The sequence below is a fragment of the Heloderma suspectum genome, chromosome 3 (assembly GCF_057233095.1).
Source record: "Heloderma suspectum isolate Gila_16-S chromosome 3, 16-S_ref, whole genome shotgun sequence".
In the NCBI taxonomy this organism is placed as follows: Eukaryota; Metazoa; Chordata; class Lepidosauria; order Squamata; family Helodermatidae; genus Heloderma; species Heloderma suspectum.
The window spans coordinates 325,553,369-325,828,390 of NC_139460.1; the positions used below are offsets into that span (position 1 = coordinate 325,553,369).

At 48.1% G+C, this 275,022-nt stretch overlaps 8 protein-coding genes and 2 pseudogenes across 40 annotated transcripts; 6 read left to right on the plus strand and 4 right to left on the minus strand.

The window, feature by feature from the left end:
- Positions 1-5,636: 5,636 nt before the first annotated feature.
- Positions 5,637-30,608, minus strand: TFRC (transferrin receptor). 4 transcript variants are annotated; one of them, XM_084847764.1, is made up of 19 exons: positions 30,573-30,608; positions 23,665-23,732; positions 21,648-21,861; positions 20,826-21,039; positions 20,559-20,699; positions 19,949-20,033; positions 18,932-19,054; positions 18,374-18,472; positions 17,977-18,116; positions 16,243-16,409; positions 15,098-15,217; positions 14,919-15,004; positions 14,752-14,815; positions 13,558-13,625; positions 13,169-13,215; positions 11,721-11,802; positions 11,142-11,378; positions 9,996-10,136; positions 5,637-8,551 (listed from the first exon to the last, which is right to left on the minus strand). In XM_084847764.1, the coding sequence occupies exons 2-19, from the start codon at positions 23,695-23,697 to the stop codon at positions 8,309-8,311; spliced, it is 2,304 nt and encodes a 767-aa protein (XP_084703890.1). In that variant the 5' UTR covers positions 23,698-23,732; positions 30,573-30,608; the 3' UTR covers positions 5,637-8,308. The 4 variants fall into 4 exon arrangements, with proteins under 4 accessions (XP_084703890.1, XP_084703891.1, XP_084703892.1 ...); XM_084847765.1 differs by having other exon boundaries at positions 30,455-30,608; XM_084847766.1 differs by lacking the exon at positions 30,573-30,608 and adding an exon at positions 29,214-30,047.
- Positions 30,609-35,658: 5,050 nt separating this feature from the next.
- On the plus strand, positions 35,659-94,567 carry LOC146351768 (protein CFDP2 pseudogene; annotated as a pseudogene). 14 transcript variants are annotated; one of them, XR_014789663.1, is made up of 4 exons: positions 35,659-51,327; positions 51,551-51,599; positions 70,851-71,050; positions 90,138-94,567. The product of XR_014789663.1 is annotated as a protein CFDP2 pseudogene, transcript variant X10 (transcript). The 14 variants fall into 14 exon arrangements; XR_014789665.1 differs by lacking the exon at positions 70,851-71,050; XR_014789659.1 differs by lacking the exon at positions 51,551-51,599 and having other exon boundaries at positions 69,467-71,050.
- Positions 54,586-65,794, plus strand: LOC146351769 (protein CFDP2 pseudogene; annotated as a pseudogene). The gene has a single exon (XR_014789668.1). The product of XR_014789668.1 is annotated as a protein CFDP2 pseudogene (transcript).
- ZDHHC19 (zDHHC palmitoyltransferase 19) lies at positions 90,022-119,822 on the minus strand. Its single transcript, XM_084845720.1, has 10 exons — positions 119,747-119,822; positions 118,519-118,762; positions 111,265-111,386; positions 105,255-105,382; positions 102,496-102,668; positions 101,475-101,583; positions 99,803-99,873; positions 98,945-99,203; positions 95,455-95,515; positions 90,022-90,525 (listed from the first exon to the last, which is right to left on the minus strand). Exons 1-10 carry the CDS (start codon positions 119,820-119,822, stop codon positions 90,395-90,397), a joined length of 1,374 nt encoding a protein of 457 aa, XP_084701846.1. The 3' UTR covers positions 90,022-90,394.
- A 459-nt stretch (positions 119,823-120,281) lies between these two features.
- On the plus strand, positions 120,282-136,825 carry SLC51A (solute carrier family 51 member A). Of its 10 annotated transcripts, none has more exons than XM_084847769.1 (10): positions 120,282-120,414; positions 121,864-121,958; positions 124,944-125,098; positions 126,127-126,200; positions 126,621-126,779; positions 128,427-128,538; positions 129,740-129,886; positions 130,081-130,186; positions 131,354-131,478; positions 132,852-136,825. In XM_084847769.1, exons 1-10 carry the CDS (start codon positions 120,341-120,343, stop codon positions 132,909-132,911), a joined length of 1,107 nt encoding a protein of 368 aa, XP_084703895.1. In that variant the 5' UTR covers positions 120,282-120,340; the 3' UTR covers positions 132,912-136,825. The 10 variants fall into 10 exon arrangements, with proteins under 10 accessions (XP_084703895.1, XP_084703900.1, XP_084703896.1 ...); XM_084847774.1 differs by having other exon boundaries at positions 131,354-132,262; positions 132,338-135,125; XM_084847770.1 differs by having other exon boundaries at positions 131,354-131,694; positions 132,860-135,111.
- Positions 136,801-170,907, minus strand: PCYT1A (phosphate cytidylyltransferase 1A, choline). Of its 4 annotated transcripts, none has more exons than XM_084847779.1 (9): positions 170,777-170,907; positions 156,210-156,362; positions 153,685-153,784; positions 150,349-150,465; positions 148,815-148,966; positions 148,441-148,519; positions 147,557-147,699; positions 144,071-144,259; positions 136,801-142,533 (listed from the first exon to the last, which is right to left on the minus strand). In XM_084847779.1, the coding sequence occupies exons 2-9, from the start codon at positions 156,324-156,326 to the stop codon at positions 142,327-142,329; spliced, it is 1,104 nt and encodes a 367-aa protein (XP_084703905.1). In that variant the 5' UTR covers positions 156,327-156,362; positions 170,777-170,907; the 3' UTR covers positions 136,801-142,326. The 4 variants fall into 4 exon arrangements, with proteins under 4 accessions (XP_084703905.1, XP_084703906.1, XP_084703908.1 ...); XM_084847780.1 differs by having other exon boundaries at positions 156,210-156,365; positions 170,777-170,885; XM_084847782.1 differs by lacking the exon at positions 170,777-170,907 and adding an exon at positions 163,312-163,392 and having other exon boundaries at positions 156,210-156,365.
- Positions 170,908-183,165: 12,258 nt separating this feature from the next.
- On the minus strand, positions 183,166-187,046 carry DYNLT2B (dynein light chain Tctex-type 2B). Its single transcript, XM_084847784.1, has 5 exons — positions 186,872-187,046; positions 185,632-185,765; positions 185,390-185,459; positions 184,809-184,872; positions 183,166-184,049 (listed from the first exon to the last, which is right to left on the minus strand). Exons 1-5 carry the CDS (start codon positions 186,985-186,987, stop codon positions 184,002-184,004), a joined length of 432 nt encoding a protein of 143 aa, XP_084703910.1. The 5' UTR covers positions 186,988-187,046; the 3' UTR covers positions 183,166-184,001.
- A 23,853-nt stretch (positions 187,047-210,899) lies between these two features.
- Positions 210,900-229,951, plus strand: PDCD1 (programmed cell death 1). Its single transcript, XM_084847788.1, has 5 exons — positions 210,900-211,165; positions 216,983-217,294; positions 220,296-220,478; positions 224,006-224,040; positions 227,820-229,951. The coding sequence occupies exons 1-5, from the start codon at positions 211,081-211,083 to the stop codon at positions 228,021-228,023; spliced, it is 819 nt and encodes a 272-aa protein (XP_084703914.1). The 5' UTR covers positions 210,900-211,080; the 3' UTR covers positions 228,024-229,951.
- Positions 229,952-236,248: 6,297 nt separating this feature from the next.
- On the plus strand, positions 236,249-246,640 carry LOC146351775 (receptor-transporting protein 3-like). Of its 3 annotated transcripts, none has more exons than XM_084847785.1 (3): positions 236,249-236,753; positions 239,074-239,637; positions 246,219-246,640. In XM_084847785.1, the coding sequence occupies exons 1-2, from the start codon at positions 236,458-236,460 to the stop codon at positions 239,603-239,605; spliced, it is 828 nt and encodes a 275-aa protein (XP_084703911.1). In that variant the 5' UTR covers positions 236,249-236,457; the 3' UTR covers positions 239,606-239,637; positions 246,219-246,640. The 3 variants fall into 3 exon arrangements, with proteins under 3 accessions (XP_084703911.1, XP_084703912.1, XP_084703913.1); XM_084847786.1 differs by lacking the exon at positions 246,219-246,640 and adding an exon at positions 245,892-245,977; XM_084847787.1 differs by having other exon boundaries at positions 236,382-236,753; positions 239,074-239,226; positions 246,219-246,325.
- Positions 246,641-247,305: 665 nt separating this feature from the next.
- LOC146351776 (receptor-transporting protein 2-like) lies at positions 247,306-250,898 on the plus strand. The gene is made up of 2 exons (XM_084847789.1): positions 247,306-247,585; positions 249,625-250,898. The coding sequence occupies exons 1-2, from the start codon at positions 247,425-247,427 to the stop codon at positions 250,190-250,192; spliced, it is 729 nt and encodes a 242-aa protein (XP_084703915.1). The 5' UTR covers positions 247,306-247,424; the 3' UTR covers positions 250,193-250,898.
- The last annotated feature ends 24,124 nt before the right edge of the window (positions 250,899-275,022 follow it).

Here is a 275,022-nt window from a genome sequence, read left to right on the forward strand (position 1 = left end):
CCAACAGCACAAGAGGCGACTCTACACACGGACATCACCAGATGGTCAATATCGAAATCAGATTGATTATGTCCTTTGCAGCCAAAGATGGAGAAGCTCCATACAGTCAGTAAAAACAAGACCTGGAGCTGACTGGGGCTCAGATCATGAGCTGCTTCTTGCAAAATTTCAGCTTAAATTGAAGAATGTAGGGAAAACCACTAAACCATTCAGGTATGACCTCAATCATAACCCTTATGAATATACAGTGGAGGTGAGGAATAGATTTCAGGGATTAGACCTGATAGACAGAGTGGAAGTGATGGGGCCAGATGCCATGATCTTTGTTTTTTTAATGTTGAGTTTCAAACCAGCTTTTGCACTCTCCTCTTTCACCCTCAACAAGAGGCTCTTTAGATCCTCTTCGCTTTCTGCCATTAGGGTGGTATCGCCTGCATATCGGAGGTTGTTGATAATTCTCCCGGCAATCTTAATTCCGACTTGTGATTCATCCAACCCGGCGTTTCTCATGATGTAGTCTGCATATAAGTTAAATAAACAGGGTGACAATATGCAGCCTTGTCGTACTCCTTTCCCAATTTTGAACCAATCAGTTGTTCCATGTCTGGTTCTTACTGTTGCTTCTTGACCCTCGTACAGGTTTCTCAGGAGACAGGTAAGGTGGTCTGGTACTCCCATCTCTTTCAGAATTTGCCACAGTTGGTTGTGATCCACACAATCAAAGGCTTTAGCGTAGTCAATGAAGCAGAAATAGATGTTTTTCTGGAATTCTCTTGCTTTCTTCATGATTCAGCGAATGTTGGCGATTTGATCTCTAGTTCCTCTGCCTCTTCGAAACCCAGCTTGTACTTCCGGTAGTTTTTGATTCACATACTGCTGAAGCCTAGCTTGTAGGATTTTGAGCATCACCTTGCTGGCATGTGAAATGAGCGCAATTGTGCGGTAGTTTGAACACTCTTTGGCGTTGCCCTTCTTTGGAATTGGAATGTAAACTGACCTTTTCCAGTCTTGCGGCCATTGTTGAGTGTTCCAAATTTGTTGGCATATTGAATGCAGCACTTTAACAGCATCATCTTTTAGGATTTTAAATAGCTCAGCTGGAAGACTGTCATCTCCGCTAGCTTTGTTGTTAGTAATGCTTCCTAAGGCCCACTTGACTTCACTCTCTGGGATGTCCGGCTCACGTTCAGTGACCGCACTATCATGGCTATCAGGGACATTAAGACCTTTCCTGTATAGTTCTTCTGTGTATTCTTTCCACCTCTTCTTAATCTCATCTGTTTCTGTTAGGTCCCTGCCTTCTTTGTCCTTTATCATGCCCGTCTTTGCACAAAACGTTCCCTTGAGATCTCCGATTTTATTAAAGTGATCTCTAGTCTTTCCCATTCTGTTGTTTTCCTCGATTTCTTTGCATTGTTCATTTAAGAAGGCCTTCTTGTCTCTCCTTGCTATTCTCTGGAACTCTGCATTCAGTTGGATATATCTTCCCCTTTCTCCCTTGCTTTTCACTTCCCTTCTTTCCTCAGCTACTTGTAAAGCCTCCTCAGACAGCCACTTGGCTTTCTTGCCTTTCTTTTTCTTTGGGATGGATTTTGATGCTGCCTCCTGAAGAATGTTACGGACCTCCATCCATAGTTCCTCAGGCACTCTGTCTATCAGGTCTAATCCCTGAAATCTATTCCTCACCTCCACTGTATATTCATAAGGGATATGATTGAGGTCATACCTGAACGGTTTAGTGGTTTTCCCTACGTTCTTCAATTTAAGCCGAAATTTTGCAACAAGAAGCTCATGATCTGAGCCACAGTCAGCTCCAGGTCTTGTTTTTACTGACTGCATAGAGCTTCTCCATCTTTGGCTGCAAAGGCCATAATCAATCTGATTTCGATATTGACCATCTGGTGATGTCCGTGTGTAGAGTTGCCTCTTGTGCTATTGGAAAAGAGTGTTTGCTATGATCAGTGTGTTCTCTTGGCAAAACTCTATTAGCATTTGTCCTGCTTCATTTTGTACACCAAGGCCATGCCTGCCTGTTATCCCGGTGATTTCTTGACTTCCTACTTTAGCATTCCAATCCCCTATGATGAAGAGGACATCTTTTTTTGGTGTTAGTTCTAAAAGGTGTGGTAGGTCTTCATAAAACTGATCAACCTCAGCTTCTTCGGCATCAGTGGTTGGGGCACAGACTTGAATTACTGTGATGTTGAATGGTTTGCCTTGGATTCGTACTGAGATCATTCTATCGTTTTTGAGATTGTACCCCAGTACTGCTTTTCCCACCCTTTTGTTGACTATGAGTGTTACTCCATTTCTTCTAAGGGATTCTTGCCCACAGTCATAGATATGATGGTCACCTGAATTAAATTCGCCCATGCCTGTCCATTTTAGTTCGCTGATTCCCAAGATGTTGTTGTTCAGTCTTGCCATCTCCTGTTTGACCACCTCCAGCTTACTTGATTCATTGATCTGACATTCCAGGTTCCTAAACAATATTGTTCTTTACAGCATCGGATTTTCTTTTCACCACCAGACACATCCACAGCTGAGTGTCCTTTCAGCTTTGGCCCAGCCGCTTCACTCTTTCTGGCGCTACTTGGAAATACCCTCTGCTCTTCCCCAGTAGTATATTGGACACCTTCCGACCTGGGGGGCTCATCTTCCGGCGTCATCTCTTTTAGCCTTGTGATACGTTCCATGGGGTTTTCTTGGCAAGAATATTGGAGTGGGTTGCCGTTTCCTTCTCCAGTGGACCACATTTTGTCAGAACTCTCTGCCATGACCTGTCCGTCTTGGGTGGCCCTGCACGGCATAGCTTATGGCTTCACTGAGTTACGCAAGCCCCTTCGCCACAACAAGGCAATGATCCATATATATGGTCGCTTGGAAAATCCATTTTCCCTTCGCTTCAGTGAGGACTGCAGCTTAGCTCAGAGGGAACAGGCATGCCCCAAGGGGCACTTTGACCTTGGCTTTACTACACCACTGGTGACTCTATGAGAAGACCTCTTGGTTACATGCTGCTGACACCCCAAACCTGACTTGGAGCAATTGTGCCATGAGATTGCATGAGAAGTTAGCTCACAGTTGACAAGGGGGTGGGGAGGTGCACATCTTTGAGAAATCTGTTCTTTGCACAAACCAGCCTTGCGTTCTGTGACTACAAGACCGGGCCTGTTCTTCTCTGCCTTCTTATGACAATACCTGGAGACATATGGGTCTGGCAAACCCCCACTTGCCAGGAGTTTGTTCCTAGTCTGCTTAGGCACTCTCTGCCCACATGCAGCCTGAAAACATTTGGCTGCTAAGCATGACTCTCCTTAGCTCACAAAAGCCTTTTTAACTCAAATGGCCTCTTTTGCAGGATGGAGCATTTAAGTGCCTCTGAAACAGTGTTGCTTTAGAGCAGCCTTCCCCAACCTGGTGCCTTCCAGACATGCTGAACTACATCCACAGCCAGCAAGGTGCCCCTGGGAATCTCACAGGATACAGGGACTCTGAAGGTGCTGCCCTGCCCTGGTTGTTTATTCTCAGCATCAGCCATCCAGGGATAAACGATCTCTGTTTCTGGAGGGTCCAGTTTGCTATCATAGCCATTGACAGACCTATCCTCCTGTGAACTTTGCACAAGGCAAGGAAAGCATATGGGATGTAGCAGGGGGGCCCCTGACAGGGCCGAGGGCGGTTCCTTCATATCTGGGTTACCACAGCCACATCTGGGGTTGGGAGCCAGGCCTCTGTATCCCTGGGGTTGGGCCGAGTAAAGAGGCCCTCTTGGCCAGCAGTCACCTTTGGCCTTCCTGGCCACCCAAGTTACTTAGCTGCTAGACCAACTTTACCAGGGCTTTTTATAAGCTTCAGCTGGCTTGCCAACTACAGCCCCTCCTGGACAGGGATAGCTTGGGCACAGTGGTACAGGCACTAGTAACCTCAAGACCAGGATACTGCAGTGCCCTCCATGCGGCCTCAAGGCTGCTCCGAAGCTGGAGCTAGTGCAGAACGCAGCAGCTCCGCTATTGTGGGGAGCTGCCCCTTTTCAGCATACAACTCCTTTGCTGAGGAAACAGCACTGGCTGCCCACTTGCCCCTGGGCCAATATTTGCTACTAGCGTACAAAGGCCTCAACAGCTTGGGACAAGGATACCTGAGAAAGTGCATTTTCCCTTACCAAGCTGCCTGATCCTGGTGGTTCCACGCAGACCCATGGCCCAACTGGAGTCCACCCAGAGAACAGCCTTCAATGTGGTGGCCCCCTTTCTTTGGAACTCCCTGCCCCTGGCAGTCAGGCAGGCGCCAACACTGCGTTGCTTCTGGCGCCTCCTGAAAACAGTTCAGTTCCAGGAAGCATTCCTTAAACGATCAGCCAGTTTTTATTGGCATTATTTTCATTAATTTTAATAGTGTTAAGTATACTAAATGCAGTAGAGGGCATAGGATTGCTCCCTAAAGCAGCCTTTCCCGACCTGGCATCCTCCAGATGTTATGGATTGCAGCTCCCATCAGCCCCAGCCAGATTGTGAACCTCATAGATGCTGCTCTATCTTCCATGCGTTTATTCTTCTAACATCCTTACTGCTTGGATAAGTATGTGAGCCCTTGAGCATGCAAGAGAGCCAGCTGAAATATGCAAGCCAGTATATTTCTGGGGCAGTTTCCCTCGGGCTGGGACATCCTTCAGCCCAGCAGAGCGGGCGTGTCTTCCAGCTTATTTGTGAACCAGATTTTCCCATTAGATCACACCTGATGCAGGTAAAGCCAAGTAAGCTGTGCTGGCCCATAAGAAAAAACCCAAAACGCAGTCAGGCAATAGCTTTATTAGGGCAAAGCAAATATACAAACCAAGTTGTGGGCAAACTTTTGAGATCTCCAGAGCTCATCAGATACTACAAAAAGCGCAGTGGGGAGGCAGTGGGGAGAAAGCTGCTGGTGTTTGGACAAAAAGCTCATTCTTGGAAATTAAGCAAAACATCCCTTTGGTAACGCAATTGCGCCTCCACTGCCCGGCAACCACCTTCTGCAACCAACGATCTGTCTGGGGTCACTTCCATGCTGAAAAGGTCTTTTTGAAGTCAGGAACTACAAGGCAGTATTTGAATCTTTCCTCCCATGAAGGATGAGAAGTAATTTGCTGTGGCATGGGCAGAGCAGACACGGTCAGTGTTCCTGCTATGGGAAACACTTTCTCTCCCTAGCATTCACAAGGTCTTCCTTTGTACGGTATAACCCTGGCTGAAGTCGACAACCAAGGAACCTTTAGTGAGACCCCGAAGCCTCTAATGCCTTTAAAAGGATGTATCCATTTAACTGGGCAGTGCCTCCCCGCTGGGATAGCCATGTCCCCAGCCAGTGCGACATCCACTTCTGAGGACCAAGAAGCCTCGGTATTTTGGAGATTACAGCATCTCTTGTGGCCTGTCCATCCTTAAGAGATGGACACCTAACAACTTGTCTGAATGCACATGATGCAGCAACCTCGTGGGCACTGCCCAGCAGACATCTGGTTACCTAGGATATAAAAGTACCAAGGGAATAGAGAAGGGTTATGGGCCAGGGCCATAGAACTGAATAGGTATGAGCAGAAGCTTTGGGATCTGTAGGTCAGCCAATATTGCTTAGTAAGCCACACTTTAGAAACAGTCAAGTGTTCATTTTTCTTTATTAGACAGTCAAGTCCCGCAGTTTTTTCCGATCAGCCACTACACCAAGATTGTAATACCCAATTCTAATTAAAGTTGTAGCACAACTGCACAAACACATGAACTTCAGAGGTCTGTGTAAGTCATCGATTCAGTCCATACATTTCAGTAACTACATCTATGGTTTCATTACCCATCCAAGACACATGCAGTACTATGGGAAGAATCAGGAAGATTACCACTGTGAAGATTCGGCATTTACGTGCCACGTGAAATATGCAGAACACCATGCATGCAAAGTCACTAAGCTAGATATTTTCCACTCACACAATAGGTTTGAAATGTTACAGGGCACTGTCTAAACTGAATTACTGGTGGAGGGGAGCTTGAAGGGCCAGCCTATGTTTGGGCATGAATACACGGCTGTTTTTCCATCCATCCGACCAGCTCCCTAAGGTTCCTCCAAAGCATTCAATACTCAAATCTGGAAATCCCTCATTAAGCAGTTTCAGTAAAGAGATCAGTACTTCATGGCCATGTCTAGTAGGGAAAGTCTATCGGTATTTGGAAAGCCAGAATATGCCATCTCTGTTAAAGTGTTCCTTAAAAAGGATATATGGATCAGATTCTTACGCTGGAGGCCAGATGTAGGTAGAGCCGCAGTTACAGTACTGCAATTATTTTAATTCAGACAGCTGATTTGGATTGTCTACTCCAGCTCTTGTTGAAGGCCCCCACATTCCAGCCTAGCAACTTCCTAGCCATAAGCAAATCCTGTATACATACATTCATCATCCAGCCATTTGGGGGGAAGTCATTAGAAGTAGATTTTGCAGAAAAAGAGAAAAGAGGGTCAGGATTCATTAAGACTCAAAGGAAGGCCACTGCTCTTCCCCAAGGCCTAGGGACATTCTCAGCAACACACGACTCATAGCGGCAGCCAATGACCCCCCCCTGGCCTTTCTCACAAGGCATCAGAGCCAATCAGCGAGCTCTGGCATGAAGTGAGACTAGACACAGAAAGACAATGGCAGAAGTTCAAATATACATGTTAGATACTAACGATCATGCTCTATAGATGTCACTGCACGGTGAGCATTTACAAAAAATTATGGGAAACACTGTTCCCGATAATTAAGACACCCTTAGTGCAACATATGGGGGTCACTGCCCCCGATACAACACTGTGGTAGGCAAAAACTACCTTGTTCTTTAACATTATGGGAGACACTGCCCCCGATAATGTGACCCAAGTTCTCATGATACGTCACAGTACTGGAATTTTTGCACAGCAGCTGCCATGTATGCACGTTCAAGCACAGCTCGGCACACACCTGCAATGGTTTGCCTCAGCCAAAACAGAACCAGAAGAGACAGGACTGAAGTGATGCCCAAGTCATGGAGCCCACTATTACTAGCAAGCTCTCCTGCTTCACTTGGTCTGGAACCACCTCAAGACATCCAGTGAGGCAAAAGGAGCGCCCCACCCCATCGCTGATCAGACATGTCAGTCGAATGAAGCTTTTCCTCGGAAGTGTCAGAGAAGGTGCGTTTCAGTTTCTGTTCTTCTGTCTTTGAGTGCCAACGAGCAAAGAGTAACACTTCCCAGGATTCCACTTCACCTACTTGAATGGCATGCTCCCAGAAATAGGGAAATGTGCCCCCATGCAAAACCAGCATCCCAACTGAGGCTGCTGATGCAAGCCACTGAAGGACTGATGGCAAATATTCCAGTTATCATGGTTGGATTGTACTAGCAGATGCTGCTTTTTATCAAAAACGACAGTATAACTGTCATAATTATGGAAGTCACTGCTTCCGATAATTATATTCTGTAGAAAACAAATACCATTTATAGTGAACACTGTCACTGATAAATAAATAACTAATAAATACCTCAAACCAAGTCCAGGCAGACTAAGTCTCTTCATGAAGTGTTCCATATTAGACTAGCAGAGAGACTCCATGGTTCCTGGAAGGCCTCAGAGCATGGGGTCTAGTACAACTATCTCCCTCCAAAGGAGGAGCACTTACCATTTTAGTTTTTAAATAGTGCCACAGGACCAAAGTCCTGTTGTCAGAGTCATCTCTTTGGCTTGGCCTTCCTGAGTAAGGAAAGGAGCAGACACAGGCGAGGTCCAGAGGACTTTCCCCATTTCACTTGGGAAAGCAGAAGGAGCCGTTCTTAATACTTGCTGGACTGACCCCATGATCAAGGTTTATTCATTTTACCCCAAGGGCCAAAGGGGCTTGGGGGTGTGGAAGAGCTTTTGTACCCAGGAAAGATTTTTCTAGCCAAATCGCATGGGAGATTTAGGCTCAGCTTCTGCCTTCACAAGTGATGTTGCACCTCCAATGTTTTTTTTTCTTTTTTCCTCCACTATAGCAGATCTTCAGGCCAATTTGAACTATGTCTAATTGTGTGCTCTCTGGGTTGGGGACAATGGCTAGCTCACTCTAAAACAGCCCTCCTGTTGACTTTTATGTTAGGACAGCACATTAAAACTCGAATCTACAATAATCTAAGTTCATGTCAGGACACTGACTTGCTTTGAATTACTTTAGTCTGGGTTTCTGAAAATCCTCTGAAGGGCTAAGGGGAGGTTGTTCGATGCTATTGCTTGGGGAGGAAAGGGCTCCCTGTTGCTGAACCTCAGATTAAGTGCCCTACTTCTTCAGAATTCATTGTCTATGTTCCAGATGTCCCCAGAGAGGGCATTAGCAGCACCCTGGATTGTCCAGGTTGCCAGGGCGAGCTGGTTCCTGAACAGAGTTTCATTGAAAGCATTTGGTTCGTCCTTCCGGAGACGGAGGTGGTCCACCAATGCCTGCAGAGTATGGGAGCCGGAGCCAAAGAAGATGTGCCGGAGAGGAGCCTCTTTTGGAGAGACGTAGGGGGAGAGAAAGTGGTACTCCACCTGGAGAAGAGAGACACACACACAGACACCGTTGAAAAGCGCCCTTGGACAAGGAAACACTGGCAGAGGAAATACAGGACTGGGTTTAAAGAGCAACTAGAACTCTACAGACAGGAGAAGCAAGCAAAGCTTGAGAACTCTCAGGACTTTTCAGGTAAGGTCCTGGCATTTTCAGGGGGCTGTAGAGAGCTTTCCAGCCACAGGTGGGGTTTCTTGGAGGTTGCAGATTGGCCTGAGAGCAACGTGGCTTTACTCCAATGAACGTCTCCTCCCGTACCGACCTTCTCACGCACCGGGACCTACTTCTGACGCCTTTCTCCGGGTGCGCTCACCGTTGCGGCGAGGAGGGGGCAACTGAAGTGAAAACGCTCTGTGCTGTGGCACCCCGTTTGTGGAATTATCTCCACCAGGAGGCTCGCCTGGCAACTATGCTAGGGGGGGGGGCGCACTGGGCAAAGACATTTAATGTTTGGTTTTTATCCCTGCTGAACTGTCCTAATACATTGCCAGGTAATAGCTGAAGTGCAATTACACTTCCCTGAAGAGAGATTTAGCAGAAGGGTGGGATAAAAGTTTAAATATAAAGACTGAAATGTCTGGTTTGCTCAAAACAGCAAGTTTGCATTAACATGCAGTTATACTCCAATGAAAAGCTTTAAGTGGAAAGCCCTTCTAATCTCTGTGGCGTGCTCTGGGCCCATCAGACACTTACGCAGCCCCACATCTGCTACGGGCAATTGCCATTTCACTCACACACACACACACACACAACACCCCGACTGGATAACAGAAATGAACCTGCAGGGGATCAGTACCAATGGCCAAGCACCGCAACTTTGGCTGCCTTGGTTTCATGCAGATACCTGGACCTCGGCCTGAAGCCACTAAGGAACCAGAACCACACCATGGCGTTTAGGCCAGAGTCGGCCTGCTCCCACTACACAGGTGAATCCTGGTCCTTTATAACTATTATTGAGTTTCACTCCTAAAGACAAGGGATTTGAAGCAGGGATTTAGACTTGAGGAATCTTTGGGGACTGCATGTAGTTCTGTAGTGATGCTCAACCATTTGTGTTCTCCATCACTGCAAAGCCTTTACCGCTAGCTGGCACCAGTGAGTCTGGCCTTTCACCAAGAGATCCGTTTGTGGTAATACCCCTTTGGCCCTTGGCTTCCTGGCCGGAGACTAGAGGGACCACATGAGAACACAGATGCTGGCCATCCTGGTTTATGGTACCTGGAGATTGCAGCTACGAAGCTGCAATCTCCAAGCGCCATCATGAACTCTCTAGTAGGAATCAATAGGTTCCAACTGGAATCGGTGAGGTTCCTCCATTACCAGCTCCATTTGGACAGGTTCACATCAGCTCAGAGAGTGCTCCCTTGTTCACTCTGCACAAGGTGGGGTGGGGGGAAAGAGGCAGAAAGAAGAATGAAGACTCACTTTCATGATCCGGTCATTCAAGACACGACATGCAATCTTGTTGTTCAGGTCAGTGTTTCTGAAATCGTCCATCAAGGCAGTTGTAGCTCGAGTGAAATCTCCACGGGCCACAAACAGCCACTGAAGGTCTAAGCCCATGCTCTGCAGGAGAGATGATGGTGCCTCAGCATTAGTCGCAAGTAGGGACAGGACCTGACTATCGGTGACAGTCATCAACCATCATCAACAATCGGACGTCAGATTTCAGGGACCCAGGGACCTTGAATCTTCACTCACACATTGAACCATGACAGTGTGCAAAGGAGTCAGGGATGGTGAGTCGCTCGACTCCAACAGAAGCTCGACCTTTGTAGGTCTTGCCAGAAGAACATGCCGCACAACCTATACTGAATTCACGCTTGTGTTTTGAAGACACTCAAGCCAAATCACAAATACATCCCGATATTTTATCCTTGATTGCTTCGCTACACATGAGAAAACAAGTGGCATGGACAAGGGCAAGAATGGAGCCTTCAATTCAGCACCAAGATAATAAAAAAGTCAAGTTACTCGTTAAACTGAAGGTTTATGTAGAATTGTCTCTCGGTACCTCCAGGTCTTCACTCTGGCGGCCTGATATAACCCAAAGAACAGCCCGCTGCAAACCTCCTTTGGAACCAGTAACTGGGCCACATGCTGTCAGGCGTCACCAAGAGAGGGAATATCTTGAGCATGCGCCGGAAGGGGCAGGGCTCTGAGCACACCTCAGATGGGTGGGACAGTAAATCACTAACTCAGGCATACAACAGCAGGAGGTCTCAAACGGGTGGGAGATCAGCAAGTTCTTTCTCCTCCTCCTCCAATCCCCCCAACCCATCCTGAGCAATACAAGCCTCCCCTTCCAGGCCGGCTGGAGCTCTGACGAGGAGCGCTCCTGTCCGAGGCTGAGGACACACTGGGATGTTTTGCTGCTGGCCCCTACTCCGCTACTAGACATGAAGACCTATTCCTATGGAACTTTCCGCTGTTCAAGATGCTACACCTTCCCTGTGTCAGAGGAATTAACGTAAGAAACTGCTGCAGGCGCTACAAGACCAGATCCCTAACAGAAAGCTTGCAGCCAAAGGTCTCCCCTCTGCTCCAGCACTCTCAGCCATTTCACATTACCAAAAGCTCTTTCCGGTATGAAACTAGATCCCCATTGAAGTTACGCAGGTGGTTATCATAGCTCTTGTAGTCCAGGTACAGCTCGTGGTCATGCGTCATCCGCAGAGCCATCCGACCAGCAATTTCAGCAGCTGTACGCATCATGTTGTCCAGCTGAGCACGTGAGGAGTCGAAAGCCCTGAGCAGGTTGTCCAGGTTATCTGCTTTTGTGCCCAGGTAGGGATACACTTTCCCGCCCTGCAAAAGGGAGAGCAAACCTGAAACATCCATGCACAGTGCTGTGTGTTTCCTACGCCTCATCTCAGTTTCTCAGCCATGACGAATGCTTCACGCTTCCTTGACCGCTGAATCGTCTGAGGTCAGAAAAGCGGATTCTTATGATGAGTGGTAAGAAAAAACAAAAAACATCAAAGGCAACAGTAGGGCCATCTCGTGACTAGGACCAACCAAAGTGCACAGAAAGCAATGAACAAGCTTTCAGGTTCTTCTGAAAGGGGCGGGGGAGGATAAAACAGTAGGCATGATGCTGCAGCCCCAGAGCCTGCAATCTGAAAATCCTACATTCAGTAAAGAGCTTACGTCATTGAAGCCGAACGAAATGGCTGGGATCCCCGAATACGCTAGGAAAGGAAAGCCTGCATCATCCATACGGAATGGGACCCTGCAAAAGAAACGGGTTTCAGCCATTACTTTTGGCATTTCAGTGTCAGATGTTCCAGCAGTGCCCCGAATAGCTAAATATTCATCCAGACTCACTACAGGTTAGGCAGGGATACTTCTCTAATGTGACGGAGGGAGCACACAGACTCTATGGAATTGGCTGCAGTTCCACTCATTTTTAAGCAGTTCATGTTTCTAGCTGTTAGGGTAGCAACCATCTCAGAGGCCTGAACCATCTCAGAACCCACGATTGCAGAATGGTATTTCTAGCGGGTAGAAGTCTCAGCTTCTCATCACTAGCAAGAACAGCAAGAATCACTCCGAATTTACACATTCTGCAGAAAAGTCTTCTTTTTGATCCGGAATAGGCATTTATCTCTGGTCAGAGGAAAGGGTCTGTAGCACAAAGAGTAGAACACAGGTTTTGCAGCTTGGAGGGCCAACCCCTGGCATCTCCCTGTTGCCCAGGAAAGACCCTTCGGCTGAGGCCAGGGGCAACCAAAGACCGTAATAGTGGACTACACAGTCCAATGCCCTGACTCCATCGAAGGCAGCAGCATCTTCCTCTTCTGATATAGGAGCGTGGAAGACTTGAAGATGGGTAGACTGAGGACACCTATGGGATTCTCTACTGCAGATGAAGCAGAGCAGCTTCTGTTCTTCGAGGCATTCTCACAGCGTGCCCTTGAGGGTGGGGGTGCACAACCTTTTCTGGCCCGAGGGCCAGCCGGGCACACAAACACAATTCCGACCAATGTGTGAACGTTCTTCACCAAGCACAGAAAATGCCGCTCAGTCCTATGCATGCCTACTCAGAAGCTGCAATACATTTCAGGCATACAATGCACTGCGATATGGGGCGGTTAAGAGGAGCTTTTCGTCAGCTCAGAGCAGTGGGAAACTGCTCATCTCTGCTCAAAAAGTGACTTAAAGCCATTTTAACTTTAAATACCTTTACCTTTGAAAAGGTATATGGTGCGCACGGAATTACCGTATAAATGCCTTTACGCTGCTCTTACCCCAAATCACTGACCAGGTAAGAATAGGTTGATCACTGTTTAGAGGCAAAGAAGCCCTCCGCCGCCCACACCCTCTGCTGACCCTAGTCCAGTTTGCTGTATTGCTGTGTTGGGATCCCACCGCTGTAGTCTTTTGGCCAAGCCCAGGTGATAACAAGGACTGCGGGCAATGTGGGTGAGGGATCGCACAACCACAGCCAAGGGTACTCGCAGCTCATGAACTGTGCAGCCCTGCTTCAAGGGGAGGCAGGCGAATAAGGCACACAGCTTTGCAGGCCGCCAGCAAGGACGGCTTCCCACTCCGGCATTTATCACCTCATCACTGAACGAGGAGGTGACGATACTTACTCTTTGCGGGCCAAGGTGCTACGGAGATTGGCTCCCGACACCGTCACCTAGAAGAGGAAAATGTGCATTTCATCAGAAGCTCGTCCAGGCTACGTACAGTCTTCCAGACCGTTCTATAGATGACCCCTGCGTATTGCCCAATGCCAAAGCCTGCTCCCTTGCAAGAAGTCATCTCCGGGGCGGTGCTCAACGTACGGCAGTGGGGAACGTCTTCAGCTCCAGCTCATCACACGAGCACAGAGGACCCCAAGGAAGCTACACAATGCCTTGCCTGTTGTGTTGCTGCAGGAGAACAGAAACGGGTCCAGAGGATGGCCGCTGCACTACCCTGCCCCCAGTTTTGCTGTTCCTTATTACTTCCCTCAAGTCCGTTCGCAAGTGCTACTCACTCCTGTGACAGCTTCTTCCAGCAGCTTTTTCAACATGGGGCTGGCAGAGAACCTGAAGTCCCGCGATCCTGTGGGGTGCAATGTTGAAGCGTCCATTCAAGTGGCTATGAAGTCAAAGGAGCCATGCAGCACAGGCCCCCTCGAGCTACAGACCAAAGACCCGATTTGGAGAGGCTGCCTTAAATGCTAGCTCCATTGTGGTTTAAAACCCAACAGCCTACTTTCCCATCTGGGGGATGCTGTTCAGCTCCAGGCATCCATTCGACTCCCTTGGTCCCCTTACGGACTTTCTCCGCAGTGGCATTCAGGCTGTGGCACGATCGCCCCTCTCTATCGTGTGTCAGGCAACAACGCTGCACGGTTCTGAAAACGTATGGCTTTGTTTGGGCTTTCGCCCAGCAATGAGCTACCTTTGCGCAACCTCATGCTACTTGAGAGAGCGCGAACGTGGGTGGGGTGGGGTGGAGGTGTTTGTTTTTATTCTTTTGTAAATGGCTTTGTGATTTGTTTCAAATAGGAAGTGGTATACAATATTGCTAATAAATGAATACATAATATGGGAATATTTCCCAACTGGGAAAATCTCAGATGCGACTGCGAGGGGAGTTAATAGTTCCCAAGTAATTCCTTAGGAGCAAGTGAGTTGGAGGTCTTCAGTGACTACTCGGGCCAAACTGCATGTGAACATAGGAGATCTGCGACGTGGGGCTGTGGCAATCTGGTTACAGCAGCAGCACTTGGAGGGGGTCCAATCCTTAAGCATCTACCCATCGTCCCCAACCGCGTTTTCCCACCAGGAGGGAATTAGGACAGAGAAAAGGGGTTAACGGCCCCTCCGCTGTGCCCTTGCTTCAAGTAAACTGGCACCCACAACGGCTTCATTTCAGTAAAGCCATTCAGGTGACTCTCAGAGACCTCCCACGTGAAGTGTAGTTTGCCCTCTAGGCACCCTTCAGTCCAGCTGCTCAAGGGCAGCAAGCGTTTTCTGCATCTCCTCCTGTGCCCAGCTCAGGGTTGATTGTAAGCCATCAAGACCTTTTCTACTATGCATTGCGCACAAGACAAACACGCATGGGTCCTAGGACTGAGCTGTAAGCATTTCTCAAGTTTATATCCCCAACCGATACAAATTACGTTCCCAGTATTTCAAGTAATAGCAACATCTTCTCAAAGACAATCACCAACGACCATTACCTGCAACTGCCGAATCCAAGTTGATATAAGCAAACGCCTTCAAGTGGAGAGAGGAGCTGTAGCCCTGAAGAGGGTGAGGAAACGGGGACAGTGAGCAATCCCCCTGGCCTAGCAATCCCCCTGGCCTGGCAATCCCAAGCCCATCCCCACCCCAGCGCCATACTTACCTCCAGCCATTCTGTGGCACCAACCGCTCCGAATTCTCCAGCACTCCAGCTGGCAAAGACGATGCTCCGGCGGGGCTTGTAGCCATCTGCAACGATCAGAGGGGAGAGCCGCTCTATCAAGCTCTGCAGGCAAGCCTCGAGAACAGTTCTGGGCAGATGCTCAGCGTCAGCAGCCTTACCAAGTTTCACCATGTCGGAGAGGGCACGGGCGAGCTCTAGCAGCAGGGCTGTTCCAACGCCGGCCTTCACCACTCCATCTCCCCAGGAGTCACGCTGGGCCCCGATCACAATATACCGATCTGCAAGACAAGCAGCAGCTTGGGCTTGCTCACCATCTAGTCATTCTGAGAGCAGGGAGGCCGGGCTTAAAACAGGAAGTCCAGGCTTAAAACACCTGGGGGTGGATCCAGACCTTTCTCCTCTCCCAGGCACTTGGCAGCACAGGGTGAGTTTTAATGAGTTCTGGATTTGTCTCATCGTTACAGCTGATTGCTTGAAGTTGTGTTTAGATATATGTTGTCTTTCTGTAAATTGTCTGTTCGTGTGTTTTCTTATGTAAAGGCCTTCTAACCTCTGTTTATTTTGTTTGTAATGTTTTTAACTTTCGTTAACCGCCCAGAGAGCTTTGGGGTGGTAGAGAAATGTAACAAATAAAGACAACACTGTAGATAGGGGTGGCCGAAGTCACAAAGGCCCTCCTCACATGCCGCTCGACGGATCCCCGCCAGCCGCCTGACCCTGTAATTTTGTGTAAATGGCCCCTTTACAGTCGGTATTTTAGTAACAAGCGCCTTTACATAAAAAGAACAAGCTGCTGTTTTGTACAAAATGGCAGCCCGGCGAGTGAGCAGAGATGGCTGCACTTGCCCAACTTGAATACGTTCCGCAGACAACCGAAGGTATAGGGAATACCGTTGACCTGGTATATTTGTACAAGGTCTTAATTCAACTCTTTCATCAGAGCACCAAACTGCAACATCTGCATCCATTCCTCTATTCCCTGCGAAGTAATTTCTCCCACAAATAGGGTCAACGCACTCTGTGCAGTCAATACAGCTGCGGAGAGCAGAGTTTTAATTTGTTACTCGGTTCACAATCGAGAAGGCCTTCAACATTTTCCATTTTGGTTGCAAGCTGGTGGAGGACCCCCTGCAAGCCAGCTGCCATGGACCCATGAGGGTCAGCCCCCAACGGAAGAATTAGTTGTCATTCTTGAATGAGTGAGCCCAGAGCGGACATGCTTGTACCCTGCTGCAGAAATCTACACCTAACATGCAGGAACCAGACCTGAAACTCTTCCCAGCTCCATGGACCAAGCCTTTACCTGGTTCCGCAAATCCTTTGATCACACCAAAGATGTTTAGAATTTTCTTCTCCACAAGTTCATTCTCGACTCGGAGCGTCACATTTCTTCCACTGGAGTCTCCAAGGTTGTAAGCAACACCGAGGTTCCCTTTCCATGTTGTTGGAGAGTCCTGTCCATTCATAAGGCTGGAAACAGAACCGGAACTAATTACATAAACATACACAGATGTGCGCACCCCTTCCCGCCAAGGTCTAGCTGTTATTTCAGTCTTAACACCAAGGGCAGTATCCACTGGGAGCACTTATGCCCCTACATGTTGCGCCTCGCCAATTCCATTCCACAAGCGGTGACCAATGCTTGAGAAACAGAGATTTAGTGGTTCCAGGGGCAACCCAGAGCACTCATTCTGGAACAGGACAGGCCAACGGAGCTTGCGTAAGGCAGCAGTGCCAACCTGTCCTGATCCAGAAACAAGTGTTTCTGTTCGTTTGGAGGCTTCCTCTGGGAAGTGCTAAATCTCCACTGCATAAGTGGTGGGTCCCACGGTTTGCGGAAGGGAAATGGCGGGGGCAGAAGCACCTCGTTGGATACTGCCCCAAGTTTCTAACTCTTGCTGCTTTCAAGGCAAAAGGGATTTGTGCATGCACTTCCCATGAATCTAACTGGTTGTACATTCTCAGATTTTGATAGGCAGACATTTTAAGAATTGCTACAGAGGCTCCCAAGCCATGTTATCTGAGGTGTGGCCACCACACAGATGAAGACTACATCTTGGTCAACAGGGAAGGTTTGAATATCAGCGACATATGACGTTCATGCCAGAAGCCTCCAGTTCTGAGGAGGACTTTCTGCAAGAACTCTCATTACCAAGAGCGGCTTTGGACTCTATGGGGAAGCACGAGCCTCCAGACAGAGGGGATTGTGGCAACTGGCTGGAGGGCATCTCCCGAGAACCTAGAATACCACCTTGACCTAGCTTTTCCTCCATGCTGAAAGGGTTCTGACGTCATACTTGTACAGAGCGTACACACAATATTACGTAATCTGTGAACTACCAGTCAAAAGCCACCTAGAACATAGCATAATGGAGCGGTAAACATTTTAATAAACTTCAGGACACAGACTGGGTGGTGGGTCAAGGACCTGGTGGAACTCTTTCCTAACAACAAAAGACTCCTGGGATGCAGAAAAGCTACATCTTGAGAAGGCTACCCCTCTTCCCAACTTGCTACTACGTACAGCGGGAGTCTCCAACCTGGTGCCCACGGGGACCTCTTGGTAGCCACCACTCACTCTTCTCCCTGATATTTATTTTAAGGGTTCTTGTAATTAAATTTTAGTGTCACCTGAGATGCTGGAATGCTGCAAAGCAAAGTGCCAGCCTCCAGCACAACCTTTATATACAAGAGTGCCAAAAGTGGACATCCTGATTATGGGATGCTCTGCCCAAGGACGTTTGCCTGGTGCCAACATTGCTACTGTTGATGTGCCAGATGAAACATTTTATTTATGCAGGTGTTTTCACTAACTGTGTGACTCTATTAATCCAACCTTCAACTATTTTAAAATGCTGCCTTTGTCTTCTTTGTTTTTTGTACCTGTTTTATGCAATATACTGCCCTGCAGCACAATAGAGAGAAGGGTGCTATAAAACAATCATATTAGTGAAATCCTTACATTCTCTCGATAAGAGCTGGTATTGGGTCTGCCCATTGTAAGCTTCACTTTAGAAAAACAATAGAGAAAGATTACCTAAGCAGTCTTTCTGCAGCCGAACTAGAAATGGTTTGAACAGGAATGTCGGGAAGTCCTGAAGATCTGACTGGGGGAAACTGAGTATGATTGAAAGAAGGAAATCCAGGGGTGAAAGGGTCACCTGTTCCAAGGTGAGCCTGCAGAGACAAGAGACAAGGGTGACATGAAAAAGGGAGACCAGAGACACCAGACGAAGAATACGTGGCGCAGGATAGGGAGTCCCCTTTCTAGGCATTCACACAAGCACAACGCAAGGCCCATCACAGCCCTCTTTCCTCCCGTGGAAGTTCCATGTTTGGCTTGATGATCACGCTCACGCGCTGGGCTAGGAAGGCTCAAGGACTCAGCTTGGGAGGCAGCCACATTCATCCATGGCGGTGCACCAGATACGCACATGTCCAAACAAGGCAATGTTTTCTCCCAGATTCCGGTATTCAGCAGGATCCGGGTATATCAAGACTCCTACGGCACCCCACTTCTTGGCATTGGCCACCTAGGAGGAGACACGGAGAGCTTTCAGAGGCAACGTTGGTGGGAAAGCGAGCTAAGCAGCAGCTGGAGGTCAAGCAGAACGCACAACTTGTGGAGCAGAGATCTAGCAACAATTGCCCAGCACCTACTGAACTCTACAGCTCACTGTGCAGTCCGGGTTCCCCATCCCTGGGGCTGCGCACTGCCATCCCCACCACAGGCAGCTTTTTGCTGGCCCAGGCAGGTGAGAACAGGGACCTGGGATGCACCAGGGAGCCATAAAGCCCAAATTGCCATGGGGGACTATCCCTGTTGCAAGCTTATTCTGGAGGCATTACATTTTCATAGAACTCTACAGGGAAGCTTTGAGCACACAAAACTGGCAGGTGGAATTCTTTGAGAGGGAGCAGGAAGGATCCCAGGAATCTTCATGGGTTCCTTTCAAGTTCCTTGGACATGCTGTAACGTAGAAAACTCTTACCTTTTGAGCAAAAGTGATTTCTCCAGCTCTGACAAGGATCACAGTTCCACTTAAGTTGAAATTTCTCTTTAGCAGTTCCCTGAAGTCTTCATCGCGGCCATAATTGGCATAAACTGGTTTGCCCTGGAAGAGTGAACAACTCAATGATCCTCCATGGATCTTGCTGCATCTCACTCCAAGTAGATCAAGCAGGAGACTGAACTTTGATGTCACTAACCAGTGCTTCAGGGCCATCTTTAGGAGTATGCTTGCAGATGGACACAGGGGCAAACCTCGGCATCTCTAGCTAAAGGATCTCAGGTGTGAGGCTGGGACAGACTGGACAAACCAAGAACGTAGCCTAGGCAGCTTCATCTACTCAAGCTCTGCCTCAGCTGGAAGGGTAGCACTGTGGCTAGGAGATCTGATGTGACCCTGAAACCCTTTCTTGATTGTGCCCAGCCCTGGCAAGGCGGAAGGCCATTAAGACCACACCATTACAAGCTATGAGTGTCTTTTGAGATCCGCTGGTGGGACCACAGCGGAAGTTCAATGCCTGAACATTTCCCTTGCTGCTTCAGGTTAGCCCACTTGGCTAGCCCAGCCATCAGAATCATAGAGTTGGAAGGGGCCATTTTGTCCAATGCCCTGCTCAGTGCAGGAACCCAGTTTACAGCACCCCTGACTGAAGGCTGTCCAGTCTTTTCTTGAATGCCTCCAGCACTGGAGAGCCCGCCGCCTCCCAGCACAGTTGGTTCCACTGTCTGACTGGTCTGACCACGAAGATTTTCCTGATGTTCAGACAAAGTCTGCCTTCTCGTATCTGAATACCACTGTTCCATATCCTAGAGTCTTGGAGGACAGAGAACAGGTTGCTGTCCTCTGGTGGGTCAACCTTTAAAATACTTGGAAAGTGCTATTGCCCCCCCGCCCAAAACCATCCTGTTAGCCAAAGAAAATTCTTAGTTGCCATAAAGCTCCCATGTTCTCGTCTTAAAAGTAGTGTTTCAGGTAGCAATATAAGCCAAGCCAACTTACAGAAACTTCTGTGCTTTTACTGTATGCTACATAGGCATTGGGTGTCTCCAAAGCTTCACTTGGACCTTCCAGGGAAACCACGTTTCTAGAAAGAAGGATATGCTAGTCACTCAAAGCTTTAACACAGTATGTTGAAATAATGTGATTAGCTCTTACTTGCAGAAGTGGGACTAGACACATAGTCTGAGCGCTTAACAGTTTATCTTGAGTCCAATCTGTGTTATTTCTACTGGGCACTGCCAGCCCACTGACCCAACAACCACCATCCCAGAATGAAGCAGAAGTCATGAGCGATCCCAGCCATTTGGAAGAGAGCATGATCCTGAATGTCAAGGGACAAGGAACGGCCTGCTCCACTGACTTTGCCACCCTGTAGTCATGAGGAAACACTGACTTTCCATGTTTTGGTTTTCCACAGGGGGCAGTCAATCCAAATTATAGCTCAGTCATCCAACAATAACTTTGCTACCCTGAGGTAGTTGTGAGGAATCTAGCCTTTGTTTTCATTTATTTATTACCAATATTTATATACTGCTTCTCGTTTGAAACAAATCCCGAAGCAGTTTAAGGCTGACACCTGCTCTTCGAGGACTGGAGGAAAAGCACCCACCTTCCTGGGCTCTGCAGCCTAACGTAATGTTCATCATTCCAGACCTTGTCCAGCTTGTATTTGTTAAATAGGTCATGAATGTCATTGGCCACATTCTCGTCTCCTGTACTGCCAGCCTCATGGAAGGCACTGGAGACTTTCCTGGAAACAGAGGCCGAGGAATTCCAGTCAAGACATAATATGCCAAGGTGCCTGCCATTGGAGGCAGACTCCATTTTGTCTCTACTGAACTACTCTTTTATAAAAGTGCTTACTGGAAAGTGTTACCTGATATTATCTTGGAAGCTCACTACACTGAACCTTTCTGACAGTTTCTGTTTGAGGTCACCCCAGTAGAGCACAGGCTCCGGTGCTGGTTCCTCAGACTCAGGAATGTCTTCCGTGAGCTCAGCTGTAGATTGGTCATTTGAACTGACAGCACCGTCACAACTTGCTGCTGCCTGTATCCGTCCACGGAAACTCAGGTAGCCAATCAAAAATCCTGTTTGTGAATATCAGTTAAAAGGATGCCAGCTTTTACATAAGCAAATGTAATACACTGAAAATATGTACAAAAACATTCTACTGTCACCTACAGCATTAAATGTTATACATATAAAATTGTAGCAGCTTTAGTACAGTCAGTTTAACATGAGGTTAGGCTGGCTCTTTACTGAACCTTCAGCACCCTAAGGAATGGGGGAAATTCAGGTTACTTGTAGACTGTGCAAGGCTCTCCCCCTTCAAGATTTGTTAAAGTGCTGCCAGCTCTTGCCAAAGAAGGGAAACCAAGGCAGCTATCTTAGCACAGCCCTAGGAGAAGTCTATCAGTCCTATGACATCTGGCAGTTTAAGTCAAGTCTCTATCCTGGTTGCTTGGGGTTACTGCAAGCCCATTTGGAGGAGTTTCCATCTGTTCCATACAAAAATATACAGGCAGTAGCAGATTTCAAAGTCACATGATTAAAAGCTATCAATATACCAAATTCACTCTCTTCAGTCCTAGCAAATACTCCTGAAGATGTAAGCCTAGAGGTGGGCAATGCACTACCTGGAATATGATGGAAGGTAAGAGCCAATTATTCCGTGCTTCTTGCCTTTCCATCTTACCTATAAGAAAAAGCAGGGCTACTCCAGTCAATACATAGCAGAGGTAGCGATGACTGCTCCTTGGTGTTACTGTCCGGGTATGCAGGTGGTCAATCATTCCGTTTTCACCTCCTTCCTCCTCTTCAGCAGACAGTTTCATTTCCACATGACTGTTGTCTCCATCTGGCTGTCGAGCCATACTGAACCGGGTATATGAGAGGGGTTCCCCTCCAAACTAGATAGAAAGATCAGAGCTGAATTAAAGTGCTGTACTTGCTAACTGTTAAATATTTGAGATTAGAATAAAGTCTGGTACACATGTGCAGGATGAGTATCAGCTTCAGCCTCCCCCCGGCCCCCAAATTGTATTTCCTGGCCATAATGGGAAATATCCAGAATAGGCCACAACAAGACATTTGAAGCAGGGCCCCAAACTCTATACTTTACTAGTGAAGTAATGGGGGGCGGGGGGGGAGGCATGTGTGCGCGCACAAGCGAAGGCAATGGTTTTATTCTCCAGCATCTATTTGGTCCTATAGACTTAAATTACACAGCATAACTCAAATCCAACTTCCACTTTACCAGGAGCAAGGTATTTATTACAGTCCCATGAGTATACATGGCACTTACACATGTGAGAGGGACCTGTCATACAGAGGTTGAAATTTAGCTTTACAGAAGGAATGCTTGTTAGCCAAGAAGGAATATTCATAAATGCAGTCATAATTAATCCCTGTGCCACCAGGGCCAAGGAGTAACATGGGAGGGCCCAGCTCAGCCATGTAGGGGTAGCAGTTGTTTGTTGGACAAGTGGTTGTTTTCAGCCATTTATGACTGGAGGAAAAGGCTATTAATGGCTACTAGTCTTCATGGCTATGTGCTACCTCCAGAACCAGAGGCAGTGAGCCTGTGTACACCAGCTGCTGGGGAACATGGGTGGGAGGGTGCTGTTGTGCTCTTGTCCTGCTTGTGAGTTCCCTGTTGACAGCTGGTTGGCTGCTGTGTGAACAGAATGCTGGACTAGATGGACCCCTGGTCTGATCCAGCAGGGCTCTTCTTATGTTATTAGATGCACAGGAAGCAAAGCACCTTCCTACACATCCAGCACAGAAAATCACTGGTGGGACATTCATGGGTTGTTCCACATTTCCCCTGGAAGTCTTTAGTCCACTCTGCTTCTAGTCTTCTTTTTTATTTACTTACTTACTTACTTGCTTGCTTACTTATTAAATTTCTTGACTGCCCATCACCCGGCCACTCTGGGCGATGTACAACACAACAATCAAACAGTAAAATTAACCATTACAACATCATGTTCTAAAAATACCCTAACCCACCCCAAATGCCTGCCTGAACAACCAAGTTTTGAATGCGTGGCGGAAGCTCATTAAAGAGGGGGCATGGTGGAGTTCTCTAGGGAGGGAGTGCCACAAAGTGGGGGCTGCCACAGAGAAGGCCCACTCCCTCGTCCTCACCAGCCTAGCTGTCCTGGCTGATGGGACAGACAGAAGGCCATCCGAAGCTAATCTTGTTGAGTGGCCTGTCTAGTATTGCTGGAGGCGCTCCTTGAGATAGGCTGGGCCGGAATGGTATAGGTTTTAAAGGTCAAAGCCAACACCTTGAATTTGGCCCGGAAAACAACTCATAGCCATTGCAACTCTTTCAGCACTGGAGTGATGTGATCACTTGTTTACTTTAGACTCATAACAGGGACTGACAAAGTAAAGACAGAATGTTTTGTCCATCCTCCACTTAAATCCCCAAGAGTAAAAAGCAGGCAAGTAGAAAGTTTTGCAGGCCAGTAACCTCTGGGGGCCGCTTAAATCTGCGCCAATTGGCAAGTCAAATTATGACTAAGACCAAACTACGGAACTGCTCATTTCAATCTTGATCACAGAATATAGGTCCAATTATACAATACAAGTCTTATAAAAGATGGAACAAGACAATCTAAGTCAGGAACCAAGTGGTGCATTCCAATTTTCCCCGGCACATTTTTATTTCCCTAAATATGACCATGCATTTTGATCATTCTTACCATGTTAAATATTGCTTTCCTAGCATGATCCATATTTCCAGATATTCCTTCAGGTACTTGGTTGAAACCTAAAAGTTTGAAGACATATTAGCTAAGCAGTGTTTCATTAATGATCTGCTACGATGCATGGTACTCCACTCAAGCATTTACGACCCAGAAAGTTCTAGTAGTGAGTTTTATACCACGTCCTCCCATACAAACCTGCCCAGAACCTATATCCATCATTCGAGATCATGTTATGTGTCCAGCCTCCTACAGCAAGGGTGCTGAACCCCATGGTCCCAATCTGGCCCTCTGGGGCTCCCTAGATAGCTACACCTATTTTCCCTGGTCCCACCCACCCCTTCCCACCAAGCACCAATAGCTTTAGTGTTTTCCCAGCTTTTGTGATTTCCTGGCATTCTAAAAGGCCGAAATGATCTCTTAAGATTTAAGTTAAGAGCTTTAAGCAAAAATATCCTGATATTTTTGGCCCTGCCCCTTTTTCGGTCAGCCCCACCCACCACTGGAACACTGTGTCTGAGACCTTTCTGATATGGAATTTGGCCTGCGTGCTGAAAGAGGCTCAGCACCTCTGTCCTAGAGAGATGAGGGTGGTGGGGCCTGAGACAGGGCCTTCTCTGTGGCAGCACCCAGATTGTGGAACTCCTTCCCCAGGGAGGTTAGGTTGGCTCCCTTTTGACTGGCCTTTAGATGGCCCTGCTGTTCTTACTGAGCTTTCAGTGATTCAACTGCTCTTTGATTTAGAAGGTTCCCCTATTTCCTTGCAATTTTATCAATTTGCTTTGTTTGGAATTGCTGCATTTTATTGTAAATTATCTTGAGTGGAGGGATAATTCAGAAATACATTAAAGAAAAAATGTAATACACGCCAAGCAGGAGAGGGCCACTAGTTCAGTGGTAGAGTACGTGCTTTGCATGCAGAAGGTCTCAGGTTCAATCCCCGATGTCTGCAACTTGGGCTAGAAAAACCCCTGCCAGAAGTCCTGGAGAGCCACTGCCAGTCAGTGTCTACCAATGCTGGGCTAGATGGACCAACAGTCTGACCCAGCGTCCTATCTGTTAAGTTTTCGGTATGGCTGCTTGGCTCCTGATACCCATCGTCAGCGCTGCTTTTCTTGCCCATAGAGCAGACAGTGGCAGCTTCCACAAACACTACGCTTCTCTGCCTGGCACCGTCCACCAGAGGAGTCACAGTACCCCATGCTGCTATAGCAGCATCCAGCACTGCCCTCTCAACTCAGGAGCGGCTTGCATCTCTGTAGAATACAAGATCAACTTGGGCAATTCACTACAAGTCAAATTACGTAAGGGGGTGAAGTTCCTGCCCTTGGTGCATTTCCACAGGACCTGAGCTCTGCAGTCATGCCTGCCTGCTTGCCTGAAGGACTTGGCCTAGACATTATGCTTCACCTGCCTCATACAGAGTACATGACCTTTAGCAAGTCTACATTTAGAAACTGTTACAATTGTTTTGAGTTCCTGTCAGTTTGGCTTGAAGCGCCATATCTATGTGCTGATAGCAACATTTTTATTTATAATGCTGCATTGAATTTCAACCAGTAACTATTTGGGGGGGTCAAAGGGGGACCAAGTATTCCCAGCAGCCCTTAACAGTACCCTTTTGCTGCATTCAGCTAGTCACCACTCATAGCTGCTACGTTTTTCCATGATCCAGTTCACACATAATGACAATTCCTGCACTGTTTAACCAGGAATTGTCACGGCCAAGCAGGAGCAAGTGCTTTCAACCTGCTTTCCACTTTCAATCATACAGTTTCGGGGTTGTTACAGTGATGTCCAAACCTGGAACTCTGAGGTGTTCAGGGGCTGAACAACCCAGAGTTTAGGTCAACAAGAAACCATGAGAGATTTCAGTGCCTGGAATACTCCCCAACTTAAAAGTGACCTTTAGAATGTGGTCTCCATTACAATACTAAGCATATCTGGATGCTCATCAATTGAACCCAATGGGACTTATGGGCAAACACACACAGGCTCTTATTTCCTGTAGCTTTTGCCCCAGTTTGGAAAGGTATCAGAATGAGTGCGGCAACATCTTAAAGATGAAAACTGGAAGAGTTCTGAGAATGTAAGGAAGAGACTTAGGTGGCACCACTATTTGCAACAAGGCCAGTACCCAGAACACTTGGAATCCTGGGGAAGAAAGCAGATTGCATTTCCTCCTTGCTGCTGCCACAGCCTCCTTTGGGGAGAAGTCAGGGAGCCACCTGTAAACTATTTAGCTTGGTCACCCCATCCCCATGGCCAAGAACCCAGACTATATTTCAACTGTGCTGCTGTAGCCTCTTGGCGTGCAGCAAGACCAGCACCAGCAGTGAGGCTTGAGTTCACTTCGTTCTCCATCTTCTTTTGTAGTACTTATTAAGGTACACAATATTACATATATTAAGGTTGAATTTGCTGGTATATTTTACTGTATTACCAACATTATTGTATTACTGATATGTTTTGTAATTGTCTTAATATATATGTTTATTTCGTATTTATGTTTATTGTGAGCTATTTTGGGCAGGTTCCACTGTGGAAAAGCAGCATATGAACAAACTATTGCCTGTAAGAGGACTCTCTCTAGCCTATACCCAAACGGTTTTATCCTTACCAGGTCAAGATTCTCTTAGAGGCACTTGGATTAGATTACAGTTTACTCTCTAGCTAAGTCTGTCTGTATACTAGATGCCAGCAAGAATGTGACATTCAAGCAGACAATTTGGCTACAGAATTACACAATTTCTAGAGGCTAGACAATATTATTATTCTAGCCTCATATCAAAAAGCATTAGCCCCCACCCCCCTTTCCTACCCCAAACAATGCCTCTTGCCTTCTTTCAGTCCAGTTTACACCCCCATCGTAGAATTCCAAAGGTCCCCAGGAAAGCCACTGGTCTTCCCAATCTCCAAAGCTTCTTGCCTGACATTTTGTATTTAGGCCTGCACCAGTTCTGAATGACGTGTATTCAGACAGCCACCTTTTTTGGCAACATATACAAAGGTACAGGCCTTTGGCAGTTGGCATTTTGGGTTCTGGTACTAAGACAGACAGCAACTGAAACCTTCAGAACTGGAGGTGCATATCTTCATTCTGTATCCAATATGGTTACCTGGTTTGCACATAACACTACACCATTATGTATTTAACCCATGGGTTGTTGAATTCTGGGTTGTCATAATATACCTATTCACACATCACAACAGACCACTGTGGCTTAATTTACCCCATAGGGTGGCACACTGTGCTGGGCACTCATGGGCACCATTTCTGCACGGTGCCCATGGCTGTCCAACTTGCCATGTTGTGTGAATCCAGGCAGCAAATAACCCTAAAACAAGCCATGGGTTATTTGAGGGTTGTCTAATCCCTGCTGCCTGGGTTTGCGTAACATAATAAGCTATAGCAAGCCAGGGACCATGCAAAAATGGTGCCTGGCACAACATGACAGCCCCCGTGGGTAAATTATGCAATGGTAAGCTGTTGCGTCGTGCAAACCACATCAAGTGTGAGCCCAGCCAAACTACTAAACCATGGTTTGTTAAACGTGAACAACCCAGAAAAGAGAACCCATGGTTTGTTGTGGGGTTGTGAACTCTGGGTGGTTTAAACCATGGGTTATTGGCACGTGTGAACCCAAAACTGTGGGTTGTCTCGCCAATCTACAGAGGTGATGGGCAAGAGTGGTTAAAAAAACAGCTGCTCTATATGCCAATGCTACTATGCTGCAAAGGCATTTGGGATGCAGAGAGGAAGCAGATGAAAGAGGAGGGAAACAACTGAAGGACTGAGAAAATAAACCACGGTATGTTTGATCATCTGCTAGATACGCTTGGACCATTTTCATATATGTCTGGGAATTTACATGTCACACATGAGTTAGTTTAGCCACTGGGAACCACACATCAGCTAATGGTCTCAGTTCTGTACATGCTCTGGGCACAGCCGATTAGCTGCTTATGGGCAGTGCTCAGCTGCTACATAAAAGATAGCAAGCAAATCGAACTCCACCTTTCTGTAGAACAGCAGTGAGACCTCTGTAGAAGTGGCAACTGATACACCATTTGCAATCTTCAAGTTGAAGCCGAATCCAGAAATAATAAAGTAACAGCATTACCTCTGGTTCAGTGATTCCACTAGGTAGAATGCCAATGGAAGTTACGCAGTCCCAGCTATCAAGCATATTGCTCATCTGTAACATGTTTCTGAGGTGGTGACTGAAGGGGCAAGCCTCAAGCTACTAGCTTTTAGCTTCTTCTGCATCCATATTATCGACATTTATTAACCATTTAAAGGCATAATATTGTAATAGCATTTACGGTCTGCGGGCTTAATATTAAGTTTTCCACCCACAGTTTACTGCAATACATGTGAATATTTTAAGATGTGACAGTGGAATAGAACGTTTAGAAAAAATGACAGCAACGAAAACTGCTAATGTACTATTAGCTTGCCCAGATATTGCCTAGGTAGAGTCATTTGAAAAAATTAATGACTTTGAAACTGTCCAATATTATTGGTATTGTATTCATTCATGTAAGTTGCTAATTAGTTTTATCTGCTACTTTATGAAACAATGCTTTTTAGAAATCGTAAATTCTGAGCAAAGATATATACCTACTGAAATCCACTAAACACGAATATCAAACCCAAATGGATCAGAGATCTAGATCCCCTACCTACAATTCTCATCCAGAACGTAAATTCTTTGATTACTCCAATGCACTGCTTTCCACACACCTTTATTTAAATAAATAACTACATTTCTATGCTATCCATTAGCCAAAGCTCTCTGGGAAGTTTACAAGACAAAGCTTAAAACCATAAAATACAATAACGTAGTAAAATATAGTAGAAAACCATTATTTTAGTTGTGCGCAGCTATTTTAGAGGGAAGGCAAGTAAGTGAGACTGATTCTACAGCATGCACTAGCAGCCACTGAGGAGTTTTGGCCCTGAAGACTTCAACTTTATACCTTCATAAAACTGCTCCAGAACCTGGATGAACTGTACAGTTATTTGTTTAAAGGCACTCAAGTTTGTCCAGTTACTCAACTCCCATCTTGAGTGTTCTTCGGAAATCCAATTACACAATTAGTGTACTTGCAATGCAAGATTTTTACCACATTTGTAGAGCAAACAAACTATGCCCCATGGAAGTGCTTTAAGGTGGTGACAACACGTCTACAGAAGTCCTTGTAATATGATTTGTTTCTGCAGGTACTTTACTTAACTGTGTTTTTTACTTGCTAATCAGGTCTTATATAGTGCAGGTCAAGCCAAAAGTATGAAAAGCTGCTACACTAAATAAGCCAGTTTTCAATTACTTTGGATTCAAATTACTGTCCATTAACGAAACCTTTGGATTTTCAAGGATACTGAAGGAAGTGCAAGAAGTTTCAAAGGCAGGTGTCACTCACTGTTGCAGGAAGCAAAACACCTTTAAGCTGAATTTTCCTTCTTGCAAGAGAGCCTGAATGGCTTCAAAAGATAAGCATACTTCAGTCCCAGTCTCAACAATTGATCACAAGTTGCTTACCAATCAATGAATGAGTGTAGCCCACATTTAGAACAGCCTTCCCCGACCTGATGCTCCCCAGTTGTGTTGGACTACATCTCCCATCATCCGCAGCCAGCACAGCCAGCGATGGTAGTCGTAGTCCAAGTTATGGAGCAGGGGGAGGACTAAGCTAGGCAAGGCTGATTTCAAACCAAACACGGAGCTGGAGGAGGGTTATGGCAGCAGGTAGGCCACCGTGCATTAACACACCGGCGCAAAGCAGGACAGAAAGCACCATAGCACAATGGCCCTGGCACAAATAGTGCCACCAGAAAGGAGGCCCACTTATGCGTACAGAATGCACTGGCTGATTCTTTTCCCAATAACGCCTGTGTCCGCCCAAAGGCAGCGGCTGAAATCTAAGTCACGCGCTGGCCTCTCCCTCTCCCAGCATGCTAGTGACAGGCCCGCATCCTTCCAGGAAGTGCTGAGCCGCAAGTGCTCCGAGCACATGCGCAGAGGCTCCCTGCGGTGCCCGCACCGCTGCACAAGCCAGGCTCCGTTCCTCGGCACACGTGGCTCTTCGCCCCAGAAACCTCTCGCCGGGAACCCGGCGCAGACGCTCCCGCTCCGCTTCTTGCTGGTTCTCGCCGCGACCCAGTCCCTGTCCCCCTCCAGCTATCGCGACCCTGCGACAGGCGCGCCCCGGCACCTCTTTCCAAGACGCACACACGCCTCCAGGCGCGCAAGCTCCCGCGGCTCCAGGGACGCCGCTGACGCCGCCGCCCCGACGAAAAGCCAAGCCAGGCCCTCGCCGCCTGGAGCCGCGCTCCCAAGGACGCGCCTGCCCGCAAGCCAGAGCCCGGCAGCGAGAGGCGCTGGCCGGGAGCTTCGAGCGCATCCTAGGGGCCGCAGGGCCGGATGCCGCCCTTCGCCGGCACGCGATGCAACCCTGGGCGGCACCTGTCCCGCCCGCCCGCCCGCCCGCCTCATGCGAAGTCTGCCGCGCGCGCTTTCCCGCGCCTTCCAAAAGCATGCACCAAATAAGCAACTGGCGGGCGGGCGGGCGGGCGGGCGGGGGGAGCAGCTCCGGAGAGCTCAAGCAAGCCGCTCTCGCCCGCGGCCCTTCTACACATGCAGCCGAAGGGCACAACCGCCGCCTCGGCTCGAAGGACAAAGGTTCGCGCCCCGGCAACTCGCAACCCGCTGCCGCGCCGCAGCCAGGCCCTGCAGGGCCGCTGCTCTCCCCCGCGCCCCCGGCCAGGCTCCCCTCGCTTCACCTTCGCCGCTCGGGCCTCCGCGGCAAAAGGACGGAGCGCTCGCGCACGCGGCATGTCACGACATCCGCAAGCCCCGCCCCTTCCCTTTCCTCCCCTCCGCCCAACCCGGCGCCCTCACCCAGAAAGCGCCGCCGCCGCCGCCCGATCCGCGTCTGGCCAAGCCCCTCTCGCAACCCGTTTATAAGCGGCCGCCTCGGCCAATCACAGAGCGCGCGCGCACGAGGCCCCGTCCGCCGCCCCTCAAACGCTCCCCTATCGTTAATTACTGGGTTAATCGGTAGAGGCGGGCGGCTCCGATTTCGGCGGGCCGCGACCCATTCTGGGTCTCAGCCGGGACTCTGAAGGGGCTGTCCGAGGTGCTGAACCCAGCCAGCCACCCCCGGCATGGGTTCAGCACCTCGGACAGCTCCTTCAGAGTCCCGGCTGGTTCTGACTGAAGCCCGGAGTGGATGCGCAGCCCCGCCGAACTCGGAGCCGCCCCCCCCGGGGATTAACTCCGCGAGGCTGAGGTGCTGGCGGCGGCGGCGGCGCCTCTCGCCGCTCTTCGAAGGGCCTGCGAGCGCGTATTTTGCGCACCTCGCCGCGGCCAGTGGTTTCTACGTTAGGCGGCCTTCACGGCTTCCGTTGTCCCCCTTCTTTACACCGCCGACACGCGTGTGTGTGGAACCGCACGTACGAACGCGCGCACGCGCATGGGAGGCCTGTCGGCCTGGGAGCGCCCGCGACAGCGCCTCCTGCCGCCATCGACCTGCGCGCTTCGAAGCGTTACGGCCGAGGCTCTCGGCGGCGTTCGGGGCAGAGCGCGCCACGCTGCGACCCGGCTCGGGGAAGGCTCGTCAATGGCGGCGTGGCCGCCAGCGACCGCGGAGGGCTTTCTTCGTGGAGAGGACGGCGCGTGGAGAGGAAGAACCAGCGCTGCCGTTTTTTAAAATGGGGGGAAAGGCTCGCGACGGCCTTTCGTCGTTGTGCCTCCTTCTCCTCAGAGGGCGGAAAGTTGGGGCGCGGGGCGGCCGTGCCCCCGAAAGGCGGGGAGGAAACTGCGGGAGAGTAACGGAGAGCTGCAGGGTTCGCGCGTGGCCGGTCGGTCCCTCCCGCGCCCTAGAGGAGAGCGAGAGGCCGCCGCGCTGCGTCGCTTTGGCGACAAACACGCCGTGAGGTAAAACTTTATCCTCAGCGCATGTTCAGATTTGGCCCACGAGGGCGCCCGCTGGAGGGGCGGGGGAGGGGCGGGAGCGAGAGGCAAAAAGGCGGGAAGCCGGTGGAGAAGTGGGAGGGGGACGTTAACGGCGCAGTCCTACGCGTGTCTCGACAGAAAGGAAGTCCTACAATTCCCAGCATGCCCCAACCAGCATCGCTAGCTGAAAGGATGCTGGGAGCTGTAGGACTTTTTTTCCCTCGGTCTAAACGGCCAAAGGATGGGGTAGACAGAAAAAAGGCCTACAACGCCCAGGTGGCTGGGGAATGCTCACAGTTGTAGGCGTTTTTTCTATCTAAACTTGCATAAGATAGTTTTTTTTCATTGTTTTAAATTGTTGTACGCTGTCTTGATGGCATTTTAGCCAATGGCGGCATATAAATGTTAATAACAATAACATTATTTGTAGACTTTCCTGGCAGGGCTGGTGTTGCAGCCTCCTGATAATTTTGGTTGCCCCTTTCTGCTCCTTTTCCAGTTACACTGCATCCTTTTTGAGATGGCTGTACATGATATGGCTGTACCGCAGGGTATTCTCATATTGGCCATTTGATTTTTCATTTTCCAAATGCAAAGGCAAGCTAACAAGACTATATCAACTTAAAGTATGGTTGTTAACAGAGGACAATACATTTAACGTATATATTCTTTTACTTTATTGCAAAAATATGGATGGAACCTATTGGTCACTTGGAGGTTTTCTTTGTAGTTCTTCATAATGGCAAATTATATTTCGGGTGAAATCCTATCGGGATAGTTGGCTACTTCCAAACTCAGCCGAGAGGCGGCCAGCTATCCAGTGCAGGGGCAGGCGGAGCACGGAGGGGATCCTTGTCTCTGTGCTCCAGCCGCTCTGCAGTTGCAGTTGGACAGCCAACTTTGGCTGTCTAGCTGGGGACGTCAGAGCAGGTTGGGGGGTGGAGATGGCCATAGAATCATAGAATAGGGTTGAAGGGGCCTACAAGGCCATCGAGTCCAGTCCCCTGCTCAATGCAGGAATCCAAGTCAGAGCATCCCTGACAGGTGGCTGTCCAGCCTTGTCTTGATGCCTCCGGTGTGGGAGAGCCCACCGCCTCCCTAGGGAATTGGTTCCATTGTCGCATTGGTCTTACAGTCAGGAAGTTTTTCCTGATGTTCAGCCGGAATCTGGCTTCCTGTCACTTGAGCCCATTATTCCGTGTCCTGCACTCCGGGATGATCGGGAAGAGATCCTGGCCTTCCTGTCTGTGACAACCTTTCAAGTACTTGAAGAGCGCTATCCTGTCTCCCCTCAGTCTTCTCTTCTCCAGGCTAACCATGCCCAGTTCTTTCAGTCTCTCTTCATAGGGCTTTGTTTCCAGTCCCCTGATCATCTTCGTTGCCAGATGGCGTATAGGAAGCATTGTAACAGTGCCCCCCCAGGAACGCCCCCTATTCACCCACTCTGCACGGCAGTTATGAGCGCGGAGAAGGGGACGAACCGTGCCGCCTACGAGGAGGTAGGGGAGGCGGTGGGGAGCGTGGTTCCTGAGAACCGAGCTCAGAGCCTTGGCTCCAGGCTCAGTTCCCAGAAACCGAAAAATCCTAAAATCCTTTTCCATAATCTGAGGAAAGGGTTGAGAGATGTCACTGCATATGTCCCTGATTTGTATATGTAATAAAACCAAGCCATATTTTATAAAAATCAGCTATTTTCACATTGCCTTTAGCTAATTTTAAGTTGCTACATCAGTGGTTCTGCTATGGCTCTTTGCCACAGCTCCACTTTTGATCCAAAAAAGGAAGCTAAAGTCAAAGAGTATACATAAGGTTATGGGAAAATATCTGAACGATTGCAGTCTTCCAAAGACGGCACTGCACATGCGTATTACTTCAACACACAATTAACTTTCCTCTTAGGGTGCTTCCAGATGAGGCTTTTGTTCTGCAATCGCCCCCGCCTCATTCACTGAATTTTACAGGAAGTCCAGACAATATTGTTCTCAATTCTCCCATGTTTTCCCACTGCCACCACTTGTTCCATCTTTTTTTTTTCTTTTCAGAATAAAGCCATTAAGGGCACAATCCTATGCATGTTTAGACAGAAAAAGAGTCCTACAACTCCCAGTATCCCTTCAGACTGCCATGCTGGGTGGGGCATGCTGGGAGTTGTATGACTTTTTTTCTGTCTAAAAATGCATAGGATTGCACCCTAAATGAGTAAAATGATCCTTAGAAACGTGTTGTTTTGGTTTCTTGAACATGTATAACCCACCTGTGTAGCCCACCCAGAAGTATCTCATGCTAGTTGCCTCTCTGCTTGTGTCAAGACACAGGTCCTTACTCTGGGTCTTGGATCAGTTTCAGCAAGGGCATGGGAGGATACATCTCAGAGCTCCCGTAGGCTAGACAGTATTACATCCAAATGCTCCATAAGGGAAACCTCCTGCCTTCCAGGAATATTCTGTCTAATCAATGCAAAGGTACAGAGATGGCTGACAAGCCATGGAAGTGATACCCAATCCGTGTTATTTGTCATCAGTGTATCCCACAACTCAGAAAAGCTTCATCAGTTGGATTTTCTGTTTGGCATGCAAGGGTTAAATCTATAGGCCTGTCTGTCTTTTAAAAAAAGGAAGAAAAAAAGATTGCAAACCAAGCTTCCTGACCAGAGCACTTACAATTACAATCTACCATTAGCAAAAGTGAGGAACATTTAAACTTAGGATGTTACATAACTGAAAATAATTGAGGGATCATGAGACTGGATAAAGCAGGCCTTTGCATGTCTACAGTTGTGTGCGACTCCAGTATATGCTGCAGAAGTTCATATCATTGCCAGTGGAGGAACACAGAGGAGACAACAGAAGAAGGGGAGGTAGATTAAGTCAGGGATAAACAGGAGAAGAATATGCATTTATTTCAGTTAATAAGCTTGGCTACAGTAGAGTATGCAGAACAAGGAGTTGTGTCAAAGATTCATTGAAACAGAGTCTTTCAATATTTGCTTCTGAAAACCAGGCATCTATAACAGTGCAATTTAAGCATGCATACAGACAGAGACAGACACAAACACAGAGCACTTAACCTCAGGTGGATCCACAGTTGGCTACAGAATCTGATTCCAAGAGTGCTTATCAATGGGAACTTCTCAACCTGGGGAGAGGTAACGAGCAGGGCTCAGTCCTGGGCCCAGTGCTCTTCAACATTTTTATTAATGACTTGGAAGTGGAGGTGCAGGGAATGCTGATCAGATCTGCAGATGACACAAAATTGGGCGGGATAGCTAATACTTTGGAAGACAGAAACAAAATTCAAAGTGATCTTGTTAGACTGGAGCAATGGGCAGAAAACAACAGAATGAATTTTAATAGGGATAAATACCATGTTCTGCACCTAGGAAAAAGAAACCAAATGCACAGTTACAAGATGGGGGATACATGGCTCAACAACACTACAAGCGAGAAGGGTCTTGGAATTGTTGTCGATCACAAGCTGAATATGAGCCAACAATGTGATGTGGCTGCACAAAAGGCCAATGCTCTTTTGTGCTACATTAATAGAAGCATAGCTTCCAAATCCCGGGAAGTACTAATTCCCCTCTACTCAGCACTGGTTAGGGCTCATCTGGAGTCCTGTGTCCAGTTCTGGGCACCTTACTTTAAGAAGGATGCAGACAAGCTGGAGAGGGTTCAGAGGAGGGCAACAAAGATGATCAGGGGACTGGAAACAAAGCCATGTGAAGAGAGCCTGAAAGAACTGGGCATGTTTAGCCTTGAGAAGAGAAGACTGCAGGGAGATAGGATAGCGCTCTTCAAGTACTTGAAAGGTTGTCACAGAGAGGAAGGCCAGGATCTCTTCTCGATCATCCCAGAGTGCAGGACACGGAATAATGGGCTCAAGTTACAGGAAGCCAAATTCCAGCCAAACATCAGGAAAAACGTCCTGTCTGTTAGAGCAATACGACAAATGGAACCAATTACCTGGGGAGATGGTGGGCTCTCCCACACTGGAGGCATTCAAAATGAGGCTGGACAGCCATCTGTTGGGGATGCTCTGACTTGGATTCCTGCACTGAGCAGGGGGTTGGACTCTATGGTCTTATAGGCCCCTTCCAACCCTACTATTCTATGATTCTAGTTTCCCTCCCAAAATAAAGATACACATTTTTATTTTTCACGTCAATCAATGCTCAAATAAAGATAACCACTCCAAGGACAAAAACCATAAAAGAGAACATTGCTATGGTCCCATCCTTTAATGTTCATATAACAGTGCCATTTTCATCAGGGCTTACTAGAAGGGTTTTCCTGTATAGAACTAAATCACCTGTTCCAGGGAGAACACCGCCCCCGCCCATACACGCACACACAATGGCCATTCTAATAGTCGATAATTTGCAACTACAAATGGATATACATCAAAGATGGTCCATTAATTTGCATGGAGGCTAGCTGGCAGAAAAACAGGCCAAGCAAGCTGAAAACAGCACAGGAGAAAGGCCTCCCTATCCATCTTATTAATAATTATTAGCTGCACCTTATGTCATGTATCCTATGTCATGTGGTGTAAGGTAGGCTGAGAGGAGAGTTATTGATGCCAAAGCTACCTATTTAGGGGGCCAATTCAAACAAACCATTAGTTGTTTTCAGAATGTGGGTTGCTTCACTCAACGCACTTCCTGCAGCCTTGCCCTGTGTAAGGTGTGCCTGTGAACTCCTGAGAGTTGTTTACTCTTGTAGAGAAAAACATTGCTCTGCACACAGATTGCAAATCTTCTTTTTAGGGTTTTATTTGCAGACAAGGTCTAGAAAGCATCACACCCGTCCCCTGCTGTCTGGCAAAACAGAGTGCCACAAGAGTGACATTTCTAGAAAACGGTCAGTTCTTTCCAGCTTTGCTTGCCTGATTCCCTGGGTTGAGGAACAATTGCCCCTGGGCCAGTTGTTGAGTGGCAAACTGTGCGTGCTCCACACAAAGCATACGGTTACGTGTATATGTGAAAGAGCGCATCGCACATATAGAGTGGGAAATGCTACTCTATCAACTCAGCACTATACAGCAACATGTGGTAAATGTCTCAGTAAGAGAAACAGAGCTATGAATGCCACTGATATTGTTGGGCAACAAAGCCAGCCAGACGTGTGGCTTGGGTTCTTGCTTCATCTTCTTGCATGAAAGGGATCAAGCCTACCTCACTGTGTAGCAAGTGCTTAACAAATTGTTACTGTTTTCATTAGTAGTGGAGAGAGAACAGCACCACTGCACCGTGTCAAGGGCCTGAAGATCAGCAGCACGCAAGTGAGCAGAGGAGAAGCAATCATGGGCTCCACTTACACTTCTGGCTATCCATTCATGTGTTGGATGAGGTTTATAGGGTAAGAGAGCTAGACTGCAAGACTCCCATGGTTGTTTGGGGGAGGGGGGAAGGAGAGAGCGAAATGGAGGGAAGGGGTGGTTAGGAAGGAGTCACATAATCTGTCTCTCTGGAGGCTCCCACCCAGACCATCTGGCAACTCACCTATGTGTTTGGTAGAGATCCATATACAGCAGCCAAGGAGCTGCATATTTGAGAATTCAGCACCACTCAGCTGCGACTGCGTCAGAAACATGGGGAGAGTCAGTCGAGGCAGCACATAAGCTTCAGAAGCTCTTCATGTCCAAGAAAAAGGGCCAGGTTGAGAGCCATGAGACAAAACGGAAACAACGTAGCCAATCGCTTTTCTTTACCAAGTTCAGGGATGTCTAGGATGACACAGAGTCACAGTACTCTGGAACACAGAACTTTCAACAGCATGATCCAGAGGTATTGAGGCTTGTTAGAAAGCTACTCGCCTGGCTAGAGTCTGCACCCAAAACCAGCTCCCTTACTCATCCTAAGCTGTTTATACCCTGGCTTTCTTCAGAATTTTCTAGCATCTCTAGGCACAATGCAAGAAGTGGTTCTCAGGATTCTGACACATATTGTGATCACCCAGATTAAAATTTAAGTCACCTGAGATGTGTGTAGATTAGTGAGATTCATGTTTATGTGAAAGGAATTACCTGTGGTCTAGGTTTGCTTCTGCAAATTAACTAGATGTTTAGTGTAGAATTGCCAAGAATTGCCATTCTTCATTCAATAACGGGCATCTACATAACATCAAATTGCCGTCCTCTTGTGTTTTCAGAGTTAATAAGTAATTTATTCAGGAAACATGGGCAACATAAAACCTCAGGTTTGGGGAGATGGTTATTAAACAGGGGTGGGGGGTATATGAGCCATTAATTACACTTTTTTAATGGCTGGATCAAACACTGACATTTGCTAGAAAGGTGTGCAAGATCTTACATTTCCATAGTGTGAACACCCAGAGGCAGAAACTGTATCAAGGGTTTGGCCCCTGCCATGGCCCATGTACCTGTGGGGATCTCACAGCTGAGAGCGCCCTGGCCGCCACTGCTCCTCCTTGTCTTTGCCACCTGCTCACTGGCCTGCCCTTTCCTCTGGCACGCAGAGGGTGAGCAAGCGGTGAGTAGGAGGAGCAGCTGCCACGGTCTCTTCATTTGCTTGCCCACCAGCTCTCTCCAAGGCAAGTGTGTGAGCTGTGGTGGGGTGAGGAGGAGGAGAAAGCAGGAGCTAGTGGGGCTGTGGCAGTGGGGCTGTGGAGGAGTGGCCCCATTATGTATTTATTTATTACATTTATATCCTGCCTTTTCTCTTCCTCAAGGAACCTAAGGTGGCATACATAATCCTCCTCTCCATTTTATCCTCACAACAGCAACCCTGTGAGGTAGGTTGGGCTGAGAGTCTTTGACTGGCCCAGAGTCACCCAGTTAGCTTCCATGGCCGAGTGGGAACTAGAACCCGGATCTCCCAGCTCCCGGTCCGACACTGGCTCTCATTGAGTGTATTGTTATGCTCGCCCCACTTCTTCAAGCCATGTGAAGTTCAACGTTTACCTGGGCTCAGTTTCCTTTGAAAGGAGGCCATTGGAGGGTTATGGCATTTCATAATTATTTGCAAATATACTGGTTGAGCAAGCATAGGTGTCTGCACAGTTTAACACTCCAAGAAACAGCTAAATCCACTGCCCCACACAGATCTCCAGAGAGAGAGAAAAGCAGCCCCCTGTGCAATGTTTACAGAGCCCAAAGCTTTCCGCCTCTTCCTCTGTATCCCACCGAAAATTGTAGTCTGTCCCCTTTGTTCTGTTTCCCAGACACACACTGACACACACTTAAATTATATTATCCTTAGCTAATGTGGGAGAAGCTATGTCCCCTTTGGGGAATTTCCTATTCAAAGCATTCCAGAATTGTCCTGTATCAAAAATCAGTTGTTTTAACAATTAGCTCCCATAGAATCGCATCACCTGAATAGCCCAGGATATTAACGTTCCTTTGCCAAGTCCAAAGCCCTGGCCAGGTATTGCCTTAATTTAAGGCAACCCACAGGGATAGTGTTATTTATAGAAAGATGATGGTAAAACTTATTACAGTTGGGATGCAGAACCTCTGGTTCGTGGGTGTAATCCAGCCTGCGGAGGTTCTGCATCTGGCCCACGGAGCTTCCTTAGTTCCCCTAGAGGGTGAGGCTTGAACTCCAAGCTCTGCCCCCTGAAGCTCCACCCCTTGGAAGAATGCCCCCTAGAAGAACAGGGGACTTGCCCAGCAGTGAGAGGAGCAGGCATTTTTCCCAGTGCCAGCCAATAGGCTTTGTGGAGCATATGTCACCCCCAGCACTGGCTCAGTCCCTTCTCCATACTGAGAGAATGAAGCTCCGTGCCTTTCTCAGCACAGAGAAAAGCAAAAGAGGGGGTGATGTCAGTGGGTGTGGCTATCCCCGCTGACATCATCTAGCCCACGGAGAGCCCACATGGGGGAGCAATTCAGAACCCACCCCATTCTAGTTCTGCACCTGTGCACTACAATATCTTGACCAAGCAGCCCCCCCCCCCCCACACACATATACTGACATAAAACCCCTGGAGCCGACACTGTCCAGGGAATCAGAACCTCTTCATCCAGAGACAGAAACGTTAGTCACTAAGGAGACAAAGGGGAACGACCGTAACAAATTTCACGCAGACATCAGAACAGGACATTTTCAAGACAGCTCATTTGCAAGAACAGCTAAGTGGTCTGGGAGCCAAAGGGCAGCAAGGTCAAAGAGGCAGGCATGGGGTGGGGCCACGTTTCAAATATTTATTTGAACTAACCAGACAAATATTTAGCTATAGCCATCTAATCTGATTACTAAAGGTTACTAGCAAATATTAGCTGCCTAGAGCTGCACTAACTGAGGTGGCGCCACGGAGGGCACAGCTGTTATCTACAAATTAGGAAAAGTAAAGATGAAGGGCCAAATGGTGTAGTTTGCCCTTTTAGTTTTCCATGAGGGAGTGATCCCAGTACTGTGCCTGCAAGATCCTCCTTCCCCCAGTTCTCAGCTTTGTATGACACCAATGTGCCACAATGAACACTAGTAACTTGTCAACATAGCATCAGTGGCCCACACCACAATAGCAAGGAGTCGCCATGCAAGGTGCCTGCTCATCATGACATCGAACTGATGCACAGATTTGCTTCCTCCTATGTTCATTGGATGGTGCGCAGATGGCAAAAGCATATTGCTGAGGAGCAATGGGTTGAAAGTACCTTCTCCCTTACTGCTACCAATTTATTTGTTTGTTAAATGTATATCCTGCCCAACTGGAAGATGCCCTCGAGGCGATTTACAATCATAAAAAACCCAAATCAATCAAATAACAACCAAAGCATGAAACACAACAATTATCAACATATTAAAACATTAAAAATATTTTAAAAATATTAACGAGCCACGAGTAAGGTTAATAATCAGAGCAATAGTTTAAAGATTAAATGCCTGCTGGAAGAGGAAAAAGTCTTAACCTGGTGTCTAAATGAATACAGTGAAGAGCTCCCTGGGAATGTTATTCCACAGATGTTATTCCACAGAGTAGTCTCTTTCCCTGGCAGCCGCCTGTCGCATCACTATAGCCAGTGGCATTCAGAGAAAAGCCTCTGAATTTGATCTTACTCATTGGGCAGAAACATGCGGGAGGAGGCGATCCTTCTGGTACATTGGTCCTAAGTCATTCAGGGAGCAATCCTGCTGGGATAGGCAGCTGCCCCTGAGCTCGGAGGTGACCGCCTATCCAGTGCAGGGCAGGAGAAGCGCAGAGGGGATTGTCCCCTCCGTGCTTTAGCTGCCTTGCATTTGCAGCCAGACAGCCGATTTTGGCTGTCAAGTCGCGGGAAGGTGGAGTGGGGGAAGCAGCTGCCAGATGACACGTTGGATGTGTCGTACCAGCATTTCTGCCTTCCCCACCCTGGAACGCCTGCTGGAACACTCCATTTTCGTGTATTGTTTTCGTGTATCTTCACTCAGAGTTCGAAGCCTGCAGCTGGGCAATACACCACTCCACACTCCTCTTCTGAGCGCGGACCTATGAGGCAGCGCGGGAGGGTGGGGAAGTCAGTTCTCAGGGAATCAACCTTGGAGCATGAGCTCCGAGGTCGGTTCCCAGAAACCGACGTATCCTATGGCCATCTAGCCACTAACTAGTGACCATAGGATTGCGCCCTTAGGGCTTTAAAGGTCAGCACCAACACTTTGAATTGGGCCTGGAAACTGACTGGCAAGCAGTGCAGTTGATGCAACACTGGAGTGATATGTTTGAAACAGCCAGTTCCAATAAGGACTTTCCCTGCTCTATTCTGCACTAATTGCAGAATTAAGAACTAACTAAGTTTGAGGACTGTCTTCAGACGCAGCCCCACATATAACACGTTGCAATCGTCCAGGAAGATTACCAGTGCATGAACAACTGTAGCCAGGCTATCTCCGTCCAGGTAGGTTGCAGCTGGTATATCAGCTGAAGTCGATAAAAGGCCCTTCGTGCCACTGAGGCCTCAAGTAACAAAACTGGATCTATGAACACCCTCACACTGTAAACTTGCTCCTTCCGGGGAAATGCAACCCCATTTACAATAGGTTTAATGCCACTCAACCAGACAGATTAACCACCTACTACATGAACCTCCATATATGCAAATATAACATAAACAAAGAGAAAGGGGAAAAACAGTGACAAAAAAAGAAAAGAAAAAAATGACATATAAGCATATCCATTCACAGTAATGTTTCCAACACCATTAATAAAAGAAAGAAGAAAAAGAACCTCCCTCTTGCCTGGGTGGAGGATTTCTCCACATTTAGCAAAAACAGCGCAGCTGTAACGGAGCTTTCTCTTCCAGAGTCTTTGGGGATTTCATGATCAGCACAATGCATGCACTCCCCCGCCCCTTGTTTTTGCTGGTTCCCTCCCATATGTTTCATTGATGCCACCAGCAGATGGCGCTGTTTTATGGCGTGATTTAGGTTTATTACCGCAATTAAGGAGACTTTTAAAATGGCGGATTATCCCCTGAAAACATGAGAGGCATCGGAGGTTGAGAACGTCATGCAAAGGACCCATGAACTTCCATGAGTGAACACTCACGAGTGCACAATAAATGCCTCATGCTGAGATGCTCTGCATCTCAGTTTATTGGCCCTCATCCAATCTATTACCGAGTCCAGGCACCGCATCAGAACAGTCACTGAGTAATTTGCATTTTATGCAGAGGATAGAGTTGAGTACTATAAGAACAAAAGAAGAGCCATGCTGGATCAGACCAAGGGTCCATCTAGTCCAGCATTCTGAATAACACGGATCCTCGTGGGACCCCACTGCTTACATCCCTCCATTGCGAGAATTGACCACTTATTTCTACTCTCTGCTTTCTGTTCTTTAACCAGCTACTGACCCATAAGATTCCATGACTGCTAAGTTTGCTCAGGAGTCTTTAGAGAGGAACTTTGTCAAAAGCCTTTTGGAAGTCCAAGTAAACCATGTCTACTGGATCGCTCCTGTCCACATTTTTATTGACACTCACAAAGAAGTCTAAAAGGTTAATGAGGCAGGACTTACCTTTGCAAAAGTCATGCTGATTCTTTTTAATCAGGGTTTGTCCTTCTATATGAGTACTAATTTTATTGTTAATAATGCTTTCAACCAGTTTTCCCTGAACAGATGTTAAGCTAAGTTTCCCAGATCCCCACTGTATCCCCTTTTTAAAAATTTGTGTTACACTGATCAGCAATTTCACATCTGAGTGAATGTTCTTAAAGCACTCTAGGATGGATACCATCTTGGCCTGGTGATTTATTAGCTTTCATTTTGTCAATAAGGTGGAGCTCTTCATTTCTTGTCATCACTCTTTGCCACAGTTCCTCAGGCTCCCTTCTTGAAAACATCAGTTCAGGCACAGGTATCTGCTGTTTACCTTCTGCAGTGAAGACAGATGAAAATGATTAATTCAACTTCTCTGCAATCTCCTTATCCTCTTTTAGTATTCCTTTAACTCTGTTGTCATTCAGTGGTTCAACTACCCCTCTAGCTGGTTTCCTACTTCTCATGTATTTAAAGAATTCTTTATTGTTGGCCTTGATGTTATTTGCGATGTGATCCTCAAAATGCCATTTTGCATCTCTTATTGTCTGCTTGTATTTCCTTTGTGCAAATTGGTGTTTCTTTTTGTTCTCCTTGTTTGGGCAAGACTTCCATTTTCGGAAGGAAGCCTTCTTTTCTCTAATAGCATCCTTAACACTGCTCGTTAACCATGCTGGTGACTTGGTGCTACCTTTCCTAACTTGTAGTATACATTCTAGCTGAACTTCTATTATTATGGTTTTGAGTAACCTCCAAGCTTTTTGGAGAGGTTTTACCCTCTTGACTACCCCTTTCAACTTCCTTTCCACTAGTTCCCTTGTTTCAGAGAAGTTTCCTCTTTTGAAGTCAAATGTGTCTGTGTTGGCAATTCTCCAGTTAAATATAAATTACAATGATACCAGTGTGGTCACTGTTTCCAACTGATTTGACCACACTCACATCCCGCACTGGATATGCAGTGTCATCTGCATATTGACAACACTTCCCTCCATCCCCCTGGACAATCTTCCTCAGCAGTTTCATATAGATGTTAAAAAATCATGGGGGACAAAATAGGGCCCCAAGGAGACTCCACGAGGCAGAACTATAGTCCTCAAGAGGCAGAACTATAGTCCCCCAACACCCCCTTCTAGAACCGGCCATCCATGTAGGAGCAGAACTTCTGTAAAACTGTACCTCCAACTTCCGATTCAGACAGCCTCCCCATACCATGGTTGATGGTGTCAAAAGCCACTGACAGTTCTAGGAGAACCAGCAGAGAGACACTTCCCCTGTCCCTCCCTCAGCAAAGGTGATCCTACAAGGTTTTAGGCCCCACAAAGCAGGCCTAAAACTCAAGTGAAATGGGTCCAGCATTAGGACTTGCCTGAACAACCATTGCTGGCTTTGTCATTCTGCAAATGTGAGGCCCGTAAAGCAGAGACCTCCCATATTTCTTGAGAAAACCACCTGGCAGATAGCATAAGCTACCACAAAGAAACAGTAAATAGCAGTTATAGCATTAAACTGAGAGAACAGGAAAATCCCTACTTAATTGCTTCACCTTTCAAGACACTGCTTTGTTTCTCTTCCCCTTTTAAAAAACTTTTTAGAAAAAACATCTCCCTCCCTCCTCACCACCCCCTTATATAACATCAGTATTTCAGTTCTGTCTCATCTGCACCCATTTTGCAGGCCCCTGTGTGGAATGAGTCTGTATGAAGTGCATCCTACATGCCATATCATTGTGGTCTGCTAATACAAGAAATAGTGTTTGTTTTCTTTTATGATTTTAACTTGGAAGCTGCCCGGGAAATATTTATATTGAAGGGCAGCCTATGAATGAAGGCAACCGGCAGATGTTTTCTCTGCCTGTTTGGCGTTTTCACCATTTATTTATTTGCTTGCTTGCTTGCTTGCTTGTTTGCTTGCCGCCCATCTGGCCAGCCACTCAGCCACTCTAGGCAGCGTACAATACTAATAACACGAAATACAATGAATTTACATAATCGACTGAACAAAACAGCATAACAAAACAACACTGCTCTAAAAAACCCTAACCCACCCCAAATGCTCACCAGAACAACCAGGTTTTTAAAACCCAGCAGACACTCATCAAAGAGGGGGCATGGCGGAGGTCACTAGGGAGGGAATTCCACAGACTGGGGGCCACCACAGAAAAGGCCCTCTCCTTAGTCCTCACCAGCCTAGCTGTCCTGGCTGATGGGACAGACAGAAGGCCTACCAAGGCTGATCTCGTTGAGTGGCATCCCTGGTGTTTTTGGAGGCGCTCCTTAAGAAAGACTGGGCTGGAACCATATAGGGTTTTAAAGGTCAATGCCAACACCTTGAATTGGGCCTGGAAAACAACTGGTAACCAGTGCAACTCCTTCAGCACTGGAGACATGTGTTCTCGCCAATGGCTGCCTTTAATCAGGCGGGCTGCCACGTTCTGCACCAGCTGCAACTTCCGAACCATCTTCAAGGGTAATGTCAAGGGCTCCTTGGAGGCCTGTCTCAGACTAATCCAGTAGCCAAGTCCAGACACAGACAAAGGGATTCTTTTCAAAGTTTTATTCCTCTTTTACAACTTAACAACTCTACTGTTAGCAACTAGATATGAGCAGCAGAGTACCTATGCCCTAAGTTGGAACAGTTGGTCCCCGTTTGAAGGAGAATCACTGGCAGACCCTGAACTTATGGGCTAGGGAGCGTCCCTTCCCTTTTCCCTTGGATCCTCTGGGCGCAACCGTTGTTTGCGCGCCAACCAGGCACTACGCCTCCTTTCCGTGCCCTCCATTTGGCGCCGCTCCCTACATCGGCGTCACGCATCCAGCAAGTCTGCTTCCCACGCTGTCTCACTCCCGGGACTGCTATCTATGCTAGGAATGCCGGTGGGAGGAATCTCTGTCAGCTGTTGGCCCTGGGAAGGATGAGCGCGCTCCTCTCCCAGGAGCAGCTGCTCCTCCTCAGAATCAGAACTACTCTGGGATTCTATGGGCTCAGTGTCCACCCTGACAGGTAACCCCACAGAGAGTGCATTGCAGTAGTCTAGGCAAGAGGAGACCAGGGCATGAACTGCTGATGGGAGCAGATGGTCAGGGAGATAGGGGCACAGCTGCCGTATCAGATGGAGTTGGTACAGTGCTGCCTGGCTCACAGCTGATACCCGAGACTCCATGGACAGCTGGGAGTCTAAAATGACCCCCAGACTGTGGACCTGGTCCTTCAGGGGTAGCCACACCCCATTAAGCACCAGATCAACCTCCCCAACCTCCCCTTGTCTCCCACAAAAAGTACTTCGTTTTGTCGGGGTTCAGTTTCAGCTTAGTCCTTCCATCCAGCCACTCACCAACTCCAGACATTTGGACAGAGTTTCTACAGCCAACCTTGGCGAGGATTTAAATGAGAGGTAGAGTTGCACGTCATCCGCATATTGGTGACACTGCACCCCAAACCTCCTGATGATAGCCCCCAGTGGCTTCATATAGATGTTAAATAACATCGGAGAGAGAATAGAACCCCATGGCACCCCTTAAATGAGCAGCCAAGGGTCTGAAGTCTCCTCCCTCAGAGCTACCCTCTGGTACCTGCCAGAGAGGAAGGAACGGAACCACTGTAATACGGTGTCCCCTACGCCCAACCCCTCCAGGCAGTCCAGGAGGATACCATGGTTGACGGTATCAAAAGCCACTGAGAAATCGAGGAGAACAAGGAAGGAGCATTCGTCCCTATCCAGAGCCATCCCCATATCATCCACCAAGGCGACCTTGAGTTTGATATCACACAAAATACCAGATATTTATAACACCCAGTTCTTCAAGAGCTCCACTGGTTACCATTCTGTTTCTGGGCTAATTTCTAACCTATAAAGCCCTATATGGTAGCCTGGGTCTCCCCTATGCAACATCCCAACAACTGAGGTCCACTGATGAATCTTTTCTGTGGCTAGATGGCCTTTGAAAATCAACAGGACCTGACTGTTTGCCACCTTGAGTGTACGGATTTAAGAGTGTAGTCCCATCTAGGCTGCAATACTAGTATACACAGTTATTGGGGAGTAAGTCTCATTGAACTCTGTGGGACTTACTTCTGAGTAGACATGCATAGGATTGTGCTGTTCACCTTTCTAGTCCACCTAAATGAGGCCAAGCTTTTAAATCCTTAAACTCTTAAGGTTTTTACAGTGCAAACCTAAGCATTTCTACTCAAGAGTAAGCCCACTAGAGTGTAATGAGGCTTGCAGCCTCAACCTCCAAATGAGACACAGTTTTGTTTGTAATATTTTCCCTGCCATTGAGATAATGTGACTGATTCCACTGTATTTTTCCTCATGGACACTTTAATATTGTTCTCTCTGAGTTGATGATAACTACCCAAACAAAATAAAATAAATATACATGAAACAGATAGCTTTTAAAGTTGATGCTTGTGATCTAGTTCTAGTTGATGCTAGAAATACCTGGGCACTGCCAGGGTGGCTTGGTGGAAAGAGCTTGGCAGTTTGTATCATTTCAGGGAGCACAGCAATTTTGTAGACCACCCTTCCCAAAAATGGCACCCTCCAGATGTGTTGGACTACAACTCTCAGCATCCCCCAGCCAGCCAGCCCTTTCCAGCATCGCCTGGCTGGCTGGGGGATGCTGAATCCATACAGGTTCAATGGTGGGGGGGGGGCAGGGGAGATACACTCTGATACTGAATATTCTTATGGCCACAAGCTTAGGTAGCTGTAAAAGAGGATTAAACACATTCATGGAGGATGTGCTATCCAAGGGTATTATAGCTTTTCCACATGAAGCATTTATTGTGTGCTCGTCAATCCCCCCTCACGGTTGTTTAGATGATGTCATGACCTTCCAGTTTCGCTTCTGTGTCTAACCAGCACTTTATGTGAGTTTTTTTTAAAGCAGGGAAAATGTGGCATTTAATTGCAAAAGCAAAAGAAAGTGCAGTTCCTCTTGTGTGTTTCCGCTATTCCTGGATATCACAGTACCACCTAGAGGTTATGTAGCGGAAAAGCAGGAAAGGAAAAGCTGTTTGTGTAGTGCTCAGATCTCAATTCTGTGACAAAACCTGAAGCAGATACAGTGGATTAAGAGCTGATTAACTGCCTTGTGTAGAAAAGCTCTTAGTCATGGTAGTTATATAGAAACTCCATGTTCTGTAGCAGCATGTGGTGTCACTAAATACCATTTCCTGGTGAACAACAACAGGAGAGGATTGTTGCCTTGACGCTCTGCTTGTTGGCTTTCCAGAGGCATTTGGTTGGCCACCGTGCAAGCATATAGCTTTACTGTATGCATGGAGCCAAGGTGCTTCCGTGCCCTGGATAGCTCCTTAAGAGTTCTGACAGATTCCAACTGAAACTTGGAGCAGATTCACCGGCCTACAGACATTGTAGCCACCAGCCTCCACTGCATGGCGCTTTTCATGCAGAAAAGACTTAAAATATATGATGCGCCCAATCTCACCTTCAGCCTGAAGCTGGACGGTTACTGCCCAGAATACTGCCTCATCTACCCCCCTCCTTTTGTGTAACATGTAGATGGGCTCTAAAACTACAAACGAGCAATCGTTTGGTCATGTGATCAAGAATTTGGCTAAATGAAATAGTTTTAGAGTTTTGAACTACAGGCGGAGGAACGTATTCAGAACCTGCTGAATCCAGGTGGGGGCTGGAGTGGAGAAGGCCTTCCTGTTCAGAGTTGTCTTTGACCATGCTTTATAAAAACATACATGCCCAATTGGCCTCAGACAAGGAGGAGAACCAATCTTTATGAATTTACCTATACAAAGCGTGGCTTGAAATGATCCTTCATAACTCATGGACAGTGATTAAAGTTTTAAGGGTCTTGTTTAAAAAAAAAACAAACATCCATCAGTTGTGTTCCACACCTACAACCAAGAAAAAGCATCTGTCAGCATTGAGTCTTGGATGTGTAGTTTAAATGCTCCCCAGCATAAAATGCAGAGGCAAGCAAAAAGCGGAAAGTTTAGCATAACACATGACTGTAAAGAGGATTAGTTTTGTAACAGAGGAATAAATGTTTGCTCAAGGTTCAGATTCCTGCATCTCTGGAGGAGAAATTAATTGGATCTGAGCCTTACATGTCTAATTTCTGAAGGCCTTGTCAGCACTCACTAGCTGCTCAGCCTGTGTTGGGGGCATTTGGAGTCTCTGCCTATGCCAGCCTTCCCCAACATAGCGCCCTCCGGATGTGTTGAACTATGACTCTCATTGGTCATGCTGGCTGGGGATGATAGGACTTGCAGTCCAACACATATAGAGGGTGCCAGGTTGGAGAAAGCTGGCCTACACAATGATTGAGTTCAAACTATTTGGGAATAGATGTAGGGGCATACTGGCACAATCGTGGTGTGCTTTAAAATGGTGTTAGTAGGAATAGGGACACCATTAATAAGATCAGAGAGTCAAAAGGAACTCAGAGGGTGATCTGGTCAAACCTTCTGCAAGAGCAGACAGTACACACACACACACACATGTTCAGCCAGGGCCTGTGCATTACCAACAGTGATATCTGAGATTCAATCCATCATATGATGTCAGTCAGAACAAGGAAGTGGCTTCCACACCTTTAACAGAAGTGTGCAGAAGGTCTCTGCCATCCTTGAAATGAGTAGAGTGTAACTCTCATGCATCCACATGTGTCTGTGGTTCAGATATTCCTTCTGAGGTTCATGGCAGAGACAAAATATGGCACCAAAGTTCAGGAGTTTACCCTACAACTTGGACATGGTCGAAAAGCAAAGATGGCATACGTTCAGTAGATGGATTGATGGGAAAAGCTGTGCCTGTTGAATTTCTGCCTGGAACACTGCTGTTAAGAAAATGTGGAAGTCCTGGGAACTGGAAGTTCAGAAACAGTGCTTCTGATGATGGCTTTGTAGCCCTGGGGCTTCCATGTGGAGGTGACCCCCGCCCCCTTACTGTGGCATCTTTTAGTGTTCATGAACAGGCATTTACTTACATTTGCACTAGAGACAAGATGCATTCTCTCATCTACTCAGAGATTAACTTTTAGTGATCCTGGGGAAGGAGCTGAATCCTGAACAATGACAGTGTTTGGGGATGCCTTGGAAACGTTTTTTGCATCCCCCAAACGGCAGAAATAGGGGCAGATGAGGACAGTTGGATTGCATGAATTAAGCACCTGGAGGCCTACTGATACTTGGAGTTATGGGTTTGTCATGTATAAGAAACTGATTTCCTGACATGGAAGCAGAGAGGGTCAGAAAAGTGGATCTTGCTGCCAGAGAAGTGGTTGTTCCAATGTACCGCTGCCCTGTAACAGCTGAGTTCATCTCAATGCAGCTCAGAAATATTGTTGATCTTTTCACCTACCTTATTTTGGTTGGAAAAAAGGAAAAATCCCTGATGAGCCTGGAAGAGCGTGATCACCCAGCAAACCTTTCCAATCAACATAGAAATCGGTGACCTAGTAAGTTAGCATGGGCTGGAGCTCCTAACATATTGCTTGAGGGGGAAAAGGTGCCTTCCCCCTCCCAAAGAATTCAGTTGCAAATGTTGGGAATGGGAAAGTGGGAGAGATGATAAATGTGCAGCCAGATACTAGGAGCTATTTGTTAAAGCTAAAGGAGTGGCATCATTCTTTTAGACCAGGGATACACAACCTGCAACCTGGAGGCCGCATGCCCCACCCAGATCTTAATTGTGCCCCCCATCACCAGTACCCTGGCCCTCCACTGCATTCCCTCCCCCAGCGATCCTGATACAGATCGCTCTTTCCCCATTGGTAAAGCACCAACAAGGAAAGAGCGTTTTGTATCAAGATTGCTGGGGGTTTTGTGTGTCTGTGTCCCCTGACCCCTGAGTCAGCATCACTTCCGGCCCTCGAGGTCGAAAGTGTTATGTACCCCTGCTTTAAATGCACCTTTCAAATCAGTCCAGACAATGACCAGCCTATAAAAAAAAATATATTTGCCCAGCTTGTCTATACATACCATGTGGGTCAGTTGTGGCCTAAAAGAGTCAATATTTGAAAGGTTTCCCTTTGCTGGTACCTAAGTGAGTAGTTATTTCAAATCCGAGGTTAAACCATTATCTCTTTGTAGTGAAGGATTAAAACAAGCCATTTGCTACAAGCACAGCACATCTGGGAAATGTTTTTTTGGGGTGGGATCATCGAGCCAAGCACAAAATGATTATGCATGCAGATGAGGACCAAACATGTTAGATTTAAGCATGCATGTACAAATGACCCTTTTTTAGCACATTCATTTCAGTAGGGGCATGCAACATTCCAGTGTGGCAGATCTATGCGTCACCCACTTTGCTGCCTTTAGCGGCACCCATCATGGCAGGGTCACCGCTGTGTGTGTACGGAACCCTCACAGGCTGCATGAACTCAAAGTGGTGCAGGAAGAAAGAAAGAAAGAAGGAAGGAAGGAAGGAAGGAAAGAAGGAAGGAAGGAAGGAAGGAACTAGCTGAACTCAACCACAAGGGAAGGGAGCAAGGGGTGAAGGAATTCTTCTCAGTGTCACAACACTAACAGCATTTTTTGCAAGCTGAGCTTGCCTTCTGCATTCCTGAGATGAGCCCCTTAGCTAGTGCTTATCATGCTTTACCAAGGACATCTTGAGTTGTTAGATGCACTGGCCTTCTCCAAACTGTCCTTGACTAAGAAGAGATACTGACTTATCCGGACAGGAGCCAAGAGAAAGAAAACGAAGAGGCAGCAAAAATAAATATATAAATGTAAGTAAGTAAGTTGATTTGGGACTGGTAGAATTCTATGGCTGCAATCGCAAAAAACAAAACAAACAGCACAAGGCAGTTCTGTAGGAGAAATTCAGGGGTACACATCTGGTTTCTACAGTTAAACATGTGCTTAGCTCTTCCTTAAGAATTAATGGGGGGTTCCTATGTGTTTCGCTTTGGCTGGATCATACCCAGATGCATGACTGTCTTCTCCTTACAGTGGTTTCCAAATTTTCAGGAGCCCTCGTGACATCAGAATTTATTCTAAGGTAACCCTGGATGTTGCTGACAATTCAGTGTGTGGGTATTCTAGTATCTAAGTTCACATGGGTGGTGCCTCTTGGGCTTTCCTGTGGCTCTGCATGAGCAGAGAGTACACTGTAAACCCAGCCCAACACTCCCTTCTGGTTGCCTGTTAAGTATTAACAGAGTAGAGAAGCATGTCCGCCCTTACGTAACTTGTCTTTTCACTGAGAAAATCCAGGCTTCCCTGCCACAACATCTGAAAGCCATTGGAGGCTTATGGTCACAGGAGCAGGATCATTCCATTACACTGTTCATAGTGTTTGAGTCTGATCATATAGCAAACATGCGTAGTGAGGTCTTCTCTCTCTTCCTCCCTCTCCCTCATCTGAGCAGGTTGCAATAACCTGTCGAACTGGTTTTCCTCGATAGCGTGCATTCCAGAGCTAACCACACTGCTGCGCTTCTCCTGCTTGCAGCAAAATCTATAGGGAACTGAACTGGCTTCACCATCATGAAGCTTTCAAGGGCAGCAGGGAGACTGTACCCAAGGGAAGCCCACGTCCAGGGCTCAGCTAAGATTGCCAGATCTAAGGCCTTCATCCTGAAGGTTTGGGGGCTCATTTTCAAGGTGGCAAGTTTAAATCTGATAGTCATCAGTCTCAGATTACTAACTTAGAATCTTGGGCCTAGACATTTTGCAGCGCTAAAATGTTAACGTACAGCTACACAGGTGCACGCCACTTCTGAGTGGTGAGAAGTTTCAGGGGTTCCAGTGCTTACCCAGGATTCAGTTTCCTTAGAAGGAGGCTACTGGAGATGGGGGGAGCAATCCTATGGGGATAGGTGGCCACCTCCAAACTCAGAGGCGACCGCCTATCCAATGCAGGGCGGGTGGAGTGCGGAGGAGATCTTTGCCTCCACGCTCCGGCTGCTCTGCATTTGCAGCTAGACGGCTGAGTTCGGCTGTCTAGCTGCAGCGCTTCAGAGCAGAGGGAGGCAGCTGGACGACCCATAGGAAGCATTGTACCACCGCTTCTGAAGTCCCCACCCTCAGGAACACCCCTTTTCCTCCCGCTCTGTGCTGCTCTTATGAGTGTGGAGCCTGGGACTATCCACACCACCTACGAGGCAGCAGAGGAGGAGGCAGGGAGGCGGTTTTCTGGGAACCAACCTCGGAACATGGGCTCCAGGGTCAGTTCCCGAAAACTGAATAATCCCATGGCTGTCCAGCCACTGTCTAGTGGCCATAGGATTGCGCCCTTACAGTGTTTCTGTGATATAAAGTTTATTTATGCATACATACAGGCTGAGAATAAGAAGAGGGTTCACAGCATCACAGTCATCTAGGGGGAACCCATAGTGCCATAGGATTTCCTTCAGAGAGCAAAGTCAGCTTTTTACCTCCTTTGCAGACCCATTTCTAGTGCAGGCAGACCCCTGCTACACACACAGACCTCATTCACCCCCACCCTTTGTGTAGTGGGGAAAGAAAAATGTATCATTTCTGCCCATCACCTGTGAGTATGTCCACACCAACGTAAAATCCTGCATTTAAAAGGGGGCTTTCTGCTTCCCTTTTAAATGCAGGATCACAACTGACTCCCTTTACATGCTCTTCCTTTCCCCTGCCTTCTCCCACTTATCGGAGTCTTCAGTATGTTTCATTGATCTCGTGCCTCTTCTTGCAGCTTTTCCTTTTTCATGGAGGGAACTCAAGCGGAACACAAGTGGAGTAATTTGATAGCTCATTATCTCCGATCTATTTAAAAACGGAAAAAAGGTCATTCTATTTAAAAATGGAATAAAGGTCATTTAGTGCGGGAGACGCCCTGGAGGTTCATGACGTCATCTAAAGGGCCTGCAAACTTCCGTGAGTGAGCAATCTCAATAGCAGGATAAAAGCTCCGTGTGAAGAAGCCCTGTGTCTCCTTGAGCCACCTTAGCTCCAATGAAAGACGTCTCCTTCCTTTAAGAGGCATTGCCTCAAGGCACCCACACTGGTAGCTCTGCCTAGGATTACATAGTTGGAACGCTTCCTGAATCTCTTTGCAATCATAGGCACTGGGCCATAAGGGATTCCTGAAAGGTCATTCAGACCAACTCCCAAATCATAAGAATAAGAACAAAGACCACCCAGCGTTCTGAAAGGGAGAATATCGCATGAAAGGGGTTTATCCTTCTTCAGTGTTTCCCTAACTGTCTAATTGCAGTGGAAAAAATAGGAAAAACCTTCCCTGCTGTGGGAATGAAGTGCTGCTCTTCTTCTTCTTCTTCTTCTTCCATTTGTCTGAGCCTTCTTGTCTCTAGTTCCACCGTTTTAATGCTGGGTCCCTGTTTTAAGAATAGGCAGCCCTGTGACATCACAAAACCTCAGCCAAGTGTCTCAGATTTTCAGATGCTGGAGACCTGGCAACTGTAAGCCAAACTGAAACAGTGATGACTGGTTTGGGGGATGAGGCCAGCTGAGCATCTTCTGTTGATGCTGGTCCCTCAACCTAACATCCATGAGCTGCGGGAAGTGAGCAGTAGGCCAGCTGTGTCTGCCCGTGGCTGGCACCTGAACGCCAGCTTCTGTAGCCAGTGAGCTAGGCCAGCTTGAGGAAAGTATGCAATGCACCCTCACCCTTGACTCCACCTTGGATTTGGGGTTTTGCCAGCTGGAGAAATTAGTATGGGCTGTGGATGTATGCAAAGAACCATGCTGTTTCAAGGGTGTGTTTTAAAACACACACACACACCTTGAAATCCTTAAATCTGAACAGATTGTGATAATATATTTGGGGGAGGAGCAGCATGGTTAGATGAGCCCTGAATTACGGAGCTACTTTCATGTAGCATTTGCTTGCATTCCTAGGAATAAAAATGTGAAGATGTCTTATACTACTGTTGGGCTGAAAATGCCTCTCCCACCCCCCGCTTTTATGGGGCTGTCTCCTGTGAAAAACCCCTTCATGGATCACTGCCTTGTTGTGGCGAAGGGGCTTGCGTAACTCCGTGAAGCCATAAGCTATGCCGTGCAGGGCCACCCAAAACGGACAGGTCATGGCAGAGAGTTCTGACAAAATGTGGTCCACTGGAGAAGGAAATGGCAACCCACTCCAGTATTCTTGCCAAGAAAACCCCATGGAACGTATCACAAGGCTAAAAGATATGATGCCGGAAGATGAGCCCCTCAGGTCGGAAGGTGTCCAATATACTACTGGGGAAGAGCAGAGGGTATTTCCAAGTAGCGCCAGAAAGAGTGAAGCGGCTGGGCCAAAGCTGAAAGGACACTCAGCTGTGGATGTGTCTGGTGGTGAAAAGAAAATCCGATGCTGTAAAGAACAATACTGTTTAGGAACTTGGAATGTAAGATCAATGAATCAAGGTAAGCTGGAGGTGGTCAAACATGAGATGGCAAGATTGAACATCGACATCTTGGGAATCAGCGAACTAAAATGGACAGGCATGGGCGAATTTAATTCAGGTGACCATCATATCTACTACTGTGGGCAAGAATCCCTTAGAAGAAATGGAGTAGCACTCATAGTCAACAAAAGGGTGGGAAAAGCAGTACTGGGGTACAATCTTAAAAACGATAGAATGATCTCAGTATGAATCCATGGCAAACCATTCAACATCACAGTAATTCAAGTCTATGCCCCAACCACTGATGCCGAAGAAGCTGAGGTTGATCGGTTCTATGAAGACCTACAACACCTTTTAGAACTAACACCAAAAAAAGATGTCCTCTTCATCATAGGGGATTGGAATGCTAAAGTAGGAAGTCAAGAAATCACCAGGACAACAGGCAGGCATGGCCTTGGTGTACAGAATGAAGCAGGACAAAAGCTAATAGAGTTTTGCCAAGAGAACACGCTGATCATAGCAAACACTGTTTTCCAACAGCACAAGAGACGACTCTACACATGGACATCACCAGATGGTCAATATTGAAATCAGATTGATTATGTCCTTTGCAGTCAAAGATGGAGAAGCTCTATACAGTCAGTAAAAACAAGACCTGGAGCTGACTGTGGCTCAGATCATGAGCTTCTTGTTGCAAAATTTCGGCTTAAATTGAAGAATGTAGGGAAAACCACTAAACCATTCAGGTATGACCTCAGTCATATCCCTTATGAATATACAGTGGAGGTGAGGAATAGATTTCAGGGATTAGACCTGATAGACAGAGTGCCTGAGGAAATATGGACGGAGGTCCGTAACATGGTTCAGGAGGCAGCAACTCAATCCATCCCAAAGAAAAAGAAGTGCAAGAAAGCCAAGTGGCTGTCTGATGAAGCTTTACAAGTAGCTGAGGAAAGAAGGGAAGCAAAAAGCAAGGGAGAAAGGGGAAGATATATCCAACTGAATGCAGAGTTCCAGAGAATAGCAAGGAGAGACAAGAAGGCCTTCTTAAATGAACAATGCAAAGAAATCGAGGAAAACAACAGAATGGGAAAGACTACGCTAAAGCCTTTGATTGTGTGGATCACAAAAACTGTGGCAAATTCTTAAAGTGATGGGAGTACCAGACCACCTTATCCGTCTCCTGAGAAACCTGTACGAGGGTCAAGAAGCAACAGTAAGAACCAGACATGGAACAACCGAGTGGTTCAAAATTGGGAAAGGAGTACGACAAAGCTGCATATTGTCGCCCTGCTTATTTAACTGATATGCAGAGTACATCATGAGAAACGCCAGGTTGGATGAATCACAGGTCGGAATTAAGATTGCTGGGAGAATTATCAACAACCTCCGATATGCAGACGATGCCACCCTAATGGCAGAAAGCGAAGAGGATCTCAAGAGCCTCTTGTTGAGGGTGAAAGAGGAGAGTGCAAAAGCTGGTTTGAAACTCAACATTAAAAAAACGAAGATCATGGCATCTGGCCCCATCACTTCCTGGCATATAGAAGGGGAAGAAATGGAAGCAGTGGCAGATTTTACTTTCTTGGGCTCCAAGATCACCGCAGATGGTGACTATAGCCATGAAATTAAAAGACGCTTGCTTCTTGGGAGGAAAGCTATGGCAAACCTAGACAGCATAGTAAGAAGCAGAGACATCACCTTGCCAACAAAGGTCCATCTAATCAAAGCTATGGTTTTCCCAGTAGTAACGTATGGCTGTGAGAGCTGGACTATAAGGAAGGCTGAGCGCTGAAGAATCGATGCTTTCGAACTGTGGTGCTGGAGAAGACTCTTACGAGTCCCCTGGACTGCAAGGAGGTGCAATCAGTCAATCCGAAAGGAAATCAACCCTGAGTGCTCATTGGAAGGACAGATACTGAAGCTGAAGCTCAAATATTTTGGCCACCTAATGTGAAGAGAAAACTCTCTGGAAAAGATGCTGATGCTGGGCAAGACTGAAGGCAAAAGGAGAAGTGGACGGCAGAGGATGAGATGGCTGGATAGCATCACTGATGCAATGAATATGAACTTCAGCACGCTCCGGGAGAGAGCGCAGGACAGGAAGGCCTGGCGTGCTATGGTCCATGTGGTCACGAAGAGTCAGACACGACTGAACAACTGAACAACAACTCCTGTGAAAATGGAGCATTTGGGGGTGGCTGGGCGAAGTACTACTATTTGGGGGAAGGGGATGGCTTACCATAACGGAGCTGAGGTGGAAGAGGCCCTAAATAGCAGGCCGGTGATGTTCCTTATTGCAAACAGAAGGCCCAGTGGACATGTAATCCTATGTCAGCAGGGCAGTGGCTATCTTCTTTAAACCAAGAGGCTGTGTGCACATAACGGTGACAAATCGTGGGTTAATTAACTCAAAAATTGCTGTGGCATGTGATGTGAACATTCCATGGCCATTTTGATTATTCAACCCCCGATCAGGCCAATCGGGGGTTGCTACGTGCCCCCCCCCAACCCAGACACTATGACCTGATTTGGAGAACACAACCCACTGAAGATGAGGTTCTGACGTTGCTCCAGTGGGCGAGAGAGTTTCACCAGAGCTGACTTAAGGCTATTCAGAAGTTCAATATGTTTGGTAATATATTTTAAAATTTAAGCAAAAGCAGTGAATACCTTTTCAATTTGTTAAACAAATGAAAACATGCCACACAGGAAGTCTTAAGATAGGAATGGTTTACCGAGAAAAGTAATTGCAAAAGAACATCACATGCAAGAATAGAATGTGAAACCTGCAATGATTACAGAAAAAATACATTTATACTTATGAACTACACTGGTTACATGTAAAGATTACACTATGCAAAATACACAAGTTTAACTCTTGCTAAGGCCTATTAGAAAGCAATGTTAGGAGAAAGGTATTAGAGTATCAAATGGAATAGCTAAGACATAATGAAAGTTATAGGAGGCTGAACTAGCAGCAGTTTGAATTGTTACTTGTTGTTTATTCGTTCAGTCGCTTCCGACTCTTCGTGACTTCATGGACCAGCCCACGCCAGAGCTTCCTGTCGGCCGTCGCCACCCCCAGCTCCCCCAAGGTCGAGTCCGTCACCTCCAGAATATCCTCCATCCATCTTGCCCTTGGTCGGCCCCTCTTCCTTTTGCCTTCCACTTTCCCTAGCATCAGCATCTTCTCCAGGGTATCCTCTCTTCTCATTATGTGGCCAAAGTACTTCAATTTTGCCTTTAATATCATTCCCAGAATTGTTACTTAGCATCACTTAAAATGCCACCAGTCCGCATTAGTTAAATGCACTGTTTGAGGCTTTCAGCTATATAGCAGTATGGTCTAAACTTTTAGAGAAAAGGAAGGAGGGAAGAATGGAGGGGGGGGGGTGTTAAAAGGAAGGTGTAGCTACCTATCCCAAGCAAAGATCTGAAGAACAAACTTTTGTGGACCCAGAGGAAGGTTGAAAGAGACCTCTCCTAGAATCCAAGGTATAGGACTCAGCAAAGTCCAGTTAGGAAAAATTAATTCAGACAGAAAGTGGAGAGAATGTTTTAAAATGGAAAAGAGTTGCGGGGGTTGGACTCGATGGCCTTATAGGCCTCTTCCAACCCTACTATTCTATGATTCCAAGCAGTCTGAGCCTCACCAGTGAATAGAATAGAAAAGAATAGAATAGAATAGAATAGAATAGAATAGAATAGAATAGAATAGCAGAGGAAAATTGAATGAAGCTTCTCAGGATCTGGGCATCTAGTTCCAAAAATCTCTTTCAAAAACGATGGCCAGCTGCAGCCTTAAAAACTGAAGAAGAGACACGGTCAAAGGAAGAAATCTCTTGTTCTCTCAAAAAGAAGGCAAACATGCAAACTATGGCCCCAAAGGCCCCCGAATTAGCAAAACAGTGTTAGCAAGAGCTAAAGCCATGCAGAACAGAACAAACAACATAAAGGACTGAACTGAAGCCCTTCTCCAGGGGTTCAGTCACTTTTTGATTCACTGACTCCACTAAACTATCTTGCCTTCTGATTGACCTTTTTTCCTTCTTTTCAGTTGTCAACTAGAAATGTGGTTCTGGATTGGTGAAAAACATATTGGGTGGCAGAAATCTGCAAAAAGTCTCTCTTTTTTTCATAGTTTTGGCAGCTGATGTTACCTTAGGCCTCAACAGGGTATCTGGGAACATTCCGGACGCATGGAGCTGCTAGCTGTGAGGAGTAACAGACATTGCAACTTCTTCTCATAGTGGCCTATTGTCCCACAACTTGAGCAATGCTTTGCCAGCACGATTGCCTGCACCTCAGACTCCAGGCAGCAAAACATCCTGCCCTCAAGGAAAGACAGGACTGCTTGTGAACCAAAGTTTCAGTCCTTTCCCATTCCATGGCTTTCTTCTAAGCCCGCTGTTCCCAACACCTGAACCCCAAAAGGGACCTGAGTAGCAGCCACTGTGAATCAATTAACCCCAGGGTGTTGCGGCACGTGCTGTCCGTCATTGTGAATATGCAAGCCCCAGCTGGGGGTTGCTGGGGTTGTCATGTCATGCAAACCCGGCCAGCAGGCATTATTTGAGGGTTCAACAACCCTTGCGTAACCCACGGTCTGTTGTAGAGTTATGCGAGGGTTGTTTAGGTCTCAGATAACCCCTCTGGCTTGGTATGCACCAGATGACAACCCCTGTTGCATATTCATAACAGAGGCCAGCACACTCCGCAGCTCCCTGAGGGTGAATTAGCCCACAACGGGCTGCCGGGTCTTGTGAATCAGGTCGTGGTGTCCAGGTTTGGGTGTCATGGAGCAACCCCCAATTGGCTGGATCCGGGGCTGAATATTCAAAATGGCTGTGGAATGAGCCCAACACAGCACAGCGTGTTTAATTGACCCACGATTTGCCGCTGTTATGTGCCACCCGGGTCAGTGTCCGTGTGGATGCTGCTATGTCATGACGAAGCGCCGTTCCCACTGGGCCATTCTGTTTGTACTGAGGAGTACCACCGGGCTACTGGTCACTGAAGCGGCAGCAAAGCTTTGCTATGTAACAGGGACTGCGATCCTCTCCTGTTCTGTCTCTTTCAGTGTACGTCCCCCACCCCATATTACAAGTTCACCCAGACCCCTGGGGTCACAAAAATCTTCAAAGGTCCTTTTGGCCCAGTCCTGAAAGTGATGAAAATCATGGGGCTGAATACTTCCGCCCAGCCATATGTCAGCCTTCCCCAACTTGGTGCCCTCCAGATGTGTTGGACTGCAACTCCCCTCATTCCCAGCCAGCATTTTGTTCAGCTTTTGAGTACCTTATTTTGGTGGTGGTTGCATTTGTAGCCGATTTCACCACTTTGATGCATCAATTGCAGGCATGATTTACCCTGGCCAAATAAGGCAATAAATTTGCACGCAGATGGCACATGACAGGTCACCTGCCTCTGAAGCCGGCCCTGCACAGAGGACGGGGGATTTCTACTCTTGAGCGTGTGGGGGAGGGGATCAAAATCCACCACCCTCGCCTGCCTTATCACACTGCAACTCACTGCTTTAAGCACCCCACCCTCGCAGCCTGGCTCCACATCTAGAAGTGAGCTGGGCTCAAACTTATCTTCGGGTTTCATTCTCCTTCGCTGCACACTCCTTTTCAAGCAAAGAGGAGCGCCCGCACCCCCACTTTATATGTAAGTGGAGCATTTTCATTGGATAATGCACACACGGCTGCTCCATCATGTCTAGTTTGGCCCTCAGAGATCACTGGCCCATCTGGCCCGGGACTGGCCACTCTGACAGGTCTCAGGCAGAGAGAGAGAGAGAGAAAGTCTTTTCCCAGCCTTGTCATCTGGGTCCACTTAAAGGATTACAGGTGAGAAGGATGGGAATGGGCTGTTCCACCTGCCATCTAGGCCAGGGCGGCTTTGCCCATGGCGCTTCCTCCCCAACACGGGAAGGTGCAGCGGGGGCAACTGACTTGGCTGGCACACTGGGAGGAGCAGCTCCTTCCAGTGCTGGCTGAACTCCCTTCCCCCACATCCCTGCTGTTATCTCGGATCTCTCCTTGCAAATAACAGAAGGGCTTCCTCCAGGGGGATTCCTCCAGGGCTTGGGGCTTGACAGGGAACTCCACAGGCCAGATTAGGCCTGCAGGCCAGAGGTCCCCCGCCCCTGCTTTAACTGGAGATGCCAGAGATTGAACTTGGGGTCTTCTCCCTGCCGAGTGGGGGCTTTGCCACTGAGCTATGGCCCTTTCAATATGTCAGCCAGCTTCCCACATCTTGCAGTCAGTTTAACTTGCTGTCAACTTCATAGGAGCCCCAAACAGCAGGCGTTGCGTGTGGCCCAATGCACGTGCCCCACATTCAGGCTGCGGTTATTCCACCTGGGAGGTGCATGCGTCTTTCCAGGCCTGAGATCCCCTCATGTCAGCACTGTTCTTCCTGAGCTTGGCTGAGCTTTCTTTCCATGGATCTCACCGTGACAAAGCTGAGTGCTTTCTCATTGGCATAAACCCCTTTCCCTGCCTTGAAATCACTGTGTATGTGTGTGTGTGGGGGGGCTTTAAAAACAATGGGGAAGGCACTGGGGGGATCCCTTCAATTCCTGAGCGATTTCCTTTGAAATAGGATTAGCCTCTTTTTCTCTGATCCAAGTTTTTCATGTTCTTTTTTTTAAAAAAGAAACGACCACCAGAATGTATCAGTTTAATTATACTGGGATTAGTGCAGGAAGGCAGAGAAACCATTCTGAGAAAGGAGGAGGATGCTTGGTAAATTCACCCCTTATCTTGCCACACAGGACCACCCAAATCCCGCCCTCTTCTGCCTCCAGGAATTGGGTCTCCAGCAGCAACACAGATAAAAGGCCCACTGCTCTGCTTCTCCATTGATAACATTAGCACCGTTGCTGACTCTACCGCCCAGATCCTTCCCTGTTGAGAGCATCCCTTTCCTTTCCTTTCCTTTCCTTTCCTTTCCTTTCCTTTCCTTTCCTTTCCTTTCCTTTCCTTGGGCTTGCCGATATTGCTCCTTGCTGCCGCTCAAATCTGCCTGCAGCTGGTGTGTAGCACCTTTCTCTGACCGTCTGTTCCAGGGTTGCTGCAAGGAAAAACTGGGGCTGGAGAACCGTGTGTGCCACTGTGGGGAAAGCTGGGATCAGTGGAGGCTGCTGGCTCGGATGTCAGTGGGGCGGCCAATCCGCTCCAGGTTTCAGTCAGAACTCTAAAGGAGCTCTCCATGGTGCTTTGCAAATAAGCTGGCAAGCAAGCGGACTCCATGGCTGGGTGGAGATTTGAACCCAGGGCTCTCCACCCCGAGTCCAGTGCTCCAACCCAGCTTTCCCCGACCCAATAAAGAAATGAATGCTGAAAAAATATATGTGGTTTTATTCCAAGAAGTAGTCTTGGGCTATCTGGGCCTGAGACTTCATCTCTTTATTCCACTGGATCGTTTTGAATGTCTTCCAATTTTGTTTCACCCCAACCAGATGTCCTCCAGATGCATTGGACTGCAACTCCCATCATTCACAGCCCACATGGCCACTGGCTGTAAACAGCATAGGGCCTGGCTATCTGAGGGGCCACTTATCTCATTATGAACCCGCTCAGTGATTAAGATCAGCAGGAGAGGCTCTTTCAAAGATGCCCCTGCTTGCAAAGGCCTGTTTGTGGAGCAGGTGGGAGAGGGCTTTCTCTTGTTGCTCCTAAATGCACTCTGGGATGCAGTCCCTTTGGAGCTGCAACTAGTCCCCACTCTTTCTGCACTCAGGAAAGGGGTGAAGGAGCATCTTTTTAACTTGGCTTTTTGCATTGTTATCATGGCTCTTAATGTTGCTTTTATTGTTTTATTATGTTTTTCTCTGATTACAGTTTTATTTTTTAGAATTGTTTGTAAATCGCCCAGGTGGGTTTCAGAAAGGCAGTATAGAAATACATTAAATATAGAAATAGGAACTGGAGCCTCATTGGGGGAAAATTAGCTGGGGGAAAATCAGCTGTGGGAAAATGGGTGGGAAGAATGTCTGACAAGGAAAGGATTAAACACTCCATACGTCCTGCAACTTATCTGCTCAAAATCATAGCTTGCTTCCCAAGCCGGCTTTTTATTAAAAACTAAAAACATGTTGGGTTGCATTTGCATGTAACTGTAACACGTTGTTTGCCCATAATGCTTGCTGATAGACCTACTCACCATGAATTTGTGTAATTTTGTTTTTCTTCAACGACTGACATGTAGGCTAGTGGCAATTCATGTGGCAATGAATTCTAGGGCTGAATCAAAATTGGAGGAGGGGACTTCCACAAAGAAAGTGCCCTTGCTGTGAAATGAAAACCCCACCCATTGCAGTGATAATTTGGGACCACAGCAAAGCGAAGTGAAAATGTTCTGCCATCCAGAGTGACAACAGGAAGCCTCACTTTCGTTTTGATTTCTGCTTGGGTGGATCAGGTAGTCCAGCCTTCTCCAACTTGGCATCCTCCAGATGTGTTGGACTGCGACTCCCATCATTCCATTGGCCATGTGGGCTGGGAGTGATGGGAGTTGCAGCCCAACACATCTGGAGGGTGTCAAGTTGGGGGGGTGAATTGTAGTCAGAAAGAATATCTTTCTTCTTCTTCTTCTTCTTCTTCTTCTTCTTCTTCTTCTTCTTCTTCTTCTTCTTCTTCTTCTACAGTGCCCAAACTGGGAGGGAAAAGGAAGTGGGCTAATTTTGAAGGAAGCAGCATACTTTCCAAGTGGGATTGGGGTGGCGGGAGGTTAGCCCACACTCAGCGATGTCCACCTGAGAAGAATTGCGGTCCCATCCTATCCCACAGAAGTGAGCTAGAGCATGGCTGCTGATGAGCAAGAAACAGCAGGAACAAAAAAAGAGTTAAATGGTGCAAGCACAACATAAAAAAGCACGTTTTTTGAGGTCTGGAGAGGGGGGGTTGGAGAACATTTCAAGTACTCCCCCTTTCACTCTGAAAATATTCACCCACAAGTAATATTCGTCTGAAGCCTCCGCTGTGTCCGGGGTGTTCGTGATGTGACAATCAGTCAGGAAGTGAGCACTGACCGTCCACGTGGCCAATGGGGCGGCATGCCTGGCCGCCATCTTTCCTCACAATGCTGCGCTCTCTAGCATTAGAGACAACGGAGACCAGTCCAATAGTCCTTCAGCAAGATGAGTGCTCCTGATTGGCTGACTGTAACACATTTATATAGGATTGGCCTCTCTGGACAGCACAGCTCTGTCTAGTGTTCGTCACGTAGTTTTCTGGCTCCAGCTCCTCGAATCCTCTGCTCCCTCCTGCCCAGCCTCCCCGCAGTGCAGAGTAATCCTCTACCAACAACTTAATCTCGACTCTGACCTTGGCTGTTGCTTGGCCCGATGCCACGGACCCACCGCCTCTGCCACTACTGATACTTCGGTGGCACTGCCACATTCATGGCCAGTCTTAACAAGCCAGGAATGCCAACTGACCAGAAAAAGTGGTCTGATTTGCTTGTGTGCCCTTTAATGGTAGCTTGGGCTGCAGAAACTAGCAGGAGAAGCTTATCATGGCATGGAGAGACGATAAAGACTTCACTGCCTGGTTAACTCCTGCAGATCTCACGGCTGTTAAGGGCACAGAAGCAGGGACAGGCAGAAGTTGGCAACCTTATTCAAGGCTTGGTTGTGTATTGCTGTTGATTTCTCCACTCCTCCCATCCACCCCTGCACACGGGCAAGTGTTTTGCTCGCCAGCCAGCACTAATTTTCCATTTTTAAAGCAGAGAATAGCAGAGCCATGCAGGTCTCATGGGAGAAACTGGATAGAAGATGCACCATGGATAGCCAATTCAAACTGACAGCATCACCTGATAGTGAAGAGTGGGTGGGAGGGCAAGGAATCGGCCCTCTACATTCTTTAAAAAGGGGGCTGCGGCATGATTCACTGATGGGAGTGTGTGGGCACATGATTTTCACTTCCTGCCCAACAGCACACAAGGTAATCACAGCATGAGGAAGTGAGAAACGATGTTTGATTTGATATGGAACAACGGCAGAACTCAGTGCCTCCAAATGAAACAAACCTTCAGAAGCAGAGCTTAGGTAAAACTATGCTTGATGAGCCTTTCCAAATGAGGCTTTTGTTGTGCGCTTGTGATTCCTCACTTATGGTAGTTTGAGGGTCCTTTACATAACCTCCTCCTCCTCCAGGGCCTCTCCTGTGCTTTGTAACTATTATCGCAGTTTTTTCATAACAAGAAAAGTCTAGTATTATTTAGAAATGGCAGCATGAGAGTCTTGTGTAATTGCATAATTCCATTATACCACAGTGGCATCTAGTGGCTGTATAATGAAACATATAGAAAGGCAGTGAAAGGCCTCCCCTGGCCCTTGAAAAAGGCATGTGTAAAGGAGCCGAATCTAATCCCACTAAGAATCTGGAAGTGGGATAAAAGCCTCATGTAGAAATACCCGATGGCAGCAGAATCAGACCTTCAAACAAATGTTCACCCCAGTTACATCTAAAGGGGGGAGTTATATGTGCAATTTAAAGTTATATGATGGACCATGATTATGGAATGCCCTCCCCCCTGAGGTCAGCCTGGCACCAACACTATCATCTTTTTGGCACCAGGTTAAGACTGTCCTCTACTCCTAGGCATTTGGTGGCATATGATGGAACATTTATGTCAGTTGTTTCTATCATGTCCAGTATCTTATTGTAAATGTTTTAAATTGTTTACATTGTTTTAAATGTTGTATGTTAGAGATTTTGTATTATGTTTTTATTATCTTGTACTGTGATATCTATTTTTTATAAAGTACCAAGAGAGCTTTGGCTATTGGGCGTTATAGAAATGAAATAAATTATTATTATTATTATAAATAATAAAGCACCGTAAAAGAGCAGACAGATGGGCATGCTGAACACTTCTTCATCCTCTGCTGTGATGAACCAAATGTTCCTTCCCCCATGACATCTTTGTAAAAATAGCATTGAACAAAGAACATGGCCAGTCTAGACATCCAAACTTATAGCTCTATGCAAATGTGTATCATCTATCAACCTCTTTTTTGGCAATTCATAAGTGGCCACTCTAATTTCAGGCCCAGGTTCAAACACTAGTTTTAGTCTTTAAAGCCATAAACTGTCTTGGCCCAGGATACCTTAAAGGCTGACTGCTCTCATATGGACCATGCCCTGAGTTGAGAAAGCTCTCAGACGGCCAAGTCAAACTGTTGCCGCCATCTGAATTACAGTGGGTGGCAAAGTGGGACAGGGGACTGTTCTACACAAGGCATTTATTCTGTGCTCATTATTCCCTACTCACAGTTGTTTATGGGTTCTTTAGACAATGTCATGACCCTCCAGTTTTGCTTCTGTGTCTAACCAAGATTTTCGGCGAGATTTTCTAGAGGGAAAATGTGGCATTTAATTGTGAAAATGAAAGAAAGCACCATTTCCTCTTGTGTGTTTGCACTAGTATGCTATACCACAGTGCCACCTAGAGGTTATGTAGCAGAAAAGCAGGAAAGGAAACACCCCTTGTGTACTGCTTGGATCTCAATTCTGTGATGAAACCGAAAGTAGATACAGCGGATTAATACCTGATTAACAGCATCTGTAACATTGTTCAGGAGGCAGCAACGAAATCCATCCCAAAGAAAAAGAAATGCAAGAAAGCCAAGTGGCTGTCTGATGAGGCTTTACAAGTAGCTGAGGAAAGAAGGGAAGCGAAAAGCAAGGGAGAAAGGGGAAGATATATCCAACTGAATGCAGAGTTCCAGAGAATAGCAAGGAGAGACAAGAAGGCCTTCTTAAATGAACAATGCAAAGAAATCGAGGAAAACAACAGAATGGGAAAGACTAGAGATCTCTTCAAGAAAATCGGAGATCTCAAGGGAACGTTTTGTGCAAAGACGGGCATGATAAAGGACAAAGAAGGCAGGGACCTAACAGATGCAGATGAGATTAAGAAGAGGTGGCAAGAATACACAGAAGAACTATACAGGAAAGATCTGAATGTCCCTGATAGCCATGATAGTGCGGTCACTGAACTTGAGCCGAACATCCTAGAGAGTGAAGTCAAGTGGGCCTTAGGAAGCATTACTAACAACAAAGCTAGTGGAGATGACAGTCTTCCATCTGAGCTATTTAAAATCCTAAAAGATGATGCTGTTAAAGTGCTGCATTCAATATGCAACAAATTTGGAACACTTAGCAATGGCTGCAAGACTGGAAAAGGTCAGTTTACATTCCAATTCCAAAGAAGGGCAATGCCAAAGAGTGTTCAAACAACCATACAATTGCGCTCATTTCACATGCCAGCAAGGTGATGCTCAAAATCCTACAAGCTAGGCTTCAGCAGTATGCGAACCGAGAACTACTGGAAGTACAAGCTGGGTTTCGAAGAGGCAGAGGAACTAGAGATCAAATCGCCAACATTCGCTGCATCATGGAGAAAGCAAGAGAATTCCAGAAAAACGTCTATTTCTGCTTCATTGACTACGCTAAAGCCTTTGATTGTGTGGATCACAACAAACTGTGGCAAATTCTTAAAGTGATGGGAGTACCAGACCACCTTACCTGTCTCCTGAGAAACCTGTACGAGGGTCAAGAAGCAACAGTAAGAACCAGATATGGAACAACCGAGTGGTTCAAAATTGGGAAAGGAGTACGACAGGGCTGCATATTGTCACCCTGCTTATTTAGCTTATATGCAGAGTACATCATGAGAAATGCCGGGTTGGATGAATCAGAGATCGGAATTAAGATTGCCGGGAGAATTATCAACAACCTCCGATATGCAGACGATACCACCCTAATGGCAGAAAGCAAAGAGGATCTCAAGAGCCTCTTGTTGAGGGTGAAAGAGGAGAGTGCAAAAGCTGGTTTGAAACTCAACATTAAAAAAACGAAGATCATGGCATCTGGCCCTATCACTTCCTGGCATATAGAAGTGGAAGAAATGGAAGCAGTGGCAGATTTTACTTTCTTGGGCTCCAAGATCACTGCAGACGGTGACTGTAGCCATGAAATTAAAAGACGCTTGCTCCTTGGGAGGAAAGCTATGGCACACCTAGACAGCATAGTAAGAAGCAGAGACATCACCTTGCCGACAAAGGTCCGTCTAATCAAAGCTATGGTTTTCCCAGTAGTAATGTATGGCTGTGAGAGCTGGACTATAAGGAAGGCTGAGTGCCGAAGAATTGATGCTTTCGAACTGTGGTGCTGGAGAAGACTCTTACGAGTCCCCTGGACTGCAAGGAGGTCAAATCAGTCCATCCTAAAGGAAATCAACCCTGAGTGCTCATTGGAAGGACAGATACTGAAGCTGAAGCTCCAATATTTTGGCCACCTAATGCGAAGAGAAAACTTTCTGGAAAAGACCCTGATGCTGGGAAAGACTGAAGGCAAAAGGAGAAGGGGACGGCAGAGGATGAGATGGCTAGATAGCATTACCGATGCAATGAATATGAACTTGAGCACGCTCCGGGAGAGAGCGCAGGACAGGAAGGCCTGGTGTGCTATGGTCCATGGGATCACGAAGAGTCGGACACGACTGAACGACTGAACAACAACAAACAGCATCATGTAGAAAAGCTCACTGCAGTAGCATCTGATCTGTGGAACTCCCTCTGTGGGGAAGTTCTCAGTCCTTCGTTATCAGTTTTTCGTTGCCAGGACAAGGCTGCCCTCTACTAGAGGTAGGGTGGCCAGTTACACATTGCCAAAAAAGAGGACAAATGAGGACACACAATTGGACAAAAAATGCATATGCTAATTTATATGTAAAGATGCAACTGTAGAATTAATTACTTATGATATATCTCACCACAGTAGGGAAGACTGTGACCAGGTGACCTGTGTGCCTGCTGCCCAGTTGCTAACTGTGATGGGCAAACTCAAGGCCCCTGCACTCTCTTGTTATGGTTTCTTGTGGCTCTTTTGTCTTTAATCTGGACTGGGTCTTAACAGCCCTTCAAACAGAGCAGGAGGGTGTAACTGGTAGCCCTTCAGATGTTTTGGCCCATAGATCCTAGTCTGCATAGCCAGTGGTGGGGGCTGATGGGAAGTGTAGGCTGAAAATCTCGAGGGCCACAAGTTGCCCACTCCTGGAATAGAGGATGTCTTTCAGTAGAGGACTGCCCTATGTAAAGTAGGACACCTGGCCATCCTAACTGGCTATTGGGCTTCCCTGACTAGCTTCCTTTCATGTTTCTGCTGGAATGCTTAACACATGCTGTTCATTGGTATTTTTAGGTTTAGTCTTGTGTGTGGTGTGTGTGTGTTGGCATGTGATACTGTATAGAGCTGTGCACAAATGGCCTCGCAAAATTCTCCGGCCTATTTGTGGGCAGAGAAATTGCAGGGACAATTTCACCGACTTTCTCCTAGGAGAGGAGAAATTCTCCAACAGTTTCTCACAGATAGGGTTCACTACTGGCAAGGGTTGTAGCACAGCTTCTTTCTTTTCTCCTCGGGGTTTTTGGTTTATTGCACTGTTCCTGCAAGTGGCAACAGCATCAACTCTGCTGAGGCTTCCACTGTTCTGAGGCAGAATTTTGAATTTCTTTCAGTGGTATTTTTGAGCTTCCCTAATCACTGCGAGGTGGCCGAGGGGCTGTGTGTGTTTTCTCTGTGTGTGTCACACACCTTCCCGTTGGTCTGCAGCCTCCCAGGCCACCTGCACTTCCTGGACTGAGAAAGCCCCACGGCAGGCGTTGCCTCCCCAGGTCTCCCTCACGATGGCTTCAGCTGAAGTGCGGGAAGCCAAGGCGGCTGCCACAGAGATTGCTGTACAAGTGCAGACAGGACACTCATGCACACTCCTCAGCCACCTCACGAGTAAGGTAAGCGCAAGAACCCCAGACCCAACCCATGAGAACTTCTCCGAAATTTCTCCTCCTTTGAATTCCTTTTCGGAAGCAATTTCTTTTCTGTCAAATTGAAAGAGAATGGTAAAAAAAAATGTGGGAGAGATTTTGGGCATGGCACTAATATTGTATTGTTTCTGTATGCCTTGTTAGCCCACCCTGGAAATATTTGTTCAAAAGACATGTTTCAAATATTTCAGTACACAAATAAATAAAACAACACAGGCCCGGCCTCAAAACCTGGCAGGATCGGAGGAATGCTGGGATCCACCCAAGCTGACAGTGGTCGGACTCGTCACTGCTGACTGCCCCTTTTCTTCCATTTCTCTGTCTTTGTACAGTCCTGCCAGGGCTGGTGGCAGGGACGCTGCCCATCATAGCTGCACCTTCATGTCCCCAGCACCCCTCTAGGCCCTGCACTTTCATTTATTGCATTTACTCATTCAATTTATATCCTGCCTGTCCGCCCCCAAAATGGCGCTCAAGCTGGCTACAAAAGGCAGTTGGAACCGGATGGTCTCGCTGTTGTCAGGGTAGCAAGAGCTACTCTGAGGTACGTCTCTAGATAGGAGAAGGACTCATTCGCTTTTTAACGGTATTAGGTTGGATCCAGATTTAGGCCTGTGCAACAGGGCAGGCAGAAGCACACTTCCCCGCCCCTTCCTCCCTATAGCAGAATTGAGGGGAGGCACCTTCTGTGAGTGCCTAAATCTGGATCCAGCCTGAAAGGTTTGAATTATTGTAAATGACTGTAAAAATGATTTTTACATTTTCAAAAATTAATTTTTAAAACAATTTTTCCTTTGTAAAGATTGGGGGAGAGAGCAGTGGCAGGAGGCTTTTCAGCAGGAAAATCGCTCAGGGGAAGGGGGTTAAATCCCCCCTCTCCCTGCACCAGTGCTGTTTCTTGCAAATGAAGGGATGGTGCCAATTTAAGTCCTTTTCTGAGTCATGTGCTGAAAGGCATGTCTGGTTTGACCCTCGGGAAGGGCTCCATGCTCAGGAAAGCACGGAGAATGCTCTCTCCACATTGCTGTCCTAGTCCTGGCGAGGAGGAGTGCTTATCTCCTATTTCCATACTCTGCAGAATTCACACCCTCCCAGCTGGCGAATGCTGACGCTGCCCTTGAGATGCTATTGAGTGGAATTACACAGCGGTGTAAGATGAAACTTGGCCCACCAGGCGCAGAGCATGATGAATGCATCGATCTATCAGCCCAGCCACTGTTGGCTATTTTGTAATCTGGGTTCTGCACCCTGGCCAGTGATCCTGAGGCTAGAATGCAGGTAGGAGCTCAGGGCCCCCAGCACTTTGCCCCCCCCGACCCCCTGACCAGCCTGTATCCACAGAGCCAGTCATTCTCCTTAGGAGAGTGGCCAGCTTGCCCCTTTTGCAGTAGTGGCCATTGGCTGCGATGGCCAGCTGGAAGGAAGGGCCTTCTTTGGGAGGAAGGAAGAAGAGTGTGGAGCCCTTGGTTGTTGCTTAGCAACCACTGGTATGCTGGGCAAGCTTGCCCAACTTGTCATCGATCCAGGCAAGATTGATGTAATGTATTTCTTCACTAGCAAACGGACCCGGCTTTGCACAGGTTCAGGTGCCCTCTTTTACAGTGGACAGTCCTCTGTCTGAAGACCTGCCGGAGGTCCGTCCTCTACTTGAAGGGCTGTCCTGCCCAGTTCTGGTTTAAAGATAAAGAACCATCAGAACTGTTTCCCATCCACAGGGAGTCCCTGGACAGGACGCTGAACACGCATATAGGCCCCTGGCCATAGTCTTCCACACTACGGTGGCATTGGCTGTATTTCTATTTAAATTATAATCATAATTTCTAAATGTGCATCTATACATATCAACTAGCATGTGTAAATTATATGCAAAAGGGTGTCCTCTTTTGACCTCTTTTCGGCAATCCATTTCCTCTTTTTCTGGCAGTTCATAAGTGGCCACCCTAAAGGGGTTGAAATAGCTCTTAGTTTGATGCAGCGAAGCCTTCAAGCAATGTACACAGCTGTCAAGAGCCTGGGAGGCCACAAGTGGGGCACGAAGGCTAAAGCTGGGGTCCCCGCCGTGCCCCAGTGACTGGCGTTCAAAGCAGTAGAGGGGGGTGGCTCCAGTGTCCGTGGGGTGGTGAATCTGCTCCGGGTTTCAGTCAGAACCAGTCAGAACTGTAAAGGAGCTATCCATGGTGCAAAGCAAAATGGATAGCTTCAGACCATAGATAGCTCCTTTAACGTTCTGACTGCTTCTGACTGAAACCCAGAGCAGATTCACAGTCCCACTGATGTCAGAGCCACCAGCCTCCACTGGTTCAAAGTTATACTTTCTCTGTGCCTGGAAGTTCAGCTTAGCTAATAGCTTTTGTTACAGCTCCATGAATTTGGACCAAACTAGACCTCAATCTGTCTCTCTCTCTCTTTTAAAAAGCAGCATCAAGGCGCCTTGAATTAGAGTGGCCACTTGTCCTACTTGACAAAGGACAGTCCTCTATTTGAAGGGCTGTCCAGTCCATAGAATGATAGAATAGTAGGGTTGGGAGGGGCCTACAAGACCATTGAGTCCAGCCCCCTGCTCAATACAGGAATCCAAGCCAGAGCATCCCTGACAGATGGCTGTCCATCCTCATCTCTAATGCCTCCAGTGTGGGAGAGCCCCCCACCTCCCCAGGTAATGGGTTCCATTGTCGTATTGCGCTGACAGTCAGGATGTTTTCCCTGATGTTCAGCTGGAACCTGGCTTCCTGTCACTTGAGCCCACTATTCCGTGTCCGGCACTCTGGGATGATGGAGAAGAGATCCTGGCCTTCCTCTCTGCGACAACCTTTTGAGTACTTGAAGAGTGCTATCCTATCTCCCCTCGGTCTTCTCTTCTCAAGGCTAAACATGTCCAGTCCTTTCAGTCTGTCCTCATAGGGCTTTGTTTCCATTCCCCATGTCCAGTTTAAAGAGAAAGAGACCCACGAAAGGAGCGCAGCAGGAGCCTTGAAGTTGCGCATCCACAGTGAGCACCTGGACAGCAGACAGAGCAGCAGGCACACAGCTCATCTGGTCCCAGCCTTCCCCACTGTGCTCAGATGTATTTTATTACTATTTAAACTGCAGTCATCATTCTAAACGAGCATCTGTAAATATCAATGAGCAGATACAATCTGTGGTGCAGCGGGGCCGGGGCTCTCATGGGAGCAGCACTGGCACCATTTTATTAGCAGGGATGCCGACATCATCTGCCACCACTCCCCTCCCTTGTTCCTTGTTGTAATGCAAAGAATTTTGGGATGGCTTGCTCTCAAATGGTCAATTAAAGCACAGTAGCTTGATGAAAGACCAGCTCTTGCTGGAGATGAAAACTGATAGACGTGGTTTGTTGATGTGGATCCACACAGCTGCCTGATGTTTTTGGACTCTCTTGGCAGCTTGGCTATGAGGACTGTCATGACGAGTGCCTGCGCTTCAAAACTGACCACTGGATACAATTTTTGTGCAACCCTGTGCCTTCTTCTGTCCCCCTTTTTGGCAGTGTATGTCCTCTTTTTTGCTGATGTCTAACGGGTCACCCTAACTGGAATGGAGCTTCGGTGCTGGTGTGTGTTTCTCTGTGTGTGTCTATGTGTGGAGGTAACCCTTTCCTTTCCACACCATTTTCCTGATGTAACAAACCCCCCACCCCCACCCATCTGCTCTCTGTCCCTTGGGAAATATATGGGTACTCTGATGTTTTCCCTACTGTGGCAAATATCAGGTTGGGAGGAGAGTGATTTAAATGGGGGAAATGGCCCAGGGAGTGGGGTGGGGTTAAATAGCCACCCTCCCCCAGCCCTGACCAACCCTCCCCACTGCTACATTTAAAAGAAGTGGAAAGAGGTGTATGAAGCTGCTGGTGGGTGCTTCCAGGAGAGGCTTTTATAGTGTCTCATTCACAGAATTTTACAGGGGGAGGGGGCATTCCAACGTTATCTTCTTCTACTCATACCCCTCCTGTGTTTTCCCACTCCTTCACCCACTCCTTCATCCGTCTTTTTTTCTTTCTGGGGAAAATCGCTTAAGGAAAAAGAAGAGATGGAATTGCTGCACAGAGCCTTCTGACTGGCAGTGCAAGGAGCCCTCCACCTGGAAGCACTCTAGGACCAACTCAGACCATTAGTTCAGTTCACTCACAATGATCTGGTTCACACAGTCACCGTGGTTTAAGCAAGACATAGTGGCGTGTTTATGCTGCAGCACATGCCGAGTGCCATTTGCCTAATCACCTGCCTGGGCGGGAGTTGTTGTGTTGTCCAAACCCAGGCAGCATGGCTTGTTGCTGGGGGAATCAACCTTCAAATAACCAACAAAGGCCCGTGGGTTATTTGAGGGTTGTTTCCCCCTCCAACAAGCCATGCTGCCCAGGTTCGGGCAACATGACAAGAGCACTTGGGCAGGCGATTATGCAAATGGTGCCTGGCACACGTCGCAGTTTAAACAAACCACCATGGCTTATTTAACCCACTTACAAACCAGCTCACTATCTGGAAGCAGCTCCCCAGGTCTCCACACCACTTATCTGTGGGCCCTCTCCAAAGCGGGATCTGATCTGATCACGGGTCTCCAAGATATTGTCTAATTTGGCTCTTCGTCAAATCCCCTTTTAAAGCCTTCTCAGCCAGCACCATCTTGGGGTGGTGAATTCCATACATTAATTCTACATTTTATGAAGTCCCGGAAACATGTAAAGTTGTGTAAGTTTATAAACTGTTTTGCAAGCGGTGGGAAGCAGTGCAACAACCTAACAGTTTCCTGAACTGTTGCAGAAGGCAAAGTTCTAGTGGCAGCAATTTACAGCTGAGATCGCTGGCTGGGAAGCCTTTAATAGTTTACGGTGAAGATAATAAGTCCAACCCCTCCTTCTGCCTCCAGGCAAAGTAATTACGCCGCCATTTCTGATGCTCACCAAGGCACGTCTCTAACATAGGAGGGGATATATTTACTTCTTTTTGCACCTGCGGAAAGAAAGAGTTACATCAACAGGGTGTAGTGGGGAATTGTACTGTGAGATAGCCAAGTGCAGCATGGTTATAGAAACATGATTCGGACAAATCTTTTTTAAAAAAGATTTGTATCCTTTCACATGTTGCACAGAAATCCTGAGCATCTGTAAAGTTAAGAGCTCTTTCTGGAGATTCCTATATGCTTCAGTTTCCTCATTGCCAGTATTCTAAGGTTGCCTGTCTGCTTAGAGCCAGGGGTTAGACAGGGCCAGCTCTGCTGTGCAGCAGGGTAAAGCAACCTGCTGCATCTCCAGGAGGGGTGAGAGATGAAAGCAGGGATTGGTGTCCAAAGGGTGCATCAGCAAGACTTTTTAAAGTGCTGGCTGCAGCAGGGCAGCCGTTTGGACTGTTCTTCAAGTAGCACAATGCTTTGCGCTGACACTGAATGTAGACATAGAGCTTTTCTACACGAGGCAGTTAATCGCTTTTGGTTTCATTGCAGAATTGAGATCAGAGCTCTCTCTACAGAAAGTTTTTCCTTTCCTGCTTTTCCACTATGTAACCTCTAAGTGGCGCTGTGCTATAGCAGAATATTGCAATTACACAAGTAGGAAAATACATTTTTGTTCACTTTCAGAAATAACATTCCCCGCTATAGAAAAAAACGGGAAAGGGCTCTAAAAAAAAAAAAAGCGAAACAGGAGGATCACAATGTTGTCTAAAGAACTGTAAACAGCTGTGAGTAAGGAATGCCAATGTTTCAAGAAAGCATGATGTAGTACTAATGGGGGATTTAAATTTCCCTGATATTTGTTGGGAGACAAATTCTGCAAAACATGGCCCCTCCAAGAAATTGCTCACTTGTGTTGCTGATAACTTCCTCCTACAGAAAGTGGAAGAAGGAACTAGAGGATCGGCTATCCTTGACTTGATCCTTACCAACAGGGATGACTTAGGGCACAATCCTATGGGGATAGGCGGTTGCCTCCGAACTTGGAGGCAACTGCCTATCCAATGCAGAGCAGGAGAAGCACGGAGGGGATCATCCCCTCTGCACTTCAGCCACCCTGCATTTGCAGCTAGACAGCTGATTTCGGCTGACTAGCCACAGGAAGGCGGAGCAGGGGAGGTGGCTGCGAGATGACACATAGGATGTGTTGTACTGGCATTTCTGCCTTCTCTGCCCCGGAATGCTCCCCAGAATGCCCTGTTTTCACCGCCCCATGCTCCTCTTCCGAGTGCAGAGTGTGGGGCCATTCTGAGCTGCCTGCGTGGCAGCGTGGGGGGGGGAACGTCGGTTCTCCAGGAACTGACCTCAGAGCGCAGGCTCTGAGGTCGGTTCCCAGAACCCGACATATCCTAAGGCCATCTAGCCACTGACTAGTGGCCATAGGATTGCTCCCTCCATGGATAAAGTAGCAGTTACAGGAACTCTGGGGGAAAGTGACCATGTTATACTTGAATTCTTGGTTCTAAAAGAAGCAAAAGCCGAGTGTAGCCAAACGCGTACCCTGGATTTTAGGAAAGCCAATTTTAATAAACTCAGAACAATGATAAGTAAGGTCTCATGGCAAGCAACTCTAATGAGGAAAGGAGTCCAAGATGGGTGGGAGTTTTTAAAAAAGGAAAATCTAAAGGCACCATTACAGACAATTCCAACAAGAAAGAAAAGTGGAAGGCAACAGAAGAAGCCAATGTGACTTCACAAAAAGCTTAGGGATGACCTGAAAACAAAAATGGACACAAACAGGAAGGAAGGCCAAGCTACAAAGGAAGAGTACACAGGCAGGTAGCACAGAATTGCAGGGATGGCGTCAGGAAGTCTAAAGCTGAGAACGAGCTGAGGTTAGTGTGGGATGCTAAAAGCAGCAAAAATGCTTTCTTGAGCTACGTGCATAGTAAAAGACAGAGGAAAGAAATGGTGGTTCAACTATTAAATAAGGATGGCAAAATGATAGCAGATGACAAAGAAAAGGCAGAAGTGCTCAATTCCTACTTTGGCTCAAGTCTTCTCCCAAAAGAGGGTCTATGACCCTCCCTGGCAAAGGTGAAGTACAGGCTGAAGGGGCAGGATTGCAGCTTGAGATCGATAGGCCTATGGTCAAGGAACACCGAATTACTGTGAATGGGTTCAAATCTCCAGGGCCAGATGAACTGCACCCTAGAGTAATAAAGGAACTGGCAGAAGAACTCTCAGAACCACTGTCTATTCTCTTTGAGAAATCATGGAGGACAGGTGAAGTGCCAGATGACTGGAGGAGAGCTAATGTTGTCCCTATCTTCAAAAAGGGCAAAAAGGAGGAACCTGGGATCTACAGAACAGTCAGTCTGACATCAATCCCTGGGAAAATTCTGGAGCAGATTGTAACGTGACCAATCTGTAAGCACCTTGAAAGCAATGCAGCGATTACTTGAAGCCAACATGGATTTATTAAGAACAAATCCTGCCAGACGAACCTGATCTCATTTTTGGATCAGGTCACCTCCCTTGTGGACTGTGGGAATGCTGTGGACATAATATACCTCAACTTCAGCAAAGCTTTCGACAAAATGCCCCGTGATCTCCTGATGAGCAAACTAGCTCAAAGTGGGCTACATGAAACAACGATCCGGTGCATCCACAGTTGGCTACAGAATCAAACTCGAAGAGTGCTTACCAATGGGATCTTCTCAAACTCGGGGGGAGGTAACAAGTGGGGTACCGCAGGGCTCAGTCCTGGGCCCAGTGCTCTTCAGCATTTGTATGAATGACTTGGAGGAGGAGGAGCAGGGAATGCTGATCAAATTTGCAGATGACCCAAAATTGGGCGGGATAGCTAATACTTTGGAAGACAGAAACAAAATTCAAAGTGATCTTGATAGGCTTGATAGTAAACATAAGAACCTAAGAAATGTCTTGCTGGATCAGACTCAAGGCCTCTCTAGTACAGCATTCTGTTCACACAGTGGGCAACCAGAAGCTAGATGGAAGAAGCAGTGAGAAAACTTAGGAGGGCTACGAATTGCTGATGACAACATTTGGACACACACCCCCACTTTAAAATTCGGTAGATGAGGCAGTGTGATCGCATGATAAAAGCTTTATCTGGAAGCACCCAGAGAGGGAGAGGGAGAGGGAGAGAGAAGCCTCTCTGTCTACTTTCTCTACTCCATGCAGAATTTCATAAACGTCTCTAACAGAGGCGGGCAACCTTTTTCAGCTTGAGTGCCAAATTCCATTCCATTTCAGAGAAGCTCTTGGGGACCTCATTCCAGTGGTAGGTGGGGCCAAAAATACAAAAAATGCAAAAAATAATAATATGCTAGCATGTTGTAGCTTCCAGCCGTTCCCGCCAGTAACTAAGCCTTAGGACAGGCATTTCAACCTTTTAAAATGGGGAATAACTGCACCAAAGCTGGGAAACCCCCAAACAATTGGTGATCAGAGGGAAAGGGGTGTGCCTGTCTGGGGCACCCAGACCTGGATTGGGATCCCAGGAGGGCTGGGTTTGGGCGTTGGCCCTTGGGTTCCCCACCCCTGCTCTCTAACAACATGCAGGAGGAGGTAAAAAAAAATAAAAATAAAACAGTACGTGCAAAGCAAAAGATGACCCACTAACACCAGCAGTGCAGAGTTCTACCCTCTGTCTTCCACCGCATTCTGTGTAAATGTACTTAGGAGGTCAATCATGAGCAATTTAGAGCAGGTCAGTGGCCTGTTTCGAGCTGTGTAGGCCTGCAAATATGAGACATACGTGCCAAGTGTTTTGGCACCCGGATATTTTATTTATTTATTAATTAAATTTCTTACTCACCCATCTGGCTGGTCACCCCGGCCACTCTGGGCAATGTACACAATATAAGCAATAAAATTACACATTTCATCTAGCCTGGCAGTAGCTCAACAGAGGTCGTTTCCATCACCAGGTCCATTGAGCAGAAAATATCAGGAATGGACCGCTGGGCCTTCTGAGTGCCAAGCAAGTGTCCTACCACGGTGAGTGACAGCCAGAAGAATAGCCTTGATTTGCTAAGTGTGGAACCTCCTTATTCAGAAGCCACCTATCTCGCTGCCAGGTGATGGAGAAAAACAACAGAGGACGGCTGTCATTGTTGCAGAAGAGGGAAAGGCGCCTGTGCCTTTAGTAGTTGCACAGATGGCAGGGAATTGCAGTAGGCGCTCCTGCAGAATTGGCATGATCCCCACCAAAGTGGCCTCTGCTTCACATCCATTAAAGCAGAAATATCGCAGGTGAAGCTTTTCAGGGCCTGGGGACAAAGTGATGATGGGGAGGGGAAGGTCTCAGCTGCTACACTCCTGTTGGAGCTCTGGTGCTCTGGTAGAAAAAACGACGAAAGGGTATTTTGCCTTGTTGTTTAATTGTATGTTTTAATGTTTGCTTGCTTGCTCGATGCATTCTAACATGTCCTTTCTCCTAAAGGCTATGGCAAGGAGGGGGAGTGGGGAGCGAGACGTGCGCAAATGTGGCGTCTCCCGACTGGCTGTGGCTTTTCCAGTTGGGCGAGGGAGGGAATCCCAGGCACTTGGCTTTCTTTAGTGGGGAGACAGGGACTGGCTTTCTGAGGGGTGGGACTGGGGCCCTGGGCTCCAGCTTCAGGGGTGATTAGATTCCCCTGGGAGGTATACTTATTATGTTGATGCCTTATTATTAGAAAGGGTAGCATAGGTAAGGCATTAATAAAAACTCAAAACAAGAATGTGACCACATAAAACTCAAACTGCATTGAAACATCTTACACCATGTAAATAAAGTTTCATTTTTAATTTGTTCTTTCAAACTGTGCCATTCTCGGTCTTGTTTGTCACCAGATAAAGGGTTACATGGAATTATGAAAGAAATAGGCCAAATCTAGGTATCTATTTATTGTTTCGTTTCATTTCTATACCACCCAATAGCTGAAGCTCTCTGGGCAGTTCACAAAATCTACACCCGCACGCACACACAGAGGAATTGAAGGTTCTCTCCTCACTGGACGAGGGTGTGGCAGCATCCTAACAAAGCAGTTGCTTAGGTTATAGTTAATGCATTCCTTCCACACGCTCCCTCTCTAAGGTATTACCTCAAGCAAGAGGTTGAGACCAAGTGAAATTTCAGAGCTAGAATCAGTACTCGGTGTTGTAAAAATATTTATGAGGAGTGGTGATGTTATAAGGATCACAGGTGGGGGAAGGGTGATACGTCACAGCTGGCAACCCTAATCCCATGATAACCCATCAGGATAACTAGCTGCAAAGGAGGACAGAACTGCTATTACTTTCATACAAAGGTGTTGAACCCCTGGTTGCCAACTCTTTTCCTGGCAAGGCTCTTATAGAATCATAGAATCATAGAATAGTAGGGTTGGAAGGGGCTTACAAGTCCGTTGAGTCCAACCCCCTGCTCAATGCAGGAATCCAAGTCAGAGCATCCCTGACACATGGCTGTCCAGCCTCATTTTGAATGCCTCCAGTGTGGGAGAGCTCACCACCTCCCTAGGAAATGGGCTCCCTTGTTGTACTGCTCTGACAGTCAGGAAGCTTTTCCTGATGTTCAGCCGGAATCTGGCTTCCTGTAACTTGAGCCCATTATTCCGTGTCCTGCGCTCTGGGATGATGGAGAAGAGATTCTGACCTTCCTCTCTGTGGCAGCCTTTCAAGTACTTGAAGAGCACTATCCTATCTCCCCTCAGTCTCCTCTTCTCAAGGCTAAACATGCCCAGTTCTTTCAGTCTCTCCTCACAGGGCTTTGTTTCCAGTCCTCTGATCATCCTTGTTGCCCTCCTCTGAACCCTCTCCAGCTTGTCTGCATCCTTCTTCAAGTGCGGTGCCCAGAACTGGACACAGTACTCCAGATGAGGCCTCAGCAGTGCTGAGTAGAGGGGAACTAGTACTTCCCGGGATTTGGAAGCTATGCTTCTTTTAATGCAGCCCAAAATGGAATTTGCCTTTTTTGCAGCCACATCACATTGTTGGCTCACCTTCAGCTTGTGATCGACAACACTTCCAAGATCCTTCTCGCTCGTAGTGTGGTTGAGCCACGTATCCCCCATCTTGTAACTGTGCATTTGGTTTCTTTTTCCTAGGTGCTCTTCTGTCTTTAGGCTGCATTTTACCCAGAAATATAGCAGGTGAGGCTTTTCTGGGCATTGGGGACAGGCAGACAGAAGAGCAGCCCTCCCAGAACAGACCAAATGCCGTCTTGTCCAGCACTCAGAACACAGGAACATTGGAAGCTCCTTTATCCTGAATCGGACCCTTGGTCCATCTAGCCGAGTATTTTTGACACTGACTGGCAGCAATGGCTCCCCAGGGTTTCAGGCAGGAAATTTTCCAGGCCTGCCTGGAGATGCTGAGGATGGAACCCGGGACCTTCTGCATGCCAGGAGGGGCTCTACCACTGAGCTATGGCCCCTCCCACTCTGCATTTGCAGTCTCTTACAGTGGCCCCCCAGACAGTACTGAGAAGGCCAAAAGCAAAGTTTGAAGCTGACATCCCTCTTCTGCTTTTGTTCCCTGGCACATGGTACTATTCCATAGCTGTGGCAGGACCTCTTCTCTACAAATTCGTCTAATCCCCTTTAGTTGCCATCTCAGCTAGTGCGTTGTGTGGTAGTGAGATCTCTAGGTGATGCATGTGCTGCGTGAAGAAATACTGTCTTCTCTCAAAGGTGCCAGGCTGCGAGAGCTCGACGGGCAGTGACCTGCTGGATCCCAGCCAGGTCTGGCATGTGTCCTCCTGTCTCTGGCGTCGTCCTTGATGCTGTCGCCTCCCAAAGTTACAAGCGGTGTTCCAAACAATCCATTCGTAGAACAGATAGAAGCACAACATGCAAGCCAGGGGTTTGGGCAGCCTGCCAGCCATGCGTGGAATTGCCACATTGCTTGATACCTCTGCCGTGGCTCGCTAGGCCTGCCGGGCTTCTTGGTGGCCTCTTTCGGTGGTTTGTGAAAGCTGAGGAGGACTGTGCTAGATCAGATCAAAGGCCTGTCCAGACTTCCTCAACCTGGTGGCTGGGGGATGCTGGGAGTTGTAGTCCAACATATCTGGAGGGATCAGGTTGGGAAAGGGTCTCCTGTCCATCTTGGTGCTTTTCCACAGTGGCCAGCTAGATGGAAGAACACAGGCAGGGCATGGAGCCCATAGCAGTCTTCCACTGCTGCTCCCCCGCAGCTGGGATGTACTGGTATGCTGCCCTTGGACATGGAGGTTCCACATAGCCATCATGACTAATACCCATGGATAGACCCCTCTCCAGTCACTTGCCCGATCCCCTTTTCAAGGCATCGAAACCTTTCAAAATCCTCCTGTCTCGCAGCGACGAATTCTGTATATTAACTTTATGTTGCATGCAGAGGGTTTTCCGTTTGCCTGTCCTGAATCAACTGCCCACCAATTTCATTGGATGTGCCTGGGCTCTGGTATTATGGGAGCGGGTGAAAGACTCTCCATCCAGAGGGGTTGCCATCGGGGCCCGCGTCGAGGGTAGGCACGGTCGGGCACCTGCCCGGGGGCTGCACCACAGCAACGGAGGTGCTCCTCCCCTTCAACATGGCTACCTGTTTGTCGCCCTGCCTCTCGCTCTGGCCCAGGCAAAATGGGGGTGAGAAGGAAGGGCAGGAGATGCCGCGGCCTGCTTGCCCCCTGGCGCTCTGCCTGCCAACCAAATGGCAGCAATGATGAGAACGAGGAGCAGCAGCAAGTGCAGCTGGTAACCGTGGTGGAGAGGAGGGAGATTCACCGCGGGCCACTGGCATCGTTTTGCTGCTCAAGGGCCCTCAGAAACCTGGAGCTGACATTGGTTGCCATGTTAAGGCTGTTTTTATTATTGTATTTTGTTATTATTTATTACATTTCTGTGCTGCCCCATAGCCTAAGCTCTCTGGGCAGTTTACAAAGATTGAAAGCCGTTGAAAATAGACTATACAAAGTATAAATCCATTTACATAAAAACTTATAAACAGACAGCACACACACAGACAACATATAGCCAAAAACAATTTTAAACAGACAATTGTAAGACAAATCCAGGACCTGATTAAAAAAATCGTCATATGCTGCCAAGTGCCTGAGAAGAGAAAGGGCTTAACCTGGCGCTGAAGAGATCACAATGTTCGTGCCAGGCGGGCCTTGTTGGGGAGATCATTCTGGAATTGGAGGGCTACCACTGAGAAGGCCCGCTCCCTTGTTGCCACATTCCAAGCCTCCCTCGGAGGAGGCATCTGGAGGAGGGCCTTAAATACTGAACATAGTGTATGGGAAGGTTCATGTCTGTTGCAGGAAAAACAAGTAAGAGTCTTGTGTTGCTTTAAAGTCTAAGACATTTATTGTGGCAGAAACTTTTGTGGACAAGAGCCGACGCCATCAGATGCACTTTTGCGCATCACGCACGATGGTTTACCAAGGCCCTGGTGGGCTCTGTTTGGTGTGATGGGGAGACACAACGTGTGTAGACCTAGATTGGGTTATCTTTGCTCCTCTCAAATTCTGCATTCTAGGGGGAGAAAAAAAATCTCCAAGTCATCAGATGTCTTATTCATTCTTTTTCCTTTTGCTAAACCATGCTTTTTTCTGTGGGGAGGAGTGGTGGAAAGGATTGTGCACACTCAGGCTTTTGAAACAAACCCTCACATACCATATTTCCATATGGGAGTCCAAACCAAGCGAGGTGGAGATAAATCGCACTCATCCATCACCCACATGCCATCCTGCAGTTTCTTCAGCTGTTGCTTGGCTTTTCTACTTTCTGTCGGGAACTTAGAAATGCACAAGATGGACTTAAAACTCCATTTAGGTCAGGAGTGGGCAAATTCCAGGGGTCTGGAGGCCAGTTCCCCTCCTCCAGAAGCCACCGGGGGCCACACCCCTGCCTCTGCGGAGCATAATTTTGCACCCCACGCACCTTGTTTAAGAGCAAAATTGTAGCTTTTTTGCCACTGCCAAATTTTGGTGGCAAATTTGGTGTTGTGGCAGCAGGGGCTGCAAAAAAGAGGGGGCAGGGGGCACATGTTGTTCATGGGCCATGTGTCTCCAGCCCCTGATTTAGATCAAAGGAAAACATGGGTGGACTAATTATTATTAAGGCCCTATGCTTTGATCAACTCAGCACAACTTGAGTCCATCAGTTGCATGTTTATAATGGGAATTGCACATCTGGAACCTCACTGGGGAGAAAGAAGCCTAACAGAAGTTTGAAGAGAAAAACAGCGGGTGGAGAAAGAATTAGGAACCCCCGCCCTCATCCCCTGCTGTTTCTCCACTCAAAATTTCAGGGTCTCAAGGCTGCTTTTCAGTTAAAGACAGCAGTGCCCTCTCAGGACTTTGCTACATGCATTTGTATGTGAATTGTAGGCTGTTCTTCTTTTGAACGTTTGGCCTTCTGAGACAAGCTAGGTTTCTTTTCTTTTTAATGAAACCAAAGTAGAAGGCCTCAGTCCATTTGCTGAATATATTTTTAAACATATATTTTTAAGTTCCACCGGCCAAAAAGCCAGCAATAACAACCTTGCCCAGGACATAATATTTGAAATGGCAAAGGGAGAAAGACACCCTTGTGTCTTTAAATAAGCCCTCTTTCGTTAGAGATTTGGATTTCACTGAACAGGATTCCAGGTGTTTAAAGTTTATGAAAATAAGGCCCACCCTTTAGTGAAATATTTCCATTAAAGTACACTTGGCCCTGGCTGCCTGGGGACCTGGTCAACATCAAACCCAGGGGCACCTACTTGGGCCTCCAGTGGCTTCTTCCCCAGACCCCTTCCCTAGCCCCTGGACTTAACTTAAACAGTGGAGGCTGGTGGTTCCAATGTCAGTGGGGTGGTAAATCTGCTCCAGGTTTCAGTCTGAACCAGTCAGGACTCTAAAGGAGCTATCTGTAGTGCTTTGCACCTTGGGTAGGTCCCCTAGAGTTCTGACTGGTTCTGATTGAAACCCGGAGCAGATTTACCACCCCACTGACATTGGAGCCACCAGCCTCCACTGGTCTTAAAGCAGGCTTCCCCAACGTAGTGCCCTCCAGATGTGCTGGACTTTGTGGAGGCTTTGGCTTCCTCCATGGGCTCCTCCCCTCCCACCCCCCAAGCTCTTGTCCCTGGAGGCTACTGGGGGCCTGGGAACACAAGGGGATCCCATTGCTACCTCACTGTTATCTCCAATCATTTGTTGTCTCCAAAATCAGGTCTGCCCATTTATCCATGCATGCAATCTCACCTGCTTTGCTCCTCCATTCCTTTACCATGAGAGAAGTGGTTTTCCAGTATCGGTCTGGGGCCATTTTTGCTGTGACAATTAGATTTTAGAGTTAATGGTTTAAGTAACCTGACAGCAGCAACCCCCTTCATATAACTCGGATGGATCATCAAACATTAAATCTCTTGTTTATCATCTGGTAGAATGTCTGGATTGCTTGTGGCCAGTAAATCTGGACTTTTGGACAGGATGTTTTTTCTAGTGTATTTTTAACCAAAAGAACAAAACCCCTCAGCTTAAGTCAGTGGGGGAGTATTGAAGAGTCAATGAAGGTGGTGTAGTGCAGTACAACAGACGCAGTAGTGCTTTTGGCAAAGTACAATCATGTTGTTTTACTTTTAAATGGTATTTTTTGTAAACCGCCTTGAAATCATTGATGAACGGTGATAAATACATCTTTTAAATAAATAAAATGAAGAAGAAGAAGAATAGCAGCAGGCAGGTGTTGCTGGCAGGCAAAAGTTTCAGGGCCCAAGTCCATTGAACTCAAATCTGCATACAATTTGCATATGTCAATTTATATCTATATATGCAAATGTAGAAATAAGCACTAGGATTTATTTAAGTTTCACAGGAGGCAAACCTGGTCCATTAATTTCTCATCCAAATAATCTGAACTAAAATAAATTCTTCAATTAATTTGCACCCTGATTCAGATCACTCCAAACCAATGGGATTGCCACGGAGGGAAGGTTTTTTTTTGGGGGGGGGGAGTGTTGCAGCATGTGGGGAGGGGAGAGTTAACCCTTCCTTCCCCAGCTGCAATCCTCCTTGAAAATTGCCCCTTGCATGGCAATTATGCTAAGAAACAAACCTTTCCATTGGCACCATTAGGCACTCAGGGTGCTGTGAAAAAAACCTGGGGCCCTAGGAAGCAGATCCGGGGCCCTAGGAAGCAGATCCGGGGCCCTAGGAAATGGATTAGGGGCCAGGGGCCCCAGGGGCTCTAGCCTAGCAATACCTCTTGTAGTAGGGGTGTGACCCATAAAATCATCCATGGTATAAAAACGGGGTGGGTGGGTAAAAGCATATCCCAGGAAATGAAAAGGCACATCTGAACTGAACTGGGGAGGCCACTTCCAGATCAGCCTGTCCACTCCACATCTGGCCTTCTCCGTCAGAAGTCCAACCCACCATCTGTCTTGCGAGCGTATCCCTTGGACCATGAGGCGCAGCTGCTTTGGATGGCCAAAGGACTTGGATTGGCTGTGGTCCTGCGGCTTCATCCCTGTTGGCCAAGGAGACCAGTGAAGTCCAGGCACAGGCCGAAGAACTCAGCAGCACATCTGGATTGCGGGGAACAACATTGCTGAAGCATCACGCACCATCCCCAGTGTTCAGGCCACCCTGACGAGCTCTCCCATCCCTGCCCCACTGTGTGTTCCTACATTGTGGCTTATTTGAGCTTTTGAAGTTTCCATGTAGCAGTTGTTTTCTCCCCACAAAAAAGGAAGTGGTTTTAGAGCCAACAGATATTTCCAGTCAATTCCAACCTGACCACCCACTGATTCACTTGTCACATCCCAGCCCATCATCTCCCTGTCACGTTCCTCAGCGCTGGTGATGTGGTAGGGCTGACTGCGCCAGCATCTGGTAAAGTTGGGAAGCTGCCCCCTTGTCCTCCAGATAGAAATGTAGGGAGCTGCATTACACCATCTAGTATAACTATATACTAGATATATAGTATATATCTAATATATATATATTGTCTGCTCGGAATTGCAGTGGAAAGAACAGGAGGATCTCAGCTAGGCAACCTCAACCACAGCCAAACAAAAGAACATTCAAACCACCCAATCTGCTCCGGGTTTCAGCCAGAACCAGTCAGAACTCTAAAGGAGCTCCTGTATTCAGTGGTATTCAGTGACATGGCATGCTGCTACAGAACATGGAACTTCCATATAACCACCACCACTCCGCACCTTGGAGAGCTCTTTTAGAATTCTGACCTAAACCCAGAGCGGGTTCACCACCCCACTGACTTCAGAGCCACCAGCCTCCACTGGAGAAGACCCATACTGTGTTTTGGACTTGGCCGAAAGCTCCCCCCGGACCAGCTCGCATGGCCAATCTGGAGGCACCAGCTTGGGGAAGGCTGCACTATCAGACTGATCTCTGGCAGACCCCAGCTCATATCTTCTGGATGAAATCTTTCTAAGGATGTTGTCAGAGACTGGACAGATACCAAATCTGGCTAAAATCCAGTGGGTCACTGCCCCTTGAACTATCACAGGCTGGCGCCGTAGAGACCAGCTGATTCTGTTTCCAGGGCATGGACCCAGCCTGCTTTTGAGGTCAGGGTTCATCAGCGCTGCTAATCCTTTAGCCTACGGTACTCCCCAGCCTGTGTTTAGCAGTGGGGGAGAAAAAATGCCCTCCCGCATGCAGTGGCAATGGCCCGATCTTATTTCATTTATTTGGAAGGCAGCCCTGCTGTGTCCAGTAACGTTTTTCTTCTCTGGCAGGCATGCATAGGATCATAGCCTTAAATTCCGCTCTCCTCACCTGAGACTCAGGGAGGGGGCGGATCCCGAAAGGTGAAGGCCAACCGTTCAGGGGGTGGAGCTTGATATACTAGGGGTGGGGCCTAGGGGCACCTGGCAGGTCAGGGGATGCAACCTGGGGGTGGGGGAGGCAGAGCTAAGAGAAAACGCTGTCACCACGTAATGCAGAACATTGCCTGCTCCCCTTGGGTCTGGCCCCACATCCTTAGATTTTACTTTTCCTGGACAGGGTCAGCTCAAGGTATTTGGGTGCCCAGGCGAGGCACAATTTTGAACCCCTGAACAGCATGACATAGGTTCATGGGGCATGACATGAGTTTCCTTGGGAACCAATCAGATGCTGCTTTGGGGATACACAGCCAGTAAGGGCCCTGGAGCAGTGAGACCATGGATCGTGCAACCCCCAACGTTAGCAAACTGATTGGTTCAGCTTGCTGCCTCTCACACCAGGGAAAATATTGTGATTCAAAATGGTGCTCGGTTGCAGCCTGACCCGGCCAGTTGCCTTTATTGCGTGCAGGCCTTGCCCAGCCACGACTGCTGCCGCCTGCCTGGCGGTCACTTGGTGCCCTGGATCTCTTGGCGCCCTAGGCAACTGCCCGCTTTGCCTCCCCCTGAATTGGCCCTGCTCCTGGTGACCCTAATATCCTGATGCTTCGGCTCAAACCCCGAGACCTGGCAATTGTTCCATTAAGAATCATGAATGGAACATTAATTAAGAGGCTGCGCACTCCCTCTGGGGCCACTCCGGTGAGAAAGGTCACCTGGCCAGCCCTGTTTAAATGAACAAACGCCACAGGGCTACCAACACCTCGCGTGCCATGTTGCTCTGCCAGTTATTTTTAAAAAATTAATAGCAGGGGATGGGGGTGGATTTCTATCTGGCCCGTGGTGGAGGAAAGGGTTAAACCTCCACTCCCTGTATACTGCAGGCCAAATGAAAATCCCTTCCCCGCCTGATATTACTAAGAAACAAGGACACATTTAGCCTCCTGCCGAGTTTGTTTGCAGTAGCGATGACAGATGACCAATGGCAGGCCCATTGGTGCCCTTGTTCTGACAAGTGAATGAAGTGACAATAAGGGCTTCAAGTTTTAATATTGTTTAGCATTGAGGAAGCCAGGGAATGCAGAAAGTCATCAAAGGCTGCATTCTTCCGTTTTTTTTAAACGAGTTCCCTATTTTAAGCTAGCAGTTGAAATGAGAACACTTCTTTGCATTTCTCATGGCAAGCTGAAGGTTGCATTTCAGCTGGCTAAAGATCTTTTGTTAAAGCTCAATGTGTTTTACAAGTTGATCCTATGCAGTCAGAAGGAAGCACCACTGCTGAGCGGTGCAGCTTACTCTCGGGTAACTACATGCAGGATTGCAGTCATGCCCTGGAAATTTACCTGTGAGATTTTATTAGTGGTTCATCTGTTGGTTTGTTTTGGATGTCTGTGTTTTATGATGCCATTTCAAAACTACAGCTGGAATGCTTTGTACAGTGCTGGTCACCTCACCTAAAAAAGGATATCGTAGAGCTGGAAAAAGTGCAGAAATGGGCAACTGAAATGATCAAGGGGCTGGAGCAGCTCCCCTATGAGGGAAGGTTACAACAGCTGGGATTGTTTAGCTTGGAAAAAAGGAGGGTCAGGGGAGACATGACAGAGGTCTACAAAATTACGCATGGTATGGCGAATGGGGATAGGGAGACATTGTTTCCCTGTCTCATAATCCTAGAATTGGGGGTCATCTCATGAAGCTGAATGGTGGGAAACTGAGGACAGATAAAAGGAAGGACTCCTTCACACAGCACAGGGTTAAACTATGGAATTCCCTTCCACAAGGTGTAGGTGATCAAGGCTATCAAGGGCTACTAGTCCTGATGGCTGTGTGGTACCTCCAGTACCAGAGGCAGTGAGCCTCTGCGCACCAGTTGCTGGGGAACATGGGCCAGAGGGTGCTGTTGCGCTCGTGCCCTGCTTGTGGGTCCCTGGTCGACAGCTGGCTGGCCACTGTGTGAACAGAATGCTGGACTAGATGGACCTGGGTCTGATCCAGCACAGCTCTTTTGTTCTCGTTTGAGTATAAATAATAGAAAAACCAAGATGTATATATCCTGGGGACGTGTCTATGGGTTCTCCCTGGGGGTGTGGATATGGGGGCTGTCAGGATGAGCTCCTGCCCTTCAAATGCACCACTACACGACTTGCCCTGAGTGATTTTGGGGAGCAGGGCAGCCAAAAGCTGAATATTGCAGAGCAGTACTGCCACCCGGAGGCCTAGCTCGAAATGGCAACCAAGCCTTTTAGGTTGCGAAGCACGTAAACCTTGCCAGTAAGACCTGAAAAATGGTTTGCTCCCCTGGCTTGATAGTGTCCCCTGAGAGGTGCGATGCCTGCTTCATTGAGAGGAATCAGAGCTGCAAAAAAACATTAAGGTGTCCATTGCAACTGGGGCTTGTGCAGAAGCACGTCCTTCTGGATGCTGCCCACAGGGGTAGATCACCCATTCGCCTCCCCCTCGGTGGCCCCCAATCCATCACTTCTCTTTGTCTCAGGGTGGAGGGGATCGAGGCTTCCTGACCACTTCTATTTGCCTGCTTTATAGTATATAATACTCGGTTTCGATCCTTAAAGAAATAACACTGCTGTTCACCATGGGTCTCGACCAGAACTAAACATCTTAACACCTCTTTCAGGCAGGTGTGTTTGCGACACAGCATTGAGTGTAACTCCAGAGCCTGCTCCAGTCCCACCCCGCAGCCTGCGAGTCCGTTTCCTTCGAGGCCCCGTGTGCTCCTTGCCTTAGTCCCCTGGCCAGGCCACCAAATCCAAGCGGACACAAGAGGAACCGACACCCTACAGCAGACAGCAACTTCGCAAATGCTTTTATCCAGTTTCCCCATTACGAAAACTATGGTCACTGGAATAAAGGAGCACGCCTCCGAGGTTCCCTTCAGATATTGGACACAGAGAGGAGAGTGGCTGTGGATAACAAGGAGCCACGCCGGGTGCTGTGGATCTGGCACTTCCAGTGAGTATCACGGCCTTGATCCAGCAATTCCATAGAATCCAGAATGTCTGGGACTGGCAGGGGAAAAAAAGGCAGAGCTACTGAAGAACAAGCAGCCATATATATGTGTGTGTGTGTGTGTGTGTATATATACACACACACACACACACACACGTATACATACACGTACGCACGCATACACACACATATATTCCTACTACCACCATGATCACACATTAATTTTGTTCCAGGTGCCGCATGTATAGTTTTCACAACAGGGGTGTCAAACCTCAGGCCTGTGGGCCAAATTCGGCCTGCTTGGAACCCTAATCCAACACTCTGGCGTTCCACAGATGGCCACGCCCCTTCTCCTGGCTCCACCCCTCCCCTCCCCTGACCACTGGGTGTTTTGTGGCTTCCCAGCCTTTGCGATATTTCTTTCCCATTCTAAAAGGCTGAAAGGCCTCTCCTGTGGTTTAGTTATTGGCAGTAAAAGCTTTAGGCTAACGCATGTGGGGGCTTGTTGTGTTTTGGCCTACCCCTTTTGCCTTTGGCCCCGCCCACCACTGGAATGAGTCCCCAAGAGCTACTCTGAATTCAGCCCTGGGGCTGGAAGAGATTTGACACCCTTGTTTTACAACACAAAGAGAGGAGGGAGGTTCAGGTCCAATTCCTGCTGCAGGGGTAGGAAATATACCTATCAGCCCCTGTAGCCACACATCAAACACTATGGAGTTGTTATCCAGCACTGAGTATTTAAAGTGCTGCATATACATGGAGCCTTCCCTACACCAGCCTATAATCCCGCATTTAAAATGGGGCTTTCAGCTTCCATTTTAAATGCAGGATCATGATGGACTCCCTTTACACGTGCTCCCTTCTGCCCCCTTTCCCCCTTATCTGAGTCTTCCATATGTTTCATTATGCAGCCGCTACACGGCACCGTGGTCTAGTTCCTCTTATTGTGGGGTTTCCTTTTTCACGGGGGGAACTCAAGTGGAACTCATTAGCTCCAATCTTTAAAAAAAGGGAATGAAGGTCATTTAGGGCGGGAGACGCCCTGGAGGCTGGCAATGTCATTGAAAGCACCCGCAAACTTCCGTGAGTGAGCAATCTCAACAGCAGGATAAAAGCTCCCTGTGAAGAAGCCTATTATCTCTGGAATCCTTGCAACAGCCCTGTGGGGTGGGACGATGTTATTAATTCTGCTATAAGTGTGGAGACTGAGGCTGGGAAAGAGCATCTAGTGAAGCCATCATGGCCGAGGCCATTCTCAGGTGGGGGCTCCTGGGCTTTCCTCTCAGATGCTTAAGGCACCTCTGAATTTCACCTGGGCAGAACAGAAAAAGTGCCTGCCGGTCCAAAGCTCCCGATGATTGAAGAAGTGAGCCAGACTGCATGCTGCAGGGGAACATCTCCACCAGCCACCCACCCCAGGCAATTTCCCCAAACAGGATAGTCTTTTTTTTGGTCCCAAATCATCAATACATCATTGTGAGCAAACCCCCTTTAATGGCCCCTTCATGGATCACTGCCTTGTTGTGGCGAAGGGGCTTGCGTAACTCCGTGAAGCCATAAACTATGCCGTGCAGGGCCACCCAAGACGGACAGGTCATGGCGGAGAGTTCTGACAAAATGTGGTCCACCGGAGAAGGAAATGGCAACCCACTCCAGTATTCTTGCCAAGAAAACCCCATGGAACGTATCACAAGGCTAAAAGAGATGACGCCGGAAGATGAGCCCCTCAGGTCCGAAGGTGTCCAATATACTACTGGGGAAGAGCAAAGGGAATTTCCAAGTAGCGCCAGAAAGAGTGAAGCGGCTGGGCCAAAGCCGAAAGGACACTCAGCTGTGGATGTGTCTGGTGGTGAAAAGAAAGTCCGATGCTGTAAAGAACAATATTGTTTAGGAACCTGGAATGTAAGATCAATGAATCAAGGCAAGCTGGAGGTGGTCAAGCATGAGATGGCAAGATTGAACATCAACATCTTGGGAATCAGCAAACTAAAATGGACAAGCATGGGCGAATTTAATTCAGGTGACCATCATATCTACTACTGTGGGCAAGAATCCCTTAGAAGAAATGGAGTAGCACTCATAGTCAACAAAAGGGTGGGAAAAGCAGTACTGGGGTACAATCTCAAAAACGATAGAATGATCTCAGTACGAATCCAAGGCAAACCATTCAACGTCACAGTAATTCAAGTCTATGCCCCAACCACTGATGCCGAAGAAGCTGAGGTTGATCGGTTCTATGAAGACCTACAACACCTTCTAGAACTAACACCAAAAAAAGATGTCCTCTTTATCATAGGGGATTGGAATACTAAAGTAGGAAGTCAAGAAATCGCTGGGATAACAGGCAAGCATGGCCTTGGTGTACAAAATGAAGCAGGACAAAGGCTAATAGAGTTTTGCCAAGAGAACAGGCTGATCATAGTAAACACTCTTTTCCAACAGCACAAGAGGCGACTCTACACACGGACATCACCAGATGGTCAATATCGAAATCAGATTGATTATGTACTGTGCAGACAAAGATGGAGAAGCTCCATACAGTCAGTAAAAACAAGACCTGGAGCTGACTGTGGCTCAGATCATGAGCTTCTTGTTGCAGAATTTCGGCTTAAATTGAAGAATGTAGGGAAAAACACTAAACCATTCAGGTATGACCTCAATCATATCCCTGATGAATATACAGTGGAGGTGAGGAATAGATTTCAGGGATTAGACCTGATAGACAGAGTGCCTGAGGAAATATGGACGGAGGTCCGTAACATGGTTCAGGAGGCAGCAACTCAATCCATCCCAAAGAAAAAGAAATGCAAGAAAGCCAAGTGGCTGTCTGAGGAGGCTTTACAAGTAGCTGAGGAAAGAAGGGAAGCGAAAAGCAAGGGAGAAAGGGGAAGATATATCCAACTGAATGCAGAGTTCCAGAGAATAGCAAGGAGAGACAAGAAGGCCTTCTTAAATGAACAATGCAAAGAAATCGAAGAAAACAACAGAATGGGAAAGACTAGAGATCTCTTCAAGAAAATCGGAGATCTCAAGGGAACGTTTTGTGCAAAGACGGGCATGATAAAGGACAAAGAAGGCAAGGATCTAACAGAAGCAGATGAGATTAAGAAGAGGTGGCAAGAATACACAGAAGAACTATACAGGAAAGATCTGAATGTCCCTGATAGCCATGATAGTGCGCTCACTGAACTGGAGCCGGACATCCTCGAGAGTGAAGTCAAGTGAGCCTTAGGAAGCATTACTAACAACAAAGCTGGCGGAGATGACAGTATTCCAGCTGAGCTATTTAAAATCCTAAAAGACTATGCTGTTAAAGTGCTGCACTCAATATGCCAACAAATTTGGAACACTCAACAGTGGCCACAAGACTGGAAAAGGTCAGTTTACATTCTAATGCCAAAGAAGGGCAACGCCAAAGAGTGTTCAAACTACCGTACAATTGCGCTCATTTCACATGCCAGCAAGGTGATGCTCAAAATCCTACAAGCTAGGCTTCAGCAGTATGCGAACCGAGAACTACCGGAAGTACAAGATGGGTTTCAAAGAGGCAGAGGAACTAGAGATCAAATTGCCAAATTTCGCTGGATCATGGAGAAAGCGAGAGAATTCCAGAAAAACATCTATTTCTGCTTCATTGACTATGCTAAAGCCTTTGATTGTGTGGATCACAATAAACTCTGGCAAATTCTGAAAGAGATGGGGGTACCAGACCACCTTACCTGTCTCCTGAGAAACCTGTACGAGGGTCAAGAAGCAACAGTAAGAACCAGACATGGAACAACCGATTGGTTCAAAATTGGGAAAGGAGTATGACAAGGCTGCATATTGTTGCCCTGCTTATTTAACTTATATGCAGAGTACATCATGAGAAATGCCAGGTTGGATGAATCACAGGTCGGAATTAAGATTGCCGGGAGAATTATCAACAACCTCTGATATGCAGACGATGCCACCCTAATGGCAGAAAGCAAAGAGGATCTAAAGAGCCTCTTGTTGAGGGTGAAAGAGGAGAGTGCAAAAGCTGGTTTGAAACTCAACATTAAAAAAACGAAGATCATGGCATCTGGCCCCATCACTTCCTGGCATATGGAAGGGGAAGAAATGGCAGCAGTGACAGATTTTATTTTCTTGGGCTCCAAGATCACCGCAGACGGTGACTGTAGCCATGAAATTAAAAGACGCTTGCTCCTTGGGAGGAAAGCTATGGCAAACCTAGACAGCGTAGTAGGAAGCAGAGACATCACCTTGCCGACAAAGGTCCGTCTAATCAAAGCTATGGTTTTCCCAGTAGTAATGTATGGCTGTGAGAGCTGGACTATAAGGAAGGCTGAGCACCGAAGAATTGATGCCTTCGAACTGTGGTGCTGGAGAAGACTCTTACGAGTCCCCTGGACTGCAAGGAGGTCAATCAGTCAATCCTAAAGGCAATCAACCCTGAGTGCTCCTTGGAAGGACAGATACTGAAGCTGAAGCTCAAATATTTTGGCCACCTAATGCGAAGAGAAAACTCCCTGGAAAAGACCTTGTTGCTGGGAAAGATTGAAGGCAAATGGAGAAGGGGACGGCAGAGGATGAGATGGCTGGATATCATCACCGATGCAATGAATATGGACTTGAGCACGCTCCGGGAGAGAGCACAGGACAGGAAGGCCTGGCGTACTATGGTCCATGGGGTCACGAAGAGTCGGACACGACTGAACGACTGAACAATAACAACAACCCCTTTAATGGGCCATCCAGAAAGACATTTCAGAGGGAGGAGGAAGCAGTAAATTCTGACCAGCATCCTTCGCATTTGTGCTCTTGACTGCCTGAAAAGCAGTTCCGGTCCTTGGCACTATCTCCTAGAGCAGGCTTCCCCATCCTGGTGCCCTCCAGGTGTGTAGAACTACAACTCCCAGCATGCCCCAGTTCTCCCCACCCCACCCTTCAAGTGAGCTGTTGCAGAGGAGGGCTGGAGAGCCAACTGCCCAAGATCTACTCACCGGGGACCTCCACGCATTTGTCTGCAGTGTTCAGCTGCCAGCGGGTTTTCTTCTTGCCAACCTGCAGGACGGAGCATTGAGCTGTCACCCAACAGGGAAGGCACTCAGGATGCATGCTGCTGTCAGCCCCTCCGAGGCACTGCAGCGCAAGCATGCTGATCTTGCGGCAGGCCTCCTCAGTCTGCAGGGGTGGCAGACTTTGGCTCAGGTACACGTAAGATCTCCCCCATCACAGTTCAACAAGCCTGTATGGAAATCTGAAGCTGCCGTCCAGTGAATCAGTCCAGTGCTGGCTCCAGGCTTCGGGGGGCCCTCGGGCAAGGCCCCCTCCATGGGCCTCCTTCTCCGGTGAGCCCGCCTTCTCACTGCCATGGCCGCCAGGGGCTCTTGCTCCCCCCCCCCATTGCTGCCTTTGCTTGCTGGGCCGGCAGAGAGCCAGGGAGCAAAGCGGCCGGGGCGTCTCCTGCTGCTCCCCCCCACTGTTGTCTGGGCCAGAGAGAGGGGCAGGAGAACAAGCAGGTTGCCACAGGGAAGACGAGGAGCAAGTCCAGGGGGCTCTTGTCAGTGGGCCCTGCTGGGGTGTGGGCCCTCGGCGGGTGCCCCACCAGGCCTCCCTTCGATAGCAGCCCTGAATCAGGCCACTTGGCTTCTGCCGCCTAGGTTGGCATGGTCTACTCCAGCGTTCCCCAACCTGACACCTTCCAGAGGCGGTGGACTACAACTCCCATCATCTCCACTGGCCAGGCTGGCTGGGGATGATGGGATTTGTGGTCCAGCACCTCTGGAGCGTGCCGGGTATGGGAAGGTTGATCTACTCTGATGAGCTGCAGCTCTCCAAAGCCTCAGCGAGAAAAGTCGTTGCCAGCTCTGGCGCTAAGATGGATCCTTTAACTGGAGAGGCGAGGGATGATCGGACCTGGGTCTTTGGCATGCAGATCATGTGCTCCATCTCTGAGCTCTCTGTGGCTCTTTCGACCCCTGCCTGCCTTGTTTTCCCTACAGGAGACCTAAACAGAGAGCTTAAAGGCATCCAGAGCACCGTCTGGTCCAGTTCTATTGGATGAGTTTCAGTTACTGAGGCCTGAGGATGCAGACAAGGTGCTTGGCCAAGTCCGATTGACCACTTGTGTGCTTGACTCTTGCTGTTCATGGCTTATTAAATCAAACAAGCAGGGGATGTCCGGCTGGGTGCAGGAGGTTGTAAATTCCTCCTTGAGAGAGGGAGTGGTGCCTGCCCCTTTAAAAGAGGCGGTAATTAGACCACTCCTGAAAAAGCCTAACCTGGACCCGGAGGATGTTAACAATTATAGGCCAGTGGCCAACATCCCCTTCCTGGGCAAGGTGCTTGAGTGGGTGGTTGTAGGACAGCTCCAGGCACTGTTGAATGAAATGGATTACCTAGATCCATTTCAATCGGGCTTCAGGCCTGGTTTTGGAACGGAAACTGCCTTGGTCGCCCTGTGGGATGACCTCTGCCGGGAGAGGGACAGGGGGAGTGCGACCCTGTTGATTCTCCTGGACCTCTCAGCGGCTTTCGATACCATCGACCATGGTATCCTTCTGGATAGGTTGTCTGGGTTGGGAGTTGGAGGCACTGCACTGCAGTGGTTCCGCTCCTACTTGGATGGCCAACTCCAGAAGGTGGTGCTGGGGGATTATTGCTGTGTGCCATGGCAATTGTGCCATGGGGTTCCACAGGGCTCTGTTTTATCCCCCATGCTGTTTAACATCTACATGAAACCGCTGGGGGAGGTTATCCGGAGGTGTGGGCTGAGGTGCCATCAATATGCGGATGACACCCAGCTCTACCTCTCTTTCTCATCAAAACCAGGTGAGGCAGTGGCTGTTCTGAATCAGGGCCTGGGCACGGTAATGGACTGGATGAGGGCCAATAAACTGAAACTCAATCCAGACAAGACGGAGGTACTGTTAGTGGGTGGTTCGTCTGCCCGGCTAGGTGATATTCAACCTGTTCTGGAGGGGGTTGCACTCCCCCTAAAGGATCAGGTTCGTAGTTTGGGGGTGCTCTTGGATCCAGAACTGTCACTTGAGGCACAGGTGAACTCAGTGGCATGGAGCACTTTTTATCAGCTTAGGCTGGTATACCAACTACGCCCTTATCTGGACAGAGATAGCCTAGCTACAGTTATCCATGCTCTGATAACGTCTCGTCTGGATTACTGCAATGCATTATATGTGGGGCTGCCTTGGAAAACGCTCCGGAAACTTCAGCTGGTCCAAAATAGGGCAGCAAGATTGTTAACAGGGTCTGGCCTGCGAGCTCATATTACGCCAGTACTTTTCCAGCTGCACTGGCTGCCAGTCCATTTCCGGGCCCGATTCAAAGTGCTGATGTTAACATTCAAAGCCCTTAACGGCTTGGGGCCAGGTTACCTGAAGGATCACCTCCTCCCATATGTGCCTGCCCGGACCTTAAGATCATCGTCAGTGGCCCTTCTCCGTGAGCCCCTGCCGAAGGAAGTGAAGCGGGTGGCTACTAGGAGGAGGGCTTTTTCTGCTGTGGCACCCCGGCTCTGGAATGAGCTCCCTAGTGAGGTTCGCCTGGCACCTACATTGTATTCCTTTCGACGCCAGGTGAAGACCTTTTTATTTTCCCAGGCATTTTAGCTTTCTAAATTTTTAGCTTTGCTGTTTTAAATCTGTATTTTAAACTCCTGCACTGCTGCTAGGTTTTATTCTGGTTTTATTCTGTTTGTATTGTTTACTGTGGTTTTAATGTTTTATATCTTTTGTATTGTTTTATTGTGTGCTCTTTGGTTTTAATTTTTGTGAACCACCCAAAAAGCTCCAGCTATTGGGCAGTATAGAAATGAATGAATGAATGAATGCATTAATGCATGCATGCTGCTGTCTCTCATGCACACGCTGTCTCTCTCTGGGTGCTTCCAGATGGAGGGCTCCTGGCGCTAACACTCAAAAGGTTTTGCGCATGTATCCCATCTTTTTTTCCTTGACTGATCTTTTTCTGGTATGAAAAAAGATGAAAGAAGCGGTGGGAAAACACAGGAGAGCTGCAAATGGAAGACGTCGTCTGGACAGCCTGTAAAATGCCATGAATGAGGCCATGTCTTTGCACAGAAGGAGCCTCACTGGGAAGCAGCCCCCGTTTCAACCGATCTCCTTGCCTCTCCCTTGGTCCCCTCTGTTGTCACTCCGTGGCATTTACTTTGTGAGCTTCTTGGGCTGGGGATCTGCTTTCACTTACGTTACTCAGCAAAGCGCTAGGGAGATGTCGATAGATGGTGGTAATTATGAGGACACCCCTCGGTTTCTGAACCTTGAAAGTAGCGCTCTTTCCTTTCTGCTCACTCCTTCGCACCCCTCCTTTCTGAAACATTACCATCTCCCCCCCGCAACCCATTCCCAGCTAAAAAGCCCCAGTGATCCAAGCTGCAGCACAACCGGAAGGCGCCCCGATGCCCCGGCCCTTTCAGGCGGCTTCTCCTGGGCCTGCCCATGTTTTGCTCACCCCCGTTGCCACCGGCTGTGCTGCTACTCCCGGCCTGGGACCGTTTCGGTGCAGGAGGCTGCCCACGGCAGTCAGGAAGTGGCGCCAGGCCTCGCACGCCTTCTGCTCCTTGGACAGGTCTTGGGGGCAGCCGTGCGGGCAGGAGCCCGGAACTGCCTGGCTGGTGCTGGAAGGCCAGGGGACGTGCTGGAACTCGGAGGCCTTCGTGGTTTCCAAGGCCGTGGCTCCTGCGATGGGCCTGGCTGCCCTTACTCTGTACCTGTGAGAAGAAGCGCAGAACGGAGGGAGGGGTGGATGAACGTATGGGTTTTGGCCCAGGGGGCCCATCGAGTGCCTAAGAGAGTAAGGACAGCACTGCGGGATCAGGCCAAAGGCCTCCCTCAGGGGTGGGGAACCTCTTTCAGCCCGAGGGCCAATTCCACGTTGGAGAAGCTCTCAGGGGCCGCATTCCAGGGGTGGACGGGGCCAAAGGCAAAATGGGGCTGGGCCCACATACCCCAAATACCAGCATATTTTAGCTTAAAGCTTTTACTGCCGGTAACTCTTAGGAGAAGCTTTTCACCTTTTAGGACAGGAAAACAGCACAAAAGCCAGCAAACCAGCAAGTGATTGGGGGTCAAGGCATGGCCATCTGGGGAACCTTGGAGGGCTGGATTTGGCCCCGGGGCCTGGGATTCTGCAGCCCTAGCCCAGCATTCTGTTCACAGAGTGGCCAACCAGCTGCCTGTGGGAAGCCCACAAAGAGGACATGGGTGCAAAAGTATTATATGGTCTACCAACTAAGATTTTCATGGAGTAGCATCCCTAATACTCAGAATGACAATAATCTCCAAGGAAGGATTTGTTCAAATCACTCACTTTGCTCCCTGCTGCTTGCAGAAAGTGAAGTAGCGCCGGTCCCAGGCAGAAAGCTGGCTGGAGGAGGGAGCCTGCGGAAAGAGGCATGGAGGGGTGAAGATGCATGGGTTTATTTCTAAGACATATTAGGAAAGAGGGTGATATACAATAAAAACACAAATAGAATCCCAAACCCATATCAATGAATCAAAAGCAGCATAATAAAACAATTGGTTAAAAGAAGTAGAGGCTAAAATAACTGGCATCGCACAACAAGATCTAAAATTATCACAAAGATAAAATGACTTAAAGGCATGAACATGGCAGAAATATACAAAGGATTAATAGACCTGAAAGAATAAAAAGCTCTTCACCTGATGTCAAAAAGATAACAAAGTAGTTCCAGATACTGAGCCCCAAGCCGTGAAGGGCTTCATAGGCTAATGCCCGTGCTCTGCATTGTGCCCGTAAACAAAGTGCCAGCCAGTGAAGATGATACAATACTGACATAATATTATTATGTGTTTGGGGTCAGTCTATATTACCTCCAGAGGTCCCTTACCATTCAGTGCTGCTGTGCACAAAGAGCCTGAGGATTTCCCCCAATGCAGTGTTTCGGGCAGGTTACCCAAAGGTTATCCTGAATGGGCAACCTTTGTTCTCCAAGGCCTGAGGGGGTAGGAGGAAATGGATCTGGGGGAAGGCTGAATCTAAGACAAAAGGAGAGCAATTTTTGACTGGCACAGAAGATCTCTGGGCCGGAGAGGAAGCAGAGATGGCTTGAAGTGTCAGGGTGGAAACTGAGCCCAGGGAGCCCCAGAGCAGTTCTGATTCTGAGGAGGAACAGCCATCCGTGGGAGTGGAGCCAGCTCACCCCTCACAAGCTCAGCACCTGGCAGAGATTCCTCCTGCCGGCATTCCAGAGATAGATAGTGACCCTGGCAGTGAGGGAGTGCGGGAGGGGGGCTTCTTAGACGCTCGATGCAGACGCAGGGAGTGATGAGCGATGGAGGGCGTGGAAAGGAGGTGTAGCGCCCGTTTGGCGCGCAAGCAACAGCCGCCTCCTGTGGACCCAAGGGAAAGAGGGAGGATCTCTCCCTAGCCCATAAGTTCTGGGTCTTCAAATGACTCTCTTTCAAACGGGGATCAACTGCCTGCCTGAAGCGTAGTCCACGCTGCTGTTTCTTTGCTTTAGCCGCTGGTGATTAGCATCTGAAAGAGTCATTAAGCTGTAATGGGATTAAAGCTTTGAAAATAATTCCCTTTCGTCTGTGTCTTGAGTTGGCTATTGGAATCTACTGAGAGAGGCCACCAAGGCATTCCTGACATGGAGTGGTGATGTGGCAGGCCTTCATCCTGCGCACAGGGTAAATGCACCTTTATAAAAGAAACACCACAGGTCTCCGGGGCCCTCCTTCCAGGAAACCGAAGCCTGCGTAAGTGCTGAAGCCCCTGCAAGCTCTCCCCTCTCAGGACTGGGGGCAGGGGCGTGACGATATGATCTGATCGATATGATCGCAACACCCCATCCCAGTCAGCACCGTCGCAGCCGTATCTTATATTTCATCTGATCTTATGTATCTTACATCTTATACGAACTGTCGTCTCCAGGGCCAGGCCTTCTTCAGGGGTTCTCCCTCCTGCACATACGCCCCCACTGCACCCACAGGCCCCCCCCCCCGCCAGCTGGTACCTGGGGCTGTTTGCACCTGTGTTGAGCTGCCAAGATGTTGCTGATCTGGTTGCACAGCAGGATGAGCAGAGGAAGCAGGTAGAAGGCGGCAGGGATGGTCACCAGCACGCTGGGAGCAGGAGAGCCAGTCAAGGGGCGGAACGCCAGGAGAGCGACAGAGGTGCAGGCCTGGTTAGGGGGCCTTCAGTCCTGGCGCTCAGCAGGGTGGGGAGGGGGCAGAGACAGAAGGGAAGAAGCTGGAGGGACGGGGGGGGGGGTCTGCGGCTATCTCTGGAAGTCTGTACTTACTGTGCAAAATGCCAGTTTTGACAATACTTGCCTATTTCCACAAGCACAACGGGGGTCATGGAGGGTGGCCACTTATGCACAGCAAAACAAAAGAGGACATGCAGCACCCAAAAAAGAGGACAAAAGGGGGCTCCAATTTACATAGCGTTTGCATATGCAATGTTATAGGTATAGATGCAGATTTAGAAACAATAACTTACTTAAATAGAAGACATCTCCACCACAGTGGAGAAGACTGTTGTCCAGTGTGAAGCATGGATGGGCAGCTTGAAGGCCCCGGCTCTGCTCTCCCTCCCTGTGGTTCACTGACCTTAAGCCAGACTTGGACAGGACAGCCCATCGAACAGAGCAAGGACCTTCAAATAGAGGACTGTCCTATGTCAGCTTTCCAAAACAGAGGACCATCCTCTGTAAACCAGGACACACCTGGCCACCCTATGCAGCTTATTGCTTTCTTAGGCCAACGGTCCAGACTGGTTGCCTGGTGAGAGGTATTGATTAGGAATAGGTTAGAGGTACCCAATATTTCTGGGCCCGTGGCATTTAAAAATAAAGTTATGGGGTGCAATCACAAAGTGGCTGCTATGCAGGGGTGGCTTGTCACAAAAGGGCTGTTGTGGGGATGGCCAGTCACAAAATATTGGGGAACACGCACACACACGTGCACACACACAGAGCTGGAACCAGAGTGGGAGGAGCTTTGCTGTTGTGCACCCTGACCCGTGAAGGATACGTGCAAATCTTCTCCACGCTGAAAGCCTGCTGGGCGTTGAGCGCCATGTAGACCAGGCAGGAAGCCAGCACAGCCAGGTCGTAGCCGCTCAGGAAGACCACGAAGAGGATGAAGAAGCGGAGGTTGTGGCAGCCGATGCAGTTGTTAATCCACATGCAGTGATGGTCAAATTCCTGCGGCGGGGGGGGCGGAGAGTTATGGAACGGGCCCCTGGCGGGCGCAACATCCCAGGCCCCCAGGCCAGGCCGCACGGCGCCGGCGCCCTTCCGACTCGTGACATTTTGCCATGTTGGGCCTCCTGAACGGGCCCCCGGATTAGGTACAGCTGAATTGGAGGAGGGCCCACAGTGTAGCCAATGGCCATGCTGGCTGAGGAGGATGGGATGCGCAGTCCAACACATCTGGAAAGTAGCGGGTTGGGGAAGGACGGCAAAATGGACAGGGGAGACGGACTCCACCTCCCCGTTGCTGTTGAGACCCATTCTGGGTGCTGCGCCTCATTCACAGGATTTGACTGGGGGGGGGGACATCACCGTCTCGCACTTGTGACCCCCTTGTGTGTTTCCCCACTGCCTCTTCCGTCTTTTTTTTCCTCCCACAAAAAAATCCACCGAGGAGGAAAGTCCGGGACAGATGCAGTGGCAGCGCAAGGACAAGGAGCCTTTGGCAGGGAAGCGCCCGTCTCCTGCCCTCTCTGGGAGCATCTGCTGCTGCTCCTCCCCAGCTGTCTACTTGCTCACCTGTCCTCTTCCTCCCGATGGGGGCGGGGGGCGGGGGGGGGAAGAGAATGAGGAGCAGAAGGGGAGGCGCCCTGGAAGCCGCCTTGCGCTGAGTCAGAGCCTTGGCCCCTCTAGCCCAGTGTGGTTGTCGCTGACTGGCAGCAACGGCTCTCCAGGTTGCAGGCAGGATTCTTTCCTAGCCCTATTTGGAGATGCCGGGAACGGAACCCAGGCCCTTCTGCATGCAAAGCAGGGGCTCCACCACGGAGCTATGGATCCCCCCCCCAGCCTGAGCAGCAGCAGCAGGGGCTCCGATTGGCCGTGAGCCCCCTGCTGGCCTGACAGGTGCCCCTTACCATGCTGACCACTCACACCGGCCTTGATTGGTGGGACACAGCAGCCATTAAGGGGCCAGCCAGGCCTTCCAGCCTGACGCCACTGTGGAATGCGCCATTCCGTTACAGCCACCTGCCTCGGTGGAGCCCGGCGGAGCCCCACTTTTGCTGGCCCGAGCGTGCGTGCAAGGAGAGCTGAGTAACCCCAGCACGGGTTTGGGACTGGGATGGCAAGAGCGATTGGACTGGGGGGGGGCAGGGCAGAAGTGAGGCTACTTTGGGCCTTGCTGTGGCCTGCCTGTGTGCTTTCTTCTGCGCCCCATGTTTGCTCAGGCCTCCACACGTGTAAGAGATGATTAGATTGCAAAAACATCCTGAATGTCCTGTGTTCTCTCTCTCACAGAGGAAACTGGCCACGTTGCTGCTGCACGAGGAAAGGCGAGCGTGAAATGTTATATGTCGCGTTATGCGCAGTGGTGCAGGGGAGCCAGGGCTCGCAGGGTTGAAGCCCCTGGACGGTGTGATTAGCAGGAATTATGGCATCATCTGCCATCAGACTTCCCTGCTCCCTCAGTACTTAGCTGCAGTCCTAAGGGTTTTCCATGTACTGTTGTGAGTTATCCCTGTTGGGATGCCAAGTCTTTTGGGCCAGCTTGGTCTGGAACTGGGCAATTAAGACCCATTAGTGTTACAAAAGACCTACTCCTGCTGGACATTAAAACTGTTAGTATTGGTTTGTTGACTTTGAGATAAAGACCCGGTTCACACCTCAGGAGAAGCCACTGTGCGTGAATTTCCCGGCAGGGTTTCTCGTCGCAGTGGCCATTTTGAATGTTTGGGGCATGGCACAGGTGTGCTATGGCTTCTCATTACTTGCGAACCCAGGGAGGGCGGGTTGTTGGGGTGGTGGACAAACCACCCGCAGCCCTAAAACAGCCCATGGGTTCTGGGTGGCTTGTCAACCACCCCAACAACCCACCCTCTCTGGGCTCGCACGTAATGAGAAGCTGTGGCGGCAGGGGCTTGGACTGCCAACCTTGTGCCTGCGGACGCCACAACCCACTGTGGCTAATGGGCCATGGTGGGCTGTGGTATTCATGCGAGCCAGGTCAAAATGTTTCTCCCTGGTGAGGGGGAAAAAACTGCCCCAGAATCTTGGGCTGGTAGTCTTATAGTGTTTGGGGACATGTTGTATCCCTCTCTTTCCCTCTCTCATGCAATCTCAAGTTTTTCCAGCCAAAGTCCAACATGCTCACCACCACACTGCCCTTTGCCAGCGCGCTAACCGATGACTGTCCGCCGATCCTAATAAATGGGGTATTACTCTATGTTTGGCTGCTGTTTGGTCTACACACAGAGAAGAACATAGGAACATAGGAAGCTGCCTTATAGTGAGTCAGAACCTTGGCCCATCCAGCCTAGCCCAGTATTGTCGACACCGACTGGCAGCGATGGCTCTCAAGGGTTTCAGGCAGAATTCTTTCCTTGCCCTACCTGGAGAAGCTGGGGATCAAACCTGGGACCTCCTGCATGAAAAGCAGCTGCTCTATCACACTGAGCAATGGTCCCTCCATATTGGGACTCCCCTTGAGGGCATGGCTCTGCGGACTGGCATGGTGAGCGCCTGCACTTCAAAATGTACCACTATACCACAGGTTATAACGTATACGTATGTATTGCCTTGAGTGGCCACGTCATACTTTACCTCCACACAGGTATTGCACCAGGAGCAGTGGAAGGTATGTGGCAAACAGTACAGCTGGCATTTGTTGCACCAGTGCTGGTTGAGATCGTTCATGGTCACAGCCTGGTTCACCAGCTCTTCTTCGATGCCTGGTGGTGGAAGGGAACACAGGGGAGGAGTGAGTAGAAGATGGTGGGTTCAGCCACATCCACACGGTTGGAGCCACAAAGATGGGCGGTGTGGATCTGGCGTTAAAACATGGGTGGCCCGCCTGCAGCAGCAACCCTGCCATGACCAAAGGCTGCAACGTTTGTGGCTTCTTTGCTTAGAAAAAAGGGCAGTAAGAGGGGATGTGATAGAGGTGTACAAAATGGTGCCTGGTGTGGAGAAACGGAGAGGGAGACGTTTTTCTCCCTCTCTCATAATACTAGGTCCCAATGGGGTCATTCCACGAAGCTGATTGATGGGAGACTCAGGACAGATAAAAGGAAGGACTTATTCACACAGTGCATAGTTCAACTAAGGGATTCGCTACCCCGTGGTGTAGTGATGGCCATCAGTTTGGACGGCTATGAAGCGGGATTAGACCAATTAATGGAAGATAAAACGATCAATGGCCACAAGTATTGCTGGCTAAATATTGTACCGCTAGTATTGGCGGCAGTATGCCTATGTACACCAGTTGCTGGGGAATATGGGTGAGAGGGTGCTGTTGCACTCATGCCCTGCTTGTAGGCTTCCCATTGGGGTGTCTGGTTGGCCACTGAGGAACAGAATGGAGGCCTAGAAAGGCCAGTCCTCTTCACTTTAAGACCCGAGGACTACTGGCAGTTCCCAATCACCTCAAGTGTGGCAAGTGTCACTCACACTTGTTTGCTTGTTTGCAGTAACTGCTCACCCTCAGCAGGGGCTTTCTAGCGTTGCCTTGCTGTTTGCTTTAGCGTGGGCAGCTGCTGTGATCTGGGCTACTGGAGAAAGCGTCAGGGGTGGGACACTGGGAGACCTGCGCTGGTTTGGGGGACAGGAGAACGCAGGAGCAATCAGGATTGATTCTGACCGCAGGGAGGTAGTTAGCAGCTCAGATTCAGAAGAGGAGCAGCCAGAACTGGGGGAGGCATTTTCACAAGCCAGTTCAGATATGGGCAGGCGTGCTTCTCTGGTTACCAACTCCCAGATGGCTGGGCATGAAGCTTCCTCCTTGCCCCCCTCTGTGAGAAGCAGCGAGCAGGAGGAGGAGGGGCTTGGGGACTGTGGCCCAAGAGACGTGAGGCAGCAGCGCAGAGCTAAGAGGGAAACATCAGGGGCGGAGTGCGGGCGGTCGATCCATTAGCAATGTGTGAGAGGCAACACAGGGAAGCATCACACGAGGGGCGGGACCTCCCTCCCTAAGTCAGCCTAGCCAGACAGCCGCCCTTTCAAACTGCGGGCAACTTTCGGTGATCCCATTTGAAACCCCTGGAGGCATTCCTTTGCAGCCAGAGAGTCTTCAAGGATTTGCATCTGTAATGAACCTGTGAATAATGAATTAAAAGGGCGAGACTGAAGCCACTCTATTTGTGTGTGTGAGAATGCTGAAGGATAGAGGGAGCCAAGGGATTTGTGACAGGCTCTCTCTCTCTCTCTTATCACATTCACTCATGCTTGTTTGCTTGTTTGCAGTTAACTGCTCACTCTCAGCAGGGGCTTTCTAGCATTGCCTTGCTGTTTGCTTTAGCATGGGCAGCTGCTGTGATCTGGGCTACTGGAGAAAGCGTCAGGGGTGGGGCTCTGGGAGACCTGCGCTGGTTTGGGGGACAGGAGAACGCAGGAGCAATCAGCCAATTAGGTGTGGTGGAGAATGGGGTCTACGAGGCAAAGAGCAACTTGAATGGCTAGCTGCCAAGAGAGCAATGCAGACTTTGCTTGGGAGATTTTGCAGCATGGAGTAGAGCAGACACTCCCTCAGCGATGAGAAAAAGATCCATCCCAATCCGAGGACCAAGGGAGCCTGTCAGAATTTGCCTGCTTGGTGACTGACTCATAAGGCCTTTCTTGGATGAATCATAGAATAGTAGGGTTGGAAGGGGCCTACCAGGGCATGGAGTCTAACCCCCTGCTCAATGCAGGAATCCAAGTCAGAGCATCCCTGACAGATGGCTGTCCAGCCTCATCCTGAATGCCTCCAGTGTGGGAGAGCCCACCACCGCCCTAGGTCATTGGCTCCACTGTCATGTTGCTCTAACAGTCAGGAAGGTTTTCCTGATGTTCAGCCAGAATCTGGCTGCCTGTAACTTGAGCCCATTATTCCGTGTCCTGCACTCTGGGATGATGGAGAAGAGATCCTGGCCTTCTTCTCTGTGACAACCTTTCAAGTACTTGAAGAGCACAATCAGGTCTCCCCTCAGTCTTCTCTTCTCAAGGCTAAACATGCCCTGTTCTTTCAGTCTCTCTTCATAGGGCTTTGTTTCCTGGGACTCCCTGATCATCTTTGTTGCCCTCCTCTGAACCCTCTCCAGCTTGTCTGCATCCTTCTTAAAGGGTGGTGCCCAGAACTGGACACAGTACTCCAGATGAGGCCTAACTAGTGCTGAGTAGAGGGGAACTAGTACTTCCCGGGATTTGGAAGCTATGCTTCTATTAATGCAGCCCAAAAAAGCATTGGCCTTTTTTGCAGCCACATCACATTGTTGGCTCATATTCAGCTTGTGATCGACAACAATTCCAAGATCCCTCTTGCTTGTAGTGTTGTTGAGCCACGTATCCCCCATCTTGTAACTGTGCATTTGGTTTCTTTTTCCTAGGTGCAGAACTTGGCATTTATCCCTATCAAATGTAATTGTTGTTTTCTGCCTAGCGCTCCAGTCTATCAAGATCACTTTGAATTTTGTTTCTGTCTTCCAAAGTATTTGCTATCCCACCCAATTTTGGGTCATCTGCAAATCTGATCAGCATTCCCTGCACCTCCTCCTCCAAGTCCTTAATAAAAATGTCAAAGAGCCCTGGGCCATGGACTGAGCCCTGCGGTACCCCGCTCATTACCTCTCCCCAGGTTGAGAAGATCCCATTGATGAGCACTCTTTGAGTCTGAGTCTGTAGCCAACTGTGGATCCACCGGATCATTGTTTCGTCTAGCCCACTTTGAGCTAGTTTGCTCATCAGGATATCATGGGGCACTTTGTCGAAAGCTTTGCTGAAGTCAAGGTATATGATGTCTACAGCATTCCCACGGTCCACAAGGGAGGTTTGTTGTTGTTGTTTATTCGTTCAGTCGCTTCCGACTCTTCGTGACTTCATGGACCAACCCACACCAGAGCTTCCTGTCGGCCGTCGCCACCCCCAGCTCCCCCAAGGTTGAGTCCATCACCTCCAGAATATCATCCACCCATCTTGCCCTTGGTCGGCCCCTCTTCCTTTTGCCTTCCACTTTCCCTAGCATCAGCATCTTCTCCAGGGTATCCTGTCTTCTCATTATGTGGCCAAAGTACTTCAGTTTTGCCTTTAATATCCTTCCCTCAAGTGAGCAGTCTGGCTTTATTTCCTGGAGTATGGACTGGTTTGATCTTCTTGCAGTCCAAGGCACTCTCACAATTTTCCTCCAGCACCACAGTTCAAAAGCATCTATCTTCCTTCGCTCAGCCTTCCTTATGGTCCAGCTCTCGCAGCCATAGGTTACTATGGCGAATGCCATTGCTTTAACTATGCGGACCTTTGTTGTCAGTGTGATGTCTCTGCTCTTCACTATTTTATCAGGATTTGTCATTTGCTCTCCTCCCAAGAAGTAAACGACTTCTGATTTCCTGGCTGCAGTCAGCGTCTGCAGTAATCTTTGCGCCTAGAAAGACAAAGTCTGTCACTGCCTCCACGTTTTCTCCCTCTATTTGCCAGTTATCAATCAAGCTGGTTGCCATAATCTTGGTTTTTTTTGAGGTTTAACTGCAACCCAGCTTTTGCACTTTCTTCTTTCACCTTCGTCATGAGGTTCCTCAGCTCCTCCTCGCTTTCAGCCATCAAAGTGGTACCATCTGCATATCTGTGATTGTTAATGTTTCTTCCAGCAATTTTAACTCCAGCCTTGGCTTCATCAAGCCCAGCATGTTGCATAATGTGTTCTGCGTACAGGTTGAATAGGTAGGGTGAGAGTATACAACCCTGCCGTACTCCTTTCCCAATCTTAAACCAGTCCGTTGATCCGTGGTCTGTTCTTACTGTTGCTACTTGGTCGTTATACAGATTCCTCAGGAGGCAGACAAGATGACTTGGTATCCCCATACCACCAAGAACTTGCCACAGTTTGTGATGATCCACACAGTCAAAGGCTTTAGAATAGTCAATAAAACAGAAATAGATGTTTTTCTGAAACTCCCGGGCTTTCTCCATTATCCAGCGGATATTGGCAATTTGGTCTCTAGTTCCTCTGCCTTTTCTAAATCCAGCTTGTACTTCTGGCAATTCTCGTTCCATGAATTGCTGGAGTCTGCCTTGCAAGATCTTGAGCATTACCTTACTGGCATGTGAAATAAGTGCCACTGTTCGATAGTTTGAACATTCTTTGGTGCTTCCCTTTTTGGTATGGGGATATAAGTTGATTTTTTCCAATTTGTTGGCCATTCTTGTGTTTTCCAAATTTGCTGGCATATGGCATGCATCACCTTGACAGCATCATCTTGCAAGATTTTAAACAGTTCAGCTGGGATACCGTCATCTCCTGCTGCCTTGTTATTAGCAATGCTTCTTAAGGCCCATTCAACCTCACTCTTCAGGACGTCTGGCTCTAGCTCACTGACCACACCGTCAAATCTATCCCCGATATTATTATCCTTCCTGTACAGGTCTTCCGTACATTCTTGCCACCTTTTCTTGATCTCTTCTGCTTCTGTTAGGTCCTTGCCATCTTTGTTTTTGATCATACCCATTTTTGTCTGGAATTTACCTCCAATGTTTCTAATTTTCTGGAAGAGGCCTCTTGTCCTTCCTATTCTATTATCTTCAAGGGAGGTTACTTGATCAAAAAATGAGATCAGATTCGTCTGGCAGGATTTGTTCTTGACAAATCCATGTTGGCTTCGAGTAATCGCTGCATTGTTTTCAAGGTGCTTACAGATGGAATGTGTAGTAAAGAGTCCCCAGACTCTTTACTACATGACATGAAGGAGGATGTGTAGTAAAGAGTCCCCAGAAGGCATCCAGCCATGTCTGGAGCACAGCATTGCCACTTGACCGGAGGGAGAGGAGAGGTCCCCACGGCCTGGGAAAAGGCCCCTAAGTGGCCTCAGTGGTGGTGCCTGGGGCTAAGGTGGCTTCCGCTGAACAATAGTGAAGATCGCCGAGATGGGCCTTTGGTCTGACCAGCACGACTCCTGTTATTATCTTATAAGTGGTGGTCAGGACCAATCTGTATCGGTGAGCATCTATACCTGAATCTTGACCTTCCATCTTAGCATCTTTGCGGTCTGTGGCAGAAGCAGCAAGAGGAGATGCTGCTCTGTTGTCCTGAGCGAGGCAGAACGGGCGGGCCCTGCTATATATACCAGGCCCAGCCAATCCGGAGGATGCATATTGCCTGCCAATCGCAGGGGGGGAAGTTGCACTGCCCTCTGGTGGCTGAAGGAGGCTCTGAAGTTGGAGCACGCGAAGTTCATGGTCCCTGGTTAGGCTCGGCTCAGGGCCATCATAGAGGAGATGTTGAAGATCCTTTGATCAGATCTCCCAGATCTTTTGGGGTGTAATCCTATGCATGTTTAGGTGGGGAAAAAAAGTCCTACTACTCCCAGCATGCCCCAGCCAGCATGCCCCAGCCAGCCATGGCTGGGGCATGCTGGGAGTCGTAGGACTTTTTTCTGTCTAAACATGGATAGGATTGTGTCCTTTTCCAAGAAGCCATGTATGGGGGATGGATTGGACTCGGAGTTGTGATTTCATATTTGACTTGTGGCATCACTTGCCAAAAATGTTGGCTGCCACTGCATTAAAAAAAAATAAATCTATTCATGGCCCAAGGATATTTGAGAGGTACGCCGGGCAGTTGCAGAGGGGAGGCAGCCATCCATCTTACCTTTGTGGAGAATTCCTGTGTCTGTGAAACTGGTGAGCAGGAAGTAGAGAATGGTTGGGATGAAGAGATGGCCGCAGATGACGGGAAAGGCCCAGGACACGTGGAGGGCGAGCCAGCTGCAGCTGAAAGACAGCAAAAGGAGTTGGCACCAGACTGTGGTTTCAGGCCGCAGAAGGGACTAGCCTTCAGAAGAAGATGTCATAGCTTGCTGGATCAAATAATTACTTTATTTTTAGGGACTTGACCCTGTTTTTCCGTTTAAAAGAAAGTTCCCAAAGGGGGTTACAAAAGTAAAATGGATTTATTTATAATGTATTTATTTAAAAGACGTTTGACCTGCCTTTCAGGGCACATTGTAAACAAGCAAACAAAAAAACAAAAAAACAGCACAGTATAAAACATTGACAATGGTTCTTTTTTTTACAACTATTATTGACGCACACTAGCAAAATCAACAAATAACTATCAGTTAAATGGCATCCTAAAAGCCCTTTGGAATAGATGTGTTTTTGCTGCCAGTTGAAAAGTGAAGAGAGTGAATGGAGCCAGGCAGAACTTCTTCAGAAGGACAACGTTACACAATCTTGGTGCCACAACAGAAAAGGCCCCGCTCCTCATTTCCATCTGCCACACCTCTGAAGACAAAGAAGCATGAAGCAGAGTTTCCCATGTTGATCTTAACATTCGAACTGCCCAGATAGCTTTGGCTATTTGGGTGGTATATTGGGGAAAATAAATAAGTATAAATAAAAATTCGAGCATGTTCATTTGTGATTAGATGGTCCTTAAGGTAACCTGGTTCCAGCTTGAACCTGTTGCCACGACTTGAACCTGTTGCCACGACTTACGGAAAGGTAAAAAAGAGGCAGCTGAGACCCATGAGGGTGCTGAAATGAAAAGAGGCAAAGAGACTGGAAGTGAGAGAGTGACATCCATCTTGGCTGGAGCCCATGTCTCGAGGAGAGGGCTCAGGAAAGCCGTTGGAGCAGTCCGTAGGCCCGGCCTGGATGGAACCACACTCAACCGGTTGCCACGGTGATGCTATGACATGGCTGGAGGTGGTGGAGAAAGGCGGGGGGGGGGTCTCTTCCGCTGCAGTACATTGCCATGGCGGCTGCAGAGAATGAGCCCAAGGTGCAAAGGATGCTGGGGGTTGACCTCACACGGTCCGATTTATCAGGGGCATCCCACGTGTGAATTCAGCCTTGCACACTCCCAGGCAAGACGCACCACCTAGTCTTGTTTTCATAAGAGCAGCGAAGGACGGGCTTATGGTTATTATGATGAGAGCCGATGTGTGATGTAGTGGTGACGGTGTTGGATTGTGACCCAGGAGATCTGGGTTCCAGTCCCCACTCAGCCGTGAAGCTCACCGGGTGACTTTAGGCCAGTCACTGAACTCTCAGCCTCCCCTACCTCACAGGGTTGTTGCGAGGATACAGTGGAAAGGAGGAGGGCCATGTCAGCCGCCCTGGGTTCCTTGCAAGAGGAAAAAATGGTAGATGTGATAATAATAATGTGACGTAACAACAACAACAATAGCAGATGTGTGTGTGTGTGTGTGTCTCTGTCTGTAAGCACCATAGTACCAAGACCCTGAAAACTAGACACCTGAAACTTGGCATGTATACTAAGAGGTCCTAGGGGTGCCATGGAGTTATTTTGTTTTTTTTTAATGCATGAAGGGCACCATCCTGCGCATGTCTAGACAGAAAAAAGTCCCACAACTCCCAGCGTGCCCCAGCCCGCATGGCTGGCTGGGGGCATGCTGGGAATTAGAGGGCTTTTTCCGATCTAGATGTGCGCAGGATGGTGCCCCAAAAGATCTGAGAGATCTGATCACGGATCTTCAACATCTCCTCTACGATGGCCCTGAGTCTACCCTAACCAGGGACCACGGTGCACTCCGGCTTCAGAGCCTTCTTCAGGCCCCAGAGGGCAGCGCAACATCCACTCCCCATGCTGGCGGGGGAGTGCTGGGAGCTGTACGACTTTTTCCAGTCTAAATGTGCATTGGATTGCACCCTAAGTGGCCTGGTCCATGAAGCTTATGCCATAATAAATCTGCTAGTCTTTAAGATGCCATAAGACCCTTGGTTGTTTTCCCGTTTGGGGTTGACTTGCGGGGGGTGGGGTGGGGGCAATGTCTAAATTTGCCCCTGAACCTGCCAGTTCCACCCAACAATGGCCATCTCCCCCGTCTGTACAAAAGCATAGCTGGTTATTCGGTTTCAGCTCAAGATCATCAGTGCTACGGAACAATAAATGCTCAGTCGTTCCTCAAAGAAGGAGGGCAAATATTGCAGCCCTGCCCTGGGGGCGGCGGGGGGGGGATATCTTAAAATGGTGCCCTTCTCTCTGCTCTTCACCAAGCAGCGGGAGGACTGCAGTGATCAGAAAGACGATTCTCTGGCCCAGCCTTCTCCAACCCCGTGCTCTCTGGATGTCTGAGACTACAACCCTCAGCATTCCTGACCCTTGGCCATGCCGGCTGGGGCTGATAGGTGTTGAGGCCTTACTGCTGGTGTTTGGCCGGTACCTATTTAGTTTCCCCTCTTGTTTTTGTATATTTATTCATTATTATTTTAATCCCTCCCATCCTCCTGGTCAAAATGACCTTGTGAGGCAGGCTGAGCGAGGATGTGATGGGCCACAGGTGAGCTTCAGTGGGATTTTAAGCTTCCAGGGTCTCCCAGATCCAACTCAGGCATTCTAACCATTACACCACACTGTCTCCCCCCAACTTCACTTTTTAGAAAACGTATTCACCCACCCTTCCTCCATGAAACACAGGGCAGAGTATGTGGTTGCCCCCATCCATTTAATCCTCATGACAACCCTATGAGGTAGGATGCTATGAGAGAATAACTGGTCCAAATTCAACCAGTGGGCTCCTTGGTTGGGGGGGGGCGGGATTTGAACCTGGGTCCTCCCCAGTTCTAGTCCAACGTCTCCGCAATCAGAATTCTCGCTGCATGCATAGAGGTCTCCCTCCCTCCCTCCCTCTGTTTCTATTTTTTGTTTATTTTTGCAGTTCGAAGAGTAAACAGGCGTTGTTACAGTTACAGACATGGAGGATGTCTGCGTGCATCTTTCTTGGAAAGTTTTAAAGAGATTCATACATATGCAAAGTGTGTGGGGGCAGGGAAGAGTTAGAACTGGAAAGTATGTGCAGACACAGGATGCAGTTCATTCTCTGTGACCTGATGAAGAGGTCTGTGAAACCCTAGAGGCTTGCATACTCCTAATACACAACTCATTTGATCCAGTGAAATATCCTGTCAACTATTTTATTTTCCCTATCTTTCGGGGGCCAACACAACACAATGCCTGTCTACTAATATATCACAGCCCAGCCTCCCCAACTGGGCACCCCCCAGATGTGTTGGACCACAATTCCCAGCATTCCCAGCTAGCATGGCTGGAGGTTGCTCCTTTTGTCCTGAGCCTTGTGGTGTGGTTTGTACAGCACCTTGTGCTTTGAGTGTTGGGGCTGCTGCAGGGGCTACTGCAGCCGATCTAGCACTCGTTTAGGCTTGGCTAGGTTTGTGCGGGGTTGTGGGTTCGAAGCCCAAGTCCCTCTGGCTGAGCAGGAGCATGGTTTGTGCCTGAGAAAAACTGATCAGGGCCCCCTATTGCTCAGGGGCAAAGTGCCTGCTGCAGTGCCCGGGGCCAGTCTCCGGATAAGAGGGTCTTGAGTGGCAGTGGTGAGAAAGGCCTGGAGCTCCTGATGCTGCTGCCTGCTGTGGATGAGCCTGGACTAGATGGCTGTCTAGCGAAAAATAGCTAGGCAGGAGGGTGCGGAGGGAACGATCCCCCCCCCCCCCGTGCCTCTCCTGCCTTGCTTTGGATAGGCGGTCGCCTCAGAGTTCGGAGGCAGCCGCCTATCTAGTTAGGATTGAGCCCTTAGAAGCCTAGACAGAGTAGTAGAAGATCCTGGGAACTCAACAGCACTAATGCAGAAGAGTGTTATATTCAAGAAGCATCAGGAATGCCAAGAAAACTTTATTTGGAGTGAGGGATAAAAAAAAAAAACAAGCCTAGGAACAAATGAACAAAGTACAGCTGCCTTAAGAATGTCATGTCGTATATTTTATGGCATCACTGTCCTTATCATATCATTGACAGCTTCACATGACTCATCCTAGAATGATTTCCTTCATCTTAGAAACACTGGTGAGCACTCTCCGGAGCTGTCTTCCCCAACCTGGAGCCCTCCAGATGTTTCGGACTGCAACCCCAGCATTCCGGACCATTGGCCATGCCTCCCTGGAGGTGCCGTCCAAAACATCTGACGGGCACGAGGTTGGGGAAGGCCGCTCTAGAGAGCAGCAGTGGAGTCTGTGGGGAGGGTCTTTAGCCGTGGAAGGAGCAATGAGTGGGCTGGATCAGGTTTTAAGGTTCCAGAGGAGCCTGGACGACTCACTTTACTTTTCACACTGGAATCAGCCACTTTTTGTATCGGGCAACAATACCACTTTTGCATGGCTTGAATTTTGAACTACAGCAGTGCTCTTTTGGAACGGCATACTTTTCCTTGAACTGTGCATATGGTTGCACATCTTTTAAAAGCCGTGATAGCATCAGAGAACAAGCCTACCTTTTCTGGCAGATCTGGTGGTGACTGAGGTGCAACAAGGCCTGGTCACCAGGTCTACCAAAGTAGGTAGATCTCGCCTGAGAAATGTGTATGCCAGGTCTGCCCCTCTGTTGTTTCTCAGTGGGTAGACTTGGTGTCCAGACAACGTCTTTCCACCCACAGCTGAAACCCTCAGTGCTTTCCATGACTGTCTTTGGGCCAAAGGCCATTATGGGGTCGAAGGGCATGGTTAATACTAGGGTAGGGGTAGGGTGACCTGCTCAGCTTGCAGCCCACTGCTAGGCTCTGCTCTACAGGAAACACACAGTTGGGTCAGGTACCTTCACAAGAGGTTTCTTTATTTCTAGAATACACGAGAAAACACCAATTTCTGTGCAGCTGCGTGGCACACTGTCTCAGCTCCAGGGCCAACGCTAAGCAAGAGATGGGGAGAGGTTCCACTCAGGCCTCCTGCAAGAGCTAAAATTGGCAGGTTCTCTTAAAGCTATATATCTCACAACAACCCATTTTAACCCTTGAGAAATTGCACTGCTTCTACAATCCATTTCACAGCCCAATCTGCACTTCCCTAGAGCACCAACAACACTTGACTACATTGTAGAGTTGCCATACACTGCTCTAACACACCCTTGCTCCGCAAAATCGGAATAACAACTCTGGGCTGCTTGGCCGGACTTGCCTTCTCAGCCACAGCCCTGCCTCCTGCAATATGGGTATAATAAAGATGAACTTTATCTGCGCATATTGTCAAGGTAATTATTTAAATGTTTATAAACTCAGGAAAACAAATATTAAAAAGACTTGAGGTAGAAAGAACACAAACTCCTATGTTTGCTGCTACCTTTTGTTTTCTGGTAGACACACTGCTGCCCAAACCCAGCTACAGGATACTCCTGGATTTCTAAGGATGCAACCCTATGCAGGTTTAGACAGAAAAAAGTCCTACAGCTGCTATGCTGTCTGGGGAATGCTGGGAGTTGTAGGACTTTTTTCCGTCTAAACCTGCATAGGGTTGTGCCCTAAATTGTTTTTATGAGGCTGCAGTTACTTCCTAACAGGGAAGACCCCCCAAAAGGCTTAACACACCCAGAAGAGTTAACACACCCGAACAGTGGGTGTGTTAATCATTGCTGCGACTTCATGCATTGTCTGAAAACACTAAGGCTGGTATACCGTTATCATAACTATTGGTACACATGACACCAATGGGCACCAATGTTATGATAACAGTATGATAATGGTATAACTGCTATGTGTGGATTCAGCCTGAAAGGTGGGAGCCAGCTAGTTTCTCACAAAACGAATAAGCAGAATAGTGGCATCACATTTTGCCTCATATCCTGGGTACTACAAGGGCTAGAGGCTTGCTTTTTTTTTTTCAATGAAAGCTGGGAATCTGGATATTATGGCTCACCTCCAGGGGGTCAATTGTCCCACCTTACCCCTTCCTGTGGATGCCCATGAGCATGGGGGTGCCATCACACAAGGCTTTTATTGTGCACGGGTCACTCACGGAAATTTGTGGGTCCCTTTCACGATGTTGTCAACCTCCAGGGCACATCCAGTGGTATTCCTGGGTTATTCCATGTTAAAAAGATCCGAAGACAATGTGATATTTGAATATCCTGGATTCTCCCTACTGTGTACATTCAGTGTTGCGCCATTCAACAGCCACTAGACGGCTCTGTTTCATTGAGATCAATGGAACACTGAAAATTAAAAACTTCCCCTCTCAGTGATCGCTGTATGGGAGCCTGTGGTAAACGTGGAAAGGCTCCACAGTGGTAGGACTGCAGGCTGTTTCTTTCATGTAGAGATGCCCTGGATGAAATTTGGAATGACTGTCCTCATAATGTGACCGCTGGCCATCTCTCCCTTTCCCTTAGGTTCTCTTTTAACGCTTTCCCAGCCTTTGCGGGTTTTAAGGGTTTATGGTGCTTTTACATACCAGCCTTAACAGCCCCATCCCATGCATGTTTAGGGGTGTGTGGGGTGTTAAATCACAAAGAACTAGGGTACGTAAGGAAAGCATCTTCCCTTGCGATTCTCCGACTGGCAGGGATTGTCCTTTCAAGCAACCCCCCCCCCTCAAATGGGTGATGCTCTCCCCCCATCTCACCTCACCTGTGGGCTGGAAAACAACTCATCAGTTCACTTTAAATTAAAGCGAACTCATCCAGGGGCCCTTCCAGGTGGAACAGGATGGGAAGTCGGTGGTTTCCATAGGCACGGCCAGGGAGGGATGCTTTACAAGGCAGGCGCTCCCACATCAACGTAACAACAAACCCAAGGCCTAACAGGCTGTGGTGCTGCCTTGCTGGGCCTGCCAGAAAGCTGGCCTCGCTGCCTCTTCCAGGCCCACATGCTGCCATTTGCATTGCAGCCGCTCTCAGCTGAGCTCGATGGCATCCCTGCTCCCACCCACGGGTTTAGTTTGCTGACCTCCCTGGTGGGAAACTGGAGAACACAGACAGCCCAGGCAGCCGGCGTGCTCAGCACAAGGCGCTGTGGCCTCTCTCAGAGATGAGCTACTTTGGTGTGGAGGAACCTGGTCGTGCGCTGCCTGCTACGATCCCCTCGCCTTACGAGAAGGCGCTCCCACAGCACCGGTTAAATTCAAGAGCATCCCCCGCTCCCGCATTTAATTTACTGACCTCCTGTCCTGTCCCAAGCTTTGCCTGCATGGCTGGAAACGAAAGTAGAGATAGACGGGGCAGGCGCAGCATGAACACCGCTGTGCCGCTCTCAGAATGATGTCATCACTGGAATCTGGGGGGGGGGGCAGGGGGCACTTGCCCCCCCCTGCCCCTATCTGCAGATGCCCACGGTTTCGCTCCCTCTCCGCTGGTAGGCAAAAAGATCTTTTTATGCAGGCAGGCCTTTGGTGTGTAAGCAGGCCTGTTGGGTTGGATGCTGTTTTTATTCCGTTATTGTTATGTTTCGAATTGTGTTTTAATGCATTTGTTTCATTATTGTTCTAATCCAGTTTTATTTGTGATTGTAAGCCACCCAGAGTGCCATTTTTCTTGGTAGAAAGGTGGGGTACGAAAGAAAGAAAGAAATTCTTAGCAAGAATGAATTGAAGTGTAATTTTCACCCTTCCTCACTAGGGATGGCTGGAAAGCTTACCTGCCGTTCCGAGGGGGAAGGTCCGCAGGGGTGGAGGCGATCTGTTCCTCCCCCTCGGAATCCTCTTTGGCTGGCTCCACTCCGCAGCAATTCCGTGGAGCCGCCAGCCGGCTCCAAAGTCCCAGCAATACGGCCGCCATGGCTGTATCGCTGGGGTAGGCAGGGTGAGTCTCCGGATGCAAATGGCATCCGGGATGCCATTTGCGGCTGTAAAGGCCTTAGTTTAAGGTAAATGCAGCCGTAAATGGCTTAAACTAAGGCTTTTACAGCCGCAAATGGCATGCTGGACGCCATTTGCGTCCATGGTTTTCATTAACGTGATAGGCTATGCAAATATTTGCATAGCCTATCACATTAATGAAAACCATGGCCGCAAATGGCATCCTGGACGCCATTTGGGTCCTCAGTCAATCCGTGCAGCCAGCGATACGGCCATGGCGGCCATATTGCTGGGGCTTTGGAGCCAGTGGCAGAGAGGATCTGCCAGCGAGGACTTCGCCCTGCCGGACAAGGTAGGAGATCCGATCCTCCATGGACTTTGGGGGGCCGGATTCTACTGGGGTCCGTGGAGGATCTCTCCAACATCCCTATACCTCACTCGTCAAATTCGGCAGCTATTCCAAGCATGGAGAGGACCGTGGTGTCCCTGCCTATAGCTGTTGAAGATGAGGAGCCTGCCAGAAAAAAAGAAGTGCCATTGTGCCAACTGCAGTTCAACACAACCAACATGGCAGAATACACCCAGACTCCTACCCAGACTTTTAAGTGCAAAGCACTCAGAGCCCCGGGCCACAATGGACAAATCTGTCAGGGCTGCTGTCTTCCACATTCAGCCTTTTAAAAACTCTTTCTGCCTGGCTGATGAACAAAGATGTGAATGTTGTGTAAGTTCCTGTCAAGAACTGAACTGAACCCGATCCTCACCTGTCCCTATAAGGGAGGCTTGTGTAGTTCGTCATGACGGCGGGAAGCAAACGCAGGGAAAGAGCCCTGCAGAGAGAGAGGAGCGTGGAAACGGGCGGCCTTGATTCCCTTGGCACGTTGGCTGCATGACACCGGAGATGCCCTTTGCTCCTCGCAGCTCCCCTGCCCCTTCCCGGTTCGTTAACCCAGGAGACGCAGGTTTGCAGGTGGCTTCTCTGTCAATGAACTTGCCAGCAGCCTATGGACGAAGGGAGAGGATGGGGAGAAGGTGAGGGCTGGCTGAAAGTGAATCCGCTGAGAAGCGCTGGACTCAGAGACCCTCCCAGGAACAGCAGTGCGCTGGAGGACTCTGACCCTGCCTTGCAGACACAGCCGGAGAAGAGGCTGTGATCAGAACGCTGCTTCTCGTGGGATCTAGGGCTGATGGCAGCTCATGGCGAAGCTGTCCAGAGCGGGGGAATCATGGACCCACTGGGAGATCTGGTGCAAGACCCCAGGTAAGCAGCAAAGAGGCCCCTGGGTGGTGGTGGTTATTTGTACAGTGCCATCCGGCTGAGAGGCATTGGGTTCCCTTCTGTAGGTCTTCAGGCCTCAGGTATCCAGGCCCTCCTGCCTGAAAGTTGGGGTGGGTGAGGAGAGAAACAGACTAAGCCACACATGAAGCCTTAGTCTGAGTCTAGGGAGGTGGTGGGCTCTCCCACACTGGAAGCATTCAAGATGAGGCTGGACAGCCACCTGTCAGGGATGCTCTGACTTGGATTCCTCCACTGAGCAGGGGGTTGGACTCGATGGTCTTGTAGGCCCCTTCCAACCCTACTATTCTATGATTCTATGATTCTAAGCAGGGCCTAAGGTGAGCGCGGGCCATAGCAGGGCTTGCCCCCAGCACCTGGCTGTGTGTGTCTGTCACCTTGTTCAAGATCTGGTGGGCACATCATTCTGATTTGGAGACAAATTCCCCGCTATCAGGAGACCACCTCCTTCCCTTCATTAAAACCCACGGATGACACATCAGCGGTCTATACCGGACAATTGGCCACCATTCAGATGATGGCCACCATTCAGGTAGACTACCATTCAGGCAGCAATCTAGTATATCCACTTACCTGGTAGTAAGCTCCACCGAACTCAGTGGGACTTGCTTCTGAGTAGATATGTATAGGCATGTCTTGTAAGAGAATCACGACTGCTGTAGATGTGTGCCTCTTCTTGGCAATAACGTTCACCAGCTATCAAGAGTGCAGATGCCGTAATTTTATGGAACCCAGTTTCTAAGTTGCAAGGAAGCAAATATCAGTATGGCCAGCAGTTCTTTCATTGTTCGCTAAACTTATGTGGTCCAGAAGCCCAGTATTGTGCTATTGTGACAGAACTGGTTTTTTTTAATGGTAACAAATGGCAACAAATCAGGCTAAGATGACGGGTTCAATCCAGTCTAAGCTGCTGTGCTTAGACACAGTCTCATTGTAACGAATGGGAGGAGTGTGTATGAACAAGTTAGGTTCTTGCACAAACTCCCATTTCTTTCAGTGGGAGCTGTGGAGCAGAATATCCTGGTGGAATCGTGGCCAAGATTATCTATTACTATCTTTTTTTTAAAGATAAGAATAGCACTGACCCACTGATAACTGGAAGAATTTCTGTTTCAAAACCAACACCAAATTCGTTTCATTTATTAGCTAGTTACCTGCGAATGGATGGATGAAACAAACGTTTCCTGTTGCAGCTGAGGAAAGACACCCCCGGTCTTGCTCAGGCAGGGTGGGCAACTTCTTTCCCACGAGTTAGCAGCGTGGGTGGGGAAGCGTGCGCTCGCAGGCCTCTGGTCGCTTTTGGAGAAAGCAGCTCAGAACCACTCCGGGGTGCTGGGAGGTGGGTGGTGGGTGAGACGGAGCCGGGACGGAGCCACGTCTCACGCGGGCGGCCGTTCTTCCCTCTTCTCCCAGGTTCCCCCCGGAATTGATCCATCTGCTGATTCACAATTTCAGCATCCCAGCCGCCTGCTTCTCCCAGCCGCCGACTGCACTGCAGGCGCTGCGCCGTAAGTTTTGGGGGGCACCACAAGGAAGGGACCTCAGTCTCGTGGCGCAGCCCACAAAGAATCCTCCGGAGGGGCGCCCAGGGGACTCCAGGGAACAGACACGGCAGGAGCGCTGAGCTCTACTGACTGCACTGGGGTGGTCCCGGTGGCGTGGTCCCAGGTGTACAGTTGTAATAAAATTCACTCTGTTCTTCTTACCTGGCTGAATCTTTCCCTGAGAAGGCAGAGGTTGTTGTTGTTCAGTCGTTCAGTCGTGTCCGACTCTTCGTGACCCCATGGACCACAGCACGCCAGGCCTTCCTGTCCTGCGCTCTCTCCCGGAGCGTGCTCAAGTCCATATTCATTGCATCGGTGATGCTGTCTGGCCATCTCATCCTCTGCCGTCCCCTTCTCCTTTTGCCTTCAGTCTTTCCCAGCATCAGGGTCTTCTCCAGGGAGTTTTCTCTTCGCATTAGGTGGCCAAAATATCTGAGCTTCAGCTTCAGTCTCTGTCCTTCCAATGAGCAGTCAGGGTTGATTTCCTTTAGGATGGGCTGATCTGACCTCCTTGCAGTCCAGGGGACTCGTAAGAGTCTTCTCCAGCACCACAGTTCGAAAGCATCGATTCTTCGGCGCTCAGCCTTCCTCATAGTCCAGCTCTCACAGCCATACGTTGCTACTGGGAAAACCATAGCTTTGATTATGCGGACCTTTGTCGGCAAGGTGAGAGGACATCCCTGGAAATATGCTACAACTTGTCTTTGGCTATTAGCAGTGATACTGACTCTATGCGGCTGCTTTAGACCATTGGTGGAACTAGTCCAGTAGGCACTCCCAAAGTGCAACAAATACAGCAAAGAGTCTTGTGGGAGGGAGCGATCCTATGGCCGCTAGGCAGCGGCTAGATGGCCATAGGATATGCAGTTTCCCGGGACCGACCTCAGAGCCTGCTCAGACCCACTTCCCCCCACGTCCGCGCTGCCTCTGAGGCAGCGTGGAGAAGCCCCAACCTCCGCGCTCAGAAGAGGAGCACGGAGCAGCTGAAAAGGGGCGGGGCTGGGGGCGTTCCAGGGCAGGGAGAGTGGAACTGCATGTACGACACACCCTACATGTCATACAGCAGCCTCCTCTCCCTCTCGCCCCCCGCAGCTAGACAACCGAAAATGGCTGTCCAGCAGAAAAAACAGGGCAGGAGAGGCGCGGAGGGAACAATCCCGCCCGTGCTTCTCCTGCCTTGCTTTGGATAGGCGGTCACCTCCAAATTCGGAGGCGCCCGCCTATCTAGATAGGATTGCGGCCTTAAAAGCTAACAAATGAATTGCAACACAAGCTTTCGTGGACGTCAAGCCAACTTCATCAAATGCATGGAATATTATAGAGAGTTTCAGGTTTATATATAGTACATATGGTACTTGTGGTGGTGGGGGTAGCGGGGAGGGAATTGTAAACAGTGGGCATCTCTACACCAGCCTAAAATCCTGCATTTAAAACGAGGCTTTCTGCTTCCATTTTAAATGCAGGATCACAAGGACTCCCTTTTTCACGTGCTTCCTTCTCCCCTTCCCCTTCCCCCTCCTTCTCCCCATATCTGAGTCTTCCATATCTTTCATTGATCTTGATCCTCCTTCTTGCCGCTTTTCCTCTTTTCATGGAGGGAACTCAAGTGGAACGCAATGAGGTAATTTGATAGCTCATTTTCTGCGATCTATTTAAAAATGGCACAAAGGGCATTTAGCGCAGGAGACGCCCTGGAGGTTCACGGCTTCATGTAAAGAGCCCGCAAATGTCTGTGAAGGAGCCGTCTCAATCACAGGATAAAAGCTCTGTGTGAGGAAAGCCAGCGAAGTCAGAAGGAAATTAAATGCAGAAAGTTCTGATAGTGACAATCACTTCATTTCCAGTGGCAGTGCTGGTAGCACAAACACCCCGGCCCTAGGTATGCCAATGAACACATGTAGTGTGATAAAAATCCTTTCTCCCAATTCAACCTCTGGTGATGGAATTGAACCTGTGGATGCCTTCTAGTTCAGCCGTCTCTTGCTCTAATCTCCCTTTGAAGATTTTTGCTCCATAATGACCACTTTAAGGTCAATGAGAGAGTGCCCTGGGAGGCCGAAGTGTTCTCCCACCGGTTGTTGAATACTGCCATTTCTGGAGTCAGATTTATGTCCATTTCTTCTTTTCTGCAGAGACTGGCCTGTTTGCCCTGTGGGGAAGGCAGAAGGGCATTGCTGATCAGTATAAAGGATTTTTTTTGTTTTAATCACACTTAGGGCACAATCCTACACATTGTTTAGACAGAAAAAAGTCCTACAACTCCCAGCATTCCCAGTGCAGCCATGCTGGCTGCAGAATGCTGGGAGTTGTAGGCCTTTTCCCTGTCTAAACATGCATAGGATTGTGCCCTAAGTGACTTACCTAGCACAAGGATGTTTGTTTTCCCGTTATTTAGGGGATGGTTGTGCAGCATTGTTTTTGTTTTGCTGTGGGGGATTCTCCTTTAAGCAAACTATATTCCATAACAGTAAAACTATCCATGTCTGTATGCCAGCTGTGGAGAGGTCATTTCTGGATCAGTTAAAGAGAAATATTGGGCATACTACATAAAGCAGTAAGCAGCCTAGACCCCAGATACTAGAAGGACAACCTTCTCCCACAAAAGCCTACCCGTGCCTTAAAACAGGGGTGTTGAACCGTAGGCCCGTGGGCCAAATCTGGCCCTCCTAGGGTCCCAATCTGGCCCTCCAGGGCTCCCCATGTGAGCCTGCTTGCTTCCCCTGGCCCCATCCCTTTTCTCCTGATCATGGATCATTTGGTGGTTCCCCATTCTGAAAGGCTGAGATGCCTCTCTGAAGGTAAGAGCTTTAAGTGAAAATATGTGCGTACTGCGGGCCAGGGCTTGCTTGACGTGCCCTCCCCACGTGGAGAGCCTTGGCGCAGGGTCGTGGGTCTTTGTGCATTAAGGAGATGCCCCTTGCAGTAATAGCAGCTCACCTTCCCTTGCAGAGCAGAGCTCTGTGGACCTTGCCATCACTGGCATGGTGACCTTGCTCACACTGCTGTCCGTCATCATCTTCGCAGAAGATGCCCTGTATCTCTCCAGGAAGGTCCGCTGCTTTGTCAAGATGAAAACCCTCATCTGGAGTAGCTCAGCACCCACCGTAAGTGCCCATCCCTTGCTACTGGATGGCAGTAGAAACGTATCTTGCCACGCGTGTCCATCTCTGGGAACCTGTGCTGCTACTTTTTCCATTTGAGCACCAAGCAAAGACCTTCTGCTTCTCCCAGACTTTTACAAAAGCCTTGATCTGTTTTTTATACTGCTTTTAATGGTTGTTTCTGGTGTTTTATTATTGATTTTTATGCTCACGATGAATTACTTTATCTGTAAACCGCCCTGGAAACTGATATTGAAAGGCCATATAAAAATGTTATTATTTATAAACAAACAAATAAAAAAGGCAGGCCCCTGGGAAATTATGATTTTTTTTTTGTTTTACTTTAAATACTCTGCTCTTTAAATATCTTTAAAATTTAAAGGTATGGGCATTTAAACTTTAAATACCTTTAAAGGTGTTTAAAGAGCAGGGTATTTAAAGTTTAAATGCCTTTACATTGGGTTTTTGACTGCTCGGAGCTGAAGAAAACCACCCCTCCTCTCCCCCATGACTCCAGTTTGCTTTGCTGTCTCACTTCTGCTAACATCAGTGGTCTTTTCCCTGCAGTGAAGCAAAATAGATATAAGGAGAATTCTAGGTATAAAAATATAGCAACAAACAAGTATTACAACTTTTAATTCAATAGCTAATATATTATACAAAATGTAAGAGATCTATAAAAACAATGCATCAGCAGTCCAGCCGTTTGCACGCATGCACACAGCTCATCAGCTGGGCTGTGGGGGGCAGGGGGTGGGTGCTGCACAACCTGGAGTCAAAGGCCGGGTGCGGTTCGTGCTCCCTTGCTGTAGGCCAAACACCTAAGGGGCTTTGCCTGCTCTTGGAAAGGCACCAAGGAAAAAGAACAGAAAAGAGCTGACTGCCCCATTTGGGGCACCTCTCTTGCTGCGACCTCTGTCGGGGGCCTGTGTCCACATCCTGCGTCCCATTTGGCGGCGTTGGGCCTGTGTGCACATCCTGCGTCTCACTTGGCGGCGTTTCAGCCTGGGCTGCCTCCCTTTCTCTGCCAGGTGACCTCGGTGTTCTGCCTGACGGCACTCTGGGTCCCGCGCTCCATGCCGGTGGTGGAGACAGCCATTGCCTCGTGAGTATTTCCCAAGGGAGACCCCTCGCTCTGCACAGGGCAAGGCCCAAACTGGGGCAGCCCCTTTGCCTGGCTGGCGGGGGTGGTGAGGAACCCCATGTCTATGGGGTTCATGACGATGGCGGGCAGGGAGCGGGAAGAACCAGTCACCTGGGAAGTATTGGCTACCAGTCCTGATGGCTCTGTGCTCCTTCCAGCACCAGGGGCAGTGAGCCTATGCACACCAGTTGCTGGGGAACATGGGCGGGAGGGTGCTGCTGCGTTCTTGCCCTGCTTGTGGGTTCCCGGTCAACAGCTGGTTGGCCACTGTGTGAAGAGAATGCCGGACCGGATGGACCCTTGGCCTGATCCAGCAGGGCTCTTCTGGAGTTTTTAGTTCAAAAAGAACCCTAAGGCCGCCCTGTCCTGTCTCATTGCCAGGTACTTTGGGGTCTGCTTCCACCTGATGATGTTGGTGATGGTGGAAGGTTTTGGGGGGCCGGCGGCTGTGCTCAAGGCCTTGAAGGACACCCCCATGAATATCAACACCGGGCCGTGCTGCTGTTGCTGCCCCTGCTGCCCTCGCATCACAATAAGCAAGTGAGTGGGGAGAAGGAGAAGATGGGTCTCATCTTCGCGCTGTGGCCAGCGCGAGCCCTCTAGGGCAGGCCACTGATCCGAGCCACCCTTCATGTGTCCTTCACTTTTTTGCCTCCACCCGCCCTTAGCTTGGTCACACAGAGGTGGGTGGGATCCTGCTGCTCTCCAGGCATTCGCTCAGGAGCAGGAAGGCAGCTGGCCAGTGCTCCGGTGTCTGTTGGTAAGCACTTAGCCCGTCCTTCCTTTCCTCACTGTCTTGCTTGGCACCCAAAGGGCTTAGGCAGCGTGGGGGAAGCAACCAACCCTTCACGGGCCAAAGAGAGAAAGGCATCCAGCCCCATAGTCCAATTAAGCAAGTTTAAAGATGAAAGGGGCAAGGGAAGGGAAGTAGGGAGGGGACACAATAAAACAGGAAAGCAAATCGTACACCAGAAATCCTACACCGAGTGGGCTAGGGAAACAGCTAGGCTTACATCAGGGTCCTTAGTCGGCATTCCTTAGTGCAGGGGTGCAGAACCTCTTTCAGCCCGAGGGCCAAATTCAGTTGCCTACAAGCTGTCGGGGGCCACATTCCACTGGTGGCTGGGCTGAAAGCAAAAGGGCCAGGGCCAGAAATACCCGCCTATTTCAGCTTAAAGCTCTAGCTGCCCGTAACAAAGACTTCGGAGAAGCATTTCAACCTTTTAGAATGGGGAAAACCCGGCACATAAACTGGGAAACCAGCAAATGATTGGCGGTTGGGGGAAAGTGGATGGGGCCCAGGGAAGGGGTGTGGCCATCTGGGGAACCCCAGAGGGCTGGATTGGGACCCCGGGAGGGCCAAAATTTGGCCCATGAACCTGAGGTTCAACACCCCTGCCTAAGAGCATCTTGGGTTCATCAAGGTGGATGGAGAAGGACCAGGAAGGGACAAGTGGGGGATGTTGGGAGTTGTGGTTCAGTACATCTTGTGGGCACTTGGTTGGGAGAAGGCTGCCTCAGGGTATGGGGACCAGACCATGTGGTTGTGCTCAACGGCTAAACTAGACATTGGACCTGTTCACACATACAACAGCCCACCGTGGGTTAATTTGCCTGTTGCATCATGCAGGCCCCCATTTTGAATATTCAAGCTGTGACCTCAGCTTGTCATGTTGTGTGAACCGGGTGATGGTGGATTGTTGGTGTGGTTAACTAACCACCAGAACCCATGGACTGTTTTGGGGTTGTGCGTGGTTTGTTAACTATGCCAACAACTCACCCTCGTTGGGTTTGCACAACATGGCAAGCCATGTTCATGGCTTGAATATTCAAAAGCTGGCCAGCATGTGCGGTGGAGGAAATAAGCCACCATGGCTTCTTTCCCTCACCACGATTGTGTGAACCTGGTCATTATGTGAAATGGTTGATTAGGGGAGATGATGAAATGCACCTTTTAATGTTGTGAGTTTCTTAGGAGTGGGGGAGTGGAAGCTCTTGGTAAGGAGGCGCATTGATCCCTGCATTGGGGAGAGGGAGGATGAGAGAGCAGCTCACTCAGGCCTGGTCCAGCGAGTGCCAAACAACCCTCAGCTTGGCTCTTCTAGCATAGATGATGGGTGCCTGAACGTTGACTGGGATGCACAGATTTCCCAGGAACAAACACCTCCCACCTTTCTCTCTTTACAGACGAAAACTTAGGCTCATGCTGTTAGGCACCTTCCAGTACGCCTTCCTCAGGCTGTCCTTCGCCTTTCTTGGGCTAGTTTTGACCACAGAAGGCCTGTATAACACAGCAGATGTAAGTAATGGTCGTGCCTATTAAAATAAAATTGATGAGAGATGCATGTGAGGGGCTCCTTTCTCCAGGGCGAAGCAAGCCGGGGGGCTGTCAGTAGTTGCTTAGGAGGCCACCAGAGACCCTCGTGCACAGAGCAGGAGGAACAGGTTAAACAAGGAGAGCATTGGACTGCTTGTAGTGTCCCTTTCCTTTATTTGTCCCCTTTACGGCAGGGAATGCTGGATCACGGGATGATTTTGACCGCACGAGTTTCTTGTGAATAGTCCTCTTTGCCAGCCTTCCCCAACCTGGCACCCTCTATATGCCTTGGACTACAAAGCCCACCATCCTCGGTCAGCACTGCCAATGGTGGCCCTTGCTGTGGGTGATGGGAGTCATAGTACGGCCCACCTGGAGGGCGCCAGGTTGGTAGTAGCTGGTACGACATGGTTGTGTGTGGCAATAGCTCATTCTAACATGCCTGGGAAACCTTTTTCTTCTCAAAGGGATCTCTAAACAGGGTAAATGCAAACGGACACTGTAAGCATGTGTTTGCATATATGCAGCTTATTCTGCTTTTGCTGGCCATAGGGAGACCTATGGGACAGCCTGATGTTGTACTGTGGCCACTGTTTTGCGGGTGAGGGGGGTACTGCTCTGGCTAAATCAGGGGCATGTGTCTTCCATGGGTCTTGGACTGCACTGCACCAGTGTGGATTAGCTGGTAATCTCAGCTCCAGCTTTGTTTTTGAATAAAGGAGGTTCCAGGGCTTCTAATTTGATAGGTGTCAAAATGTCTGGACAAGAAGCAGGGAGGGTTTCCAGTTCTCAGGGAACTGAACTTTACAAAAAGCTACCATTAACATTTATTACTCAAATATCCCACTGCCTAACCTGATAATAATAGCTTCTCTCTTGGCAATTTGGTTCCATGGCTCCTCCTTGTGGTTAAAATTACCCCAGTGTAGGTAGTATGCCTAACACAACCTTCCCCAACCTGGCACCCTTCATATGTGTTGGAGTCCAACTCCCATCATCCCCAGCCATGCTGCCTGGGAATGCTGGGAGTTCCAGCCTGGCGCATCTGGAGGACATCAGGTTGGGGAAGGCCAGCCGGCCGGATTCAAGGCACGGGGCGGCCCATCCTTCAAGGAGCCCCACTGAGTTCAGCCATCCCGCACTCACCTGCTGCCCCCCCGCCCCCGTTCTCTTCGGCATCTAGATCTCAGGGACGAGTGTGGCTCTTTGGATGAACACCTTCCTTGGCGTGTCCACCATATTTGCCCTGTGGGCGCTGGGAGTCCTGTTCCGGCAAGCCAGAACACACCTGGCCAAACAGAACGTGGGGTGCAAGTTTGCTTGCTTTCAGGTAAGCCTGTCTGAAGTGAACTGCTAGGAAGAGGGATGGATGGGATTCAACTTCCCCAACCTGGCCCCCTCCAGATGTGTTGGCCAACAACTCCCTACCGGGAGTTGCTGCCCAACACACCTGGAGGGCACCAAAACATCTGGAGGGCATCCCAGAGCCGCCTCAGCCACTCTCTCCTCTGTTGCTGGTTCCAGGCTCTCCTCATCCTGACAGCACTGCAGCCGTCCATCTTCAGCATCCTGGGCAATGGCGGCCAGATTGCCTGCTCCCCACCATTTTCCTCCAGAGCGCGGTCCCAGCGTGAGTATCTCAGCCCTGCCTGCTGGGGCTTCAGCCAGGGGTGGGGGAACCTGCGGTCCTCTGATTGTTACTGCCCTCCCAACTCCCATCAACCCCAGCTGGCCTGGCCCATGGGCCAGGCATGGTGGGACTTGTAGTAGCTTCACAAATAAATGGCCAAAAGGACAAACGGCCTGTACCCTGTGCTTTTCTGGTAATCCAGAAGAACAAAAGCAAAGCCCAAAGTGGGTGCAGGCTCTTTTATTCCTTCCCCCGGTCCCCATGCCAGTTGGCAACCCTAAGTCCAAGGCAGGGCCGGGCAGGATGGAGAGGGAACATGGAGCGAGGGCCGTTCCCTACAGTGCCTGAATCGGCTCCATGCATGACCTGGCTCCAGGGTGGGAAGAAAGTAGATCGCCAGCTGTTTTGGCCTGCAACTCCCAGCATTCCTGACCATTGGCCGTGCTGGCAGGGGCTTCTGGGAGTTGAAGTCCCAAACATCTGGAGATCTACCTGCTGGCCACCCTGACCTAGTTAGCGTGATGATTAAAATTCTGATGGAATTCTACAATTCTGAGCAGCGCAGTGGAGTCAGGGCTCACCAGGCTGGCTTTTGGACGAGCACAGACATCCCCTGCCAGCCCCCTCAGACTGCTCCCTCTGAGCACAGCTGCAGTCCTCACAGAAGCTGTGGGTGGGGGTGGACACTGTGGACACAACGAGACACGGTTGTGAGCGATCCCTGTTGTACGGCGAAATGCTCTGGGGTGGCTTGGACTTGAATGGGCAATTCAGAGCCATGCGCTTTGCAAAAGACCTGCCCCCAGCCGATGGAAACTCCAGAAGGGGTTTCTTGGCATGGACCAAAACAGCTGCCTGCAGGTCTGGACCCTCCTCAAGGGGTGGCAGTGGGGCTGCCCTGATTGGCGCCAGCACTTCAACATTTCCCCCTGCACCACTGCCCACAGAGCGGCCTCCCCCCAGCGTGGCGCCCTCCAGGCGTGGTGGACTGCAACTCCCAGCATTCCCAGCCAGCTTTGGCCATTGCTGGGAATGCTGGGAGTCGGCGTCTCACGCATCTGGAGGGCACCAGGTCAGGCGAGGCAGCCATCGGAGCAGCCCACAGAAGCAACCACCGTTCTGCTGGAAGAGGGTGGAACTCATTTTTGTCTCATGTTTTGCCCAAAGAGATGCACATGCAGCTGCTGATCCTAGAGACCTTCATCATGGCGGTTCTGGTCAGGATGTACTACAGGAAGCAGGATGACAAGGCGGGCTGCTGTCTGGATGGGATTCCAGAGAACAAGATGGAGGTCACCAAACACTAAGCTGGAAGGAGCCGGGACACCGAGAGACCTTCCCAGTCCAGGGGACCATGAGAGGCACAGGACTCTTGCTGTGGAATCCCAGGCTGACAGCATCCCTTCCCTGGAGGTCATTTGCAGGCAGCTGGCTGGAGAGTGGGGAAGGAGCCAGGGTGGATGCTTGCTTACGACAGGCGCGTTACAAGGACATGCTAAATTATCCAGGCCTTTGTATGATGACTTCAAGACGACTGAGACATGGGCACCTATTGTTAAAGTGGCTGAGGTTTCATAACAAGGGTAGACACCTGGTGCCCTCCAGATGTTTTGGACTACACGTTCTGTAATTCCTGATCATTACCCATGCTGGCTGGGACTGATTGGAGCTGTAGTCCAAATAGGGATGGACGAAAGTCCCTTACCTGTTCTCGAAGCTTGCTTTGCGGTGTGGGGGAGGCGCTTCGGTTCTCCCCCCGAAGTTCAGGTGAGGGGTGGGAGGCGCCCCGCCTCGCCCGGCCGAAATTCAGGCCGGGGGGGAGGCGCCCCATCCCTCGCCGGCGAAATTCAGGCCGGGTAGAAGCACCCCGTCTACCCAGCTGCGAAAAAAAAAGTAAAACACACACACACACACCCGTGATAGGCTACGTAATGATTTACGTAGCCTATCACGGCTAGATTTCCAAAGTCAGCCATGATAGGCTATGTAAATCGTCACATAGCCTATCATGGGTGACTTTGGGGGAAAAAAAAAGTGCGTACGCAAATGGCGGCTCCCATGGGGACCACCATTTGCGTTCCTTATTTTGGCACGTCTAGTCTACGTAAAGATTTACGTAGACTACGGCGAAAATAAGGGCAACGCAAATAGTGTTCCCTTATTTTCGCCGTAGTCTACGTAAATGTTTACATAGACTAGATGTGCCAAAATAAGGAACGCAAATGGCGGCGCCATGGGCCGCCGCCATTTGCGTATGCGCTTTTTTTTTTTCCAAAGTCACCTGTGATAGGCTACGTGACGATTTACGTAGCCTATCACGGCTGACTTTGGGAATCTAGCCATGATAGGCTACGTAAATCGTTACATAGCCTATCACGGGTGTTTTGTTGTTTTTTTTACTTTACTTTTTTTTTTTTGCAATGGCGGCAGCGGCAGCCGGTCTGGAGACCGGCCGCCACCCCCGCCGAAATGCCGCCGAACCGCCGCCGGGACCCGCCACCAAGAGGGACATTCGGCCATGGTAAGTCCCATCCCGGGGGGGGGGGGGCAGGGGGCTGGCAGAGAATTTCCCCACCAATTTCAGGGGGCCGAATGCGTTGGCATTCAGCCTCTCGAAGATTCGTGGAGAAATTCTCCGCCACCCCTAAGTCCAAAACATCTGGAGGGCACCAGGTTGCCTGCTCCTGCTTTCGAGGTTGTAGGGAGGAGAGAACTGCATGGATGATAGGTCTCAGCGGTTACTAGGCATAATGGTTGCATGTGTGATCTCCATGTTCAGAAAGAACCCATATTGTATAAATAAATAAAAATTAGAAGCCACACAATCCAAACATCTGCATACAAAAAAGTGGAATTCTTCAACCTGAAGAACCCATGTAAATTGGGTTAATTTGCATAATATATGCGTATAGCTGCTTTGGATTATTCATTCTGGTTTTGCTAGCCATGGGAAGGGGCAAGTTTGTAGGGCAGTGAGCCCCCTGTTCCTGACCACCAGAAATCTTGTTCGGCTGGCCTTCTGGCTTCTGAGAGTTCAGAGCAGGTATTGCCCAAAACTCTCTTCACAGCCATAATAGCTTGAAAGCATACATTTTTTGAAATGAAAGATTCTCAAGAAACTAAATTCTGCACCCAGTGCAACATCTTGCAGAGTCACAGCACAGATAGGTCCCTAGTCATCCCTCTGAACACCAGGGGTAAAATCCAACCTAAGTCCTACTTAGAGTAGACCCATTGAAATGAATAGGACTTAAGTGAGTCATTCATTTCAATGGGTGTACTCTAAGTAGGGCTTATGTTGAATTTACCCCTGATGCTTGGGAGACTAATGAAGAGAGGATTTTGATGCAACCCCCTTCTTTTGAATTTCACACATGGTTAGTAACTAGAGCTGTGAGCCAAGCTGGACTCAAGGTCATTAACGTAGCTCTTTAGTTGCACATTAACGGCAAAGCCATTTTGAAACAAAGCCCATTCATTTTGCAACTTCCCGCTCAGGAATTCAAAAGTAGGCCAGAGATGATTTTGAACATATGGAAGAGAAATGTATTGAGTGCTTAGCTGCAGTCTTTTCCAACCTGATGTCCTCCAGATATTTTGGGCAACAACTCACAACATTGCTGATCATTGACCATGCTAGCTGGAGCTGATGGGAGCTGACGTCCAGAACATCTGGAGCACCCGGTTCTGGAAAGCTGGCTCTGTGGATACAGTGATGGTGTAATCCAGGATACGGCTTGCCCCACAAGACACTCAGGACCCTGGAGGAAGCGTGCCTTCATGTCTCCTGATCTGTGCTAATGGTACCCAGCAATCTTGGTCAAGGGAGATAAATGGCTCTTTTAGTGAACTGTCCAACCGCATGCAGGGTACAGACCAGCTGGAACAGACACAGGAGGCAATCCATGTTATAGCTTAGATCACCCTTGCCCGGCCTGGTGCCCATGTGGGGAGCTGTAGGTCCACACAGCTGGAGGGCACCAGGTTGAGGAAGCCTGACTTTGAAAAAGATTTGCAAGTTGGTGGTCAGTGTAAACAAAATGTTCAATAATCAGAGGGGTTCTTGGCTGGGCTGCTAGTTCTGCCACTTAAGAACAGCCCTTGCTGGGTCAGACTAAAGGTCACAGAATCTTAGAATCATAGAACAGTAAGGTTGAAGGGGGCCTATAAAACCATTTAATCCAGCCCCCTGCTCAATGCAGGAATCCAAGTCAGAGAATCCCTGACAGATGGCTGTCCAGCCTCATCTTGAATGCCTCCAGTGTGGGAGAGCCCACCGCCTCCCTAGGTCATTGGTTCCATTGTCGTATTGCTCTAACAGTCAGGAGGCTTTTCCTGATGTTCAGCCGGAATCTGGCTTCTTGGAACTTTAGCCCATGATTCCGTGTCCTGCACTCTGGGATGATCGAGAAGAGATCCTGGCCTTCCTCTCTGTGACAACCTTTCGAGTACTTGAAGAGTGCTATCCTATCTCCCCTCAGTCTTCCCTTCTCAAGGCTAAACATGCCCAGTTCTCTCAGTCTCTCCTCACAGGGCTTTGTTTCCAGCCCCCTGATCATCTTCGTTGCCCTCCTCTGAACCCTCTCCAGTTTGTCTGCATCCTTCTGAAAGGGTGGTGCCCAGAACTGGACATAGTACTCAAGATGAGGCCTAACCAGTGCTGAGTAGAGGGGAACTAGTATTTCACATGGTTTGGAAGCTATACTTCTATTAATGCAGCCCAAAATAGCATTTGCCTTTTTTTGCAGCCACATCACACTGTTGGCTCATATTCAGCTTATGATCTACAACAATTCCAAGATCCTTCTCGTTTGTAGGATTGTTGAGCCACGTATCCCCCATCTTGGAACTGTGCATTTGGTTTCTTTTTCCTAGGTGCAGAACTTGGCAGTTATCCCTATTAAATTTCGTTGTTTTCTGCCCAGCGCTCCAGCCTATCAAGATCACTTTTAATTCTGTTTGTCTTCCAGGGTATTCACTATCCCGCCCAATTTTGTGTCATCTGCAAATTTGATCAGCATTCCCTGCGCCTCCTCCTCCAAGTCATTAATACAAATGTGGAAGAGCACTGGGCCCAGGACTGAGCCCTGCGGTGCCCCGCACATTACCTCTCCCCAGTGTGAGAAGATCCCATGGATAAGCACTTGAGTCTGATTCTGTAGCCAACTGTGGATCCACCTGAAATGTGTTTCATCTAGCCCACTTTTAGCTAGTTACCATCTTGATTCCCCACAGTGGCCCAGACAGATGCTTCCAGGAAGCTAACAAGCAAGACTTGAAGGCAGGAGCCCCCTCTATAGGAAGCTGCCTGATACCGAGTCAGTCCCTTGGTCCATCTAGCCCAGTATTTTCGACATTGATGGGCAGCAACTCTCCAGAGTTTCAGGTAGGATTCCTTTCTAGCTCTACCTGGAGATGCCGGGGATTGAACCTGGGACTTCTGTGTGCAAGGCAGGGGCTCTAGCACTCTGCTGCAGCCCTCACACTTCCATTGTTGCCCCATAGAACTGGTTTCACTGGAGTAGTTCGCATGTAATGGCAATTAATGGGTTATTCAACCCATGAATGAGTGAGCACGGTGCCTCCCGCCTGCACTTTGTTGTTAATTGTGATGTCCAAACCCAGCAGTCTGGGTGTTGAGGGTTAAACAACCTGGAGTTTGAACCCAACAACAAACCATGGGTGCAAACTCTGGGTTGTTTAACCCATAACACAGAGTGCCGGATTCAGACGTCATGACGGGGCATTCCTGGATTGTTCAGCAAAGTGGATGCAAAGCCGAAGTGGCAAGCGTGCAGCAGGCAGCATGCTCGCTCACACTCGGTCCCAGCAATCCACGGTTTCAACAACCCATGCATTGTTACTGAGCCAATGGCTATTACTGAGAACAGTGCCACAGCTTGGTTACAGAAAACACTCCTTGCTGGCCCCACATTCCATCTCTAGCATTTCTTCAGGTAGCAGGGCTGGAGAAAGACCCTGTGTCAGTCATGGACTGTCGCTTCCAATCAGGGCACCTGGAACTGGGCAAGGAGGCATTTTTATATGAGGCTGCTCCTCATAGCATGCATGTGCCAGGTCTCTGATTGTGGCACAGTGTGATTTGGATGATGCATGTGTATGGATGGATGGTATCCCTGGTTTGCACTCACACTTGTGCAGCTATACCCCCAAATGGATATTTTTGATCTGTTAGTCTTCCGACCTTGCTGAGTTGAGTCAAGCAGCTATGGCAACTGTTTCCATCCAGTGTGAAGTCATTCTTGTACAAATTGCTTCACCCTTCCACATCCTACCTCACTTCTTCTATGTCTACCTGGATTATCTGCCTCCTCCATTCCCATCCTTCAAAAAACATAGCGTGATTAGAACCCCTTGATTTTTTGCACTCTCTTCCTGGCATGGCTGATTCTGCCTTCTGATGCGATTTGGACTCGGGGACACTGTGGCCCTCTCAACCCAGCACACCACGCCATTTCTGTTCTGCAAATACGGCTGGGTGGTGTGATGAAACTGTGGCCAAGTAAGTCAACAGAGTCAAACAGAGCAAGTCAAACAGAGAGATGAAATCTGATGTCAAAGGATTAAGGACACTGTGGAGAGGTTTTGGGTAAAATGACATTTATTTGGCTAAACACAGAAGCCAAAAGAAAAAAAAGAAAAGAAAACTGAACACATAAAACAGAAACTCAACTTGCAACAAAACCAGGAAATTGTATTCACAGAGACAGGAATCTGAGATATTTAACACTGATCAAAAGAGAGGCGCAGCTACAAGGGCAGGCGCCCATCACCAATGGGGTGTCTGTTAGGGATGTTTTTTGTGTTGGCTTCTCTGGAGAGAGGACAGCAAAAGACCTTTGTCCAGTGTAGGACATCTTGACCACCACAGTATGTAGCTCTAAGCTTCTAGTGTTAAAAATTTGATCCCAAGATCTTCACTAAGACTATGGTAAATGTGATACTTCAAATGAACAACAGAAAAGCTACATAAAAATATAGACTGGGAAAATTAAAATCCCTTCATTGTTCCTTTTATTAGTGCTAAAAAACGAGAAACGATTCCTGCTATAGATACATTTGCTCCTTTCTGAAGGAAAGTTATTCTGGATAGAGCTTTATAATGCAGGGTCGCGACTGAGAAATTCAGCTGGGTTCAAAGGGCTAAACTGGGCCAGCACAGAAAGCTTGAGCACGAAGGATTGGCTGGATGTGCCAGGACAATTTATTGCTTAGAACACTTTCAATACACCTTTTATTTTTGAAGGGAAAACGGTAGCAGCAATGGGGAGCAGAAATGATGCAACAGTGAGAATATACAACAGAATCAAGAAGGGAGCTTGTAAGGCTTGTTTTCCAAGTGGTCAAAAGAATAAGATTCTTAGTGTTGGCTTCCAATGTCCATATCGGATAGCTGGGTGTTGGAAGGTATTTCAGTTCAGCCTTCCTTAGCCTGGTGGCCTCCAGAGGTGTTGGACCACAGCTCCCATTAACCCCAGCTAGCACAGCTCTACTGGCTGGGGTTGATAGGAGTTGCAGTCCAACACCTCGAAGGCACCAGTTAAGGAAGGCCTTAGTACATCCTACACCAGTTGTGCAGCATGCAAGGGGATGATTCAGATTGTACTGGAGTTACACTGGAGCTGCTCCACTGCAGCTGGATCCCATGGCAGAACCACGTGGTTCCAAGGGAATGGCATGGTTCCTCTAGCATGGGATTCAGCCGCATGAAAGAGACCCCCATGGAACTCTGGTACCATGTAAATCATTCATACAGGATCGACTCTAAGATAACGAAATCCAAACAGAAAAGTTCAATCCAAGAATGACCGGCTAATGACTTGGGTGCACCTCTTATAAAGACAGGGAAGCACTTTGGGGCCTAAAGATACATGAGAGATATTCTCTGAATTACACCACCCACAACAGCCAAGACTTATGAGAGCTCAGGTGGCATCCTCGTGCTGGTGGCATGAATTCCCGTTAAGGTCAAACACTGGCATACACAAATGATTCCCAAGATTTGCTCCAAAAACGATGCATGAACCCGAGAGACACTCTGGGATTTGGTTTGTAGATCAGTGGTGGCCAATTTCTGGCCCTCCAAATGTTCTGGTTTACAACTCCCATCATGCCTCACTATTGGCTATGCTGGCTATGGCAGATGGGAGTTTTAGGCCAAAACGTCTGGAGGGCCACAAGCTGCCCACCCCTGGTATAGAAGCAATTGGAGGAGTTGACTGGACAGATGGTGGAGCTTGCCCCTCGAAGGCCACTGAGAATACCTGAGGGTTGGGAGCAGCTGCAACAGACATTCCGGTGTGCCATTTGCTAGCAATCTGTTGAACTGCAGGTTGCACCCTCCCTGCCAAAAATGCAGTACTCCTGCAAGTCAGGCAACACAGGGGGTGAAGCTGGCATGTTCACAGTTTGAAAACATCAGAGGGGCAGCGGCAGCAGCCTCACCGTGAAATCTGCGTTGAACTGGGTGCTAAGACCCAAGATCATCACGACCTTCACGGAACCCTTCAGACAACTCCAGTCATGACACAAACCCTTCAGACAACCCTACAGTCATGACACAAACTGATTGGTCCTAATCCATGGACCACATACAGAGGCCTTGCCACGTCTGGCTTTAGACTCAGCAATGCCTGTCCCATTCTTCCCCTTTGCCACATGAGGTCATGAGGCAGGTTCCCACCGGTAAACAAACATCCAGTCAACCACTGCCATCAGCTGAAGTACAACACCGCAGGTCTGGATGGGAATTTGGGGTGATCTGAGCTTACTCTGTCCAGGAGTTCCTAAACAGTGATTCATTCTAAAAAGGTGTAGTGAAGTGAGGAACAGACCTGGGCTTCTACATAGTTAGATGAAGAACTAGTGTATGGTGAGTTGGTGTACTTGATTCTATGATTCATTCGGCTGTGAAGGAAGGAAATATAATTCCCATCTAAGCATGGGAGGGTCACTGCCCCAGAAAACGGCTTATCCAACTAGTGGTTGCAGAGGAGGCCCCAAATCCATTGTCTATAAGATGCATAAAAAGCTAGCAACTCCCAGACTTTTGCTAGATCTGACCCCCGGAAGTGTGGAAATCCTCAATGTGTCCAAATATTTTGGAAGGTGACTATGCAAATCCCTAAAAAGCACTATCACACAGAATCCAGATGCGCTGATCCGGGTGCACCCTAACAGGGAGCAAAAACCTTTCAAGGGACACTAGCTATAAATTGGGTCTAGAGATGTGCAGGCCTGGAAAAAACCCAGAAAAAATGGGACACCCCCCCAAAATTGGGAAAAGAGAGATCCCCCCTTTTCCAGTGATTTCTGGAAAACGTAGTAAACCCCCCCCCCCCATTTTGTTCTGTTCCTGCCTCTCCTCCCGGTCCCCATTTCTCCCAAGCCTTCACGTCTCTAATTGGCACAATTACTCTTTGGGCACAACATGGTGACGCCAAGCTGTAGGCCACCAACCCCACCCTGATCCACAGACCAAAGTCAGCTCAACTTGTGCTGTCTCAGCGATGTAAGCAACGCTGAAAATGCAGTGCTGCCAAGGTGGTCAGGAAAAGGAAGATTTTAGCACCGCTTTTAAAAAAAGTGTTATTGTCTAGTATTGTAGCAAGGAAGGATTCAGTATCCATCTATAATCCTCCGAAGTTCCCCTTCAGAGATCAGCGATCTTCAAAGCAGACACACCTTTTGCTAGAGTTGCAGGGCTGTGCTTCGTGCATTCAGCTGCACAAATGTCCTGCAAGTGGGTTGTCACAGGAGAGAGCTACATGTGTGTAGCTCATAGCGAGTGTAAAGCTCAGTAAACTCCACACACAGTGTTCACATGACAACAGAAATGCGAGATTCACGCACATTCCTGCTACCGCTGCAATGGTCCTGTGGCTCCACATCCCAGAGAGGGATGTTTAACCCATAGTTAGTTGTAGCCACGCAGAAGCAGGCAATCAACAACCCAGGAACTTTCAATCACAACCCAGGATTGTTGTTGTTGTTCCTGGGTTGTTATTGTGACATCCGAACCTGGAGTTAAACAACCCAGAATTAACCCAACAATTGCCCATCGTTTGTTGCTGGGTTAACTCTGCGTTGTTTAACCACTTGATGTTTTTCTGCTGTGAACACCCAGCGCACTGTGGCTGCCAGTCTGTTACTCAAAGTGGAAAATAATACTGCGTCACACCTTGGACATTTCACAACACAAGCCTGTTTCCCCTGAGTGGAGGTGATCTTGTAGGGAAACGTAACTCATGAAACAACCCGAACATGCATCTAGATTCTAGCAATACTCAAGTGATACTGACATAGACCTTAACAGGGGAACGGCAGAAGCAGACCCGCGCACAGTCCAAATCCAGGGAAAACCCACAGACAGAAAGCGACAGAGCTGACAGTCACATCTGAACATTTATTATACAGTTAATAACAAAAGCCGATGGGAACAGAGACAGGCAGTTTGCCAAGATGACAGAGCAGCTGTTTCATGTGATGCTTATCTGCACCCTCCAGGGGGTGGAGCTAACAGATGGCGGGGGCTACGCGTAACAGCCCGCCGACTTGGCGGCAGAAGAACAGCCGTGTTGCACCCTCTGGTTGGGTTTGCCCAGCTGGACTCCTTGGGAAAACAACAGATGTTCAAGTGATATTTCAACAAGGGGGCTGTTTTCCCAGCTGTCAGGAAGAACGGGCAACAGGGTCCCTGATTGCTTAGTGTTTAAAACACTGACAGACGTGGACAGACGAGAGTAGATCTGCACGAACAGACAGACGGAGAGAGCGATGTGTGTTGCACTCTGGAAACCAGGGGCCAGGAGTGATGGGTGGTGTAAGGCAGGGACATTTCGAAAAGATATGGAAACATCCCAGCCAACCCCACAGTTGCAAAGACCAGATGCCGGGCACCAAGTAAAGGTTACCAGCCTTTGCCAAAAGAGCAATCCACGAGGGCTGAGAGATCCCCGGAACACGTTTCCTGGCTCCTGAAGGAGCACTGAGAGAATGGGATTAATTCTCCAAACTTTACAGTAGCCTTCCCCCATGTGGTGCCTTCCAGATGTGTTGGACTACAACTCCCAGAATTCCCCAGCCAGCATGGGGGATTGTAGTCCAACACATCTGGAGGGCACCAGGTTGGGGAAGGCTGCTCTACAGAATGAATGTGACCCAATTCGGTCCTGGCCTGGCTCATCAGCGTGACAGATTTCCCACTCAAGACACTGACAGCACCAGACAAAGGCAGATGAAATGCTGTCATTCAACACAGGCACAAGCAATGTGTCATGCACGGTTGGGGTCTCTGCACACTCACAGGCAGCCGGAGCAAACCTTGCCCACTTGGCACAAGTTCATGAAGCAAACCGAAGGGCTCTTTTCAGGGGAGTTGGAAACAGGAGAAGCAGTACAAACCAACCAACCGCATCACTGGGCCACGGTGGAATCTGCAAGCCACGCACTGCTTTGCGCAGCCCCTCTCCCTTTTCCATCTTGAGGACCGTCAACAGGGCAACTGGGGAGCATGCAAGACGGGCATCCCAAATGAGGTCTCATAACGCCGCAGCCTGCAGAGTCCATCTCTCTCGCAACTGATTCCTAGCTGGGCCTGCTGTAAGTGCTTCCTGCCTGCCTCTGCTTCACGCAGGCTCGAGGGCCTAGCAGGTCCTGGGGCGGAGACAGCCTACAGGGACGCCGTGGACTGTCTCAGGGCAAGGCAAAACCTAGCGGTGGGTCAAAGGTACAGCCAGGGAAAGGGGCTCGCCCAGAGGTTAGCTGCCCTGCCCTGTGAGCCGCCTAATTTCTCCACCAACCAGAGCACTCAGTTCAATACCACTGGCTAAGGTTTAAAAGAAAACATCTGCTTTAAAAGAAGAGCAGCTTTTCTCCCTCTTCCCCAAGAAGAAAATAACTGCTAAGGGGGGGACGGGAGAACATTACAGTGTGCCCCGCTCCCCTGGGCAGGAGCCCTTAGTGTGGGAGAAAGATGCCCCCTGGATGGGCGGCTGCAGCAGATCCAGCCTCTTGGCGCCCGCTTCCTGGAGCTCAGCGGTGGTTCTCTTCCTGCCTGGAGGTGGGGCCGGTCAATTATGCGTAGGAATCGTCCCCTTCTCTTCTCGGGGGGCCGGGATTTAGTCCTCCTCATCCTCGCTGATGTCGTAGGTGACTGTGGACTTGTTCCTGGAGAGGTTGGCTGGCGACGAAGGGGGCGTCCTGGCGGTGAAGGGCCAGCGGAAGGAGGGGGAGGGCGAGCGGTCGTGTGTGGGGCTGCTGCTGGGGCTCTGCTTGGGGCTGATGGCCTGGAGCATGCGCCCTTTGCCCTCTTTCAGCATGTGTTTCTGCAGAAGACAGAGAGGGGGTGGGTGGGAGAAGTCAAGATGCTCACTCAAACCTGAAAGCTGTTTCCTGTTGTCTTCAGTGTGATGAGGATAAACGTATATTTCTAAGCAAATCCTTGCTTAGGGATGTCTTACAAAGAATTTTTTTGGTCGGCCCAATTCCAAGATCTCTTACTGCAGCCTTCCCCCAACCTGGCGCCTTCCACATGCACAACTCTACAAATGTGCTGGCCTTTTGTGGCTGAGAAGGCCGCAGCCCCTGCCCCTGGCTAGGGTGCTCTGGGTCTCTGTGCCCAGGGCCTCCTGCGCCTCTCCCTGCTGGATCAACTGCTGGCCAGGCACATTCAGTCCAGCATGCCAGGAGGGCGCCAGTTTGGCAAAAGCTCTCTGTCTTATTGGATTCAGTTTCTACAAAAACTTGCAGGTGCCCAAAGCAGCAGTGTTGCACAGCGGTTAGAGTGGCGGGCTTGGCGGTGGGATATGCAGGTCCAAAACCTGGCTGAGGGAGGAAACTCACTGGCTGGGCCTTGGGAACAAGCTGCTTTCCATCAGACTAGCCTGCCCCGCAGGCTTGTTGTACACATGAACACAGAAGCACAGCCTGCAACAAAACCGCGCAATGCACAGTGCACCTGTTCTGTGTTCAGGCCAGACATGCCCCCTTTCCAAATACTCCATTCCTTTCCATTCCCCTCTGGACACTCAGCATACCGTGGCCATCAAGCATGCTGTGTCCTCACTGAGCTGTTTGTGCTTTCTTGCTCCCTTAGCCCCCGCCTCCAGATATTCTTCTACTTCTGCAAACTTAGGGCTCCCCTTAGGGCTTTGGCTACAATCCAAAGGGCAACACTCCCCAAATGAGTTGGCAATTTGGATGGGATGCGGCTGCCTTCACCAAGCCAGATCACTGTGTCCATCTAGTCCAGGGCTCTGACTAGCAGCCGCTCGCCATGGTCTCACCCATCACCAGCCTTCTCCTTTCAACAGAGACTGCAGCAACAGGCCCTCGTCATATATGAGGCCGCCACCTGTACGACTCTGGGTGAGTGTGGACAGGCTATGACACAGTGTGCCGGTGTGGGGGGGGGGCATGTGGAGGGGTTAGGCATAGTCAGAGCGAGGGGCAAACCCAGGTGCACAAACTCTCAGGCAGGGGTGCAGAGTCTCAGGCCCGCAGGCCAAATCCAGCCCACCTGGAGGCTAATCTGGGGCTTTCCAGATGGCCACCCCCCCCCCAAGGCCCCTCCCCTCCCCCAATTGTTTGGTGGATTTGCAGCTTTTGTGCCCCCCCGCCTTCTAAAAGGTTGAAATGCCTCTCTGAAGGCTGAGTTACCACCAGTGAAAGCTTTAAGATAAGATATGCTGAAATGTTTGGTATTTTGGCCCTGCCCCTTTTGCCTTTGGACCTGCCCATGACTGAGAAATAGCTGCTGAGCATTTCTCTGAAAGAGAATCCTGCCCTCCTGCTACGGTGTGGCACCCCTGCTCCGAGACGAGGGAGAGGAGCGGGAGGCGCACAGCCGGACAGCTTCCTTACCAGAGCACCTTCAGGGCCAAACATCTCCAGGAAGTTGCCAATGAACTCGCGGGATTTCTCTTCCCATTTCTGGATGAGGTCAATGCTTTTTTCCTCCACTTTCTGGACAAATTCCTTGGACTTCTCTTCCACGTCCTTCACCCTCTTCTTCACCTTGTCCACGCGCTCTTGCAAATGGTATTTCTTCTCCTGAAAAAGTAAGGGATCAGGTGGGTTATGAGAGCAGCGTGCGTGTCCCCTGCCCCAACCCCAAACAACGTTGGTCGCCATGATGGAAGACCTTTATCAAGAGGGACAGGGGGAGTGCAACCCTGTTAATTCTGCTCGATCTCTCATCAGCTTTTGACACCATCAACCAAGGTATCCTCCTGGATCAACTCCGCAGGATAGGTATTGGAGGCACTGTGCTACAGTGGTTCCGGTCCTACTTACAGGGCTGATTTCAGACAGTAACATTGGGTGACTACTCCTCGGTCCTTTGGCAATTGAGCTATGGGGTGCTGCAAGGTGCCAGCTTGTCCCCAATGTTGGTTCACATCTATATGAAGCCGCTGGGAGCGGTCATTTTGGAGCTCAATGCCATCAGTATGCTGATGACACGCAGCTCTATCTCCCTGTGACATCTGAATCAGGAGAGGCTGTGCAAGTCCTGGACCAGTGCCTGGACTCAGTAATGGGCTGGATGAGGGCCAATAAACTGAAGCTGAATCCTGGCAAGATGGAAGCCCTGTGGGTGAGTGGTTCCCGGGTGTGGGAGACAGGCTCACTGCCTGTTCTGGATGGGGTTGCGCTCCCTCTGAAAGATCAGGTCTGTAGTCTGGGGGTACTCCTAGATCCATCACTGTCGCTGGAGGCCCAAGTGGTCGTGGCAGCTCGGAGTGCCTTTTACCAGCTTTGGCTGGTTCACCAGCTACGGCCTCTCCTGGGCAGGGATGGCTTGGCCACAGTGGTACAGGCATTAGTAACCTCAAGACTGGAATACTGCAATGCGCTCTGTGTGGGGCTGCCCTTGAGGCTGCTCCGGAAGCTGGAGCTAGTGCAGAATGCAGCAGCTCAGCTGTTGTCGGGAGCTGCCCCCTTTCAGCGTGTAACTCCTTTGCTGAGGGAACTGCGCTGGCTGCCTATTCGCTACCGGGCCAGGTTCAAGGTATTAGTACTAGCGTACAAAGCCCTAAACAACTTGGGACCAGGATACCTGAGAGAGTGCCTCCTTCCTTACCAACCTGCCTGGTCACCAAGGTCATCAGAGGGCACGTTCCTGGTGGTTCCACATGGACCCATGGCCCGGTTGGAGTCCACCAGGAAAAGAGCCTTCAGTGTGGTGGCCCCCTTCCTGTGGAATTCCCTGCCTTTAGAGGTCAGGCAGGCGTCAACATTGTGTTCCTTCCAGTGCCTCCTGAAGACGTTGTTCTTTCAAGAGGCCTTCCTTGCATGACCAGCCATGGTTTGTTAAACTCCACTTTGTGGGGGTTTGTCTTTTAAAAAAAATGTTTTAACTCTTTTAACCATTGTTTTATTCTTTTATCATGTTGTTCACCGCTGTGAAATCTTCTGAGGAGCGGTATATGAATATTGTAAACAAACAAACAAAAAAACAAACGTGGCCTTCAGGGATGGTAGGCACGCTGCCACAAGGAAGGGCCACATTCTGCGTACAGATGTGTTTAGCACCATCACTGGAATAGCCTGGACAAAGGAAATGCATGCATTTGGATGGCAAAATCTGGATTTCACAATGTTTGGGATCTTCTGAAGGATGTGGGGTGGAGGGGGACAACAAGGAAGTGGGGAAGAGAGCAGCATCTGGGTAGCAGACCCTGGCGCCGTTTTTGGCTGCTGGAAACTCTTCCTTGCAGCCCCCCTCTATTTTCCAAGACTTAAACCAGCCTTCCCCAACCTGGTGCCCCCCTCCAGATGCATTGGACTATAACTCGCATCATCGCATCCAGGATGGCCAAAGGCTGTGGACAATGGGGGCTGTAGTCCAACACATCCAGAGGGCACCAGGTTGGGGAAGGCCAGCTTAAGCAGATCCAGCGCCCTCCTCCCAAAGACCCTCTCCAGCTTTAATGGCTGTGATCACAGTGCGTGCTCACTGGAGTCTGCATCTAGAATTTGGCGTCCTGGGAACCCCGAGGCATTAAGCCCACCAGGTGAGACCCCTCTCTTGGTCTGCTGAACCTGCCTGCCAAAGATGGGAAGGGGAAGAAAAGCACCCAACCTTCTCCCGCCCAGGCAATGCGCCAAGAGCAGCTCCGGGGAGCCACCCACCTTCTTGCCTCTTAGAGGGAGCTCAGTCAGCCGTGCCACGTCGAACCTCCCCGCTCACAGACAGGGCCTCCCTTGCACGTTGGCTTTTGTAGTTGAGAAAGCTGCAGCCTCCATTCCTGGCTAGGGAGCGCTCAGGGTCTCCATGCCCAGGGCCTCCTGCTCCTGCCCCTCCTGGCTGAGCTGCTGGCAGGGCATGTCTGCCTCCCTGGCTGAGCTGCTGCACTAAGGCCACAGGGCACTAAACAGGGTACAGGCTGAGTGGAAGAGAGCAAAGGGGGAGGGGTGACGTGGCTGAACCATGGACAGCAGAAGGAGGTGAGCATCCAAAGTAAATCACAAAGACGAGAAAAGGGGTCTCAGGATGCAAAAAGTTGTACTGTAGGAAGCTTCCTACAATAATTTTTTTTTTGCATCCTGAGAACCCGTTTCTCGTCTTTGTGATTTACTTTGGATGCTCACCTCCTTCTGCTGTCCGTGGTTCAGCCACATCGCCCCCCCCCTTTGCTCTCTTCCACCCAGCCTGCACCCTGTTTAGTGCCCTGTGGCCTTACTGCAGCATGGGCCCCCCAGCCCTGTAAGTTTAGGGTGGAGAAGATGAACCTGAAAATGTGCTGGAAGCACCTGGGGGAACCTCCCAGGCCATGGGAGATGAAGGAGCTTCCAGTGGTCAAGCAATGGAGCTGCTGGTCTCCAAGGAGCTCTTTCCCCTTCCCCGTGGCTAGCTGAAGCAGCCAAAAATAAGGAAAATAAGCAAATGAATGATTTCCACCTGATATAATGAAGTCAGAGAATTTGGGAGCAGAACACAGACTTCTTTAGAGCAGTGAATCCATGGCTCAGCATGTGAATGAACACAGAAATCATAAACTAAATAACCCCAGTAATCATAAGCTAAATAATCATTATAACCAGGGAAGGGTATGTGTGTGACCTTATGCAGGAGTCCATCGTGCACTGGACCCCCTCAAAGAATTGAGCTTTGAGCATAGGGTCCATGCAGTCCAATTTGGTCTACTCTGACCAGCAGCAGCTCTCCAGGGTCTCAGCCAGAGAGGGAGGGCACTTTCCCACAACCTGCTCCATGACCCTTTTCATTGGAGATGCTGGGCACTGAACCTGGATCAACCCCCCACCCCCTTGTCCTGCAGCCACAGGGCCTGCAGAAGCCATGGCATGATGGAAAACAAGGCAGCAATTTGAATCCGTTGGACTCACGTTGATGAAACTGACGTTGAGCTCTTTGGCTGTGTAGCCCCTCTGTAGGTTCCGCCGTGCATAGACATCATAGTCCCGGACGATGCGGGTGATGATGTCAGATGTGGAAATCCCTTCCGTCCTCTGAGTCGGTGCGAACATTCCTGTGGTGGCCAGAGAAAGGCTGGATGGACATTCATCTGGAGCTTAGTCTGTCCAAAAAGGCTGAAGTGCTGATGGCATTATACAATATGTAAAGACACCACTCCCTTCCTGGAGGCTTGCAATAAACATTATGCAAAAGACTGGGGGGGCAAAAGAGGAGGGACAAAGGCAAAGACAAGAGACACGGCCCTAATGCACAAGCTCCCCTTGTGTTCACCTCACGATCTACCTCTCTCTGGACCGTGTAAGCTATCTCAGCTCGGGAGATCCAGCTTAGAAGCCCCCTGCCCCGCTGTGGCTTCTGAAGCCAGTCTCTATTTCTCACTTTCAGAGGGTTGTTGTAAGCAGCACGCATGTCTACATGGTAACCTGCCCCAAGCACTTAAGAGAAGGCAGGAAAGAAAAAGCTAACTAATGAGATCAAAGGTTCTCAAATGGTGGCCTGCAAGCTCCATTCAGGTGGTCTGTGGAAAGACTGCGGACAGACGAGGCCATCTGTATTTGGCCCTGCACTCGGTTTATTTATTTCCGTGGAAAAGGACTTGGAGGCTGTTTCAGCCAGGGCCGGATGATCAGACAGGCTAAGGAGGCCTGTTGTTGTGACTTTCCGACTATGGCACTAGTGCAGTCCATGCAGACAAACCGTAGAGCTCTGGGCAACAGTGGCCAGAAAGGAGCCAGCCTACGAAATGGTGCCAAAGGGATGGTGTTTGCTGTTCCAACCACAGCCACAAACTCACCCGCTTCTTTTATGTGCCTATAGACGTCATCGCTGCCAGCAGAGGAATATGGGATGTCATCATGGGCCACAAAGTCGATCTGCAGGATGGGCAACAGCAGCCATTAGCAAGGGAGCGCGCGATGCCAGTGAAAGCATAACAGAGGCCCAACGGACCCAGTGAGAGGGCACTGCGATGCCAGGAGCAGGAACTGCCGAGGGCGCGGGGCAGGCCACTGCTAGACCATCAGCCAGGCCTCTTGCTTCCTCCTGCAGCTTCTCAACTCCCACAAATCTTCCCCGCTCAGGCGAGTCAAAGGACTGAAGTCACCGGACTCCAGTACCTCCCCGCTCCCCAAGCATATGCCAGAGGTGCTTTCTGCACCCGCCCTTTACCCTGTGCTCAGCCAGAAACTCCGGTGTGAGAGTCCACGGCGCATTCCTCACCACCTCGTCCACGTAGCGGCAGTGCTGCACGGCATCGTAGCGCTCGGCCTCGTTCATCACCGTGAAGCCCTTGAAGTTGTGTGTCAGCTCGTCGCTGCAGACTACGGGCGTGGAAACAACGGGGAAGAACGCACGATGCCCAGAGGGCTCCTGTTCTCTGAGAGCAAGGCTGCTGGGTCTCACCTGTGCCCTTCTCCCTGGAGCGCCCGCCCAGAATACTGACACGGTGCTGTTCCTCCCTCATCCTTCACATTTCTCTTCAAACCCACCTCTGCTGCGAGGAGGTTTGGCCAACGCACAATGGCTGGGATGGCCAACTCGGAGAGACGCCCTTGTCACACTTTCATGGGAATAGTTGCCTATCTTGCCCAATAAAACCGGAGCTATGTTGAACTTGCAATGGGACACATAATGAGTTCCTCATGCAGAAAAATGGTGATTTGGATCAGCTGTGAGTTAAATCAGTTTCAGCTCAGCATTGGCTGGGATCACGCTTCAGAGGCTGGCTCCTATGCAATGCTGTTCCTCCACAGAAAGCTACCTGCAGAAGAATCCATGCAAGCAGCGTTATCCCAGCATGAAAATATCCAGGCGGGATTTTGCAGATACGATTGGCAAGCAGAAGCTGGTGGGGATCTGGCCACTTGGCTGGGGATCACCTCCGAAAAACCCATGTGGGTCCAGAAGGAAGGCTTCTTGCACAGATTCCTCCACAGGTATACTAGGAGGAAGAAAACCACTGTAGGAATCAGCTCTAACCATAAACCAAAAAGAGTACAGGGCAATACCCACGGGACTGAACTGTGGTAAGGAGAACATAAGGATCCTACTGGATGAGAGCAACAAGCTGGAGCTTGGCTCATTTAGTAGAGCCCCTGCTTGGCATGCAGAAGGCCCCAGGTTCAATTCCCAGCAGCATCCCCTGGTAGGGCTGGAAAAACTCCTGCCTGCAACCCTGGACAGCCACGGCTGACAATACTGGGCTAGACGGACCCACGGTCTGACTCAGCATAAGGCAGCTTCCTATGAAGCTACTCCAGCAGCCTGTTTCCATGTTTCCAGGAGTGGCCAGGGAGATATAGCCATCATGACCAACAGCCATCAACAGAGCTCGCCTTCTACATGAATTTGTCTCATCCCCCATTTAAAGCCACACCCCGTGGTGGTGAATGCCACAAATTTTGTGTTGTGTGAAACAGGCCTTTGTGTCTGATCTGAATCTATTGCTCTTCAGTTTCACTGGCCAAACCTCCAAGAGCTATCAGAGCCCTGCCCAACCTAGCACCCTCCAGATGTGTTCGACTGCAACTCCCATCATTCCCAGAGTCAGGAAAGGCTGTTCCAGTATTATGAGAGAGGGAGAAAGCTCTCTCTCTGTCCACTTCCTTTACATCAATCATTGTTCCCCCAGCCAAGCAAATTCTCTCTCCACCCCCAGCCCACCCCCACCAACGTTGACAAAGTCAAAAGAACACTTCCTTACCTCCAACAATGAGGTACGTGTTTGGGAAGAGGTTTTTTGCCTGCATCAGGGCCCGGGCGTGTCCAGAGTGGAACAGGTCAAAAATACCATCAGCATAAACCCTGACTGGTCTGTCCACTGAAAAGAGGAACAAGAAAAGCCAAACCACGCCTGTGAACAAGTTGCTAGAAGGTCTCCACGAAGGCCTGTCCCAAGTCCATCCAACGCATCTGTCGCAGGCCCAAATATCCAAGATCCCATCTGCTACAGCCTTCCCCAGCCTCGTGCCCCCCAGAAGTGTTGGATTACAACCCCCAGCTGGCCGGAGAATGCTGGGAGTTGTACTCCAGCTACACCACAGGGGGTCTTGTTATGGTTTCAAGTTTAGAGCTTCTTTGCTGAAGCTCTTGGGGTTCACGTTTACACACCTTATTGGTGTGGCGTGAGAATGCACAGAAGTGGCTCCCACGCTGCAACAGGAACAGCACGAGTCAGAACTTAGCTGCAGGCAAAACCTGGACCCACCATGACAACCCGAGCTTTTGCGGGTGTGACAGGGCACACAAAGATCAGGGCACGTGTGTGAGGAGTTGTCTCACATTTCTCTCATTGGTGAGTAAACAAGAAGGGCCTTTCTTCATGCAGTACGATTTTCACACGAGTTGCATTTGTTTGTCACATAAGATCTACCTACATCTTTCTACAAAGAAATCTTTTCCGTACAGGGCAATTATAATATATGAAGCATGTCCGGAGAAACAGACCCATCATGGCACAGGGTTTTGTGAACCAGTAGAAATCTCTCCAGCTCCCCCCATGTAAACGTCTACCCACAAACTTTGGCTTCATGTAGCAGCTATATAGACAGGTAGAATTTCCACATATGGTGTGCAAGACTGCCATGTGGTCTGTGGATACTGGGGGAAAGCAAATGGACACATCCAGACCCATAACACACATAAAAAGGTAAAAAGGTAAAGGTGTCCCCAACCAGTCGTGTCCGACTCTAGGGTGTGGTGCTCATCTCCATTTCTAAGCCGAAGAGCCAGCGCTGTCCAAAGACGCTTCCATGGTCATGTGGCCGGCATGACTGAACACCAAGGTGCACAGAACGCTGTTACCTTTCCTGCCGAAGCGGTACCTATTTATCTACTTGCAATTTCTTGCTTTCGAACTGCTAGGTTGGCAGAAGCTGGGACTGAAGACGGGAGCTCACTCCGTCACGCAGCATTCAGGTCTCGAACTGCTGTCCTGCTGACCTTCCGGTCTGCAGTTCAGCGTCTTAACCACTAAGCCACCGCGGCCCCATAACACACATACCCCTCCACAATTATGGCTAATTCAGGAATGTCTGTCAGGACTAGAGCTTGCAATTGGTCGTGACTGGTGAGCTGAGGGACTAAGCCTGTGTGCCTCCACCCAGATCTTGGAAGGGAAACCAGCCAAGGAAGCCTCCTTCTAGCAACAGGCCAGAGCAAGTCAGGTGATGCTTCTTGATCCCTCTGGAAGCTTGCTTGTTGTTTTGAGTGATTAGGGGACCTGCTGTAGCTAAATTAAGAGAGGGTTTGGCCTACTTTCCCTTGCCTCCTCCACTGCACAGGAGCCAGGCACCACCCACCATGAATGGCACCAAGCAAGTCTTATCTGGTATGTGGAGACACCACTCAGCCTCACCTCTGATGATGACTTCATTGCTACTGACAGAGAGATTAAGGGGACTCCGCATTTCCATTGTGGAAGTGGGGCTGGGGGAAGCTAAGGCGAGGCTCTGCACTTCACACCCAGTCAGCATAAGGAAGCCCTGGTAAATCCTCTCTTGTAATCCATAGTCGGAGTTCAAGGGCAAATCTTCACTGCCATGTAACAGGGGAGGGAGGGAGTGTAAAAGTATCCATGTGCTTTCCTTGCACAGCTCTGGGTGAAATGGGGTGCCGCAAAGTTGAGTTTAAGGAATGGTCCAGTTTCGTGAGAGGAGCAGTAGTGAAGGCATTTTAAAACATTAAAGGAGCAATCCTATGCATGTTTAGACAGAAAAAATGCCTACAACTTGCAGCATGCCACAGCCAGCTAGGTCATGCTGGGAGTTGCAGGCTTTTTTCCAGCCTAAACATTTAGGCATTTGGGGTGGGTTAGGGTATTTTAGAAAATGTTTTTATTGTAGAATTTTATTGTTTTAAACTGTTTTTATTGTATGTTGTACATCGCCCAGAGTGGCTGGGTGACCAGCCAGATGGGCAATTAATAAATTTAATAATAAAAATAAAATAAAATAAACATGCATAGGACTGCACCCTAAGTCAAAGTCTTCTAGGCCACAGTGTTCTTGATATAGTACAGCTGTGTGGGCAGAAGGGACATCTCCAGATGTTTTGGGCTTCAACTCCCAGAAGCCCCTGCCAGCATGGTCAATGGTCAGGAAGTCTGGGAGTTGAAGTCCCAAACATCTGGGAATCTGCTTTCTGCCCACACCTACAGTACAGCAGCCTTCCCCATCCTGGTGCCCTCCAGATGTGTGGGGCTCCAGCTCCCAACATGCCCAGCCATTGAGACCTTATTTGGACGACTGCAATCAAACAGAAGGTGATTCTAACAACTCAGTAGAGATCTCGAGGTTTTAATGTTAATGCATTAAAGGTCCGAACATATAAGACCGACTCCAGCCCGCTTGCACTGGCTGCCGGTATGTTTCTGAGCCTGATTCAAGGAGCTGGTTTTAACCTATAAAGCCTTACACGGCTTGGGACCACGGCACCCGATGGAGCGCCTCTCCCGACACGAACCTACTCGTCTACTATGCTCAGCATCTGAGGCCCTCCTCCAGCTGCCTACACCGAGGGAAGCTCGGAGGACAGCAACAAGGGAGAGGGCCTTTTTGGTGGTGGCCCCCAAATTATGGAATGATCTCCCCGATGAGGCCCGCCTGGTGCCAACATGGTTATCTTTTCTGCATCAGGTTAAGACCTTTCTCTTCTCCCAGGCATTCAGAAGCATATGATCAAGTTTTAATCCTTCCTGGAATGTCTTATGTTTATGGATGTTTGCTTTTGAGATTGTCTGAAGTCATTTTAGATATATGTTTCTTTTGTGTATATTGTCTGTTCATGTGTTTTTTATGTAGATGGTTTTTAATCTCTGTATATTGTATTTTTAATTTTTTTAATCTTCGTAAACTGCCCAGAGAGCTCCCTTTATTGGGTGGTATAGAAATGAAATGAATAAATAAAGCTACTGTCAGCTCCTCCATCCATAAACCTCAGTACCTGACTGCTCTAGCCACACCTGAAGGAGGACGGTTTGGGTTGTGGGTGTGCTGTAAAAATGAAGTGCGCTCAGTGTGCTCCTTTGAGAATTACTTACGTGGAGTCCCTCTCATTGCTTCTTCAAACGTCACTCGGATGTACGGCTTGCTGTAATCCACTTCAAGCTCATCGGAAAATGGAGCTGGCTCCCTGAGCCCCTAAGTTTAAAAGTTCATCAAGAAAGTAAGCCAGCTTCAACTATTGAGAAAAAAGCACCACTAAACCTTTATTCAGCAGTGAATCAGACCTGAAAAGGGACCAAAAGGCCACGTAGCCCAACATTATGGGAGAACTGTAGCATGTGCTTGTCCGAAAGGGCAGCAGATGGGGGGTAGGGCGTGTGAGGGTCAATCCATGCCATTTCCACTTCGAACAAGATCTCAGGTAAAAGGAAAGACATTTGCCTGAGACGGTGGAGAGCCACTGCCCATCTGAGTAGAAAAGTACTGGATGAAATGGTCTGACTTGGTGTAATGCAGCTTTGTATGTTCATGACCCAACTTCACTTACTGTGGAGTGTGGAATTAATTCCACATAAAGCCCAGAAAGTCTGGAGGTTTATTACACAAGTACCACCCTATTCCTCCTATTTCTGAAAATAATGTGGGAACATGAAGTTGTGGTCTGTATGATTCTGAGCCCGATTCAAGGTGCTGGTTTTTAACTATAAAGCCTTACATAGCTTGGGACCACAATACGTGACGGAGCGCTTCTCCTGGTATGAACCTATCCATACACTACAATCATCATCTGAGGCCTTCCTCTGAGACGGGTTCAGAGGATGGCAGCAAGGAAGAGGGCCTTCCCAGTGGTGGCACACCAACTGTGGAACACTCTCCCCAACAAGTTCCACATGGTGGCAACAATGTCATCTTTCCACCACCAGGTTAATGCTTTTCTCCTCTTCCAGGCATTTGATGGAATATGAGGGGGCTTTTAATGTCAGTTGTTTTATCGGGCCCTGGTATTCTACTGTTCATTGTTTTTGCTGTATTAAATTATTTTAAATTACTGTATGATCATGTTGTATTTTTGGGTTTTAATTTTTGTGAACTGCCCAGAGAGCTTTGGCTATTGGGAAGTATAGAAATGAAATGAATGACTTAATGGATGAACATCTCTCTCTTTGGTCTGCACTACTATCCCTTCTTTGCCAGAGCATTCCTCCAATGACTTGAAAGCTGAAATCACAATGAAACAAAGGAGCTGCAGGCCTGTACACTGAATATGCACTTCAACTGTCCTCTACAAATCACTCCTCCACACCCACCCCGGGGACATGCCTCTTTTGTGAAAGGCCACACACGATGGCGGCGGCGTACTTATCATCACTCCCTCTGATTGAGAATTCCGGGCCTCGGAGAAATAAGGGGCATGTGCGTGCCTGTGCAGCATGTTTTGGAGAATATCTGAAATGGCTCCAGAAGAGATCCCCCCCCCCCCGCTGCCAAACAGCCCAATTAGAACTGAGCATGTTCAGTTCTCACTAAGAGCATCAGCTGGAAAGAAAAGCAGAGAACTGAGGGGTGGGAAGAGTGAATGGCTGCCTTGAGCCCCTAACACAGGGGTGGGCACCTACAGGAGGTCTAGGGGCTACTTTTGCCCCCCAGACCCTCCCCAGTGGGCCACACTCTGCAGGGCACCAGGAAAAAATGCGGTCCGTAGCACCGAAAGGGTCAAATGTAGCTAAATTTGCTGCTTTCAGTGTGCTATACAACTATGGACACCATTTATTCTCTGTGAAATTGTTTCCCCCTCAAATGCAGCGGTGTGGTGACGGGCAGACGGAGCCACGTGTGGCCCACGTGTTGCCCACCCCGTCCTAACTGCTTATGGTATCCCAGAGGAGGGCCTGGCTAGCTGGGTGGCATACTGAACAGGAACACTCCTATTGGGGGCAAAGGATATACCACCACATTTTGTTGCAGTTTCCACATGTTAAGAATAATATCGATTGCAGGACTGGGATATTCCAGTTGCAGGGTTTCAAATTCCTGTCCCCCTTTCCTTTTGGTGTGGAATGGACATATAGTTGGTAAGCAGGTCAGAGGCAGCTGAAAAGGGCAAAGTGCTGGTATCCAATACAAGGAGGGAAGGTTGCAGGGCGCCTGGATTGAAATTACTGCAACATCTGATCTCAGCTGTCAGCTGGAGAGAATGATTGCAGTAATATGTGTGCCTTCCCTGGGAGGGGCAGCAGGGAGTGATCACATTATGGACTTAAAGCAAGAGAGAGGATTACACTTTCACTTCGGCAAAATGTGTCATCCTGAGTTGCATACTGACCCAGAGGCTACCAAAGGTGCCTTCCAAAAAAGCACAGCAGCAGCAACCCTTTCAGTTGCTTTGCTTGAGTAAATTCCAGCATTCAGACACACAACCCGGATCGTTAAGGGAAACTGGCTCTCAGTGGTGCTGACATGCCTCATTTTGCTCCTTAAGCCACTCTTATAATCCACCCCTGTTCAGTTATGTTCTCTGGCTCCAAATGAGAGAGCTGGAGCGTAATACGTGTCATTCAACTTTACTAGAAGCTGAACATTGATCAATAGCTCCACCCGCCCGGCCAGGCCTTTTACTTACGAAACAGTTCCGCGGCATTTTGGGTGGGACGCCATCTGTCTCAGTAGCCCCGTTGGGTCCAGCCCCTTCTTTCCTTCTTTTCCTGGAATTCAGTCTGGCTGAACCTTGGGGTTCCATCCCACGAATTGCGTCCGGCAGATCGGCTGGAAAGACCTGCTGGAACGATGCAGTTGTTTTTTTAAAAAACAATCCTGGGGGCCAAGAGACCAGCTAGAAAAGGGCTCTGCGTATAGCGAGCCAACTTGAAGATCACAGGAGTGGTTCTTTCGGAGCAGTTATCAAACAGGGCCAAGGTGGGGACATCGGTCTGTTGTCCTCTCAAGCAGAGCTGCTCTTATCTGCTGCAGTGACAAGAGGGTAATAAAACCAGCTGGCTGCCAGGAAGGTCCTTCTCTCATGACCCAGCAGGAATGCTGGGACTGCAAGTGGCAATCGTGCTTATTTTAGCACGCTGGCAAAGCAATGGGCCAGAGGTTACGGATGTCTGCCCCAAGCTGAATGAAATGGGAAGGTTTCTGAGGCTGCATTTCTGCAATCAGCTGGCACACTGAGAACCTGAGCAGGGCTTTCGATGGGAGCAAAAACGCACATGCACACTCTCTGGAACTTCCCCCCACCCCCACCCTGCCCAAACTCTGTCCAGGGGTCTGAAGCAGAGTCTTCAACCAAAACGAGCAGAAACAGATGAGGAGCTGCCGTATACAGAGGGCTGAACCTTTACAACATTCTCTACTGTTGCAGGATTTTCTAAGGGCCCCTTGCAGGCTCTCTCCTTGGTGGCATTTCTCTTAAGCTAAAAAGCCCCCATTGCTTTGAAAATTATTTCAGAATCACCGGCTGATGTTACCTATAGACTAAACAGAGAGAAAGAGGGCACCTCTCTTTTCCAAAAGGTAGGCCAGTGCCCTGCAGTGCTTACAGGCAGCCTCAGAAACACAGCTTGGATTCACAGCACCTCCTGACAGCACTTCCAAAATGAAGGAGCAGGTTCTCTTACTCCTTCTGGATTTTGCTGATAGTATTTGCCCTGCCCCACACAACTGCAGTTATGAAATTCCTCATTTTGCATAAACATTCCACCTGCGCAATGTATTTTAACAAGCTGTTGGGAAGAAGTGAAAAAAACCTAGAACACGGGACTATGCTGCAACTGCTCGGATGGCGTAACCTCTCCAGATAGGAAGGCCCAACAGCCCAATGACCCATCTGCTATTGCTTGGGAGGAGATGCACCCAGCAATCCTGAGTACGGGTGACATTTGGTATCTTGACAACACCAACTCAACTTCATTTTTTTAAAGAAGGCTTCTAACCCCTCTGGTTGCAAAGGAGTGGCCATACCCCACCCCCCGCCCACCTCAGCCACAAAGAGAAGGAACTGAAGAATCCATGCGGAAGCCTGCTGGATGGTCCAGCTAGCGCAGCACCCAACAGTGGCCAGCCGCATGGGATGCCCAAAGCAAGATTTGTCAGCAACAGTCCTTTCCCACTATCGCTCCCCAACAACAGGTATTCAGGGGCAACATATCTCTGAACATGGAATATCTATCTGGCTCTCATAACTAACAGCTGCTGATAAGACTTTTCCTCCTCCATGCACTTGCCTAATCCTTGTTTAAAGCCATCTAAGACAGTGGCCCATCCCATCACCACAATTTCACCAGCAGGTTCTAGAAGTTAGTTCCCGGTTGGGTGAAAAAGGGCTTTTGTTGGTCTGTCCTGAATCTCTTGCCCAATTTCACTGAGTGAGCACCAGTTCTTGGCACCCAAGCACTCCAAAAGTGCTTTTCCCAACCATTAACTTATCTCAATGCTGTTATGCTTTTAATAATGCATTGTTTTGTAATATGTTGTGAATCACTTTGGGATTTTTAACATAGGAAGTGGGTAATGTGTTGCTGTTATTTATGCACAACGTCGTCATGCTGCAGAACAACATGAGCACAAGAGAGGTCCCTGTCCTCACGGAGCTTACAATCAATACGGTTGTCAGGTAGGGCGCCCCATCCCGACCTGTCTCCTGTTCTGCACACCTGCTGGCCGTTGGTGCTCCACTCCTTTAGGAATGTGTCACCACTCCGGTGACAGCGCCTCCACTTTGCACATGGAAGGTGTCTGCTGCAATGCCCAGCCCCTCCTGTTAAGCGGACTTCTGGTAGTGAGGCTGGGAATGAGCCTCTCCCCTGGACTAACGGTCTGACCCATACTGGACTCTGTTAGGGCAGCCTCACCCAGCCTGGTGCCCTCCAGATGTGCTGGACTGCAGCTCCCATCATTCCCAGCCAGCATGGCCATTGATGGCTGGGAATGATGGGAGTTGCAGTCCAACACATCTGGAGGGCACCAGGCTGGGGAAGACCAGGTTAAGGGGCTCACTTGCATGACGTTCGCACCAAAGTGGTCCGGAGCCTGGTCGGTCCAGTTGCTCCAGAACTGCTGGAGCATTCTAAGGCCTCCTGTGAGGGCTTGGCAAGGCACTTTGCAGATAAAATTGATCGGATTAGGAGTGTTATTCCGTGTGCTCTGGATACAGTTAGTGAGCAAGAGGCGGCCTGTGGCAAACTGGTTTTCTGGGACAGGTTCCAGCTTCTTCCTTCTGATGAAGTGGACAAGGTGCTTTCATCTGTAAGGCCGACCACCTGCTTGCTTGATCCTTGCCCATCTTGGCTCATTATGAGCTGCAGAGAGAGGCTGGGTGAGGGGATCAGGGTGGTGGTAAACGCCTCCCTTGAGGAGGGGGTGATGCCATCAGCTCTCAAGGAGGCAGTGATAAGACCGTTTTTAAAGAAGCCCTCCTTGGATCCCCAAGTTCTAAACAACTTTCGCCCAGTCTCAAATCTGTCATTTTTGGGCGATTGAGCAGGTGGTGGCGACGCAGTTGAAGGCACACTTGGAAGAAGCCAATTATCTAGATCCATTTCAGTCGGGCTTCAGGCCTGGGCATGGGACAGAAACGGCCTTGGTCGCCTTGGTGGATGATATGAAGAGGGCTCTGGATACGGGCAAATGCTCCTTCCTTGTTCTCCTCGACCTCTCAGCGGCTTTTGATACTGTTGACCATGGTGTCCTCCTGGACCGCCTGGAGGGGTTGGGCATTGGAGACACCGTATTACGGTGGTTCCGGTCCTTCCTCTCCAGCAATTACCAGAAGGTAGCACTGGGAGAGGTGGTTTCGGACCCGTGGCCGCTCACTTGTGGGGTGCCACAGGGTTCCATCCTCTCCCCGATGCCATTTAACATCTATGTGAAACCGCTGGGGGCTATCATCAGGAGGTTTGGGGTGCGGTGTCATCAATACGCAGATGTCCTGCAGCTCTACCTCTCGTTTAAATCTTCGCCAAGGTTGGCTGTAGAATCCCTGTCCAAATGTCTGGAGATGGTGAGTGGCTGGATGGGGAGGAATAAGCTGAAGCTGAACCCTGACAAGACTTAGGTACTTTTGGTGGGAGACAAGAGGAGGTTGGGGGATGTTGACCTGGTGTTGAATGGGGTACGGCTACCCATGAAAGACCAGGTCCGCAGCCTGGGGGTCATTTTAGACTCCCAGCTGTCCATGGAGGCTCAGGTGTCAGCTGTGAGCTGGACAGCACTGTACCAACCCCATCTGATACAACGGCTGCGCCCCTACCTTCCCGACCATCTGCTCCCATCAGTAGTACATGCCCTGGTCTCCTCTCATTTAGACTACTGTAATGCACTCTATGTGGGGTTACCCTTGAAGATGGTTCGGAAGCTGCAGCTGGTACAGAACGCGGCGGCGTGCCTGATTAAAAGCAGCCGCCGGCGAGATCACATCACTCCGGTGCTGAAGGAGTCACACTGCTTACCAGTTGTTTTCCGGGCCAAATTCAAGGTGTTGGTTTTGACCTTTAAAACCCTATGCGGTTCCGGCCCAGCCTATCTCAAGGAGCACCTCCAGCAACACCAGACAAGCTGCTTAATAAGATCAGCCTTGGATGGCCTTCTCTCTGTCCCATCAGCCAGGACAGCTAGACTGGTGGGGACAAGGGAGAGGGCCTTCTCTGTGGTGGCCCCCACTCTGTGGAACTCCCTCCCTAGTGAACTCCGCCATGCCCCCTCTTTAATGAGCTTCTGCCACGCATTAAAAATGTGGCTGTTCAGGCAGGTATTTGAGGTGGGTTAGGGTATTTTTAGAAATATGTTGTCAATGTAGAATTTTATTGTTTAAACTGTTCTATTATTGTACATTGCCCAGAGTGGCTGAGTGACCAGCCAGATGAGTGATCAATAAATTTAATAAATAAATAAATAAATTTGATTAAATAAATAAATAAACAAAGATGTCAATACAAAATGTTCGTTGCCAGATACTAAACAGGCTCAGTGACAGCCTGTTTCTATATCTGCTCTCCCCTCTCCTCTGTTCCCCTCCTCTCTTCCAAGAGCAATCCTTAAACTCCCATCCCCATGTGTCAGGAGCGCTCTGGCGGCCTCTCCCAGTAGATTCCAATAGCCAACTCAAGACACAGACAAAAGGATTTCTTTTCAAAGCTTTAATCCTTTTACAACTTAATGACTCTTTCTGATGCTAATCACCAGCGACTAAAGCAAGGAACAGCAGGGTGGCCTAAGCTTCAAGTAGTCAGTTGATCCCCGTTTGAAAGAGAGTCACTTGAAGTCCCAGAACTTATGGGCTAAGGAGAGATCCTCCCTCTTTCCCTTGGGTCCATGGGAGGCGGCCGTTGCTTGCAGCTACTTGTGTCTGCCTCGAGCATCTAAGAAGCCCCCCTCCCGCATTCCCTCACTGCCAGGGTCGCTATCTATCTTAGGAATGCTGGCAGGAGGAATCTCTGCCAGGTGCTGAGCCTGGGAGGGATGAGCTGGCCCCTCTCCCACGGATAGCTGTTCCTCCTCAGAATCCGAACTGCTCTGAGGCTCTCTGGGCTCAGTTTCCACCCTGACACTATGATCCCTCTAAAGTGGGGTTGTAAGTTTACGTGGTGTTGAAATTGCAAACATGTAACTTCAAATATATGAATGTATTATTGATTGTGTAGTATGAGTATATTTATTTATTTATTTATTTCTATACCGCCCAATAGCTGGAGCTCTCTGGGCGGTTCACAAAAATATTTAATTTTAAAAGCTCTCCATTTCCTAAAAAATAAATCCATCTGTATTTCTGATGGTTCCTCTAAGGACATGTTCCTAGATTACAATTATCACAAGACAGATAAGGCAGCTTCTTCGCATGCTCTCCCGGCTGCCATGTTTCCTTACAATGCAGTGGATCTCCATACCCCCATGCACGCTCTTTGGTACTGCATGCTATCATTATAAAAACACCCTCTCTGGCTGAGAGGGGAATGTTGGAATCCCCAGAGACCCACAGAGAAATACACAGAGGAGAGGAAAAGTAGGAGAGTGGTGGCAGTTCTGTCTGCCAGTCTGAGAGGGCCAGCAGGCATGAGATGGCCAGCCTCCCGCAGAAGAAGGGTTTCAAAGGTCTCCATGCTATTTGTGTAAATGTTTCCAGCGCTCGTCTAGTTCCACTTAAAAAAAAAAAGACTACTGGATGTCACCTAGACAGCTCTCAACTAAAGACTCTCCAGCATGTCATCAAAGATCTACGAGTGTGCACGTGCACAAGCTGCATATGCCCCCCCCCCCCCCGGCCTTAACTGCAGCCCTGAGTACCTTAATCCTGGCATGACCACATTCCTGCCAATTGTGCTGTTGTAGTTGCGGCCTATTGCTTCTGCTGCCACCGCCTGTACTGTCAATTGCTAGCAGCGTGGAAAGAGCGATCTGTATCAGGATCTCAGGGGGACAAGGCAGAGAGAGGGCTCTCCACGTCCTCCCCTAGAGATCTCCATACCAATCGCTTTTTCCCCGCTGCCCCTATCAGAAAGGAAAAAGTGACCCATATCAGGATCACTGGGGTGTGTGCGCGCACGCGCATGTATGCATATGCACCTATGTGTGTGGCCCCTGAGCCAGCATTACATGCAGCCCTCTGACCCCAAAAGGTTGTGCATCCCTAATCTACAGGCTATCCAGGAAGACTGTCCTCCTCTCTCACAGGCCTTATTTATTAAATTTATAATCCAGCTTTACTCCAAGGAGCCCAAGGCGGCACACACAGTTCTCTCCCCTTCCCCATTTTATCCTTGCCTATAACTTGAAGCAAGTACTCGCCAGAAAAAATAGACTACTCTTTCAGGAATTGAAACCCAAGAACCAGCCCACGCAGTCAACCCTGCAACCAGCCCTGTCCTCTTATCTACCCAAGCAACGTGCCAGCGTCAGCCGCGCCAGGAACGGCTTGTTCACAGACACGCCTTCCCATGAGAGCCAGCACCGACATCGGGGCCTCTACCCACTTGCACCCAATGGGCACAAGTCAGACAGTGAAAATGGAATCACCCAGGAAGCAGACGGGGAGCATTTCATTCTCCTCGGACAATAAAGCACAGACCCAAAAGCTGCAGAACTCCAACAACAAGGAAGCTCCAGAGGGAGACTCTGGCATTCGTTCGTATCAAACGTGACACTATCAGACTTGGGCTCAACAGAAACTACTTGCCCCTTACTAGGTGTTTATGTACACCCGTCTTCTCCATCCTGGTGCCCTCCGATTGTGCATCACTCCCAGCCAGCCATCCGGAGAGCACTAGGATGGGGAAGACGGGTGTATACCCTTTATCTTGTTTTGCCAACACATCTTTTACTCTTTGGACTAGATCTTGTTTTCACTTCTTCTTGTTTCCACATAGTAACATGCCACAAATACCTCTTGTATATTTGGGCCCTCTGGCCTCAGTTTATTTTCTTCCACACCCATGTGTATATAAATGCCTGCCAACCGAGAACAACATTTCATATATCTGATGAAGCATGTTCTGGCCCCCAAAATCTTCTGCCACAATAAGAGTTATTAATCCATCTGTGCCAGGAGAAATGGTCATTTTAATCAAAAACCCCTCTGCGGTGAAGGCTCATGGCACAAAACTCTGCACACCTAAGAACAGATGAAGAATCTGTACTGGTTTTAACTGAAAGAGCAGGCGAGAGAGAGGGCGGGCGGGGGGAGGGATGGTTCCAGACCAGAACAAGACTTCAAAAACAGAATTGGTGCTGACCTTTTACACTGAGGAACACAGCTCCGGAATAAAAACCATGTCTCCATTTATTGCAAAAGTACGCTGGAGATGACAGATTCAGAAGAGAGATCCAGGCTGCAAGATGGAGTGAGTAAAAGTTTGCTAGTGTCTGCTTGTGAGTGTTTAAATACAAAAAAATTACACACACACACACACTTTCAGTTAGGCATGATGACCCAGTACTCTGACCAAAGTATCAACACAACAATGTCCTTTGGTGCAAAATGGGTTGAGAAGAATCTGGTTCAGGTAAGGGAAGCAAAGGGTTCATGGTGGGAAAATCTTGCTGCTTATTTATAAAGGATATCTTCCCTTTGCACATGCCTACAAAGGCCACTGCTCAGTAGTGCAGCATATGCTTTGCATGCAGATGGTCCTGGGTTCAATCCCCGGCTTCTCTAGGTAGGGCAGGAAAAACTCCTCCCTGACACCCTGGAGAGCTGCTGCCAGTCAGTGTTGATAATACTGGGCTAGACAGACCTATGGTCTGATAGTATAAGGCTGCTTCCTGTGTTCCTATTGAGTCTGGAGGGACATTTCAGGGGCAGACGTGAGCGCTATCCAAAGAACCAACTGCAGATGGAGGAGAGTCAGCCCCTAAGACATGCATAACCTGTCAATGCGGGAGATTTTTTTAATAAATTAAAAATTAAATAAATTCTGAGGACTTCCTGTTCCGCTACTGAGCTAGGATTGCTCTGAATTTCAGAGCTGTCAGCAGAGGCACATGTCAGCCTCATGTGCTATGATATGGTGCCAATGTTGCAATGGTTCTTTTGCTGACTCACACATCCTTTGAGCAAACCCACACCTACATCTTGTATTCTACCAGCTATTTGCTTAGGAAACTCCCAGTGCATGAAGACTGTGATTTTCCCAAGGAAAGGACCGGTGGGGTGCAGAGAACTTGAGACGTTTAAGACTAGTGCAGCCAAAGAATAACATTTTACATGTCCCCACCCTGACCCCAAGCTCTCACTCAATGTCAACTCCACCCAACCCCCGCCCCACAATGGACTTCCTCAAGGGACATTGACCCTTCCCATGAGTGAGGTTGTAGTCCAGAATGGTCCTCTCAATGTTTCTCACCTGCAGCCATTTTGGTCAAGCACAAATTGGCCCCCACCAAGCAGCAGGATCAGATGATGAACAGCAGCAGCACGAGGCAGAGTTTAGCTGGCATTTGTGCACAGACCTCATTAGGAGTCCAAGACAATGCAGTAATTCTGGGTGAGCTCTCTGTTAATTAACAGAGTTGAAAAACCCAGCAGGACTTCTCAAAGATGTCGAGCTAAGTGAGAGAAAGTTCACGGGGCAGCTTGCCTGTACCTTTCAGGCTCTTAACAATTCTTGTATTAGAAGACGCAGCCTCCAAAGTACACATGGACCTATATGGTTCAGCCCACCTTGTGGTAGAACTAATGGGCCAGATCTTTTAAGCTAATGTGACAGATCAAGCATATCTTTCATATTTGCATGATCTTACCCCTGTGGCTCAATTGGGAAATTCTTTAATCAAATGTCTCCAACAGAATTCTGGAAATAAAATAAGATTCTAATGCCTAATACCACCCAGTATAACCTTCTGACCCAGGAGTAATAAAGATGTCTCATCTCTGGGGTTTGCCAGATGAGAGACAATTGTACCAGGCCATTAGAAACAGAGCATTAGCACCCTTTACTGATTAGAAAGGAATACAGATAAGGTGGTGTCAATGTTAAATTTAGGGTTACGACTTTCACTTAGTAGGGTATCATAAAACAATAAGGCTTATTTAACTTATATGCAGAGTACATCATGAGAAACGCCGGGTTGGATGAATCACAGGTCGGAATTAAGATTGCCGGGAGAATTATCAACAACCTCCGATATGCAGACGATACCATCCTAATGGCAGAAAGTGAAGAGGATCTAAAAAGCCTCTTGTTGAGGGTGAAAGAGGAGAGTGCAAAAGCTGGTTTGAAACTCAACATTAAAAAAACGAAGATCATGGCATCTGGCCCCATCACTTCCTGGCATATAGAAGGGGAAGAAATGGAAGCAGTGACAGATTTTACTTTCTTGGGCTCCAAGATCACCGCAGACGGTGACTGTAGCCATGAAATTAAAAGACGCTTGCTCCTGGGGAGGAAAGCTATGGCAAACCTAGACAGCATAGTAAGAAGCAGAGACATCACCTTGCCGACAAAGGTCCGTCTAATCAAAGCTATGGTTTTCCCAGTAGTAATGTATGGCTGTGAGAGCAGGACTATAAGGATGGCTGAGTGCCGAAGAATTGATGCTTTCGAACTGTGGTGCTGGAGAAGACTCTTACGAGTCCCCTGGACTGCAAGGAGGTCAAATCAGTCCATCCTAAAGGAAATCAACCCTGAGTGCTCATTGGAAGGACAGATACTGAAGCTGAAGCTCAAATATTTTGGCCACCTAATGCGAAGAGAAAACTCTCTGGAAAAGACCCTGATGCTGGGAAAGACTGAAGGCCAAAGGAGAAGGGGACGGCAGAGGATGAGATGGCTAGATAGCATCACGGATGCAAGGAATATGAACTTGAGCACGCTCCGGGAGAGAGCGCAGGACAGGAAGGCCTGGCGTGCTATGGTCCATGGGGTCACGAAGAGTCGGACATGACTGAACGACTGAACAACAACAAATGCGCATTAAACTAGATAAGAAGCTTCACAATTCAATAATCTTATTTAGACATATGAAGAGTTAAAGTAGAAAGGTTATCTTTGGAATTATTGATTAAGAAATATAACCTGCAGTAAAAATAGTCTGGACATATTTTATAGCATCCAAAAAGTATATAAAGGAGACTCAGAACCCGCAACAGTGGAAGCTATCCTTAAGGATCAGATTTCCTTAACGTATTGCCTGTAGAATCAAACTGGTGAGCTTGATATTGATTACCACTGAGAACTGGCAAATGTATTTGACTCTGCTTAGAAGTCTTGTTTAAGAATTATGTTAGATGTTTCATGTGTTTCAATGTATGCATTGATAACCTCTTGTATTTAGCATTGTTATGCTAATACTTTGTAGTAAAAAGACAAATCTTGTCTGAGAGAGTGTTTCTTAAGAACTAGAATTCTGTATCACCCATATATCAAGAGTAAAGTATTGAGCTTACTCTTAGATGGTATCTGGTTTTAGGAGAAACCGACTGTATACACAGTAAACAGGTAATCAGTGGTTGCCAACGTACTGACAATACAGTTTGAGAGAATCTCTGAACCACAGCATATGCCACACTAGTCTCTAGGAGTTCTCTGCCATCCTATTAAACAGAATGCAAAAATCAGAGCAAAAGCAATCCATATCCACCCTCTGCAATATCAACAAAGTGTTCTTTATGTCAGTACAGTTAAGACTAAGCAAACAGGAATTTAGCTCCAGCGCTTAGTGAAATGACAGCCCTCTTCATCATCACAAGCTCCACACCCTTGCGCTTCCTTGGCATTAACCCAGGCCGGGCTAGATGCAATGCACAATATCCAAGCCGCAAAAAACAAACAATTGGGGCATTCTGCAACTTCTTGTGCGCAATTTGAGGGAGATGGGATTTCGCTGTCTGGTTTTGAAGTCTAAAGAGAAGGCTCATCTTGGCCGCTCAACTCCAAAAATAAACTCCCTGCAGTTGTAACTTAAAATATAAACCTGCTGCAATTGCATCTTCCTCTTTGAAGTTTGGGCATATAACTTGGATGTGTGGCCCATTTCACTATCTTTTTGTTTTCTCACTGGGAGAAGAATTCTCTGTACCGTAGCCACTCAGCTGCTTAGCTGGAGCAGGCTGCAACTGCCACCTTGCAAAAGACCTAGCAATAAACAGCGAGTCTGTAAGTGCAACTGGGGAGCCCCGAGTACAGCCATTATGGCAACTGCAGGCACAGTGACTTGATTTCTCTCTCTCTCAGATGGCACTTTCTTAAGGCTCAAAACAATGGAGAGGAGGAGAACCACGCCTACAGTCTCCATTTCTGCCAGCCTTAAGAGTTCTCTTGTAGCCTTTCAAAGACAGAAGAAAAACAACAAGTGAACAGTAACCACCTGGTTATGTGATGACCCCTAAACAATTATTTGCAAGACTGGTATAATTTGATAGCCTGCATGCTTCAAATAGCAGCTGGTTTAGGGCCCAGATGGTCCAACAAAGAAAGAAACAGACTTGGATCTGAGTTCCAAGTCTCACCTTTTACTTTCTCTTTTCCTTTGCTGTGACATAACAACATGGATACTCCTTGCAGGAACATATAACTTTGTTTCTCTTAAGGCGCAATCCAATGGCTGCTATACAGCGTCTAGATGGCGATAGGATTTCTTGGTTTATGGGAACTCAGCTTGGAGCTGGTGCTCCAAGCTCAGTTCCCAGAAAGCTGACTCCCCTCCCTGTCCCCCGCCACCTCATAGGAGGCATGGTTTGTCCCCGGGCTCCCTGCTTGGAAGAGCAGTGCAGAGTGGCCGAAAAAGGGGCACTCCTGGGGGCGGGGCAGGGACCGTGGAAGCACTGGTACGACACTTCCTATGCACCGTCCACCACCACCCCCATTTTGAGGTGCCCCAGTTAGACAGCTGAAATCGGCTGTCTAGCCGCAAATGCAGGGCAGCCAGAGTGTGGAAGAGATCCACTCCAAGCTCTGCCTGCCCTGCATTGGATAGTCGGCTGCCTCCGAGTTTGGAGGCGGCTGACTATCCCCATAGGATTGCGCTCTTAGGAGCGGATGGCTGTCGTCTCCATGAGTACAGTACCCTGCATAGAGAGTTGTGAAAGAAACTATCCTTCTAAAAGCCTGGGATCAGAAACTGATTTTGCCAGCAAACTGCTATGATTGAAGTGGTACCAGCCAACCAGTCACAAAGTGCTTTTAATCAATCCAGTCACTGCTCACCCTGTGATACATTGCTCTACAATCTCCAAAACAGCTCAAATGTGGGGGGGAGAGAGCAATAGGCTCCTTTCTTTACTTGCTGGCCTGCTCATGTCTGTCTATACCCCCCCCCCCCATTTCAGAAACAGTTTCCTGGGACCAAAGGGGTTGACAACTTGTGTCCATGGAGATCCACCTTTATTCTCAGGGAGCAAACAGTAATTACTGTGCTATGATGAAATGGGAAGGTGCGTTCTAATGCTTTATTATACATTACAGTGGGAGGTGATGAGAATGATCAGAGGAAACGCATGTAAAACCAAATTAGCCGATGAAGACTGAATGAATTATTTCAGAGCCATCTCCCAACATGGAACACTGGGAAGGAGACAGGGTGTGGGCAGTGCAGCAGGAAGACAGTGGACTTAGTATCACTCTCCTCCTCTGAGACTAGAGAAGGCAGATGTCTGGAGCTGCAAGGGGAACTGGCTCCCAAGGCTGCAATCAAACATTTGTGCACCCATTACTTAAGTTTGTAGATATATGCTGTATATGTCTGCAGCAGCTGATACCTAACCATTTATCCCACAGGATCTGCATCTTGGCCTTTTGGCCCCAGCCTGTAAACCCCCCCCCCCCCCAAGTATATCCACATACTCACTGAAGTTAGCATGTTACACATCTGATGGAGGGGTCCTTGGTCCATGAAAGCTTATGTCACAATACATTTGTAAAATATTAGGGTGCCACAGAACTCTTTGCTGTTTTTTGGCTACCCCATGGGGTTCAAAGGTCACAAAGCCAATGGTTACAGAACCACAAAGAAGTCTACAAGTGCATTATGATCGAATGATACTACAGTCTCCCCCTCCCCCCCAAAGTGAGACAGCTGAGAGCCATTTCTTTGGTAGAGAGGCAAGGTATAATCAAATAAAGGTTTTTCTAACAACTATACTGATGTTGCCGATAAACACAGAAAAACACTTAATACAACTTCACTTATAACAGCAAAACAGACCAAGACCAAGAAGCCTGGAACTACTGTGGTAGAGGTGGAGATGATGGAGATGGAACTGAATGGAATTGGGATCCTATCACCCCTCTTCCCAGCCACCCACACCAAGAGCCATCTCATCCAGTCCAGACACTGCCTCCAACAGCATTTGTCCTAAAGAGCAGCTACCCTACAACAGTGCCATCCTCCAAAGCCCAATTTTACACCTCGGTCATATTTATTTATTTCATTTCTATACCATCCAATAGCCAAAGCTCATATATCCCCAAATGCCTGACTCCCTCAAACCATCTCATGTGATATAGCGTAGCCCATTTCCTCCTTCACCACCACCACGACCATTTCCCAAGCCCTGACAATGTACATCACAACCCCCACCCCGCTACAACCAATCCAACCCATTAAACACTGGCAGGGTGGGTGGGAAAGAGAATGGTTTCTCATACGCATCGAAGGCTCTTCTTTACCACTACCCTCCTAATGGTCCTGTCAGCACTGATTCCTCACCAAGCCTCCCGCCCCAGGTCTGAATGCAGAGGAGGTGTGCAGGTTATTATGATGAGCATTCGCAGGGCATGGGAGCCCCTGAGGGAGAAGCGGTGGGCTGGACCTGGAGTGACATGAAGCTTCCACAAAATACATCTGTTCCCCCCCCCCCCATGTGTGTGTGTGTGTGTGTGTATGTCTCCTGCTATTGAGTATTGCCTGTGGCCCTTGCAGGAGGGGGGCTCCTCTGATGGCTTGCTTTCCCCAGTGAGGTCCTAAAATTACAGGAGTCTCCCCAGAGCCTAGCCCCATAACACGCCCCCCGAAAGAGCCAGGCCACATAACACGCCCCCCGAAAGAGCCTGGCCCCATAACACGCCCCCCGAAAGAGCCTGGCCCCATAACACGCCCCCCGAAAGAGCCTGGCCCCATAACACGCCCCCCGAAAGAGCCTGGCCACATAACACGCCCCCCGAAAGAGCCTGGCCACATAACACCCCCCCGAAAGAGCCTGGCCACATAACACCCCCCCCGAAAGAGCCCGGCCCCACAATACCACCCCAAAAGAGCCTGGCCCCACAATCCCACCCCCAAGAACTGCCCCCACAACCCCCCCCGAAAGACCCTTGCCCCACAACCCCCCCTGAAAGAGCCCGGCCCCACAATACCACCCCGAAAGAGCCCGGCCCCACAATACCACCCCGAAAGAGCCCAGCCCCACAACCCCCCCCCCGAAAGAGCCTGGCCCCACAATACCACCCCCAAGAACTGCCCCCACAACCCCGCCAAAAGAGCCTTGCCCTATAACTCCCCCCCCCCCGAAAGAGCCCAGCCCCACAATACCACCCCGAAAGAGCCTGGCCCCACAACCCCCCCCGAAAGAGCCTGGCCCCACAACCCCCCCCCGAAAGAGCCTGGCCCCACAACCCCCCCCCGAAAGACCTTGGCCCCACAACCCCCCCCCGAAAGACCTTGGCCCCACAATACCACCCCCAAGAACTGCCCTCACAACCCCCCCGGAAAGAGCCTGGCCCCACAACACCCCCGCCCCACATCGGCTGGGCTTCGACCTACCCCGCCTGCTCCGCGCCCGGCCGCCGCTTTCCCTCTTTCTCCCGCTCCCCGCCTCACCCCCGCACAGCGCCAACAGGGCTGGGCTTGCAGGAAGCGCTTCCCGCCGGACCCTCCCGCCGGACCCGCCGACGGAGTCCGTTCCTCTCGCGCGGCCCCCCGGAAACCGAACCCGCCGCCCGAGGTTCCGGGGCAAACCTCAGAGCGGGCACCCCGCCTCTTCCCCGCCCCCCGGGCAAAGCGCGGGGTGGGCTTCGCTGGGTGCGCTGGAGGGCTTGCAGTTGCTCGCCCCCCCCCCCACTTCTCCCGTGGCGTCGCGCTCTCTTGCATTTGCATGCACACAATGCTACAGGACGGACCACTGGATTGGGCCCTTTCCCTTTCCTTTGCTCTCCTTATTTCAGCCTCCCCCGACCTGGTGCCCTCCGGTTGGGTTGGACTACAACTCCCAGCAGCCGCAGGCGGCTGCTGGGAGTTGTAGTCCAACCCAACCGGAGGGCACCAGGTCGGGGGAGGCTGCCCTTGTCGGGCCATTGCCAAGGCGTGTCTCGTTTTTCTGCCCCAAATACGGTCTTCTTGCTCCAGCTCCCCAGCAGAAACACTCTTGCCACGCTGGAGTCAACTCTTGGGCCTTGACCAGCGCAGCCTTCTCCTCTCTGGGCTTCCACTGTTGCAGCTGGGCCGTCCTTGAGTCTAACCAGAATGGGGCTCTCTGAACAAGGCTGGCCCAAGACATTTTGTTGCCTGAGGCACAGCATATAAAAGATGGCTTCCGCCTAAGTCAAGGTGAAGGAGTATAGGATCCAAAGCCGGCCACCTGTGGCAGAAAGCCCCACAAACAACCCCCCTGGCAGTAAAACTACAATGACGGATTAATGGTGCATCCAGATGCAGGGCTCCTACCGCTACCAATCAAAAGCCATTGTGCAGCTATTCCATCTTCTCTTCCTTATGGTGCTACCAGATGAGGTTTTTATTATACCATTACCCTACCTCATTCATGGAGGCTTACAGAGGCTCCAGACGTCGCCCTCTTCCATTCGTAGCCCTCCCATGTTTTTCCACCGCTGCTTCTGTCTTTTTCCTTACTGAAGAAAATCTGTTAGGGAGGAAAAGAAGGAATAGCTGTGCAACTATTTCTGAGTGGTAATGCTCCATGAACTCCTTCATGGATCACTGCCTTCTTGTGGCAAAGGGCCTTGCGTAACTCAGTGAATCCATAAGCTATGCCGTGCAGGGCCACCCAAGACGGACAGGTCATGGCAGAGAGTTCTGACGAAATGTGGTCCACTGGAGAAGGAAATGGCAGCCCACTCCAGTATTCTTGCCAAGAAAACCCCATGGAACGTATCACAAGGCTAAAAGAGATGACGCCGGAAGATGAGCCCCTCAGGTCGGAAGGTGTCCAATACGCTACTGGGGAAGAGCAGAGGGAATTTCCAAGTAGCGCCAGAAAGAGTGAAGCGGCTGGGCCAAAGCCGAAAGGACACTCAGCTGTGGATGTGTCTGGTGGTGAAAAGAAAGTCCAATGCTGTAAAGAACAATATTGTTTAGGAACCTGGAATGTAAGATCAATGAATCAAGGTAAGCTAGAGGTGGTCAAACATGAGATGGCAAGATTGAACATCGACATCTTGGGAATCAGCAAACTAAAATGGACAAGCATGGGCGAATTTAATTCAGGTGACCATCATATCTACGACTGTGGGCAAGAATCCCTTAGAAGAAATGGAGTAGCACTCATAGTCAACAAAAGGGTGGGAAAAGCAGTACTGGGGTACAATCTCAAAAATGAGAGAATGATCTCAGTACAAATCCAAGGCAAACCATTCAACATCACAGTAATTCAAGTCTATGCCCCAAACACTGATGCCGAAGAAGCTGAGGTTGATCGGTTCTATGAAGACCTACAACACCTTCTAGAACTAACACCAAAAAAAGATGTCCTCTTCATCATAGGGGATTGGAATGCTAAAGAAGGAAGTCAAGAAATCACCGGGATAACAGGCAAGCATGGCCTTGGAGTACAAAATGAAGCAGGACAAAGGCTAATAGACTTTTGCCAAGAGAACATGCTGATCATAGCAAACACTCTTTTCCAACAGCACAAGAGGCGACTCTACACATGGACATCACCAGATGGTCAATATCGAAATCAGATTGATTATGTCCTTTGCAGCCAAAGATGGAGAAGCTCTATACAGTCAGTCAAAACAAGACCTGGAGCTGACTGTGGCTCAGATCATGAGCTGCTTCTTGCAAAATTTCAGCTTCAATTGAAGAGCCAGTGTGGTGTAGTGGCAAGAGTGTTGGACTGCAAGCTGGGAGATCTGGGTTCTAGTCCCCACTCGGCCATGGAAGCTCACTGGGTGACTTTGGGCCAGTCACTGACTCTCAGCCCAACCTACCTCACAGGGTTGTTGTTGTGAGGATAAAACGGAGAGGTGGAGGATAATGTAAGCCGCCTTGGGTTCCTTGCAAGAGGAAAAAAGGCGGGATATAAATGCAATACATAAATAAATAAATAAATAAATAAAGGGAAAACCACTAAACCATTCAGGTATGACCTAAATCATATCCGTTATGAATATACAGTGGAGGTGAGGAATAGATTTAAGAGATTAGACCTGATAGACAGAGTGCCTGAGGAACTATGGACGGAGGTCCGTAACATGGTTCAGGAGGCAGCAACTCAATCCATCCCAAAGAAAAAGAAATGCAAGAAAGCCAAGTGGCTGTCTGAGGAGGCTTTACACGTAGCTGAGGAAAGAAGGGAAGCGAAAAGCAAGGGAGAAAGGGGAAGATATATCCAACTGAATGCAGAGTTCCAGAGAATAGCAAGGAGAGACAAGAAGGCCTTCTTAAATGAACAATGCAAAGAAATTGAAGAAAACAACAGAATGGGAAAGACTAGAGATCTCTTCAAGAAAATCGGAGATGTCAAGGGAACGTTTTGTGCAAAGACAGGCATGATAAAGGACAAAGGAGGCAGGGACTTAACAGAAGCAGATGAGATTAAGAAGAGGTGGAAAGAATACACAGAAGAACTATACAGGAAAGATCTTAATGTCCCTGATAGCCATGATAGTGCGCTCACTGAACTTGAGCCGGACATTGTAGAGAGTGAAGTCAAGTGGGCCTTAGGAAGCATTACTAACAACAAAGCTAGGGGAGATGACAGTCTTCCAGCTGAGCTATTTAAAATCCTAAAAGATGATGCTGTTAAAGTGCTGCACTCAATATGCCAACAAATTTGGAACACTCAACGGTGGCCACAAGACTGGAAAAGGTCAGTTTACATTCCAATTCCAAAGAAGGGCAATGCCAAAGAGTGTTCAAACTACCGTACAATTGTGCTCATTTCACATGCCAGCAAGGTTATGCTCAAAATCCTACAAGCTAGCCTTCAGCAGCATGTGAACCGAGAACTACTGGAAGTACAAGCTGGGTTTCGAAGAGGCAGAGGAACTAGAGATCAAATCGCCAACATTCGCTGCATCATGGAGAAAGCAAGAGAATTCCAGAAAAACATCTATTTCTGCTTCATTGACTACGCTAAAGCCTTTGATTGTGTGGATCACAACAAACTGTGGCAAATTCTGAAAGAGATGGGGGTACCAGACCACCTTACCTGTCTCCTGAGAAACCTGTACGAGGGTCAAGAAGCAACAGTAAGAACCAGACATGGAACAACCGATTGGTTCAAAATTGGGAAAGGAGTACGACAAGGCTGCATATTGTCACCCTGCTTATTTAACTTATATGCAGAGTACATCATGAGAAATGCCGGGTTGGATGAATCACAGGTCAGAATTAAGATTGCCGGGAGAATTATCAACAACCTCAGATACGCAGACGATACCACCCTAATGGCAGAAAGCAAAGAGGATCTCAAGAGCCTCTTGTTGAGGGTGAAAGAGGAGAGTGCAAAAGCTGGTTTGAAACTCAACATTAAAAAAACGAAGATCATGGCATCTGGACCCATCACTTCCGGGCATATGGAAGAGGAAGAAATGGAAGCAGTGACAGATTTTATTTTCTTGGGCTCCAAGATCACCGCAGACGGTGACTGTAGCCATGAAATTAAAAGACGCTTGCTCCTTGGGAGGAAAGCTATGGCAAATCTAGACAGCATGGTAAGAAGCAGAGACATCACCTTGCCGACAAAGGTCCGTCTAATCAAAGCTATGGTTTTCCCAGTAGTAACGTATGGCTGTGAGAGCTGGACTATAAGGAAGACTGAGCGCCGAAGAATCGATGCTTTCGAACTGTGGTGCTGGAGAAGTCTCTTACGAGTCCTCTGGACTGCAAGGAGGTCAAATCAGTCAATCCGAAAGGAAATCAACCCTGAGTGCTCATTGGAAGGACAGATACTGAAGCTGAAGCTCCAGTATTTTGGCCACCTAATGCAAAGAGAAAACTCTCTGGAAAAGACCCTGATGCTGGGAAAGACTGAAGGCAAAAGGAGAAGGGGACGGCAGAGGATGAGATGGCTAGATAGCATCACTGATGCAATGAATATGGACTTGAGCACGCTCCGGGAGAGAGCGCAGGACAGGAAGGCCTGGCGTGCTATGGTCCATGGGATCATGAAGAGTCGGACACGACTGAACAACTGAGCAACAACAATGCTAGAAGCCCTCCATCTGGAAGCACCTTTAAGGAGCAATCCTATGCATGTTTAGACAGTAAAACATTCTACAATGCTAGCTGGGGAATGCTGGGAATTGTAGGGCTTTTTTTCTGTCTAAACATGCACAGGATTGTGCCCTTAATGGTTTTTTTCCGTTAAGAAGAAGGATGGAAGAAAAACATGGGAGGGCTACAAACTGAAGACAACATTGTCTTCCTCTGTAAAATTCTCTGAATGAAGCAGGGTGATTGCACAATAAAAACCTCATCTGGAAGCACCCTAAATAACTAACAGTGTGCTGCCTTACTGTCTAATGTTAGTACACCTCTCCTGAGATCCCCAAACCGGTTTCCTGTCTGTTCCCCACAAGCTCTTTGCCTTTACCTTCCAAGCCCTTCGTGGCCTTAACCTCACATCTCTCTGGAAGTTTTGGCCCTGCAGCTCTACCATTCCCAGCCATCAAACAACTTTGCCCTTTCTCTTTTGCTGCCTCTTATGCCTCCAATACTTTTCTGCTACTGCATGTTCTTCAAGTTACTTCTCAAAACTCACCTTTCTTACGCCCTGGAAGTCATCTTCCTCTACTGCAGCCTTTCCTAGCCTGGTGCCCTCCAGGTGTGGCTGGGGAATTATGGGAGTTGTAGTCCAACACATCTGGAGGGCACCAGGTTGGAAAAGGCTGCCCTACTGAAACAAGTACTTTCAGCACATACTCACTTTTGTTACCCTTGCCTCCCTCTTTCTCTCCTCCTCCCTAGAATCATAGAATCACAGAATAGTAGGGTTGGAAGGAGCCTATAAGACCATTGAATCCAACCCCTTGCTCAATGCTTGAATCCAGGTCAGAGCATCCCTGACAGATGGCTGTCCAGCCTCATCTTGAATGCCTCCAGTGTGGGAGAGCCCACCGCCTCCATAGGGAATTGGTTCCATTGTCGTATTGCTCTTAACAGTCAGGACGTTTTTCCGGATGTTCAGCTGGAATCTGGCTTCCTGCACTTGAGCCCATTATGTCCTGCACTCCGGGATGATGGAGCAGAGATCCTGGCTTCCTCTCTGTGACAACCTTTCAAGTACTTGAAGAGCGCTATCCTATCTCCCCTCAGTCTTCTCTTCTCAAGGCTAAACATGCCCAGTTCTTTTAGTCTCTCTTCATACGGCTTTTTTTCCAGTCCCCTGATCATCTTTGTTGCCCTCCTGTGAACCCTCTCCAGCTTGTCTGCATCCATCTTAAAGTGCGATGCCCGGAACTGGACACAGTACTCCAGATGAGGCCTAACCAGTGCTGAGTAGAGGGGAACTCTCCCTGTGTTGAATTTTAGACTGTAAGCTCCTCAAGGGAGGGACTTGTCTCCATCTTTGTTCCTCTGTAAAGCATCATGCACACTGATGGTGCTATATAAAACGAACTGTCACTTTATATGTATGCCACTTTGCCATACGCACAACATGGTACCAAAGCATGACAAAACAAAAATATCAATACATCAGCAACACGTTGCTATCATACCTCCATGTAAAACAATTCAAAACAGCTTCATAATATACAGAATAAAATAACTTCAATATCAAAGCAATTCATTATGAGCAGGAGGCAGCAGGAGAATGAACCTTTTTAAAGAGCTGCAGAAAGAGATCGCTCTACCCCTCGGTCCTAGGTGGTATCAGGAACCAGGTGAAACCCTCTGGCCTGGGTAGTAAATGGCAGCTAGCAAAACTCTCTCTTCTGGTGATGGTGGTTATGATTATACAGTTACTTAAAGCAAACAACTGGGATTGCCTGATTTGTTACATCCCATGAAATGGAGCATCCAAGATCAGCTGACGTTGGTGCATTCCAACAACCACAGCATGTTTGTAAATGCAAATGTTTTCAGTTGGAAGATGCTGGGAAATTTGGAACCCAGCTCGCTAATACATCTTTCTAGCACCCATTGGTTTTGCTTTATCATCATAATTCTGCTGCATAAAAGCTAACATGCTGCAAAGAATATTGTAAAAACCATACCAGTCCAGTAACACATAATAAAACTTTCTTGCCAAACAGTATCACACTGTACCACTATAAGAACAGTGCACTCAAAAATAACAGCATAATATTATGATGATATCGTTGTGTGGTTTTGTTATATTATTATACCATACAATAGTAGTTATTTATCATGTCACAATAACACTACATGGCATTGTTCCATTTTATTATATAATTATCATTATATAATTTTATTCAGGAAGGACTTTGGCATGTAAGTTGGTTTGTTGCTGAAGGGATTTTTAACTGTTTGGGTGCTGTTTCTTTTAGTGCTGTGTTTTTAATTGATTTGTTTTCATGTTATGTTTTAACTGAGATTCTGTTTTCAATCTATTGTGAACCACCTTGAGTGCCATTTTTGGTGTCAAGGCAGGATAGACATCAAATAAATAAATAAATAAATATTGTTATTCACTGCAGTCATGTGCTCACTCATGTAGAAGTATTTTTAAAATGCGATGTTGCCTCCTCCAGTGTGCTCTGTGGATGAAGTTAGCTGTACATTTCACTAAAATTGCCAAAGGCTATAATTCTATATCCATTTACCTAGGGGTGAGCCCAGCTGAACTTAATGGGGCTGCAGTGCATACATAAGCTTGTACTGTAAGGCCACCTGGTGAGTTCATAGGAAAGGTAAAAATCAAACCAGGGGCATCTAATTTGTAGCTCAGGCTGCAGTCCCATGCATGCTTGCCTACCTCCTGCTGGCTCGAAAGGTGCTCTCTCTTCCTCTTGCTTTAAAACATGATCTCTCAACTTTACTTTCTTTCTGGCCAGTTTCATCTTCATCAAGACCGTATTCGGGGCAGAAAAGTTATTGTTGATGTTTAACAGCAGAATTTTTTGCATGCCTAAGCCCCATTTCCCCCTGAGTTTAACGGGACTTCCTCTCACTCAAGCGCATATAGAATTTTACCTAAAAAATGTTATTGGCAACTGAAGTAACCTTTCCAAGAACTTGAGCTTGAGAAGAGAACCGTTTCTGCATGGACAGGCAATTCTTTCTTTCTAATTAATTAATTATCTTGCCTTTCTATCAAAAAAATAGCATTCAAGGAGACTATGAACATACAATAGACTTAAGTCTAAATGTTGATCCACACCTGCATCCAGAAGAACATCACACACTCTCTACCCAGGTTTAGATAATAATGGTAACAGCAGCAATGTCAGCTCTACCAAACAGCCCCAGTTAAGATGTGAAAGCGTCCGTTTGGATCCAGTTTGTGTCCACTACTACTACTAGTAATAAGAGGAAGAAGAATAGCAGGAGGAACATAGGAAGCTTTTTAATAGCAGTCAGACTACTATCAGCATTGTCAACTCTGACTGGCAGCAGTTCTCTAGGTCTTGGGCAGAGAAGGATTTTCCCATCACCGGCTACCTGATTCCTTTTAAGCGAGCCAGTGTGGTGTAGCGGTTAGAGCACTGGACTAGGACTCGGGAGATCCGGGTTCTAGTCCCCATTCGACCATGAGGCTTCACTGGGTGACTTTGGGCCAGTCACTGACTCTCAGCCCAACCTACCTCACAGGGTTGTTGTTGCGAGGACAAAAATGGAGTGGAGGAGGATAATGTAAGCCGCCTTGGGTTCCTTGCAAGAGGAAAAAAGGGGGGATTTAATGTAATAATAATTAAAAAAACTGGAGTTGCCAGGGACCAAACATGGGATCTTCTGCATGTCACATATATGCCCTGATACGGGGCCGGTGAACCTCTCCAAATTATTTATTTATTTATTTATTTATTTAATTTCTATACCGCCCAATAGCCGAAGCTCTCTGGGCGGTTCACAAAAATTAAAACCAAACACACAATAAAACAATTTAAAATGTATAGAATATTAAAACCACAATATAACAATACAACCACAATAAAATCTAGCAGCAGTGCAGGAGTTTAAAATACAGATTTAAAACAGCAAAGATAAAAATTTAGAAAGCTAAAATGCCTGGGAAAATAAAAAGGTCTTCACCTGGCGCTGAAAGGAATACAATGTAGGCGCCAGGCGAATAATAAGAAATGGATTCAACTAAATAGTCCCAGTCAACACACGAAAAGGGAGATTTGGATGCATTTTGGATGTATCCGCCGCTGGTTTTTAGAGAGGTTCTGGGCCTAACCCCTAGTATTTTATTTATTTATTGCATTCATATCCCACCTTTTTTCCTCCTGCAAGGAACCTAGGGCGGCTTACATTATCTTCCTCCTCTCCGTTTTATCCTCACAACAACAACCCTGTGAAGTAGGTTGGGCTGAGAGTCTGTGTCAGTACTTGAGTGATGAGGGGAAAAGATTAGGGGGCTTTTAATAAACTCTGTGAGCCCCGTCCTCTGACACAAACACACAACACGTTTAGCCAAATCACGCTCCCTGTAATTCAAGCACTGCTCATTATGGCTACTCATTGGGGAGGGGAAGGCACTCTGTACATGCTCAAAGGCAGTCTCCTTTTTTTTTAAATACTACACCACCCCCGGGTGTAGCTTTGAAACTGGGGTTACAGGCCAAGCCCTGGCCAACTTGCCTCAACAAAGCGTAGTCGGGAGAAAGGCCCTGGGCCAAAGCCACCTGCCTCAGGGGAATGGGCGGAACTTACCCAGTCAGCCCGCTGCAGCCCCGTCTCCTCCTTCTCTTCCTCGGCTTCCTGATCCTTTTGCTCATCCCCCGAGCCGCCGCTGGCCGTGGGAGAGGGAGCCCTGGGGTCACGCCATCGGGACTCCAGGCCCGTTCCTGCAGTGTGGAGTGGGCCGAGGGGTGGCAGGCAGCACCTGGGACACAGGTCCCCCTCGGCTGCCCCAGAGAAGGGGGCCTCGCACAGCAAACACCGCTTGGACTTTTCGCTGTGCTTGAGCGGCTTGTCCCCCATGGTTGGGGGGTGGGGCTGGGGGCCAGGAGGCCACCCGGGGGCCAAGGGGGGCCTGGGGGCCAAGGGGGCGGAACAGGAGGCCGCAGGGAGCTCTCGGTTCAGGGGAACGGTGGAGGGGCCGCCGCCGCGCTGCTTCGGCCAAGGGGGGGCTTCGGGTCAATGGGGCGGCCGCCTCGCCCCGGCGCTGCACTCCCCCCACGGCCCACACGGGGGGGACAGAGCTCACTGCTGGAGGGCCGAGCAAGGGGGGGAGCAGCAGCTGGAGGAGCCAGGCCGGCCCTGCCAGGGAGGAGCCAACTGCCCAGCGGCAACGGCAGGCCCCTCACCAGCACCCCCTACTGGGCAGGAGGCCTACGCGCAGCTCGGAGTGGGGTGTCTTTTTAAGAAAAGTGGGGCACAAGGTTATTAAAATGAAACAATTATTATGTAATCGGGACCTCAATCTTGCAGTAAGGATTCCGACGGCAAGATGCTACGTGTTCTCAATATTATTTTACGGACTGGAGGTTCGGACACTTAAAAAGAACCATCTGAGGAAAATCGAACCATTCGAAAGGCGGACACGCTGATGCGTGCCGAGGATACCGTGGGCTGATCGAGTGACACATGAGAACGTACTCTGCAGAGCAAGCAAACAAACAGAATTGGTGAAGACCATCAAAAGGAGGAAGTTACAATCCCTTGGTCGTATTATCCGAGGTGAAAAATACACCTCATTTCACAAGGAGAAATGGAAGGAAAAAGATCAATAGGAAGATGAACATCATGGTTAAAAATCTGAGGGAATGGTTCGGCTGTACTTCTGTACAACTATTCAGAGCAGCGGCGTCAAAAACAAAAATTGCTGTAATGATCGCTAACCTCTGAGAGGAGATGGCGCCTTCAGAAGACGGAGCATAAGTTGGCGTGAGAGAAGGCACTTTGCATGTCTGAGGCCCTAGGCTCTGTCCTTGGCATCTCTGCTGCAAGGCTAGGAATAAATCCGGAGGGAAACTTTGGACAGTCACTGCTACCTGACAGTACTGGGCAAGATGGACCAACAGTCTGACATTGTCTAGGTAGCTCTGTTCTGTTATCAGCATCTCCTTCTATACAAATCTTGCTGTAAGATGATCATTCTTTAGGGTTAGCTCCCTCCTCCTAGAAGCGACATCTCCAAGTAGGGTGCTGATACATTTGTAGTGTGCAAGCATATATATGCACACGTAGTGCACAGTCCTGCCATTTCATCTACCTTCCACAGCAGCCACGGGAAATTCTGAATGGTCATGGATTGTTTTTCTAGAATGCCTTTTTCTCAAACAGCTTTCCCTGCTTGGCTTTTCAATCACTGGAAAGCAAAAGAATCCAGTAAATGGGAGTCCAGCTTTCAGCCATGTGTAATGGAAATAGGTGTCTTGGTCAGTGACCTTTGGTAAATGAATTGAGATCTTCTCCCAGTTGTCATCTTTAGAACACATCATGCAGCAGGGAGCTGGAATGGATGGCCTCTTATGCCAGCTAACTCTTAAGCATTCAAGATTCCTCTTAGTAGTCTAATCCAGCCGTCCTAAGTCAGGTGCTCTCCAGACATGATGGGCTGCCATTCCCATTATCTCCAGTCAGCAATCTCGTGGAAGCTTTGTTTCAATTTAATTATTGCTCTTTGAAAACAACTTCCTGGTCAATTTCTAGCTGTGTAGCCATGGTAGCCTGTTGCAGCAAAAACAAGTCATGCAGCGCAAGCCTAAGGGCGAAAAAAATTTATTCTGGCATAAGCTTCCATGGACCAGAGTCTACTTTGCTACATGCGTGAATTGCAAATTGATACAACGCTTCCTGTATCTGGTGAAATAGACCATGGTCCATGGATGCTTATGCTGGAGTAAATTTGTTAGTTCTTAAGGTGCCCCCAAACTCTTTATGCTTTCACTTCCAGCCACTTCCCACTGGCTTTATCGATGTGTTTTTTTCTCTTCTACCTGTTTTTATTGTTTCATTTTATGCTTATGTTTATGCATAAAATGCTTATTTTATGCTTATTTTAATGTTTTTAATGTAAGCTACATTAGGACCATTGTGCAAAAGGCAGAGTAAAATGATGCTAAAGAAATAAGATGTTCACAACATCACACATTAACAATACACTACCAGCAAGAAAACTCAAAGGTCCCTGGTTCAGAGTTCATGCTAACCATGTGCATCAGCTTGCTAGATGGCCTCTCTTATATCTCAGCCTCCTCAAACCCAATATGAATATGATACTGGACTATGGTACACTAGAGCTGTGACATGATCAGAAATAGCTGGTTTCACCTGCTCTTATGCCTTTAACAGCAGCTTTTTACTGCACAAAAATATGCCAGGTGTGCCCAATCTATGTCCTTGCATATGTCCCCCACAAGGCCTGTTGTGCAGCCCCCATATTCCCCCTGTGACCATTGGCTAATACCCCCCACCTCCACTGCTAATCAGGTTCACTGTTAATGGCAATGGGGACACAGCAACCCTGATTGGAGGTGCTGGGGTGGGGAGGAGGTTTTAGTCAAATTAATACGTGAGAGGCCAATACAAGCTGCCAGTGTCTGCAGGTCAAGGTGCTGTTGGTGTTACACGTAAAGGAAGTTGACAATCCTACTTTACAGGTGTTTATATGGATTGCAAAGAATGTAGACTAAGTTCTTTGAACACTCAGAAAGCACAATATAAATTGTAAGTTGGACTGCAACATTTGATTAATCAATTAGGAGAATCAATTAAAAAACTTATCAGCTACAAGAAGTTCTCCAATTGGGCATCAGATAATCTCTCAATGTGTGTCTTCTAAGGGTGCTTGTTACAATACATGAGTGCATCTGTTAAAAACAGAAGAATGCCTCTTTTCATAACTTTTTTTTACTCATATGCTAATTTTATGAATCCCCTAAGATTTCTTTATTCAGATGACAATCCTAATTCTAAGTTTAAGTACATGCACTTGGCAAAGAGTGATATAAGAAACTCCCTCCTCTGATAGGTTTATTGAGCTAAGCAGTTAAGCGATGAGTTGGGAAAGCTACAACAAAATCTGACAAACCTTATTCTAAAGAACAGAACGTAACCGTTACAGGTCTTCCTTAAATTTTGTTCCTTGGAGAAGTGAGGCAGAATGTGGAAAGAGAATGGAAATATATGTAGTAGGAGAGAAAATAATTTTCAGGACTGGATTAGTAGCAGAACTCATATGGGAGTGTACACGGATTAAAAATTACATAGTGTATTATATTGCAGTTGTCACTGAGATTTCAATATCTTCATTCAAATGGATTGATATTCAGCATATGAGTTTAGCCTCTGCAACACACATAGTGGATTTTCAACTAGAATGTTCAGTTGTTGGTCCTGGCTGTATCCAGATGGGTCCCATCTTGTGTCAAGCACAAAGAACAGTTACAAGTAAAAATAGGGCTGAATTCAGCGGGATGCTCTCCTGTGGAAACCCCAAGGAAATGAACAGGGGCTGTGCAAGAACACTACCAATTCATTTCAAAGGGAATTGTGCAGAAAGCTCCACCTATATACAAAAGCAGCAGCCCGCGATATCTTCTAAGCGTCATGTAGAAAATGTATTTGTTAAAGTGAGCATCCATACATTTAAAAAATAGCGATACATAGCATATTGCTTCCTCAATGTCTCTGAAACAATGGCCTTTCTTCTTCAAACTCTCCATCAGCATCAGTAGAAGAAACAGCCAAAGGCAACCACCACACAGAAGAGGCTGTCCTGGGGAAATGATAGGAGAACAGATTTGAGTGAAAATGCCCTCAGGTGAACAAAATCATGAATTTTGGTATCTGGTGCAGTAACAAGCATGAAGGTTTCTGCTGCAATTTTTCTTTAAAAAAAGGAAATGAAACAAGTTTCTAGGTTTTATGAGTGAGAAGATCAGCTTAAAATCCCTTGAGCTTTGCCTGGCGAGACCTCAAAAGCCTGGGGGGAAGGGAGAAGTGCCAGTTCTTAGGACCCAGGTTCCTAAAGACACACCTGCTCCCATATCAACCTGCCCATGTGCTGAGATCATCTACTACAGTTTCTGTCAGATTTGGACAATACACCATTTAGCTGTCCAGGGATCTGCATACTGAAGGAAAATGATCCTTTTTAAAAGACGGAACTTAACTTCTGAGGTGTTACACCGTCTCCAATCACTAGGTAATGCTACCCAATTCGGCATCTATCAACTTTGTACCTGGTGAACCACGGAAAAGTAATCTCTAGCTTTGCTACTCTAAAAACTTCTCAGTCTCATAAGGGGCTGTATGTTTTGATTAGGGCTGGAGACAGGTCTGCGTAACTACTAGATTTTATATATTTTTTAAAAATGGGTGAACAGATATATTATTGCTTCTTTGTCCCAGCAGTCCTGGGTGCACCCTGCAAACTCTCTTCCATCTAGGAAGATTAATCCTGTTATGTCTGTAGGAAGGTTCAGGGCATCCATTTCCTGTGGATGACACCTGGTAAAAATGGCAAAGCACTTACATTCATGAAAACATCCTGGGCATAGTTGTCGGTGTCAGCATCCCAGAAGCATCGGGCAGCCATGCTGAAGAAATAAACAGGGACCAATCCATTAACAAGCTTGGTGACAATTATTAACATTTAGACATTGTTCATTCCACCTGAAAAGCTGGGATGGTTCTCCATAAGCTGCCATGGGAGCCAATATTGAAAGAAAGGTGATCATAGTGTATACTTAATGTCCCCACCTTCAAATTGGACTGTCCTATGTGCTGGAGACAACCAGAATGCTAATTACATGAGGCCAAAAAGAATGAGGATTTGTATGAATTCACTCCAGACGAAACAAAAGACGGGAGTGTTAGCGGCATCAAACATGCCTCCAAGCTGCCTGATTTGGTCTGGATATGGTAGGTGTGTAATGCAAATGAGAACAAATCGTTTTAAGTTTCTAGAAGAAATGTGGTAATTTGTCATTTGTAGAATGTTCAGGATAAATGCGAAGCACTACTTAGTCTTGCAATTTCATCATTAACATAAATAATACTGCAGAAATATTTAAAATTTGGAAAATTCTGTAGAGCGGGAAAAGCCAGACTTACTTAACTCCCTCGCCTCTCTGCTCTCCGATCACCACCTGCACGACTATTTTATACCGGTGAAATCCTTTCTCTAAAAATGAAGAGGTGAAGAAAGGAGATTAGGAAGAACTGATAGATACATAGCAAGAGCAGATGTTCTACGAGGTGGAAAAAGAAAATCAGTGGTGCATGTGTGGGCAAAAGAGAGAGAGGGAGAGAAATGTAGGAAGAAAATGGCCGTTTCTCCAGCTACATCTTATTACCTTTCAGGTTGTCTCGGATTATCTCTGATAAGGATTTGGTGAGATGCGGGATATCTTCAGGAGTGTACTGCACATTGGCCAGGTGCTCCTTTAACACCTCATGGATGCAGTCTTTCACTGTAGAAGAGCGGAATCTAATAGGAAAGAGAAGGGCACAGGATTGCCTGGCGTTCTTTTCCCCCTCCATCAGCACAGCAAGTAACTGGGCTGTGGGACATCTGATTTGCGAGCCACACTATGGACTTGGACGACAACTTCCAAACCTCAGACTTGCTACCACATTCAAGAGGATTTACACCCAATCTGCACCTTCAGAAGAAACACATGGTATATATCTTCATGGACCGTCCCACTTGAGCACACAGGCAGGAGACATTTTAACTGAGTGCTTTGCTACAGAACGTCCCGCATACAGAAAACCAGTCTTGTCTCAGGGCATGGCTGTACTGCGCAGCAGTTGTGCTGAAACTCACTGGCCTGCATCTGTCCTGTGCCTGGAAGGGAGACTGCCTTGGAATACCAGTTGAGCAAGCGTGCTCAACAAGCATGTATTAATGGCTCTGCTTATACTTGGAGGGAGGTATCAAGTGAGCTGCTGCTGTGCTGTGTGCTATGAATGAAATGGGGATCACCGCAGGCATGGCAAAGTCGCTTTTCACTCAGGCCCATAGATTTCAGTAGGATGTGCAGACCGGCGGAGCTGCTCTGTGTCACTGAAAACAACAGGGCCTTTTCCAGTCGTTCTTCTGAAGTGGCTTAATTGGTCTGGATTGTACCCAAGGGAGCTTCAAATAAATACCCAATAAATAAATAGCTCCTTCCCAGCTATTTATTGGTGACAGCTTGTGACATTCAGTTAATTACTTATTTCGGGGGGGGGGGTAAGCGCCGGAAGCCCCTAAACTGCCCCCCCCAACCCAATTATACATACAGGAAGGCTGTACGCTGCTTCAGGATTTCTGCAAATGGCACAGCAGCCTCCCCCAACCCAGCGCCCCCAAGAGGCGTTGCACTACAACCCCCATTATCCCCAGCCCCCCCGAGTCCCAGATTTGTTGGATTTGCTGGGCCCCTCCCGCCCGCCGCCTCCCACACGGGCCGGGCCACAACGCCCGGCGGGGGGGTGACGGGGGTCGCGGTCCAATCACTCCGGGGGGCGCCGGGTCGGAGCCGGCGGAGGTGCAGAACTGCGGCGAGAGAAGCCGCGGGCGCGCGCGCCTCCCCCCGCGCCGCCACTGACTTGTGCTGGAAGGCCGGCCGGAGGCTGTAGGTGCGGGCCGCGCTGGAGCCGCTGGCCGGCCGCGGCGAGTGCGCCGAGCCCCGCGCGGCGGCCAGGGCGGGCGGCGGCTCCGCCATGCCGCTCCCGGCGCCTCCAGGAGAGGCCCGCCGCCGTCGCCACAGCGACCGCCGCTTCCGCCTCGCCACGGCGGTGCCGCGCCTAGAGCGACCCGCAAAGGGCCGATTTCCGGGAAAGGTCGCAGCCCTCGCAGTCAGACGCTCTTGACCATCGTTTTCCATGGCCGCGGAGCGGCGTCTCTCTGGAAATCGGCATCTCCATGGTTACCCCCCCCCGCACACGTTTTGCATCGTAGAGATAGGAAACTGTAGAGCCGCCACCGCTCCGGACTCAATTCGAACTATCCCCCCCCACCCGCTTTCCTCTGGAGCGGGGATCGTCGCACAGGTGGCACGGGACAGGGAGGCGCCACTCTGTGCCTGTGGCACAACTGGGGGGAAACGCGATTACAAGTCTATGGCGCCCTCAGAAAACCACCACGGCCACTGGCCGCTTTCAATTATTAACGGATGTTTCAGCCCGTTAGTCGCTCTACAACTTTGCTATCTCTATGGGGCGCGGACAGCGCGAGACCCGGAAGCCACCTTCCGCACGTGACAAGGAAGGCGGCAACCACAGAGAGAGAACGAGGGGGAGAGGCCACCGGGGAACTGTCCCGTGGCTTCCGGTGCGATCTGGGACACCCCGAGTGCTCTGTGATCGTTGGTAAAGCAGCCTTCCCCAGCCTGATGCCCTCCAGAGGGGCTGGACTACAACTTGCACCAGGCTGGCTGGGGAGGGTGGGAGTTGTAGTCCAACCCATCTGGAACTTCACCAGGCTGGGGGCTGCTGGCATGGCTGCCTGGGCGTCAGCGGCGACACGGCAGTGGGGCGACCTGCCCCCCGCCCGCCCTGCCCGCAGAGATGGCGTACTTCTTTGGGAAGAGCCTTCGCTGCCCTCTCAGATAATAAAGATGCAAAATTCAGCGGTGAAGCACAATAAGATAACAGAGGCAGAAGCAGGAGTTTCGTAGCCTGATAACATTCAACAGCCCAGATAAAACCTGGGCTGAATTCGGCTTCCCCGGCATGCTGTGCAATGTCTGGGCCAACAAAACAGGCCTGGCCTGGCCCTGGAATGGCATCGGCGCATCCGCCACAGAGAGGGTGTTCCACCCACTATTTATTTATTTCGTATCCCGATCAAACTCTGCTCTGCCAAAATGTAGCCACCACCACAGCTTTGTCATTAGCTTGCTGTAGATCGTCAACAGTACAAGACTCCGGCAGTAATCGGCACACCATCAGATGCGCTCGTTCTTGGATTTCTCCACATTCCCATAATGTATTGTCATCAGCTAGTAGCCCCCACTTAAATAAATTTGTCTTACACCTTGGTACCCCCACACTCATCCTGTTCATTGTCCTCCAAACTATATAAGGGAGAGTACTTCCACCTGCCATTTCTTCCTTCGTTAAAATACTCAGTTCGGTAATCTCATTCCTCCATTTACTTATTCGATTCTGTTCTTTGGTCCCCTCTAGGATATTAGTTCTTGACATAAAACTCTTTCTAGATCTAAGTCGATGAATTGGGGGATGAGAATCAGTCTCTTGCTTAGTTCTTTCGGTATCTGCTTCTACTTCCCTTCTAATCTTAGGTGGGGCAATGCCAACAAGAATCATAGAATAGTAGGGTTGGAAGGGAATATAGAATATATTTAGAGAATATAGTTTATTAACGGGCGTCGGTTTGAGGCATCCCGTCACTGTGCACATTGCCTCATTCACAACAATATCTACTTGCTTCACACGTGCCGATGCGTTCCATACTGGTGCCGCATATTCAGCGGTAGAGACACTCAAGGCCATAACTGATGCTCGTAAAGTAGCTGGCTGGGCTCCCCATGTATAGGTTGTCAATCGTCGGATAATGTTATTCCTAGCACATAGTTTAGCCTTGGCATTCAGGCAATGTTGCTTAAAAGAAAGTGTTCTGTCCAACATAACACTCAAATATTTAGGTGTTGGGCAATGTTGTAATCTATTCCCTCTCCACGTAATATCCAGTTCAACTCCTGCATCTCGATTATGAAGGTGAAAGGCGCATACTTGAGTTTTACTTGGATTTGGTTTTAAGTGATTATTAACTGCCCACTATGGGGCGCCATGACTGAGAAGGCCACAAGTGGGGTAGTTGTAGCGTGGAACGCTGGCTTCAGTGGCATAGACTCCATGTGTCTATTTGAGGGAACAGACAAATCTGGGGCTTGGGACCACCACTGACAGCCATCCAGATCCAAGGTTGTGGTGATGCTGGAAGTAACCACACCAAAGGATACCATATCATTATTGCCTAAATAATGTCTTTATTAAGAGTGTGGCCCTTAACAGCTGTAATTTCCCAGCATTTTGGAGCATGAATGAACATGGAAAACCTTTAACACAGTATGTTAAACCGAAAGGGTTTTTTTTTCCGGGGCGTTAATTGGACAGAAGAACAGGCTATAAGAATTAGCAGTGGTTGCAACAGTAGAAATAATATTGTGGCTGATGGCTGTCAACAGGCCTAACAGTTCATTAATTTGTCTAAGCCTTCCCCATTCTGGTGCCCTCCAGATGTGCTGGACCAGGCTAGCTGGGGATGATGGGAGTTGTAGTCAAACACATCCGGAGAATATCCTTTTGCAAAATATCCGTTTGCAAAACCTTCTAAGCCAGTAGCCGGCTAATTCCCTGTCAGGTGAAGTACTTTCTTTTGCATATCTGGAATCTGTTTCTCATCAAGTTGCAGTGGTGACCCTGAGTTCTAGTATAATGAGGGAAAAGAGGAAAATGTCTCTATATCCACTTTGTCCATGTCATTTGTGATTTTAAAACCTGTATTGTGTTCATTCCCCCAGAACACCAGTCATCTTTTTTTTCTGATCTAAAATGCCCCAACTGCTTTACCCATTTCGCCTCGTCAGAAGGTGCTTTAGTCCCCGGACCATTTTGATTGCCCTTTCGTGCCCCTTTTTTAGCTCTGCCATACTTTTTTCACCAATGAGCTGACATATTCTTGTTTGAGCTTCCATTATAAATGTACGTGATCACATTATGATGCACTGCTTGCTGTTTTAGTTTCAATCCAGTTTCGAACCCTTCCTAACGTTTTCACTCTTGCAGGAGTTGTCATTCTCGGTGCGCTTTCCACTATGACACCACCATCTCTTTTCTGAGAAGTCAGCCATTTTGGAAAAGCAGAGGTTTAAAACCAGGTGGAAATCCTAACATATAAGGCTGTGAAATGATGAGATAATCAGGTATTATTATATAACAACAACATTAAAAAATAAGACCTTTACACCAATATGAATAAAATTTTGTAGTGGTTTACAAAATAAAACAGTAAAAACAGCATCCAAAAACCAGTCAAATCAAATCAAGAAAAGGTCCTGCTCCTTGTAGAGCAGGGGTGGGCCACTTGTAGGCTGTTGGCCTCATGTAGTGTTGCCTCCCCCGCCCCCGCCGTGCAGCGCTCACTGACCCCTGCCAAATTCAGGGGCAGTATTATTATTTTTACCAAAAAACTGGTGCTTTTATCGCTATGGAGTGCTAAAAGGAGTGCATCGACTGTAGCTTGTTTTGATGCTAAATTTGACCGTTGTATCGCTCTGTAGCCACTAAATGGCCCCCGGACCTTCCAAAGTTGCTCATCCCTCCTGTAGAAAGTAATCCAGTCTTTAAATGAGATGGAACCTGGAGCAGAACTACCTCAAGATCTTAAATGCCGGGGTGGTGGGCTCATATTGGATGAGAGGCTCCCTCAGATAATCAGGAAGCTGTTGGGGACTTTAAAGGTAACCCCTCTGCCCCCCCCCCCTTTGAATTGGGATCTGAAGCAAATTGGCAGCAGATGTAGCTACTGTAAGGTAGGTGAAATATGAGAAGGTTCATGGAGGAAAAGGCTATCAGTGGCTACTAGTCATGATAACTATGTATTATCTCCAGTATCAGAGGCAGTGTCAGAGGCAAGTTTGCATATGCTAATTTATATGTACAGATGCAAATGTAGAAATTATTATACTTTAAATTCAAATACAGTATATCTCACTATAGTGTGGAAGGCTGTGACCAGCAGGGGTCTTGTGTGCCTTGCTCAGTTGGCTGTTCAGGTGTTGTTGATGGACAACTTCAAGGCTCAGCTCTTCTTCCTTCTGGTGGTCCTTTATTGTAAACCGGACTTGAACTGGCCTGCCCTTCGAGCAGAGGACTTTCCCCTGTACAAGAGAACACACGTGGCCACCGTGAGCAGGAGAGTGCTATTGCACCCATGTCCTCCTTGTGGGAGTCCCATAGGTATGTATCTGGGTGGTCACTGTGCAAACAGACTGCTGGACTAGATGGGCCTTTGGTCTGATCCTGCAGGGCTCTTTTAAGGAAAGTCCCTGTCCATCAACAGGCCACCCTCTGCATTCTGCACCAGCTGAGGCTTCTAAACTGTTTGCAAAGGCAACTCCAAATAGAGGCATTACAGTCGCCCAAGGGGACCCCAGGAAGATGGAAGAGAGTAGTGGTTAGGCATGTGTGTGTAATCCAAATATCCACGCCAGGCATTTGATCAAAATCAGAGTTACGTACTGTCTAGGAAAAAAAATATCCCAGCCTGGTCTGTTTTGATGCCTTTGAACAGCAGCTTGATGTTCAGAAATCAAGTGGCAGTTTTCAAGGCTGCTAATTAATGGCTCTCTTTGCACCTGGCGTTTTAATCCACTACAGACCTTTTCTTTGATTCCCAATCTTTTCTGGGATTTAGACTGGCCCTGTATATGGGCATCTCTCATAGCGCGTCCCTTTACGTTATATCTTTCCGTGGCTGGGCCGAGCTGCACGGAACAATCGGGACAGAAGGGAGCTGCTGGCTCCATCTCCTCTCCCCTGATCACTGGTTCCTGTAACATGACTGATAGCTCTGCCCCATCCCTCCGTTCCTCCACAGCAGGAGGGAAGTTGGAAATGATCTGGATAGGGGGCTATGGGAGCTGGTCCCCTCCTTCCTGCGAGGGAGAGAGAGTCTTCTTGGTGGCTTACCCCAAGGTTGCTGGCACTGCAAGCCCTTCTCTGCTAAATATGTCAGCGTGTGATGGAATTGAATGCAGTATATTGCTTGCACTACTGAGTTTGAAGGGTATACCGATTTCCGGGTTCCCAACTACAGAAGTAAGAAATCCACAAACGGACTTGTATACAGTCAATGCACCAAGTCATCCCTAGCAGCCCCCCACCAGGCGACCGCTTCACGGGGGACACCTTCTTCATTAGAGCCGGCTTTCTCCCCCCTCCCCACGCTGTTGTTGCTCTTCCCCCTTATTCTGGCCTCCCAACAACCCTGCAAGGTGGGCTAGGAGAAGAGATAATGGCTGGCTAGTTGGGAGGGAGTACTATGGAAAACCACCTCAGCATTACTGCCTTATCTAAAGCACATCGCAAAAGGAAACTATTAAAAATGACAATTCCAAGCTCTGCATTGTCAGGAGCGCCCTAGCTGCCTCTTAAATTCCCCTGCAGTAGCCAAAACAAGACACAGACAAAAGGGATTCTTTCCAAGGCTTTATTCCATTACAACTTAATTACTCTTTCAGATGCTAATTGCCAGCGCCTAAGCAAGGAACTGCAAAGGGTATCTTAGCAGAGTGACCTAAGCTCCATGTACGCAGTTGGTCCCCGTTTGGAGAAGAAGGGCGGGAAAGCTCTGAAACTTAAGGGCTAGGAGGGGAGGCTCACTCCCTTACCTGTGGGGCATCGGGGCGCAGCTGTTGCCGTAGCACCAAGCGGGCTGAGCACCTCCTCTCGGTGCCCTCCACCTTGCGCCTCTCTCTGTGCCGGCGCCTTGCGTCTAGCAACAACCGATCTCCCGCTCTTTTGCTGCCAGGGTCACTATCTCTCTCAGGAATGCAAGCAGGGGGGCCCTCTCCCTGCAGCTGCGCCTCTGAGAGACGAGCGGACTCCTCTCCCACAGGTTGTAGCTCTTCCTCAGAATCAGTGCTGCTTTGGGGCTCTATGGGCTCAGTTCCAACCCTGACATGCATGATGAATTTATTCAGGGGAGGAGAAAAGGCACTTTTAATACCCATTGAAATCCTCTCCAGCCTTTCTCCTGCATGGCTGAGAAGGGAGACTCCCCCATCCACCCTGGTAGGAAAAAACCCCATCAGTCTGGCGAGCAAAAGGGAGAAGAAGCAGTCAGTGAGGTCAGTGGGAGGGGGAGGTTCTAAGTAAATGCATTGAAGGGGATGGGAGACCTTAAGACTGCTACTCGAAGTAGACTTACAATGCACTCCTATGCATGCCTACTCAGAAGCAAGCCACACAGATTTCAATGGCACTTTCTCCCAGGAAAGGAAAACCTTATAGCCAATTAGTTTACTCAGAAGTAAGCATTGCTGTGTTCAGGGGGATCTTGGCGCCCGTAGTGGAATGGGAGAGAGGCAGAAACGGTCACTGGAAGCCCGGTCAGTGACCTGCCCCCCCATTTGTTGTCTTGACAATGTTGTTCAACACCGCCCAGCAACACCTCCCAGCACACGCCCACACAAAGCAGGACAAAGCGCTAAAGGGGAAATACACAGGGGGGAAATGACCATTTCAATCGCAAGCACAGATAATGCCGGGTTTTCCCCATTCTCAGATAACACGGAAAGAGGGAGTGGAAGTTGTGAGATAGCAGCAGGAGAGCAGTGGCATCATCTAAAGCTCCGGTGAAAATCAGTGATTAAAGAAGAACGATCCTGCTTAAAAAACTCAGGCGTGAAGAGAGCCAATGTCTGCAATTTGAGCTGCTGTTAAAGACTCGGGGTGGTGGTGGAGGTGGTGGTGGTAGGCAACATTTTATTTATATTTGTTAAAACATTTCTGTCCCAGCTTTCTGGTGCAAACACACCACTCAGAGTGGTTTACAACAAGAACAACAACAATTTAAAATTACCCAAGATCTTGTGGTTCAAACCTGAGACCCCGTTTGGGAGTTTGGGGCTTTTCTGAGCCTGCATGTGCTTGTTTGTGGAAAATATTCTAGGGAGATCTGTGATCTTGCATGCAGTTCAGCATAGTGACAGGCTTCTTAATCTGACTTGACGCCCACTCTGTAACATTCTGTGGAAAGAATCAGGTGGAAAGAATCTTATCAGGCCAGAAACCTCATCTTAGTTTACAGTTTGTTCTGTGGCAGCTCTCACCATTACAGGTAAATTTTGTTTTCCTTTGACTCAAATGTCAAGTGGGGGAGAGGGGGAGAGGGGGAACAGCTTCGACCACTGTGAACAATCCTGCTGAGTAGATAGATGCTGAGTAGATAGATGCTATCAGGTATGAACTCAGGAAGAAGAGCTACCTGCTGTCTCTTTCTGTTCATTTTTGACTTCTTGCAAACCACAAGTGGAAATGAAAGCATGTGTTTCTGCCTGGGTACGTTAAATTAATGTATTTCTGTTTTAAAAAAGTAAATTCTAAAGTAACACAGGAAAGACATATCTACATTAGAGATGTAAAGTGGGATGTTGTGCAATCCTTCGCATGTTTACTTGGAAATAACTCCCACTGGATTTGATCCAGGATTTGCCTTCCATTGACAGCTGTGCTCATGGAAGGTGCCCCTACTTGATTTTTGGGGATCTCCTTGCACCACACCTCATTTTATTCAGCAGGGTCCCCTGACCCTCTTTGTAGCATTTTCAGGGGGCTGGAGGGCCTGGCATGGGGAGGAGGGGATGGGGAAGTCCACTTCTGCCAGCCCAGTTGCACGCTCCTAAATCGTGATCCAACACATGGACCTGGTTCACACATAATGACAAACCATGGTTTAATTAACCATGGTTTGTTGAATCGTGGGTTGTCATTACTTGAGAACCAAGAAGTATGGGTTAACTATGGGTTGTTAACCACGAACAACCCACAAAAAGAACCCATGGTTTGTTGTTGGGTTGTGAACTGTGGGTTGTTTAAACCATAGGTTGTCATTACATGCGACCCCAGAATCATGGGTTGTTAATGGCTTGTTTTGCCAGGCTACAGAGGCAGCAGGCAAGAGTGGTAACCCCCTCCCCTTTACATGCCAGTACTGCAGTGCCGCAAAGGCAGTTGGGATACAGGGAAGGAGCAGGTGAAGGTGATGGGAAACAACCTAGGGACTGAGAAAAGAAATCATAGTTTGGTTGTTTGCCAGACAAACCTTGGGTATGGCAACAAACCATGGTTTAAATACATGTGTTTAGGGTGCAATCCTATGGCTGCTAGACAGAGTCTAGACGGCCATTAGAATTTTTGCTTCCCAGAAATCCCCCCCCCTCCCCTGCCACCTCGTCAGCAGTGCAGTTCATCCCTGGCTCTGCGCTTAGAAGAGCAGCACCGAGTGGCTGAAAAGAGGGTGTTCCTGGGGGTGGGGAAGGGGCCTTGGAAGTGCTGTTACGACACTTCCTATGTGCTGTCCGGCCTCCCCCCAGCTCCAAGGTGCCCTGGGTAGACCGTCGAAACTGGCCATCTAGCTGCAAATGAGGGCGGCTGGAACATGGAGGAGAAGATCCCCTCCATGCTCTGCCCGCCCTGCACTGGATAGTTGGCTGCCTCTGAGCTTGGAGGTGGCGGACTATCCCCGTAGGATTGCGCCCTTGTTTTGTTTAAAATATTTTTTGTCCGCCTTTCAAGGCAGAAGCCCTCCCAAGGCGACATACAACAATAAAACACATAAAACTGATACAATATTAAGAGCAATAAAAACACAATAAAATAGTAAGAACACAGTAAAACGAGCAATAAAAACAGCAATAAAACAACAACAACAAAAACAGCACAAGAACAGCAATAACAGCAATCATATCAGGAGAAGGCCAGAGTAATATAATATGTTTTCAAGGCCTTCTTAAAAGCCTGCAATGATGCAGCATGGTGGACACCTGATAGCGACTTATTCCAGAGGTGTGGGGCCACTGCAGAGAAGGCCCCCTCCCACCTAACTGCTCTCACAGGTGGACGAATGAGAAGGGCCTCTCTTGCTGATCTTAAAGTGCGGGCAGGCTGATATGGGTGAACCATGGGTTAGTGTTAACGTGTGAACCAGGCCACTGCACTCAATGGGGCATATGTCTAGGTAAATGTGCATAGGATTACAGCCTTAATAACCATTCACTCTCTCAGAGAATTTGAGAACAAAATTCTCAGCAACAACTCCAAAACTACAGCGCTCTGGATTTGGGGGGGGGGGTAGCTATGACAATTAAACTGGTTTAAAACTTATGTGCGTGTAGATATACCTGCTGATATGTCACCATTTTGTTGTGCAGTCAGTTGCCTGTACAAAATACATGCATGCCTCTTTGTTAGTGCTAGTTGATTTATTTACTTGCCTCATCTGTATACTGCTTTTCTGCCAAAGCCCTCAAAGTAGTTTCCATTTTGTACTGATGGCTTCTAGTCTAGGAGGCATAATACAAAAGAAAAAACAACAGGGAAGCAAAGGGAAAATAAGCTTATCTCTAGGTACCAGCACTTTCATACTTTTTCCTAATGAAGTGATATAATGACAAGGTAGAATGACCAGGCCCTTGTCTAAGACAGTTCTGGGGGAGAGTTCCTTCGCAGTTTAACCCAGTAAGGGAGCAGTTAAGTCAGGAGTTGTACCCCAATTCACGCATGTTGCATAAAAAGCGTCACACTCAACATGGACATGCACTGATAATGCCTAAACATGGACATGCACTGATAATGCCTAAACATTTTCTGATACGGACCCCACCCCCCTCACATCGACTCCTGTTTTGGAATAAACGAGTGGTAATTTTTAGACGTTTTGCTTATAAACAAATGCTGTCTGTGTCAGGATTGATTCTGAGCGAGTGGAGATAGTTAGCAGTTCAGATTCAGAAGGGGAACAGCCAGAACCTGGGGAGGCATCTTCCCGAGTGAGTTCAGATATGGATAGGCATGCTTCTCAGGATGCTAACACCCAAATGGCTGGGCCTGAAGCCCCCCCACACACACTTTTCCCTCCTCCGTGAGAACCCAGGAGGAGGAGAGTGTGGGGTGTGACCTGAGGGATGCTAGACTGCGGCATAGAGCGAAGAGGGAAAAGTTAGAGGCGGAGCTCAGATGGTCGACCTGGTGGGCGATGCGTGAGGGTCGACATAAGGGAGCATCACTGGAAGGGAGGGGCATCCCTCCCTAAGTTATTCTAGCCAGCAAGTCTTGTTTCAAACTGCTGGCAACATCGTAGCTCCCGTTTGGATCCCCTGTTGCCATTCCTTTGTAGCCTGAGAGTCTTCAAGGATTTGCATCTGTAATGAACCTGTTGATAGTGCATTAAAGGCATGAGACTGAAGCCTCTCGCGTGTGCGCGTGGGGAAGGAGGGGGCCAAGGGAACGTGACACTCTGCATGGAGAGAGTGTTCCCAGTGGCGATTGTATGGTCCCACTGAAATTAGATGACAAATTGAAACTGAATCTACATGGACAAAAACACACACAAAGAAAGAGTGTCCACCGTGTAATATGAAATTACAATATTTCATATTAATATGTTACTACAATATTTCATACATTAAATAAATATTTAAATTTATATTTAAAAGAATATTTCATTCTTTAAACAGAAATACATGCAAGTGGTTCACTAGAAAGTGTTTAAACAATGAAAGATGCTGTGCCTGAAAAACCATTTTATACCCATCACTGACGTAGGTTTTTATCCAACAGTGTCACTCTGCTGATGCAAATGTCTTTGCACATGTGGAAACCATGTTCCGAACGGTGTGCAAGGGGAGAAGCCAGCTAAAGTTCCGCTTGCACAACCGGTGGCAGATCTCAGGTGCACCGAGTGATTTGCCAGCACTTGTGCTGCTACTTGCGCCATGGGAAAAGGCAGAGGAGCTCCGCTAGCGCTGCCATTTCTCTGCTAACGATACATTGGATTTAGGCCCCAGTATTTACAGCAAATATTAATAATCCCCAAATAACAAAACAAAATAGGTTTAAGGAAAGTTATGTGTGCAAAAAACATAACATTTTAATATAAATGCTGATATTTCACACAAAGTTAAAATAATTGATTAGCAGTCCAGCAACGTATCACATGTACATAGTTGCAACACTGATTCCCAAATCAAAAAGGCTGTACAAATGTACAGTGCATCTGTCCCAAACGCGTTTTGACCAAACTGGGCCTCATCAGTGGAAAAACTATAAACTGTAATTACAGCCCTTGCTAAAACAATGTTTTCATGATGTTAAACTTTCTACATGGAACCAGTAAATATTATCTGTACAAACTCCGTAATCCTTATCATGCGGTTGGTAGCTAAATGCAAAAAAGGGGGGCAAGAACATCCCCTCCCTCCTACATTCAAAGATGACTAGTTTCTTCCATCTGTGGCAGCCGTTCACCATAACTACAAAGAAATACACAGGACTGTTTTTTAGAACAGTTTTTTTAGATACTGGCACACCGGCCAAATCTTGCAAATGGCTTGGACGCTGTGTGCAAAACCCTTAGGGTTTAGATTTTTCCCACTGATGAGGACCAGTTTGGGCAAAACGTGTTTGGGACAGAATCACTGTATGTTTGTACAGTCTTTTTAATTTGGAAATCAGTGTTGCAACTGTGTACATGTGATATATTGCTGGACTGCTAATCAATTATTTTAAACTTTGTGTGAAATAGCAGTATCTATATTAAAATGTTGTTATATTTTTTACACACATAATTTGCCTTAAACCTATTTGGTTGTTTGTTGGTGGTTAAGTACAGAACCATTTTACTGGTAAATCTCCAAATAAACCTGCAAATGTCTCAGTTATATGCGGAAATTAATACTGTATGCAGGAGCGTCCGCTGGAATTTTTCCAGGTGGGTGGGAATTGCACAGCACTTTGTGGTTGTAATTCGTGCACATAGCAAGCACTATTACAACACACCTGGGCGCTCTCCTTCTGTGAGCTCTTTGCTGCTTAGCATCACATTTCATGACATTTAGAATCATAGAATCATAGAAAAGCAGGGTTGGAAGGGGCCTACAAGACCATCGAGTCCAACCCCCTGCTCAATGCAGGAATCCAAGTCAGAGCATCCCTGACAGATGGCTGTCCAGCCTCCTCTTGAATACCTCCAGTGTGGGAGAGCCCACCACCTCCCTAGGGAATTGCTTCCATTGTTGTATTGCTCTAACAGTCAGGACGTTTTTCCTGACATTCAGCCAGAATCTGGCTTCCTGGAACTTGAGCTCATTATTCCGTACCTGCAGTCTGGGATGATGGAGAAGAGATCCTGGCCTTTCTCTCTGTGACAACCTTTCAAGGACTTGAAGAGCGCTATCCTGTCTCCCCTCAGTCTTCTCTTCTCAAGGCTAAACATGCCCAGTTCTTTCAGTCTCTCCTCATAGGGCTTTGTTTCCAGCCCCCTGATCATCTTTGTTGCCCTCCTCTGAACCCTCTTCAGCTTGTCTGCATCCTTCTTAAAGTGTGGGGCCCAGAACTGGACACAGTACTCCAGATGAGGCCTAACCAGTGCTGAGTAGAGGGGAACTAGTACTTCCTGGGATGTGGAAGCTATGCTTCTGTTAATTTAGAAGCCTAGTAGAAGATCCTGGGAACTGAACAGCACTAATGCAGAAGACTATTATCTTCAAGAAGCATTATGAACACCAACAAAGTTTTATTTGGGGTCAGAGATGAAAAATGAACATGTAGGAAAAAGAGAAGAGAACCGCAAATGCAACAACACAGTACAGCTGCCTTAGGAATGTCATATCATACATTTTATGGCAGCACTGCCCTTATCATAACATTGACAATTTCACATGACTCATCCTAGAATGATTTCCTTCATCTTGGTAACACTGGTGAACACTCTCTAGAGCAGTTTTCCCCAACCTGGAGCCCTCCAGATGTTTCAGACTGCAACCCAGCATTCCGGACCATTGGCCATGCCGGCTGGGGCTCCCTGGAGGTGCTGTCCAAAACATCTGACGGGCACGAGGTTGGGGAAGGCCGCTCTAGAGAGCAGCAGTGGAGTCTGTGGGGAGGGTCTTTAGCCGTGGAAGGAGCAATGAGTGGGCTGGATCAGGTTTTAAGGTTCCAGAGGAGCCTGGACGACTCACTTTACTTTTCACACTGGAATCAGCCACTTTTTGTATCGGGCAACAATACCACTTTTGCATGGCTTGAATTTTGAACTACAGCAGTGCTCTTTTGGAACGGCATACTTTTCCTTGAATTGTGCATATGGTTGCACATCTTTTAAAAGCTGTGATAGCATCAGACAACAGGCCTACCATTTCTGGCAGACCTGGTGACTGAGGCGCAACAAGTAGGTAGATCTCGCCTCTGAGAAATGTGTATGCCAGGTCTACCCCTCTGTTGTTCCTCCAGACAAGTCTTTCCACCCACAGCTGAAATCCTCAGTTCTTTCCATGACTCCCTTCACCCCTCTAATGGGCCCTTTGGGCCACAGGCCATGACAAGGTTAAAGGACATGGTTAATATTGGTGTGTGTGTGTGTGTGTGTGTGTGTGAGAGAGAGACAGAGACAGAGAGACTTGCTCAGCTTGCAGCCTATTGCTAGGTTCTGCTCTACAGGGAACACGGTAGATTCAGGTACCATCACAAGAAGTTTTTATAATACATTTGAAAACACGAACCTCTGTGGATCTGCAAGGCAGAGTGTCGCAGCTCTAAGGCCAACTGTAAGGGAGAGTTGGGGAGGGTTCCACTTGGGCCCCCTGTGAGAACTAAAAATGGCAGGTTTTCTAAAGACTAATATGTGTGTGTGTATCCATATTTCTACATATATCTATATATCTCACAGCAACCCGTTCCAATCCTTTCTACATTGCACTGCACCTACAGTCAATTTCACAGCCCCATCTGCACTTCCCTAGAACACCAACAACACGGGGCGACGCTGCAGAGTTGCCCTACGCTGCGCTGATGCAGCCTCCCTCCGCAAAATGCAAAGAACAGCCCCGGGCTGCTTGGCCGGACTTGTGTGGTCCCCGCCTTCTCAACCACAGCCCTGCCCCCTGCAATATGGGTACAACGAGGATGAACTTTATCTGCATACATGGTCAAGATAATTTTTAGACGTTTATAAACTCAGGAAAACAAATATTAACAAGACCTGAGGTAGAAAGAACAAAAACACCTGTCTTTGCTGCTGCCTTTTGTTTTCTGGTAGACACACTGCTGCCCAAACCCAGCTACAGGATACCCCTGGATTTCTATTTTTTTATGAGGCTGTAATTACTTCGTAAAAGGGAAGACCCCCCAAAGGTTTAACTCGCCCAGAAGGGTGAACACACCCAGATAGTAGATGTGATGATCATTGCTGTGACTTCATTCATTGGCTAAGGCAGCAATCCTATGTGGATCCACAGTTGCCTCCGAGCCCAGGGGCGACCTGCCCTGCTTTCGCAGCTAGACAGCTGATTTTGGCTGTCTAGCTGCAGGACCTCGGAGTGCGGGAAGTAGTGGCTGGACAACACACAGAATGTGTTGAACCAGCATTTCTGACCTTCCCACCCTGGCCTGCCCCTGGGAACACCCCATTTTTGCTGCTCCGTGCTGCTTTTACTAGCGCGGAGCGCAGGGCCGATCTGCGCTGCCTATGAGGGGGGTGGGGGTTGGCTCTCCGGGAACCGACTTATCCTATGGCCCTCTAGCTGCCGACTAGCGGCCATAGGATTGCACCCTAAAAATACTAAGAGGTGGAAGCAGGCTAGGTTCTCACAAAATGAATAGGCAGAATAGTGGCTGCACATTTTGCCTCCTATCTCGGGTTCTGCAAGGGCTGTGGACTTGCTTTTTTTCTCCAAATGAAAGCTGGGAATCTGGGGCTTATGGCTGATCCCCGGGGGATCAATTGTCCCTCCTTGCCCCTTCCTGCTGATGCCCATGAGCATGGTTGACATTTGGAATGGCTGTCTTCATAATGTGACAGCTAGCCCTCTCTCACTTTCCCTTATTAGGCTCTCTTCCAACACTTCCCCAGTCTTTGTGGGTGAAAGCACAGGGTTTTAAAGTGCTTTCACATACCAACATTAAAAGCCTGGTCCTATGCATCTGTGCATTTTAAAGGCAAAACTGAAGTACTTTGGCCACATAATGAGAAGACAGGATACCCTGGAGAAGATGCTGAGGCTAGGGAAAGTGGAAGGCAAAAGGAAGAGGGGCCGGCCAAGGGCAAGATGGAGGGATGATATTCTGGAGGTGCCGGACTCGACCTTGGGGGAGCTGGGGGTGGCGACAGCCGACGGGAAGCTCTGGTGTGGGCTGCTCCATGAAGTCACGAAGAGTCGGAAGCGACTGAGTGAATAAACAACATGCATCTTTACCAGGTGGGGTGGGGGTTAAGCCACACAAATCCAGAGTACATAAGGAGTGCATCTTTCTTGGCAGGGATTGTCCTTACAAGCACCCCCCCCCCCCGATGGGCAGTGTTCCTGTATTCTCCCCCACACCTCACCTCACCTGGGCTGGAAAACAACTAGTCCACTTTAAATGACAGTGAGCTCAGCCAGGGGCCCATGCCAGCTGGAACAGAATGGGAAGTCAGTGGTTTGCATTTTCACAGTCAGCCAGGGAGCCCATCACACCGCTTCCCCTTTACGAGGCAAGCGCTCCCATGGGCTACGAAACTGAGGGCCTAACAGGCCATGGTGCTGCCTGGCTGGGCCTGCCAGAAAACCGGCCTCACCGCCCCTTCCGGGCGCACTTGCTGCCATTTGCATTGCAGCCACTCTCAACTGAGCTTGATGGCATCCCCGCTCCCACCCCCAGGCTTAATTGACTGGCCTCCCCTCGCCTGCCCGTGTCGCGGGGAAGTGGGGAGTAGCGATGGATGGGGCAGGCGTGCACAGCACGAGGTGCCGCTGCCACTGCCACTCTCAGAGTGGAGCTCCTTTGGTGGGGAGGAGCTTGCTTGCGCCGCTGGCTTATGAGACAGACGCTGCTGTGGGGCTGGTTAAATTCGAGGGCACCCCCCACTCCTGTGTCTAATTTACTGACCTTCTGTCCTGTCCTGAGCCTTGCCAGCATGGCTGGAAACTGAAAGCAGAGACAGACGGGGCAGGCACACTGCTGCTGCTCTCAGCATGACTGGAATCCCTGTTTTATGGATAAACATCAACGGGAAACCTAGAGATATTTGTTCTATAAGTATAGAATATCACTACTGTTACTCAAGTTGAATTATTCCTGAAAACTGTTCCTTCATGGGAGCACTGGCAAAAAGCAATGCAGTCTAGGGTGATGTTACTGTGGCGCTGGCATAGGCCTCTGCAAGCCTTCTTCTTACGGGTACAGTGTATAAGTTCATCGCACTTTTCCTGAGCTTGACCAAGAGTGTCCATTTTGGTTGCCCCTGAGATCTACCTTTCTTCTCCCAGCCCCGGTCTGCAGGGACATCGGAAGCTGCCTTATACTGAGTCAGACCCTGGGTCCATGTAGCCCGATTGGTTTACCCCTACTGGCTCTCCAGGGTTTCAGGCAGGATTTTTCCAGCCCTACCTGGAGATTCTGGGGACTGAATCCGGGACCTTTTGCATGGAAAGCAGAGACTCTGCCACTGAGCCACGGCCCTTTCCCTTGGTAACTTGGGTCTTTTTCAAATATCTTTCTGCCCAGACAGATTGCACACACTGTGTGTTGTTTGACAGCCATCTGTGTTAGTGGAATATTCTCCAGGGACCGACACCGTGTTGATGAAATCAGATGCTGCTTTGCCTCAATGACTGTGCACAATCCACAGGTTCTGTCATACAGAAGTGCTGCAAACTTTTCAAGAAGCACCAGAGATACGTGTTGGGTCTTCTGCCACTGTCAGAAATACAGCTGTGATTTCTGGAAACACGTCACGGCATCTGAACTGATAAGCTATTTCCTGTGCTTTGACCAACAATTCTGATTTCTTCCTCACTCTGCTGGTGATGATTGCAGTAGCCTAGGTTACATTTTTTCCCCTGGAAAAAAAGAAGTGGAAAATGGAGCAACATTCCAACTGTCCCTTCCCCTGCCCCCACCCACCAGCTCAAACAAGCTTCATGCCTACCAGAAATCTTACCAGCAATATATGTACTGTTATAAATATTATGTGATGGCAGTTGAACCAGGTGACCTCTTGGGATACCTTCCAACCCTGTGATTCTGTGGCTGTGAAAGGAGGACAGCTAAAGTGGTCAAATCCAGGAGATTACCTGAACAACCTGGCAGCCCTCTCTTTTATGGACATTAGGCTGATGGCAGGGGAGGCTGGTGGCTCCCATGCCAGTGGGGCGGTAAATCTGCTCCGGGTTTCAGTCAGAACTCTAAAGGAGCTCTCCAAGTTGGGGACCTTGGATAGCTCCTTTAGAGTTCTGACTGGTTGTGACTGAAACCCAGAGGAGATTCATCAACCCATTGACATTGGAGCCACCAGCCTCCACTGGCTGTTAGTCCTTAGCCAGCCTTAACAAGGGCTAAGGAAATTTCTGAAAGGGGAAATGCCTCTTCTCCCCTCTTCCAGTTGAAGACAATGAAAGGAACAAGTCTTTGTGGAGACTTTTCATGGAGAACAGACTGGCAGTTCTGAGGCAGACTCAAGAGACGTTAAGAGACAGCTGTGTTCGGCAGTTAGATTTTAAGTGGTGGGAGATGGAAGTAAAAAACGAATACATCCATGAATACAGCAGTGGGGTTTTTCGGCAACTTCTCGCCTTTCCGCCAGCTGCACACAAAACACATAGACAAGACAACCTGCCCTTCATGGAAATTGCTTCATTTTTTCTTGTTTATATTGTTCCTTTCTGGTCCATGCTTTTTTGCATGAAGAACTTAATCATCAAATTGCTTCAAACCAAGGGGAAAGAAAGATGTCAATTGCTGGCAGGTGCTGCTCACCACGAACTTGAGAGAAAAGACTGCTGGTACCTTAAAAAAAAGCATATTAAATCCCAACAATAATATAAGCATGCATAGTAGTGAAGCAAGAACAATAATCAAAGCAAGACGGATACTCATAATTACATCCCTTATGGATTTAAGTGTTTCACTTGCCCCCTGGGGTTGGTAAGAATGCATAAAAACAAGTGTAAAATCCAGTTAAAAGTAGGGCTGTGTCAACCAATTAAACTTAAATGTGTTTAGTTGTTTATTCGCTCAGTTGCTTCCGACTCTTCGTGACTTCATGGACCAGCCCATGCCAGAGCTTCCTGTTGGCCGTCACCACCCCCAGCTCCCCCAAGGTCGAGTCCAGCACCTCCAGAATATCATCCCTCCATCTTGCCCTTGGCCGGCCCCTCTTCCTTTTGCCTTCCACTTTCCCCAGCATCAGCATCTTCTCCAGGGTGTCCTGTCTTCTCATTATGTGGCCAAAGTACTTCAGTTTTGCCTTTAATATCCTTCCCTCAAGTGAGCAGTCTGGCTTTATTTCCTGGAGTATGGACTGGTTTGATCTTCTTGCAGTCCAAGGCACTCTCAGAATTTTCCTCCAACACCACAGTTCAAAAGCATCTATCTTCCTTCGCTCAGTCTTCCTTATGGTCCAGCTCTCGCAGCCATTGTCAGTGTTGGTAAGTGCCTTCTTAAGAGTACTGAAGAAAGGACATTTAGGGTGCAATCCTACACATGTTTAAACAGAGAAAAGTCCTACAACTCCCAGGACGTGCTGGGAGTTGTAGGCCTTTTCTCTGTCTAAACATGCATAGGATTGCGCCCTTAACAGGACAATCCTATACATGCCTACTCAGAAGTAGATCTCATTGAGATCAATGAGACTTACCCCAGGCAAGTGTGTATAGGATTGCAGCCAAAGTATGAGGTAACTTAAAATTTAACCAACACAGAGATTCATAATCTATTTCAAAATCTGGGCATGTAAAGTATGATCTATACACAAGAGCCAAATGGCTTCTTAAAAACCAGCAAGTTCAAATTGTATCAGTATTGTGGAAGATGAGAATAAAAGCCATCTGGACAATTATTTCAGCTGAGCACCTTCTGTTCCCTCTTTTGTGGCTAGAAGAAAGCCATAATAGTTCCACTCCAAAACCTGAAATATACATTCTGTTTGTATAACATGGGAAGGGGGAAAGGGTGTCTTTTATGTTTTTTTTTCCATCATCACATTTGGTGCAGTTAGAAGGGGTCTCTTCAGGTCGGAATTCATACAGTCATAGAATCATAGAATAGTAGGGTTGGAAGGGGCCTACAAGGCCATCGAGTCCAACCCCCTGCTCAATGCAGGAATCCAGGTCAGAGCATCCCTGACAGATGGCTGTCCAGCTCCAGCCTCGTCCTGAATGCCTCCAGTGTGGGAGAGCCCACCACCTCCCCAGGTAATTGGTTCCATTGTCGTATTGCTCTGACAGTCAGGAAGTTTTTCCTGATGTTCAGCCAGAATCTGGCTTCCTGACACTTGAGCCCATGATTCCGTGTCCTGCACTCTGGGATGATGGAGAAGAGATCCTGGCCTTCCTCTCTGTGACAACCTTTCAAGTACTTGAAGAGTGCTATCCTATCTCCCCTCAGTCTTCTCTTCTCAAGGCTAAACATGCCCAGGTCTTTCAGTCTCTCTTCATAGGGCTTTGTTTCCAGTCCCCTGATCGTCTTTGTTGCCCTCCTCTGAACCCTCTCCAGTTTGTCTGCATCCTTCTTAAAGTGTGGTGCCCAGAACTGGACACTGTACTCCAAATGAGGCCTAACCAGTGCTGAGTAGAGGGGAACTAGTACTTCACATGATTTGGAAGCAATACCTCTATTAATGCATCCCAAAATAGCATTTGCCTTTTGTGCAGCCACATCACATTGTTGGCTCATATTCAGCTTGTGATCGACAACAGTTCCAAGATCCTTCTTGCTGGTAGTGTTGTTGAGCCACGTATCCCCCATCTTGTAACTGTGCATTTGGTTTCTTTTTCCTAGGAGCAGAACTTGGCCTTTATCCTTATTAAATGTCATTCCGTTGTTTTCTGCCCAGCATTCCAGCCTATCAAGATCACTTTGAATTCTGTTTCTGTCTTCCAGGGTATTCGCTATCCCGCCCAATTTTGTGTCATCTGCAAATTTGTTAAGCGTTCCCTGAGCCTCCTCCTCCAAGTCATTAATACAAATGTTGAAGAGCACTGGGCCCTGGACTGAGCCCTGCGGTACCCTACTCGTTGCCTCTCCCAGTTTGGGAAAATCCCATCGGTAAGCACTCTTTGAGTCCGATTCTATAGCCAACTGTGGTTCCACTGGATCGTTGATTCATCTAGCCCACTTTGAGCTAGTTTGCTCATCAGGATATCATGGGGTACTTGGTCGAAAGCTTTGCTGAAGTTGAGGTATATGATGTCCACAGCATTCCCACAGTCCACAAGGGAGGTGACCTGATCCAAAAATGGGATCAGATTCGTCTGGCAGGATTTGTTCTTGACAAATCCATGTTGGCTTCGAGTAATCACGGCATTGTTGTCAAGGTGCTTCCAGATGGATTGCTTTATCATCTGCTCCAGAATTTTCCCTGGGATTGATGTCAGACTGACTGGTCTGTAGTTCCCAGGTTCTTCCCTTTTTGTCCTTTTTGAAGATAGGGACAACATTAGCCCTCCTCCAGTCATCTGGCACTTCACTTGTCCTCCATGATTTCCCAAAGATAATAGACAGTGGTTCTGGGTGTTCTTCTGCCAGTTCCTTTATTACTCTAGGGTGCAGTTCATCTAGCCCTGGAGATTTGAACTCATTCAAAGTCATTAGGTGTTCCTTGACCATATGCCTATCGATCTCAAGCTGCAATCCTGCCCCTTCAGCCTGTACTTTGCCTTTGCCAGGGGGTTCATAGACCCTCTTTTGGGAGAAGACTGAACCAAAGTAGGAATTGAGCACTTCTGCCTTTTCCTTGTCATCTTTAACTCAAGGTGCTAGTGATGACATTTAAAGCCCTAAGCAGCTTGGGACCTCAATATTTGAGGGAGCGCCTCCCCCTATAAATGCCTGCCTGAGGACTGAGATCTGTTGGAGGAGTCCTTCTCTGCGTCCCACCAGTGCAAGACATACACTATGGTGGGGCATGGGAGAGGGCCTTCTCTGCTTTGGCACCCTGGTTGTGGAATGCCCTCCCCTTGGATGCCCGATTGGCGCAGATGTTGATTTAATTTTGGCTCCAAGTTAAAACATGGCTTTTTATTAAAGCCTTTGAGGGCTAATTGTATCCCCTAAAGTAGTACACTGGTTTAACTGTTGTATTGTTTTAGGTTTTAAATTGGTATTAGCTTGCTTAATGATTTAATTTGTTTTTAGCTGTTTAAATTATTGTTTCATACTGCTTAAATTGATTTTATCTGTACTCCGCCCTGAGATCCTAATGATATAGGGCGGGATATAAATGTTTTACAATAAATAAATAAATCCTCCACCCACTTTACTGGGGGATCATGGGAGTTGTTGTCCAACACATTTGGAAGGCAGCAGGTTGGAGAAGGGTGTCCTAGATAATTTGCAATAGCCAAACCCCAGCAAATATTAAAACACTGCCCTCTGTGTCATCTTACCCCAGACATCAAAACCCAGTTCAGCCAGATCTTGCTGTGTTTGTGGGAGATGTGTGGGTTTGGTCTTTGGCGAGCAGCCGCAGAAGTCATCCACAAGTTAGCTCTGGCCAATAGCTGCCATCCGTTGATCTCTGATGTACTGTAGCGGTTACATTTTCCTATTGGTACAACCAGAGATAGGAACGATGTTGTTTTGGCATGATTTGCTTTTAACAAGGCATGCTCAGCACACATCACTTCTTAACTGATGTACTGATAACAAAAGAAGAAGTCTGAAAAAGAATCTGAAGAGACTTTCTGAAAATGTTTTTTTTTTTTTGGTGGGGTGGTTTTCAACAAAGCAAAAGTGTCAACAGTTCTGATGGTGTATAGTGTAAATGTGTCTTGATGCTATTCATAATGGTGCATTATGCAAATTATTCTGAGAAAATCATTAAATGCATGCTGTGAAGGCTATGATTCATTTCTTGCTAACCACACCATTAACCTTTTCTTGCTGAAGGAGCAGATTTCATTTGAAAGCGAGAGAGAGTTGCTGGAGTTCACATCCCTTATCCTGCGGCCCCACAATGTTTCTTTCAGTGTCATGCTTAATACCTATTGTTATAGACCAGGACCTTAAAATGTCTGACTGTCAGCAGTGATCGAGAGCTGGGGTGTTTAGCCAGTTCCATCAGTTAGATAAAAAATCTGTTTGCGCCAGTGCATCTGGCAAGAATAGCAAACACAAACGATACAAAATGTTGGAGAAACTGTCATCAGCAAGGTTCATATATTCATATGTGGTGGTCATATCCTGTAGTGTTGCAATTTTGGAACATGATATTCTCAGAAATGGGAAATGTTACACATCTGTATATCTTAACATCAGCATTGGCTCTATTAATAATATGGGAAGAACTAAATGCAGCAGCGACATCTAAACCATTAATTGTGTTCATGCCGGTGGCAGTTTGTAGGGTAATAGGTAATTGTTGGCAAACTGCAGAACTTCTAACATCGAAGTCTTTGTACATGGAGTGGTGGCAAATTATAGCAGAAAAAAATTGCCTTATCAACTGAAATTAGCTAAAGGCAAAGTTAAAATATCTGGTTTTTAAAAATAAAATATGCCATGATTTTGTTGTATATACAAATCAGGGACATGCACAGCAATATTTGTCAAAGCGTTCCTCAGATTATGGAAAAGAGATGGAAATATAATTTGTTATTATGAAGAACCCTAATTAAAACCTATAAGTAGCCAATGGAGTCAACCTACATTTTTTAAAGTAAAGGGAAAACATTCAATGTGCTACCTTTTGTGAACAATTAGATTTAAATTCCATGTATTTGTTTGTCATTGTAAATCTTTTTTTTTTTTTTTAATAATACGTTGATGGATGAAAAAGCCTCCCTCCCCCCTTGACTGATCAGGTAACAATCCTCACCCTCTAGAACAAACTGGGTGCCATGATAGTTTGCTTCTGGACAGAGGGCCGCATACTGACCCTATCAATTAGAAGGCATCGTGCAGCTATTGCTTCTTTTTCTCCTTAACTGGTTTTCCACTCCCCCCTCGACAGATCCTGCTACAGACTACTCTTTCTTTGCTGGAAAAAGCGTTCTTTATCAGGATCACTGGGATGTTTGCCTGTGTGTGTGTGTGAAGCCCTCTGGGCTAAAAAGATTGTGCATCCCTGTTTGAAATGTCTGGCCGATTGTTTATAAAATGTTTACAATTACTTTTCTTTACTGTTTTTAAAACTCTTGTATCTTTGCCGGTACGATTTATATTCTTAGGCACCTTGATTGTTGTTGTTTTAAATAAAAAGTTGGGGTAAGACTATCCTGAAAGACACAAATCAAATATCTTGAAATCAACTATCTTGAAATCAACTCAACTATCTTGAAAGAAACAAATCAAAGAAATAGGCAAAGATGTGATCTTAGTTGTGCCCCTCCATTGGTTTGGTCTTGAACTGTCACAGTTTCAGCCCATGCGATTGCACTGGCGGGCCCCCACAGTTTAAGAAAAACAGAGACTACTTTCACCCAAGTCATTCTCTCCACATCGTTAGTAAACTGAAAACTTTGTCACTGCTCTCCACTAACTGGTTTGTAGGTTTCTGGTCTTGTAGGGAACAACAAGAGGGAAAATCTGTCGCTTGTCTTCATTGCTTCTTTCCTGTACGACTCTGAGCGCTACGTTCCACTGTGAGCTTCCCCCGCCGTGGCTTTAGAGGTGTGCCAACTCAGCAGGTTGCAAAGAAACTGTGTGGGGTTTGGAGTGTGCGGGCGTGAATGCTGCTTCCCCCTTTGCTTGAGGTCTCATGCTTCTAACTCATTCTTCTGGGATGCTGGCATTTCCTTTAAATGCCTCGAACTTGCAGAACTCAGTATGGTAGGAGGCGGAGAAAGGAGGAAGTGGGAGGCTGCAGGGGTGTGTGTGTGGGTTCTCTGGCAGGCAGAGATGGGGACAGTTCAGACCTGCTGCTGCTGTCTGGCAGCTACTGGAGTAAGGCTGGCGCAAAGGTTATCTCTCCTGCCATGGCAGGCCACAAAATGGCCTCCTGACAGCCTTGCCTCAGACTGCCTTGAATCCTGGGACTGGTGTGTGACGCAGGAGGAGACACCCGAGCTGTTTCTGGCATCTCACCGGTGGCAATGGAGAAGCTGCATCAGGTGGCATTGGTGGGGGCTTGTGTGTTGCTACTTTTCTGCCGGTCTGCTCTGCAGGTCAAGCCGTCCGGTATGTACCAGGTGTGCTTGTTGGAGTAATGATTCTGCTGCGTACTCCTGGGGAGTACGCACGAGGCAAATGAATGAAAGAGAGAGAGAGCGCGCCGTCAGTCCCATGGTGGGTTTCAGAGGAAGCACGCACGGAATCTCAGCTGCTGGAGCTGGAGCAGGATCGTGCAGTGGAGGCCGGTGGCTCCAACATCAGTGGGGCGGCGAATCCGCTCCATACCTTGGAGAGCTCCTTTAGAGTGCTGACTGGTTCGGACTGAAACCCGGAGCGGATTCACCGCCCCACTGATGTTGGAGCCACCAGCCTCCACTGGGATAGGGTCTTCAAGTCCTCTTTGTGGGCTTCTCAGGGATGTCTGGTTGGCCGCTACTCCAGTTGGGCTCTTCTTATGAAGAAGAGAAAAGAAACAATTGCAGAAAACACATGAACTCTAGGTGGATAGTACTTCGTTATCACTACCGAGTACCCTGTGGAACCCTTTGCCACATGAGGTTGCTATTGCCACTCTTCATGCCACTAGCATGAAAGTGTTTTTTTGTGTGTGGAAAGGTTAGATAAATACATGGTGGAGTTGTCTATCAGTGTGGTGTAGTGGTTAGAGTGTTGGACTGGGAGCCGGGAGATCCGAGTTCTAGTCCCCACTCGGCCATGGAAGCTCACTGGGTGACTTTGGGCCAGTCACAGACTCTCAGCCCAACCTACCTCACAGGGGTGTTGTTGTGAGGATAAAATGGAGAGGAGGAGGATTATGTAAGCCGCCCTGGGTTCCTTGGAGGAAAACAGGCAGGATACAAATGCAATAAATAAAGAATATCAGAGGTGAGCAGCCACAATATTCAGATGGACAGCCTGTGTGAAAGAAAAAGAAAAAGGTTTGTAGCACTTTAAAGACTGCTCCATGTATTATGGCATAAGCTTCTGTCGAGTGGAGTACACTTCTCTGACTGCCTGAAGTGTCATGCTAAGTTGGCGGGTATATATACACATGGGTGTGGAGAGAAAAATGCCACCGGTGAAGACACAGTGAAATCAAATGCAAAAAAGATAGACTGTGATTGTTATATTATAGTTAAAATGCATGTAAGAGAATTGCAGTGACCATTCATGATGCTGACCGTATCACAGCCTCCCGTCCCGAAGCTCATTTGGCCATGGTGTGGAGGAAGGCACAGTTGTGGTGCCCACCATGTGGAATGATCGCCCCACTGCGATCCGGTGGGCTCCCAGTGTGGAGTGTTTCTGCCGACCATTGAAGACACACTTGTTTGCCCAGGCGCCTCCTGACCACGACTATTGTCAGCTACTCTTAGGATGCGATCCTATGCAAGCTGAGACAGAAAAAAGCCTACAACTCCCAGCATTCCCCAGCCAGCTTTTCTGGCTAGGGCATGTTGGGAGTTGGAGGCCTTTTTCTGTCTAAACTTGCATAGGATTGCACCCTTAGGGCACAATCCTATGCATGTTTAGACAGAAAAAAGTCTCACAACTCCCAGCATTCCCCAGCCAGCAGAGCTCTGCTGGCTGGGGAATGCTGGGAGTTGTGAGACTTTTTTCTGTCTAAACATGCATAGGATTGTGCTCTTAGTTATTTTAATTGAGATTTTATTGCTCTTATTATTGTTTATTGTTTTAATTATTGGTTTTATTGTATTTTATCATGATTTCATATTGTAAACCACCTTGGGATTTTATTTTTTATAGGAAAAGTGGTATAGATTTTTAATGAATCAATAAATAAGAATGCAAGAAGAACCCTGCAGAAATCAGACCAAAGGCCTGCCTAGTCCAGCGTTCTGTTCACACGGTGGCCAACTAACTGGCTGCGGGAAGCCCGCAAGCCGGACATGAGTGCAACGGCACCTCCCGCTCATGTTCTCCAGCACCTGGTCCACACGCTGCCTCCAACACTGGAGGGAGTATATAGCCATCGTGACCACTACCCATCAATAGCCATATCCTCCATAAATTGGCCTTATCCCCTTTAAAGAAATTCCAAGTTGATGGCCATCATTCACAAAGCAGTTGATGGCATGAACATCTTGGCATTGGTAAGCTAGCTGATAATTGCAATGGGATAAAAGCCCACTGTCTCAATTCAGGTCACAGTGATAGAATTGAACCATGGTACGTTGCAATTCAGCAGTTTCATGTCAGTGGTCTTCCTCTGATGTTCATTCATTAGTCTTGCTTTGATGTTCATTTTTTAAAGAATGGCTACATTTCAACCTTCCAGGGCACTTTGTTACTGACCGACAGAGAATCAAGATAATGGGGTTTTATACCCCTGCCAGGACATCTGTCTTATCATCAACACTGCTTTGTCACTGTAATCACTTTATATACATTTAAGCTTTAATGTAATTATCACAGTCTTTATTTGTTTGCATTGCGTGTCCTTCTAACCTCCCCACTTACATTTTCCTCCTCTACACCCATGTGTGTATATAAGTATAGACTTGCCAAGCTGGGGATAACCATGCATCTTGTAATGTTGACTTTAGTTCACAAAAACGTATGCCATAATACATTTGCTATCCTTTAAGGTGCCACAAGACTCTATTTGTTCTTCTAGATGAGGCTTTGATCCTGCAATTGCCCTGCCTCAAACATGGAATTTAATGGGAGTCGGGGATGGGCAGACAACATCTTCCATTTGTAACCCTCCTGTGTTTTCCCATTGCTTTTTCCATCTCTTTTTCTTACCAGAAAAAAAAAAATCTGTTAGGGAGGGAAAGGCAGAATATGTGCATAATGCCTTTCGATTTGTAGCATGAGACGTTCTTCATCGGGAAACATCCGATGCTGTTTTTGCTGCAACAGACAGACATGACTACCTCTAAAGAAATTTTTTATGGGCGAAAGAATGTCTGTCAGACACTGGTGACTAACAAAAAGGAATAACTAGGATGTTCTTGCTGTGTTTGTGAACTTTTCTGTAGCGTCTGGCTGGCTACTGTTGGAAGAGAGAATGCTGAATTAGGGTGCATCAACCACATAGTGTACTCTATCAATGGCCATTAGTCACAATGGCTATAATGTGGGGATGGAAGAGACATTAGTTCAGTTTGCATGTTAATGCGAGCTTACCTGATACCTGACTTTCAAACCAAAACTCAGTTATCCTTCAAAATTCACACTTCTCCAAATCTGGAACTGGAGTTCTCCAGTAAAAAAAAAAAACGCATACAGAAATGTGCACATTGGTGAAAATAACATTCCAGGTACATTACACTAGGACAATTGTTTTCAAAATGAAAGATGGCTTAGAAATATGTAAGATAAAATAAAATAAATAAAAAATGGTGTACAAACGTTTACGCGTTAGGAGAAATGTGGGCAAGAATGCATACGGATGTTCATGAGAATTTTTTTAAAAAAAATATCAAAGTTTGCAATGAACCGAACATAAGGTTGGAAATATTCCCATAGTTTGGGATGAACCGAATTTAAGATTGGAAAAATGAGAAACTGAATTTGACAGACTTATCCATCTCTAATATAATGGAACGTCCACATTTAGTGGCAGCGTGAAATTGCCCGGGAGCGGGGGGCAACAGCAGCCAAGGGCTGTTGCCTTCATCTCCTGCTGGTGGGCTTCCCATTGACTGGGGCATCTGATTGGCCACTGTGGGGAACAGGATGCTGGGCTGGATGGACCGTTGATCTGATCCAGCTCTGGGGCTCTTCATAGGCTCTTATTGACTATACTAAGACATGAATAATGAAAGGCTTCCAGCTAATTATGGAAAGGGGATGTGGTGTCATTATGCCCCTGTGTGTGTGGGAAAAATACCTCTATAAGGCATGTGCGTGAGATACACAGGGGAGGAGGAAGAGAGGGATTTTGTTGTTGGCTTCTGGAGAGACAGCATAATTCAATTTACAAAAAAAAATGTTAGCCTGGGCTCTGCAAAAATCTCAGTTTCGTGGCACTGGGCAAGGAACAAGTTCTCAGCTTCATTTTCCCTATCTGTAAAGTGGGAATATATAGCATATACTTCATGTGAGATTGTTGCCAGGGTGAACATATTAATGACTGCTTTGCAAAAGAAAGGGCATGACCCAGCCAAATTTCAGTAATTAATTAATTAATTGATTGATTACATCTCTATACCGCCCAATAGCTGACGTTCTCTGCGTGGTTCGCAACAATTAAAACAACGTTCCAGTGGGTTAAGCATGTGCCAATCAATGGGATTTAGAGCCAAACTTTAGTACTTACTATCATGCCCAAATGTTCTGTAGGAGCTCACACCTGAGAACTCTCTAGCATCTCCACCTCTCTTATTCAGATCTCCCTTGCCTCAGTTCCTGTCTCCTTTGCCCTCCTACACTTGCCTTATGTTTCCACTTCCAAATCCATTTGCTTCCTCTGCACCCTTTCCTCAGCTACCTGGCTTCTGAGCTCTTTGAACCCTAACTTCTCTGCCTCCTGGAATCTCCTTCTAGTCTTCAGTACCCCATCCCCATAGCTGTACTTTTTCCTGGGTCCTGTGTGGGGATTTAACCCCAGCCAAAGTGACAGCTTTGCTTGCTCTCACAGAAAGTGTCCAGCAAATATTCGTCAACTTTTTCCATTGGCACTTCAAATGTCTGTGAACATTCCATACCGCCACACCTCAGCTCAGCCTACCGGTGTCAGAAACTTCACCTCCACAAGTACAATACAGTATAGATTATAAATAGTTTTACTAGTTCTGACAAGTAATGAGATCAAAATAATTGTCTTGCTGGATCAGATCTGTATAATCTCACACTCTGCCTCCAGCACTGGTCAGCTATGAAATTCACTTGGGTTCTTTTAACCATCTCTCAGGGCTTCCTCAAAACATTAGGAATTTCCTACCTGGAAATTCAGGGAAGACAGGCTATCAATGGCTATTTGCCACATTAGCTATAAAAAATGTAGCCTCCCATGTTCAAGAGCAATTGGTCTCTTATTACCTGAGGCTGGGAAGAAAAAAACAAGGGATAGTTCCTTCTGGTTTTGTACACTTAGAATTGAGAAGTGAAAATGCTAAAAACCTGACATCCTACTAGATTGTTCTTAGGGTTGGGCATTTGCTTGGCCAAATTTTGACTGGTCCAATATTGGTCAAATATAATAGTTGGGAAATTGGCAAATATATTAAAGCCTTAGATCTCTTACAACAAAAACAGAAATACATTAATCATCAGCATGTTTGATATTTATACTAATTAGAAAAACAAATGTTCCTATTACTGTGGAACAGTGAGAACAACTTAAAAAAAATTATAAAGAATTATTTAAACTTTTAGCAATGCTAAGTAAGGGTTCTGTAAATATGGACAATTCAGGCAAAGGTTCCTCTCTTTAGCTTTTATCTTGGACTGGCAGGGCTAGCCTACCACTCTGGAATTAAAAAGGGGAAAGGCATTAAAGCACAACTAAAACAAAGTAGCAACTCTTCCCCCCTGCCTAAAGTCAATTTTTAAAGACAGTTGAACTAAGTAAGCAGCAGGTCATGTCTTCCACCCTCATGGTTTCATGGAATATTTGGCCACGGTCAAACAATGTGTCGTCAATAGACAATGATTGACCAATATTGTGCTGAACCTGCTTGGTCCCAAATGGCACGCCTGCTCCCACTAATTAACAGGGAGTGCAGCACGGGAAAATCCCTGGGCAAGCCCCATTGAAATGAGCAAAAGCAGTGCAAAGGTATGGCAGGAGAGCTTTCCTGGCTGTCCTGTCCGAAAGATTTCATTGATCGATCGACTGATTAAACTGTGTGAAACTCCTTGTGCTGGCTGTAAGGATTCTGCATCTCACTTTTTTCTTTTGTGTTTTGGCAGCAAGGTTTTGGCCGCCCCAGTTAAGTCCACCAATGGGAGCGACGGCTGTGTTCACCTGCAACATCTCCAACATATTTATTTCTGAATATTACCTGAACTGGTACAAGTTGGACAGTAACGGCCAGCCGGAAAAACTGGATGCTGGACACAAGCCCAGGAAGTACAACATAACCCGTCTGAATCCGAAGATGTTTGAGATGAAAATCCTGAACGTGGAGAAGAATGACAGTGGGATCTATTACTGCCTGCTCCTGGCCTTCTCCTTAAATCAGACGATAACAGAAAGCAACAAGGCCAACCTCACGGTGACAGGTGAACTGTTGGGGCGCTTTCTATGTTCCCAAGGGCAGTTACCCCGATTCTGTCAAGGCTCTTTCACCTGGTATCTTGCCAGCATGTTCCTGTTTCCCCATCCTTTGCATCCCTTTTCCCCTTGCTTGAGCTTCATGCTCGGACGGTCTCTTACTCTCTTGCAGAAAGGACCGTTTTCCCTCTTTCTCCTACAGCTGGAGTCCAAGTTACACGAGGCACTCAGCAGGCTGTTTCTTTTTTTAAAACTTTGGGGGGGAAATTAAAAATCCGAAAGCACAAGGATGTTAGAGCGCTGCTGGATCAGGCCAAATGTCTTTTTAGTCCAGCATCTTTCTTCCCAGAATGGGAAGCCCACGAGCAGGGTGTGACGACAATAGCTCCCTCCAGCAGTTCCTCCCCAAGCACCCTCCAGTAGTGGCACTCTACCTCTAAACATGGAGGTGTCTTATAGGTGTGGATAGACCTATGCTTTGACCTGGCACCAGTGGAGGGCATTGTGGGGCACCTGCTGAGGCCCATCATCCTTGCAGGGGGCCCACTGTCAACCCCTGGAGCTTCCTGGCTTGCTTGGCCTCCTCCTTGCTTTCACTGCCTGTTTACCTGGCTTTGCTAAGCATACAAGCTGAGATCAGGGTGAGGGGGACAGAGCATCATTCTTCACTTGCCTTGAACTCTCCCTCTGGGTGCTTTGTAGAGATTTGGCCCAGAGAGAGCGGGCAACTGAATGGGCAACAGGAACAGAAATGCCCTCTCCTTTGAGATCCTATGGCACGGCCACCCAGAGGGAGAGAGCAAGGTGACCTGGGGCTGCAACTCTTTCACCTCGCTTCAGCTACTGCTCACTTGCTGAGAAAGGGCGGAGAGGTGAACAGGGAGCAAGAGCAAGGAGGAGGCGCAGCAGGGCCAGGGGGATCTAGGAGTTAACAGTGCCCCCCCCCGGGTTATGGGCCCAAACAGGTACCCAACAACGCCAGCCCTGAATTCAGAGTTGCAGGTGGGGCTTCCCACTTAGGAGATGTGGGGACACAGCCACATTTAACCCCTATGGATAGAATTCTCTCAAAACACAAAATGTTTTGAGAGAAAGACAGAGAAGAACCTGGGAAGCTGCCTTCTACTGAGTCAGGTCCTGGGTCCATCCAGTATTGTCGACACTGACTGGCAGCAGCAGCTCTCCAGGGTTTCAGGCAGGGGTTTCTCCCAGGTGGGAGATGCCGGGGATTGAACCTGGGACCTTCTACATGCAAAGCAGGGGCTCTACCATGGAGCTACAGTCCTTCCCAAGGACGGGGAAAAAAAATCTGGTAGCCCACCCCAACCTTGCCTGGAGACTGAGCTGCACGGGAAAAGGAGAAAAGCTCTTTCCATTAATTTAGCCTCTCTTCCTGTACAGCTTTGCTTCTGAGGAAACTAGACTGGAAAACAAAAACAGACCGGGTTACCCTGGGGAAAACACCTGCCTACCACATACATCTGAGTGGAATAATTTCTATACTGCCCTGGCCGTGTGTTACATATTCTTTGATGTGTGGCTATTTTTAAACAAGATTCATGAGGACACATTTAGAAAATGACCACAGATGTGGATGATTCATTAGTATATTCTTTGGCATGGCAGGTAGAATTTTCTTGGTGATGGATATCGTCATTGCGCCATGCTTATGAACATCCCTGAGAGGTTTGGCTAGTGGACCATCCGTGAACAGAAGGCCAAGTGGCTGCCACACACCAGCCATTCCTCTGACCCAGGCTGAGATATTCCAGGCTTATGGGATTGCTCAGTGGTGCAGTGGTAAATGTCCAAGTAAATGCTCATCGTGGCAGTCCCCTTAAGCCACGCCCCCAAAAGAGAGTCCAAAAATTCAAGCTGCTCTGTTGATCCATATCAAAAAACCAGTTCAGGTCATTCTCACCTCCTCTAGGTACAGGTCTTTTGTAAAGCTATACTACAGCCTTCCCCCAACAGATAGTTTGGACTACAACAAGTCCCAGCATCCCTGACCCTTGACTATGCTCGCTGGAGCTGATGGATGTTGATCCAAAACATCTGGAGGGCACTAGGCTGGGAAGGCTGAGCTAATGGGTCTTTTGCCCATTCCAGACCAAGCCACCCCAAAATACTTTGCATTACGACAGGGAACAATATATTTTTGCTGGGAAAATTCATCCCCACCCCTCACCAGCTACTGTGAGGATTGCAGCTATGCTCAGAGGGAACTGGGAACTCTGAGGGGGGTGGCAGATGACGTCAGCGTCCCTGCTGATACAAACGTGTCGGGGCTGCATCCCGCCGAGCCCGGGCTCGAGGACTCCACTGGCCCTGCTATTGTGTTGTGCAGGCTGAGTGCAGAGATGGTCTGAAGGAGCTTGTTAGCCTCCTTGTAAATGACAAACCGGAGGTGTTTGCTTAACGGCCCGGTCCTCGTACTTCTTGTGCAACCCAATCATCAGCATATTTACTCACAAGTAAACCCCATTAAGTTCAGTGGAACTAATGTCCAAGTTAATTGCATGGGATTGCAGCCCCTCTTGAGAAAAAATGGAAAAAGGTACCTTCAGTAACCAAACCTACCTGTGGAATGATGGCTGACCATAACAGCTTGTATAGAAGTTGAATTTGGGAGGAGGAAAAAACAAGCAGTTTGAGTTTTTGGAGCTGGCTGGCAAGAAGAGGTCTTGGCTAGAGAGCTGCAAGGCGGTCACTGTTCCTTTGTGGGGGTGGGAAGCTGGTGCTGCTTCTTTAGGCCTTGCCTGCCTGTGGACCTGCTTGCTGCAAACGGTGCATGCAAAAATCAGTTACTACAGAAACTCTACATGTCTGCATTACTCTTTCCGCACGTGGGAACTGACCCTCTCAAGCTGCCCCAGAACTTTCTCCTGCTTAGGAAAATGCGGAGCATCATGTTCTTTGGATAACCGGTGGGATTTGCTTTGGAGCAGAGCTGAAGTTTTAGAATCCACTGGCAACTCTGCCTTTCTGCCTTCTATTTTAAATCCTCAGAAAAAGCACCTGAGCCGGGACCTTGGGAAAAGGAGGAGGAGGAGGAGGAGAAGACCAGCATTGAAAACAATGGACAACCTGGCAACAACGTTCCTATTGCTGCTGCTATAGGAGGAGCTGGACTGGTTTTGGTGCTTGCGTTTTTATGTTCCTTTCTCGCTTGCGTCATCAGGAGAAAGCAAGGTACACACGAGGGCTACATACCTGACAACCTGTGTGCCCCCAATCCCTATGCACCCTTGCTGGGCTTGTGTTTATGCACAACCAACTCCCAAATTCATTTTAGACTTTGGGGGCAATCCTATGGCCTCTAGTCAGCGGCTAGACAGCCATAGGATATGTGGTTTTCCAGGAACCGACCTTGGAGCCCGCACACGACCTCCCCCCACTTCCATGCTGCTTCGCAGGCAGCACGGAACAGCCCTACGCTCCACGCTTGGAAGAGGAGCGCGGAGCGGCCAAAACTGGGCATTCTGGGGGACGTTCCGGGGTGGGGGAAGGCGGAAATGCTGGTACAACACACCCTATGTGTCGTCTGGCAGCCTCTTCCCCGGCGGCTAGACAGCCAAAATCAGCTGTCTAGCCGCAAATGCAAGGCAGGAGAAGCACGGAGGGAACGATCCCCTCCGTGCTTCTTCTGCCCTGCATTGGATAGGCGGTCAACTCTGAGTTTGGAGGCAGCCGCCTATCCCCATAAGATTGCACCCTTTATTGATTATGGGCTGAATGAACAACTACTGTTCATGCAGGCAAGAGACCTTAGGTTGTGTTTCCTTCTCCATTCATTTCGTTTTCTAGGAAATTGTGCTCTCCCCTTCTCTTTGCATAATCAATCTCAAACTTTAGCCAGGACTGTAGAAAAAAATCAATATAAATAATATATACAATTGTATTATTATTCTCTCTATATTTTATATTAAATTTACACACACACACACACACACAGAGTTTGTGACACTGATTTCTCAACCAAATCATGTGTACTACCGTTTTAGACCTGGGATCAGCCTTTAACTTGAAACAAGAGCATGAGACAACTTCTATATACATTCATTCATCCATTCTATTTGTTAATAGCCCTATAACAAATAGTTCTCAGGACAATGTGCAAAACAAAAACACCAATAAATCCCCCCAAACAAGTACCACAGCCATTAATCAATTTAAAAACAAACCAGAGGCTAAAATCACGACAGGCATAAAAAATACAGAGATCTAAAAACAGTAGACAAGAGTTAAAACCACCTTAAAACATAACATGGCAACAGAAATATAGAGAATAAAAACATCTTTGCCTGGCACTTAAATGATATTAAAGTTGGTGCCGGGCAGACCTCTTTGAGGAAGGTATTCCACAACTAGGTAGCTACTGGTGAGAAAACCCTCTCCTGAGTGACCACCAGTCAAATCTCAGCATGTTCACGATCTTAGACCTTGGGCAGGAACATATGGGAAGAGGTGATGCTTCAGATTCTGTGGTCCCATCTTTCCTCTGACACTCATTCTTTTTCTCCCACTGCACTACTCCTCCTGTCTCTCCTTTTTCCTTCCATCTCCTTAGCATGGTGGAAGTACCACTGATGATGCAACCCCATTGTAGGTCCCTGCCTATCAGCTGATGGCAAGGGCATGAGGGAGTTTGCTACTGCAAAATGTGATACCCCCACCCCAGTCTGGATTCCTCTTAAGAGGGCTAAGCACATTCAGTGATGTTGTCTTCTGGCAGCTTTCAGCCGGAATTCCTAGGAATGGAACCACCACGTTCCAAAGGGGGCACCTCTGACTGCTGCGTACTGAGAGCAAAGAGCAGTGGAAGGCCATCAGCGTGTGAGCTTTGTGAGGCATTTGACTGGCCATTTCTGCACTGGAGAAGGATTGTGGACTAGATGGGCATTTGGTCTGACCCAGCAAAACAATTCTCATGTCTTAAGTAGCTCATTGCAAGCTATAAACCCAGTAAAACATCTGGGCGAAGATGTGGCGCTTAGATACTTGCTGACCCTGATTCACAGTTGCAGCTGGTCCTGCTTCTTCATCAGGCTATAGCTGGGTCTTCCTCCTCCCACATAGACCCTTGCTCCCAAGCTGATCCTTGCTCCTGAGTATACCCTTGGTGAAAGGGTCTTCTGGGGGCCAGGCAGCTGCTCCAACGATGGAGCGTTCCATCTGGTGTCCCATCTGGTCCACCGCCACCAGTGCTCCAAAGAGCAGTGGGATGAGGGAGGAGAGTCAGGAACCCCAGCAGGGCTGGGGCAAAAGGTTTCTTTGGGATCTCAGGCAAAGCACCCCTGCAACAGGACTCCTTAGGTTGCCCCATATCTTCTGTGGAAGCGAGGCAAGCTGAGGGATCCAAATCCCCCACTCTGATGGGGTCTCCCCTGGGCTTGGGACAGCCTGACGCCTGAGAGCAGCTGCCAGGGCCCCAAGGCCCAGCACGGTCACCCGCCCTGCCACCCCCCTTAAAAAAAACCAGGCCTGGTGCTCCATGAAACACTGGGCAGCTAGATCTAGCTGCCATTTCAATTTTCCCACAGTGCCCCCAACGTAGCATCACTCTGGGGCATTGTGGGAAATTTAAATGGCAACGCCCCAGCCACCCGGTGCTGCTTCGAGCACAGCTGCTGCCCTCCAGTGCGGCCATGTACATCCACTGAGGCCCACCAATGGGGGTGGGGGTGGGGGCTCACCAGAGGACAGTTTCTTCAGAGCCCCCCCCCGCCCCCCTGACTGGAGCCAGTCCTGCAAGGGCCCCTGATTATCCAGGACCTCTTCTCCTTGTTATGGCCATACTTCAGTTTGGAATTGTTTTGTTTTGTTTGTTTGTTTGTTTATTTATTTATTTCAATGATTGGTATGCCACCTTTCAGGATACAAATCCTAACAAGGCAGCTTACAAGTAACATAAAAATAATAAAATCAAAATAAACAATATTAACAAATAATTACAAAACCTGCCTGTATTGTATTTTATGCTTTTATCTTTATCTAATCCACCCAGATAACATTTATTACTGGGGTGGGGGCAGGGATTAAAAGCAAAATAAATAGATAATGAGAAAGACAACAGATTTGAGTAAATTCATGGTGTGCTGTTGTCTATGGAAAATTGCAGGCTCATAACATGTGGGAAATTCTCCAGCTAGCCTTTTTTTCCTTTGTAGGGGGATTACAGTTTTACATCATGCTCTTTGGTTTGGTCCTGAAAACGCTTGCACCATCCTGCGCCCATGCTGTGGACAAGAGGCATCCCTAGACAGACCCAGTCGAAGGGACTAACTGCGTGGCTTGCATTTTTTTTAATAAAGAAAATCAAGCTCAGGGCAGCCTGATCTGGATTGGGACCACAGTGTGTGGGGAGGTTTAACCATTTTTAAAATGTACCCATACAGCATAAAACTTGTTAAAATAGTAATGACATGCTGATTACAAAAATGATGTTCCTTTTGGTTGCTCTAGAGGGGACTGTTTGTATACGCACAATGTAATTTGTGTTTCTGAAGCAACAACATACCGATGCAAATGATGTTACAACAGTACTGTAGTGAATGTACATTTAAAAATAATACTACTTAAACCACAATCTTCTAGGGATTTTTGCAACACTCAAAAACACACAGAGCCAACGTTGTTGATGATTACTGATGTAAACATTCTGTTCCTAGGGCATCTTGTACAGTGAATGAATTCTGATCACCTATGTTGTTTTGCAGAGCAAGAGAAATTGCATGATGAAAATGCTCCCTTGGTAAGTTCCCTTTTGGTCAAAGCTTTGGGGCATCTCGACATTAAGCAACCCCCCAGCATACTTACCGTGGCTTTCTGCTTTTGGTTTCTTTGTGGGATTATGATGGGCTCTGTTAGGCAGATACGTAGTCTGACATGGAGGGAGCACCTCCCTCCCTCCCTGGCATGTCTGCAAAGGGGTGGGGGAGTGGGAGTCTTGCTTTCCTTGCTTAACTTGTGCTATACCGTTTCCTTGCAGCCACCAGGAAAGCTATGACTTACTTCTGTAGGATTGTGCTGTAAATCTGCGATCCTAGGCACACTTACTTGGGAGTAAGCCCCATTGAACTTAATGGGGTGTTCTGAATCAACAGAGGACGCTGATTCTGAGCTTGGTGGAGTGGGGGATCAGATCGTCTCCCTTCATTGCAGGGAGACATTTTACCCTCTTCTCCCTCTGACTGGCCTGCAATCGAAATATGTGCTCAAGCATTTATGTGGTAGACACGTGGTTTGAACTGACGAAAGTCCTTCCTTGGCAAGTTCATAGTGCTACGCTGGCATTACGCACTGCCGATATGGTGCCATTACTAGCTTGTCTCTGATCTTTTTGAAAGTGGGATAAAGGGGGGAATGTGCGGGAGACATCCTGGAGGTTGACAATGGCATGTAAAGGACCCGCAAACTTCTGTGAGTGACCAATCATGGGCATGCAGTAAATCGCTGGTGTAGAGACACCTTTAGCCATTTTTGCTGATGTGGCTGGCTTGTGTCTCTGAGCTAGAGCATTTCAGATTGCAAGTGAAGGCTCAAATGACGAGGGGCAAAACTAGATCTGAAGTCAAAGGCCTCTTTGCATTTAATGTGCAAGGTTTTTTTTTTTTTTTTTAAAGTAAATGCTACACATACACCACCTGATTCTTCTGAAGCGGGTATTTTTTCTTTGGTGGAAATTCCCCATTGGTGCCAATGGGAGATCCCCTGAATGCAGATAGCCCCTTCAAAGGAGGGATTTTCCTTCGGCTTGTAGCAGGGCAGGAAAGAGTTAAATCCTTCCCACCATGCCTGCTGCAATCCTGATCATTATAACCCCCAACCCCCCCACAGTGGATGCTATTTACATGTATAAGGCAAAGACGCATTCCATGTCAAGTGTAGTGTGGCCCTCAATGCTCCTTCATAGACCTAGAGTTCCCCCTATAGAGGAAACTTAATCATGCTGGAGAGAAGGGTTTGTTTATTTATTTATTTATTGCATTTATATCCCGCCCTTTTTCCTCTTGCAATGAATCTGGCAGCTTACATTCTCCTCCTCCTCCTCTCCATTTTATCCTCACAACAACACCCCTGTGAGGTAGGTTGGGCTGAGAGTCTGTGACTGGCCCAAAGTAACCCAGTGAGCTTCCATGGCCGAGTGGGGACTAGAACCCGGATCTCCCAGCTCCCAGTCCAACACTTTAGCCACTACACCACGCTGGTTCTAGCCTAGCCTCTTCCTGTGAAGCTAGTTTTCTATGTGCAGAGATCCCCCCACCCTGCAACATTCAGTCACAGGAGCCTCCACCTGCAGATTCAAGGACGTACAGCCTAAAAACAGGAAGAGCTAGGTCCGGATAGCATTAAGAGGCATAAAAGAGCCAGGATTTGAAAGCTCTGGTGTCTTTGCGCTCATTGGACACATTGGGGGGCAGTTCCAGACAAGGCTTTTAGGGCACCATCACCCTGCCTCATTCACGGAGGTTGATGGGGGGCCCAGGCATCATCTTCTACTTGTGACCCTCCTGTGTTTTCTTACTGCTTCTTCCATCTTTTCTCCTAACATGGAAAATCTGTTAGGGAGAAAAAGGTGGAATAGCTGCACAAGGCCTTCTGACGGCTAGTGCTAGGAGCCCTCCATGTCGAAGCACCCTGGAAGGTGAACTTAGGGCAAAACTAGACAAGACTGGGGCGGCTGTGTTTGCTGCTTTCATGTTTGCCCCGTTAACATATCACTGGGGACTGGGAGTCCTTTCATTTTCTTTCTTTCTTTCTTTCTTAAATTTCTTAATCGCCCACCTGGCCGGTCACCCGGCCACTCTGGGCGACGTACAGCAGTACAATTTAAAACAGTAAAATTACACATTAAACATTATTTAAAAATACCCTAACTCATCCCAAATGCCTGCCTGAATAATCAAGTTTTCAGTGCGTGGCGGAAGCTTATTAAAGAGGGGGTATGGCGGAATTCCCTAGGGAGGGAGTTCCACAGAGTTGGGGCCACCACAGAGAAGGCCCTCTCCCTTGTCCTCACCAGCCTAGCTGTCCTGGCTGATGGGACAGAGAGAAGGCCATCCGAGGCTGATCTTGTTGAGTGGCCTGTCTGGTGTTGCTGGAGGCGCTCCTTGAGGTAGGCTGGGCCAGAAACTGTATATTTCTATACCCCACCCCATAGCTGAAGCTCTCTGGGCAGTTCACTCCCTTAGGTATTAACAGTCTGCTTTGAACACCTAAGGGAGCATGTGGGTGAGGGGAGCAGAACTCTCCTCCTTCCCACCTGAATTCTCTGTGATCCATCGCCTCAGGCACTTTTCTCCCAAGCTCAGCTCACTTTTGGGATAGGCGTGCGCCTGGGGTGATGGGCTATGGATAGTGCTGGGTGGTCTGGTCTTCATTACCAGGTAAATGCCTCTCAGCTGGGGTGGAGGTGTTAGAATTCCTGACCGTACCATATCAGAGTAGAGATGTGAAGGCCTGGGAAAAATCCTGGAAAATTTGGGAAACAATTTTTGTCCTTCAAATCTCTAATTAAACGTGCAGGTGACAGAGACACTCCTGCCCTGAAAAAGCTCTCTGCATGTGTGGTAAACTCCACCTCAGGGCGAACAAGAAACTCTCCCCCCTGATATGCTAATTTTCTACACACAGGGGAGTTTTACTTGCAAGGGAGAGCACCCACAGACTGGAGTGGTACAACTGACAATCTCTACCTCCCACTTCGTTCTGCATACATGCAGAAGAACGAAGTGGTCCAAATCCTGAGTTCCTAGAATGGATGGTCCCACTTCAGACTGCAGGTGGGGAATGCTGTTTAGGAATGCTCCTCCGCATACTTTCAAAACTCCCTGCAAGTAGTGTATCAGGGAGAAAGCTTATAGCCCAGTCTGCTTGTTGCTGTGCTGCTTTTCTACATGCAGGGATCTTCCTGCATTCTCTGCTCAGTGGTGGCCAGGTAGAGGCCTCTGGGAGCCCGCAAGCAGGGCACAAAGGGCATCATCATCTTTCCCTGTCATTTGCCCCCAGCACCTGGTACTCAGAGGTACCCTGTCTCTGAACACAGAGGTTCCATTTAACCAGGGTTGTGGAACCTTATTCAGCCTGAGGGCCAAATTCAATTTCAGATACTTTCTTGGGGGCCACATTCCAGTGGTGGCTGGGGCCAAATGCAAAAGTCGGCGGGGGGGGGGCAAAATATCAAAAGGTGCCAGGATATGTTAGCTTATGACTCTCACTGCCGGTAAGTAAGTCTTAGGAGAGGCATCCCAATGTTTTAGAAAAATGTGCGGCCTGATCTGCGTTCGGGGGAAAGGGGGTGGAGCCAGGGAAAGGGGCTTGGCCATCTGGGGCACCCAGGAGGGCTGGATGTGGCCTCCGGGCCGGCCTCTCAACACCTTCACCTTTGACCATTCCGGCGGACAGCCCCCCATAGCCCTCTCTTCCAGCTTCATTGTATTCTTGTTTTAGTTTGGAGATCCCCCTGTTAAAAAGTGACAATCATTGATGCGTGCGCTTGGTGAACCTCTCCCTCTCTTGGTTTAACGGAAGGAAGAAGAGCCCCCCGGCATGTCCGTGTTCACAGTGGATTATGGAGTGCTGGAGTTCCATGTGGCAGGGAGTGCAAGGAGGCCCTCCCTGCCCAAGCGCTCCCCTTCTGCCCGGACAGAATATGCCACCATCATCTTCCCGCAGGAGAAGCCTGTCCCTGCTGCCTCGGACAAGAGGGCGAACCGCAGAGCGCCGCCGCACTGAGGGGACAGGGGCAGGAAGCGCCACGAGTGAGACTCCCCCCCTCCTTTTGATTCCCCCCTGTGCACGGATCTGGGGGCAGCACCACAAATGCTAACGGCACAGCCAGTGATTCATTTGTGAAAGCAGACACGTCCGGGGCTCCAGACTCGCCTTGCAAGCCACATCCTCTGAGTTGCAAATGCCTTGCCTTTGAATTGCAGAAGCATCCTGGGCAATGGCAAAAGGCAACCATGCTGCACGTGCTCAGGGGTGCTGTCTTCTGCGGACTGAACCCAGGATCCAGGGCTAAGCCACGGATAAGCAGCTGGCTCAGACCATCAGCCTGGGATTGCTCCAGTGAGAGTTGCCTTGCAGGGTCTAGAATATTTAGTCCTACCTGGCCAGTGCATGATGGGCTTTGGAAATCCACCTCCTGCACATACACATATGTTTAGGGTAGCGTGAGATTCCAAGGGGCTGTGAGCCATTCTGTGGCTTCCACTGAGTCTATGCATGTGCTCCCCTTTGGATGGGAGCATAGATAGCTGGTGCTACACATGTCATGGGCTGTTGATCTCCTAGGAAGATCTTATTTGCCTGGCTCAAGGACTGGGGCAAGAGAGAGAGGAGCAGGGGATGAGAAAGGGGAGGAAATGGCTGGAGAGGAAGGCCATCAATGGCTACTAGTCACAATGGCTATGTAGGACCTCCAGTATCAGAGCAGCATGCTCGCAGTACCAGCTGCTGGGCAGCATGAGTGGGAGGGTGCTACTGTGCTAATGTCCTGCTTATGTGCTTCCCAGAGGCATCTGGTTGTAGGGATGTGTGAGAAGTGTGTTTGGTTTGCATTTCAATGCAAACTTCCCAAATCTGCACTTCCCAAACCTAGACTTGAACCACAACACAGTGGGCTGTCAAAATCCATGTTTTTGAGGACTGTGATGCAGTTTGCAAAAAGAAAACAAAAGTGCCCCTCAAAATGTGTACATTTCCAAAAATGTGCACAAAAATGCATACATTTTAAAAAAAAAGTGCACACAAAACTATATGTTTTGAAAAACCTGCACAAAAACAGCTTTATCCATTTCATTTCTTTTCGATACCGCTCAATAGCCAAAGTTCTCTGGGTGGTTCACAAAAATACAATTATTATTCATTGACAAATCACTTGGGAAAAATGTGTATGTGCAAGCAGAAAAATGCGCACTTGAAAAAAAATGTTGTGTATTTTTTAAAAAATGCACATGAAAATCCTGCAAATTTTTGTGTTGACTTAAAAAGATTTTGCAGTTCCATGCAGATATGGGAGGGGATGAACTTAAAAGTGGAAACAAAACAAAACCAGAACCTGTGCACTGTGCAAAAATGAACTTTACTGATTTTCCCATCCCTGTACATTTTGCCAGTTTGGGAGATTAATGCTGGGCTATATAGGCTTTTGGTCTAATCTAACAGGGCTGTTCTTATGTGTCAAGGAGTGAGGGGGGATGCAAAGGAAAAGGGCTCATCCCTTTCACCTTCAACAAATCTCCCGCCCCCCCCCCCCGCTTTTGACATTTCATGGGCAATTGACGTAGTATAGAACTTTGTTCAGATTCTAGTTTCCCATGAAGTGAAATTTGTGACAGCCTGGATGCTGGAGGAGGGCACAGCCTTCTCAGTCATAGCAGACCAGTTCTGGACTGGGACTCCCTCCCAAAAGAAGCCCATCAAGAGCATGACCAACATGACAACTATTTGTTAAAGTGCAGAAAAGCATTTTTGTTCACAGTCTTTTTTGGGAGCGGTTCTGATTGCTGCTGGAAATTTTTTTTATGGGGTGTTTTTAATTTGAGGATTTGAATGGAATTGTGTTTATAGATGTATGTATGTAAAATACTGTATACATTTTATTAGTTGCCATGAAGGCAGGATATAAATTCTGTCAATAAATAAGGTAACCCTGCAGGGCACAGTGGCACTGAAGAGATATGTGTGAGGAACGGGGGGCATATTGAGATGGTTTAGACATAATGCTGGAACCCTCTGACAAGAAGAGCATGGCCTGTGAGTGGATGTCAAACCAGGATCAGAAACCATAGTTTGGGCAAATTGGTCTGGCATTATACACCTATGGGGAGGAGGAATGCCTGCCTTCTGCACGCCTGCAGTATGTCCGTTCCTCACGTATTCCCATTGTGTTCAGCACCCTATCTTTCCTCCTGCTATCACACCACCAACACAATTGGAGTTGCCACATTTTCTGGTTCGCTGTTAGCAACCATGGAGGATCTCGATCTGACAGACTTCCCTGTGGGACCTTTGGTGTCTGCTAACTTGCTGGAGTGGTCCTTGTGTGTCACTTTCTGTCGTTTAAAAAAAGGTGTAATTTTTGCATGTGTGAAAACTGGCACTTTGTTCTTGAGTTCATGAAGAAGGAGGTGTCTGCGATGACTCCCTTCCCATGGTTCAAGAAGCTGGGGGTGCCAAGGCCGCGCTCAGCAGGGTATGTTTCTTTCACGCTTCCCCAGAAGCTGCAATATCTGCTGCTTTGTTTTTTCCACCCCGCTGTCGGTGCATGTTTTGAGGGCTGGAGACCTGTTGCTTCTGCGGTCCGGAGTCCACGCTGTAGCATCACCGGTGCGACAAACGCCTTAGGTGTGAACTTCAACCTGTTAAAACACATGGTGGTAGTCAAAATCTCACCAGTGTGTGGGAAAGCGTGCGATCAGGTTGCACACCATGAACATTTGTGGCGGGGAAGCCATAATAATGAATCTATCATAGCCAGTTCCTACCATTCTCTCTCTCTTTGCCATGAGCCAGCAATCTCACGCAAGGCCAGACGCTGGGGATGAGGGAGGCCGTCTGCCCTAGGTGCAGCACCTTACCTTGCTCTTCTGTGGCCAGTTCTTGAGTTGGATGTGAGACATCTATACCCAACTCCAGAACAGGAGTGGGTGAGGGGGGAGGAGGGGGGTTGAGAGATTTATTTATTTATCGTATTGCACATTCACATCGCGTTACAATAAAAACATATAGCATAATAAATATGAAATATAAAATATAGACAGGAAGAGCACAAAGGTATGTCTAGGTTACAGATATAGTTTTTTGCTTCAGTTGTCACAGCCATGAAATCAGCAAAGTCTCCGTTGTAGGCTTGGTTTTGACAATCCGTCACTATGTGTTGGGTAGTTTGTTTTTCAGCCCCACAATCACAATTTGATGATGTAATTTTTGCCCCATTTATAAAGGGCATCTGCACATCTACCATGACCCGTGTGAATTCGGTTCATATCGCACGGGGCTGGTCAAATCCAGGTGGTTTTTCCAAGATGCAGGGCAAGCTTCGGCATTGTGGAGGACAGTTTCCTAGCCAGTGTTGTTTCCACGTGTTGTGGATATTAAAATCATCTTCTAGAAGAGCTTTAGTGGTAGAAATGGCTGGATGTCTCGATCTTAGCCTGTTTTGCTCCAAGTAGGTTACGTCATTTAATATTGGTAGCTGGAGATTGTCATCATCTTCCGGTATTCTTGAAGAAGGGCACTCTTTCGTCTTCCATCTGGAGGTGGTATGTGGCTCAAAACAGGCAGCCAGTGTGTGGGAGGAGGTTGTATCATCCCACTAATGATGCGCATTGACTCATGCAGTTGTGTATCGATCTTTCTCGTGTACGGACTATTAAGCCACACTGGGGCACAGTACTCTGCTGTGAGACAGGGAAGGGAGAAGAAAATCCTTCCTTGACTCCTCCACTTCCAACCTGTCTCCTCATGGTCAGTGGTTAGGAATCCTGGTAGCTATTGTCCTAAACATCTGGAGGGCACCAAGGCAGGGAAAGCTGCTTCAAGGCCTTGCCCCTTTCTGTGCTTGCAGAAATGGAAGAAAGCATGTAAAATACGCATTTGCAAATGTAATGGACAATGTAAGGAATACGTATGTTTGTTTTGAGCATACCGAATCCTGCTTTTCATAGTACAGAATTCAAGTTGCACGCACACCCATCCCCCCCCCATTTAAAACTCTTTCCTTTGGCCCAAAGGCCTGCTTTCACAACCCTGCAGCGTGCGGCCGAACCCGAGGCGCCGGCAGAGCTAGAGCTGCTGCTGCAGTAGAAAATGCTGACTTGAAAATGTCTCGTGCTGCATCTCAAAACCATGAGCTCCCTGCCTCATGTACACAAACCTCAAGCCCAGAGGGCTGTGTGGGCAGACAAAACACCTGGCTCCCATAACCAGCACAGTGTCTAGGCCTCGCTGCAACTGCTGGGACACAGCTGAGGTCTCGGCGGTCGGAAGTGGTTTGTTCTGTTAGACCACAGGAAACGGGCCAAATTTCCTGTGGAGGGGCAAAATGTTTGCCGGGGTGCTGTTACGCAGGGCTGCGTTGTCCATACTGGCGTGGTCTACGTGTGTGCGTGCAGCATACACGCTGCGATTTCTGAGGTCAGCCGATGTGTTTTCAGTTTGCAAAGCAAGGACGCATATGCACGAGCCCCAAACAGTTACGCTGAACTTTTAGGAGACCTTGAATATGCAGTCTTGTTGAATGGTTAAGGCATAATTAATCTGTATTATATGTGGTCTTGTGAGCTTAGGAAGCTTTTGTACACCAGGTCAGTCTATTTGCCTTCCTAGAGCAGTAGGGGGGCAGGAAGCACTGGTCTTCCCCCGTTACCTGCTACCTGAGCCCTCTCCATGGAGATACCAAGGACTGATCTGGAGTCTTTCCATATGCAAAGCATGGAGCTGCACTCCCTGCCCGCTGCATAAGTATCGTGCTGGGTGAGACTTGGGTCTGCCTGGTTCAAAAACACTTCAGCAAACAGCAGACAATTGGTGGCCCACCAGAAACTGGCCACTGGTCTGCACAGCCTGCCTACCCACCCACCCTTGTCTTAAAGGACTGAGAATTCTGTGCTGTGCACCTCACGTACAGATCTCAAACCCTGGGTTGGCCACGTAGCGCTCGTGTGGCAGCGGAGGGGGGTGGGGGCGGACAGGCGAATGGGTGGACAATGATATCTGCAGGACAGAATTGCCAGGCGGGAGGGTGGCGTTTAACCTTTCCCCTGCCTCCTGATTCTCCCCATAACCCCTCCCTCCTACTAATTTCCTCCTCTTTTTTCCACTGTCGGCTAATAGAGCAGAAAGAAGCATAGCTGAGAGGGGGAAAAAGACTTGTGGGAGGGCTTATGGGGGAAGACCAGGAAAAAGATCCCACCCACCAGAAGATCCCGCCCTCCAGTTTTCTCCTAAAAATGCCTCAACTCCTGTATTGTCATGAATGTCTTTAAGAAAGTGTGTTTGCCAAGGAAGTAATGTGTCTTGAGCAGCTGGGTGGTATGGCTGCCAATGGAGCCTGGTTTGGGGCAGTGACTGGCTCTTGGCCCCAGTGAGGATGGTGGAGAGGTCTCTGCGGGACAAACTGGGTGTTGCTGAAATATTTCAGGAAGTCCTAGGAATGGACAGATCCCTCCATTTCCATTTCTCCCAGTTTCTCATTTTCCCAATTTAAAGCCATTTGACAGACGTAAGTCCATGTTTAAATCCAAACGCTGGACTTAAGTGTTTAAGTCCAAACACGGAGAATTTAAAAAAACAAAACACACACATGAAAATGTGTAAACATGTTTGTGCACATTTCTCCTAACACATGCATTTTTGTATACATGTATTTCCAATACACACAGTTTTTGCAAGCAATTTTCCTAATGTAATGCATTTTGAACTTTATTTCCTCTAATATGCACAATTCTGAATGCATTTTTTGATGGGAGAACTCCGTTGCAAAATTTGTAGAAGTGAACATTTTGAAGGAGACTGGAGTTTCAGTCCATGTAGTCATTTAAAGGTGTGAAACTAGGTAAGTTCACAGTGAAATGTGCACTGAACAAATTTCTCCCCTGTCCTTAGGGGGGACCCTGTTGTCTATGTTGTATGTTCGACTTGCCAAGATGATGCAAGACACCCTCCAGTGGCCAATGCAAGGCTCACACAAGTCCTAATTCTTTTTTGTGCTGTGCTTCATTAATCTGGGGTTTGGGGAACCCCAGAAGAGTGGATTGGGATCCCTGAAGAGCTGGATTTGACCCCCAGGTCTGAGGTTCTGCAGCCCTGGAATAGGCAGATCATGGAAGCTACTGACCGAAGAGGCCTTTTTGAAGCCTGAGTCTCACCTTGTCTTAAATCAACACAACTGAAGGTAAAGGTGTTGGACTGTTCCCACTTAACTTCCCTTTTTGTCTCTCCTAGCTTTTATGCCCCTCGTCTCTTTGTGTAGCAATGCCCTAACGAACGACTAATGGCATCATTCTAATGTACTACTATTCCATTAATAAATGCTGTAAAAGTTACATGGTACCTAAGATACGTGACACACGCGGAACTGGTCCAAGACATTTTGCTGCCTGAGGTGAAGAACAAGGTGGTGCCCCTTCCCATGCCCCATTCAAAAGCCAACTGGACTGGCCACTGATTTTTTCTTTAACACTGATGGCAGGATAACGTTCTCCACCACATCAGAATGCAGCAGGCTAACTTAGGGGCGTAGAGCAGGCCACATGGCACACAGTTTTCTCCTTCAATACCTTGCTGCTGCCTCCCAGCATTTGCTGCCTGAAGCAACCACCTCATTTTGCCTAATAGTAGGGCTGGCCCTAGACACATGCATAAGTGTCTTTGTCAGTATCTGTGTGAAAAGCTGATGCCCCCCTATGATATGGGACAACGTTGTCATATTCCAGCTGTCCTCAGCCAGGTGTGTTAGGCTGCTACTCCTATATTCCCAGTCAGCATGGCCTGGCCATGAATACACACACACACACACACACACACACACACACTCGTTGATGTAAAACAGCACAGCAGCAAAGCAACAAGGAGGCTCCGAATCCACTGTGGAGTGTGAAGGTAAAATGGATAAGAAAGATAGAAAGACTAACAACAGAGTATTCAAAAAATATTTGTTGTTGTTCAGTCGCTGAGTCGTGTCCAACTCTTCGTGACCCCATGGACCATAGCACGCCAGGTCTTCCTGTCCTGCGCTCTCTCCTGGAGTGCGCTCAAGTTCATATTCATTGCATTGGTGTTGCTATCTAGCCATCTCATCCTCTGCCGTCCCCTTCTCCTTTTGCCTTCAATCTTTCCCAGCATCAGGGTCTTTTCCAGGGACTTTTCTCTTCGCATTAGGTGGCCAAAATATTTGAGCTTCAGCTTCAGTATCTGTCCTTCCAGTGAGCAGTCAGGGTTGATTTCCTTTAGGATTGACTGATTTGACCTCCTTGCAGTCCAGGGGACTCGTAAGAGCCTTCTCCAGCACCACAGTTCGAAAGCATCCATTCTTTGGCGCTCAGCCTTCCTTATAGTCCAGCTCTCACAGCCAGACATTACTACTGGGAAAACAGTAGCTTTGATTAGACGGACCTTTGTCGGCAAGGTGATGTCTCTGCTTCTTACTATGCTGTCTAGGTTTGCCATAGCTTTCCTCCCAAGGAGCAAGCGTCTTTTAATTTCATGGCTACAGTCACCGTCTGCGGTGATCTTGGAGCCCAAGAAAGTAAAATCTGTCACTGCTTCCATTTCTTCCCCTTCTATATGCCAGGAAGTGATGGGGCCAGATGCCATGATTTTTTTTTTTAATATATTTTAAGCTAAATGTTTCAGCTTCCAATTTACAGTTGCTTCCAACAGAACAAACAAAAGACACAGACGTACTTGACGAAAAGGAACATTTCTGGATCTGTAGACTCAGAACTCTTAGTCCAAACAGCCTTAATCTGGAGGACTATTCATAAGCATTATACCACTCATATCTCTGTTTTTTCTCCTAAGGAACTTTCATCTCCAGGCATTCCAAACTGCCACTCCTGATACCCATTTAACAGCTACTGATGAGGGCGGGAGCTGAACTGTTTAGCTTAAATATATATTTTTGAATACACTGTTGTTAGTCTATCTTTCACACACACACACACACACGAAATATGGATTGAAATATTCATTTCTCAATTGCTCTTTACTGGAATCACAAGTCATCTGGGGCTACTGTTCCATCCTTACCCCTTCCAGAATGTCCCATGTGCAATGCACATCCTCTTTTCTTCTGGTTCCTTCCACATTTTGTTGGCACAGCCCTTTTAACTGAAACTCTATTCAGCCTGTCCGCATCCGATAAGAGTAACATCTCTTAGTTGCCGGTCATTGACCTTCAGTATATATCACCCATCCCTTTTTATATCAAGCATAGTATTTCACACAGATTTGAGGAAGCAACAGCTTCATCTGCTGGAGCCGTCCTTGTCTCCGTATTATCACACCAGCAGGAAAGCCACCAAAATTCAAGCATGAACGTGGAACTGATGAGCGTGATCGTGAAGAGCAGGAAGTGCTGTATTTTAAACAGGATGCATCAGCCTATTTCACTTTCATTTTTCACCAAGCATAGTTCCTCCACGCCCAGTGTTTGTTTGGAATGGAAGAGCAGCAAATCAAACAGACTCGGGCAAAGAAACAATCGGAAGGAAGAAATAAACAGAGCAGTTTCCAGGCTTGGGCGATCCATTCCTTCTCTTGTAAAGAAAGTTACTCTGGCTGTTGCTGTACATGTTTGAAAGGGGAACTTGATGATATGCTGAACTGGAGGACAGAGTTTATTAAGAAGATGGAACCCTACAAACCATGGGACAAGTGGAATTTGACAGAAGAGCTGGAAATCAGACAGTTACAACAAGGATGGCGGCAGTACATCCAGAAACATCTTTTTGCCAGGTGAGAAGATATAGTAGAGGATCAAGGCATGGAAATGTCTGTAGCCATGGTGGTCACAAAGAATCCACATAGCAGCACCATTCGCCTGTGGGTCAGATTCTTGAGTTTCACTTCTGAAGCTCCAGATATGATCACCAATCTGTATGCAGATAGCAAGACGGGTAACCCCTTTTGTCTGAGGAGCTGGGCTGAAGACCCAGAGCACTCTTGACAGTAGTAAATGACTGGCTCTTTAAGAAACAAGATTGCTCTTCAGCAATGAGATACCTGCAGGTGGGATAAATCAGGCACAGCTTGAAGTTGCATTCATTCTGTCCCGGGTTTGTGAAGAAGCTGAACTACAGATAGTCTGGTCATGAAAAAGGTTTGCTTGGCCTTTGGTTGGTAAGAGTTGTATGATTTCTAAATAGTTATGTTTGTAATTGAGAGAAATATATAGTGAACATTTGTATGTTTTGAGAAGACTTTGATGCTTGGAAGGATTATTACCTCTGAATGAACAAGAAGGTCTGGGTGTGGCAATGATGCATTTAAAGTGCAACAACAAAATGTTTCCTCCAGGGGTTTAGAATCTTACCACATATAGATGTAAAAAAGACTTTGGGTAGTTGAAATGGAAGTTTATCATAGGTACTCCATAGTTACACATTCTCAGTTGTGCATTGTTACTCAGTGTATGGATATGAATGTTTGTAATTGTGTATTCTACAACACTCAGAGTAAATTCTGTGTGTGTATGTGTCTGGGGCTCTGGCTGTAGTGATACTGTATTTCTAACTTACTGAGGCCAGACTCCTCCCCCGCCCCCAAAGCAATGTTATCCAGTGCTGCCCCCAAGACATTTTGCTCCCTGAAGTAGATTCCAAGAGCTTTTCTACATGAGCCATTTGTTGTGTGCTTGTCATTCCTTACTCATGGTTGTTTACAGGCTCTTTAGATGATGTTGTGACCCTCCAGTTTTGCTTCTGTTCTTAAAGAGAACTTCTGCAGTTCTTTTTAGAGAAGGGAAAATGGAGAATTATTTCGGAAAGTGACATAAAACATTTTTTCCTAATGGTGTAATTGTATTATCCTGCTATAGCATGGTGCCATCTAGAGGTTATGTATTGGAAAAGCAGGAAAGGAAAAGCTCTTTGTGTAGAGCTCGGATATCAGTTCTGCCACAAAACCAAAAGCAGATAAAATGGATGAACAGCCTCCCGCAGAAAAGCTCCAAATGTTGCTCCCCGAGTCCACCCCAGGCACAACACTTTGAAAAGTCTTGCGGCATCATTGATAACACCATTAATTCCAATCATTATCTATCCGCTCCTCCTCATGGCGCCCCTTGAAGCTGGGCATGTCACACTGCTTCCCAGCTGTGTTATCTGTCCTTTCACCCACCGCTGGCCATCCTGATCATTACAACAAGCGGCAGGCAAAGCGGCTGTGCGCTCGGCTGCGCTTGGAGGTGCAGCTCCACTAAGCGCCGGTCAAGTCCCTTCCCCAGCCATTCACTCTCCCGAATGGGTTGGTAGGTGTGGGTGAAGTTGGCACTTTGAGCAGCTCCCCTCAGGCGCCAGCGGAGTCCTTTACTTGCCACCTGCCATTCCCACTGGGAAGGTAAAGCTGATTCTTCAGATGGCAGCTGAGTGGCTTTCTTCATGCTGCTCTCTGCATGGAGAAAGGGAAAATGGGCCTGGGTGGGGCTCTGGGGGTCCCGCCCTCTGACATTATCTGGCCCTCTGGATTGATCCTGGGTAGCAATCCGTACCCCTGGGGCCAGTTCGGCTTCCCCGCCCAATACTGGATAAAAGGATCTGACCACTGTAATCTGTGTGGTGGAAACTTTCTCATTAGCCTACTGTTACGCACCATCTGTGGGGCTGCTTTGACAAATGTTTGGAAACGGCACCTGGCCCAGAATGCAGCAGCAAAAGTATTACCTGGGGGGTGTCACTTGTAAGATCTGGGTAACAGATTCCATCAGTTTTACTGGCTTCCAGTAACTTGTTTCCAGCCTCAGTTCAAAATGCTGGCCTTGACCTTCAAAGCCCTACAATCTAAAAATGCCAAAAGCCTGTTGCAGTGGGGGGTGTGTGTGTGTGTGTGTGTGTGAGAGAGAGAGAGAGAGAGAGAGAGAGAGAGAGAACGGGATCTGGCTGCATGCCAGTAGTGGGGTGTTTGCCTAGAAACAATTTGTTCCTGGGGCTGCAAAAGGCTCCCCGTTCTTATCCTAAATGGTCTGGGGCCAGGGTGTCTCGAGCGCTGCCTTCAACCGTTTTGAGTTCTCAGCGATCAGTGCTGCCTGTGAGTAAACCACCCGCCTTTCTCCCGTCAGGTTCAAGTGTTCAAATTGTTCCCATTCCTGGAAGTCAGCACAGGTGACTGTCATCTTCCACATGCACCTTCTCCAGAACATATTGGGACAGGCCTTGGGGCAGGTGAAGATGCGAGTGTTCAGACAGAGATGTTGCAACTGTGACAGTAACAAGTATGTGGAACCTACATTCAGTGATGAGACGGTTCAGTGCGTCCTCCACAATTTGGTGCAGAAGATCCTTGAAAAATGCTATGGAGAAGGCAACAGATCCCGTCCTTTGTGCCATCCTGTTGCTGAGGGTGTTTTGGAAGGCCCACATGATATGGACAACTGTGAGGCATGTGAACATGGGGTGTGCCTTGTGCGATCCACTCCCACTTCCCTGGGGCAGTCTGGTCAGTGGGAGGGAAGCTTTGTGAGACCCGCTTCCTCTGTTCGACGAATGGAGTGGGAGAGAAGCATGTGGAGCTGCTGGAAGATCTTGATTTGTTTTCTTGCTGGGATGGCCATGATTATTTTCTTCCTATTTGCCTCCATCCATGGGAAGTAAAAGGAAAACATGGCTTTTTCTTTCACCACAGTGTAAGCTGAAGACGTTTCTGTGGGCATAAGGTTGCTCTTTATACTGTTATGGATTTTATATTGTTGATTGTTTCTACATTCTAGGTTGTGTTGTACTGTATTTTTAATTTTTTTACACAATGCCTAGGGCACTTATTTGAGAGGCATCTCATAAATAAAATTAATAAACAAATAGATAAATCCTACACAGAAAGAGGAATGGGCTCTTGGCCTAGTTCTGGGCAGTTCTGGGCAATGGCGGGATTACATCTTGACACTCACCAGACGGATCCCCCTTCACTACCTTGCTATGTAATTCAGGCATCATTTGGTGGAAACGATCTGTCTTCGTAAGATGATGTTCCTCTGGCTGGTGTATGTTTCTAGCTCAGCTGCCATGGAGGAAAATCCCTTCTTAACCCCAATAGTGCTGATTAGTCAAGCCCTAAACATGAATGAAACTTGGTTGGTAGCCTTCCTCTCTGTAGAGAACGTGATGCAGAGAGTCAGAGTTGCAGCAGAGCCGTCCCACTTAGCCTCACAGGCCCACTCCAGCAGCCACTAATATATCTGGACTGGAACTGACATGGTTATAGGATTTTCTGGAATTATGATTATCATAATCATTTCTATGCCATCCACTAGCCAAAAGCTAGTTGCAGTTCACAAAAATTAGAATCCTAAAACACAACACGATAAAACATAATGTAAAACCTTGAACATACCAAAGTGCAAACCAGTTTCAAACGATGAAAAACAATTAACAAGAAAATAGCAGGCCCTGATTGAAAGTCTCCAGATCTATTCCCTCCACTCCGGTTTTTGGGGCAGCGGTTAAGTAGCTTAACTTTCATCTCTTCCCTGGGGACATTATTTTAGATCTCGCTGTGAGGGAACAAGATTCGTAGCAAGGGTTAAAGCCCCACTCCTTGATGTAGTCAATGCTAAAATGGGAGAGGTGGTAGCTTAGTGGTACAGCATGTGCAGTGCATGCAAAAGGTTCCATGTTCAAACCCCAGTGCCGCCATTCCAGAAGGGAACCTCAGCTAGCAGAGCTGGGAAGGGATCTCATGTGGGACCTTGGAGAGCCACTGCTGCTTAGGTGTGTGATACTGGGCTCAACGGACAGGCTCAGTCCAAGGAAGCCTCATACATTTGAAATAATTTGAGGTGCCAGGTTATTATTTGTAACCTGATTTTTAAAACTGTTTCTTAAAAGTGGTGCGTGTGCGTGCTTTAGAGTTTAATTGTTACCTATTTTTGAAATGCCTCCTCTTCCCTCACCACCCGCAGCCATGCGAGCAGGCTCTATGGAGGGAGATGAGAGGGAGAGCAGGGCCATGACCCCAGCCCTGCAGGAAGAATGAATTTCCACTCCTCTTCCCTCCCCGTTCCTTTCTCCTTGTGCGCTGCGTCTTTTTAGATTGTAAACCTGTGGGCAGGGACTGTCTTGCTTTATTAATTGCATGTCAACAGCTCTGGGAGCCTATTTGGCCGAGGAGTGGAATAAAAATACTTCAAATAAATAATAAAAAATACTCTTGGATATGATATGTAAAAGATACATAATTTGTAAAAAGGTACGATAGCTTCTGCTATTGGGCAGTAAAGAAATGAATAAATAATACCCTGGTCTCTTGCCAGTATTTTTATTGTATTTGTTGAGGGTACTTCTCAAATACCTTAGTGCGTTTATAGCTAAATTTTAAAGGCCAGTCAAACAGGCAACCTTCCCTACCCCACAAACATATTTTAAGCGAAGGGGTTTGTGCTTTTCACATGCAGTTAGAACACGGGCCCATGTCGTGTGCAATCCTGTACACATCTGCTCTGGAGCAAGCCCCATTGAGTTCAGTGGGACTTACTCCCACGTAAAGGTGTTTAGGATTGCACTCTCAATTGTTTATGGTGGGGGTGCAGCACCTCAGCCCCAGCCTGGGGCTCCCCAGAAGGCCCTGCTCCCTTCCCCTCAATTGTTTCCTTGCTTTTGCGCAACCCCCCCCCCCTTCGAGAAGCCTGCAGTGCCTCTCCTAAGGCTTCGCTACTGGCAGGAAGAGCTTTAAGCTACAAGACGCTGGTGTTTTTTTGTATCTTTGGCCCCACCCCTTTTGCCTTTGGCCCCACCCCTCTGCCTTCAGCCCTGCCCACCACTGGAATGCGGCCCCCAACAGCTTCTCCAAAATGGAATTCGGCTTTCAGGCTGAAAGAGGTTCTGCGGCCTTGGTTTATAGGAACAGTCAGTAGGAGGAGTGCACAACCTTTTTGGTCCTGAGGGCTGTACCAGGTGTCTGCTGAGGTGATGGAGTCCACATATACATGCGCATGCACATACAACTTCCCCCCCGCTTCTCATACACTCGCTTCTCGCATGCATGCACGTGTGCAGGCCAGCAACAACAGCTCTTGGTCTTGCAGGAGCAGCATCGAGGTCCTGAAGCCCCCTCCCTGTCCCAGCCACCCCAACACGATCAGCGAAAGAAAGAGGAAACATTGCTCTAGGAAGGGTCGCTATGGTTCCTGAGCAGGTACCCCATAAGTACATCAGAAGAGCCCTGCTGGATCAGACCCAGGGTCCATCAAATCCAGCATTCTGTTCCCACAGTGGCCAACCAGCTGTTGACCAGGAACCCACAAGCAGGGCATGAGCGCAACAGCACCCTCCCACCCATGTTCCCCAGCAACTGGTGTACATATGCTCACTGCCTCTGGTACTGGAGGTAGCACATAGCCATCAGGACTAGTAGCCACTGATAGCCTTCTCCTCCAGGAGTTTGTCTAACCCCCTTTTAAAGCCATCCAAGTTGGTGGCTACATCTTGTGGTGGTGAATTCCATAGTTTAACTATGTGCTGTGTGCATAGCTTAACTATGCGCTTCCTGGGACTACGTGCTTCCTGGGATGCTCATTCCTAGAGCGTCCCAGGAAGCAGGCAGGAAGCTTTAACCCTGGGACACTCTGGCATGAAGCTCCTGCTCTGTGGCATGAATCAATCCTAGAGCCTTTTTTTTTTTATTTTCTCCCATCTTTTGGGCAGCAGCAGATGCTGGGGGTCTGGAGGCCGCCAGACAGGACTTATGGGGTGGTGCACAGTTTGCAGCCCTGGCGTATAGAAACAGTGAGCTGGCCACAAACTGAGGTGTTCCTGCAGCATAACCTTATTTTGTCTAACAGAAGGATGGGAAAGCGCTTTTCCAAACTGGCCTCATTATCTCTCTTGAGATGAATGCGCAAAGGAGTTGGGGCACTTATGGCAGTCATGCAACAGTGCCATTTTTCCTCTTCGCACCTTTCATGCATTCATTAAACCAGCTTTCCCCAACCTGATGCCCTCTGGATGTTGTGGATTCAACTCCCACCAGGCCCAGACAGTGTGGCCAATGGTCAGAATGCTGGGAGTTGTAGTCCAAAACATCTGTAGGGCCCTGGGTTGGGAAAGGCTGCATTAATCCTATACAGTAGCACCACCTCAGTAGACTGCAAGTCCCATAATTCTGGATCGTCAAATAGCCTGTCCTAGAAAAGGCCTCCTTTTCTGTGGGGGGTTTGGGTGCAGAGCAGACGGTCTGCACTGCTGTTTTTTTGAATGGGCAGGGAAGCCCCCAGCTTCCCTCGTCTTCACGTAGATAGCCAAGCCCCCCTCTCCACAATTTAAGCGAGACATGGAGGAGAAGCAAAGTAGCTGTGAAAACGAGGAAATGCTGTATTTAAAATAGCCTTGTGGCTACATTTCTCTTCTACCGAATTCATTCCCCCACACCCAGGGTGTAGAGGGGTGGAACAACAAATAGAAACGTATTGGCAGAGAACCAGCTGGAGGAAAGAGGCGGACAAAGCAGTCTCCAAGCTAGGTGACCCATCCCTGTTCTTGACAAGAGAATCAGAAAGCTGCAGATCCAAAAGCTGCTGTGTGCGTGAACAGTAGCACAGCTAGGTAATTTTAGACCCTGGACTTAAAGGTTGTACCAGGTGCCCCTTTAGTTGGCCGTGTCTGTTACTTCAGTTGAGAAACACATAACTAACAATTCTCCCATTCCATGCTTTACAACTGCTTCTACGCTCCTGTTACTTTAGAGCAAAAAACAACAACCAGCGAACACAAAACTGTTTGCCATCCCTGATTAAAATAAATAAATAAACAGATAGATAGATAAATAAATAATATAATATAATATGATCACGCACGTGCAGTTTTGCATTTTAACCTAGGGGTGTGTAAGCTTCGGATTTGGATTTCTGAAGCATGGTGGCCATTTCTGTTAGGGCTGAAGCCCAACTCTTTCTTCCCCACCCCCTCGCCCTCCTCCCCTTTTCCTCCCCTCCTCCCCCTTTTGGAGGGGGTGAGGAAGGGGGAAAGGGAGGGGGAAGGAGTCATCTTTTGGCGCTGTCATGATGACAACAAGGACTAAGCCATGTGCTTTTGCATTGAGACTAGGCCATGACAATCTGCGGGGGGGGGGGTGTCATTTCCTGGAGCAGAATCTTGCCTATCTTTTGCAGTGAAAAGGGGTATAGCCTGGGGGTCATTTTCATAAAGTGCGGTGTATCTGGGGCAGTGGGATTCAAAGTGATGACTGTGGGGACTGAGCATTTGTTTCCTGTTTGAAAGGATGACTCCTGACGAGAGATGTAATCTTTGACTGCACTATCAACACTGACCAGTTGAGGGTGCTGTAGTGTTAGGGGTTGCACAAGATGGCAGATGTCACAAAATGGCCACCGTGCTTTGGGAATCCAAATCCGAAGCTTGCACACCCCTAGTTTAAACTCACTTAAATCACAGCATCATGGCTACAGGAACAAAATGGAGGGTTTTTTTTTCTTGCTGCTGCTGCCCTGGTGCTAAACATATCTACCTGGGAATAAGCAACACGGATAATATATATTTAAAGTAAAAATGAAACGGGCATCTGGAACCATGTACATGCCCAGTTGCCTGACTAAATCTAGACCTAACCCCATGTCTTTATTTCCCCCCCACGATTTCAGTATAACAAATACTACACCTGTCTGGCAGCCCCCGGACTGCTGGCACCTGCCACTGCTGAAAAGAAGGAGGGGTGGGGGAGCAAAAGATGCTCTAGGAACAGGCTGTATGGCTTCTGCCAAAGATGCCTTTTTCCTAGAGTGTCCCTGGAGCTCCCCAGGAAGCACCCCTGGGCTGTCCTGAGAAGCAGTGCTCAAAGGCTCCTGCTTGCTGCCTAGGATGCCAGTTTCTAGAGCAATTGTCCCTCTTTCCTGGTGACTGGGTTGGGTCGAGTCGGCTGGGGCAGGCAGTGGTGGCTTCAGCACACTGATGCTGTGACGTGGAACAGATGGTGTCGCTGCAAGACCACGGCTTGTTGCTACTGGTGTGAGTGGTGTGCATGCGTGTGAGTTCTACGTGATGTGCATGCATGCATGCATGTGTGTGCGGGCATGTGTGTGCACATACATTTGCAGCCCCCATCACCTCAGCAAGCACCTGATGCGGCCCCTAGGGCTCGAAAGGCTCTGCACCCCAGACTTCCAGCATTTACAGGGACAATGGATTGGAGGAGACTTTGGTGAGTGCTCTGCCAGGTACGGCAGGGAAAAAGAGTCCGCTTCATCTCCCTGCTTCCCCGGCACACCTGCCCCTGCTTTCGATGCTGCTGGCCCTTCACATGGAGGTGTAGCGTTCGAATGGGGCGCACGCATGTACAACCCCTCGTGTATAAAACCCAGCCGTCATTTCTGGTTAAAAACTCTGGCTCTTCATTCACTGACCAATCTTGGGCTCGTCTCTTAACCTGTGCCTCAGCTTCCCTCAGCACCAAAATGGGACCAAGGAACAAATGCAATAGAGGGCATCCATGTCTGTTTTATATATTTGTCTTGCCATGCAGCGCGTGGAGCAGGCTCACTGGTTTTGTAGCACGGAACCTTCTGCTTGCATGAACTAGAAACTAGTTCCCAGTTTCTATTTATGGCCCCTGGAGACTAGATTGTGTTGCCTCCGCCATTGCAGACTGACAGGCTCGGCGCCTAGCCCCTCCTGCTTGTCGAATGGCCTATCCCTAGCCGTATCTGGTTGGAGCCAGGAGTTTCCTGTTGCCGCCTTGTTCTTGTCAGAGAGAGACAATAACGTTCCTGTTTAGCTTCCTAACTGGTCTGTCCTCTAAGCCAGGGCCGGGCAGACTTGAGGCTTGCGGGATCTATTTTGTTTCCTGCTAGAACCTTGAGCGTCATCAACCTATATTTTCAAAAATGTTTTTCAAAAACAACCAACAATTTGTTTGTTTGTTGCTTCTTCCCAGCAACCCTTGGCAAGGCCCCAGGTGCAACCTGAAACCTTCCCTATATCTGGCAGAACCAGACGTGAATGTCTGCAGCCTCCTCCCACTACACATCTTATGACTGTGAGCATCTCTACACCAGCCTAAAATCCCGCATTTAAAGCGGAGCTTTCTGCTTCCGTTTTAAATGCAGGATCACAACGGACTCCCTTTACACGCGCTTCCTTTCCCCCCGCCCTTTCCCCCTCCTTCTCCCCCTTATCTGAGTCTTCCATATGTTTCATTAATCAGCTGCTAGATGGCGCTGTGGTCTAGCTCCTCTTATTGTGGCTTTTCCTCTTTTCACAGAGGGAACTCAAGCGGAACTCAAGCAGGGTAATTTGATAGCTCATTATCTCCGAACTTTTTGAAAATGGAATAAAGGCCATTTAGTGCTGGAGACGCTCTGGAGTATGTATGTATGTATGTATTTATTTCATTTCTATACCGCCCACTAGCCGAAGCTTTCCGGGCAGTTCACAAAAATTAATTTGACGACGTTATCTAAAGGGCCCACAAACTTCCATGAGTAACCAATCTCAATAGCGGGATAAAAGCTCCATGTGAAGAAGCCCTGCAATAAATGCAGACCTCCGTGGCTAGAACATCAGCCACTTTCCCTTTCTTGCTTTGTTTACCATCTTGCCTGATGAAGAATGCTGGAGAACTCGAAAGCTTGCACAATTATTTGTGGCCTTTGAGTTGGCCTAATAAAGGTATGGTGGGGATACAAATTTTGGAAATTTTCTTTTGACCATCACAACTACCTTCACTTTTAAGTGCAAAATAGTAAGCTTAGGAAGGCAGGCACAGAACTGAGGAATAAGGTGCTTCTGAATGCCTCTTAGTCCAAGCTTTTGTTTTCAGGGCCAGAACTTGCACATAAATGCTTTCATACACCAGTCTTCTCTGGTCCCCGCCCCACACCAAGCAATCTAACACAGGAATAATAGAATCATAGAATAGTAGGGTTGGAAGGGGCCTATAAGACCATCAAGTCCAACCCCCTAGGAAGGGGGTGAGGGAAGGAAGGAAAAAGGTGTTTTGTTATACCTATCGTTAAACCATTGGGGGCCAGAAACCCTTGCTGATCTTCTGCAAAGTCCTAGATCTGCCTTCTGTTTATCCCTGGTTTATGCCTTCCATAACAACTGGCACAAAACTCAACTTTTATTTGCAGAGTGACATTGGCAGTCTATACAGCCATCTCCAGCCTCCCTCTGCCCCCAAATGCCCCTATGCGACCCCCAGAGGATGCCCACAAACGATCATTGTCCTTCTCTAGCTGATGTATCCCATATCAAGGACAAATTATGAACTGGGATGAGTTGGAGGAGCTTTCTTTTCAGTTTCATTTCTCAGACTTTTGGGCTGGGCTGCTTATGTAAGGGAGGGCAGAGAACAAGGTTTCCTGATATGGTAGCAGCTGCTGGCAATAAGTCTCTGCATTCTGATATTGGCTTCTGAAAAACGAAGCAGTTTTTATTATTAAGCAAGATCCATCCCAAAAGAGACATGAAGAAACTGAACATGGATTTCTGGAGAGAGGTTTTTGAGGAGCAGATCAAAGACGTGAAACCAAGAGACTACTGGCGTCTAAAGATGGATCAGAAACTTGACTTCTGTAATGTGGAACCTGGATGGAAGCATTCAGTGCAGGAACATGCCCATGCAAGGTAATAAATACATTGGATATTACCTGATAGCTAATGATTTTGTAATTCATAATGTGTTGTAGCATACCTGTAGCCTTAAATATATGGGAGTTGAGATTAGAACGTTGCATTGCTACCTATTGATTTCTAAAAAGTTGGCACTTTGAGCTGAATACTTCTGAGCATGTGCAGAGAGGCTTGAGGTACACATTTAAAAATGCCAAGGGCAAATCTGAGCATGTGCAGAATCCTGATACTGTGCAGAATTGGTTGCAGAGGGAACCAGGGTCTGTTTGAATTTAAAAAATGCCCAAAGACACAATGCCTTTAAGCATGAGCATAGCACCGTTCCCCTCTGAAGGGAATCAGCTTTATAGAAAACAATCTAAGGACAAAATGCCTCTGAGCATATGTAGACTGCCTTTAAATTTTACAGTCTTTTAAAAACACATCTTGTTGAAAGGAGGAAAATTACAGCAAACCCCCTCTACATCCTTGTGAAAAAGCACAGTATTTTCACCTGTTTGTTTATATTTTGTACTGTTTCTATTCTTTGAGTAACCTCCGAGGGACATTATTATGTAACTGAGAGGGCCAGAAGCCTGTGTATTGGGCCCCAAACTGTTGTGGCCGCCTTGGTTGTGGTTGCTACAGAACGGAGGTTTCAGGCTGAGTTTGGAAATGTCTTGTGGAGAAGCTGCCTTTGTTCGGCTTGGACAGGTGGGTCAACAAAGCTGCTATTTAAAGGCTATCGAATTTATTCTGGCATAAACGTTCTGGCACTATGCCACACTTCATGAGATGCGTGGAGTGATATAGAGGTTCGGTTTATATTCAGTACGTATGGGGGGGGGCGGGGGCAGGAGGGAGGGAGAGAAATGTAAACAGCGAGGTCAGAAGAAAATGAAATGCAGATAGTACTGACAGTGACAATCACATTAACAGCAGCCACTCACAGAGCAGTTGCTGCTGATAACGTAAAACATCCTGGCACTAGGTAAGCCAGTTAACACATATAGTGTGATTAAAAAAACCTTTATCCCATTTCAAGCTTCTGCCAATGGAATTGAATCTGTTGATGAATTCTAACTGAGCCGTCTCTCGCTCTGATCGCCCTTTGATGTTTCTTTGCCCCACAGGGGCCACTTTGAAGTCACTGATAAGAAGAGTGGCCTGGGAGCCTGAAATGCTCTCCCACTGGTTTACAATCCCCCCCTCAACATGTTTTGCATATAAACCTGAAACCCTCTACACGTATCTGATGAAGAATACATTTTTTAGTCTTTAAGGCAGGGGTGCAGAACCTTTGTTTAGCCCAAGGGCCAAATCCCATTTTGGACAAGCACTCGGGGGCTGCATCCCAGTGGTGGGCGGGGCTGAATGCAAAATGGGGGGGGCAAAAATGCAAAAGATGTCAGCATCTTTTAGCTGAAAGCTCTTACTGCTGGGAATGAAGCATTAGGGGAAGAGGCATTTGAACCTTTTTGAATGGGAAAAAACTGTAGAAAGGCCAGAGTACCACCAAATGGTCAGTGGTTGGGGAAAGGCGGTGGGACCAGTGGAGGGGTGTGTGGCCTGGGGAACCCCGGGGGGCCAGAATGGGACCCCCAGAGGGCTGGATTTGGTCCCCGGGACAGATTCTGCACTCCTGCTTTAAGGTGCCACAAGACTATCTGCTGTTTTTGCGGCAATAGGGCCAACACAGCTAACCTGGGGAAATTGTTGAGGTGTAGAACTCACACTTCACAAGGAATGTTTACCCACCTCTGATCTATTCATGCGCTCTTCACTAGAGCAGGGCCTGCTCATCCCCTTCCTAGGGAACCTCATTCCAGCATAGAGACAGTGACAGCTGCCGCTCTAGGAAGTAGAGCAGAGCAGAACTCTGCGATACCCTCTTGTGAATCCCCTGACTGTTATCCTCCGTTTGGGGAACGAACTGTCGAACATAAAGTGTGTTTGAACAGTACAAAAATGAGAAACCCTCTCCAGGAAAATCCCAATAGAAGTACTGAACCCTGATGTCTTTTCTCTTCATTTGCCCCTTCCCTGCCTCTTAGTTTCATCTGTTCACAATGCTGTCGCAGCTGGTCCTCACATCAAGTTGTTATCCTGTTCCACATGCATTGGGAGCGACTTGAGGGGCAAGGATACGTGAAGATGAGGCTCTTCAGGCAAAACTGCCACAGGTGCTTTTCAGTCAAACACGAAGAGCCACAGTTCACTGCAGAAGACGTTGCATATGTCTTGAAGCACTTGATCTTCAGCATAAGGAAGTATTGCTACAGAGAGCGCGTTGATGACAGTGAACTTTCTGAGGTGATATATGGGAGTAGTGGCCCACATAAGCGTGGCTACTGTGAAGCTTGCCAGTTGGGAATACACAAAGGCCATTACGGTTGGCCTCAAGATATAGTTCATCATGGGAAACCCCATAGCCCAAAGTCTTCCTTGAGCACTATCAACGCAGATAATAAAACAGGCATCCCCATTCACAACTCGGCAGTAACAAAGGCTCTGCCATCTTCGGATTCCTGTATGTTCCTGCATCACATGTGCACATGTCGGGTTCTTCTCATTGTCCTTGTCCTTGTCATAATTATTGTATTTTGGAATCAGCCATTATGAAGAGGTCAAAACTTGGGGGGAGGAGTATATTAATACTAATTCAGGCAAGCATTTTCAGAAATAAAGCCACGTTTCTTGGTTTGTTCCTGTTGTAGAAATCCTAATACCTTCTGTGTGAAAGAGGCTGAACATTTGGGAAACCATTTGCTTGTTCTGAAGGCATGCCATCTGTAAACCATACTTGGTCAGAAAACTCTGGTGACAGATTTCTTCCCTTTACTCTCAGTGTTTGATTGCTTTGTTATTTCAATAAATTTTCAGTCATCCAAACGAGAAATAATGCCATTAAATGATCGCAGTGACAGACCAGCAAAACAACAGCAGTTAGTAAAAAAAATACAATTTGTCAATGCTGTCATGCGTAGCTCCATGGTACACATGTTTCCTTGGAAGAACGTCCAACTGTGTTCTGTTGTACTATTGGGGGTTTAGATAAGAGAAAGTTAATGGAGCCAGAAGGACGGCTGGAATTTCCTTAATGGTTGGTGGCTAAGTTGCAATGTACGTCTTTTTAAAATGATTCATTCATTTATAAGTAATACATAAATACATTAGGAAAAAATAGGAATATCACATAGATATGACTTAATTATATGCCTAACAGATTTTTTAATTAAAATTCTTCTCAATAATAAATAAACATAAGCAATTATTCACTTAAACAAGCTATGTTTTATAACATTCCTAATAAAGCAAATGGTTGAAATGTGTTGTGCACTTTGTTATTCCAAAACATAATAAACCCCACCTTTCAATAAAATGATTGTCCTTTGGTCTTCTTTCTCTTGCTCCTATAATACTGGTTAGCTTGACCATGTAAACGCAAGGTACATCTTTTGTTAGGGAGATTAGGCTGATTGCTTTCAATAGTTGGGTGTTCCTCAAGTCTTCCGAAAGGGGTAGACAGACATACCCTGTTTTAAAGTTTATAAATTGTTCTGAAGTTTTAAAAAATATTTAAAGCTTCAAAATTGTTTTATGTTTCAATTGTAAGTCATCTTGGGGGCCATATTTGGGCTAAAAGCCTTCTTCTTCTTCTTCTTCTTCTTCTTCTTCTTCTTCTTCTTCTTCTTCTTCTTCCCTCCCTCCCCCCATCACTACCTAAGGATGATGTAATCCAGGTCTCTGTGTGAAAAGGAACAATAGGAACTGCAGTTTTGAGTCAGGGAATCAGACAGACAGACAGACAGACAGACAGGGAAATGCTTTGTAAGCTATGGAAGCATTTTGCGGGTGCTGGCTGCTTTTTAGGAGATGTGACATGGGGCAGTGGATTTGGATATTTGTTGGAGTGTGAAACTGTTTGGCTCTATCTATGTGCAACATGTATATTTGTAAATAATCACAAATATTACAAAACACCAATAAGCTTCTAGTGACCTCCTTCCAAAGGCAGAGGAACTAGAGATCAAATCGCCAACATTCGCTGCATCATGGAGAAAGCAAGAGAATTCCAGAAAAACGTCTATTTCTGCTTCATTGACTACGCTAAAGCCTTTGATTGTGTGGATCACAACAAACTGTGGCAAATTCTTAAAGTGATGGGAGTACCAGACCACCTTACCTGTCTCCTGAGAAACCTGTACGAGGGTCAAGAAGCAACAGTAAGAACCAGACATGGAACAACCGACTGGTTCAAAATTGGGAAAGGAGTACGACAAGGCTGCATATTGTCACCCTGCTTATTTAACTTATATGCAGAGTACATCATGAGAAATGCCGGGTTGGATGAATCAGAGGTCGGAATTAAGATTGCTGGGAGAATTATCAATAACCTCCGATATGCAGACGATACCACCCTAATGGCAGAAAGCGAAGAGGATCTCAAGAGCCTCTTGTTGAGGGTGAAAGAGGAGAGTGCAAAAGCTGGTTTGAAACCCAACATTAAAAAAACGAAGATCATGGCATCTGGCCCCATCACTTCCTGGCATATAGAAGGGGAAGAAATGGAAGCAGTGACAGATTTTACTTTCTTGGGCTCCAAGATCACCGCAGACGGTGACTGTAGCCATGAAATTAAAAGACGCTTGCTCCTTGGGAGGAAAGCTATGGCCAACCTAGACAGCATAGTAAGAAGCAGAGACATCACCTTGCCGACAAAGGTCCGTCTAATCAAAGCTATGGTTTTCCCAGTAGTAACGTATGGCTGTGAGAGCTGGACTATAAGGAAGGCTGAGCGCCGAAGAATTGATGCTTTCGAACTGTGGTGCTGGAGAAGACTCTTACGAGTCCCCTGGACTGCAAGGAGGTCAAATCAGTCCATCCTAAAGGAAATCAACCCTGAGTGCTCATTGGAAGGACAGATAATGAAGCTGAAGCTCCAATATTTTGGCCACCTAATGCGAAGAGAAAAGTCCCTGGAAAAGACCCTGATGCTGGGAAAGACTGAAGGCAAAAGGAGAAGGGGACGGCAGAGGATGAGATGGCTAGATAGCATCACGGATGCAATGAATATGAACTTGAGCACGCTCCGGGAGAGAGCGCAGGACAGGAAGGCCTGGCGTGCTATGGTCCATGGGGTCACGAAGAGTCGGACACGACTCGGCGACTGAACAACAACAACAACGACCTCCTTCCAAGGGAAGCCAAACCTAAGTCAGTGCTGCACCCCAGGAATATCTCACTGTTCAGAGAAGTGGGGCCAACATAACAGTTCAATGATGTTTACGTCCTGGTATAAGCAAGATTGCAGACTTAGGTTGCCATATGATTTATTTATTTATTAGGTTTGTATGCCGCCCAACTGCCAAATGCCCTCAGTTTACAATCATAAAAAAACAAAAACAACAATAAAATAAAATAAAATAAAACAACAATAAAAATATCAAAGTAATACAATATTAAATATTACAAACATTAAAATATTAAAAATATTAAAGAGCCAGCAGTAAATTAATAATCAACGCGATATGAAAGGTTAGATGTCTGCGAGAAAAGGAAGGGCTTAACCTGACATCTAAATGTATACAAGGAAGACACCTTGCAGATCTCCCTCGGAAAGGCATTCCACAGAAGGCTCTTTCCCTGGTAGCCACCCGTTGCACCATTGGGGGTGGTGTCACGCAGAAAAGAGCCTCTGATCTTAGCAATCTCCTTTGGGTGTTATATGATGTTATGTACAGGACTGAAAATGCCTCTCTTCAAGATGAAGAGAAATATCGTTGTCCTGCAACTCATACTGTTCTGTTTTGTCTCAGGGAAAAATGACATCTCTCTCCAGCAAACTGGTGGCTACCTTTTTATCCAGTACTTGTTATATCACTAATGGTGACAGATTAAAACTCTTCCCCCATCTAAAGCTATGAGCCCTTTAAAATATTTCAGTTGATTTTATAAAACTTTAAAATATCTCTGGAGGATGATGTACTAATACAGAGTTTCCAAGAAGCAGTGGCCAACGCCCACCAAGTGTCCACCTCTCCCACCCACAAAGAGCTTTTCTACATGAGGCTCTTAACTGCTGTATCTACTTTCAGTTTCTTTGCAGAACTGAGATCCAAGCTCTACACAAAGAACTTTTTCTTTCATGTTACATAAGCTCTAAGTGGCGCTATAGCAGAATAGTGGAAATACACAAGTAGGAAAATATTTTCATTCACTTTCAGAAATAATACTGCATTTTCCCCACTCTAAAAAAAAACCTGTGAAAGTGCTCTTAAAAAGCAGAAACAAAAGCGGAGGATCACAACATCGTCTCAAGAACCTGTAAACGACCATGAGCAAGGAATCAGGAGAGCACAATAAATGCCTCATGCAGAAAAGCTCAAAAGCAGAGAAGTGAAATTGACACATTTGCAGGAGAAAAAAAATCTTGTCCATTTTGCTTCTCTGTTTTTGTGAGTATAAGTAGAATTGGTAAAGTTTTTTTTAATTGGTTTTATCCGGATTTTCATGAAATCGGCTTTGGTCCATCAGCGGCGCATGAAGCAAGAAAAGTGGAATATATACTACCTAAAAACCCACTTTCACGGGTCACACAGCACTTGAAAGCGGCCATATTTCAGGGTTGGGTGGGCGGAGTCCAGCAAGTAAAACTGAACATCATCAACCCTGTAGGTGCTGCTCAGCGAATGAGAGAGGCTGGTTCCCCTCCCCTGTCCATGCTCCCCTGCACAGGGAAGTTTACTGGAAGTGCTGAATTAGGCCCCTGTAGTTTACCCCACACCTCTCCCCTCTTATCCACTACTGGGATATTGTGAAAGATTTAAAACTGTGCTTATATGACTGGAAAAAACAGGCTGCATTCTGTGAATGGGTAAAGCTGCTACTGTGGTATTCTGACTGAATGAAACAGCGAAACTGTGGTTTTAGAAATGGGAACAACAGGCTGCTCCGGAAGTCCGGATGGAGCAGTGTGTGCATGGATGGAGGAGGTGCATTGCTTCCTTCCATTACTGCAACAGCAAATGCTCCTACCCAAAGTGCTGAGCAGCAACTCCGGCTTCTCCGTTTCCTCCCCTCCCGCTGCCTTGGCTCCGTGTGTTATGCGGAGGCTTTTCGCTTCAGCTCACTATCACTGGGGTCACCGGCTGCCGCCACTCTTCTGCTCTTTCTCTTTCTCTCCCTCTCCCTTACACCTTCTCAGCAGCTGATGAGGAAAGAAGGAGCGATGAAAGCCCCCAAGTGGCGGAGGGTGGGGGCGGCAGCGACCGCTTCTAATTCATTTTTTTGACTGAGAGCCCTCGATAACTTGCAGCAGGATCACTGGGGGGGGGGCGGGGGATGGAGGAGGAGGAGGCTGAAGAATTAAAAAAAGGAAATCCCACACCTGCAAATTGAGTCCAACAGAGGACATTGGCTTTGAAGGACTGCGGAAGCACTTATATGACTGGGAAAAACAGGCTGCATTCTGCAAATGGGGAAAAAGAGGGAATGGGGAGGGGAGTGGGTGGCCCCACCCCCTGACTGGGTCACTGCCAGGTCACAGCCATGTCACAGAAATAGGCATGCCCAGGATTTATTGCAGGGGGAGGGGGCTCACTGCAGCAGAACTGTGCAGGAGCCACATTCAAGAAAAAACCGCACTAAAACAACTTTCCGAAAATGCACCTTTTCCAGAGGGAAGCTGCAGGGTTGCTGCGGATTGGTGACAACGTCATCCGTCACAAATGACCGTGATGTGCTCTCCCTCTGCACGAAATCGGCCGTGTAGATAGTTTTATCCTCCATGAATTGGTCTACTTCCTCTTTATAGCCATCCAAATTCGTGGCCATCACTGCATCTTGTGGATGTGAATTCCTTCCATCGTTTCACTCTGCACTGTGTGAAGAAGGACTTCCTTTGATCAGTCCTGAATCTCCACTAATCAGCTTCATGGGATTACCCTGTTGGGTTCTATTATTATGAGAGGGGGAGATAAGACTGAAGGCAAAAGGAGAAGGGGACGGCAGAGGATGAGATGGCTAGATAGCATCACGGATGCAATGAATATGAACTTGAGCACGCTCCGGGAGAGAGCGCAGGACAGGAAGGCCTGGCGTGCTGTGGTCCATGGGGTCACGAAGAGTCGGACATGACTGAACGACTGAACAACAAAATCTACTTTATCCACGCCATGCATGGTTTTGTACGCCTCTATCATGTCCCCTCTCACTCACCTTTTTTCTGACCACTAAACCATTCAGGTATGACCTAAATCATATCCCTTATGAATATACAGTGGAGGTGAGGAATAGATTTCAGAGATTAGACCTGATAGACAGAGTGCCTGAGGAACTATGGACGGAGGTCTGTAACATTGTTCAGGAGGCAGCAACTCAATCCATCCCAAAGAAAAAGAAATGCAAGAAAGCCAAGTGGCTGTCTGATGAGGCTTTACAAGTAGCTGAGGAAAGAAGGGAAGCAAAAAGCAAGGGAGAAAGGGGAAGATATATCCAACTGAATGCAGAGTTCCAGAGAATAGCAAGGAGAGACAAGAAGGCCTTCTTAAATGAACAATGCAAGGAAATCGAGGAAAACAACAGAATGGGAAAGACTAGAGATCTCTTCAAGAAAATTGGAGATCTCAAGGGAATGTTTTGTGCAAAGACGGGCATGATAAAGGACAAAGAAGGCAGGGGCCTAACAGAAGCAGATGAGATTAAGAAGAGGTGGAAAGAATACACAGAAGAACTATACAGGAAAGATCTTAATGTCCTTGATAGCCATGATAGCAATGTCCTTGATAGCCATGATAGTGCGGTCACTGAACTTGAGCCGGACATCCTCGAGAGTGAAGTCAAGTGGGCCTTAGGAAGCATTAGTAACAACAAAGCTAGCGGAGATGACAGTATTCCAGCTGAGCTATTTAAAATCCTAAAAGATGATGCTGTTAAAGTGCTGCATTCAATATGCCAACAAATTTGGAACACTCAGCAATGGCCGCAAGACTGGAAAAGGTCAGTTTACATTCCAATTCCAAAGAAGGGCAACGCCAAAGAGTGTTCAAACTACCGCACAATTGCGCTCATTTCACATGCCAGCAAGGTGATGCTCAAAATCCTACAAGCTAGGCTTCAGCAGTATGTGACCCGAGAACTACCGGAAGTACAAGCTGGGTTTCGAAGAGGCAGAGGAACTAGAGATCAAATCGCCAACATTCGCTGCATCATGGAGAAAGCAAGAGAATTCCAGAAAAACGTCTATTTCTGCTTCATTGACTACGCTAAAGCCTTTGATTGTGTGGATCACAACAAACTGTGGCAAATTCTTAAAGTGATGGGAGTACCAGACCACCTTACCTGTCTCCTGAGAAACCTGTACGAGAGTCAAGAAGCAACAGTAAGAACCGGACATGGAACAACCGAGTGGTTCAAAATTGGGAAAGGAGTACGACAAGGCTGCATATTGTCCCCCTGCTTATTTAACTTATATGCAGAGTACATCATGAGAAATGCCGGGTTGGATGAATCACAGGTCGGAATTAAGATTACTGGGAGAATTATCAACAACCTCCGATATGCAGACGATACCACCCTAATGGCAGAAAGTGAAGAGGATCTAAAGAGCCTCTTGTTGAGGGTGAAAGAGGAGAGTGCAAAAGCTGGTTTGAAACTCAACATTAACAAAACGAAGATCATGGCATCTGGCCCTATCACTTCCTGGCATATAGAAGGGGAAGAAATGGAAGCAGTGACAGATTTTACTTTCTTGGGCTCCAAGATCACCGCAGGCGGTGACTGTAGCCATGAAATTAAAAGACGCTTGCTCCTTGGGAGGAAAGCTATGGCCAACCTAGACAGCATAGTAAGAAGCAGAGACATCACCTTGCTGACAAAGGTCCGTCTAATCAAAGCTATGGTTTTCCCAGTAGTAACGTATGGCTGTGAGAGCTGGACTATAAGGAAGGCTGAGCGCCGAAGAATTGATGCTTTCGAACTGTGGTGCTGGAGAAGTCTCTTACGAGTCCCCTGGACTGCAAGGAGGTCCAATCAGTCCATCCTAACGGAAATCAACCCTGAGTGCTCATTGGAAGGACAGATAATGAAGCTGAAGCTCCAATATTTTGGCCACCTAATGCGAAGAGAAAACTCTCTGGAAAAGACCTTGATGCTGGGAAAGACTGAAGGCAAAAGGAGAAGGGGACGGCAGAGGATGAGATGGCTAGATAGCATCACTGATGCAATGAATATGAACCTGAGCACACTCCGGGAGAGAGCGCAGGACAGGAAGGCCTGGCGTGCTATGGTCCATGGGGTCACAAAGAGTCGGACACGACTGAACAACTGAACAACAACAAAGACCCTCAGACATTGCAACCTTTCCTCAGAGAGGAGTTACTCTAGCCTCCTGATCATTTTGTTTGCCCGTTTCCTTGACATAAGGGAGAAATGCTATGGAGAGTACATTGTTCACAGCAAACTCTCTAAGGCGATGTGGGATCCCAGTGGCCCACATATCCACAACTATTGTGAAGCTTGCCAGCTGGGAATACGCAAAGGGTGTCATGGCTGGCCTCAACATGCAGAGCATCGCGGGAAGCCACAATGCACAGGGTATTCGGGAACCATTAAACAACTAGGAATGCCGACTTCATCATCCAGAGTCCTCAGGACCCATCATCTACTGCGACATTTGCTTTATTATTGCTCTTATCCCTTTCATTGCTTATTGGAATATCTGGTTCTGGGGATGACAGAACAGGTGGTAAATTATATGCACATTCAGGAATCCTACCAGGCTACTCGGTTTGCTCTGGCTGTAGAAGTCCTGTTGTCTTCAGTATGGGAGCTGCTGAATGTTTGTGGGTGCTTTTATATGCCCTGCAAGTTTGATGCCAGCTGCAAAGTATTGCTGGTCTGAAAATCTCTGGTGGAAGATACTTCTGTACTCCTGTTTGATTCTTTGTCATTTTAATAATATTTCATTCTTTCAAACAAGAAATAATGCCATTGTGTAACTACCACCATGACTGGCAACAGAAAGAACAACAGTAGTAAAAAAACCCTCTATGATTCATCAGTGTTATAATACAGGGCACATATCTTTGCATGTTTGCCTGGAAGTAAGGGCTTTCCTCACTCTTACGAGCCCCCTGGACTGCAAGGAGGTCAAATCAGTCAATCCTAAAGGAAATCAACCCTGAGTGCTCATTGGAAGGACAGAGACTGAAGCTGAAGCTCAAATATTTTGCCCACCTAATGCGAAGAGAAAAGTCCCTGGAAAAGACCCTGATGCTGGGAAAGACTGAAGGCAAAAGGAGAAGGGGACGGCAGAGGATGAGATGGCTAGATGGCATCACCGATGCAATGAATATGAACTTGAGCACGCTCCGGGAGAGAGCGCAGGACAGGAAGGCCTGGGGTGCTATGGTCCATGGGGTCACGAAGAGTCGGACACGACTGAATGACTGAACAAAGGGCTTTCCTAGATCAGGTTTTTAACCCAGCACTTTACCGAGGCTTCTGCTTCCCGATTCTTTCTAGGATTAAGATCAGCTTCTTTACACGCGTTTCTTTCTGGGTTTTTTTTCTTTCTTTGCCGTTCTATATATTCTATTACACAACCACTAGGTGGCACTCTGGTATAGTGGAATGGCACAAATACACTGGGTTTTATGCCACCATTCACAGAAATGCCAGATTTTTCTTATTAGAAAAAACAACAACACTATCATGGTTGGAAAGTATGGGAGAGGCCCTGGAGGATGACAATGACATGTAAAGTACCTGCAAATGACTGTGATTGAGCAATTATGAGCACACAATAAATGCCTTGTGTAGAAAGGCACCAAGTCCCACTGTATTCAATGGTATTTACTCCGAAGTGTGCATACAATAGCATACTTTGGTTGCCAGATGACAGTTTGTGCAGGATCATAAAAGTCTTCAGGCTGGTTCTCCTCTTGAATGAAAACTTCATTTTCCTAGCAATATTTTTTCCACTGGGAAAATTCAATTTCTCCCCATCAAATATGTCCATTGCAACACAGAATGAAGATGGATACAATCCATTGTATTGGATTGCACCGCATGATTTCCGGGGGTCAGAGCGCAGGGCTTGAGTGCCCTCTTGGACTAGCAAAAGAAAAACCTAGGGATCATAGAATCACAGAATAGTAGGGTTGGAAGGGGCCTACAAGGCCATCGAGTCCAACCCCCTGCTCAATGCAGGAATCCAAGTCAGAGCATCCCCGACAGATGGCTGTCCAGCCTCATCTTGAATGCCTCCAGTGTGGGAGAGCCCACCACCTCCCTCGGGAATTGGTTCCATTGTCGTATTGCTCTAATGGTCAGGAAGTTTTTCCTGATGTTCAGCCAGAATCTGGCTTCCTGTCACTTGAGCCCATTATTCCGTGTCCTGCGCTCTGGGATGATCGAGAAGAGATCCTGGCCTTCCTCTCTGTGACAACCTTTCAAGTACTTGAAGAGCACTATCCTATCTCCCCTCAGTCTTCTCTTCTCAAGGCTAAACATGCCCAGGTCTTTCATTCTCTTTTCATAGGGCTTTGTTTCCAGTCCCCTGATCATCTTTGTTGCCCTCCTCTGAACCCTCTCCAGTTTGTCAACATCCTTCTTAAAGTGTGGTGCCCAGAACTGGACATAGGACTCCAGATGAGGCCTAACCAGTGCTGAGTAGAGGGGAACTAGTACTTCACGGAATTTGGAAGCTATGCTTCTATGAATGCAGCCCAAAATAGCATTTGCCTTTTTTGCAGCCACATCACATTGTTGGCTCCTATTCAGCTTGTGATCGACAACAATTCCAAGATCTTTCTCGCTTGTAGTGTTGTTGAGCCACGTATCCTCCATCTTGTAACTGTGCATTTGGTTTCTTTTCCTAGGTGCAGAACTTGGCATTTATCCTTATTAAATGTCATCCTGTTGTTTTCTGCCCAGCACTCTAGTCTATCCAGATCACTTTGAATTTTGTTTCTGTCTTCCAAAGTATTAGCTATCCTGCCCAATTTTTTGTCATCTGCAGATTTGATCAGCATTCCCTGCACCTCCTCCTCCAAGTCATTAATACAAATGTTGAAGAGCACTGGGCCCAGGACTGAGCCCTGCAGTACCCCACTTGTTACCTCTCCCCAGTTTGAGAAGGTCCCATTGATAAGCACTCTTTGAGTCCAGTTCTGTAGCCAACTGTGGATCCACCAGATTGTTGTTTCATGTAGCCCACTTTGAGCTAGTTTGCTCATCAGGATATCATGGGGCACTTTGTCAAAAGCTTTGCTGAAGTCGAGGTATATGATGTCCACAGCATTCCCACAGTCCACAAGGGAGGTTACTTGATCAAAAAATGAGATCAGATTCGTCTGGCAGGACTTGTTTTTGACAAATCCATGTTACAGAATTGTTAGGTTAGAGAATTTCGCCATGGATCCCAGGGAGGCCGAATTCCAGCAACCCGCCCCACCACCCTGTGAAAGCCCCGTGAAATGGAGCCTACCTGGCTGCGGCTGCAGTGGCAGCGGCGGCGGCAGCTCCAGCGGCAGCTCCGGTGGCTCCAGCTGCTGCCGGGCTGCGGCCGCTACGCTGGCCACCATTTGCGTCCCTGGAAAGCCGTGATAGGCTATGTAAGTTTCTACATAGCCTATCACGGCTCAGGGCAGGGACGCAAATGGCGTAGCTGCCACCATTTGCGTCTGTGTGTTTAGCTGTGATAGGCTATGTATATATTTACGTAGCCTATCACGGCAAAAGACGGAGCGCAAATGACATAGCAGCTGCCATTTGCGCCCCTGCCTTTTGCTGTGATAGGCTATGTAAATATATACATAGCCTATGATGGCAATAGGAAGGAACGCAAATGGCGGCCGCCATAGCCGCTGCCATTTGCGTCCGTGTCTTTAGCCGTGATAGGCTACGTATATATTTACGTAGCCTATCACGACTAAAGTCACGGACGCAAATGGCGGCGGCTATGGCGGCCGCCATTTGCGTCCCTGTGCAGCCCAGCGGCCTGTTGTCCGGCTGCGGGCGGCCCTGGCCGGCAGCTCCGCGGAGTCGCTGCGGAGCGGAGCCGGCCGGGGAGGATTCCGGGGGGAGGGATGGAGCGCCTCCCCCCCACTGCGGATTGTCCGGCGCGGAGCCAGGTAAGAGTTTCGTACATCCCTAGAAAAACCAGCCTGTGAAATCAAAGTTGTCGCACCCATTTTCTTCACGGACATCACTTACACAGGCTGCAGAATTCAGTTTACCTCTCTGCAGAGTTTTATTTTTGCTTTGCAGGAAGATTACACAAAGCCCCATTACCTTACGTACTTAGTGCAAAAAATACATCGGAAGTATGTCTTCACAGATTTGTTTTTCAGAGGGCGTTTCCAGCAAGTCCCTGAGGTTCTACAGATCTTTGGATGCTGCCTGGCCTCCCTCCGTTGTATCTGTGACACACATAGCAGTTTTACCATTATCATCCTGCACATGACAGCAGTGGGCACCGATAGTTATCACTGCAGTATGATAACAGTATAACTGCTACATGTAGATTCAGCCATTGTGCGAGCCGAGGAAGCTGCCTTATAGCAAATTTGACACGGGGTCGAATGATCCCGGTATTGTCTTCCCCATCCTCCCCCTACATGGCGCCCTACAGATGTGTTGGACTACAAGTCCCAGCATCCCCAGCCAGCTATGCTCCATGATCTCAGGCAGGCAGAGGAGTCTTCCAGCCTTGCTCCCTGAAGTTCTTTCGAACGCAGGTGTGGGTGCCCCACGGTCCTCAGACTCATTTCAAAAGCCCTCTGCAGGCAGCCAGTTTACCCAGTTCTCTGGCAAGAGCCACCTGTCCCTTCCGTGGCAGCCCCCTGGGTGGGAAGGAAGAGAGAGAGAGAGAAGAGGGCAGCAGAAAGAGAAAAAGGGCCAGCCCACTTTTGGCTCTGGTCTCGGCCACCAATCTTTGGCCCCACCCACTGCTTCCTTTGGCCCCACCCACTGCTGAAATGCAGTTCTGACACATTACCCGCATGGGAATGTGGCTCTCAACAGAAAAAAAAAGGTTACCCGCCCTTGTCTTAATGGGAGATGCTGAGGGCTGAGTCTAAGGCTTCTGCCTGCAAAGTAGGTGGCCTGTTATCAAACTGTGGTCCCCCGCTGCCCCCACCCCAAATGCACATTCATCTGTCAATGCCCTTGTAATTCCCCTGAGATTTCTTTGAGTCCTAGCTAGAGAGTTTCTTTCCAAGGATGGCAGTGGGCTGCCGAAGGCTTTCCCAAATCTCCCTATCAAAAATGGCTCTAATCACTTTGATCCAGACCTGTGGGGTCCCCGTAAATCAAAGCATCATTGAATTTTCTGGGTAAGATCAGCTTCAGGCTCTTGGAACAGAGTTCAGTTCAGCTGGATGTAGGAGCCAGGCCAGGTGTTTCTTGACTCTATGCCTAAAGAATATATATATATATATATATATATATATATATATATATAAATTAATTGGCAAATTTTCCCCTGGTCTACTGCCAAGCACTTTCTTTGGTAAAGGCCTGAGTTAGAGCCTTTGGGGAACAACTCTTCTCTGCTGGAAGTGTGCAATCACTCTTTTGGCTCTGGACATTCGGTGTGGTTGGGAGGCTTCAATATTCCACTCCGGTGATCCGCTTAATCCACGGCAGAGTCAGGAGAACATTGGAGTACACGCCATAGCGGTCATTCAAGCCACATCCATCGCCCCAGGACACAGTCCCTATGAGCTGCCACTGGCCGGTGCGATTGCTCAAAGTGACCATGGGGCCTCCGGAGTCGCCGCTGCAAGCATCTTTTCCTCCTAGGTGAGAAAGAGAGAAACAAGCCTCAGCACGACGTCTTTAAGTGTGAACAAGCCACCACATTCTGCATCAGGGCCAGCGTCAAGGGTCGGCATGGCCAGGCACCTGCCAAGGGCCCACCTCCCATCAGGGGCCCACTGGCAAGAACCTCCTGGAGTTGCGCCTCCTCTTCACCAGGGGAACCTGGTGATTCACCTGCCTCTTGCTCTGGCCCAGACAATGGTGGTGGTGAGAAGGAGGAGCAGGAGATGCCACGGCCTCCTTGCTCACTGCCCCTCTGCCTGCCAAGCAAGCCAGCGGGAGCAATGGTGGGGAAGAGGAGGCGGAGCAAGAGCAGCGGATGACACTGGCAGTGAGAAGGGAGGCTCCCCGAGGGAGGGGGCCATTGCACGTGTCTTGCCCAAGGGCCCTCCGAAACCTGGAGCCGGTGCTGTTCTGCATGAATTCGTGCATGATACGAACAGGATGTCCGTCAGTGCCTCGACTCCATGTCCCTGAAGGGACCACTTGGCACGATACTTTTTTGGATAGCCTTCCCTCACCTGACGTCCTCCAGATGTGTTGGACTACAACTCCCACCATCTGGCTGGGGATGATGGGAATTCTAGCCAAATGCATCTGGAGGGCACTGGGTTGGTGAGATGTCCCTGTTTGGAAGAGGTGGCGATGGAGAAAAAGCACAGCCCAGCACTAGAGCACATGCTTTGCATGCGGAAGGTCCTGAGTTCAATTCTTGGTATCTCCTGATAAAATATCTCCAGTAGCTGTTGCTGGGAAGGACCTCAGCCCAGGACTCCGGAGAGTTTCTGCCAGCCAGAGCAAGCAACACTGGGCCAGGAAGACTGATGGTCTCACTCCGTATGAGGCAGTTTTTTCATGTCATAACATCTGCCCTTGAGATGCCAAATCAAATGAAATTCCACAGAACCTTCAGATTTGGATTCGTTTTGAAGGAAAGCTCGAAACTCAAGGTTTGATCTGACAATAACAAACAAAGGGCCAGACAACCCGTAACAGCTGCAGACCCGCATCTAAGGGCACACATTGTGAACATTTGTAAACCAATGGGGTAGGGAGATTTCGAGAAAAAGAAGTTGTGGGTCGAAGAGGGGAGATGACGTCCCCGTCGTCCATCTGCCCTCCCCACAGCCTTCCTTCCCAGCCCTGGGATGTTTTCTCATAGGTCGGATTATTAGCAGTCTTGGAATCGAGCTAGGAGAAAAAGGGCTGCAGGCAGACCTGCAGCCAGCCTAAAAGTTCTGGCGGGAGGGGGGGGGGATAGGGGGGCAGTTCATTTGGTTTGCAGGCTTCTTAAACACAAAATTGTGAACTGTTTTTTCATTATTTGTTTGTAAAAAGATTTAGCGGGAAAGAGAAAATTTAGGAGGGGCAGCCCCCTGAGCCCCGCCATGGCTATGGGTCCAGCTGCAGGGATATCCCAAAATGTGGTTTTTGAGAAATAAGTTAAAGAAAAACCTGGGAAGAACGTTTTTTTCGAGACATTTGAATGGACTTTCATGCCCACCCTGGATTTTACCTTGTTTTTCTCCAGCACAGATCATATCCTCTGTCACAACCTTCTGCAGCTTGGCATAAGCTTCCTTGCACACTGTGTGGTCTGTCAACGGGATCTCAATCTGCAACACACCCAAAAGTGTTGTTGTTGTTGTTGTATTTATTATTAAATTATTATTATTATTATTATCATCATCATCATCATCATCATTTCTATACTTCCCAATAGCTGACGCTTTCTGAGCAGTTCACAAAAATTACTAAGCAGAAATACAAGATAATAAAAACATAGTATAAAATTGTTAACATACAAAATTTTTAAAAAGTTAAACAGCTAATTTTTTTTCATTAAGATACTAGACCTGATAAAGATAGTTGACATAAATGCCCCGTCATATGTCATTAAATGCCTGCGAGTAGAGGACAATGTTAACCAGGTGCCGAAAGGATGACACTGTGGGGAGATTGTTCCAAAATCGTGGGGCCACCACTGAGGAGGCCCTCTCCCTTGTTGCTTCCCTCTGAGCCTCTCTTGGAGGAGGCACTCAGAGGGAAGGCTCAGATGTTGAGTGTAGTGTCTGGGTAGGTTTATGCTGGGAGAAGCACAGCATCAGGTACTGTGGTCCCGAGCTGTGTAAGGCTTTGTCAAAACCAGTACCTTGAATCGGGCTTGGAACCATAGCAGTGCAATTGGGCCAGAATTGGTGTTTTATGCGCAGGCCCTCTGGTCCCAGTTATTAATCTGGCTGCTGCATTTTGCACAAGCTGCAGCTTCTGAACAGTCTTCAAGAGCAGCCCCATGTAGAGCACATTGCAGTAATCAATGCAATGCAGCAATAAAAAATGTACTAAATCAGTTGGACAGATGAGAGAAATGGCTCACTGCCCTCCCATGCCCAAATGGCCCTCTCTTCTGAAACACTGGAAGCTGCCTTATACCGAATCAGACGGTCCATCTAGGTTAGCATTGTCTTCAGGGGTGTTGAGCCTCTTTCAGACCAAGGACCAAATTCCAATTTGGAGAGGCTCCTGAGGGCCGCGTTCCAGGGGTGTGTGGGGCTGAAGGCAAAAGGGGAGGGGCCAAAATACCCCAACTACAAGCATGTTTTAACTGAAAGCTGTTACTGCCGGTAGCTAAGCCTTAGGAGAGGCAGTTCCAACCAGGGATGGGGGCAGGGCCATCTGGAGAACCCCAGAGGGTCGGATTTGCCCCCCGGGCCTGAGATTCTAAATCCCTGGTCTACACTGACTGGCACTCTTTCCCTGCCCTACCTGGAGATGCCAGGGATCGAACCTGGGATCTTTTGCAAGTAAAGCAGGGGCTCTACCACCGAGCCACAGCTCCTCCTCTCCTCCTCCTCCTCCTCTCCTCCTCCTCCAGGGCATTGCATCTGAAGGCATATTGCTACCGCACAGAATTAAACTGGTCAAAGAGTCATTCTCTCCCTGCAGTGAACTCCAGGACTTGTTGTTCCATGAGGGCCCCTGGAGATCTCTAGAAGAGAATGCACAGCAGCCCACCAAACTGCAACCCCCAGGAGTCTTTGTGAGGACAACAGCCATGCGAGTACAACAGCCATACATTTCTAGCGAAGCTATGATTCAGTCAAGCTGACGTGTAGCCAGAAATTCCCACTGTGTGCTATTAGTATTGCATGTACCCACTCTAAGGACACGGAGTTTCTTCTTCCGAATCAAGAAAAATGTGTTCTGGATATACGGGCTCAAATTACAGATGATGGAGGCAGCCTGGCTGCTTAATCGCATATAAAGTGGGCTGTTGTGGGTTGGGGACCCTTGTTTTCTAGAGCAAAATAAGCATGCAGGTGTCTGTGTGCCCTAACCCTGACCCTCTCCTGCCACATATGGTGCGGCCCTCCGCAGTCTGTTCCGTGAACTAGTTTCCTCCTCGCCTGAGCTCCAGTACCAGACATGAGCTTGGGGTACAGGGAGAGAAACTCTTTGGGGAGAATCTGTATGGCATACATTGTGGACACGGGGAGGGTTTATTTATTGTTTATTTCAGCTTTCTCCAATCTGGAGAAAGTTCAAGTCCAATCTTGGACTCCACCTCCCATCAGCCACAGCCAGCATGGCCAGTGGGCAAGAAGGCCAGGAGCTGTTGGCCAAAATATCTTGGAGAAGGGTGGTTTATTTGAAAGATGCGTAACTTGCCTTTCTAAAATAATTTGAGCCACCTTGAAAATTATTATTTTTTATTATTATATTTTTATTTCATAGAATCATAGAATAGTAGGGTCGGAAGGGGCCTATAAGACCATTGAGTCCAACTCGTCCAAGATTAATTTAATTAATTATTAAATTAATCTTCACTCCCCTCACCTGTGTCTCCACTTTGCACTAAAAATTAGATCCCCTACCCTATTTTATAAGGGATCAGGAGAGACCTGGGCTTGTTTATTTCTAGTATTGATTATATTTATTTATGCTATACTTTTCAGCCAAGAGTGACTTTCAAACCAGCTTACTATTAAAATCCACATACAAATTCAGATGGGGGTATCTGGGGTGGTGGTGGAATGTATGACAGTCTTCTGGCCACTGGCAATTGATGATACAAGTCCAGGCACGAAGCTCTTGGCTTGGAAGGGAGTGGGTGAGAAGGAGATATAGATGGACTCAGCGGATAGGACAGGTGGGTGGTATAGATGCTGACCCGTGGAAGCATCTCCTTCACTGACCTGCCGAGTCTCCTGGACCCTGGCACTCAGAGATATAGTTCCAGTTCCAGGCGTTCCAGGGTTTAAACAAGTGAGCCTGTTGCTCTCATGCCTAGTTTGAACATGAATAAAATCATCATGTTTTCATTGTAGGGCTCAGTCTACAACTTGGCGGTGCTGCTCTGACATGACTCTCCCTAGGGCCAGTGCAGGCAGCCGAGAAAACCCCAGGAGCCAGATATCAGGCAGCCTGCAGTGCAAGAACTGTCAGTGAGCTTTTCTACACGAGTCGTTTGTTGTGCAGTCATCATTCCCTACTCACGCTTGTTGACGGGTTCTTTAGACAAGGTCATGACCGTCCAGTTTTGCTTCTGTTTGTAAACAGCACTTTTGATGTGTGTTTTTTAGAGCAGGGAAAATGGAGTATTATTTCTGATGGTGAAAGAAAATGCTTGTGTATTTGTGCTATTCCGCTATACCACAGTGCCACCTAGGGGTTATGTAGTGGGAAAGCAGGAAAGGAAACGCTCCTCGTGTAGTGCTGGGACCTCAATTCTGCGACGAAGCTGAAAGTGGATGCAGTGGATTAACTACCTCATGTAGAAAAGCCCACAGTTGCTTATGCTATGATTTGTTTTCTTGCTAATGTCACCAGTTATTTTATGGTTCATGCAGGAGGCATGACGGGAGGTTTCCAGAACAAGGTGGGAGGGAAGGGACTGGGAGAGCCATCACGGCAGGATGGCAGGCTTGTGAAATCCACATCTGTTTACAGCCTTTCCTGCTTGGAGTTTGGTGTGGGATTTCCAGCTGGTCTCCTGTTGCTTTCCGACAGTGAATTGCAAGCTGCCTTCTGGTTCATAGGATCCCCACAGTGGGGCGAGTTTCAACTTTGAGCATCCTCCAGCACAAAAAAAAAGCTGAAAGAGGGTGGCAGTGAATATGCCTCCCATATCTGCTACCTGAGCATACGGCATCCTTCAGTTATATATATATTATAACAGCAGCATCACCTCCATCAGGGCATCTGGGAGACGTTGCAAGAACTGCTTCCCCCATCCGGTGACAATGACCATGGCATCTGGCGGAAGGAAACAGGCAGCCGTTGCATTAGCATCAGGGAAGTGGCACAGGAGAGGAAGGAGGCTGTCACAACGGGGCTTGCATAAGAACATTCTGGTAGATCTGAATACCTCTCCCTGTGCTGCCCTTCATGATGCTCCATAAAATCTACAGCCTTTTCTTACCTCATCATGGGTTAGGAAGGCTCTGGTTACAGCCCACTGGATACTCTACACTGATGTAGGCAACTTGGTGTTTGCCTCTAGATGTTTGGGACTACAACTCCCAAGAGCTCCAGTCAGCATGCCTAAAGTCCAGGGATGATGGGAGTTGTGGTCTGGAGGGCACCAGGTTGTTAATTATTTATGTATTACATTTCTATACCATTCACAGGAAGGCCTGGCGTGCTATGGTCCATGGGGTCACGAAGAGTCGGACACGACTGAACGACTGAACAACAACAACCATTCATTAGCTGAGGCTTTCTGGGCAGTTTACAAGACAAAGCTTAAATCATGAAATACAAGAACATAACAAAACATAATAAAAAATCATAAGTTTAAAACAGAATAAAACAAAAGCAGTAATCAAGATAAAACCCAGCAGCAGTGCAAAGATCTAAAAACGCACTAACACAATTTTTTAAACTGAAGGGCTAAAAAGCTGACCTGGAGCAAAAAAGACCACAATGTAGGCGCCAGGCAAGCCTCTTTGGGAAGCTCATTCCACAACCGGGGTGCCACAGCAGAAAAGGCCCTCTCCTTAGTAGCCACCCACCTCACTTCCTTTGGCAGGGGTACCTGTAGAAGGGCTTCTGAGGATGATCTTAAGGTCCAGGCAGGTACGTATGGAAGGAGACAATCCTTCATGTAACCTGGCCCCAAGCCATTTAGGGCTTTGCAGGTTAATACCAGCACTTGGATTTGGCCAGGAAATGGACTGGCAGCCAGTGCAGATCATAATTTATTTATTTTATATATCTATTTCATTTCTATACTGCCCAATAGCCGAAGCTCATAAGAAATGACCACTGGCAGATCAAAAATGGACTGGCAGCCAGTGGACTGGAAAATGCCAAATGGACTGGCAAATGGACTGGCAATATGCCAAATGGACTGGGAGCCAGTGCAGATCATAAATCTCACTGACCAGCTGAAGTTTCTGTGCCATTTTCAAAAGCAGCCCTGCGGATACGGCATTGCAGGAATCCAAGTGAGAGGTTCACAGAACATGGACAACTGTAGCTGGGCTATCTCCATCCAGATAGGATCGCAGTTGGTATAGCAGTCTAAGCCTGCCCCTGCCGCGCCCCACCCTCTTTCAATCAGCTCGCTCTTAGAAGGGCCAGCGCAAGGTGGACTCTGCCACGATGAAGCCACTCACCTGGCACCCCGCCCATGGCGGCAACGGAAATGGCAAAGGGATGGGAGAGGATTTTGAAAGCCAAGGCTTATTGCTGCCTTCCCCAACCTGGTGCCTCCGGATGTGTTGGACTACAGCTCCCACTATCTGGAATGCTGGGAGTTGTCGTCTAACACATCTGGGGGCACCAGGTTGGGGAAGGCTTCCTTCTTGTTTCGTTTGCACACCACATCCCAGAAATTAAAACATTGTGCGTCTGAGTTTTGGCAGTAGCACAAGATAGCCTTCAAGTTCTGATTGGGGGAGTCAGTGTAAGCGACTCCCCTGCTTGTAGCAGTTCCATCATCACCATCACCATCACCATCATCATATTTCTGTACCGCCCCATAGCTGAAGCTCTCTGGGCAGTTTAGAGAAGTGAAAACATTAAATACAATATAAACAGTTTGAAATCCATTTACATAAAAGCACACAGACAATCTACACAAACAACATATAACTAAAAACAACTTTGAACTGTCAGGCATAACTAAAGACACATTCAGAACCGATTAAAACCCATCACGTGCTGCCAAACGCCTGGGGAAAAGGGAAAGGTCTTACCCTGGCGCCGAAAAGATAACAACGTTGGCGCCAGGTGGACCTCAATGGGGAGCTCATTCCACAGATGGGGGGGCCACCACTGAGAAGGCTGTCTCCCTCACTGCTGCCTTCTGAGCTTCCCTCAGAGGAGGCACCCGGAGGAGGGCCTCGGATGGGCAAATAAAGGGGAAACGGGTTGGCTGACTCACCTGCTGCTTGTCGAATTTGGAATTTTGCATGCCCCCTGGGTCCCCTACAGGAGGAAACCCATCTGCTTCTGGAACGCCCATGTTTTAACCAGCCAAAACTCAACAGGGAGTGGCATCTTTATGTTGTCAATAGCAGGGCCGGCTCCATCATTCCATAGGCTAATGTGCCTGCATCGGGCAGCGGAGCTGGAGGAGTGGCAGATTGAGCTGCTCCCCCCCATTGCCATCCAGGAGGGGCCAGTGTTGCCAGCGGGTGCCCCGGAGCAAGACAGCTGCTAAGGGGGCTGTCTGGAGCACCTGCGAGAGCCGCGCAGCCAGAAGAAGTGGCCTTGTGAGATCCCGTGACAGCTTGGCTGGGTCTTGTGAAATCCCATGGGAGCTCAGCCGGGTCTCGCGAGACCTGGGAGGCTGCTTCCCCCAGCCATCAAAGGTAAGGGGGTGGAGGATGGGGGCATGCGGCGGTGAGAGGGAGCACAAGTTGTCCCTCGCTTCAGTCCATCTGGCCCAGTACTGTCGACACTGCCAGGCAGCAATGGCTGTCTGGGGTTTCAGACTGCATATCTTTCACAGCCCTACCTGGAGATGCTGGGGATCGAAGCTGGGACCTTCCGCGTGCCAGACAGATGCGCAGCTCAGCTACTGAGCTATGGTTGTTCCCCAGTGTTTTGCTATTAACAATTTAGTGAGAGGCAGTAAATAAAACAACCCTTCTATTTAAGGTCTACCCTTTACCTCCTGGATGGACTTCATTCTGAGGAATTTAGTTGGTTTAGTGATCTGCTTCCTGAACTGACATTGTGGGTTGAAGGAGGGGGCCCACATCCTCACCTTTTTGGTGGAGGCCATCTGGGAAGCAAACCGGCATCACGTGATCATTCAGCCTGGCCTCCTCTGACAGCTCCACCAGGGCAATGTCGTGCTCAAAGGTGGCAGGCTTGTAAGATGGATGGATGTAGAGCATTTGGGGTTGGAGCAGTTGCTCTGTGTCGTCTTGCCTGTGGGTTCTGTGTTTTCCTGCAAGGGGAGGAGGGAACATAAGAAGAGCCATACTGAATCAGACCAAGGTCCATCTAGTCCAGCAGTCTGTTCACACAGCGGCCAACCAGCTGCCCCACTGGGAAGCCCACAAGTAGGACATGAGTGCAACAGCACCCTCCAAGCCATATTCCCCAGCAACTTGGGCATACTGCCTCTGATACTGGAGTTAGCATATAGTCATCAGGACTAGTAGCCATGGATGGCCTTATGCTCCATGAATTTGTCTAACCCCTTTTAAAGCCATCCAAGTTGGTCGCCATCACTACATCCTGTGGTAGCGGGTTCCATAGTTTAACTATGCACTGTATGAAGAAGTCTTTCCTTTTTTCTGTCCTGAATCTCCCACCTATCAGTTTCATGGGATGACCCCATTGGCATCTGGTATTATGAGAGAGGGAGAAAAATGCCTCCCTATCCGCTTTCTCCACACCATGCATTATTTGGTACACCTCTATAATGTCCCCCCTCACTCACCTTTTCTCTAAGCTAACAGTCCCAGCTCTTATAACCTTGCCTCATAGGGAAGATGCTCCAGCCCTTGATCATTTTGGTTGCCCTTTTCTGCACTTTTCCCAACCCTACAATAGCTGATGGACAGACAGACAGACAGACAGATAGAAATCCACCCTTATCATTCAAGATGGATGTTGCCCTCCTCTATAACTGGCACTCGCTTACCCAGGATAACCTTGAATGACGAAGGGCTGATCACATCACTGCTTCTGAGGACAGGGTTCTCCAGCTCCAGTTCATCGTGGAGGCAGTGAGCAGCGGTCACAATCCATTTGTTGCCTAGGAAACAAGAAGGTGCTAAGAAGCCAGATTCTGGCTGAACATCAGGAGAAACTTCCTGACTGTTAGAGCAATACGACAATGGAACCGATTCCCTAGGGAGGTGGGGGGCTCCTCCACACTGGAGGTGTTCAAGACGAGGCTGGACAGCCACCTGTCAGGGATGCTCTGACTTGGATTCCTGCATTGAGCAGGGGGTTGGACTCGATGGCCTTGTAGGCCCCTTCCAACCCTACTATTCTATGATTCTATGAACCTATCCCACCTAGATCACCGATTAGCCTGGTGAAGCAAGCTAGAGAAGGCGAGGTCAGAAGTCACAGGTTACAAAATCCAAAATCCACAGTCGGGCAATACCTTCATTAGTTCCAACCAAATTTCCACAAATATGTGCAAGCTTTTGTTTGCCAGACTTCAGGCTAGGTGGTACAAGAAGCTGAGGATGGGGGAAGAAACAGAAAAGTCCAAACATTTGGCCAGGTGTTATGCCCATGAGTCTGCAGTTTAGATAGACCCAGTCTCAAAATGGAGATTTGTAGTCGGAATGAATTAGTCAGTGGTAGGTGTTGCTTAGGTAGTGGTAGGTATCAGATCACATCTAGCAGTGCACGTTGGGATAGAGAAGAAATGGCTAATCTCCATTTCTGAAAGCTTATATATGTCCTGCCTTAGCTCCACCCCCAGAGATCAGGAAACAGCTCCACCTCCCCTGGACCCTAGGTTCCTCTCTCTCAAACTCTGGTGGAGTTGAATCTGGGTTTTGAATGGGCACTGCGTTGCTTTACAAAGCCACTTGGTTGGGATTGCAAAATATCTTGGGACAGGCCTGCCAAGGAGGAGGTGACTGGCTTCCTCCTAACTATCTGTCTCTACAAATGCTCATGGTCAGAGATGTTTGGCCCTCCAGAAAACATTTCCTCTTGTTCCCTGTCCCTCCCAGCCAGGTGATGGTGCAAAAGAAAACAATGCTTGTGTTGATGCATTGAATGGGCTAGATTACTCTCCATATGTTGCAAGGCAAGTTTACCTAATTAATGCAGTCAATTTAATCCAGTAATTAATCCTGGCTGGCTTTGAAAGCTCATTAGGCATGACAGCTTGACAACTGGTTCCAGATCTCCAGGACCCCTAAAACAATTACAGACTTCTTTCTAATGATTAGCATCCGACTCTCGGGCTACTTCTCCTGTCATAGCCCAGATGCAATGGAAGAAACGATGTGCATTCAAATTCTCCATTCTGTGCAACGGCACATGAGGTCTGTCTGTCCCAGACACAATCTAGCCACCCCAGTTCTCGAAAGAGCAATATTCTGGAATGGATGAGACCACTGCATTTCAAGATCCTCTTGAACGTTTTCTTTTCTGCAGATCCCACTCATGCCAAGAGGTTCTTACCTAGAAGTGAGCCTCCACAGAAGGGGCGTCCGTTCTTGTGTAGCATGGCAATCCATGGCGAGATCCCTCTCTGGGCATAGCGTCCATTAGCAATACGGGCCAGCAGGCTTCTGGAGAACTTTGGCTTTCCACACACTGAAAAAGAAGGGAACAGCAGGACTTAGGAGCTAGGAGATCTGGATTGTTCCTGAGATGCTGGCAGTGGCTCAGATCCAGGTGCTTGCAAAGGGGTTGAGGGAGAGGGAGGGCGGCTGCTGCATAATCCTTGCACCGGTGCAAGGAAGTGGACATCCTAGCTGGTACCCTGAGGTCCATTTGGGCCCTGGTGCAGTGCAATGAGAAACGTTTGTACTTACCTTTTTGCTTGGTGGGATCACACTACTCTCCTGGTAACGGAGTGGTAAAATCCCTTTAAAAATCAGAGCCAGGGTAGCCCATTTGTTGCTTCTGAGCCTCACTTTGCTTGCCTGCTCCTGGGAGTGCCTGTGATGAACCACATCTGTTTCCCGCTCTCTTCCCACCACCTAATTTCAGCCTCAGCTGGACAATGTTGGTCATTGCCCAGTTGGAATTGGTAGGGGTATCACCATGTATCTAGTTGCTTGGCGTCCATCCCAAAGACGTGGCAACTGGGGTTGATGGCTCTTCCATGCTGTGGTTGGTCTGACCCTGTTTGCACTGGAGAATGGATTGCTTTGATTGTGATCATTCTGCAACTAGAGTTTATGTCTGTCTCTTGCAGACACATATAAGTAATGATGCACTTAATGTCCTGTCTAGTTTGGCCCGGAAAGGATCAAAACAAGAAAGAACACTCACTTGGCAATTAAACCCACACAACGCTACAATACTGGGTCATATGCTCTGGATCTACAGTCCTGGGTCTTCCAGTGACAATGAACTAGGGTAGAAACCAAATTGTAAACTAGAGTAGTAACAAACATGTTTGCTATTCTACATCAAACTTAGAGTTGGATTTGTTAAGTGTTACACCCCAGAGACAGGAT

Bases quoted from the DNA above. Each gene is read 5' to 3' on its own strand.
- TFRC (XM_084847764.1), bottom strand. From the start codon at position 23,697: ATGGATCATGCTAGGAAAGCAATATTTAACATG. The intron at 21,862-23,664 runs GTAAGAATGATC...CTTTCTATCTAG, and splicing joins GGAAAGCAATATTTAACATG to TTTGGAGGGGAACCCCTCTC. The intron at 8,552-9,995 runs GTGAGTCTTCAT...TCTCTTCTCCAG, and splicing joins TGAATGACCGGATCATGAAA to GTGGAGTACCACTTTCTCTC.
- ZDHHC19 (XM_084845720.1), bottom strand. From the start codon at position 119,822: ATGTGGAAGACAGCAGCCCTGACAGATTTGTCCATTGTGGCCCGGGGC. The intron at 118,763-119,746 runs GTAGGAGTCTGG...CCAACCCAACAG, and splicing joins CTTTGCACTTAAAAGTCTGG to GCCTGCTTACACACCAAAGG. The intron at 90,526-95,454 runs GTGAGTAGATCT...TTCCCCTGCCAG, and splicing joins CAAATGCGTGGAGGTCCCCG to TCCCAGACATTCTGGATTCT.
- SLC51A (XM_084847769.1), top strand. From the start codon at position 120,341: ATGGCAGCTCATGGCGAAGCTGTCCAGAGCGGGGGAATCATGGACCCA. The intron at 121,959-124,943 runs GTAAGTTTTGGG...CTTCCCTTGCAG, and splicing joins TGCACTGCAGGCGCTGCGCC to AGCAGAGCTCTGTGGACCTT. The intron at 131,479-132,851 runs GTCACCAAACAC...AAACATCTGGAG, and splicing joins TTCCAGAGAACAAGATGGAG to GGCACCAGGTTGCCTGCTCC.
- PCYT1A (XM_084847779.1), bottom strand. From the start codon at position 156,326: ATGGAACCCCAAGGTTCAGCCAGACTGAATTCCAGGAAAAGAAGGAAA. The intron at 150,466-153,684 runs GTAAGTAATTCT...TCCTCTTTTCAG, and splicing joins AGCAATGAGAGGGACTCCAC to TGGACAGACCAGTCAGGGTT. The intron at 148,967-150,348 runs GTAAGGAAGTGT...CCACGCCCGTAG, and splicing joins CACGTACCTCATTGTTGGAG to TCTGCAGCGACGAGCTGACA.
- DYNLT2B (XM_084847784.1), bottom strand. From the start codon at position 186,987: ATGGCGGAGCCGCCGCCCGCCCTGGCCGCCGCGCGGGGCTCGGCGCAC. The intron at 185,460-185,631 runs GTAATAAGATGT...CTTCATTTTTAG, and splicing joins AATCCGAGACAACCTGAAAG to AGAAAGGATTTCACCGGTAT. The intron at 184,050-184,808 runs GTAAGTGCTTTG...TCATTTCCCCAG, and splicing joins CCCAGGATGTTTTCATGAAT to GACAGCCTCTTCTGTGTGGT.
- PDCD1 (XM_084847788.1), top strand. From the start codon at position 211,081: ATGGAGAAGCTGCATCAGGTGGCATTGGTGGGGGCTTGTGTGTTGCTA. The intron at 220,479-224,005 runs GTACACACGAGG...GTTGTTTTGCAG, and splicing joins CGTCATCAGGAGAAAGCAAG to AGCAAGAGAAATTGCATGAT. The intron at 224,041-227,819 runs GTAAGTTCCCTT...GTTTAACGGAAG, and splicing joins ATGATGAAAATGCTCCCTTG to GAAGAAGAGCCCCCCGGCAT.
- LOC146351775 (XM_084847785.1), top strand. From the start codon at position 236,458: ATGGAAGAGCAGCAAATCAAACAGACTCGGGCAAAGAAACAATCGGAA. The intron at 236,754-239,073 runs GTGAGAAGATAT...TTCTCCCGTCAG, and splicing joins CAGAAACATCTTTTTGCCAG to GTTCAAGTGTTCAAATTGTT.
- LOC146351776 (XM_084847789.1), top strand. From the start codon at position 247,425: ATGAAGAAACTGAACATGGATTTCTGGAGAGAGGTTTTTGAGGAGCAG. The intron at 247,586-249,624 runs GTAATAAATACA...CCTGCCTCTTAG, and splicing joins CAGGAACATGCCCATGCAAG to TTTCATCTGTTCACAATGCT.